This window comes from Argiope bruennichi, chromosome 4 (assembly GCF_947563725.1).
Source record: "Argiope bruennichi chromosome 4, qqArgBrue1.1, whole genome shotgun sequence".
NCBI lineage: Eukaryota > Metazoa > Arthropoda > Arachnida > Araneae > Araneidae > Argiope > Argiope bruennichi.
In genome coordinates this window covers 111,184,638-111,472,995 of record NC_079154.1, presented here as the reverse complement: position 1 = coordinate 111,472,995, position 288,358 = coordinate 111,184,638, and the positions used below count along the sequence as shown (strand labels likewise).

Here is a 288,358-nt window from a genome sequence, read left to right as displayed (position 1 = left end):
TCGACAAATCGACATCCTGTCAAAAAATTGATGGTGGGAAAAATGTTATCCTGCTTTCAGAAATGTTATTTTTCGATTGCTTTCTGTAGTTCATGTAGTTTTAAAAACGCCATTTTTCTCTCCCAGTTTCACAGTTACATGTTAAAAAATTATAGAATGTTTCTACCTGTGTTTTAAATTAAGAGAATCATTGGAGCTTACAAGAAAGATATTTATTTAATGATGCATTGCATTCCAATTCATAAATTTTTGTTCATTTTTGTTCCGTGGAATTTAAGTTAATAAAAAAAAATTAAACTTTTCGATACTTCTAGGAATATTTTTTCGACTGAACCTTCCTATTTTATTGCTGTTTTCCCTAATTAATCAGTTGTTTTTCGTAGGTAAATTGTTAACTGCAACTAAACAATTTTGTATAATTTTATTTGTAAAATTCGTCCCCAATTTTATTTTTAATTATAATTAATAATTAAATCAATCATCTGACTTATTGGTTGTGTTTAGAAGAGATACATACCGTGAGGAGTAATCTTCGTTAAAGCTTTATCTTCCTTCCGTCTTATTTTTGTATCCAAATTTTTTTAATTGTTTGTGCTTATTGAATCAACATTGATTCATTTTCAAACAGTTAACCGATCGGAACTTTAAACTTCTCCCTCCTACTTGTCTAAAAAGATGATTAGTATTTTATTGGGTTGTTGAAATTAGATACTTGTAAAGACAAATTTAAAAAAAATTAAAATGAAATCTACGATCGCAAATCTCAAGTTATCGTGTGAGAACATTATTATTTTTAAGTCATTATTTGTCTTAATTAATTTAAACCATTAAACAATCACGAGACTTCTCTATCGGTCTCTATCCCTCTCTCTCTCTCTCTCTTACTATAAGAAGCATATGTAATAATAAGGCAATATTGGTAAAAGTAAGTCAACCTTTTAAAAACGCATCTGCTTTCAAAGAAGCATACAAAATAATAATGCAATACTGGTAAAAGCAAGTAAAAAATATATGCGATTAATAGATGATGATGAAAATTACCATTTATGCTTTATTCATTGCCTACGCGATTTAGAGCTTCATCATTCACAGACTAAGCAATTTCGAGCTTCAAAACCCCCTAACCAAAACAACATCATGTTCTCACATGCTAATAAATAAATTTAAATTGTTTATGGGTTTTATAGTATGATGTGTATTTCTTGTGTTATTGAGTCTTCTCGTGGTTTGATTTTGCTGAGTTTTGAATTTTGTGATAATTTATTTACCGTTTAATATTATTATTTTTTATTGCCTGATTGTAATGTCATTGCTTTGTTTATACTTCTTTTTGTTTTCAAGATCCTCAATTTCTTGGGATTTTCGGGTAAAAAGAATGAATACTTGGACTAAAGTCACATCCTTCACAGAAAAAAATGCCTAGTTTTGTAAGAGAAGGTGACACTTAATAAAGTCTTCAGGCCAGATTCATTATTTCATTAATTTTTTATTCCATTTTATTCTCTTTTTTGCAATTGAAACAATATTTATTTCTAATTTGATTCATTTCTCTTCTGTTTTAGTTGTAGCAGTATTGCTGCTCTCTAAATACAATGTATCTTCCTTTTAAATGTTTTTGAATCAGGAAATATTTACTTTATATTACTTTATATTATTTTATATTTTATATATTATTTTATATTATAGAAATACTTACTTTATAATAATAATATATATAAATATAGTATTAATTTAATGGTTTGTAGTTCCTTATACTCAGAAAAGTATATACACAAAACAGAGAAAGCAGTTTGAACATATTAACAATTTGCACACAATATTTGATGTCAAAATGCAATTATCTTGAATTATTTTTTTCTCAGGTTTTGTAATTAGTACAAAAATATTGTTAGCATAATCATCCACATAGATATGCTTATCCATGTTGATGATGATATTTATCAACAACAACTATTTAAAGAGGAAACTTTTCATGGAAAATAGCCTAATTGATAATTAATATTCGTTACCAAAATATCATAAATATACAGTATGGACTTTACAACTATAATGTTAACCTCGCACAGACGAAAGTTCTCATTAGTCCATGTGACTAAATAGTATTGATAAAGCAAGTTTCGGTGATGCATTTCATGCTCTTAGGCTGATTTATTGCTAAACTGTCGATTGTCCACAATCTCTATAATTTAAATTTCAAAATTAAACCATAGGGATTTTGTCTATAATTTAAATTCTAAATAGACATTACGTTGACATTTATATATGACAATTACAGACATTAATTATGACAATTATAGACATAATTATAAATTTTGATTATAGACATTAATTAGAAATTTTGATTTATAAATAATTATAAATTTTGATAATAGACATTAATTAGAAATTTTGATATATAAATAATTATAAATTTTGATATGTAAAAATTAAAAATTTTGATATATAAATAATTATAAATTTTGATAATAGACATTAATTAGAAATTTTGATATATAAATAATTATAAATTTTGATAATAGACATTAATTAGAAATTTTGATATATAAATAATTATAAATTTTGATATGTAAATAATTATAAAGTTTAATATATAAATAATTATAAATTTTGATAATAGACATTAATTAGAAATTTTGATATATAAATAATTATAAATTTTGATAATAGACATTAATTAGAAATTTTGATATATAAATAATTAGAAATTTTGATAACATAAATTATGGACGTCACTTATAAATTTGTTTTAAAGAAATAATTTTTTGCATTCAAATTGAGTATGATATGTTAGAAGTCTGTAAAATCTTTGATTCGTCCCTTTAGGATTTATATTAATTTAAGAAAATTGAAATATAATGGAGAATGAAAAATATGGTTACAGCGAATACAAATTCTCTCCCTAAGTCACGTGATTTTATCTTTTCCTACACCAAAATAGGGTTGTACTCCCTCTATTACTATTTCACTCCATGATCTTTTTCCCATCCTTAAAACTTAATATCTCATTATTAAGAATAAAAATGGTATATTTTTGAGATATCCTTCTTATTTTATAATGTTATATTTTTGAGATGAGATCTTTCATCCATTCATTCATAACGCAATGAAGGATACATAAATTTTTCGGTAGAAACTTAATGATAGTTTGTAGTTTAGTCATGTTCTTATGCATTTGTAGAAAAACTATTGTAATTAGAATGATTTTCATTGAATATTAACTTATATTTTTAAGCCTTTCTTAATACTGCTGGGTACAAGAAGTCTTTACTTAGAGTTTCTTGTCCTCCAAAAATTAATGTATTTATTAAAGTTCTAATTACGGATCCATTACGAATTTGTCATGATTTCCTAATCATTTCCTTTCTTTGTATATGAAATAAACAAAACGAAATTATTGTAAGCATCAAACAATATCAATTTCAGATTTTAGCGAATCTTTTCATTTCAGTTAATAATTGAATCCTTAAAAAAAATCTATTTTTTGGAATAACGTCTATCAGTCTATGTATGAATACAATAATCCAAAAGGGCAATTAGCTAAACGGATGATATGTGATACTTTGATTTAATACTAATCTAATCTATCTGTCCATCTGTCCCTCTGTTAAACATCTGTCTGTCTGTCCTTCTGTCTGTTCCTCTGATAAAAATTTACATTCTAAAGTGTAAATTTCTCTAAGTGTAATAAAAAGTACTCTAAGTGTAATAAAAAGTACTCTAAGTGTAATAAATACTCTAAGTGTAATAAAAATCTAAATGCTAAAACTGTGTATCAAGTTTCATATACTTAAGTCATTGCTGTTTTTTAGTTACTTCATGCGAAATTACAGATGGAATGATGATCAACCCTGCTTCAGATTTGATTCAAAATTTGATACAGACCTAGATTTAGGATGCAAAATTTATGCTTCAAATTTTATAAATCTATCTTTTTTGAAACTGTCGTGTGCCTTGTAAATGGTCGGCCAATAAGACAGATTCTCTGTGATTGGATTTCGTACAAAATTTGATTAGAGTCTATAAAGACCGTATTAAAGCCATATAACAAATTTCATTTGTCTAGCTCGAAAACGTTTTGAGTCATCGTGTTCACAGACAGACATAATTCCAAAAATTTGATTTTCAGACTGAATGATGTATGAAACTTTTAGATTATCAAAAGTTCGAGTTTGTTTAATGATTGCAATACTTTCTCATTCTTTGCCAGAAAGTAAAAAGCACTCATTGCTTTGAGATATAATTTTACCCCAATTTTACACTGTCTGTCATTTGCAAAAATTTCAAAAGGCATTCACAGTTCAAATTTTATTATTAATTAATATAAGAGGTTTCGAAAGATGCGATCAGACTAAATTTTATTAGTAATTAATGCGAGAGGTTTCAAAAGATTCCCTCATGTTAAATATTATTGGTATTTAATTTAAAATGTTTCAAAAAGCATTCTCAGGTTATATTTTATTAGTAATTAATGCGAGAGGTTTCAAAATATACCCTCATGTTAAATATTATTGGTATTTAATTTAAAATGTTTCAAAAAGTACCCACAGGTTATATTTTATTAGTGATAAATGCAAGAGGATTCGAAAAATACTCTCTAATTAGTAATTAATACTAGAGGTTAGGAAAGATACTTTCAGATGAAATTTTATTAGTATTTAATTTTAAAAGTTTCAAAAAGTACCCTTAGGCTATATTCTATGAGTAATAAATGTAAGAGGTTTCGGAAAAATACACTCAGATTAAATTTTATTAGTAATTAATCCAAGAGGTTTCGAAAGATACTTTCAGGTGAAATGTTATTAGTATTTAATTTTAAAAGTTTCAAAAAGTACCCTTAGGCTATATTTTATGAGTAATAAATGTAAGAGGTTTCGGAAAAATACACTCAGATTAAATTTTATTAGTAATTAATCCAAGAGGTTTCGAAAGATACTTTCAGATGAAATTTTATTAGTATTTAATTTTAAAAGTTTCAAAAAGTACCCTTAGGCTATATTCTATGAGTAATAAATGTAAGAGGTTTCGGAAAAATACACTCAGATTAAATTTTATTAGTAATTAATCCAAGAGGTTTCGAAAGATACTTTCAGGTGAAATGTTATTAGTATTTAATTTTAAAAGTTTCAAAAAGTACCCTTAGGCTATATTTTATGAGTAATAAATGTAAGAGGTTTCGGAAAAATACACTCAGATTAAATTTTATTAGTAATTAATCCAAGAGGTTTCGAAAGATACTTTCAAGTGAAATGTTATTAGTATTTAATTTTAAAAGTTTCAAAAAGTACCCTTAGGCTATATTCTATGAGTAATAAATGTAAGAGGTTTCGGAAAAATACACTCAGATTAAATTTTATTAGTAATTAATCCAAGAGGTTTCGAAAGATACTTTCAGGTGAAATTTTATTAGTATTTAATTTTAAAAGTTTCAAAAAGTACCCTTAGGCTATATTCTATGAGTAATAAATGTAAGAGGTTTCGGAAAAATACACTCAGATTAAATTTTATTAGTAATTAATCCAAGAGGTTTCGAAAGATACTTTCAAGTGAAATGTTATTAGTATTTAATTTTAAAAGTTTCAAAAAGTACCCTTAGGCTATATTCTATGAGTAATAAATGTAAGAGGTTTCGGAAAAATACACTCAGATTAAATTTTATTAGTAATTAATCCAAGAGGTTTCGAAAGATACTTTCAGGTGAAATGTTATTAGTATTTAATTTTAAAAGTTTCAAAAAGTACCCTTAGGCTATATTTTATGAGTAATAAATGTAAGAGGTTTCGGAAAAATACACTCAGATTAAATTTTATTAGTAATTAATCCAAGAGGTTTCGAAAGATACTTTCAGATGAAATTTTATTAGTATTTAATTTTAAAAGTTTCAAAAAGTACCCTTAGGCTATATTCTATGAGTAATAAATGTAAGAGGTTTCGGAAAAATACACTCAGATTAAATTTTATTAGTAATTAATCCAAGAGGTTTCGAAAGATACTTTCAGGTGAAATGTTATTAGTATTTAATTTTAAAAGTTTCAAAAAGTACCCTTAGGCTATATTTTATGAGTAATAAATGTAAGAGGTTTCGGAAAAATACACTCAGATTAAATTTTATTAGTAATTAATCCAAGAGGTTTCGAAAGATACTTTCAGATGAAATTTTATTAGTATTTAATTTTAAAAGTTTCAAAAAGTACCCTTAGGCTATATTCTATGAGTAATAAATGTAAGAGGTTTCGGAAAAATACACTCAGATTAAATTTTATTAGTAATTAATCCAAGAGGTTTCGAAAGATACTTTCAGGTGAAATTTTATTAGTATTTAATTTTAAAAGTTTCAAAAAGTACCCTTAGGCTATATTTTATGAGTAATAAATGTAAGAGGTTTCGGAAAAATACACTCAGATTAAATTTTATTAGCAATTAATCCAAGAGGTTTCGAAAGATACTTTCAGGTGAAATGTTATTAGTATTTAATTTTAAAAGTTTCAAAAAAGTATCTTGGAGTTTAATTTGTTAGTAATTAATATAAAAGATTTCAAAATATACCCTCAGGTTAAATTTTTTTTGTAATAAATGCAGCAGTTTTAAAGAAGTATTCTCAGATTAAATTTGATTTGTAGTTAATGCAAGATGTTTTAAAAAGTTCCCTCACGTTAAGAGCTATAGGTTATTAATTCAAGATGCTTAAAAAGATAAAGGTTAAATTTTATGAGGAAGGTTAATTTTTATGAGGAATTATCCCCTCATGTTAAATTTTATGAGGAATTATAAGAGGTTTCAAAAAAGTACAATCAGGTTAAATTTTATGAGGAATTATGATAAGAGGTTTCAAAAAAGTACAATCAGGTTAAATTTTATGAGGAATTATGATAAGAGGTTTCAAAAAAGTACAATCAGGTTAAATTTTATGAGGAATTATGATAAGAGGTTTCAAAAAAGTACAATCAGGTTAAATTTTATGAGGAATTATGATAAGAGGTTTCAAAAAAGTACAATCAGGTTAAATTTTATGAGGAATTATGATAAGAGGTTTCAAAAAAGTACAATCAGGTTAAATTTTATGAGGAATTATGATAAGAGGTTTCAAAAAAGTACAATCAGGTTAAATTTTATGAGGAATTATGATAAGAGGTTTCAAAAAAGTACAATCAGGTTAAATTTTATGAGGAATTATGATAAGAGGTTTCAAAAAAGTACAATCAGGTTAAATTTTATGAGGAATTATGATAAGAGGTTTCAAAAAAGTACAATCAGGTTAAATTTTATGAGGAATTATGATAAGAGGTTTCAAAAAAGTACAATCAGGTTAAATTTTATGAGGAATTATGATAAGAGGTTTCAAAAAAGTACAATCAGGTTAAATTTTATTAGTAATTAATACAAGAGGTTTCAAAAGATACCTTCAGATTAAGTTTTGTTAGTAATTAATGTAAAATCTTTTGAAAGGTATCCTCAGGTTAGGTGTTGATAGTAATTAATGCAAATTAACGTTTTACACGGGCACCCTTCCTTTTGTCCGAAATTACTACCGTATAATGCTTTTGTTTTGTATATTTATTAAATATTCATGCTGGTAAATCACATTCTTGCTATCTTATTGTAAACGGTTATATATATAAAAAAACATTGTTATAAAAGTATATTTAAAAAAATTGGAAACATTTATTAAAATTAAGGAAAACTTATAATTAAATAAAATTGTCATCAATAAAAATCAATTTTTGAACATTTTTACTTATGGGAAAATGATTTTGTGCAGCATTATGAGGAAAAACATTTGATTAATTTTTGATTGTATAATAATTTAATTAAAGTTTTAAAAGACCGTTACTTATTGATCGCCTTCATTTGAGAAGCAGCTGCGTACCAAATATGTGCTGTGGAGCATTTTGAACATTTTTTTTTTACTTCACATACAACGCATGACAAATTATATTCATCTTATAAACATTATCATGTTAAGAGTTTAAGAAACCCTGGATTAGACATCTCAATCTAGATTAATACAAATATTTTGATTTAAAGCATTTATTTCTAGGATGCAACATAAATTTGTGTTATCTATTCAAATGGATATTAGCTGAAAGATGCTCTTTTTCATTTTCAAATTAATTATAAATTTAATTTTCAATCATTGAATGGTTATAAAGCTTTATGGGCTCAACCGAAAATCTCTCGGTAAGCGTGAAATTTCACTAATAAAAAAATGTTTTGACAAATTTTATACTTTAGTAATTTTTTTCCCTTAATTTTTTAAAATATGCATCAATAAATCAAAAATTTGGTACTTAACTATGTAATATAACTATATATGTTATTGTATGCACAAAACTATAAAATTATTATATAGTATCAAGTACTGCCTAGGTGTAGGTACATATTTACTGTATGATTAAATATAAAAAAACCATTTGGCAATATTTATAAATTTACTTCTTTATGAAGTGTCTTAGCAATTCCAGGTCATTATAAAAGCAGATATAGTCAGAAAATAAACATTGGTAGGGAAGAAAATTTACCTTTTCGAACTAAGTTTTAGTTTAGGAACAATTAATAAATTCAAAGATTGATAATATTTAAAGGTTTTCGCAATTTCAAGAAACTAGGTAAAGGCTTTTTTTCATTTGTTTCCATAACGATTACATCATATATATTTTACATATAATCAAAATGTAAACGTATATTTTTGTTGCATGTTTTAGAAAAAAAAATCATCTATTTGAAAACGAATGCTTTAAGTTGACAATTTTCGAAATTACATTCAAAGAAAGTCAAAAAAAATTTCGGAAATTGAATTAAATCTTCCTTTTTATAGTGGTGTAAGCCCCAAAATAATCAAACATTCTTCACTATTGCGAAGCATTTTCATTAGTTTTAGACGATTATTTATTTTCTGTCTGTTATCAAGTTACAAAAAACAATATTTGGACAGTCATATCATTTCCAAAATTTCTAATCATAAAATAATCTAACCCTACTTTAATCATTCTCTTCGAATTCAATGCCTCTAAAACGTTCTAAAATATGTTGAAGGACATCAGCACTGAATGCAATAATGGATTGTTTAAATTGCAGTTTGATATGAAAAATTATACAAATTGTTCTCGCAAAAATATAAAACTTATTTCAATATCTTGTTCAATTTGGAGCAATTCCAATTATCAAATGAAATTTTGAATGCCTTATATATTATAAAAACATGTTTAATTTGAAATTTTCTGATTCTTTTCTCGAAAATAATTTCAGTTTATTTGAAATTTCATAGAATAATTAAAATCCGAATCTTAAAATATTTTATCATTTAACATTTAATTGATCATTGTTTTCAAAACATTATTGTTTCTCTGATGTAGGAAATGTGATGTAATTATTATGAATATTTATAATAAACATTTGACAATATATAAAATCTTGTATCAAAGCATTTTGAGATTCAAAGTTCATAAATTCTTTTAATTATATATTCTTTCATTTTCAGCTCAATTAAAAAAAATGTTTAATGGTTTGAATACAATTTGCTTAAGACATTGACTTAATTAATACGATTAAAATTTATTACTTCTGCAGCGAATTTCACTGAATTCTTTTCAATTCTTTTGAAAGAATATTTCATCATCTAAATTTTTGTAAGGAATATTTTACAATTTTTCGGCCTGATTCGTGATGCTATCTTTCGATTTCATGTCTGATATATAAAATTATAATGCTAGTTCCGTTAGATTCGTAATTTTTTCTTTTTAAATAACACATATTTTTTTGAAAGTTCTGCTCATTAAATAAAATATTTACTAGAGAAATTTACTAAGGATTACTCAGATATTATAGATTTACTAGTGATGCAATCTTTCAATTTTATGTCTCATGTATGAAATTATAATGCTAATTTCATTAGAATCTTCGTCTTGTTTTTGAATAACAAGTATTTTTTGAAAATTCAGTTCATTAAATAAAATATTTACTAGATAAAAGTCTTAATAAGATTTAAATAATCATTTGCTTCTTGAATAATAAAACGATTTGAATTTGATTTAATCTATTTGGATATCGTTAAAGAATAAACATCTATCTTTTCAAATTAAATATTGCAAATTAACAGTACGAAAAAAAACTTTTGAAACAAATATAAACAACCTTTATAAGCGACCACTAAAATGCAGCCCCCCTCCCCCCCAAAAAAAAAACTCCAATTTTTCAAATTCCACCAACACCTGAACTGTTCCATGATACCTTAACAACAACACCATCAGAACTTTCCTCCCACTTTTTATTTTGTCTGATTCTTTCTATGAGGGGGTCTGCCATAGCGATCGTTTTAAGACAACGCTAACAACAGACGATAGTTATTAATAGAAGGAGAGGGCTGTGAAAAGGATGGAGAGAAGAAGAAGGTAAAAAAAAAAAAAAAAGACTCACTCACCCCCTGAACGCATGTCTTCCCTCGCCGGTCTTCCATCTGGAAGTGAGCTCGGCAGTGAAGCGCGCCACGCAGGAAAGCCAACGAAAAGGGGTGACCTTCTCCGGATCAATTCTGTTTCCCGCGCAGCCCTGCGCTGCGGGGGAATCGTTTGCGGAGAGGGGCGGAGACACCCCCGGGCTGCTCCAATCCATCCCGCCGTGTCTGGGAGAGTTCGTCTTGATTTTTGGAACAAATGCGCTTAGATATATGTCTACCCCGTTGATTTACGAACGGTTTTAATTATCTCCGAGTAATGGAAATGGGAATGACGATGCGATAGGAAAAGGGGGATTTAAATTATTCGTCTGCGAATGATATTATTGTTTAAGTACATCCAGACTGTCCAATTTAACTTAGATGATAAGCAAACGATCATTGAACTTGTAGAAATAAATCTTTTTTTTTTTTAAATCAGAATGAATTAAAGGAAGGATATAATAGATAAATGTTCTGTTTAATGTATCTATATTTTATCTTACAAGTATGGATGTCATTATTTTAAATTTTGGTTCATAACAAAAGAAGTTTAATTAAACCCATTTATTTTTAATGGTGAGTAAACCAAATCAGGAAGAAAGCTTTTTGTAATCAAAATCGACTCAAAAATGGTTAAAGTATATAAATCTACATCGGAAAACATCTCATTTTTCTTATATATCCCTTCAATTCGCGGTGATGTAATGAGAGCTTCTACAGCCACTCAAACAATGTTTTGGAAGAGCCTGAACTTTATTGAATTTTGAATCGTTGTCATATGTTAAAAATCACGTCTGTGTAATGGCTTATTAACCAAATTCAAATTTTTTTTGAATAAGAACAGGTTATATTATAGGAAATTTAATGTGTACTAAGACACATATGTAGAAAATCTTTCGTTGAATTTGATCATGGAACTTGATCTTCTGATTCTAAAACCAAAATCTTACTATTGTGCCTCTATAGTTCGTGTAACAAGAGCATATAATCACGTGGTATATTTTTCCTTCTCTTTTTCTGTCTACTTGAGAATGGGATTTCCAATTCAAAAAATGCACCATTGTTTTGACCTATAATCTAGCTGTATATAACAATAACTCATTTTGGTAAATGCAACGTTATAATTAATTTTTTGTACTAACTTGAAAAAAGCAGGGTTTTTTTTTTCGAACTGTGTGCTTTAGAGTTTGTTTCTGATTCTATAATCATGGCCACTTCCGAATCTTGATCACGTGATGTGTTTGATGCAAGATTTCATCGCATACTGAGAAGAAACAGTATAATCAACAGTTTCTCTTAAAGAATAGCTATTCTGAAGTTGGTACAGATGCTTCTCTAAATGTTTGTTTTCTAATACCAAACACGGTGGTTCGATGATAAGTTATTGGTTTCTAGACCTGAAAAATACCTAGTTCAAGATCCATTGCACAAAGTATCTCTTATACAGCTGCTCTAATTCAAATATTTTCCAGCCGTTAGAACTAGAAAATGTTATCATGTGGCAATAATAGTGATGAAATCCTGATCATCAGACCAAAAATTAAAACCACTAATCACGTTTTAAAAATATTCTTGTGTACTTTCAAAACGAGATTTGAACATAACTAAATAGAATTTTTACCCGATGGTTACAAACGGATACAGATGCCCATGCCATTTAATTTTTACCCAATGGTTACAAACGGATACAGATGCCCATGCCATTTAATTTTTACCCGATGATTACAAACGGATACAGATGCCCATGCCATTTAATTTTTACCCGATGGTTACAAACGGATACAGATGCCCATGCCATTTAATTTTTACCCGATGGTTACAAACGGATACAGATGCCCAAGCCATTTAATTTTTACCCGATGGTAACAAACGGATACAGATGCATATGCCATTTAATTTTTTCCCAATAGTTACAAACGGATACAGATGCCCATGCGATTTAATTTTTACCCACTTCTTACAAACGGATACAGATGCCCATGCCATTTAATTTTTACCCAATTCTTACAAACGGATACAGATGCCCATGCCATTTAATTTGTACCCAATGGTTACAAATGGATAAAGATGCCCATGTCATTTATTTTTTACCCGATGGTTACAAACGGATACAGATGCCCAAGCCATTTAATTTTTACCCAATGGTTACAAACGGATACAGATGCCCATGCCATTTAATTTTCACCCGATGATTACAAACGGATACAGATGCCCAAGCCATTTAATTTTTACCCAATGGTTACAAACGGATACAGATGCGGATATAATTTTTCTCTTCTCACAAGACACTAATATGTCTCTCCTCTAAGTTCTAAAGAGATTTATCTCCTTACCTTTTCCCACTCTTTTCATACATAATTGAAATGCATTGAACTGAATTCATTGATAACTAAACGCTCAAAATTATAAATTTTATATAGACTGTTTAGTCTTACAAAAATTGCGACTAATTATTCATTTAAAAAAAAACTTAAATTTTCTCTTTATTTCGCACTTTTGATTTCAAACTTTTTAAAGTATCGTTGTATAAACTTAAGAATAATATTATTTGAATGAAAATGCCAAAATTACATATATATAATCTTATATATAATATAAAACTTATACAATTAACAAATACCTTACTATTTATATATTTAAAATTTTCTTCTTTAAAATTATTCACAATAGAGGCATAATAGAGACAAAAAAAAAAGAAAAAAGACTCGGGGCTCTCTATGACAGGGATGGGCAAACTTTTTCAGAGTACGGGCTAATTCTAATTTTTTTCTAGGTGTTGCGGTTTACCCAGTGGCGTAGGTGTGGTGAGATAGAAAAAAAGTCTGCGATATTTATTATAATTTAACAATAAATACGGAATATGTAGATAAGTACAAACATAATAAAAATAGCAGGATATAAACATAATGATATTAGCCGTCGGTGTTCCATAAATATGTTTCTTTTAGTATGCGCATCTTATGTCTTAATAAAGGCGGTCACTCCAGAAATTTCTTGGTGGTCCACCGGTCGATTGCGATCGAATTAATAGTCAACTTGCTCTATGATATCCCTTAGTCTCCTTTAAAGTGCCGATTTCCCTAATTTTTATTTCCAATAAAGCCTTGCGATCCTTGGTCAAACATCGATGATCGCCGATTCCCCCAAAATGTAACAATTTTTGAAGGACAAAACAAGCATTACTTTAATGTGTATTCTATATGGGTAAAAGAAACACAGCAGATTTCTTCTGACCCAACTACAGTATCGATTTCGCCAGTATTTATTTTAAAAATGAAAGTTTGTAGTTAAAAATACATCTTCAATGTTCCTATGCTTTTTTAATTTCTATATGCATAGTTGAAGTATGGAAATCTTGAAAGAATTCAAATTTTGATGAATCTACACGTTTTAGACATTTCTGAATTCGATAAACATATTTTGTGAAAATATCCGTCCGTCTGTCTGTCTGTAACAAAGATAACTCAAAAATGCTTTGAGCTAGATGGATAGAATTTGGTCTACGGTCTTTACATCAAAATTGTAGATTTCTTTCAAATTTTCAGCATTATCCTTTCGGAGGAAGTCTGTCTGTTCGGTTGTGTGTTAAAACGATAACTGCAAAACGAATAGAACTAGATGGATAAAATTCGACATCAAATTTGGCGCCAAATCTGATAAAAATTTGTCCATCCGTTGACCTTTACTTTCAGACACATTTAAACGCGATATTTCAAAAACGCAATAATTTAAATATATGATATTTGGCATGGGATTTTGTGATTACAAGTGTAGTTTTCGTGCCAAACTTTTTCTTTCAATCGAGTGGGAAAAGCGCATCTTAAACACAGATTTGTTACTATAAATCGCATGCAAAAGTGTTATCGCCAAAATATTTCGCCAAGAATGACTATAGCTTTGGTAAAAATGCTAAATTCACGCCAAAAAAATATTTCTTGATTATTCTACGCTAGTGCCGTGCAAGGTGTTCTCTTGAGAGGAATATTTTAAGATTCATAATCTAATTATTAATGCAAAGGTAATGAGAATTCTCCATTTATTGTCAAATGAATAGATACATACCCTTGAATTGGATGATTCATAAAGTGTTACGGACCAAGCGTTACAATCTTCTTTAGTGCGCCAAGCTCATTTCCTTGCCGCCATTGGTCACCCCAAAGAGAAGGACAATTTTTCAACTTTATGGATGACTAGAAAGAATCGCGGGATAAAAGAAGACGTGGCATATAAATCTTAGCATTATACTGACAAAATTAATCATAGTCATTCGAATGAAGCACATTCAAGAGAATTATGGAATTTGTCAACTTGGTGAAAATTATATCACAGATGTATGATTGATTTTGCCAGTATATACGTTAAAATGCAACATTATTGATGATTGAATGCCAACAAAATGGACGCATCCCATTCCGTTGAAACGATGAAAATATATTAATATAATCTATTCTTAGTACATCGAATTTGAAGGTTTTGGGAAGAAAATTCGATTTGCAGAAATCCATATGTATATAAAAAAATACATTCCACAACTTTTACAATATTTTCATCCTTTTTCCATATGTTAATTATTCTTTTATTTAGTCATTGGTTTTCTATTTCATACCGAAAGATTTCAATATAAGAAAGATTTCGCTATGGCTTGTGGTGAAAGCTTATAAGCCAGTTAAACTATCCGAGCAATTGCTTTTGTATCGTGGTTATGTTACTGGGCTGCAAACCACAAGGTCCCAGGTTCTATCCTCGCTCATAACAATCAGCCACATTGGTGACCCGGACGTGATCCTTCAACCTTCGTACAGCTGTTGGGGCGCCATCTACCCACAGCAAAACTAAAGTCGTGAGACTCACTTGACGCAGCAACAGCATCAGCAACCCCTCACGCATACACGCTCGCCATAACACTTGGCGCTACTTAAATGGGTACAGGCGCAGTAGAATCAACAGCTCAATACATCACCACTCAATAGCCATATCGTTCGTCTCACTGGAAGGAGAGTCTGTGGTGAAAGCTTATAAGCCAGTTAACATCTACGCTACCCGAGCAATTGCTTTTGTATCGTGGTTATCTTACTGGGCTACGATCCACAAGCTCCCAGGTTCTATCCTCACTCATAACAATCCGCCACAGTCTTAACTAAATTTAAAGTGGGACTATGTACCTATTAAGGAAAGCATGATATGTGGATTTCACATTAAATACATCGATTTCTGTCAAATTTTAAAAGAAACCTATCCAGATGAAGTCTGCCTGTTCGACTGTACGAATACAAATTTACAGAATAATTACAAAACAAAAAGAGATAAATAAAAATTTATACATAAATGTAGCATCTAAAATGTAGATCTGTTTCAGATTTCGAACCAAATGCGTCAGGGAGATTGACTGTCTGTATGTCTGTGTTTTTACATGCAGGTAAACGCGATGGCTCAAAAATGCAATGAAGTTAATAAATGAAATTTGTTATGTTATTTTACAATTAAAACTGTAGTTCTGTATCAGATTTTGATTTCGATCGGTCGGAATATAAAGTCGTTCAAATATACATAAATCTAGTTTTCGGATACCTGTGTATTAACCGCATCAAAAGGATTTACAACCAAAAAAATTTCAAAAAGATCGCACTAAAATAAGCTTTTACATAATCATAATTCTCCAATGTTTTAAGGTCTCGCCACAAGTATCGGTTTTCTTTACTATACTGAGAAGCACACTACTCTCATGTTTGGAACTCTGAAAATAAAAATCAGAGTACTTGTGTCTTTCACGATTTTGCCAAAAGTCCACAATTTTATGCGGGGCTGGGGTGGAGGAAAACAATTTTATTAGAGAATATGCGAGAAAGTTTTGGAAGGACAACTTCTGCTCCTTTCTTTTTATGTTTATGTTGGTTAGGTTGGTTGATTCATCATAATTCCAAGATCAAATTATTTGATTATCATAATTTTTTCCCCTTTTTGATCTTTGTATACGATAAAATAAAAACGGTTGTCAAGAACTGAGTTAGATATATCAGAATGCCATAGATGTTTTCTTTTTTTTTTCTCACACACTGAAAATTATATATGAAAATTATGAAATAATAATATATATGGGTTTCTTTTCATAGTGACAGAATTTTACATATTTTAAAAATTTGATTATTCATTGATTCCACATCATCAAAACTGTTCTTTAAATTAACTACATTTTCATTGATTATTCGTTAATTCCACATCATCAAAACCGTTCTTTAAGTTAACTACATTTTCAATAATTATTCATTAATTCCACAACATCAAAATTTTTCTTTAAATTAACTGCATTTTCATTGATTACTCATTAATTCCACATCATCAAAATTGTTCTTTAAGTTAACTACATTCTTGATAATTATTCATTAATTAACGTCATCAAAATTGTTCTTTAAACTAACTACATTTTCAGTGATTATTCATTAACATCATCAAAATTTTTCTTTAAATTAACTACATTTCTAGTGATTATTCATTACTTCAACATCATCAAAAATTTTCTTCCAATTAACTGCATTTTCAATGATTATTCATTAATTCCACATCATCAAAATTTTTCTTTAAATTAAGCATATATTCATTGATTAATCATTTATTGCACATCATCAAAAATTTTATTTAAATTAACTATATTTTAAAGTAGCTAGATATTCAATTGCATGATCAAAAATTAGTTAGATTATCTAGACCATTTTTACAAATTTTATCGAATGAACTTGCTGAAATTCCCTTAAACTTTCTTTTTTACTTCTTTAATACGGAAAGATATTTGATACATTCGATCTCAGAACTTCTAGACCCTAAATGCAATCATCAGTTTCTCCAGTTGAAATGGAAAAAGATTTTTGTTTTTGGAAAAATGTTCAGTAAAGAGTGATAAGAGAAAGATTTCAAGATGTCTTTATTTCTCCATAATCTATGACAGCGCATCAAGGAAAATGTTTTTTCTCATTTGCTTTAGATGGAAAAAGAATAATAATAACAAATTAAAGTTCTAGAACCGTTTTTCGATTTAAAGGAAATTTTCAGAAAAAGATACATTTGATATTGTGGCATTTTTTTTTCTTATAGAAGACTGTATTTAAAAAATAAAGTTATCAATAACTTGTAAAAAGAATCCAGTCTGGGTTAAATTTCAGTTTAGGTCAAATGGAAATTCAATGAACTTCGATTTAAATAAATATAAGAAATGATGATATTCCACCTGAAATCACAATAATATAAAATTGTATCAGTGTATCATCCTACGTCTAGTTGGTAATCGTTTTATGCTGTAATGTGGATTCATACAGTTTTTTTGCAGTATACGCAATGAATTCGAAAACTATATACATACATAAGCTGTGCCATTCATACTGAGATGACAAAACTCGTAGGATAGCAATATTCAAATATATAGACAGAAGTAGTATCGCATTTATATAAAATATATAAATAGGCAGTGCACTGACACGACCTTCATTTGCATTCCCTTGATTCATGTGAAAAGGTATCTGACATGATCGGACAGGAATTAACAGATTTTGAACGCAGTATAGTAGTCGGAGCTAATGTATAGTACAGTCCGTTTCAGAAATCGTTAGGCAACATTCCAAAGTTCACAGTGTCAAGAGTATAGCAGGAATACTTAATTTCAGGTGTACCCTCCCATTATGAACAACGCAGTGGCCGACCATCTGCATTTAATGACCGAGACCAGCGACGTGTGTGTAGAATTGTCAGTGTTAACAGACAAGCAACACTTCATGAAACAACCGCAGGAATCAATGTGGGACTTACGAAGAGTGTGTCTTTTCGAACAATGCAAAATTTGATTATAATGGACTAAGACAGCAGAAGACCGATTCGAGTGCCTTTTCTAACAGCAACGCATCACCAGCAGTGCCTCTCATGGGCTCGTGACTATATCAGTTAGATCCTAGGCGACTGAAAAACTATTCCTTGAGCGGATGACTCATGATTTGAAATAGTAAGAGCTGATGGTGTGTAGCAGAGACCTCAAGAAGCCTTGGTCCTAAGTAATCAATAAGGTACTGTACAAGCTGATGATGGCTCCACCTTGCACAGTACCTTTTTCTTCCATGGAATCGATTGAATGCTCTAATCTAACTGTACCGATCAATGACTGAAAATTATTATGTTCAACTATTTGTAGGCCACTTGCAGCTATTCAATGGCTTCATGTAGATAATTTTTAAGCATAACAAGGCGTCATGTCACGTGACCACAACTGTTCGCGATGGATTTGAAGAACATTATAAGCGATTCCAGCAAATGATTTGACCTTCTAGTTCGCCCATCATGAATCTCGTCAAACATTTATGGGACATAATCATGAAGTCAGCTCTTGCACAAAATCCTACACCGGCAATACTTACGCAATTATGGACATCAATAGGACTACATGGCTCGATATTTATGCAGAGGATGATTCGACTTGTTGAGTCCATGATACGTCAAGTTGCTGGATTTTGCCAGGCAAAATAAAATCTAACAGGTTATTAGGTGATATCTCAAGATTTTTGTCTTCTCAATGTACATATGAATACGCTATTTTCATTAACGTGTGCAGAATGCATCATGCGCAAGATGCAAAAATCGTTCAAATGCTTTGCAGAACATACAACTGCAAAATTAGGTGATTAGGAACGTAGTTATTTCTTAAATAATAAATGTTTTTAATTAGAAAGTATTACTTATTACACCATAGTATTAACCCCCGGGGGGCACCTCGAAATGAGGATGAGATGCTTCCGGCATGGTGGTTGGATCTCGCCACCCTGGAGGGTACACTAATAGGTGAGGGATCTGACTCCCCCCATCGATGACGGGACATACTTCCTTCGGGGAGGGTTGTACCGTGGCCAGTGACGGTCCTTAGGACTCAACCACAGTTCCCGCCAATGTTGCTGTTGCGGCGGTCCGGTCATTCAGTTTTTATGTTTTAAATCCGTGTGCCTTTGTGGCGGGTCGGAGAGTTAGATGGTTGACTACACCATAGTATTACACCATATTACTATGTAATCGTTTTTTTAATGGCTTGATTTTGCCTATCAAATAGAATTATATACATCAAAATACCTAAATTATCTTCATAACCAAGGGTGGATTTAGATTATTTATTTATTTTCTTTCCAAAGTAATGCATATTATGAACTTCCTAATTTTTATAAATTTATCAATTTATATTCACATTTTAAAGCATTATTTAACTTTATTCACATTTTAATTACTTGTTTTAATTTTAATTACAATATCTTCGTTGGAAAAAATATGTTTATTTATTTATTTATAACCACCTGGCTCCAGATCGAAACTCTCAAACAAATTACACTTAATATTTTTAATTCACAAAATTTTTATTCTAAAAAATTTATTTATATGGCAAACAGAATAATAATATCTTTCTAATCGACTTACTTACTTCCTATTTCAGTTCAGCTATCTGTTTACCCTGTCCGAAATAAACTGACTAGAGACAGTCTTAATCAGAAATTTACAGCAAAAGAACTTCTCCTTTACAAATAGAGCAATGTATAACTGTTTGAAAAGTATGTCTCAAATAAAACTTTTATAAAAATGTTATTTTTAATCTTGGTGTCATTTTTAAGTTGCATTTTTTATTGCCATTCTTTAAAACAGCTTTCTAGCTGAAATAGTTCTCTAACAATCTCCCAGCTTTTGAAGTATTTTTTACGAGAAATATTCATAATCCTTTCATCCATGAGGCATCATTAAAGATAAACATTTTGAAAAGTTAAAAAAAAAAGCGACATCACAGAAAAAGGAAACAGATTTTATGAAGCGAAAAAAAAAGATAAATAGTAATATTACAATAAATGCTGCCTTTCTAGTAGCATTGTTAAACAGAAAACAACTTAACGACCGTTTAACATTAACTATACAAAGTTATCAATTCCGCAAACAAGGTACCTTTTTTTTTTTTTTTTCTCTTTTGCAAAAGCACTTTTATCACTTTGGCGACGCTTTTTATTATTCAGCTTTTTTTTGAAGTAGCGACCAATTTACGACGAGCGGTTATGTCTCTTGGCATCTTTTCATGAACATGATAGTTTAATACTTGGCGATCTCCGCTTCGCGAATAACGGGCCGTTAGTTTAAGTAACTATAATCGTTCTTCCTGGATCATTTTCTTTTTTAGTATTTTTGAAGCACTTATTATTAATTTGTATTAATATGCGAAGTATCTTTTAAGTGCCAACCAAGATTAAAGTTTATATTAAAACCTACTCGACTAGAATGTGTTAATGAGGTCTTTAAATTAGAGTCTTTAGGAAGTTATTTGAATAACTAAATTAATATTTTAAACGAAAGATTTTATTGTGGTTTTGTACGTTAGTATTCTGTCAGCGTCCTGGCATAGGGGTAGCGCGTATTCCCCTTGATCTGGGCGTCCTGGGTTCGAGTCCCGGTTTCGGCATGGTTGTTTTTCCATTGTTCTATCTGTGAGATGTGTGAATGTGTCCACCTGTAAAAAGGGGTTGTGCAAGCGAATGAGTGATGCGTGAGTAGCAAAGTCGTACTCTTGGCCCTAGTTGGCGCTACTGAAAAAAAAAAAAAAAAAAAAAAAAAAGACCTTCCTCCACAGGCTGAAATCGCTTCCTTGGAACAGCGGGCTTGTCCATGGCAAGTGCCATAGAAACAACAACAACATTAGTATTCTATTTTTTTTTACTGAAATTCAAATCAATTTTGTAAAAGATAAAATAAAACAATTAATAATATGATTGTATTGAAATGTGTTAAAAGATTTTAACACACTAGCTACCGCATAATTTGACTGATTAACAACTGTTACCTAATTAATTTATATACATTATTTAATTAAATGATCCTTTTGCGTCTACATTTAAAGACAGCAATCATATAATTAGATAAATGATCCGAATGAATTGCAAGAATAAACCGAAATAGAAAACGTGTTAAGAAATGTTTATTAAAATATTATTTTAGATTGAAAGCATGGAAATCAGGCCAACACATAAGGCCAGAAATGCCAACCGGACTTGTTTGAAGACACATTATGGCGCAGATATGATTAATTAACAATAGATGGGAAGCCTTTATTTTGTGGTACTTTATTCGTGTAACCTTACAAGCACTTGTTTAGTATCACAATAATTGCTCATAGTTCTTGCCATTCACAATTCTGTAGGACTCAGATTGGCAGCGCATGAATTGGTGAACCTTTCGGAATCTGGTATTTTGCCGATGCTCCATAATTCAAACATTCGACATTGTAAAATTAGGTTCCAACAAAAAATTTTAATCATATTTAGATAACTGCAGTTGACCACAGGACCTGCGACTTCGAATATGTTTATTTGTTCTACATACGTGTATAAATGTAAAGCGCATATATTTCTTAATCGTACAGTTTTTATATCCAACACATAAAAGGTTTAAATCTCTACCTCTCCAATTCATTTGCTTCTCTAAAGTATCCATATTAAAACATATTTATTGTCAATGCTTAATGTATAAATATTAAGATTTGAGTTCCCACAATAGAATTCACCTACATATAAACGACCTGATTGAAATATGAAGTTTGTACACTTATAGTGGCATTTGTAAGAAATTACATTTGAACTTAATTAATTAATTTAAATAACAAATTGTAATTTAATTAAATTATATTTTTATATTTTAAGCCTGTGTACCGAATTTCATCTATCTAGCTTTTTACGTTTCATAATTATTGAGTTCATTTTTACTTGAGCAGGCAGACTTTTTCTAAACACATTTCATTCAAAATTTGATGAAAATCTACAAATTTGGTTTTAAAACTAGATTCTAAATTTCATTCTTCTGGCTTAAAGCATTTTTGAGTTAATAGACAGACATAATTCTGAAGATGTTTCTTTTTCTTTCTTTTTTTTTAACTTAGGGTGGTATGAAACATAAAGGTTTGTAAAAATTTTGAGTTCTAGTTCTTTTTGACATTATAATACTATTTTTATACTTCGTACACAAAAAAGTAAAAATTATGAATGAAGAACTTTTAATAAAATTAAATATCAATGGTAAAAAAAAATCCTGATTAAAATGAGACATGAAATTAGAAATACATTATTTATCAGTTAAATGCATAAAACAAAACATCTGTTGTATATTTAAAATTGTCCCAGTTATAAAATTACAAAATTCGACAAAAAAAAAAACGGTTTGCAGAAAAAATTTAAAAATACATCAGTGTATATTTTTATAATCAATATTACATACGAAACGAACATAATAGAAATAAATGATTCTACTATTAATGTTTGAAAAGAAAGATGTCCTGTCAGTATAAACTTAAACATTCCGATAAAAAAGTTGTTTCATTTTCAGAAATCTTCTAATGCGATCCAAAATAATAATAATAATAATAATCCAACAAATAATGCTTTATATATGTGATATATTTAATTCTTTTCTTTTCATAGCCTTCATTTAAAATAAATATTTTCATTAAAAGTATTTGTTAGCTGGACTTCTAATAAATTTTCTGGCGAAAAAAAAAAATGCTTTAAATATTTTCTCGTACAATCCATCCGCATCTTTCAAGTACAGTTTTTTTTCCCCTATTGTTTTCTTCTTTGCTTATTGCATCTTAGCTGTTAGATAACAAATAACAGTCTACTATCGATGACTGTTAAATATCAATCAAATTCTCGAATGTTTCATCTCTCATTTTTATTTTATTTCTAATTTTATTTGGATGAAAGTGTCATAGAATACATCAACAAAAAATATCTAAATGTTCGAGTGACAAACTGAAAATTGTACTTTTTTTATATAATAGAAGTACATCCCATCGTGTTCATGATTTCAATATCAATCAGCATATAAATGTCCTCTCTTGGACCACTTCCAGGAAAAAGCAGTACAAATGAAATGAAAATTTCACGCTGAGATTTGGATAGGACCATTTTGATTTCATCCCGGAAAAAAGTAATTTTTTTTATGGAGTTTACAAAATATATTTCTTTTTTATCCACTTTTTTAAAAAGAGGAGACAGTTTTTTGACGACTTGGATCTCCTTTTGTTGTGGCTGTCCATTGTGTGCTATGAATACACAGTGACTTTTGGATGATCTATTTCCCATGCTGTTAAACTTCTTAGAATTTGAATGGACATTAAATGAAACTCCAACCCCCACCACATCCCGAGTTTTGTTCCTGTCTTAATTTTGGAAAGTTGGCACACAATGAATTGAACTTCTCATTTCCTCTTATCCTTTTTTTTCGTAAATTACAATCTATTTAGACTTTCAAATGAGATCATTATTAGAACCAAGTTCCATGAAACTATTAAAATGAAATACTTTTAAGTACATTGTCCAAGGAAATGTTCTTAAATGAGATTGTTAATGAGAATGAAGAGCTTTCGTTTAAAAATGCAATAACCACTTACTTTAGGCGCTCAGTATAATAATGTGAATCCATCTATTGTTTTGTGAAATTTCTCTAATATGAAACCGGAACCAAAAAATCGCCAACTTAGTGAAGAATTTTGGCGCCAAAATGGAATGATGGTAATAATTCAGCTTGGCGGTGATAAGGGTTTGAAAATAAAAGTTTCGAGATTTTATATTATTATGCTTATAATTTCAGATGATGTTAATGAATTTTAAACATTTGAAAATTTTACTTATTCTTTAAATTATTAAATAGAATATGAAGATGCGATTTTTACTGTTATTCTTCTTTAGCAAATATTTTCTTTTTCTTTAAATATTTGTCAAAGAGAATAGAAGAAAAATAAATTATCCTTATTGAATATATTTATATAATTTAAATCAAATCGTTAAAATAGCGAAACAATTTTAATTCTGGTATTTTTTTAATGGTCCTTCTTAGATTTTCCTTCACCTTTTCTTGGAAAATTTTAAAAGAAATACACAAATTTTTATTGTGTTTCGAAAAAAAAAACCCACTTTAGTTTCAATTTACATTTTAATTAAATAAATCAATGTAAATTTATCTCCTTAGAATTTATCTCCTTAGAATTAATTTGATTAAAAAATTATTAGCTTCTTCTTCATCTTCAGCAATAATAGCTTCTATTCGTGTACTACTTCATATTGTACCTTTTCTTCTTGGAATTATTTTCTCACATCAGATCTTTCTCTATCAAGTGGCGCCATGGATAGGAAATCAAAATTTCATTTAAATGGAAATTAACAATCGATTACATTTTGAATAAATTATAATAGTGTAATGTTATCGTAATGGATTAGTATGGGCGAGGATAGAACCTGGGTCTTGTGGTTTGCAGCCGAATAACAGGACCACAATACAAAAGCAATTGCCCGCGTAGCGTAGCTGTTAACTGGCTTATAAGCTTTCACCACATTATCATATAGGATATGAAAATTCACACAATTTTAACATAAGAAAGTGTCACAAAAGTAACATAAAAAAATTTATTAACATCAAGGTATAATTCCCATGTTCCTTCTTGGGGGTCATTATTAGATTGTATTCTAAGTGAGAGTCGTCCATTTTTTCCTGATTGTGAAATGTGGAACTTAGAAAATAATTAAATAACTGCTCCTGAAACTTGTCAACTATTTTCATCTACATCATAATGAAGCTATAAAGTGTATCGTCACTCTACAATATTATATTTAAACCGCGAGAATCAGTATCTTATGTAAATTTTTCCCCGAACTCATCTACATGCGATGACCTAGCGCAATTTCATCAGATGGCCAAGCTTTCCGAAATGATTCATGCTTTAATATTCTATCCATTATGACTTATTGGATAGAAATATTTAAATTTACTTTAAAATATTTTATCACTAACAACACATATCATTATTTTACATTTATTTTTCTTGAAAAATAACATTTGTATTAAACAGAACTTGCACACAATCTATACTAATTACTGGAAAACAACAATAAAAACGTGAATATTCCCCAGAATTCCCCATTTACAAAGCGAATAACAAGATACAGGGCCAGACAGCATAATGGGAAGCACTGATTGTGTGACCTGAACTAATTTGACATTGTATTACCTTGCTTAGGTGCTTTGTTTAAGAACTAAAAGATTTTCCTGGCCTTTTGTAATGCTATAACATTTGTTTACTTTAACTGTAACTGTATTTTAAAAAAAAGAGACAGGTAGACTGAAACATTATTATTAGCTTAACATCCAAATAAATGTGTAACAATTACGAATTCTATTAAAAATTGGAATTGTATTAACAGTTTTTCCACTGTAGTTGGTTAAATTCCTACGTTTTCCATAATATTTACTTATTTAAAATAATATTTATAAATATCGAGGGCCTGTCTAATATTGCTTATGAACTTGGATGTTGTATTTAGATAAATAGACAAGTAGATTTAAAAAAAAAAAAAACATTTTTAATTTAGCAACCAAACAAATTTGTAAAAATTACGAATTCTATTACATATTAGGAGTGTATTAACTATTTCTCAAGTGCAATTGATCAGATTTCTTACCTTTGTCATATTTGCTTATTTATAAATACCGAACCTTTGTCTAATATTGTTTATAAACTTGGACACTGCACAATCATGAGTCTAAAAAACCGAAAACTTGTACATTTTTAAAAACATGATATAAAATAAATCATTAATTCTTTGATTAAATTGAAATAATTAAGATATCATCTAATTAGAAAGAAGAATAAGTAAAACAGTTTAAGAGTTCATTCTGATGAACAAAGGTTAACGTTAAAAGAATCCAAAATCGACAATTTAAATCTTTTCAATTTAAAATTCTTATAGTAACAAACATGTTGTTAGTTTTGTGCATTTATAAGCAAAGTGTATTTTAGTATTTTGGGTGATGTGAACTGCAAAATACATCTGTACTCTTCCATTCAATATATTAACCTATTCAGTATGCCTACTGACAAATAAAGCATAACCACCTGTCAAATAACAAAGCAACACGATCTAATTAGTATATCTACCCACAAGTAGATGTCCCCAAAAATTCGCAACAAATTCCCAAAATGTCCTACAATATTTTGAGTAACATGCAACGGCAAAGTGCATCATGCACTGTCTGTACTCTTACCATTTAATATATTGATATATTCAATATGCTTGCTGACAAATAAAACACAACCACCAGCCAAATAACAAAGCAACACGATCTAATAAGTATATCTACCCACCAGTAGATGTCTCCAAAAATTCGCAACAAATTGCCAAAGAAAAAGAGACGGCTGGCCTTAAATCTCCACAATTCTCGTCTGGCACAAAACAAGCTATCAAAGATCCCCTCCAAGAAATAACTGCCTTAAGCAACAACCCTATTCAGGAGAAATATTTCATCGTTTAGGCTGACCTTTTTTCACTTTTCCTTCTCCGCCAGCCACATACTAAGGAAATGGCGAAACGGGGAGCCATATCTCAGGGTGGAAGTGGGGGATGATGAGCAGGGAGACAGTTTGTGAAGGGGAGATGGATAAATTCGAGATGGTTCCACTCTAGTTAATGAGAAGGAAAATGTGATTTGCTGTCCTGCATATTCCTCGAGCTTGGGGAGAGTTGAGTTTCCCTTTTGAATTTGATGTCGTCGAATGAATTTGCTTAAATTAGACATGACTGAGCTTGTTTCGGTCTTCGAGTGAATTTACGCGAATTAGACAGGAATGAACCTGTTGCATGCATTAGTTGTTTTGAGTGAATTTTCAATTCTTATATGTTTTGACAGCTTAAATAATCTTTATTTTAGTCGCTACTATCTCTCGAATCACATGTTGAGGTGGTTTTTTATCTTTTACATACAATGTCTTAATCTTTAATTTTATAATTTAAAAATATCTAAAAACAATATTTTATGTTGATACCTACTATTTTATTTCCAGAATGTTCTCAAGCACGGATTTGTTTCACCCCCCTCCCAAACAGATTTGTTGCACATTGTTGTTTTTAGAAAATATGCTGTTGCACATTGTTCCTTTTAGAAAATATGCTGTTGCACACTGTTGTTCTTTGTCATTGAGAAAGTAGAAAAATTTAGATAATTGAATTTAAATTATTCACAATCTAGAAAAGAGATTCACTCACTGCCTTAAATACATTCTTATACAAACTTTCTTAAATACATTCTGCCTTAAATACATTATATGATTCGTAATTATTACAAAAGCATTCAACTTAAGATATATATAAATCTCTACTAATAATAGGGAAGAAAGTCTGTTTGTCTTCATGTTTCCAAACGCTGAACCTAGAGCTATGAAATTTGGCACAAATATACTTTAAAAATTAGAGTGTGAACTTCGAGTAGTTTTTCACTATTTTAAATAATTACCAATATATAGAAATTTTAGCATTCTTTTTATCGATAGATATCAAAATATTATAGAAAAATATAATTTGCTCCCCTATAAAACTTAAAAAAAGTAATAATTTTTTAAAAATATATTTTGGGGGCAAAATTCATCTTCATACCACTTTAAAATTCAAAATCTTAGCTTTTAAATGATAACGCTTGTGTTTTTGTGTGAATAGCAAGATTTTGTTTATGTGTTTAAAACAAACAGCGAGACAAAAGAACAAGCCCTCCCTATTAATCATTGGTTTTATTTCGACAATTTTTATTTCATACGTGGACATATACCACTTAGATATAACATCAGTGTTTGAATGTTTCCTACCATCACTCATTTCCAGAAGGAGGTTCGAAAATACTATTTCACAGTATATTCCCTATGGAAAAAGAGCACCTAAATGAATCCTTTTTCACTTGCGAAAGAATAATTTTCGTACGCAATATGAAATAAAGGACACTAGAAGCGCCTTTGCTCCAGATGATAAACATTGTTCTTTTGTCACTATCATTCTCAATATATATATATATATATATATATATATATATATGCTTGATATTATTTTTATACATTTAAAACACCCCGTTCAAAAAGTATAGATTATCAAGAAAATGTTTACAGAGGTAGAAAAACGCATCAATCTGTCAAAATCCAATAGCACATATTGCCTATTATGTACCAAATTTATTCATATTGGCATTCTTCATTCATATTATACTGCATGAATGTTTATTTCGTTGATTATTAGATTTATTGGATATTGTTCAAATTAGAATTTATGTATCTAAAATAAATAGTAAAACCAAATAAGTAGTTTACAACATCAAGCATTAGTTCGATTTTGATAGCTTTTATTTTATATGAAAACACATGATCTCTAAATATGTCTCTAATAATTTTTATGACTACCCCATGACAAGCATTGTCCCCGATTTTGCCAACTTTTAATTCTTAAAAATTTTATTACTGATCGCTGCCTCCCTCTGATTTCTATTTTCTAAATAAATTGAAAAAAAACACCAATTCGCTTTACTTTCTTTGTAGACGTTATCAATTTATAAAGGAAAACCTCCATCGAGTTCTCCAACCATACTCACTGTACTGATTTCATTAATATTTATTTCTTTGAAAGTTCATGACATTTGCATGCGTCAATGGTCTCCTGACTACCTCCCTCCAATCATTTATCAAATAAATATTATAGCGCTGAATATAAAAAAATACAAGATCACAGTATATTCCCTATAGGAAAAAAAACTAGGACCCCTTTCCCATCCCAAACCATTGGTAGTTTTTTGCTTGTTTTTACTTCATTTGGAACTTCATAACGTTTAAATGCAGCAGCGACTATTCCTCCCCCCGTGCCTATTATTTGTCTATTTTAGAGAAATATTGCAAAATAAATTAAATAAAAAAACACACCTTAAAACAGCTTCAAGCCTCGGTAACGAGATGGATTTCGTTAATTTCTTCACATTGCACGCATAAATAAGAATGATTTATGTTTATTGATGTTTATTAATAAGAATGATTTATTAATAAGAATGTTTATTAATAAGAATGATTTATTAATAAGAATGTTTATTAATAAGGATGATTTATTAATAAGAATGTTTATTAATGTTTATTAATAAGAATGATTTATTAATAAGAATGTTTATTAATGTTTATTAATAAGAATGATTTATTAATAAGAATGATTTATTAATAAGAATGTTTATTAATAAGAATGTTTTTTAATAACAATGATTTATTAATAAGAATGATTTATTAATAAGAATGATTTATTAATAAGAATGATTTATTAATAAGAATGTTTATTGATGTTTATTAATAAGAACGATTTATTAATAAGAATGTTTATTAATGTTATTAATTTTATTATGTTTATTAATAAGAATGATTTATTAATAAGAATGTTTATTAATGTTTATTAATAAGAATGTTTATTAATAAGAATGTTTATTAATAAGAATGATTTATTAATAAGAATGTTTATTAATAAGAATGATTTATTAATAAGAATGTTTATTAATAAGAATGTTTATTAATGTTATTAATTTTATTATGTTTATTAATAAGAATGATTTATGTTTATTGTGGAAATAAAATTTAAATTAGCATCGTCATTTGGAGTGATAAAAAGTGATTTCCATTGATAAATTAATGCTATTATACGGTGGGCGAACAATCGATCGCCAAAGGCGCCTAGTATTTATTTTACTATCATTCTTTAGAATTCTGCGCATTCATATTCAAGCGGTATACACATACGATTGACGATATTTAATAGATTTTTGTCTGTACGTTATCATTATGTTAATTAAGAATTAAATTTATAAAATTAATGTAAAAATAGACAAATCAAGCTCAAAATATTATTTTGCTATGTTGTTTTAGATTAGAGGTTAAATTTTCCTTTATATTATTTTTTCATTCACTCCAATTGGAAATTAAAGTATGCCAAATAATAGTTATGAATATTTAAATGGTATTAAAACATGTTTTTAAAAAAATAGGAGCTTTCTCGGAATTATTATGAAATTTTTTTATGAGATAATGTTACTTGCTCTCCAATCTCTAATGTCTGAAATAGGATAAGCAAGTGACCAGATTGAAAGAATAAAATATTTAATTTTTCATTCAGTTTAAATGATATGAAACGGAAATAAAGGAATGAAAACACGACCTGAATCCTTCACTACAATATAAAATTAAAAACGCCCTACAACCCATTTTAATTTCGAGAAGAAATTCTTGAATCAAAAGAATCCAATGAAATTATAGCAATGTTACTTGCTCCCCAATCTCTAATGTCTGAAATAGGATAAACAAGTGACCAGATTGAAAGAATAAAATATTTAACTTTTCATTCAGTTTAAATGATATGAAACGGAAATAAAGGAATGAAAACACGACCTGAATCCTTCACTACAATATAAAATTAAAAACGTCCTACAACCCATTTTAATTTCGAGAAGAAATTCTTGAATCAAAAGAATCCAATGAAATTATAGCAATGTTGCTTGCTCTCCAATCTCTAATATCTGAAATAGGATAAACAAGTGACCAGATTGAAAGAATAAAATATTTAATTTTTCATTCAGTTTAATTGATATGAAACGGAAATAAAGGAATGAAAACACGACCTGAATCCTTCACTACAATATAAAATTAAAAACGTCCAACAACCCATTTTAATTTCGAGAAGAAATTCTTGAACCAAAAGAATCCAATGAAATTATAGCAATGTTGCTTGCTCTCCAATCTCTAATATCTGAAATAGGATAAACAAGTGACCAGATTGAAAGAATAAAATATTTAATTTTTCATTCAGTTTAAATGATATGAAACGGAAATAAAGGAATGAAAACACGACCTGAATCCTTCACTACAATATAAAATTAAAAACGTCCAACAACCCATTTTAATTTCGAGAAGAAATTCTTGAACCAAAAGAATCCAATGAAATTATAGCAATGTTGCTTGCTCTCCAATCTCTAATATCTGAAATAGGATAAACAAGTGACCAGATTGAAAGAATAAAATATTTAATTTTTCATTCAGTTTAAATGATATGAAACGGAAATAAAGGAATGAAAACACGACCTGAATCCTTCACTACAATATAAAATTAAAAACGTCCAACAACCCATTTTAATTTCGAGAAGAAATTCTTGAACCAAAAGAATCCAATGAAATTATAGCAATGTTGCTTGCTCTCCAATCTCTAATATCTGAAATAGGATAAACAAGTGACCAGATTGAAAGAATAAAATATTTAATTTTTCATTCAGTTTAATTGATATGAAACGGAAATAAAGGAATGAAAACACGACCTGAATCCTTCACTACAATATAAAATTAAAAACGTCCAACAACCCATTTTAATTTCGAGAAGAAATTCTTGAACCAAAAGAATCCAATAAAATTATAGCTTCCACGAATTTAAAATCGCCTTTTGTGAGATTTCATCATCTCACCAAGAGTAAAAAAAATTTTATTTCCACATATTTTATGGCACCGGCAGCTGCCATCCAAAGCAATTTTATAGTTTTTCCTTTTTTAATCTCCTCAAAGCGATGGCAGAAAACAGATGGCGCTGGCAGTTCCAATATTTCATGATTATTACTTTAGCCGCGAATTTTCAGTTATTATGTATATAATTACACTTCTATTTTTTAGAATAGAATAATGCTAACTTATTTTTTCAAATCCAAAATACTTAATGAATTTTTTTCAACTTTTGCTCACAAATATTATGAATCACAAGAATGATTTTAGAAAAACTTTCGTCACAATTAAATAAATATTTCTGTATTAAAACGTCTATTTCAATTAAATCTTCCATTTTTTTATTATCTATATCTTCCCGTATAATATGTTATTACTTTTCTCTATAATACATTATTAAGTTTCTATTCTTTTCCAAAAAAAATTTTTGTCTTTAATAATACCATTCCTATTGAATGAAAATGTTATAAAAATGTTCAATAATATTGATGATTTGAATTCCATTATTCTTTAAAAAGTTTTTATAACGTATAAAATAAATTAACTTCCAGAAATTTTTAAACATCGTTTGGGTTTTCATAAATGGTTTGAAAGCTTTTATAACTTACGTAATTTTTTCGAGAATCTACACGATTTAAAAATAATATAAACTCACATTTTAATTCAAAACCAATGATAAAAGTATTTTATCTTCTACGGATCATAATATTTTATTGTAAAAAGCATTATATACATTATTAAAAAAATTCTTGAAATCGCTTTACATTTTTTTTAATTGATAGTAACCGATTGATCGATCGACTTGACAATATTGACAGAGCATTCTAATTGGTTAACTATATTTCAAAATGATGAAATTAATTGTAGATGCTACTGTAATTCGGAAACTTCGCTTTTTACACAAAAAAAAACTTTAGACCTCTATTTCGCTCATTCTGACAGTATCACCTTGTGAATAATTCTTCAACATTTGCCCTAATTTTGGGGTTTTAACGATTTCGATTTATGAGTGAAATTGTTGAACTTTATCTCATTTTTTTATTCTTTACTCAAAAAAAAAAAGGCATTGACTTAATTTACTTATTGAGGCATGCATTTAAACAATCCAAATGTGCTAGTTGTTGCCAAATGACTATTCACAAATTCGGCCTGATTTTTCGTTCACATAAGATCTTTAAATATAAATAGATGTGCTTCAAATTTTGCTCAAATAAAAGAGGAAAAGGTACATTTTAGTGAAGGTTTCGCCACAATTAATTAATCTTTTATTAACAAAAGGCATGAAAATATTTCCATTTCTAGCAATATCGAGTACATAAGTTAGTGTTTAATCAAAATAAAGACATAAAAATTAAAATGGCCAGATATAAAATGGGGATTCGTAAAATAAAACTGATTTCGGCAACAAAAAACTGTTATGACAAATTTTAAGTTCATGGCTTAAAATATATTGAATGAACTTAAATAGAAAGCTGAATGGAACTTGAGAATAATAGATTTTCGTTTCTCCTTTCGCAAAAGATGTTTTAAAATGGTCTAAGGGAAAAGAAGGGCGGGTGCTGACAATACGAAAGCATCATGCAATGGCTGGCTTGAGTAAGCAGGATGCACTCATGAAATATGCATTGAGATAAATGATTTCGAGAAACAGCTTTTTTCAATCGCTGACATCTCTTAGCCAACAAAAGAGGCTTTCAATTCTTCAATGGTTATTGCAAACGAATGACTAAAAACTGCATAAAAACTAAAAAAAGAAACTAAAAATTTTCTATTTCTTGTATAAGTCATATTCTTAGTTATAGAACTTCTCATTCAACCATGCTTGCTATTATTACAAAATATTCCTTTAAAATTTTTAAATTCCCAATTATTATTATTATAATCCTCCAAGTTCTGATTTATAGTTCTCTGGACAAAGTTCTGGAAATTATAAAATTAGTTATTTTTAAAAATTACACTAGCGATCTAAGATACTGGTGGGATTATGTTGCAGTTGATTGAATATTGTCTATCTAGAACATGCGAATTCATTTCATATGCACTTTTATTTAAGAAGAAATCTGAAAAAAAAAGAAAAAAAAACATTCCGCACAAGACTCAGAAATTTATCTACTTGTTAGATGACCAAATGAGTCAATATCAGGTAGCAATTAAACAGTAGCATATACAAGCAATAGTCTGCTTTATTTGATAGTTTCAAATAAAAGAGAAAAAGTTGCGTGTGCATTGATTTCACATAAAGAAAAATAAAGCCCAGAAGTTACATGATAGGCAAGCCTGACGAAAATCATGAAAGGCTTATTCTAGTTTCAAATAAAAATACATATGAATTTTTATTAATTAAAAGCAAGTGTTTAGAAGAAAAGTGTATAACAAAGAATGCAGTTTTCTTAAATATCGATAAAAAATTAATATAAAAATAAATAGTGTAAATGTATCTCATAAGATGCCTTTATTTGGATATTAAGAACTTCATTATATTTAATTCTCTTAACGTTGCAGTGTTTTTCTTTTTCTTTCGCAGAATTTCTTCACAGCAATTTATTAACAATTTTACTTTTCGTATACGAAATATATAAAGATAATGTATTGTAATGGTCAAAAAATTCGAATTTGAGTTTTTGGCGAATTTCCAAATTTCAAACATCTACGAGTTCGTAATACATATCTTTCGAATTATATCTTTTTTTTTTTTTTCTTTTAACACAATGACTCAAAAAATATTTTAAGCTAGGTGGATGAAATTTAGGTTATGAATTTGATAACAACTTACAAATTTTGAATGACAGCAACTAACAAATTTTGAATTTCTAAGAAAATTTGAATGAAATCTATTCAGAAGACGTAAAATGTCGTACATATATTTCGCATCTAAATTGTGAATTTGTATCGAATTTTGAACCAGATTTGTCAAAGGGTTAATCATCTACCGATTTTTTATTTTCTCGTGCATGAAAACGCAATAACTCAAAAGTTCTGCTACTTAAATAAATGAAATTTAGCATGCAATTCTGTGACTGCAACTGTAGCTCTGCGTCAAATTATGCTGTCAATCGCCGGCGTCCTGGCATAGGGGTAGCGCGTCTTCCCCGTGATCTGGGCGTCCCGGGTTCGAGTCCCGGTTTGGGCATGGTTGTTCTTCTGTTGTTCTATCTGTGAGATGTGTGAATGTGCCCTCCTGTAAAAAGGGGTCGTGCAAGCGAATGAGTGATGCGTGAGTGGCAAAGTCGTACTCTTGGCCCTAGTTGGCGCTGCTATAAAAAATAAGAGACGTTCCCCCTCAGGCTTAAATCGCTGTCTTCGTAACAGCGGGCTTGTCGGTGGCAAGTGCCATAAGAAACAAACAAACAAACAATGATGTCAATCGGTTGGAGAAAAGACGTTCAAAATATATATTCGATTTTCGGGTCTTCTGTATTAACCACGTGTCAAGATCGGCAACTGTCATGCTTTAAATTCAGTAAAAATACTAGATTCCTGCCGAAAATCAATATTTTGTAACTATTGTTAGCCAATGCCATGCAAGACATTCACTGCTTTACACAAGGTCCAGAATATTTTACAGTGGGAGGGAGATGATAGCATTTTTAGACACTATGTAATTTTGTTATAGAATATTCGAAACGATTTGTTATACAGCACCTGTCAAAAAAGTGTCAAGTTCGTATTTTTTCACTCTAACTCACCCATTAGTGAACCTTTTTTTTTACTAAAACTGCTATACGTTGTGTAACTTTTAGGTATTAGTTTGATGCATAAACCAATGCTAATTCAAACATCAAAAACTTAATAGAAATTGCCAAATTTATTATTTCAGTCAAAATAAGCAAAATTTAACAAGTTGAAGTTTGTCGGAAGTATACAAAATTGCCAAGATCGATGAAAATGTGAATTATGGTTTATTAATACTTGGTGGTAAATCCTTTGCCATCATAAGCAGCTTGGCACCTACGAGGTATAGAGTCTAAAGATGCATAAACCACGATTTTTTGAATAACAAATAATATTGCTATTGTTATTTTTAAATATGCGTTCCAAATATCTGTTATTTCAATCATATTATTAATTAAAAATTATTACTTAATATTAAATATAAAATTTATTGCCAATTTAAGTAACGTGTGATTAAATTAATTTATCTGTTTCAGCTTACTTCTTCAATTTTATTTTGTTCCTCAAAACTATTTATTTAATTTATTTATTAGAGTGAACCATTTTCTGCAAATGTGAGTTAAAAATATATGTCATTTCTTTAAAATGTTTACTTTAATCCTATATTCTACCAATAGATGGCGCCAGCATTAAACAGAATACATGTAATCAAAGTCAATCATGTCACGAGCAATTAAAAATGATCTGTATGGAATAGTGCATCATCAAATACGAATATCAGTCCCTCCCGTAAAGTGGAGCGGTGACTTCGCACTTTCCAGTGAAGCCTCGCACTTTCCGGTGAAATCACCGCTCCGATTAATTTCAGTGATATGCAATTCAATGATACGATACGATAATTCCAATAACCGGTCCGTTCACTTTTCAATACAATCACAGATTTCTGTCGAGAGCTGCCATTGGACAGATCATATCGATTATAACTTTACAGTGAAGTCACCGCTCCGGCAAATTTCAGTGATATCGTATCGATTGTTACTTTCTATCGTGATCCAAAACCTGTAATCGAAATATCATCAGTAAGATCGTATCAAGGATTTGAATCACACCCCTCTTTGAAAAATATTGATCACTTGTATTTGTGACTTTCTGATATTGGTTACGTAATAACCGCTCTTAAAATATTCGTCCTCCCTAATAGAGTCAAGAAGAGTTTGGATGAAGAAGGCAGAGATCTTCTTCCATGCTTCCTCAAGTTGCGAGAACGTTTCATCGGCATTCTTCGCATTTCTCTCTAGAAGAATACGCTTCAACTCGATCCATAGATTATCGGTCCTTTTCGATAATATTAAGGACTAGGGATTGGCTGGCCAGTCAAGGAGGATCATGGACGGAGCTGAAGAGTCATCTTGGAAGAAATTTGATGAATAGCTTGATCATTCAAGGATAGTCCCATGACGGGGAGGGGGCAGAAAAAGTTATGGATGTGTGTGGATTATTATCCTATTGGACACTGAAGCTACGAACGAACAGGAGGCGTGTATACGGTCGTATGGTGTTCTCAAGAATGTCTTCATATTGAAACTTATCCACTTCGAAAATCCATTAACAACAAGAAAATAAGAAGTTTAATGAAGCAAAATGCTGATGTAAAAACGTCCTAAAATAAAACTAATATATAAAAAATACATGTGATGAGATTTCAAGGTTTTGTTAATTATTATTTTAGTTATTTATAATTAAATTTCTGATACATCCAAAAATGCGGAATTATTACGTAAATTCGATTCAGAAGATTTAAATAATTTCTGACTATGTTGCAAAGAAATGTGTTCAAAAAACATACTGTACTGTACTTTGACTTCCATCAAAAATATGCTCTTCATTAGAATCTTTTTTCTCTAAATTTTGTCACTTTTTTTGTTGATATAGACAATTTAAGACTGCCAAAGACAATTTGAGTTATCAGCTGCTTTGCGAATGGAACGTGGACTGATATATCTGTTTCTTCAGTAGCAAATTTTTCATATTGCCTCCATAAGTTCAAGTTTTAGGTTTGAGACCCGATTCCACCGAAAAACCGTCGTGTAAGCGGGTCTGGTGCACGTTAAATCCTTGGGGTCCAAACGTCCTCCCGCTGGTATGGTGTAGAAGATTGTAGAGGGGGTTGCCAGCTCAGGTGTCGTATTCGTCATCTGATAGAGATTCAAAATGACGAGGTCCGTTCAAAAATAGCCCTAATGTTGATTTAAAACGGGACGTTAATATAACTTCATTAAACTATTTTGCATTTTATTTATATATGGATTGGAACTTTGTAATTAATTATTCTTTGGGGTTTTCTTTTTATGTGCTTTAACCCTTTAAAGGGCCATTTTTTTCCAGTCATATTACGTTAAAATATTTTTAGACTTGAAATTAGAATAAGAAAAGGGATTCATTTAGCTTATTGGATGAATTTAATTTGATTAATTAATTAATTTGGTTAATTAATAATTAAGTAACAAATCCAGACACATCATTTTGTGTGAGATAAAGAACTGAAGCATCTAAGTTTCTGTCTTTCTAAAAAAATGTGTCAGAACTTATGCCAACCTACATAATTTCATATAAAGATTGATAAATTTGGTGGGAAGCATATTTCCTACGGCCCTACAAAGGGTTAATTTGCTTTGCAGCTTTTGTTTTTTGTTAATGCACTCTGTACATAGAGTCATCTCTGTAGAGTGTTTAATTTAAATATATAATATTTATAACATTGTTAAACATCTAGCTAATATGATAAATACAAAATTCCTATTGCAATAGCAAGTCCGAGTTAACAACTTCTTTTTACTTGTGAGTGATTTTTTGAAACAGTTTCTTCTAATACATTTCCATTTTTTTCTTCTTCATCATATATACGTGAGAAAAAGTATTATATCAAAGAGAAAGTACTGAGAAAAAGATTCGAAATTGAGATTTCGCCGAATTTTTATGTTTCAGATGTCTGGAAAAAAAATTCTTTTTTAAAAAATTATTATCTCATCTCTATGAACTTGATAACTTAAAAATTTGCTGAGCAACACTGGTTAAATTTTGTATATAATTTTAAACCAAAATTTGTAGATTTCTTTCAAATTTTGAACGAATTATAGCGATAAGGAGTTTCTATGTTCCGAATACCGGTAATCCCGATAACTGCAAAATGTAGAGCAAGATACATAAAATTTGGAGCATCTAGTGTAGCTTTGTTTGAAATTCCGAATCAAATCAAATCAAAAAATCAAAGGGTACATTTTTTGGCTTTCTGCATATTCGAATGTACATATTAAAATTGTAGATTAAATCTTGCTTTACACTACAAAGAACAGAATGCTTATGTATAGGACTCTAAAAATAAAAATTTGAGCACTTATGGCCAAAATTCACGAGTTGCCGAAGAACCAAAATTTAAGCAGGGAAATTACACATCTGTCAGGAGACCACTCCCTCTAGTTTCAAAAAATAATCGATGTGTTTTCTTTTTATTTCTGAGTTTTCGATCTTTGACATAGTCTAACGTGGAAAATATACAAAGCAAGAAGACAAAATGAGGAACACCCTAACTTCGTCTGAATAGAGGTAATTCGGAGTATTACTGTATTATTTCAATAAATGCTAGTGAAAATTTATTGAAAACTCTACTGAATACAAATTATTTCACCGTTCGAAATCAATTTTGCACGAAGATCTCGAAGACATAAGGCATACGCTTGATTTTGAATGAATTCAGCGTAATTAGATCATAGACTTGTTATGGAACTACATGAAGTGTATTTTGGAGCAGACCACCCTTTTAACCTTGGTCAGAAAACAAGAACAACGCCTAAGTCGGCAATTTTCTTCTTTCTCCCAAAGACACTTGCCGAAGCATGTTTAATACAAATATGAAGTCATGTCTGTCTATTAATAAGGCTTCAAAAATCATGGACACGAGATCTAATTTCTGAGAAGTTCCACCAGAATATGAGTGTAGAACATATTTAATCTGCCATAGAGGATATAAGATCCTAACGTTGATTTGGCGTGGAAATTTGGGGACTAGTGACCTAGTTTCGAACAAATATCTATGATCTGAAACTATGAATTCCGTCTCAAAATCGAGCTTCTAATCTAGATTTGAATCTAATTAAAACAACCAAAATGTATTTAATTTGTTCCAAATTTTTATGTATGGTGGGACTTTAATGAATAGGAGATTCAAATCCAGTTCCTTATGATCCCAAGTCATGATACTACCATTAAGAAAACCCAGCCATTCATACCTTCGATGAAATGTAAGGATTTACACAGAATTTAAATGATGCAGAATTTTGCTCACTGTTATGCTATGGAGTAACTATTTTTGTAATAAATAAATTATGTTTCACAGTTAGCTAAGAGCAACTGAAGTGAGTGCAAACTCTATAAGCTTCAAAATAAATAAATCAATAGTTAAGCGTTTTAACCATGTAATCAGAGTTTTGAAAATATTGCCTAGGCAGCTCATGTCATTTGCTGGAAATGAATAATGTAAGTTTTTTTTTTTTTTTGCATGCAATTTTTGAATTTTTATTCCATAATTGTAGGTTTATGCCCAATCGTGCTGAGAGCATATACAATGTACAATACTTTCTTTACATATTTCATAAACGAGAAAAAAAGAAAGAAATCCGCTTGATGTGAATCATCACCATGTTAATAAATTTAAAAATCTGTTGAAATGTAAAAGTAAATTGACCAGTTTATTGAATAAGAAGTTGGGGGGGGGGAGGTCTCATAATGCATTGACTAACACTGTAATATGCTTAAATCCGTCTCTGGACTGAGGTGTCGGTTTCTTTAGAGGCAATTTGTCCATACTTCTTATAATTTAATCGACTTTCAGCTCTTTGTTTTATGAATCCTCAATATCGTTGCTCAATCGCGCTACATAATTAGATTCCAATCAACTTCCAAACCTAATTATGTAGTACTATTGGGAACTTCTAATACAAACGCCACTGAATCGGTTATCTCTGCGTTTATCGTTATATTATACTGTTTGATATACTTGGAGTTCTTATGAAATAAATTCCTTTCGTGTATTATATTTTTAAATTAAAAACTACTTTTGTGTATAATATTATAACTTTTAAAATTTTTAGTGCATAGATCTTTATTATCTGCTTTTAAGTAAAATTAGAATATGAAATAGTCCGGACGATTTTTAAAACCATCGATAGTTAATTTTCTACATAAGTTATTTAATTTGTTATATTTGTACTGTAAATTTTGTTCATAATTGCTAAATTATGTCTTCCTTAAAAATTATTACAAATTATGTCTTCGTTTAAGCGAATAACTTTAGTTTTATATGGTTACATCACTACTTTAAGACCAATAAAAGTATTGTCAAAAGACGTATTAAAATATGAAAGAAATTAAAACGAATAGTGGTAAAGAATTCAAAATGTAAGAAAGTCAAATTTTTTCAATTAATTTAATTTTTAAAATTTGAAAATATTCTTACTAGTGTTTTATATAATAAATGAACAACACTTGGTTGAATTTGGCCCATTTATTTTGGAGGCGATGCGAAATATTATATAGGACATTATACGCACGATGAATTATTTATATTAAAAATTGTTGGTGGCAATAATTATCAGAATCATTTTTTCGATTTGGCAATTTTTAGAAATAAAACAAGGATTTCCATTATTTGTTTTATTATATTCATTTAATTCAAGTTTTACAATTTTCAACCCCAAATATGAAATAAACTTTTGTGTTTCTCTGCTGATTTTTTAATAAGGAAAAATACTTTTATTCAAGATTAAATTTTTTTTAAAAACATTTTTGATATGAATGGATATTTCTGCCTTTTTAGGAAATACTTCATTATCAACTTAATTTCTATAAGTTGAAAATACCTAAACTTTTGCAATATTTTTCAAAACAAACTATCAAAAAAAAAAAAAAAAAAAAAGATCGTGTTCCGTTTTCATAAACAGCCTTATTGCTCAATATACTTAAATTTTTCAAGTATTTTTCAAGACAAATTTATTGCTCAATTTTATTATCGATTCAAATATTTTCTCTAAAACGACATCTTTCAGAAAAATCAAATCTTTGAATTCGTGCCTGAAATAGCAAAAAGAAAGAAAAAAACCTCATCCATAATTTTGAAGTAGGAAACAAACAAAACAGATAAGGCTGAAATCGGTTTTCTTTTTCATCCTTAAGAGTTTGTGCAAATATTAAATACGCATTACGCTTTTCGTGAAAAACTTCATATCCAGGAGACTGGAGAGTCGTGATTAAAAAAATCCTCTAGTGCGTAGAAATTCTGTTTAATAAAAACAAACTCGGGTGTTCCCCTTTTCTTTTTATTTGCTGAAAACCTGCATCTTAAATATATGAAAAGAATTTTAATCATGGATTTCTATCTTAAATATTACTCAAGTGGCCTCGTGCTATTAAAAATCGTGCTGAAATAAATTACTTTTATGCTTAAATATTTTTTTATTAATTGATATACTGAAATATGCTAGATATGAAATTATTTTCAAATAAAAAAATTTAATTTATTGCCATAAAATATTTATTAAAATCAAATTAACGTTTAGTAGTTTGAAGAAAAATGTCAAGTATATATATGAAAAGTAGACAAGAAAAAGCGAAAAACTACATCAGATAAGATTATACTATATAATAATAATTTTAGCGCAAAAGATTATTTAATAATTCTTTTGTAAAATATTACAATAAGCAAAATCTTTATCGTCTGTGATTTTATTTTTAATTAAACTGAGAGAAGCATCGAATTATTAATTTAATTATTGCATCGAATAAGTTTAGTATCGTAATTTTTTGAGACACTATACTGTTTCAAGCAATTTTCTAAACCCGCATACGGTTAATTTTATCTATAAAATAGGAATAATTTTGACAGAATTCAGCCAGGAATCATAAGTGGGAGTTTGTATTTATATTGTTGAATATGAAATCAGTCATTTTCTTTAGTAAAATTCAATCACCATCGGCCGTTAAAAACAAGTAATCAAGTTTTAAAGGAATTTTTAAGTAACACGAAATCTTAAACCTCTTTCATGTTAAAAGAAACATTTTTTTTTAAATTATTGAATAAAATAACTCTTAAAAATCTTTTTTTCTTCTTTTGTTTTGATTATTTTAAATTCTGTTTACAGGATAGCCATGGTGGTTGCTTGCATAACAAAATGAAAATAGGTTTTCCTTGAAACGAAAATCAGTTATTAAATTAATTATAAAGAAATATCCACTAAACTCTTTCTTGCGCCTTATGAGCAAACTTTGGAGAAATTCTTTGTAGTTTGAATCCTTATTGGGTATAAGAATTTAGCCGTTTCTATTTTACTTATAAAGATATTTTCGCTCAACGAATGTCGAACGCGAGATATTAACAAATCTCTACCTACCTGAGTACGAAAAGTACATTTATGAAATTGTCTGTCTGTGGACACGATGATTCAAAAACGCTTTGAGCTAGACAGATGAAATTTGGCATTACACAAAATTTGTAGATTTGTCAAATTTTGAATTGGATCCATTCAGAGGAATTCTGTTTGTCTCTCTGCCCGAATACAAGTTTTCATAACTGCAAACTGAAAAGAACAGGTTAGATAAAATTTGGTACACAAATGTATCGTTTAAAGTGAAGATCTGAATTAAATTTTGAATCAAATCCGTGAACTGTCGATCTGTTCTTCCCCGTTCATGTAAATAGAATAGCTAAAAGATGCAATGATTTATATAAATCAAATTCAGTACGTGACCTTGCGATTATAATCGTAGTTCCCGGTCAAATTTTGATTTCAGTCAGTCAAAAAAATGGTATCCAAAATATAAATCAGGTTTCCCAGTACTTGCATAATTACCGCATCCCAACGATTAATCGATAAGTAAACCATCTAACTCTCCGACCCGCCACGAAGGCACACGGATTTAAACCATAAAAACTGAATGACCGGACCGCCGCAACAGCAACATTAGCGGGAACTGTGGTTGAGTCCTAAGGGCCGTCACCGGCCGCTGTACAACCCTCCCCGAAGGAAGTACGTCCCGTCATCGATGAGAGGAGTCAGATCCCCCACCTATTTGTGTATCCTCCAGGGTGGCGAGATCCAACCACCATGCCGGAAGCATCCTCATTTCGAGGTGCCCCCCGGGGGTTACGATTAATCGATAAAAGCTCTTTCGTTATTATTGTTCATCAACGCCATGTAATAAATAATATGCAAGTATATGTTGTCATTACTGATACTAAGAAGCACAATTTTCATGTTGGAGACTCTGAAAATAAAAATCTGAGAATCGTTGGAAATTCACTATTTTATATGGCGGCGGGAAAGGAAATAGCATTTTTAAAAAAGAATATGCGATAAAGTTTCGGAGAGATCCATACCGCTGGCTTCATTTCGGTAAATTCATTTAATAAAGAATTTTTTTTAATTTATTATGATTACACGGTATTTACATTAAATATATTTATATTGATTTACAATATACCACATCAGATTTATATTTCTACATATAATGCATATTTATAACACATCACAGCATTAAATATATTTCCACAGAAATTCGATGTTTATGAAAGCTGTAATTTTGAGTACAAAATGAAACGTGAAAATCTGCCTTTTGCCTTGACAAAATATTAATATCATTCTAATGTATTACTATTCATATAGCCGGCGCTCTGGCCTAGGGGTAGCGCGTTTTCCCCGTGTCCTGGGCGTCCTGGGTTCGAGTCCCGGTTCGGGCATGGTTGTTCTCTTTCTTGTGTTCTCTCTGTGAGGTGCTTGAATGAGCCCCCCTGTAAAAAGGGGTTGTGCAAGCGAGTGTGTGTGTGCTATCTTCATATAAGCTAGAAGTCAGACTTCTGTCCTCGGGTGCTCAGGGGTCTTTACCCTCAGAAGCTCCTGCTCAAAAATTTGGCTTAAATAGACAAAAAAAAATCATATTATCCGTAGTATATTATCCTGATATATATTAATATCATCTTAATATATTTTTATTCAAAGGATTCGTATTTTTTATAAATATTTTTACATGGCAAATGGGCTAAATAGTATTTTTTTAATCGATCTGCCTTTGATTTTTCTACCCACAGCGGCCCTAGATAGATATTTCTTCTGCCTAGTCGGAAACGAACACTGCCTCTGAATTAAATCGCTAGAAAAGTAGATGACAGTTTTATCTCTGGCAGATATCAGCTTGTATGGAAAAGATTACAAATTCAGAAATCGATGGACTGCGATGTAAAAAGTACTGTAATTACAAGTCAATGAATTAAATATTTATTAGTTTGTTGTGAACAAATTTTATATGGGGGAAAAAAGAATAGTTTAGTCCACAGACGAATTTGTAATATTATAAAACTAAGACGTCGGAATAACTCTTTTTTTTACCTGACATTTTTAGATTGATATTTTGTATCGGTATGTATGAAAATCGTCTTCTTTATGCTATTTTTTCAATTGATATTATTTAACCTTTACGTGTATCCCACCGTGGGAAATCTTAATACGAGGATGAGATACTTCCAGATGATAATTAGTTTTCGCCATCTAGGTGAGTACAGAAATGTATCGGATCGACTACCTCTTACGGGATGACGTTGCGTGCTTCCCACAGGAAGGGTTGTACCGTAGCCGGTGATAGCCCTTAACACTTAATCTTAGTTCTCACCAATACTGTCATGGTGATCCGGTTATTCAAATTTTACCGTATGCCTCTGGGTGGGTCAGAGTAGTCAATATACGATTAACCCTTACGAGTATACAAATCTTATTGGAACATAGTGAAATGAAAAATTATATTCACCATATGCCCCTTTTTGTTGTTGCAACTATTGTATGATTTAAGGGACTTTATATATCGTTATCGAAAATAAGCAAATATATAAAAGTTCAAATCCCATCAGAAAATGAATGAGGAATCCATTTCAAATTCCCATCTTTACAAAACATGAAACAAATCAAATCAAATTAAAATTAAATAAAAGCCTAGAAACTAATAAAAATGAACTTGACTGAGTCCAAGAAACTTCTTATTTTATTTACCCAGAAATGTAGGCAATGCGTAGCAATAGGAATATTTAGAGGAGGAAGCATTTCCTCCTCTAAATATTCATTCATTAGGCCTTTCTATGCCCATGAGATGTATGCTTACCATCAAATCAATCAATCTTCATCAATCTTTGAATGAAATTATGTGGGTGGCATAAGTTCTCACAAATTTTTCCGATAAGATAAAATAATAGATGCCTCAGTTTCTTATCTCACACATGATGATGCTACTTGATTTGTTAGTGATTAATTATCAAATGAATTAGTAACTCAAATTAAATTTATCTAATAAGTTAAATGAATTTCTTAATCCAATCTCAATTCTAAAAATATTTTAATATATGGAGGCTAGAAAAAATGGCTGGTTAAAGGGTTAATTAAAAGGACTTTTTTTAAAACATAATTTCATCAATGTACTAACAAGCAAAATGCCTTCCTTTTCAGTTATTTTGTAATTTGATTTCTCATATCGTTACATTTCAACATTACGAATACATGATTTTTTTTTTCAAATTTACTACTTAGCGGCGGTTCTATGGAATCGTTCGTACAATTCTCCATTGAGTATCTAGACAATCTTTAGTCACGACATAATTTTTTTATTTATTCTGTTCATCAATTTCAAAAAATTTGATAAGCAAAAAATGTTCTATTTTCAAATGATAAATTTTAAAATTCCAGAAGAAACCTGACTTAAACCTAATCAATATTTCGCAATTGAATACAAATTAGATTCAGTAGCGGATTTGTGTTCTGCATCCCATGGCAATACATATCATGAGGCCCTACTTTAATAAAATAGTCAAGTTAGTTTCACTTTTTACTACATCTTTAATTACATATAATATCTATTTCCGTCAACATGATATCTCGTATCCACTTCAAAAAAGAAAATCCTTACTACGACTCGGAAATGCAGGAATTATGTTACTTCCTTGTTTCAGTTTCGGAATATTATGAAAACAGAAAATTAAGTCCTCATTTAAACAACTAATGCATGCTAGCCTTGTTTTCCGAGGAAATAATTAATGTATTTTCATCAAAGAATGACCTTCTTTCTCCAGTGACACATATACATATATTGGTCAGTAACTAAAATTAAGAAATCCTTAACTGGAACCGAAACCAGTGTTGCGCAATGGCATTGAACTAATCACCAAAGACCTAGTTTCCGCTTTCCCGTCAAAGGAAACTTTGTTTTATTTTGTTTCCTGCAGACAGTCGAAACAAGTTACCTTTTTCACTAACATTTCACATTTATAACGTTTAGTTTCGGTTCTAAAAGATTTCGTAAACATTTCTCGGGACGCTAAAATCTATTTAATTAATCGATCAACATATTCTTTTTCACTTAAAATAATAAAGAATTCTTGTTTTAATATATAAGAAAATAGAATATTTTGAAATTAAAAATGTGACATCATTTTTGAAGTTAACTTTAAAACTTGTCATTAATATTAGAGGAGGATTGATCGAATTTATTCTTTTATATATATTATTGCAATATATAGTATACAACAAAAAGGAAGATACTCTTTCAATCGTCGTATATGAACCCTGATATATTAAAACTAGCCGCCTTTGGCTACCAGACTGTTACCCGGGATTATTGGTTATATTCAATTTTATTTAAATCCTTTAACCCTTTCTAGGGTCGTGGGAAGTATGCTTCCCACCAAATTTATCAATCTTTGTATGAATTCATATAGGTTGGCATAAGTTCTGACAATTTTTTTAGAAAGACACAAACTTAGATGCTTTAGTTCTTTATTTTACACAAAATGATGTGTCTTGATTTGTTACTTAATTATTAATTAATCAAATTAATTAATTAATCAAATTAAATTTATCTAATAAGCTAAATGAATTCCTTTTCTTATTCCAATTTCAAGCCTAAAAATATTTTAACATACGACTAGAAAAAAATGGCCCTTTAAAAGGTTAAATATATGACCTCGTACCCAAGATTTCATCAGATCTCTAGTAATTAAAGCCATGCTTTAATTGTATTACATATGCTCTGTTCATTGAGTGCGTGAACATTTTCAATGCAGATCACACCTGTGACGTTACAGCTCTGTTAAAATCACAAATGTTTGATATTGTATTGATATTGATATTGTATCTTTGTTATCACTTTGTTATCTTGTAAATAACTCAGATGATTAACAGAATCATTGAGTTTTCAGCAATGCAATAAAACTATGCGGTTCAATAATTAAGGAGATAATGAAAAAGGTTTGCATTCCAGAGCAACAATGTAATCTATTGTTGGAAATGGAGCAAAAAGCATTTTTTAACTACTCGAATTCGGGAAAAATTTTCAAATTAGTATCATTAAAAATACAATATTTTTGAGTTTTAAGATGAAGAAAAAATAATTTTTGTAGTGTAATATTTTTTGGAAGTTATGTTGGAAAATATTCGGAATTCTTCTTAATTTTTATTTTTTAAAGATAAAAAAAATCTACAATAAAAAAATTTAAGATAGTACAGTTTTGCCATAACAAGGAATGCACAATTATTTCAAATATCAGTTTGTTTAATGAGACTAAAAGATATAAATAAAATATAAATAGACAATGAAACCAAAATTACCTTTTTTTATACATGTTTTCGAAATAAAACATTTGAGTATTAAAAGCATTGAGTTAAATATGTGTATGCAACTAAATTTAAAATAAAAAAAATTGGAATTGAGCGAAGTAGTAAAATATCTATTATCTCTCGTAGATCTTGGATGAAAAAAGCCATCCGGTGGATTCAAAATTTCAACAAAACAATCAGAAAATACAAACCAGATTTCAAGACCAAGAAGAATGTATAAAATATCCTTTAAGTTAAATATTAATGTATATATAAATTTAATATAAAAAAATTAAGAGTTTAGAGAAATATTAAATATTTAATATATTTCAAATATTTGATGAAGGAATCATATGGTACTTTGAAAAATTAAGAAGAAATGAAACTAAATTTTAAGATCAAGAAAAAGGTATGAAATATTCTTCGAAAATGATTAATATCAGAATTCACCAAATTATGAATTTTGCAGGGGAAAAAATTCATTATTTCTTTTATAAAATATCTATATCGGTGTTCAAAATTTAAACCACAGAAATATTTTCCATAATAATTCAGAATTGCTACCAGTAAAATTAATAAACTATGCATTGTAAATACTTTAAAGAACGGGTAACATAATGTTATCATCCAGTTATGTATAAATGGTATTTAGCATTAGTTTTGTAGCAGAATGTGAAATTATACCGTCTAAGCATCAGGGAGTTTGTAGCGAATGTTGATTTTAACACTTACAAGTTTGGTTTATAACAATGAAAATGGATTAACATAATCATTTAGATGATTCAGTGAGAGATAGAGCTGTTGGATGGTTTGAAGATAGGAATTCTCAAATAGAGACACTCAATGGTAACAAGCGGCAGAAAAAGAGGCATCCACATTATAAATCAATTCCAAGCAAATGATGCTATTATTTGGAGGTCCGACTCAAAAATGATGGCACATGTACAGGATCAATGCTTAACATCAAGTACATAACAAGGGCAAATATAGTTTTCTAGTGATCTTGTTGCTTAGTCTGGTAAAAGAATTTCCAGACAAACAGTATTGTTACAAATCTGTAATTTTGCTACCCGTCACGAATAGTGTCATCGTGGGGAATACCGTTGTAAGATCTGTCCTGTACGTGCTGAGCGGGTGCCGCGTCAATGACCTCAGAGCTTGGAGACCATTTGGCGAGTTTGGTGACTAAGTGGATAATACTTGAAAGTTCGAGAACTTTCACGATCCATCCACTAAGACCCGAGATACACCCAGGTATACCCTGATTGGTCTGGAAGATTCTAGCCCCGCCTCCGGGAACTATAAAAGACAGGCATTCTCAAGCTGCAAGGAAGTCGTGTGTGAGAGTGGTCGGAGTCGCTGACAAGTAACAGATTTTGGAGGATTAGACAGCAAGGACGCTGCTGCACTAGCGATTAAATGCGCTGTGTCATTACGATTGATTGGCGGTATTTGTAGAAAAATTTTTTTGTAACATTATACAGATGCTGAGCAGAGAAGGTCTTTTATGCCCAGTGTCCAATACAGTGTCTCTTTCTGAGCATATCACACAGGAGAGTCCGTTTATTGTAGAACTGCCCGTACCATTTATGAGAATACCAAGAATAGGGACGTGTTCTTTTTACAGGTAATCAAGTTTTAGTTCAAAGGGTGATGATTCTTTTTTTTTTTTTTTTTTTCAAATGAGGAGAGCATGGAGCTCGATATTATCCAATGAAAGAGATCTCGGCCAGAATAAGGTTTGGGGAACAAAATACTTAGCAGTCGTAAACCCCTATACACTTTAGATGTAGGTAGTATCATAGCACAGAGCAGCAGGGTTGAGATTCTTGAAACGTGTGAGGTTTTTCCGAAGTACTTCAGGCCTAGATATTCTTTTTATGGATGATACTGCGATGCCACATAGACCTCACATTATTTTTAAGTTCCTTGAAGAAGATATTCAGCGAATGAACTGGCGCATAAAATTTCTGTATCTCAATCCTATTTAGAGCATACATGGGAGGGTTTAGGAAGAGCCATTGCATGACGTTATCCCTTTCCCAAACCCTTCAGATGTTGAGAAACTGCGCTTTTAAGAGAACAATTTATTGCCGCAAATACCCTCATTGATAGTATGATGGATCGTTGTATAACAGAATACGCTAGTGGCACTCCATATTAGATGTACCTTTACCGAGATATATGCATCATGATTTGACCCTCTTTGATATAACCAGGATCTGAACTAAGAATTCACATTTTTTCCTCATATTGTGTTACTTTCTCCTACTGTAATATCTCTCTGTGCCAAATTTCGTTGCAATAAGCCAAATATTTCTCTAATTATCTCAGGTTTATTACATGTGACTTTAATTTTAGATACCAGTGCAAAAGAAAAATAAATAAAATTCAGATTGCAGAGAAGCTAAAGTGTAACTAAAAATCTTCTATTAATCAGCGGATGTTCATTATTACATTGTAAAAGGTATCAGAATGAAACTGGTTGGAGAAGATATTACTTAACAAATATAATATTATCGCCACGTAATGAACGAAAACTGATAAAAATATTTAATGTAAAATACATTCTTAAACTGCAAGAAACTGAAAACCTATTGTAGAATATAGTTAGTTAATTAATCATATAGGGCTAACTTTGTTAACTGCGACTTCAACAATGGAAAAAATATGATAAAATGATTTCTTAAATCTATAAAGTTTGCTGCAACTTATGAACATTTAAAAATATTATAAAAATTAAGGCGACAACTCTGATAATTAAATGGCATCAACGGTTGTATTTGAATTCTTTTTTTAAATTTTAAAAAGGTATAAAAATAATTTTGGGTGGTATTTTCTGAAAATATCATTGGATAATAGTTATTTTCCTTTATTTTTAATAAACTAATATCCTAATAATAATTTCAAAAAAACTTGCTCCTAAGTGCAGCTCCAAATTTGGCAGCTCTAAATCCAGCAATCTGGTCTTTGGAGAGCCAAATTAGAGGATAAATAGATATGCACACTTATTTGCTTTTATTGATAGTGAAAATTTATTTTCTAATCCGTAAGAGAAAGAAATTATATTGATTATCAGAAAATAGCTCTTTAAAAAAGGAATATATATCTTTAACAGGTATGTGTTTATAAAATAGTTAATAGTATCTTCAATATCTTAATTATACTCCATTTATTCCTTTTATTTTAATTAGTTCTATCCCGTATTTCTCTACTTTTCGGTAAGTGAAAAATAAATGTATTTCTCTTCTTTTTTGTTAATATTTCTTAATAACATTTAAATAAATTTAATAAAATACATTTTCAATAATTCTTGAATCCGATTGATTTTCAGGGAGCAGAACAACTTTAGGAAATATGATATGGCCATAACTTCCTACACAGAAAGTACAGCTATTCCAACTTCAGAAACACGTATATGGAAATCATTTAAATCGGAGGCTACTCTCGAAACCATGAAACGTTACAGGAAACCACGTGAATATATTAAAGGTACGTCGCATTTATGATCTAATTTCAACTGAACGATATAGGCACAGTGTGAATTACAGACGGCATCTACTCTAAAAAAATTTTCAAATACTTGCTCAGCTTAAAAAACACTTTTGCCAGTTGCCTCACACTTACTTTTAATGAATGGTACTTCAAGTTTTCATGAAATTATATTCTCCAAAAATATAGTATAATCAGAAAATGATGATTTTTCAGTATGCGAGTTCAGCCCTGCATGAGCCTAGTAAAGATCAACTAGATGAACACCATAAATTGAAAGTGTAGATGCAATATACGACTACGGTTTATAAAGAATGGAAATGTCAGAGATTAATTAGAATTTTTAGCATTCAGTATATTTAAAGGGAATAATATTTTTGAACGTCAGATAAAATGAGTGCTAAAAGAAAAAAAAACTATTCTATTGGGTGAAAAAAATGAATTGTTGGAGATTTCCATTATAAGAATTGTACACTCTCAGTATAGAAAAGTTAGAACTTTGGATGGTTCAAAACTGCAATCAGAATACAATAACTCGGACAACAGGTAGATGAGGGAGAGGAGATAAAAAGAAGCGTTAAAGAGAATCTGATCGGGAACCATTATTTCCTAAGATGGAAGATTTCGATGAATGGATTATTGAAAGATGAACAAAGTTTTGATTGTTCATAAGATTGATATTCAAACATTTGCCCCTCCAGGGGTACCAGAATTTGACATATCGTCAAAAGAATTCAAAATATACAACACTAAATCGCTTCTTTCTTTCTTTTTTTTTTTTCGAAATATTCTTTAAAATGAGAAAACATAAAAATTATGCATTAAGAGATAAATATCTCCTGAAAATGAGTATTAATATTGTCTTTTGGAGTAAAAGTTGCAAGGCAATGTCTTTGTTTCTGAGGAAATATGGGGCGAACATCCGCAATATGAAATAATATCATATCTGCTTCTGTATCTCTCGGATATACAGAAAGAATTTCATGAAATCAAAGAATCTTCATTCTAAATTTTAATTCATTATACCGATATCCACTGCTTTAAATGCATTAGGATCATAATCAGATTTTTTTTTTTTAACTGAACGTATTGAATGATATGCCGTGTAGATTTCCCTTTACTGTCTTCTTCTTTAGTTTGTTGTTTCTTACTTTATCCACTATTAATTTCCATTCTTATGACAGATTGAACCAAGTATTTATTGTTAATGTATGAAAATAAATGTCGGTTCCCATATGATTACGCTAATTTTCTTACGGTATTAGAAAGAACGCCTCTTTCACTTTATAGATAGAATATATGTGACTTCTCAACTTCGAAATCCAAAACTAAAAATATTAATTAATATTTCTTTCAAATGTACTCTCAGTGATCCTTGCTTCGACTGAAAACAATGCTTATCAATACTGTATCTGCTTTGTGACACTTTCTTTTTTTTTTTTTTTTTTTTTTGGCCTTTTGACTTGCTGTCTTCCATTATTCCTCATTGCATTGCAAGAATTCATTGCATTCATTATATATATAATATTTCTTAATTTAATTTAAACCTTAATTCCCTTATGCTTATCTTTATTTTACCCATGTTAATTTCCTTCTAAAATGTTCTCTTATTTCCGGATCCAATTTCCGCTTTTTTATTTAATTCTAACATGCGTTTAAAAAAAATTACTGACTCCGTCGTTCTCTCTCTGGGAACGGAAGGATAAAATTCCTTAACACTTACGCTTACTTTTCAAAGATGCCTAAGATTCCCTTGCCTAAGTCGATACGTGTAAAAGAAATCCCTGACAGATTCTCTTTGTAAAATCACTGAAGGGAAAACTTTCTGTCACTTTTCTATTATATCACGATGTATAAAGACTTCAGTTTATCATCGCCTCTCTTACACAAATTATGGCTCCCGAGATGAAATAAAACGAAGCTAAGTACTTTATTTTCGGCCAAGTATCTACAAAAGTGTGTGTGTGTGTGTGTGTGTGTGTGTGTGTGTGTGTGTGTGTGTGTGTGTGTGTGTGTGTGTGTGTGTGTGTGTGTGTGTGTGTGTGTGTGTGTGTGAAATTTTTGACACTTTGCACAAGCATCAATGATTTCTTTTAAACATACACAGCAGATAGTAGGAATGGAAATTTCTCTGTTAATTATGCCATCATCATGTTGGTTTAATCTATAAAAATCAGAATATAATACCATCCATGTTTTTTGAAACAATCTTTTTCATGCATCGGAGATGAATTTTATACAGTTTTAAAATTTAACCATTTCATGCATTGGCTACCAATTCTCGGCATTCTATAAAATGCTTAAATATGCCGTCTTTCATACATTGATTGAAACTTCATATATATATTGTAGATTTATTGTAACCAATCTAAAGTAAGAAATACTTTGAAAACGAAACTTGGGCCTAATTTCAGTGGATTTTCGGGTAACGAGGAATCATTATTAGACTTTCTTGTCTGCATTCCCTCACAGAAAAAAAATTCCTTTTTTTGAATCCCTGCCTGAGGGGTGACCCTTGAAAAACTCTTCAGGCCGGATTTTTTTTCTTATTTGGTTTATTTAATTTTCCTATTAACTTGATTTTAATACTTTTGTAGATTTATTGTATATATATTTATTGTATATAAAAGCATTATTTTTATCTATTCATTTACTAGGGTATGAAAAGTGTTTTTCGGAGACTATTGAAGTAAAGCGCCACGTTCATCGAAACTATATTTCCACTGTTGTATGCGATACAGCCCATTGTCCTCGTATTTACATGAGCGGTATAACTGTCCAAATCTATCCACAAGCTATCCCAAAGGAAACAATGGCTATGCAAAATATTTTGAACGTATGGGGTAGAAAAAGATAATTCAAAAGATGACTATAGTATTTTATTGTTCAGTGTATTTTTTAGTCCCATTTTAATAAATGAAATTGCTAAAAGTTTTAATAAAACATTTTATTAGTATAGTACTTATGTTTTTTTTATTGTATCTACCAATATGTATGGGTTACGTCTTGGAAAGTTAAACACTAAGCCCACATCTCATTTTCCCTGCAATTTACAAATCTTTTATGTTGCAATTCGCAAATCAAAATGAAAAGCAAGAAATTTGTATTCTTAAAAAAATCTACGCACTATTTTTTAGTGAACTAAAATTAAAAAGTAAGAAATTTGATTAATATAACAATGGCGAAAGTGCACCTTCAAAAGTATAGACATTTTGTAAGTCTGATGAAAATTTACTGTAATTGATGCAAGTCTATATGAACTGTTAAGTAAAGCTGCCTTTTAATTAACTTAATAAATTGTTCATCTTTTTAAAAAAATATGAGTAAAAAAAGATTTAGTAATAAGCTTATTACTTCTTACAATTTTTAAAATTCATTTATCATATCGATCTCAAACTAATGCATCTAATTTCTAATGCATGTGTGGAGACATTTCGACAATGCATACTGTGCTATTTTTGTACATGTACAATGAGTCGGTGCTGTTTTTCATACATGTAAAACAGGATTTACTTCCAATTTCTCTTATCAAACTGGAAAATATTTTTAGTACTTTTTAAAATATTTTTTCTAGAAAAAAAAATTCCCATTTCCGTTTGAATTCATTTTTTTTTTATTGTTTCCATTTGATCTTGATGTCATTCTTGCGTTCAGGTTCGCTTAGATTTCTTGCATGATTCCATCGAATTTTCTTTTATCTCACACTTCAGTGAAACAATTTACATTCAGACGCAAAAATTCTCACGGATTTTGACATAAATGGAAGAAAAACAGAAATTTATGATAATCCATCTCTTTACAATAGCGTACATCTTCAAACCGTTTATTCCAGATTTTTTATCTAAAGATTTCATGGCTACCTTTGTTTTAAAAATCATCTATTTCTTTAAAAAAGTTTTAACATCAGAGAGAATTTTTATTTTTTTAATATCCACTTTATCTGTTATACAACTGAAATAAATTGCTGATAGAATATTATTTGTTTAGTGAGTTACGTGAAAGAAAACATGGTATAGTGAACATAAGTTTTAATTCTGAACAGTTCTGTTTTCTATAATATTTTTTTAAAAGACGTGTTTAGTTTCAATAAAAGAATTTTGTATTAAAGTTTAGTCACTTCTGTTTCAGTTTAGAATTCAAATTTAACAGGAGTTAGAATATTATAGAGATATATGATACAATGAATGGAATTACGTAAAGCTTCTGTAGTAGTACGAGTTAGTATAACATTGAGAAAAATTTAAGCTTAAAAGTATATTGTTGAAGATACTGATCCATCTCTTCCATAACCAACCATAATAAGATTAAGATAACCATAATAACCATAATAAGATTAAGAGACCAACTTACATAAAATATTTATTTGAAAATTTTAGTGAACATTAATCCCAGAAAACCAGCTATTTGACAAAGGCGACAGATTGGTTGATTTCAGTACATTTATAAAATTTATTTTTATATAAAGAAATAGGAAATAATACCAGAAAGCGTGTGCGAGAAAGTAAAAAAATTTATAAATCTTATGTGCAATCGCGAATTTTTGCGTACTACAGCACTTTTCCTTCAAAGTCCACTTTGTGCAAATTGAAGCTTAAAATAACGTATTTTCTGAGAAATCTTGGTCTCCTTTTTGTTAAAAAATAGTTTTTTACCACTATAGATAATTTCAATTTAAATCGTAAATTATTTAAACCTTTTTCTTGGACACATTAAAAATAAACATACAAATCACAAATCAATTCAAGAGAATGCATTTAAAAAGGCAATATTTGTAATTGAAGATAGATAAAATCAAATTTTACTATAAAAATTAATATGCTATTTTTAAAATAAATAAAGTATTGAATCAAATTTTATAATGACACAAGGTTTTTTCATTTTTTTAAATGCTTTCCTAAAGTTTGTATAAACGAAAACTTTGAAAGTCGCTTCTCAAGTGACACTCTCACTGGTAACATCAGCGCATTCTTATTATAACCAAAGAGCAATTTTCTGCGCACTATAGGTAAAGCATATATAAATTATGTGTTTGAATCAAGTATTTATAAAGTGGTATAAGAAAATTAAAATATCTTTATTAAGTCATTTATTTAATTTTTGAAGCGTTTTTTACTTTTATACAACAACAATTTTTAGTCATGAGGACTAACTTCCCAATTTCCCCTATGAAAAAAAATGCGGAATAAAATGGAAAAAAAAAGAATTACGAAATCAGTTTATTTTGTCTTGTCATTGTACTAAATAATGACATTTACCTATATGCAAACTAACAGGACTCATTTAAATTCTCAGCTAAAGATGTTTCATCAAATTTAATTTTTTTGCTAATAGACACAAATAGAATCACAAGAAATTCTTGCTGAAAAATCAGATTATTGAATTAAAAAGAACATGGTTAATGCGAATAAAAACATAAATTTTATATTTAAAAATAGGTAAGCACAAACACAAGAGTATTTTGATATTGATTTTTTTAAATTCTAAAATTTGGAAAACAGCATAATTATTTGGATGGAAGTCTATGAGATTTTAAATTAAGCCTATTAAATCCGTGGAACACCGTTGCGATATCCACACGATATTGGTCAGCATTCAGAATGTCGGACAACATCGTGTGGATATCGCACAATATCTAATGCTAACATAGAAAAAATTTGGCAAAATTTTCTTTTAAAAAGCAATTTAGTCTCTTAATACTTATAATGTGTGGATTAGTAATCGTCTCAATTATTTAGATAATTTTCTTCTTAATTCATTTCTAACAAAATTGTAAAATGTTCTGGGCATTATCGAATTATGTCATGGACACTAAGGAAGAGCAAACACTATATTGCAAATATATAAAAGTAACTGAATTTTTCAGTTTTCACATAATTCATTTTACATCAGGTATTATCTCAAAGAATTCATTGAAACTATTTTTCGTTTAAAGGCTGAACACTGAATAAAATTTCACAAAATTATATTAATAATATTGCAATTTCTACATTCCGTAACAATCTTGCAAGGACTAAGTTGCAGATTTTTCTTTAACAGCGCTGAAGAATGTTGGAATGATAATATTTTAAACTGTCTATTGAACAATTTTGTGTTCATATGATCAACTTATGATTGGAACAGCATTAACAGATTGGGCTTTTGTGTTAATAAATTACAAATTGCATCCATCTCAAACCCTGTATTTAACAACATTTTATAGTTTTTTTATAGGTTTTACCTGAAATAACTAGCAACTAAATATATTTTTACATTTCATAGTTTTGATTCCTTGTTTCGGTTTTTAAAATCTTTTTGTTTTTAATAAAGTCCTTTATTTATTTATTTAAATTGAAATAACCAATGTACTTTCAAAAACTAACTATGCATAGCTATAAAAGATCAATAAAAAATAGCTATAAAATTTCAAGCTTTTTAAATTATTCCAAAATTGAGATTATGAGTAATCTACATTTTATAAAGAAATCCTATTTCCCTTTTTTCTTATCATACATTTTTTAATTTCATAAGCTAAATCAAACCAAAAAGTGATAAATAGTTTTGAAAAATTAATTTTCAGCAGTTTTTAATGCAATTATTTTTGAAAATAATTCACAATTTATTTAATAGTTAATTTTAATACAAGCGAAAATCTGAATTCTTAATCTCTCTGAATTCTTAATCTCAAATCCATACATTCTCAAATTCAAATTGTTAAAAAAAAGTTAAGTTTAATTCAAAGTTAATTGTGTAAGTGCTTATACTTCCTATTAAACCACATCATAATCAAAACCCAAAACTATGGTTGCCATTCAAGGCTTTATAATATAAAGTAGAAAATAATTAATGAATAATCGAGAAATGTTGCAAAATGGTTTTTAGTCATTCTTCAATTGAACTTAGCATTGGGAATATTTTTAAGATTTAGATTTTTCTCTTTTACCAAGGTCGCAAAACTTCCCTGCGCAATATGGGACACAATATTGAACGGTTTAACAAAAATCTTATATTTTTCAATATTATATAACTTGGTTTTTCTAAACATTGCAACATTACATAATATGAGGTGCTATCCCGGTATCATCATAAAATTTTAAAATATTTTGGGAAATATTGTACAATTTTGCAAATACTGAATGTTGTATCAACAATATTGTACAATATGTTACTAATTTTCTAAACGCATCTGATTTTAAAGTAGCTGCTGTAAAATTCTAGCACAAAAACATTAGTTTTAGCTGAATGAATCATTTCATTAGAGATATCATTCTAAACGCGTCACTGAGGCACTTTTTTATTCAAACCCGAATGTTTTTACAATATTGTTGGGAGAATTTGAAAATTCTACATTGCACAAAATATTGGACAATATTTTCGGTGCTACTGGGCTGGTGAATCTTAAATGAATACTCAGATTTCTTCATTCCATATAAATTCAGCATTTCTCCAAATAAGTGATGGCGCAGCATAACCAAATATGGCTCTTGCGCCAATAAACAACTACAACAACAACCGAATAAGTGATGTAAGTGGTAACTTTTTCGTAGTGAAGTATATTTTTCTGAGACCTTCATAAATTAGTGTTTTGGCTCTTTCAGTTAGTGTTCCCGCATCGTAAATTCACTCGATTTTCTTATCCGAATTTTTAACAATATTTTTATATGCTTGAAGAGTTTATAGATGTTTTATAGACATTCTCGTAATTCACTAAAGAGATATTAAACTTTTTCAGTTTTGCAACAAATATATGTATAATGCTTTATTTAAATGCATTTTGCTTTACTTAGAAAATAACTATTATTAATTCTTATATACTATCGATTAAAATATATTTTATTCCGCATCATAAACTATTCTTTGAATTCATTGCATGGAATGAAGCCAAAAATTTTTCCGAAAGAGCTTGGCACTACATTAACAACGACGCAGACGAGGCCTCTAGAAAAAGAACATTTATTTTGTGTTCGACATTTGCCCTTGAGTGGCAACTACTTTTGTGTTTATATTTTACTATTTTATTTTTTAATATGTTATAGTTTCGGTTTGAGCTAAATAAATTGTGACGCGCTCGTAACTAGCGCGAAACCTGAATTTGGCTTTGACAGTAAAGAATTAAATTTGTGATCGTTTACTGGAGCTGAATCTGAAGACAATTCCAAAAATATGTCGCTAATGGACAGAAATTTGGATATTGAAACGTGTAAGTAAATATTTTTGAGATCAGTATAAAATTCGAATTAATTGTATATTACTTTGTATATCTAATATTTATTAAATTAAGTTAATTGAAATAATTTTTATATAATTTCAGCTTTTTTGAGATGATATTTTAATATATTTTCAGATGATTACAACGGATGCCATAGTTTAACACCGCATGCCAAAAAGCTAAAATCCGCATCATTCTCAGCGAAAGTAAGTTCATAAATTTCGTCTGAAATTTGAATTTCATTTCAGAATTTAAAACTTCAAATGTAGCTCGGGGCTTCTGTTAGTTAATGATCAATATTATTCATTTATAATAAAAATTTTCCATTTAATTGCCTTCATGATGTTATAATTTCAAAAATACAGAGCTTTTTTAGGTTCTTTTGTGTCCAAACTGCTAATAATAATTTTATAAATTATTTGCATATATTTAAATATTATCAGGATTTTGGTTCACATAAATATGTCTTAAAGTAAATTTTCTTCTTATTTTTATGATTTTTTTTAACATAAGAAAGAATCATAGAAATAAGAAGAAAATCATATGTTCTGTGCTACAAAATGTTTTTTTTTCTTTTCCATTTCTTACTGTAAGGAATCTAATTTTTTAGTTTTTCATAAAATGCATGGCTAATTGGTGAATTACATTTTTATTCTTGTTTTATTGTGCAATAATTTCCATATATAATAAAATATGCCCTCTCTGATGTCATTGCATAGAACAACAAAAAATATAAAAAAATAATTTACTTTTTTTTTTTTTTTTACCATTATGAAGATGCTTTGGAAGATGCCTTATCCGAAAACCTTAAATGATTCAAGCCTTTTAGTAAATTTAGATATTTTTAGCAATAACTTTTTTCATCTTTCATAGATATCATAGTTTATAAAGTTTTCATTATATTTAATTTGCCCTGTTAATGTAATTTGTAGCTTTATTTTTCCATTTTTAAATCTTTGAATAGATAAAAATCATTGAATGAATATTCATATTTTTTAATGAATGTTGGTTTCTTTCTAGATTTTTTGTGACCCTGTGCATGGCCAGATTTCTTTACATCCAGCTTGTGTTGCCATAATTGATACACCTCAATTTCAAAGACTAAGAGCCATAAAACAAACTGGTTTTTTAGAATATGTTTATCCTGGTGCTACCCATAACAGATTTAGTCACAGCCTCGGGTTAGTGCATACACTGTTCATGTTTTTCATTTATATATATTTCTTATCAATTTTTTTTTCCTTCCTGGTATAGCTTTTTCTTGTATCCAAATTTGGATATAACTCTAAATATCAGTAAAGTTGATTTTGTGTTTGCCTTTATTATTAAAAGAACTCAATTATTTTAATAGCCATTTTTATTATTTCTAGTATTTTTTTCTTTTTTTTTCATTTTATTTCTAGTAATATTAGACTTGGTTTCTGCTATAAATTCTCATTTGAAACAAGAAGAATGAGAACTAGAAAATTAAAGATTTTTTTTATTGTGTTGAGCTATGTGATATGTTATCGAAAGTGAGCCTAATGCCAAATGTTATCTAATATTAGGCTGTAAAATATTTGTGATCCATTCTTGTTTTGAAAGAAAATATATTTTGTATTTCAGTATGGTGTCTAACATTAACAGAACTTTATTTCTTAGATATCAGATTGATATACATGGCCTAAATGGATGAAGAAAAATAATTTTTACTTCATCAAATTTATTTTTCTGTAAAATATAGCCTAAGACATAATTTTTCTTTAAAGGTGGTTGTGAGACAGCCTTCTATGTCTTCTAATTTTAATTTATCTAAAGATTTTTTTTGCTATCTTTTTTTCACCTTGCAAATAATCTGAAAAGTATTCATTATTAATTTTGATGCAAGTTTGGGGATGGATATATAGTATTGTGTTTTTCTTTGGATAATCAATGTTTAATCAAAATGACTTTTCAAGAATTCAGTTTCGAAATATTCCTCTGATGTTGAGTAAGCAAAGTCTACTTAATAAGTAAGATTTTTATTGTCCTTTCAAGAAGTGGTTTGAATTTGATTTTCATATCAATCCTTATTTCTCTGTAACATCATTTTCCATATACTTTAATTGAAAAGTGCCACCCTCTTTTCACTTTAAATTTTTCCTCACAAAAGTAGAGGCTCAAAAGTTTTTAATTTTTAAATTTGGCTGTAAATTTATCTTAAAAAGTAAATCTTGTTTGAAATTTTGGATTTTTGGATTCTATTAATACTGCTGTACCATTACTATATGTATTCTTTTTATTGACCACATTTGTTTGTGATAACATTTTTAATTATTAAAGTTTTAGTAATAGTATTTTATCATGTTTTATAAAAGTGAAATTAAAAAATACAAACATTTTAACTTTTCAGTTTTTTAAAATTAAGTATGAATTTTCAAATAAGTATTACTAGCTGATGATTTAATAGTTTGTCTCATTACTATAATCTTTCTCTCAGTGTGTTTTTATATTTACTTTCATGGAAGTGTGAAAATTAGCATTTTTGTGTTATTTCGCTTAGTATGGGTTTTTAATGAAAAAATAAATTTTAGTTTTAAATTAAAAAAAATAACCATCATGATCATCCAAAATTTATATTTTGTCAAATGATTTACATTATTTAATGTCCATGGAATAAAAAATATACCGTTAAAAAAATCTATATTAAAATTTTTTTGATTTCGAGTAAAAAGTTTGTAATTAACCTATATGATATTGTATACCACCAGTAAAAGTATGAAATAATGTAAACTGATAGCTCACCAAGCTCTATAGTTTAATTAGGAGAGCTATTTGAAGAATTTGAAAATATTCCATTCTTTGTTTTTAGAAATTTTTTAGAAATTTTGCATAGTATTGTATTAAATCTGATATTATTCCAAATTTATATGAATAATATATCTGTGTCAAATTTTATGAAAAGCTAACAGAGTAAAATACATTTGTGTGTGTGTTGATTTCATATGGAATGACTTTACTTTTTATGTTTAATTGAAAACATTTAAACCAGTATCAATCAGTTACAAAATTCAATGTAATATTCAAGTTTTTTTTAAATGAACAATTTGAATTAGCTCGAGCATTTTTATGTTTAGGAAATTTTGCTACCCCCTATTAAATCATAGAGATTGTGCCAGATGCTAATAAACTGATTTTAATTTTTTTTATTAATCAAATATTGAGATTTTAATTAGAGTGATTTTTTTTCTATGTATTTTATTTAGCGGAAATGACCCAAGTGTTGATAGTATCACACTTGGATTGATTTTACTCAATATTTATTTATTTATTAATTATTGATGAGGCTAATTTAAGTCTTATTACAAATTGCTAATGTTAAATAATCTTGATTGCATCACTAACTGTAAAGTTTTCTGTATATTTCCTTACATTTTATTTCAAATCTTTGAAATAAGAACCAGTTAGAATAGAATATTTTTATATTTTTATCAATATTTCTTATGGAGTTTATACATTTTAAGATATTTTCCATTAGGAGAAGCCTCTCTCCTTCCAGATAAAAATCTGCCAAATTTTAGTGATCAGTCTTTTAGAGATAAATGTTTGTTGTAACACGCAGTTATTTAAACTTCTTATAACTGGAGTCCTGCTAAAGAAAATGATCATTTGAATTTTTTAAGAAAGATAATTAAATAATTAATTAATTTATCTTGCTAATTTCTGGAAAGAGCAAGAATTTATTTTATTTTTTATGCTACAATATTAACTTTGAATATTTATGAATGACTAATTTCTACTCATTGATTATAACTTTAATATTGTAGTGTAGATGATCTTTCATGTAGAATGTATGTCATGAAATTTTTAAGTTACCTGTAAAAATTTTCTTTATTTTTTAATAATTAGGTTTTGATATGGTGTGAGTGCATTTGACATCAGCTTTTATACAAAATATTTATTAGTTTTCTAAATATCGTTTTAGCTTTTCTAATTTAGCTTCTCACTGAGCAGTAAAAGCAGTCTTTTTACATTCTTGAATAAGAAGTGTATAAAGAAAAATTCGACCTTAATTCTGGATCTCCATGTTTGACTTCTTGAAATCCAAATACAAGCTTCATTTATAAAATTATATCTGTCTGTCTGTTAGCTCAATGAGTGAAAATATTTGAATTAGAAGAATAAAATTTGGTGTGTAGTTCTGACACCAAATCAAAATTTGGCATCAAACTTTGAATCAAAATATTTAAGAGAATTCTGCTATCCATATGAACAGAATAACTCAAAAATGCAACATCGTATATATGTAAGCATTATTTTATGTGAAGCAGGATGCAGTTTTGACTGACAGAAAAGACTTTTTACATTTTTAAATTCTTTTTAATCCATCAGGAAAGCATAATTATTTACAAGCAGAGACGCGGATAAGGCAGCGCGGCACAAAACGGAAGTGAGGAAGAAGAGAGAAATAAATTATCCTTCGTCTTATATAACATGAGATTTTGATAGGAAAAATACTTTTTTACAGTGCTAATATATTATTAAGATTTCGATAGAGATTTCTGAAGCATGTCAGTCACAAGTAAAGGAAACACAGGTATCTTTTAAAAAGAATATGCTTACTGAACATTTTTTACCCCTTCACGCGGAGCATGAGAAGGTGTTGGCGTTTTGTCGATTCAGCAATTTTATAAATCTTCTCTTGAATTAATTAAGTAGAGAAAGTGGAATTGTATCGCAAAATAAGAGAATATTTTTAGACTGAAGATACTAGGGGCTAAATTAAGATAAAATCTTGGAAATTAATTAAATTGAAATTAGAGTTAAAATATCATTATATATATATAATATATTGATATTTTAAAAGCTAATTTAAATCTTAATTAATCTCTTAATTTTTATCTTAAATTACTCATGTTACTTCACCCTAAAGTGTTTTACTTATTTCCTGATCCAAACCCCACTTTATTATTTATTTCTAACGCATACTTTAGAAAGCTGATCACTACTACAAATTCTCATGCTCTGAGAGAAGGCATAAAAATATCCAACACCAATGCATTCACTTAAAAGATACCTAAGATTCTTTTTCTTAAGTCTATATGTATCAATGATATCTCTGTCAGAATCGCAGAGCAAAATTATTCAGAAAAAATTTACTTTTTCTCTTGTGTCGTAAAGTAAACAGATGTCTCTCTTTATTATAGATCTTTTTTCCCATGTGCAAATTAGGTCTACAGTGGAAAAATTAATAAAAGTTAAAAAAATTTAAAAAATCATGCAAAATTTGTCTTTCTTTCAGCCACATATCTGCCAAAATTATATTTACACACATGCGCTCTCACTCAAAACATGTGTGTGTGTTTTCTACGTGAAAAATGTATATAGAAATGATCTTGTTATAAAAAGGATGCATCTATATTGAAATTTGGATCCAGTCAATTAAAATAAATAAATAAATGAAATTCAAATCAATTTTCTGTATTATGCTACAAAATATATTATGTGATTTAATGTGGAAGTGTGTGGGTGGTGGAGGATGGTCCTTTTGCCATTGATTTTTCAGTGACTTTCAAATGTTTTCTACCTTTTTTTCTCATTTCCAGCTATATTTTCATGAGATTTAAAAAAAACAATAACATATATTTTTAAAAAAAACTATATATATTTTTTAATATATGAGAAAGTTGAGTGAAAAGCACTCTGCTAATTTATTTAATGAAATATATGTTTTAAAATTAGAAATTGCTTTTGGTGATTACGTATTTTTAATAGTTTGAAAAATTCATTTCTTTTTCTTTCTTATTGCTTTAAACTGCCCTTTGAATAATTATTTCTTATTTTTCTGATAAAGTGCATTACATTTTTATTTGAAACATAATATTATGTTTCATATCTTAAATATCTTATCATTTGGTGAAATTGATCATAGTAATACTAATTGAATATTTACAGAGTTTGCTACTTAGCAGGAAAATTTATTCAAGAACTAAGAGAACGTCAGCCAGAACTGTTAATAACTGATACTGATGTTCTTTGTGTTCAGTTGGCTGGTTTATGCCATGATTTGGGGCATGGACCTTTTTCGCATACTTGGGAAAGATATATTCATATGGCTACTTTGAAGAAAAATCTGAAGACTGCTTGGAAGGTAATTTTTGTTTCATTAAAATTATTATTGGCAATATTTGATCATGTGTTTATCTTATTCACTGCATGTAATTTATTTTATTATGAATTACATGCTATTCATTAACAATGCTAGTTTTCATGTTTTTATTTCAGTATTTTGATTATTATATATTTATTCTGTTATGGATATTGAATTAAATCATGAAAAGTTTTAGTATAAAATTTATTTTTTCTAAATTCAAATTAGCTTGAATTTCTAATTGTCAGATGTAGATATAATTTTTATTTCATATCGTATGTATTCTTTATTTGATTTTGTTTTATATCTTTGAGTATATTAAATTGTTAGAAAAATCAGAAGAAAATTAAATGTATAATATTTTAAGAAGTGATTAAAGTAATGATTATTTTTCTTAATTCCATAAATATTCTATCAACAAGCAATTCTAAAATAGAATATTCTGCTTTCATTTCTTTGAGAGCATCTAAATTTCAAATCCAATCTATTATCTGTTTGTAAAATATTTTATGCAATTCTGGGAAGTACTTATAATAATTAATAACATTTTTTATTATGTATTCCCTTTCCAGCATGAAATTGTGTCTATCAACATGCTAGATTATCTTATTGAGGATAATAACTTGCTACCACAATTAAAGAAGTTTGGAATTGGCTCCAAAGAAATAAACATTATCAAAGAATTTATACAAGGATCTCAGGTTTCTTATATTTTTATTAGAGTTCTGTTTTTGAGTATTAAAAATGTTAATATTTGTGCATAATTAATTAGTATTTCTTTTTTTGTAGCCAGTGGATGGCAGCAGAGCCTTTCTTTATCAGGTAAAAACAGTTAAAATAATTTTGTGAATAATGGAAATGATGCATGTTTATACCATAAATATTTATATATATTAAGATTATTGAGTGCAATTAGGAGAAATTAAGTTGCAACTAAGAAAATGGTCAAACGTATTTTTAAATGGGGAATCCAAACATTTATTTTGTATCCAAGTTTTCTATTTGAACTTCAGACAAAAACTACCAACTCCTAGTGACATATTGTTAAAGTTAAGCAATGTCATTATTGTGATGGACATTAAGGTAAAATAATACCATTTCAAGTTTGGTGATAATTTGGGTTGTGTTAACTTAAAAGTGCCATTTCGCTCTTCCAGCCTTTAATGACTTATCAAAAAGTGACTTATTTTCTAACTTTGAATTTCACAAGTTTTGTAAGTTAGTGATAATGTAATTTCAATTCTTTATTTAGAAAGTCAAGAGACAATTCCTTAGCATGCTTATGAAATTTTGTATTAAACACAGACTAAATATTATATATATATATATATATATATATATATATATATATATATATATATATATATATATATATATATATGAAAGAACATTTACTTTCCAGTTAGTTGTCGGTTTATCCTGTGAAAAATAGCTAGAAGTTTTATTTTATATATTAACACATATGTTTTTTTTTCACAGTCTCATAAGCAACTAAAATTTTATACCTAATTTTAAATTATTTAATGTAGAATATTAAATTTAATCTTTTTGAAGTCAGCAATCTTCTTCATACATTAATAAAGATGTGCTAAATATTTATATTATCTAATTAATGACTAACTTTCAATTCAAAGATATTAATAAGCATGAAGGTACAGTCTACTTGTATCATTTCTAAATGACATTTATGTGACAATGCAGATATTTAACTAATTCTTAATAAATATAAGGACTAAATTTAATTTTAAACATTTAATATAAAATGAATTTTTAAAATTTTTTTTACATGTATGAATAAATGTTTCATAACTGTAAAGTATTATAATTTTTTAAAATTATTTATCAGATGCAGATTTTTTTCTTCGAATTTCATATGTTTTGTTTATTTTATAAGATAGCTGTCTAACATATTTTTTAAATTTTAACTAAAATTTAACTCACATTTCTTTTTCAGATTGTGAATAACGATGACTCTGGATTAGATGTTGACAAGTGGGATTATTTCTTGCGTGACTGCCATTATCTTGGTCTACCTTGTAGTTTCGAATACGAACGGCTTATACAGTTTGCAAAAGTGTTCATGGTAGACGGAAAAAGCCAGATTTGTTTCAGAGACAAAGTAAGAATCTTGTATGGCAGTAATAAATTGATTTTTATATTGATTTTGTATAAATTAGTAACTTTGTATGTTGTTTGTAGGTACTCGAAAGTGTTTACAATGTTTTCCGTACAAGGAGTAACTTGCATCGTTTGGCCTATCAGCACAAAGTGTGCATGATCACTGAGAGAATGTAAGATTTTTTATAGTTTTATTTTCTATGGTTATCAAAAGACTTCAAAAAACTATTCATTTATTTAGATTTTGTATCATTTTATAAATTTCTATGCTTTATAATTACAGAGTCCTGTTCTGTGTTTTTCAAACTTTCCGCTTGCAGTTAGTTACTGTATATCATCTTACTTCCTTAATGTTTCAATATAGAAAAATATTGTTTATTTTAACATATTAACAAATGTGAAATTCTTTAAGTATAATATTTATTTAAAATAATCTAAAAGATGAATTATGACTTACCAGATGAATTGAAACAATTTTTTTCTTCAGAAATTGTTTATAAGTTATTAAATTTCCAATCCTTTACTTTAATTAATTCATTTTTCTTTCACACATTTTCAAAATACTTTTAATAAGAGTTTTCTAACTCTTCTAATAAATTAAAATTAATAATAATTATATGTTTGTAAAAAAATGATGTTTCGATCATAGTTATGTCTATTCCTTTGGTTTTTCAGGTTTCTTGATGCATTCCTAATTGTAGATGGCAAATGTTCTGGCCCAACAGGGTATGCTTATTAAATTTTGTTTTAGTTAAATGATAAAATTTTATTTTACAATTGAATGCAGCATTGAAGTTCCCAGTAATTGGTTAAAATTATGTAGATTTATTCAATATTCACAAATGAGTTGCAAATTTTCTTTTAAATAATTTCTGTTCTTGAAAGATTTTATAATTGCAAAATTTCATCATCATATAAGAAACAATTTTGAGGCAGTAATATACCTGCAGACCATTTTGTAATTGTTTACAGATGCGATCAAAGGGATAATATTGGCTGTAAATAAAGAATATAGTTGTAAAACTAATTTCGTTATAATTCCATATAATAATTAGTGATATGCAATAGTTTCCTGTTTGTTCAATGACCATGATTTATTTATGTGCACTTACAGAAACTTTTTTTTGTGGCTATTATATAAAATTCAGGAAAATTTCCTCTTTAAAGAAAATTGTGTGCAAATATATATTGCAAACTGCAACTTTAATGTTGTTAAAATTTATTTTTGCAAAAGATATTTACTCTGTTCAGTTATTTTTATAATTGCATAAATACTAATTGATTCAGAAAAAAAACTTGATTTTAAAGTGATGAAATGACAGATGAATGCAAATTTATATATTATTTACATTCTTTCAAGTATGTCTGGCACTTGGGAGATTTCTTTATTTCAATACAATTAATTTGTTTCATGCTTTTTCAAAAACTTTTTAGTTCTTTGTGGATCATCAGATTATTCAGAATTTCTGTCAATTGTCTGAGATATGCAATATAATAAATTGAAATTTTGAAGTAAAGAAAAGAATACGAATTTGATGATACACACAGAATAAATTAACATTTGAATATATACATGCTATCACCATTGCATGGAATTCATTTATACTATAGATATATGATATCATATGTAAAATTAAGAACATTTTTTAGTTTTGATGATGATTATCAGGTTTATATGCAGGACTGATTGCTTTCAATTCAAAAATCAAATTGCTTTCATTCTTGTCTTTTATTAACACATAGGCCATAATTTTTTAATCTCTTGTACTGTCAAAAATTCAAATGTATATATAAAAGTAGACTATTCATTAAGTTTTTTAAAAACTTATAATTTATAAGTCATGAATCTACAAATTTTACTTTTGAGATTTGGGAATCTACATGTGAAACTGCTGCAAAACTTTAATGTATTAATTAAAAAATATTGTTTTTCATTTATTTTAGTGTTATAAATGTAGATATTCAGCTTCATTTCAAAATTCATTATGGCAATAGGACATTATTTCATTTGTGTAAAATAAATTTTTGGCATGTGGAAGGCCAAATAAAATGTTATTTACCAAAAAGAATAATTCTCATGTAACAAAAAATTATTCGTCTGTAATTTATATATTTTTAAAATTTATCAACATTGTTTTTGTTAGAATCCTAAATGAGGATTTAAAATCCATAAATTGGATTTTAAAGCTGTTCAGCAAAAATATAGTTTGAGCTTCAGTGCAGTGAATTTGAATCCTTTATATGTAGAAAAATGTGAATACATTGTATTTTTCTGAATAACAGTTGCTCCAGAGTATCAAATTATCTTTGCCAAAAATATTTTGATTATAATGGTAAATAAACATCTGTTATCTAGCAAAAAATTTTTTTGACTAACTAGCTGACATAATCTATGTGGTTTTGAATAAAATTTATTTAATTTTACTAGAAGTTCATTTTTCATCATTTAATTATCAAAAACTTTTGTTAAAACATTTTTCTGCTTATGAGAACAAAATTTGTTCTTATAATGCTATAAATATTTATGACAGAGAGGGAAGTTATTACATAGGAAATCAACTATTGAAAATTTATATTTGTGTAAATTCTATTTGTGGAAGAACAAAAACATTAATATTGAAATTTATTGGAATCTCCACATATCAATAAACAAGCACTTTATTTGTAATAAGAAAGTTTTTTTTAATGTAAAATATTATTATCATATAAAACCTTTCTTTTGCCTGCAACTTTTCTTTAAATTAAAATAAGAAGGTATGTTGCAGCAAAGGGGTTTAATATCTTGCAACTTCTTGAAATATTTTGAATTGCTATTAGCAATATTTTTAAATATATTTATGTTTCTAATGTGGAATAAATTTGTGATTCAAATGTGGAATATGAAGGCAGTCATTTCCATTTGTAAATTTCAGTCCCCATCTAGCATTCAAAACAAGTAGTCATTAAAATTAAGATTTGAATCAATTTTTAAATCACAAGAAACCTTTAAAATTATTTTTAAGTTAAAGGAAATAATTCAACGTAAAGAAACTTTCTTTAACCTGATTGTTTGCCATGACTCATGTAAGCTAGATTTTTTTATGTTTTGGCTATTTTAAATCCAATTACTAAATAAATTTTGAACAATGCTGTAGTGTGCCACAAAACAGTAAAACAGTGTGCACAAAGGATATATAAATTTTATTTAATCAAAAATTTATTTTTTATTTTATTATTCTCAAAATCTTTTGTATGACTCAATGGAGATATAAAAAAAAGGCAATTTCAGTTTTATTTATATAGATTAAAAACTATTAATAGTATATTCATGCATTTCTAGCCAATTTTCATAGTATGTATTATAGTGCCAAGCAGTTGTATATTTTTAAAATGCTAATTTATGAATCATTAAAGGCAAATATTCTTGCATTTTAATAGAAATGTAATTCTTTACAGGGAAACACTTCACTTCTGGGACTGGAGCATGTCTGCTGCATATTCACAAGGAGAAAATCTGAAAAAGGCTTTAGATCGTTATTGCACATTAACCGACAGTGTTATATTTTTCTGTCTAAAATATGCCTCTCAGCCAGATGTCAAAAAGGCTGCAGATATTGTGAAAGCCATTGAGAAACGCTCATCAAAAGCAAATGGCTTTTATCAACATGTAGGGCTGAAAATACTCCCATATTTTGTTTCTGAAGTGAGTAAATTTAAAGTTTCTTTAAAAAATTAAAACTAACTTCGTTCTTTTTCCTGTTAAAAATTCAAATGTTTTGTCATGTTTTAGACATGTATTTAAAATAACCTTTAATGATTTTTTAATGCTTGTGGATATTAATTATGAAGGATAAATCTCTCACACTTATAACAGAGAGTTTTCCTTCATTGTTATTTTAAAACATAACATTACAAGCATTTATTATAACTTCTCTAATATTCAACAAAATGTGTAAATCATCTATAAATTTATTGTGGGATACTTGTATACATTTATATAAATACATTTAACACAGCTATATATTGAGTTGCATTTTTCAGGATTAACCCTTTCTAGGGTTGTGGGAAGTATGCTTCCCACCAAATTTATCAATCTTCGTATGAAATTATGTAGGTTGGCATAAGTTCTGACAAATTTTTTTAGTATGTCAGAAACTTAGATGCTTCAGTTATTTATCTCGCTCAAAATGATGTGTCTTGATTTGTTACTTAATTATTAATGAACCAAATTAATTAATTAATCAAATTAAATTTATCTAATAAGCTAAATGAATCCCTTTTCTTATTCTAATTTCAAGCCTAAAAATATTTTAACATAATATGACTAGAAAAAAATGGCCCTTTAAAGGGGATGCAATGCATGTTTAAATGGTGCAATGAAATGCTGTTCTTTTGCTTTTTACATAAATACTCTAGAAAATATATATGCTATATAGAAAACATATGTATTACATAAAGATATAATGTGAAATAAATGATTTTTGATACTGTAGAGTCTTGAAAGAATTTGCATTCATTTAAAAATAGCCATATCTCTGTTTATTGATAATTTGATTGATTAAGAGGAAATTAGAAAACAGTTTATGACATTATTTCAGCAAGTCTGAACCATGATTACTAGAGAGAAAAGATATATATCTTCATTGCTAAGAATAGGAATCAGAAAGAGGAAAAAAAGCCAGTTCATGGCTTTTAACAGTTTAGAAAGGGATTTCCCATTTTTAGAAGTGATGTTGGTACTAAAACTAAGTATTGATAGGGTAGCAGTTTAAGACATTTAAAGTTATGCTATTGCATCCTTATAGGCATGGGTGTGCCAAACAATTGAAAAGTTACAGTATTTTTAAATTTGATTTAATTTGGTAGGAAATAATTTCATGAAAATGGCCAAAATGTGCATGTTACATTAATACTTTGAAATGCTTTTTGTGTCATTTTGAAAAAATGTTTTTTGCAGAAAGAAAAAAAAAAAAAGATTTGTTTATTTGGCATTTTTTAGTATTTAAGTTTGAAATACTTGTTAATCTTCAGTAATCAGAAACTGAAAGAAAAATTTTAACACTGAATCGGATTTAAAATTCATGCAAGTATTCTAGAAATAAAATGTCATATGTTCTTTAAAAAAGGTTTAGAAAAAAGAATTTAGTTCTTTTTTAGCAGTTTTTTATCAGTAGAAGGATAGTGCTTCATAAATCTCAATCTGTAACTAAACTCATATGACTTTGAGATGAACCATTTAATGAATGAGTTTATTTGAATATGTTTATATGACATGGTAATAAGACATTAGATTTGTATGGCCTGAAAGTTTGCATTTCTCTGTATGATTGTTGACATTTGAACTGTAATATTCAGCAACTCGCATATCTTCATGAGAATTCTCAGAACTCTTAGAAGGGCTGAAATTGGAATCTCTCTTAGCAGTGTAACCCTAAGATTTGTGTACAGCATTCTTATTTTCATTGTACATAATATGGTGGTACAAATAGTGTATAACAGCTTATCTATACTTCTACTCCTCAGAATATATATTTATTGAAATGAGATCGAATTTGTTCTGGTACAAATTAAGACCTCAATTATTTGGGGTCATTTTTCATTGTTCTTGATTATTTCATCTTATATTAAAACCTTTTCAATTGCATTCATTTTTATTTTAGTTATAATTTGATATTTATTAGCTAACTGACAGAACTTGATCAGTAAATTATTGACAGGACTTACTTCCCCAAATGTTAAATATATCATTCTTATGTTATTTTTCATATTTTAATTTTTTTTTCAGGCTGACATTGCAAATGGATTTTGTCAGTTGTTACCAGCAGCCAATGAAAGGGTCTTATCTTTGTTTATTAACGGTGGTACAATAGAAAAAAACATAGAGCCAGTGAATTCAGATGATATTTGTATTTGTGTAAGTTATCATCATTTATCTTGTGAATTTATTAAATGATTTTTTATTGACTTGTAAACTGTATTACAAAAAAATCGAATGTGCTTAATGTGTAATGAGCATTATTTTTAAAATATTGAATTTTTATTAATTTGTAAGATACTGAAACTAATTTCCATATTATAGTACTAATTTCCAGTTTCTTTATGATAATTTTTATGCATTAATTTTGAGAAACCATTGTAATTAACTGCATAGATTCTTGTAAATATCTATAAATATTTGATTTTTTTTTAAGTAGGTTTACTTGCAGTAGGCCAAAATAGCAATAGAATAACTAAGTTTATAAATATAATTCAGTTTATAACTATTAGAATGTATAATCAAAAGCTTATATAATTGTAAGCTTGTGTTTCCATAACAAGATGTGTAAGAAAGAATGTTTTTTTTAAAGACAACATTAGAAAAAAGTTAATAATCAAATTTTGTTTTTCCTGGCAAAGATTAAAAAAAAAAAAAAAAAAAAAATTCAATTGTCTATTAAGTTATTAATTTAATCTAATCCATTACCTCAGAAATTTTTTTTGTAGTAAAATGTTTTCAAACCCTGACAATCATTAAAGGGAGTATTAATGACTTGATTTATTAAAAATTTTGAATATCAGTGAATATTAGTGTTCTGTTATACTTTTGCTTTTGGTATAAAAATCTTTACTATTCTTGTTTCTTTAAAATCTAATTCTTTTGTCTAAATTATTTGAATAAATTTACTTTTTCACGAAATGCATGCTGAGCTGTTTTGAACTCTACATTTGGTTTAAATCTTTTCAGAATTTATGAAATTTTATTGGAAGAGCGTAATGAAACGAGTATGAAAGGGTAAACGAGTATGTTAATAGGTTTAAATTGAAATTTACTCATTGTAGAAAGATTTACCTTTCTTTTCCATTTCCCCTCCCACACACAATTGAAATGATAATAAGTTGAATGATTTTACCTAATTTCAGTTATTTGCTTCAAAGTAATGGACTTGCTTTGAAACCAATTTATTGATGCATTTTGTGTTTAAATTGAGATTATGTTTGATTAAATAATAAATTATGATGTTGATTTACATGATTAGATATATTTATGAATAAAACTGAAATTCTACTTTATGATTTTTTTTTTCACCTAACTTTTTTTAGTTTAGTAGAGGTTGACAAGGAGTCTTTCAGATGTATATGTTGCTTTTGTTCAATTATAATAAGTCATTCAAAAGAGCTTATTATCATTTACCTATTTCATAATTTTATATTATGAATTGTTTGATTACAATTTTAAAATTAATAACATAATTTTATTCATTCATTATGCCACTATCAGTTATCTTTTCTTCAGCATATGAATTTTTTTATTAACATGGTTGCACGTTGGGAGCACCCTAATCTTTGGGGACAAGATGTTTCCATAATGGTAGTCAGTACTTGCTGCCCTAGTGAGTATAATAATGATTTGGAATTGGTTATACCTTTGGAATAATGGGGCTTGTCTCCTAAGGAAGTCTGGTAAGGACTTTTAAGACTCAACCAATGCTGCTGTGCCTTCCAGATCATTCAGTTGTTCTGAATGCCTAACAGCATGTTTAAAGTTTTTTAAAGTTTACAAATATGTTTTAATAGAAAAAAAAGAATATGAAATTATGCATAACATAATCAATAAATGAGCTAGTTGTCAAAGAAGGCGAATATGCAACAGAACTATTTAAAATTTTGCTATTAATTTTTTATTTACAGAATAGGTAATTTATATTCCTACAAAAATGTTTGATAGGTAAATTTATCTTTAAATATAATGTTTATTAACTGATCATTTACTGTATATAAAATTAATATTATGTTTGCAATAAAAGTAACTACATATTTTACTAAGAAATTAAAAAAATTTAGGTGGTTCCTGTGAATTGGGGCAAGGGTGACAAAAATCCAGTGGAATCGGTGCTTTTTTACTCAAAAGATTCTGTCTTCACTAATCACTCCTCAGACATATCTCAAGTCTCAGCCATGCTACCGAAATCTTTTCAGGAAATACAAGTTCATGTTCTATGCCGCCGCAGTGATGATTATGCTTCTCAAGTTGCCAGGTGGTGTTTTGAGAACTATTGGGATGCCTCACCCATAAAGAGAACCGCAAATTCTCTGAAAAACAATTGTCATTTATGATGAGCTTTTTGATTGTTATATATATTTATTTATTTTATAAGATAGGTGGTATTGTATAAGAAAGGAGTGATATATTATTATTTATTAAAATTAATATATTTTTTTGTTATTTGTTTTAAAGAATCATATTAAATTTCAATTTTTTGCAAATATTATGCAAATTATATTGTTTTATTTATAGTCAATTATGCTATTATAGAAATTATAAAATTTGATGTTAGGTAAGAAATTTTCTTAGTAAAAATGAACAAAGTATGTTTAAGTAAACATAGATTAAAATATGAAATGCATAAGAGTTAGTATTGTTTTCACAATCAAATATTAAATTATTATTATTATTTCAAATTACTGTTTCAAAAAATTAAAGATAATTATTGAGATTTTACTTTGTTAATATTTTTAATAACATGAAATAATAACAATAATTAAAATGAGGTAAAACTAAATCATATTTGCATCATGTAAATATATTCAGATATTTTTTAGTTACTAATTTCTTCATATTCTGAGGTTTTATGATATATTCATTTAAGTTATGCATTCATTCATCATGCATTCATTTAAGTGTTCCAACAACATTCTTAATTTGAATTAACTTATATAGAATAGGGACAAAATGAGTAAAAAAATCTTATCTTTCTTAAACTTTCAAAAGATTTTATCCATTTTTAAAACACCATCATATGAGTTCCATTTTATTGGTTCAAGTAAAAAGTGCATTTTATAAATTATATTTCCTGATTGTATTATATTTGTGTTGTGATGTTATTTAAGAATGTCATTAACTTTTTATTCATATATACATTATAAATTTCATTATTCATCCAGAACTTTATTTTTAGTTTATAATTAACTAAGATGCTTACTTTACATTTTAAGTAACATAAATTTAATAAATCATTATTTACAAAATTCTTGAAATCTTTCACATTTTAAGATCAATATAGAAGTGTCATTTAAATTATTGAGGCTGATAGTAAAAGAAAGACTGTTTATTATTGTAAAGTAGTATCGATACCACTTTTATATTCTGTACTCCATCAGTATTATTATTACTTATTCAAGTATTATTACAATTGTTGTCTATAAAAAAAAATTATTGTTAAATAGAAAATTATTTTTGTTTCATTTTTACTTTATAAATTTAAAGAAATGAACATCATAGAAATTTTTTTTCAATAAAATGTAAGTATATACTTAATTTTGATGAGACAGTTTTATAAATAATGAAGGTTAGATAATGCAAAATAGTTTTAACTGGATTTTACATAATACCGATTTCAAGTAATTTTCTAGTAATAATCTAATAGATCTAATAATTTATATAATATATATAAGTAGTAAATCTATTAAAAAAATTCATTATCAATTATTTTTTAATTTTTGATTTATTAATTTTCCCTTTATATATATATATATATATGTATCAGTTTTATATTTGATTATATTAATTTTTATCAATTGTTTGAGTCAAAAATCTTTTTTTCGCTAAATGAAAATACTCCCCTTTTATTTATTACTTTGAATCAAAAATTTGCATATAATCTGCTATTTTTTATCATTTTTTAATATAAAATCTGTGTTTCTTTCTAAATACAGGCTTCTATATTGTACAACGGTTTTAATAAAATTAAAAGACGGATTTAATTACAAGCATTTTCTGATATTGGTTTTATTTGTAAATAATTCAAAACATTATAATAGATAAAAAAATTTATGAAAATGAAATTTAATTTGTGTTTCACTACTTTAAATTTGATTTTTGAAGAGTATAAAAATGGTATGTACGTTATGAAGATAAGATACTAATATTGTCATTGACAGTTTGATAGGCATTTTTCTTATTTCAAAGTTTTTAAAATGGAAAATAATGCTATTATTTTAAACCCAACCAATCACCTTTAAAATGAAATTTCTGTAATTTATTCTAATTATTACATGGAAAGGAAACCTGTTAAATAAAATCCCACTTAATGGTTTGGGGAAATAAGTCTAGTGTAACAGAATTTTGAAAAATTCTAAGTAAATGCTTTTAACCCTTTAACTGTTTCATTTTCTTTACTATCTAATAAGATGTCACCTTTTATTTTGATTCAAACGGAAATCCATTGAATACTTATCTATATATTTGAAGTAATTTTAATATTGAATTATAATTGTTATGAATGGTTTATTTTTTGGTTACAACTATAAAAATTCGATAAATCGATGCATTTACGGCACTCGTGCAAAACAGTTAAGCAGTTAATTAGTTTTTTAATTGAAAAATGAGATAATAATCACAATGTATACAATTTCATTGTACTTTCATGTGTAAATAAGATTCTGAGTTTCTGACATCACTGCTTATTCATTTTCATATTTCTGCATCTTAAATTTTTATGTATGAAAATATGAAATTCCATTTTTTTTAAAATTGACCTTTAATTCCCAGCAATAAGAAAATTACTTGGCATTGACAGCTTATATGCATTAAGTGCGAAAGCAATATATTTGCAATTATTATTAATTTATCATGCCTTTTATTTTTTTCTTTAATTTATGAAAAAGTTTTATTAAATATATCCTATTTATTTTGTCCTATTTACTATTTGATGAGTAAAAATTATTCTCTTTCCCAAAGTTTCATTAAAAGGGTTATTAAGTCATTTTACTGTATTGTTTACATTGCATAATTTATTTACATATACATATTGGTTAATAATTTTATTGAATATTATTTGTTGCATTTATTTGAAATGTTTGGTTTTACAAAATTTCTTTGCATTAGAAAAATGTGTGTATAGAATTATAAACCCATTAATTTATTTTTCCTTATTTGCATCATTTGTTCATTGTCTATCTGGATGTGTACTTATTTGGAAAAACATTTTCCAAAGTGAAAGTTTTAGTTTGTTATATGTATACCTTTGTTACATTGTTCTGGACTATTTATTTTTTTATTGTTGTTTTAAGCATTTATTATTTTTAGCTTACAATATTTACTTGTGTAAGTAAAATTTTTGGTTCAAAAACTCTCTTTATATTTGTTTCCAAATTATTTCAATTAAATAAGGCTTTGTACTTTGGGAAGTAGTAAGTTAATAGAAAAAAAAAAATCCTGAATTTTATTCATTATTTGCATTTTAGATACAACACAATTTACTTATGTATCAATTTTTATATATTAATTTTTTTCACGTTGAAATATCCATAGAAGTTTTGAGAAAGCATGTATTCTGATTCTTAAGGATTGTATTCCAGGTCTGATTCAACCAAATTTCTGTTATGTGTAATTTGGTCTGGTGCAACTTAATTTCATTGCAGTGAAAGGATCCTCTGTAAGTGTGGTATCGAAATTTAAGAGGGGATTTCATCTAAAATGTTATCTTCATAATTTAATTGAGGATCAATATTACAAAATTACACCAAATATTTCTTGTATATCTTCAAATATGGACATTGTAATAAAAAAAAACGTATAAAAATGCATTTAATGTTCAAATTTTTAACTAGATTAAACTGATCTAAATCCATAAAAACGGTGCTGCAGTGATTATGTTAAAAACTGTGGAGAATATGTAAGATGAGGTTGATTAAGATTTTTTTTTGATCATCTGTAATCATATTCTATAGATTTTTTTAAAATATATCTTAACATATTTGGTTTGTTATTTTTTAGTTTGCCTTTGAAAATTTCAAGAGTGATGTATTGTGATAAAATTGTATTGAGCTTATAAAGCTAGTTAGATTTTTGAGACTTCCATGGTTTGAAGTCCACTTTTCTCTGTAAGTGCAATAGTGTTTTGTATGAATGGCTTGATGCAGTTTTCATTTATTTGAAAGAATTTTGTATTGTTTATTTTCTATTTCTGAATGAAACCTCAGTAGTTTAATTATTGCTGTTGATTGAGAAAGTATTGTTGTATTTATAATGAATGTTTTATTTTATTTGGTTTGATGTTACTATTGTTAAATGCAATTCTCTTCTTTAGCTAATTTGTTTTATCACATATGCTTAGATATTGATATTGTTCAGTTTGATTCAGCAAATTTATTTTATTTATATAATATTTTCTTGAAGGATATAAATCCAGTGTGTAATGAAAGGTCTGTTTCTACCATCTTTGTTCTTACAAACATTTGAAAGTGCTCTTTCTATTTCCCAGCATACTTTTTAATGATGCAGTAGAACTTCTATTATTTGGATTAGTTGAGACCATATTCAGTATGAAAAATCGAATATTGGAGATTATTGTCTACTGTTCATTGGCAGATTCTAAAACCCTCTGCTCTTTTACGCATATGTCAGGATGCATTTATTTAGTCAAAATGGGGGTGAGAGGAAAGATTAAAAGCAGAGATGTTTTTATTTAACAATAAAGGAAACGTGGATTATTTGCAGACTTAGAAAGTGAAAAAATTGCTTTTAGCTGGTAATATTGTGAAAAAAAGATTTTGATTCTCAATGAAATACTTTAGAATAATTTTTATTTTTTGTAAGAGACCTACACGTTAAATTCTGATTAATAAATGGAAGATTTGTTGTTATAATTTGATAATTCACTTTTTTACAAAATATTTTTTTTTATGTTAAAACCCTTTTTTAAATTATCAAAGACAAATAATCTTGGTCACATTTAATGGTATTATATAAAATATTGTTTGCGCCACTCCTGAAGGCTTTTTTTCCGTTTGAACTAGCCGTATGAGCAATAAATATGCAATTTTCAGTTAAAATAAAATTGTATAGTCAGAAAAAAACACGATACTTACATACATGTGGGGCAAACATCAACAACGAAAATGTATCTAATGAAGCCGAATCAAGATATCACGAAGAAGGTAGAATCGTTGAAAAGCGGTAGTCTCCGAACACTAAACAAACAGTAGAAAAAAAAGGTTATTTCTTAAAGGTTATTTCTTTTTTATAAAGTATTAATTTAATGAATATAAAAATGCTATTTATATATTGTATACTAAAATATAACTGCTTGAATATATTTGTCCGAGCCAGCTGTTTAACTGTTTTTACTTGGGAAGATTTTGTTTGTGAATTTTCTTCTCATCCCCTACTCCCACCCAAAAGCGATCATGATAACAGGAAGTCTGATAATTGAAGCTCTACTGTATTTAAAACTGAATTTTAATGATTCTGTTTTGAATAACTATACTTATTAGTATTTCTGAGGTAAAGTTTTTCAAACAGGTGGCAATGCCAGCATGCTAGGGACAATAATGAAGTAAAGGTGATATTTATCATACTGTCATAATACAGTTTATATATATATATATATATATATAGTTAGTTAGTTAAAAAATTTAAAGAGTAAAGTATGTTTTATTTTTTGACAAAATAAATTGAATTTTTATGTAATACTGATTTTAAGTGTAATGCTTTTCTGTGTGGTCATATTCAGTGACCTACTAGTAAAGTCACGGCTTCGAAACCGGAGGGCTATAGGTTCGAGACCCTATTCCACTGAAGAACCGTCATGTAGGCGGGTGTGGTGCGGAAGTTTGGAGAGGGGGATTGTCAGCTCAGGTGTCGTCCTCGTCATCTGACCGAGGTTCAAAATTACGAGGTCCGTCCCAAAACAGCCCTAGTGTTGCTTTAAAACGGGACGTTAATATAACTAAGCTATTGTTGTATTTTATTGGTTGTTGCTTAACATGCCACTTGCTTACTTTACTTGCTGGAATTTATTTTATATTATCAAAGATTTTGTGGAACTTTTATGTCCGTCATTGGAAAATTGATCCGAGTGTTCTATTTATAATGAAAATTGAAGGATCTATTAAAGATTTTTGATTTCCCAATAAGTTCTATTCTTTCATTTCTGCTATTTAATATTTCTTTTTGTTAAGCTGTCAAAATATGGTTGATAAATTTACAATGCAGTTTTTAAAAAAGAATTTGGCATATAATTATAAATTTACATTTTATGTATTCAACTATAAGGATATTTAATAAAATTATTTTTTCTTTGAATCTTGTAATACTTTCACTGTAATACAGCTATAAATTCAGAATTGACAATGACAATAATCTGAAGGGAAAATACTCTAATGTTTAATTAGTTTTTTTAATATTCGGCAACTGTGTCTTTCAATTAAATTTACCAGTCATCTAATGATAATGTTGCTTTGTTGATTTGATTTTTGAAAAATTATCTTTTTAGTGTCATCATCTATATCTAATAATAAAGCTCATTCTGTGTTGGCGCTCTAAAGACCAGACCGTTCGACCTACGGCTACCGAATTTGTCACGTGTATACCTTGGAGGCCGAAAATGTGCATCTAGGAGCGATTTTTTTTGAATTTTTAATTAAATATTAAGCGAAATTTCGTCGTTTTACCTCTATAACTTCCGAAAATATTACAGCACAAAATTGATCAAAGCTAAAAAAAAAGCTCAAGCTAAAAAATTTATCCTTTTAGTGATACCAATACTTGAACCTATAAATTAATTTTCGATTTTTAAGGAATTTTTAAAGAAATATTTTAACCATATTTTAATCAACGGTATATTTCGCACAAAATAAAAATAAAATTTAATCTGCACGAGCATGTCAATGGGAAAAAAATTAGTTTTTATCAAAAACTTGTAATAATGCCATCACATTGACAGAAGTTCATATTAAAAAATAAATCAACTATTATTTAAAATTAAATATATAAAAGTGTCATTTTCAGCACGCATCTGTATGAAATGAAATGATATATACAGTGGTGGCCAAAAGTGTGGACATTTTTTGAAAGTTTCATGTTTTTCAACTTTGCGTGCTTGTAGAATATATTAATTTTCACTTAAATACAAATGTTTATATATCAAATTGAAGGTAATTTAATGTAGGATTTAATAACAAAAACAGTATTACAATATCTGTATTACAAACAAAGTTGCGCTAATTTTAGTAAGATGTATCTTAGATTTGCATTTTTTTTAAAGTGATACACAATCAATACTTAGTAGGATAACCCTTATTTTTTAAGACAGCTTCACAGCGTATTTTCATCGAGTGAACGAGTGTTTGGAGTTCATCTTTAGGAATAACATGGTGCCAAGAAACAATTACAGATTCAATAAGTTGTCTTTTATTGGATGGACGTTTTTGTCGTACAAGAATTTTCAAACGTCGCCACAAATTTTCAATTGGATTGAGATCAGGATTGTTTCCTGGCCATGGTAATACATATATGCCTTTATTTTAAAACCATGCTTTGCATACTTTTGCTGTGTGGCATGGAGCTGAATCCTGCTGAAAAATAAATGGTGCTTTGTTGGAGAAGAAATCCCTGATGGAAGGTATCAATTTTGGTTCCAGGACAGTTTCGATGTATTTTTTGGCATTCAGAATGCCATCAATCACTTGAATTCGGCCCACACCATTTGCAGACTTACATGCCCAAATCATGGTATTTGTTGTTGTTTTCATAGTTGCTTCAATGCAATGAGGATGAAGCGCTTCACCTACTCTACGTCTCACGTATTTTCTACCATCGCTACCAAAGAGCGATATTTTAGTCTCATCGCTCCAGATTACTTGCTTCCATTGATTTTCTGACCATTTAATGTGCTCTTTTGCCCATTTAACTCGTTTTTCGCGTTGCTTTTGATTTAAATATGGTTTTTTCCTTAGAATTCTAGCTTGTAGTCCAAATCCTGATAACCGTCTGCTTATTGTTCTTGAACTTACTGCAATACCCGCTGCACTCATTTCACATCTAATGGCATCTGATGAAATTTTTCTATCTTGAAGGCATAGCCGTTTAATTTTTCTATCGGCAGTAGCACTTGTGCATTTTTTTCGGCCTGATTTGGCCTTATTTCCCACTGATTTCGTTTTTTCGTAACGTAAACAGAACTTTCGTACACCAGAACAAGTCACTGAACCACCAACTTGTCTTGCAATTTCAGCATAAGAGAGGCCATTTTCTCTCAATATGACAATTCGGCTTCTTTTTGTAGATGTACAATCAGTTCTTCTTGTTGGTGACATTGTTCAAAATTAGTTTAATTAAAAAAAAAACTTAAAATATTAAAAAACAGCAGTACTGTATTTAATTGTACTAGTATGCATCATTCCGCAAAATATTTCAACAACAATAACTCTTTTACCATCCAAATAATCTAGACTATAGTTACAGACATTTGATTGGTTCTCAGAACAGTTTTGTGATTGGCTAGTACGCTTTTATTACAAAACATGTCATTATTCAAAACGATTTGTGTTTGTTTGTTCTACTAAAATACGCGTAACTTTTTTTGTAATACAGATATTGTAATACTGTTTTTGTTATTAAATTCTACATTAAATTACCTTCAATTTGATATATAAACATTTGTATTTAAGTGAAAATTAATATATTCTACAAGCCCGCAAAGTTGAAAAACATGAAACTTTCAAAAAATGTCCACACTTTTGGCCACCACTGTATATTTCCAAAAAGTAAATGAAGGAAAAATTTTCTATGATCTTTTACAATATCTATATTATTAATTTAAGGCGAGCATGGTTTAATATACTATATAGGATAATCACTTTAATCAGCGCCCATCAGCGAATTTGGACATGCAACTGCTGACAAAATGAACTAAATAATTATATTTTATGTAACTTGAGTGAATAAATGTTCCGGTGAATTACGAATTTTAAATTTTTACATAGGTCCTCTGCCTTTTGAATCATATTTCACAAAATATTATTGAGAATACCTAAATAAAAATTGTTGAACTTCAATCATTAAAACTGACTAATTTATGAAATTTGAATATCATTCTTCTATAAAAACTATAAACTTTATATTCTATATAAAGACCATTTCATCGATTATCTCAAAGAAGATACGCCATCTTCTCCTAGGGTTCCTCGACAATGTTTGGCCTATAATTATAAAAATGTTAATTTTTCTAAAATATATATATAAAAACTCCATAAATTGGTCAGATTTGATAGCAGAAGATAGAAACGTTTATTTATTTATTTAAAAGTTGGAGGTGTCAAGAGTATTTCGCAGAATATGATTGCTTAGGACCAAAGGAACTGTGTAAAATTTAAACTTCATAATTTTTTCATAAGTACATTTATTGACAAAAATAAAAATTTCTTATTGACATCATTTAAATATTTTGAAAGTAAAACTAAAAACTGAATTTTACGAGGAATCAGATACATTTTGTTGAATAATTCTTTGAGATATTATATAAATTACGAAAATTATTCTACAGTGCACATAAAATTTCAATGCCGAGCGACTCTGCTTTCACTTTTCATATTAAAAAAAAAAAAAAAAAAAAAAGGCAATTGGTTTCAGTAAAAAATATTTTTATATTAATTGTAGTTTAATATTTCTACTTTAATTTAAAATAGAAATTTTATGGGCTCTGACAGAAAATTAGAGAGAGAGATAAGTAGTACAACGAACAGAGCTGTTTAAGGCCTACATAATAGTAAGACTGAATTATATAACTATCAAAATCTGAAGCTTAAAAGTATTTTGCAGAAAAACTATTAAAAGACCAAGTTACATAAAATATTTAATTGACAATTTTAGCCATCATTTATACTGGCTAACCGGCTGATCGCCAAAGGCGGCTAGTTAATAAGTCACTGTTATCAAATCAATTAAAATCAAATCCAACCCGAATAACGAAAAAATTAACTAAAAAATGCAGTTTATAAGGAAAATAGCAAAATTTGCTTATAAAGTGTTAATTTAAGATTATAAAAACTATATTGTTTGTCTTTTGTAAACTGCATAATATATTAAAATATCAGTGCTTGAACATATATCAGTCAACGTCCGTTGTTTCACTTTCTTTGCTCTGTTTTACGTTAGAAAATTTTGTTTGCGAATTATTTTCATTTTCTCACAACAATCTGTACGAGAGAATTACAATTCACCGAATTTCAAAGTTAGGTCTATAAGAATAATGCACATAGTTTGATTAGGCTTAAAAAATGCCTTTCTATATTTTGCAACCTGTATGTTTAGTAATTAAAGACTATTGTATAGAAGTGTGCAATCATTTTATTATTCACAAGCTGATAATTAATACGTTTGTCATGTGACGTACGCACGTTTGTCACGTGATTGTGATCTCATATAAATTGACTCCATTGTGATTAAACAGTATACTTTCATAATTATTGATTATTGTAAATGCATTATTAAATTAGAAAGTGTATCTTTTTATCTCATACCACTAATAGCACTCACACATGCTCACTTGGATACACAAAAACATTCATTTCCTGGTTTAAAAAAAAGTAGGTCGTAGAATTCAATAATTGAAGAATCCTTTCTATCATATCAACAACTTAGTGATTCATCGTAAAACAGTCCATAGAATAAATTTTATTCTAACAATAAAAATAAAAAAGTGATGTTAAAACTTTTTATTACTTCTGGCGAAAGATTTTTTTTTTTTTCCCCTTTTCCAAAGGTGACTCACGACTAAAAGCGATAACAATGGCGAACAGGAATTCACACAATGGCTATCAAAAGCTCTTTAAAGAATAGTCTATTGAATGCTTTAACAGTAACAGTTTATAAAGGTTAATACAAAAAGAGAGAGAGAAAAAAAAAAACCTTTTCGGAAGGATGATTTCCGATACTGGGTTCACCGATTCGAAAATTTAAAAAAATATTTTGTCTGAATTTATATCAAGAATAAATGGGACGTTTTATTCTAAAAATGATCTGAATTATGTATGTTTCAAATCATTGCCATTTCGCAAATAATAATAATAAATACTGAACAGCTTTGTGGGTAAAATTTTTGCTTTTATCACAACTGCAAGTTATTTTGCAATTCGAAAGTGTGGAAAATTTTAAATATCTTAAGAATATCGAAGATTTTTAAAAGAAAGTAATTCTCACTTTGAATTTAAAATAGAATTCTCTTTCAGTTTAAAAAAAAATCATTCTATAAATGGATTCTATTAATAAATTTATCTCTAATATAAGAGAAAATTTTTTAAGAAATTCGAATATCTTGTCTAAACATCATACGATAATGATTTAGGTTTGATTCGTTCATTTTTTAAATACATATTCGCTCGTAATCATATGGCAACGATGTAATAAAAACAAATAATATATTTAAGATTGTTAGATTTGAGCATGGTAAAATACAATAACTGAAATATGAAAAGTTACAAAATATACTTAAAAATATTTCTTTAAATTATTTAAATCAGTGGAAAAGTTTTAATGGAAATAAAATTGTTATTATTGAAAATTTCATCTTCGAAATTTTAGTTAAATAAAAGTGGGTTTTGTACGGAAGTAACGCTCCGAAATAATTGAGAACAAAAATTTAAACTTTCGAATAATTTTTAATTAAAATTATAATTTAATTTTTACTAAGACTTTTCTTAATTAGCACTTATCACCCAAAAATAACTAGGTATTGAATTTAATACTTCTAAGTTAATGGTATCGAACGACTTTAGTAGCCATGTATGCCGTATCACAAAATTAACAGATAACCTATAAATATTATAATAATGTTATGCCTAAATCTGATTTACAGCGATTTATATTTAAATAAAAATATATAACTATAGTTTGCTTAAATAATTATAGCAAAAATAGGTATATTTACTATCGGAAATGGAGAGAAAAACTATACTATATCCGTCGATGCAAAGAAGGTTTCAGCAAGGGGTTTATGATTATCGCAAGGTTTCCCTAGAAAGGGAAATTATAAATAAGACGATTGAGGAAAAATGGACTAAAATAAGCCGTCTCATTTCTTGATTTCTCGTTGTTATTAGAGCATTACAGAATGTTTTCTTATAATATTAGGCACGTTCTTATTGCAGAGTTCTTTTTCAAAGCAATTAAAACAACTTTTATGTACAAATAGTGTCAGACTTAGCCTTCCCCATTAGGCTAAAATATTTTTTAATCAATTTATCCATTTTTAATTCGAAATAATATATTAGGGTATCCCATAAGTTTCTTTCCTATTTCTGATATGAAATGAACACACAATATTTACTGTTTAGGAATATTATTTATTTTGTTATTTAAGAAGCCTTTTGCTCTATTACCTTCTTCCATCTCTCATGAAGCCTCATTACGCCTTCTATCCAAAACTGTTATGTTTTTGACAAGAAATAATCTTTGAGGTGTGCTTTTCTTTCGTTGATGGATTTAAAGCGCTTATCGAGGAGAGAAGTTTTTAAGGATGGAAACAAGTAATAATCAGATGGAGCGAGATCTGGAGAGTATGCAGGATGCGGCAAAACTTCCCAACCAAACTGTAAGAGCTTCTCTCTTACGAGTAATGCAGTATGGGATATCACGTTGTCATGATGTAAAGCAACGCCTTGTCGGTTCATTAATTCTGGCCTTTTTTTTTTTCTTCTTTGCTATGACAGCCTTTAATTGATCCAGTTGAGGACACTATTTCGTGGAATTTATTATTTCACCTTGAGGAAGGAGCTCGTAGAAAATTTCCAAATCTTTCCAGTCCCACCAAATGGACAAAAGAACTTTTTTGGAGTGTAGTCCAGGCCTATTGTCCTTACACCAAGTGCGTTTTCTATGCACATTTTCGAATAAAATCCAGGTGTCGTCTCCAATGACTAGTCTCTTAAAAACGCGATGAGAAAAAAACTTTTGAGGCACCCTAATATATTGGTGGAATAAATTCTGAATGAGGTGGTTCCGCAGAGCATGGAATTTGGCGAGTGGTACTATTCTACAAAAAAAAAAAAAAAAAAAAAAAAAAAAAAAAAAAAAAAAAATCTAAATTTATTTTATCTAAAAAAAAAATAAGATTGATACAGGTATTTCATAAATACCTTTTCAACATATACCCGCGCTAAGTCTCCAAATGAAATTTTGAACTTTTGTATCTTTGGTCTGTCGAAAAGAGCTCTCTCTAAGTCAAACCTACCACAATGGATGGATTCTAGATGGCACTAGAACAGGAATTGAAACCCATATTTCTGAATATGAAAAGTCTTTTATTACAGAAATCAGAAAGCATATTTACAAACCAGAAAAAAAGACTGTAATATCGAGCATTTAAAAACAGCCACTGCATTTTGAACATTAACTAATTGGCCTCGAAATCGTTCTAAAAATGTGTAAACATCTTATGTTATTATTTCATTATTGTTCTCCATAATCAACTTCTTAAAACCTGTGTTGCGGAAATTGTGACATTATTCTTCATAATTTTTTTTATATAATTTACAACAGGCTCTCAGAAGGGGCACATGGATCACAAAGACCCTTCCCTTTGATTGATATTTTGTCATTTTATCGACATTTCACTGGAAATGCCTGATCAGCTCAAGACTACAATCGTTCAACGGATCTTTGCAATGGAAATAATGCGGGGTCAACCTCGCGGTGGACCACGGGAATAGGTCTTCTCTTTTAGCACAAAATATTGTGCGATATTTCAAGAAGTTACTTGATATTCTGAATCCCGGACAGTACCCTGAAGATAAGTCGGCCACAACAAATCCTGTCGATACTGCTACGTTCAGTGGTGGCGGGGTGGTCGGCTGTACGCAAGAAGAAGAAGTACCCTGAAGATATCTTAATAATGTTAGAAGGCATTTTGTGCTAACAGGATTTGCATGGTTCTTCTTCTATATAGCTGGTTTTGAATCAGGAATCATCCACCTTCAAAGCTGAAACCTTAACATTAGACTTGTGGCGCCATCTACGCGCAACCAAAGTCGTCAGACTCACTTGACACAGCAACCACTCATCCACACACGCTTGCCATAACGCTTGGCGCTACTCAAATGGGTACAGGCGCGTTAGAATCAACATCTAAATTAATACATCACCACTCAACAGCCATATCGTTCATCTCACTGGAGGGAGGGTCTGTGGTGAAAGCTTATAAGCCAGTTAACAACTACACTGCACGAGTAATGGCTTTTGTATTGTGGTCATGTTACTGGGCTGCGAACCATAAGGTCCCAGGTTCTATCCTCGCGCATCGCAAACCCGCCACAGACTTCAGCGCCCTTCAATTTGGATGATATTCGCCGGCAAATATAATCTATACTTATAATAAAGCTCAGTGTGTGTGTGTGTGTGTGTGTTGGCGCTCTATAGGCCAGACCGTTTGACATACAGCTACCAAATTTGGTACATGTATACCTTGGAGGTTGGGAATGTGCACCTGGGGTTTCTTTTTTCGAATTTTTAATTAGAATTTTAATTATTAATTAAAAACTAACTTTCCCGCCAAAAAATCTTCCATTTTCCCCACCGCCAACTTTTCCGCCAAAAAAGTCTTCCATTATCCCCAGCGCCAAACGAGAAAGGCTTCAGTTTTTTTTTCTCCCAACAGTAATGAGGCTAGGGTTAAAATTTTTCGGCGGATTATTTCAATCGGTTCTGTTTATTTTCTTAATGTTTGATGCATTTAAAATTAAACATTGTTAATGAATCAATCTTTCAGATTCATTCTGAAGTACTTTTGAATTAAAATAAAACAGAATAAAGGAAATTAAAAATTTCTAATCCGCATAGCGTTACCCCAACTGGCGTAGAAAAAATCACGTATTTGCGTTACGTAACCGGCGAAGAAAATTCACGCATGCGCATTCTGTTCTGATTGTTGCCATGACAACGTTATCAATGGATGATTTAAATTATTTTTGGGTTAGTTGCATGCTTTTGTAAGTAAATTGTATTTATGTTAGTTATATATTTTTTGTATATGCTTATAGTTTTAAGTACATCGTTTTTTAAGTAGTTTTTTTAAAACCTGTTTTCAACCGTTTATTTTAAACGATTCGTTTTATTTTCTTAGTATTTGATGCATTTAAATTTAAACATTGTTAATTAATCGATCTGCTCATAATGAATCTAAGAAAATTTTGTTGACCAACTCTTGAGATATTACATAAATTAAAAAAGATATTCTTTAGTGCCCATAAAGCTTAAACGCTGAGTGACTCTATTTTCAGTAAACAGATTATAAAAAAATGCTTTGTTTCAGTAAAAAATATTATTATATTAATTGAAGATAAATTCTTTCCACTTTAATTTAAAGCATAAATTCTAACGTTTTCAACCGTTTATTTTAAACGATTCGTTTTATTTTCTTAGTGTTTGATGCATTTAAATTTAAACATTGTTAATTAATCGATCTGCTCATAATGAATCTAAGAAAATTTTGTTGACCAACTCTTGAGATATTACATAAATTTAAAAAGATATTCTTTAGTGCCCATAAAGCTTAAACGCTGAGTGACTCTATTTTCAGTAATCAGATTATAAAAAAATGCTTTGTTTCAGTAAAAAATATTATTATATTAATTGAAGATAAATTCTTTCCACTTTAATTTAAAGCATAAATTCTACGGGTGCTAACAGAAAATGAGAGAGATACATATTACGTTATGACTGAAGGCCTTTATAATATTATGAATAAATTATATGATAATCAAAATTTGAAGTTTTAAAATATTTTGATGAAGAAGCTATTAAAGTAGAAATTGCATAAAATATTTAATTATTACAATTTTAACGAACATTAAGATTGGCGAACCGGCTGGTCGCCAAAGGCGGCTAGTGTTAGATAAAGGCCGGAGGTTGCTGTTTTAGAGGCATTGTTCTCATCCTATGACCACTGACCAAAATGATGAAGCTAATTACACAGTAGCTGTCCTATCCCCATTAGCACGAAATACCCAACAATATTGTTACTATTTCCTCGTAATATTGTCCAGCATTCAGAATATCGAAGAACGCCGTGGAGATATCGAAAACATCTTGAGCTAATAGGGGCAGCTTCATAACAAGAATTTAACTAAACTGAACTCATTTCGAAGCTATGTGCTGATATTTCTGTTATAAAATATAATAGATTATTAAAATAAATTAAACCAGCGGCAATGGTCTCCCAAAGACTTTCTCGCAAATACTCTCTAATAAACGTGTGGCCAGAGAACGCCGTACATTGGCATACAATAGTTACGGAATATTAACTTATGGTATAAATTTAGCATTTTTACTGAATCTATCATGTCATCCTTGGCGAGTTATTTGGCGACTAATCTCTGGCATAATCTTCATAATATTCAAAAATCGAATTTATGTTTTATAGTATCCAAGAATCAAATTTCGTTTTAGACACTTTTTCTCAACCAATTGAAACAACAATTTGACCCAAAATTGCACTTGTAGTAACAAATTCCCATACCAAATTTGATATTATGTAAGTCGTTACGTTTTAGAATTATCGTGTTTACATATTTCTGAAAGTTTAGACTGACAGACAGTCAATCGCAGTTGGATTTGACTCAAAATTTCACAGTTATCTACATTATAGATGTTAAATCTGTGTACCGAATTTTATCTCTCTAGCTCTCTTTGTTTCGTACCAATCGTGTTTTTATAATCGGACAGACAGACTTCCACAGAAAATACCAAATTTCAGCCATCTAGCTCAAAGCCAGACAGACAGACGGACATTTTCCAAAAATTTATTTGTCGAACTCGGGGAAATCTAAAACGTGGATATTTCTCAAAATCTCGAGTTCGAATTTTTTCACGAATTCTATACTTTATGTGCACTAACTATACGAAAAAGTAAAAAGCGTCGATTTTTTTTCGCAATAATGATATGTATGGAGCTGTAGACTATAAATATTAAAACAAAGAAGTGAAAATGAAGTTACGCCGAAATAAAGAAAGAATAATAATGAAATTAGAAAGTCTATTGCCAATAATGCTATTAAAATTTGAATTGTATAAAAAGGGCTTTCAGGGTTATTGGAGTCTTCATTCTGCTGTCTATTGTCAAGCCAAAATCGGAAATGCTGTATACTGTAATTTTGCATAGTAGAAGTTCTTTGATTTCTATCGCGCATCTGAGAAGAAAATCTGAACTTTGCAGAAAAACAATGAACTAAAAATCATTAAAAAAATATTTCGATCGTTCTTGTTTTAATTTAACCCTTTGTAAGGCCATGGGAAGTATGCTTCCCACCAAATTCATCTGTCTTTGGGTGAAGTTATGTAGATTGGCTTAAGTTCTGACAAATTTTTCAATAAAATAGAAAGATGCTACAGTTCCTTGTCTCACACAAAATGGTGTGCCTTGATTTGTTACTTAATTATTAATTAACACAATAAATTAATTAAACAAATTAAATTTATCTGATAAGTTAAATGAATTACTTTCCTTAAGCCAGTCTCATACCTAAAAATATTTTACTATATTATGACTATAAAAAAAATCTCTTTTTAAAGGGTTAAAGAAGAAGTTTCAATTGTTATTTCAAAGTGTTTGAGAATGATAATGAAATTAATGTTGGATACATAGGAGTTTTAGTTCTAATTTTTAAAAAATTTCGGGAAAACTAGCAATTTCTGACAATATTTCTCAAAATTTAATAAATTGTATTAGATTTTCAAAGCAAATTTCATTCGAACAATAGCTTTTTGTTTTATCCAATGTTTTTGTTTTTATTTTATCCAACAGTTTTTTGTTTGTTTTATCCAACCAACAAGCAAATACGTATTAAAAATTATCCGCAATCACACAATAATATTAAATGAAATCTAATTAAAGCTAAAATTTAAGCTTGTTGTTGTTTATAATGGCATTTGCTATGGATAAGCTCGCTGACCAAGTCAGCGATTTTAAGCCAAGGGAGCGTCTCTTGTTTTAGTAGCGCCAACTAGAGACAGGACTACGTCTTAAGCGGTGGTCCCACGACCGGAGAAATCTTCAGACGGGCCACGCGTTCCTCTTTCGACCCCTCTTGCGGTTTTCTGGGGTTCTTTGATGCCTGTCTAGTTTACCGACAAATTGCCGGTAAACTAGCTTTCTGGGGTGCTTTCATGTTTGTCCAGTTTACAGACAACTTGTCGGTAAAATAGACAGGCATCAAAGAACCCTAGAAAAAAGAGGGGTCGAAAGGGGAAAGCGTGGCCCGTCTGAAGATTTCTCCGGTTGTGGGACCACCGCAAACTTTGTCCAAGTCAGGATAAAGTTTTCAAAGGGTCCTTAGATAATACAACATTTGATGCTACTCTTTTTCCACCCAAAACCATACATATATTTATATATTCTAATTAGATATCTATATAAAAAAATTTAAATAACAAATAATGCGAAAAGCTAAAATAACAAAAACATTCTAATCTGGATTCGAATAAGAGAAATAGCTCCAGTACATCGAATGTTTTTTTAAAAAAAAAAAAAAAAAAAAAAAAAAAGGATTTAAAATTAAAAGTAATTTGAAATAAAATGTTAGGAAAATAACAAATGTTTTTTTGCGCAATTCAGTTGAATGAAAAGTTTTGCAATGCCTCTATCTTATAAATTAACCAGCCAACTAAGAAGGAAAAAAAAAAAAAAAAAAGATTAAATTGTAAGCGTGTTTGAAAAGGAAAAATCCCTAAAAATATGTTCTGAAATTGAAAGCATTCTATTTTAATTTGAATAAGACCGAATACATTTCTGTTATAAATATAATGAAAGCACAAAAACATACTCATTTCAATAATGGGGGGGGGGGGGATCTTGAAGTCTTAGTGCCCTTAGGCAGTTGCCTATTTTTTTGTTTGTTTGTTTGTTTTTTTGTTAGTAATCCACCCTATATATAGCGTCGTCCTATCAGAAATACAACTATCCCCCCCCCAAAAAAAACCCCCTCCCTCCCTTGAAAATAAACACAGACATTTTCAAAGTAGAAGGTTACGTTTGATTAGGCCACGTGTTTTTAAGACTATGTAAATATCGCTTTATGAAGATTTGAAATGGAGCTTCTGCATTCAGAGAGCCATATTTTGTTCCATTTTGATCGAAAGAATTTGGCAAAAGTTTAGATAAAATATGGTAATAATATGACTTATCATGAATTGTAATTATCCGCTTTTTCTGAAACATAATTTTAAGCAGCTTATTCGGTTAATGTCTTATAATTATTTATAATTAAAGAAATAGACTTAACGAGAGATCCGGAATAGTTGCGCACATTTCGCTTGGAACATGACAATGAAAGAATTAAATTCTTTGTTATTTACTAATTATGAATATAGTTTGACATAGGGAATAACAATTTTTTCAATTACCGATCTTAACCATTACGATCCGACGTTTGCATGATGAAAGTTTTAAACCCCGTGTAAAAAAATGGTTCTTTTTACGATAGTCCATGTTAACATAGGATTTATTTATCCAAAAGAGAATCACGGAGCTCCGGAATATATATGCCCAGTAGGTCCGAAAGGGTTGATTTAGTTTAGTTTAGTTATATTAATGTCCCGTTTTAAAATAACACTAGGGCTATTTTGGGACGAACCTCGTCATTTTGAATCGCTATCAGATAACGAGGACGACACCTGAGCTGGCATACCCCTCTCCAAACTTCCGCACCACACTAACGAGAGGATATTTGTTCCAGGCGGATTTGGCGTGCGTGCATCAGACCCGCTTACACTACGGTTCTTCGGTGGAATCGGGTCTCGAACTGGAACCCTCCGGTCCCGAAGACGAGATTTTACCACCAGACCACCGCGGCCCTTCGAAAGGGTTAAACTCCACGGTTAAAGTATTTTTCAAATAACAATGTTGCTATGAAATGATCGTGACTTATGTGATATAAAATGCAAAGAAAGATCTATACATCAATCGGTAACATAAGAGTGAGACAATCCAAAAAAATGGGGATAAAAACTGAATTTTATGCCTAGAAAAAATCATTATAAACAAGAAGAAAAAATCAAAATGATCTAATTGTATCACCAAACAAAAAATTTCAAAGGTGCCCCTATTCAACATTTATGAATGTAAACTATGATATAGATTTCTTTGAAGTATACCTTCATGGACATATTTACAAGGATACAAGATCATGTTTAGAATAACATTTTTCTTGATAGCTATCTGGTAAAACAAAAAAGTTCTTTATTAACATTTTATATAAATTTTGTAATGAATCTTATTCTGTGTGAAGCAAAACAGTTTTAACCCTTTCTAGGGCCGTGGGAAGTATGCTTCCCACCAAATTTATCAATCTTTGTATAAAATTATGTAGTTCGCATAAGTTCTGACACATTTTTTTAGTAAGTCAGAAACTTAGATGCTTCAGTTCTTTATCTCACACAAAATGACGTGTCTTGATTTGTTACTTAATTATTAATTAACCAAATTAATGAATGAATCAAATTAAATTTATCTAATAATCAAAATGAATCCCTTTTCTTATTCTAATTTCAAGCCTAAAAATATTTTAACACAATATGACTAGAAAAAAATGGCCCTTTAAAGGGTTAAAGAAATTTCTGATGAGAGTATTGATGGTGCATTGGAAATCGACTCTTTTACATTCAACTGATTTTGCAGATATTTCACAGTTTTCACTCGAATATAAGTTAACACTAACTACAAAAAAAGAGAGCCAGATAGATAAGATTTGCAACATAGACGTAACATCTATAGTTTAGACCTCTGTCAAATTATGAGCCAAATCGAACAATGGATTGACTGTCTGTCTGTCTGTACTTTCAGAAATAAATTATCGCCTTATTTCAAAAACGCTATGATTTAATCATTTCAAATTTGGTATGAGAATTTGTGACTACAAGTGACTTTCACTAATTATTAAAAATATTTTATTATTGTGCATTAAAAATGATTGGGCATATTCCAAATTTAGCAATCTTCAATTAAACAAAAAGTTAGAAAGGGGAATAAATATGATTCTATTTATTCTGGTTTAAGATACACATTAACCGCTTCATCTTTTCAAATTTACAAATGATGCGACTGCTTTTTGACGAGTTACTACATCGCACGCAACAGCATTTAAACGTGCACGAATGCGTGTGTTGGAATGACGAAGACACACCCAGCATTTCATTTATCATCCACTTTCTCTTAATGCATTCCCTTGCAGCTGTCTGCACATTTGGGACTTTCAGAATCGTACATCAAGCGAAAATGCAAAATTCAACACCTTTCAATACATTTTCCCTCGTCATTTGTTCCTGATTTGAATTGTAGAACACTGAGATGCGTTAAAATGACCACCTGCAAGAAAATCTCCAAATAATCCTTTATTTGAAGGACAAAATCTCTTTCATTTCTTACTGCTATGAAAAATGAAGCTTAAGGAATTTCCATTCTTTGATGGTATATTGTTTATTCGAAAAATTCAACATATTTTAAGCGCAAATAAGGCAATAATTTGTCATATTTTAGAAATAAACTAACGTATTTTTTTGAGCTGACTGTGCTTACTTTTGTAGTTTCAGTATGTAATAATTCTATGTTTGTGTTTCGATTCAATGATTGGATAGATATTTTCACATAAAAATATCAAAAATATTTTACAAAAAAGTAGTTTTTCTTTGTAAAACGCCATTAAATATTCATTTCTATAACATCTATTCCACAACAAAAGCCGCGGTGGCCTGGTGGTAAGGTCTCGGCCTGTAAGCCGTATGATTTCAGGTTCGTGACCCGATTCCACCGAAAAACCGTCGTGTAAGGGAGTCTGTTCACGTTAAATCCGTCAGACCAAACGTTCTCCCGCTGGTGTGGAGAGGGTGTGTGTGTGTGCCAGCTCAGGTGTCGTCCTTGTCATCAAAATGTCCTTCCGAAAATAGCCCTAGTGTTGCTTCACAACGGGACGTTAATATAACTAAACTAAACTAAATTATTCCACAACAATTACGGTTCCAGGTTTGAGACCGGATTCCACCGAAGAACCATCATGCAAGCGGGTTTGGTATACGTTCAAATGTCCTCAAGCTGATGTGGTGTGGAAGTTTTGAGAAAGGTTGCCAGCTCAGTTTGTCTTCCTCTTCATCTGATAGCGGTTTCAAAATTATGAGGTCCGTCCCATAATAGCTCTAGTGTTCCTTTTAAACACGTCGTCAATAAAGCTAAGCTAATCCATAACAATTACGTTGTCATCAAATGAATGTTATCGAACTAGTTTCTGAGTTTATATACATTTCAACTTATTTGAATGATTCTGAAAAATATTATTATTTTTTGCTTTAGAAAAATCATTTTTAATTTGAATTGCATTTTTAAATTGTAATTATTTGTTAGGGTGTTTTTTCTTCAAAATCTATCTTTGAGAAGTTTATTTTTCGCTGCATGGGTTTATAATCTCTGGTCGTGTATTTGCTAGAAAATGAGAGATGACCATTGTTGATGACGGCGTATCTAGTAATGTTATTTTTAAAGTAAGGCAAATTATTTCATTAGACGCTGTTTATCGAGTAATATAGGGTTTAAGATAATTTAATATGATTCTTTCGTTATATAATTCCATAATACTGCCATAGATTTTTGTTATAATCTTTAGTTCACAGCTAATGTACACTATCGACAAAAGATATCTTCACAACCACAAGTTTCTTACACAATTTATCTTTGTTACAATCAACAGTCAAAAACAACACCTCGCTGTCACAAGTTGCATGCCCAATTGATCTTTAACAGTTTGCATTTTTGTAAATGAAGAGAAAGTATTAAAATCATTAAAAAATAAAAAAAAAAAATCCATCCTGAGGTTTCGACGAATTGCTTTTTTTCAAATATAAAAGTAAACAAATATAAAGGGATAAAAGGAAACAAAATAAAAGGAAAAATAAAAAAGAATATTGAGAAAATATTTTAATTTTAGCTATAAAATTCAAGACTATAATAAAAAAAGTAACAATATTTGTACTTAAAAGTGCCAGCAAATACTGGGGCCGTGGTGGCCCGGTGGTAAGGTCTCGGCTTCGGAACCGGAGGGTTTCAGGTTCGTGACCCGATTCCACCGAAGAACCGTCGTGTAAGGGGGTCTGTTGCACGTTAAATCCGTCATGCCAAACGTCCTCCCGTTGGTGTGGTGTGGTGTGGAGGGGGGGGGGGTGCCAGCTCAGGTGTCGTCCTCGTTATCTGACCGTGGTTCAAAATTACGAGGTCCGTCCCAAAATAGCCCTAGTGTTGCTTCAAACGGGACTTCAATATAACCAAATCAAGCCAGAAAATACTGGAAATAAGAAGAAAGAGAGCGTTGTATTGAGATCAGAGCGAGTGGCCAGTTCTTTTCTTCAAACGTAAGGTTTTTGTTGATGTATTTTAAGTTTTTCCAGCATTCTGGGATCGTTGTTTGTGTAAAAATTGTACTACCACAATCAATGTTATGTCCAATGGACGATTATTGCCTATATGAAAGTATGGAAACATCTGATATTAAAGGTAAAATAAAGCAGGGTAAAATACATTTCATTTTTAGAATTGAGAATTCATTGTAAAAATGTTAATTTTTTTTTTTTTTTCAAAACTGAAACTGAAATTTTTATTTCTTTTCTTTATTATATACCATGTTTAAACCTGAGGAAGTGATCTTCTCAAACTTTTCTCGCATATTCTCTAATAAACTTTTAACGCTAGAGAGTTTCTTACATGCATTGGTTAATGATAGTGTTACGAAATTTCCGGGGTTCGTTTGGATAGTGGAAGTTATATGGTGTGGAGAACGCTCAATCACCAGGCGGCAGTAGAAAAAACAACGACGTTTATTTATACGAAGACACACAGGACAGCACAAAGACGACAACTATATACAGCATAAACGAACACAATTATCTTTAGCCGCGAGACGTGCACACAGCAGCACACAATAAGACTCTACTGCAGAGACAGTAGCGCACAGCTTAGTTCAGCACTAGCTTGACTCTGTCGCTGCTCTGCTAATCTCTGGAAGACTTGCTCTTTACCGTCGATTCCGACTACTCTTTTCTGTCGCTTCCGACTACTCCTGACTGGTTCACGACTACTCCGGCAGCTGCAGACTGCTTCCTTTTATAGGTCTCAGGAGGCGGGGCTAGAAGCCTCTCAACCAATCAGGAAGTTCGAGGCGTATCTCGGTTCCTAATGGACGGATCAGGAAAATTCTCGATGTTTCGGGTATAATCTATTTTAACGCTAAAGTCGCCAAGTTTGTCGCCAAGCTCTGATACCTCCGACGCGACACCCGGACTCCGTCCAATACAGATGACTGTAAAATGGTCTTTCTGATGATGGAGCCAACTATGTTGGGAAGCAGAATTGCAGGTTTGTAACAATAGTTATGAAATATTAACTTTTGGCCCGAATTTAGCATTTTTACAGAATCTATCGTGTTATCCTTAACGAGTTATTTGGCGATCAATTTCTGACATATGTTGATAGTAGACAAAAATCGAATTTTTATTTTAGATTTCTCAACTGATTGAAAAAAAAATTTGACACAAAACTGCATTTGTTGTCACAAATTGCCATACCAAATTTGATATATTTATGTTATAGCGGTTTTGAACTATCGAGTTTACTTATTTCAGAAAGTACAGAACAACCAACTCTTAGTTGGATTTGGCTCAAAATTTGACAGGTGTGTACACTATAAATGTTAAATCTATATGTTGAATTTTAGTTATATTTCTTCATTTTACAATTATCGTGTTAATTTATATTCAGAAAGCCGGAATTCCTCAGAGAAAATTTTATTCAAGATTATATAGTTGTGGTGAATTACGATGAGCGAGGATAGAACCTGGGACCTTGTGGTTCACCACAGTCTAGTAACATGACCATGATACAAAAGCAATTGCTCGGGTAGAATAGCTGTTAACTGGCTTATAAGCTTTCACCACATAGTAATCTGAAAATTTCTTGTATATGCTGTATACCACATTTCAATTTTTTAAAAATTGTCAAATCATTTTTGAGTTATCTTTGTCACAGACAGTCAGACAGACGGTCGGGCATTTTCAAAAAAATGTGTTTTTCGAACTCAGGGTGGTCTAAAATTGAAAATTTGTAAAAACACCTCGTGTTCATATTTTTTGACGATTACTATACTTTCTACATATACGAGAAAGTATGAAACATTACATTTCATTCATTTTCAATATTAATTTAAATAATTTTTATCTGAAAATTGTAATACAAAAGCAACAAAATGCGCCGTTCAGGATACCTATGCTATAGATCGAGAATCCCTGATCTAGGAGGTTAATTAAAGTAGAATAAAATAGATTTTATTCCTAGAAATTTAAAGATTCACTGTGGCAATATTTAAATTTACCTTGGCAATTGAAACAGAAATTTTTATCACTTTTCTCTTTTTCATTTCATAAATTCCTTATGATCCGTAGCTTACAAAAAGGAAAAAAAGAAAGAACTTTAAATGGAGCCCCAGAGAGAAGAACTTTTTTCCGAGCTAATGAACGTTTAGTTCATCTAAGGTTCGAAATAAATGAGCCGAGAAAAGCTTCTCATTCATAATGAAGAAACTTCGCTAAGTACCCTAAACACGATGCTTTTCTTAACTGTCCCGAGATCGTAAAAAGAAATACAACTTCACTATCCGAATCGTTAAATTCTCTTCACATTTTTCTAACGGGTCCGGATTTTGTGACGTTGCTCATCCCCTGTGTGCGCGCGCAGCAATCTTGAAGGAAAAGGCAACAAGTTTCGGTCAGCCAATAGGACGAAGGATATCATTATTTCATCTTCTTCATCTTTTTATGACATAACCGTGAGAGTTTTCGCTCACATCTTCATACAATTGAGAAATCACGATCGTAAAAGTCGCTCGCGGACCAGATGAAATGGTTGTGCGAATTTCAGTAGCTGAAATGCACTGCTAACTTATTTATTATTTTGATTATTAAAAGTTTATTAATAGATCAGTTTGTGAAGAAATAGTTAAGAGATTTACGCAAGAATGAGATAACCTCCGCATGCTCAGAATAATTTAGAATAAACTTCGTTTAATAATAATCAAAATAGCATTGGAATAATTTTACATATTCTGCAATCTAAATAAGTAAACGCTTTTGTGTATTTGTTTTCCTTTAATGGTTTAAAAGTTAATACTGTGCGTATATGTTTATACTTTTATGTCAAATTTATAAACGTTCATATGCAGCATTTCCATTCTATTTCGTTTATTATTAAAAAGATTTAATTTACGAAATTTCGAGTAAATATTGATGCTATTTAATTTTTCAAAAAACGAAAAAAAGAATTATAAAGAATATTTTCAATGCTATTAATGGATATGAAGACTAAAAATTATCATCGAGTCTGTCATGTTTCCATTTTACAGAAACTACTGAAGTTTCCTGTAAGTGATTAAATATATTTACCAATATTCTGCGCATAATAATGGATAAAAATTTAAAAGAATTCTCGTTTTTTACGCCATATGAAATCAAAATCGTCTGAAAATTGTGAATTTAAAAAACTTGCTATTAATTTCTTAAAAAAAACGAGATGCTACAATTCGTATTTAGATTTTCATAAATCATCATCTTTCAATGAAAAGAAAATTTACAGAACTTTTTAAGCATTATAAAAATATATGCAAATTATTTAATGCCAGCGTGAATTCATTTTGCAAAAAACTGAAAAATGGAAGTACAAAGTAAGATTTAGTGTTCCTGATTGAAGATATAAAATGTTTTATTGAATCCAAGAAGTGATATGGAGATAAGAGTTGAGCATTGAACATAAATATGGAAATGAAGGTAAAAACAAATTCGGAAGGAAGAACTGGGCCTGCAGAGAATAACGTTAGAAGTGAAGATGTTATTTCAACCAACGTTCGTGAAACTTGGAATAAAAAAGCCGATTTCTTGTTGTCGGTGATTGGTTTTGCTGTGGATTTAGCCAACGTGTGGAGATTTCCCTACTTGTGCTACAAAAATGGAGGAGGTAAGCGCTTTGTTTTTATTCAAAATAGAAAAAAAAAATTTTTTAACTAGGTTTTGAATTATTTAGGTAAATTTTTTTTTCAGTACTTTTGAATGTCAAGAATGTTAAGCTTCTTCAGCAAACAAGTTTAGATTTCATAAGCTTATAACTAATTTCATGTAGGAAAATAAATTTTACTTGAAAGCCTAATTTTTTGAAAACTTGGACATTGAAAATATGTTTTAATACAAATATTCATTTTTTTTTTTAGCGAAAAAAAAATTGCACTAAAATTTTTTTGGAATAATTTATAATAATACATATAAACTTTGAATTATTTTAAGGCTTCGGGTTATCAAAAATATATTTTTATATTATTCTGAGATTCATGAGATTTGATATCATGATAGAGAAATAATTATAAATTTTCTACCTTGAAACAGAAAAGTATGATTTAAAATCTTAATTTAATGAAAATTTGATTGATGGAAATTAGCTGAAATGGCTGTTATTTTTAGATGAAAAATATTGTGTTATCATAAAGTCTGGAATTTTTATGGATAAAATTAGTTTATCGTCTGAAGATTTATTATTAACAAAAATGAAAATATCATTAATATTCAACAAATTAAATTGCAATTTGTAATTTGTGAGGGAACAGATAATTTTTTATAATATTTTTATTCAAATTGAATAGCTAAAAATAAATATATTTCATAATATAATCAAACAGAATGTAGAAATGTAACTTAAAAAAATAACTATTAAAATTATTTTGAAGCAATCCGTAAAATCTTCCGTATACTTTGTCTTTGAGAACAAAATATGAAGATATTCCATATAATAGATTGGATTTATATAGTTTTAACGATTCTTAAAGTCATTTTCGCATTATTTATGGAGTAATGGAGAATATCAGTTACACTGAACGATTTTTTAATCGTTCAACTGATGTAACTGATGGATATAATCAGTTATTTCAAGAATTATATAGATATTCTACAAAATAACTGAGAAACCACTATGTTATCTCTCGAAATTACCAGAAATTCTAAAAAAATTTGAATTACTCATTTCAACGGCAACATATATACTATTTTTAATGACAAAATACGTTAATATCAACTCATAGTACATAAAATCCTATTATCATCTGCGACTTTATTTTGAATTAAAATGAGGCTCGTTTTCAGGAAGCGATTTTTTTCTGTTTTATAATATTACAAAACAGCAACAACAACAACAAAAAAAAAAAAACCCACTAGTGCACATTGAATTATAGGATTTTTCAAAAACCATCAAAAGAGAAATTCTCACATAATTTATTAGCAATTTTTAAAAAAATGATACAAAATAATTTTAAAGAATAATGAAATATTGCGAATTCATGATAATAAAATGGCTCAAATTATCTATAATGTTTTCATTCAACAGGAATGGCAACATTATAAATAAAATTATTTCTTTTTTTGTAGTAAATTATAATTTGAAATTGGAAAAATAATTGTTTAATTAATTGTTGTGAGTATCCTTGCTTTGCATCATAGAATATGTGGAGGAAAATTTAAAAAAAAGAAATCTATTTAGCAGTTTACAATTCTGTAGCATACAAATTATTCATGAATTTTACTTTTATTAATATAAATAAGCCGAATAAATAAATAATAATAAATAGATAAATAAACCGAAAATCCATGTAAGTAAGAGATTATTTAAAATAAATTATTTCTTTTTATGATTTTGACTGCTCAAATTTTTCGTGTGAGTTGTTTATTTAATTTTGATTTTGTTCATCATGGTTTTTTTAAAAATAATTATCCCATATCTCAAATTAAATAAAGAAAATATTAGAAATAAATCTTTATGCAATAATAAAGAAATTAAATGCAATCGGCAATTAAAAATGCAGTCAAAACACATATTCCTTAATAAAAATAATATTAAATTAAAAAAAGAAATGATTTTTATCACAAATGAACCTTCATTCACATATGATGACATATGGGTAGAAAAAATGTTATTTTTTAAAGCTTCAAAAATTATCCCTAAAGATATTATTATTTCTTTACATTTTGGGTAAATATTAAATATAACATTTTGTATCTTATATGCATACACACATTGATCAAATAATACATAAATCTCAACTATTAATAAAGATAAATATGTGTATATATTTCTGAGTGTCTTGTCGTTCTAGAGAAACAGACAGATCTGGAGCGACCAGATTTGACTTAAACAGACTTTAAAAGGTAGAAATGTGTACCTAGGATAGAATTTTTTAAAAATTTAAATTAGAATTATCAATAAATTAAAGTTAAATGAAATTATGAAGTTTTTCCACGGTAACTTTCCAAAAATATTATAGCATACAAATATATTTTACATAATTTTAAAATTAAAAAAATATTTTTAAATGCTATTAATATTTTTACCACTAAAAACTTATTAAACGTATTTATTTTATTATTGAAATAAAGTTCAAATCGTTTTTATTGTTACTACTATTAATTCATCGTTTTTTTCTCCTTATTGCTAATGATAAAGATGTGATGATTATTTTTCAAATTGACTAAGTAGCATAAGCTATGCTTTTAATATACTTTTTGAAATTTTACTAAGCATTCTAAATTGAATGCATAATTAAACCACTTTTGGTAAAATTATGCATTCCCCCGTCACCATAAATTAACCACAGAATTTAATTCCAGAATTTTACAATATTTCAAAAATTGTAAAGTATATTGATTTTTAATTATTGATTCTTTTTTTTATTATAATGTAAATTGATGTATAAAGATATAGAACAGAAAACTATGAAAATGCATAACAAAATGGGTTATATGTGTATCAAAATTTGAAATTTAAATATTATTTTGTCGAGGAAGCCATTAAGATGAGATTAAACAAAATATTTCATTGAAAGTTTTATCAACTATCCTAGCGAACGAACTGATCCCCAAAAGTGGTTACTATTGAATAACTTATATCAAAGTATGACAATTGAAATTTGTTACACAAATGTAGAATCTTTTCAATTATTGGAAGTTTAGCAAGTAGTTACCAGAATTGTTATAATTCATTAATGTTCTGAATTTTCCGAAAATTCAAATGATAAAAGCGTATACATCGCTCAATATGTTCTGACTGTAATTAGATGCATTCGTTTTCAATGTTGTCTCTCAGTTCTTTAACTGCAATCGGATTTCAATTATAAACATCACGTTTCATCTTTTTCTATAAAAAGAAATCCAATGATGTGAGATCCGGTGAGTGTTCTTGCGAGTAGGACGGACGGAAGGGCCCTAACCATGTGTATACTTAATTTCATAAAAACAAGTCCACATGTCGCAGTGATAATATTTGGCTTAACTAATATGAATGGTATGATTTTGGGGGTATTTTTTTTATATTTCATGTATGCGTTTTAATTGAATCATAGCTATCACGACATTTTTTCTTAAACGCTGTTCGATATTAGAAGAGTATTTATATTTTTATTGTTTGAAAATGCGCACTACAAAGAAATCCAGTTATAGCGCCACATGACAAAAAATAAACAAACGAAAGATATTCATACGCCACAGATGATTTAACATCAATTAAAAGAATATTAATCATTTACGAGTTTAGAAATTGGAGATATATATTTTTAAAAACGAATCAAAAGACGTGAGATTAGCACCAGAATCTTCAGAATACTTATTAAAAATTTATATATAAAAAAATTTTAGTACAATTAAATTCAATGTAAAATATTTCTGATATATTTTTTTGTCTCTAAAAGATTTGATTACTACAGCACAACGAATATTGAATATTTCAGGGCAACCAATCATGCTGTTGATAAATTTTATTAGAAAACGGCATACAATAGATATATCTGTGTGATTTCAATGATGAATACTGTAACTTGTAATAAAGATAAGTAAAAGGTTCATTAAAACATATATGAAGTCTATCAAATAAGTAAAATAGGAATTTGTTTTTCACTTAATCAAAACTCCAGCAACTATTCTTATACTACAACTCAAAGATGGATCACCGTTTCAACAAAATTCCAAATAAACAAATTCTATTTTTTGAAAAGGTTTTCCCTGAATTTTTATTATAGTTTTGCTAGTTCATTGCACTAACAAAATTAGAAAGGATTGTTCACTTTTCTAAATTGACTGAACAGAAGTTATCTGAAGAAAAAAAAATAGCATTTTAACTAATAATGAGTTTTTTTCAAAAATATTTTTTTTTTTTTTATATTTTTATCCACAGAATTCTAAAAGAAAATGTATATCTCGTTACTTTTATACCAAAGCGTAAATTGCTACATTCTCTTATTAATAACATAATTTTTAAAATTTATCACCGATTAGCTGTTTAAAACCTTTTATTTAATCCAGGTTTTATTTGAATTTTTTTTTCATGATTTCATTTATATTTGGGTTCAGATTTTGTCGTGAAAATTAGAAAGAAAGAAAGAGGAACTCTGAAACTGCTTAGATACAAATTTTCTTAATAAAATGCGGAGATGCTTTAAACTTTACTTTAATTAATAGATTATATTCCTTCAATGTTTTTAGAATTTACATAAAAATCCCCATATTAAGCATGGTTCAAAAATATTCGCATTTTTTAAAAATTGAAAAGATTAACTTATTAAAAACTCGAACTAAACATTATTTACAATTTTGAAAAACTTATTTTACGTTGCAAAAATTATTTACATTTTTGAAAAGTGAAAAAAATTCTAGTAGAATGGTAAATGAAATGATCAGAATGCAAACATTAATTTTAAGATTTTTTTAAAATTTTAAAAATGTAATTTTTTTTTTGTTTGAATACACACCAAAACTTTTAAGTTTGTAACTAAATAATGTCTCAATATAATTAAAAAAACCTCGATACTTTCATTCTTAAATTACACACATTTTAATTCAAAAAGAAAAACTAAGGGCGATTCAAATATCATTGCATGAGTGTCACGTGTCCGAAATATCATTTCATGTTTCAGGCTTGATTCATATACATTTTGTTTTTAAAATTTTGCTCTTAATTATAATAAAGCACACATAAAAATATGTTTTATATTAACAGAACGTTTAGACGTTTATAGTAACTTAAATGATGAAAATTATTATTTTAAAATATATTTCTTTATTAAAATTAAATAAATATTTTGAAGGAAATGAAATTGTAATCATTGAAACGATGAACGATTTTCAAACGGCTTTGAAAGAGTTTCGCCTCAGCCATGCCGCATCACGCAATTTAGCGATAACCTATAAACATTATCATGTTAATAGAAAAGGAATCTGGGGATTATTTAAGAGTTGCATCTTTTGGTTTTTACATTCAATAGGTTGCATTTGCCTTTCTAGAAACAACTTAACATTTTCTAACGTCAAATAGAGTTATTCCAATTTCTTAATCTCTCTCTCTCTCTCCTTCTATATATATATATACTTATAATAAAGCTCAATGTGTGTGTGTGTGTGTTGGCGATCTACAGGCCAGGTCATTTGACCTACAGCTATCAAATTTGGTACATGTATACCTTAGAGGTCGGGAATGTGCACCTGGGGCCCCTTTTTTGAAATTTTAATTATTAATTAAAAACTAACTTTCCCGCCAAAAAATCTTCCATTTTCCCCACCGCCAAATGAGTAAGGCATCAGTTATTTTTTTCTCCCAACAGTAATGAGGCTAGGGTTAACATTTTTCGGCGGATTATTTCAAACGATTTTGTTTATTTTCTTAGTGTTTTATGCATTTAAAATTAAACATTGTTAATTAATCCATGTTTCAGATTCATTCTGAAGTACTTTTGAATTAAAATAACACAGAATAAAGAAAATTAAAAATGTATAATCTGCATAGCATTACCACAACTGGCGTAGAAAAATTCACGCATTTGCGTTACCGTAACTGGCGAAGAAAATTCACGCATGCGCATTGTTTTCTGATTGTTGCCATAACATCCATTATCAACGGATGATTTAAATTATTTTTAGGTGAGTTGCATACTTTTGTAATTAAATTGTATTTATGTTAGTTATATATTTTTTTTGTTATGCTTATAGTTTTAAGTACATCGTTTTTTAAGTAGTTTTTTTAAACCTGTTTTCGACCGATTATTTTAAACGATTCATTTTATTTTCTTAGTGTTTGATGCATTTAAAATTAAACATTGGAAGTTTGGAACATTAAAGTTGGAATTGCGTAAAATATTTAATGGTACGACCGGAGTTTAACGCCCTGCTTGGCACAATTTTTAAAAATCGCCAACAACGGCCTTGCGAAATGTTCAAAAGCAAAGAAGCAGATGTTCAATTATAGTGCACAATAAAGATTGCCAGCTTTGGCGCGTTATCGCAACTTGGCGAAGAAGGGGGTTAAACTCCGGTTCAACCTATTTAATTATTAAAATTTAAACGAACATTAAGATTGGTGAACCGGCTGGTCGCCAAAGGCGGCTAGTAAGTTATAGTTTCATATTAAAGAATTTTGTAATATTCATCTAAAATGACAAAAGGAGGAAAAAAATGAAAAGTTCGAAGACGATGAATAGACAACAAAGGTGTTTTTTTTTTTAAATAATATCAGCTTTATCATTATTGAAAAATTTTATTTGTCAAAACTTTTTATTTTCGTAATTTTTATTTTTCAATGTAATAAAGATTTTATTATAAATTATTCATATTTTTGCATTTTTCCAATTTTTAAGCATTGGAATGTGTCTGAAAAGCTCTAAATTATGTAAATAAAATTTTAAAGATCCCTATACTTAAATTTTTTGACAGAGTCTCAAATCGGATTTTTTTTTTTTTTTCGTTGTATGATATCGGGTCTCAAACCTAGGATAAGACTAATATTGCCAAAAAGATTCTAATGTAGATATCAAAAAGTTGTTTGTTGTTTCTTATAGTACTTGCCACGGACACGCCCGCTGTTACGAAGACAGCCGATTTAAGCCTAAGGGGGAGCGCCTCCTGTTTTTATCGTAGAGCCAACTAGGGCCAAGAGTACGACTTTGCTACTCACGCATCACTCATTCGCTTGCACAACCCCTTTTTACAGGAGGGCACATTCACACATCTCACAGATAGAACAGGAAGAACAACCATGCCCAAACCGGGACTCGAACCCGAGACTCCCAGATCGCTACCCCTATGCCAGGACACCGGCAGATATCAAAAAGTACATTAATGTGAAAAATCTAAGCACCGAATTAATTTTTCAGCTATGAAATTGTAAAAGAGTGCTGTTTGCGTTTATTACAATGAAAAGCCAATTCAATAGAAAGGTCATGTGCATGCAAATATCAAGGGCATGGCATTAAAACCGATGTTAGGGAACGCAAAACATGTAGAGACAACTTTAAAAAAAGAGGACAGTTACATTTACAAACATTCGTTGCAAATGAAAGTGACACTTTACGTTCGAATTGGCAACAAGAAACTACCAATTTCATGATTCCTCATGAACCTCATGAAACATTCTACCTCATGAAACTTTCATGAGGTAGAATAATTCGAAAACTGGAACTTGAAATTATTAAATTAGAAATTAGAAGTTACGGAAACTTGATCAAAAGTTAGATAAAAATGAAAAAAAAAAAAAAAAAAAACTCTACTATGTGAATAAAAATATTAATATATATTATCTCTTTTTCTCTATAACCATCGATTTATATCACTGCATAAAGTTTAATTTTACGCAAAACCGAAAAGGCATGGATCAAAAATTTCCTTTCTGATAAATGCTTCTGTAGCGGATTGTGACGAGAGAGGAGCATTTCTGTGGTGAAAGCCTATAAGCCAGTTAACAGCTATGCTACACGAGCAATTGCTTTTGTATTGTGGTCATGTTACTCAGCTGCGAACCACAAGGTCCCAGGTTCTATCCTCGCTTAATCCAATTCGTCACACTTCTCTTGTAGTTTGCTTACTCTTTTTAAAACCAATGAAAACTTACATTTGTAGTTTAAATCAAGTGTCTATTAGACAAACTACGTCTTTTCTTAACCAATACATTCATCGAATTCTTAATAAAGAAACATTTCTCTTATTGAAGTTGTTTATTATAAAAGGTAAATTATAGTATTCAAAAAGCGTCAGCATTTACTATTTTACCAATAAAAATACCTTTATTGATTAACAAGTATTTAAAAGATTACGACTTCAAAACGTAAGGACGATATCTATGATATTCAGAACGATGAAAAGAATATTCATTGCATTTTTTTTAAATTCTCTCCTCTTCTTTGCAAATATTAACGTTCTCGAAGAACTTCAAAAAGTATTTGCCTTTCTAACAATTTGCAAACCGCTTTTCTTCGCTTGGCGCACTTGAAGTGTTCGATTTTATGCTCCATAAATTCAAGCAATGAAAATTTATATTTATTTCACTTGAGTATCATGCTTTCGAAGACTTAACAGCTTTTAGTCAATCGGTTTCTGATCGCCCGTTTATTTTTACAATTTTAAAGCTCGTGATCGTAAAATTACGTGAACAGTATCTGATGCTCCTTTATAGTAGAATTCGATATTTGTTAACGGGTTTTTAAAGTAAATGTGGGATCAGGTGTGATCAGTATCAAAGTAGTGATATTGAAAGAGTTGATACTATGAGAAAAAAAGTTTTAGTTTAGTAATTTAAAGATTTGTTGGTTCAAAAATATCCTTTTATTTTATCTACGATTGTTTTTTCTTTTTCATTTCTTTCTTCTTACTTGCTTTGGTATATTAATCTGACCTATCGTTTTAATTTGAAAAAAAAAAAAAAAAAAATTGAACGTTTACATCTTAAATATCATTTTCTCCTTAAAATGAGAATTTAATAAATTTGAATTCATATCTATACTGATATAAAGCTCAATGTATGTGCGTGCGCGCGCGCGCGCGCGTGTGTGTTGGCGCTCTACAGGCCAAACCGTTTGATCTACAGTAACCAAATTTGGTACATGCATACCTTGGAAGTCGGCAATGTGCACCTGGGGTCCCTTTTTTGAATTTTTAATTAAAATTTTAATTATTATTTAAAAATTAACTTTTCCGCCAAAAAAAATCTTTTTATTTATCCACCACCAAATGAGCAAGGCTTCAGTTTTTTCCCCATGCTAATAAAGTTAGGCTTAACATTTTTCGACCGATAATTTCAAAAGATTCTTTTTATTTTCTTAATGTTTCAAGCATTTAAAATTAAACATTGTTAATTAACAGATTCATTCTGAAGTACTTTTGAATTAAAATAAAACAGAATAATGGAAATTAAAAATTTCTAATCTGCATAGCGTTACCCCAATTGGCGTAGAAAAATTCACGCATTTGCGCTACCAATTGACGTTGAAAATTCACGCATGCGTATTGTGTTCTAATTGTTGACAACTATTTTAAACGGATGCGGACTTGATTCAAGTCATTTTTAGGTTAGTTGTATGCTTTGTATTATATTAATTGCAGATTAATCATTTCCACTTTAATTTAAAGCCTAAATTCTACAGGAGCTAACAAAAAATTAGAGAGATACATAATACGTTATGACTGAAGGCCTTTATAATACTATGAGTAAATTATATGACTATCAAAATTTGAAAATATTTTGATGAAGAAGCTATTAAAAGAGGAATTACATAAAATATTTAATTATTAAAATTTTAACGAACATTAAGATTGGTGAACCGGCTGGTCGCCAAAGGCGGCTAGTTAATAAATAAACATAACCATAGATAATAATTTTATTTGTAAAAATATAAAGAATTCAAACTTCTAGACCTAAACTTCGTAACATAATAATGATAAAGTTTGAGATTGATTTGTCTACCTTTATTTTTAACTTTCGAATTTATTCTATTATATATCCACGATAACGTTCAAACTAAAAATATTTAATATAATCATAATGCGATTGAATATAAATATATTATCTATAGTGGATGACAATGAAGAAATTATATTAAGAAAAATTTATATTTATTATGAAGTAGCTATATTTTTTGTAATTGAATTACCTCAAGGGAAACAGGTTAATGCTCTGAATTACACCAGCTAATTTTCACCATGAAGTCATTGGGAACAAGTTTTCGATATACATATTTAATAGAATAAAAGATATGCGACATTTAGTCATATGAAATAATTTATTATATGATAGGAACGTAATTTTAATTCTAAAACAGGGTGCGGCAAGAAAACCCGGGCAAACAATTTTTAATATAATTTCGTTAAAAATAAATAAATTAATAAAACATAACAAATAATACTCAGAGTAGACTTTTACTAATAAATAAATTTAATTTGTTTCAAAGTGGCTGTCTTTTACATCGATGCAGAGGAACAACGCTTATTGAAATTTTCAGCAATGGGCCGCAAGTCTTCTACCTTTAATCTATCCCATTTCCGCAGAAGCCATAACTTTAGAGAGTCCTAACTTTTATGTCGTTTAGTGCAAGCCTTAGACTTCAAAATGGACCACACACTGTAATCATGGGATTGAGATTCGGCGAGTATTGTGCCCACTCTCCAGATGATATCACGTCTAAAAAATGCGCTTTGTACCACTCTTGTCTTTTTGGCCTTGTGAGCTGGTGAGGAGTCTTGTTGAAACGCCCATTTTACATTGCCGAAGTGCGTTTTGGTCCACAGAAATACAACTTCTGCAATGTCCCACTTGTACACTTTTTGATTTATTTTAACGCCCTCATCCACAAGAAACAGAGAAGATTTGCCGCTTACGCAAATTCCACCCCAGACTATGACCGACTTTGGATTTTTGCAATGTTCAACAATTGCTGAAATGCTTGGACGTTCTACAGACTAAATCCTAGGAGTTCTAGTAATTATGAGCTTTTGGACGGTAAAGAGCTTCTCATTAGTGAAAAGGAATCCCTCTTAGCGCTGACCTGCGGCCCGTTTTAAAAGTTTTTGGCTTCTTTGGAGCCGCACGAGTTTGTTTTCTTCAGCGAGCAGCTGAACTTTATGAAACTTGTAAAGCTTCAGTCCAAGCTCTGTTTTTGCCGTTCGTTGCGCTGGTTGGCCCCTTATTCCTAGTTCACGAGCGAACTTTATCATGAGAACCCTCGAATTTCATTGAACTCGCATTTTGATAACCTTATGACTATTGAAAGTGTTCATCATAATTTTTTGTTCACTTCCTGGATCTTTGACTATCATTGCCAAGCTCTTTGAAACGACAGATTGCCAAGGCACATTAAGCGAATGCCTTCCTTAAACAACTCTAAAATAGCATATCTTTTGCTTGGCATGGTAAAAAAGGTCAAAACAATATGTAAACTTAAACATACATTATAAAATATGTTATAATTAAAGTGGTAGATAAAAACATATGAACAAAAATTAAAAAGAAATTAATTAACTTCTATTCTATGATGTAATCCCTTTGTCCGAGGTTTTTTTTTGCCGCACTCTGTAATTCTGCAGCATTCCACCATCAATGTTTATTTTTTACGACAATCTAAAATTGATATTAATAAAACTACTAATCTATTTTCCCTGCTCTTAGGTTATTACTATAGAAATTGGTTATTATTAATATGTTGAAACCATTTGATTTCAAATATAGAAAATAAATAAATAAACTGAGGTTTAATGATTGATATTAATTGAGGAATCAAGATAAAATGTAGTAGCTGACGATTTTCACTTTCTTTCAACAAGAAATCAACTCTGTGAAGAGAAAGGAAGTGACTTATCTCGAATCCCCCATCGCTGATTTTAAACAAATATGTATATTTTGATTGATAACTTTAAAAGTGACAGAAAGAAGTTTCATTGTTCGTTCGTCTGCAGGATTAATGAAGTTGGCGAACTGGATTTGACAGGTTTATGTTTTGGTTGCATACGACCAGTTTTATAATTTTTGATTCAGATGAAAGCTATACTTCCTGATGCTACGGTTAAAGCAGATAGTAGGAAATTATTTTTTTCAGGCAGTGCAATGAAAAGAAAATGAGTTTAATAGTAGATTGAATACTTCTTGCAGCAGGAATTCAATTTTCTACTACTAAATTAAGCGAGTTCGCAAATTGTACAGACTAAGTCTATGGCAAAGGATACCGACGTGCTCTGATTGGTTTAAGCCTTGGCATCTTTTTGGCAATGTTTTGCCAAAAAGATGCCATACAGAAATATATTTTTATAAAAATAAATGTAATATGTAAATTTATTCTCCCCCCCCTATTTTTTACGGTTTACATGTAATATTAATCTGGAACACATATACAGCAGAAAAGATCAAATTCCGAAACCTAAATTCAGGAAATATAAAAATTACAATTTATTAAAAATATTTTTTGTGTATGTTTCTTTTTAATATTATTTTGATATAACTAAAAAAATTAGCTACAAAATCACATATTCCGTTAAAGCTTACATATTTATACGTTTTGGGCATTAAGTCATCATCTCCCCATATGTAGTTGATGGGAAAGTAACAAACGTTCAGCAACAAGTTTCAATGACTGCATAAATTATCTAATAAAGGCACAAAAATCATAGAAAAATAAGAATTATTTAATTGCTGCATCATATGTTGAGTCATTATTTTCATTTAGTTTTCATACTTCTGTGCATAAACAACATCATTTGCTTGTATTACTAGTGTTATTAGTAATATTTATTATTATTATTAATAATTAGTATGAGTAGTATTACTAGTTATATTTAGAGAAAACAATTATATTAATAAAAATTAGATCTTGTGGATATTCACTCGTCCATAAAACTAATGAAAGGTACAAGGTTTGAGCCAAATAAGCGAAAACTACTCTATTATGAGTGCAAAACATTGCCAAAAGGATGCCAAGGCTTAAACCAATCAGAGCACGTCGGTGTCCTTTGCCATAGACTTAGTCTGTACAATTTGCGAACTCGCCTAAATTAAACGTTTAGATTTTGTTAATGTATTTCTTTCACGTGTGTCAGTATTCAGTCATTTCCGTTTTGATAAAGAATTATTTCCCCAAGTTTCCAGACAAAATTCGAGATAGAATGATTATTAAATGAAAAAGAGAAGAAAATGGTTTACGGTTTAACCCATGCATGTGGATTCCCTACGACTTTTATTTACCTTTGATTGATATGGCAGAATTTAAACATGTATATACGTGTGTTACACACATTATATTTTTTAATCTACTATGACCAATACTATCATGAATCTCCAACTTCCAAGGAATTTGTTCATGTGTCATCCATGTTATTTTAATATGGTTTCTAATTACAGATATAAAGTGTAGCTTTAACCCTTTTTAGAGCCGTGGGAAGTATGCTTCCCACCAAATTTATCAATCTTTGTATGAATTTATGTAGGTTGGCATAAGTTCTGGCAATTTTTTTTTTTTAGAAAGACAGAAACTTAGATGCTTTAGTTCTTTATTTTACACAAAATGATGTGTCTTGATTTGATACTTAATTATTAATTAACCAAATTAATTAATTTAATGAAATTAAATTTATCTAATAAGCTAAATGAATCCCTTTTCTTATTCTAATTTCAAGCCTAAAACTATTTTAACATAATATGACTAGAAAAAAATGGCCCTTTAAAGGGTTAAAAGGGGATATTCATATATTTTAATTAAATTGTACGAATGTTTTAAGCATCTTAGAAAACTCTACTCAATGATAATGCACAGTGCTACTACTTATTCATATATGAGCGAATCATTGGATATTTTAGGCCAAGATTTAAAAAATATATTCATCAAATACAAAATCATTTGCTATATAAATCTTACGAAGGTGATATTATCTTCAATTTATACAAGAAAAGGTGTTTCACAAAAAAACTTTAGAAAGGAAGTATTCCAAAAGTATTTCTTATGATTTATATAAGAATTTCTCGTATAAATGTATTTATTTCGTGTATCTCGGAAACGGCTGTAACGATTTGAATCAAATTTTATATTTAGATAAGGTTTTTCATTTTAAGTTTATCTGTATAGGTGCCTTTCTTGAAAAAACGCGATTTTACACACAAACACAAAACTCCATTTTATTTATAACTAACTATTAGAATAAATGTATTAAACTTCAGCTTCATGTTGCGGGTCCTCGGTTGGAGTCACGCTTTTTGCTTTGTTTCTTTACTTATGCATTTTTATTTAATATTTTTGTTTTTTAAGGTTATCTATATAGGTGCCCTTCTTGAAAAAAAAAGCGATTTGCTCAAAAAACATTTTTTTTCAGAACTAACTGTTAGAGCTTTTTTCTATCTGCTCTCATGCTGACAATGTCATATAGCGCTATTTCGGACTAGATTTCACTATAGGAAAACTGGGTGAAAATTCAAAGGTATATTATAGATAAACTGTCGAATGAATGCTACAATATAGCAAATTGTTCCAAATAACATATTAAACTAAGTGCATTCATGAATATTTTTTTTTATTTAAATGACCAGTATTTTTTTATTAAATTTTTTATTAACCAGTTCATATGTAGGTAAGATCGGGAATTAATCATATATATATATAATCAATGTGTTATTCGTATCTAAATGTTTACTTCAAACAAAACGATTTTACAAGAAAAAAAAATGCCGAGTAAAGCATATTGAAAACTAATTTTAGAAAAAAAAAAAAAAAAAAAAATGGATCGATTCAACTTTTGTGAATTTTTTTGATGACTTCGGCTCTACAATTTGGATGACTTTTAGCTTCAAAGGTGATTATCCTGACAGATGCTTCCGTGACAACTCATTCATTCATTAGAAACGAAGACAAAAGGGGACAGTTACAATAAGAAACGGCAGTGGCGTTTTAATGAGTGTAGTTACATTTATCTTAGAATAATAATCTCAAGGATCATTACTTTAATGAGGGTGCTCGTGTTTGGAAATATTGATTATGGAGTGGCCTTTACTCTGACTGAGGCAGTTAGCAATAAAAGTTATTTTTTATAAGAATGCATAGTATTCATATAACTGAATGAATGAAATATATTCCTTATTTAGAATCAGAACAGTGAAATAAATTTAGTTGGATTATTACTCATTTTGAAATCATACAAAGGTTATTTTAAGAGGATATTGTTATTTTTATACAGGATCACATAACGTGGCAATGCTTGATCATTCAAGGAGCACTTACTCTAAACATTTTCACATTTGCAGAGCGAGAAGTTTAGTCTCTACCGGATTTAATTTCGCGTATGGCGGTGGTTCTGTGGTGGTATGGATCCTTGATCCCCCAACTCTTCTGTTTAGAATCTGGAATCACGAAATAATTTTAAAATATGCAATCACTTTTGAAATTCTGAAAGTATTACAAGAGGTTCCCTGTATTCATTTTTTTCTTCTTTGGAACTTATGGATATTTAAAGGAAGGAACAATTCCAAGTGCAAAATGCTTTTTAATGCTAATGTAATGTTTTATTCAATGAAATATTCTCAATGTGTTGTTCTATATATTTGTATCTATAGCTAGCTTATTAATATTATATATATGTAAAGATTTCGGATCCTGTCGGCTAAATAATATGTAACATATTTTTGTTTTAAGTAGAATGCAGAATTGACAAGCAGTGAAGAGACTTTGTAGTTTTAATTTCGTTTTTTTCACTCTTTTATATACATCTCGGGAAAGCATTTACAAGAAGACGCAGCACGGCACAAAAGCAGAAGTAAGAAAGAAGCGAAAATGGGCGAAACAAATGATCACTAGTCTTATATAACCTGGGATTTCTGGCCAGGCGCCAATTCAATACACGTGGCGACCTTTGACACCTTTTCAAGGGCAACCGAAGATATCACTTTCTCTTGATACGTAGTACTGATAGCGTATTATTTTTACAGAGGAATTAATTAAACCGAAAGTGGAATTGGATCACGAAATAACAGAATATTTTAGAATGAAATTACGATGGACTAAATTAAGATAAAATCTTGGAAATTAATTTGGATTAAATTAAGATTTTAAAATATCATTACATATATATATTTCATTCATGGCATTATTCTTTTCTTCATAGATAAGCAAAAGAAAAAATTTTTATTTTTAGTAATGTTTTTAAAAGTTGTCCTTTATTGGCCAATATTAGAGTTTCACATTCTAAAATCAAAGCAAGAAGCAGAGAAATGATAACGCACTAAAATGTTTGAAGATTCTATACATTCAATTAAAACATTTATCGCAATCTAGCTAAGTAAGCATTCATTTTAACGAGAGATTTTCACATGATACCGTAGCATCACATTAAAATAAAAATCAGATTCTCAAAAATATGGAAAAAACATAGTTATAGTCTATTTATGCTAGTTTGAAATAAAAATAATTATAAACTAAATAGCTTGCTTAATTTATAGGAACGGATTCAAAAATCAGATTTCAATTCAAAGTTTTCTTTGATTTTGTGCATCCTTTCATCAATCAAGATTCAAATATTTTATTTTACGGGGTCTTTTTGTTTCTTATTCTTCTTGTTTCCATTAGCTAATAAAGTGTGTACAAAAAGTTTAATCACAATAATAAATTTAAAACATTAAATATTCATTCTTTTAAAATCAATGGTCACATCCCTTAAAAGTTATATTATATATATATATGATAAAATTATATATTTATTAATATGTTAATACGATAAATATAATTTTCTGCCGTAGAATTCAGCAAAAATGCAAAAATAAAAGTGTCAAGATTTTAAAGACACTTGACATTTATTAAGCTCAAGTAAAAATTAATATGCTTATAGTTCCTTTAAATTGACTTAGTTGAAGTTCATGATTTTTTTTATCAATAGCAGAAATGTATTATTTCGTAGTTCGAAACAAGCATCCTTATCGGTCGATTTCAATTCTTCAGTTGAAGAATACCATGTACCATTTTGAAGAACTGATCGCGCGAGAATTACTTCCATATTTTCTGTGGGATTCAAATCAAAAATTATGAATGGCCACATCATAATTGACATCACCACCTACACTACTATGCCAAAGATTTAAAGATATAGATTGAAAATTGTTGTGACGAAGAACCTAAACCTTTTCATCTAAAATCTTATCAAACAACAAATGGTGACAAATGTCCATTGTTAGTTTTTGATTTGAGCGCTTTCCTCATCACTGATGAAGAAAATTAGAGATGTCTGTCTGACAATCGTAAAAAAAACGTATGTGCCATCAGTTTCTCCCTACCACGCTGTCCGCAGCAGCTCGTTGTAATAATCATGTCAATAATATGCAAATCTGTCATTGCCATTTTAAATCCATTTTTTTTTCTGCCGCTGGATATTGCATTCAACAGTTTCTCACCAAGTTACATGCACGATTTGAGCTGCCGTAATTTAACTTCTTTATGGAATGATTGCAAACTTGATAGTAGAGATATTTTATGGTGTTTATATATATATATATATATCATAAAATCAAAATTCTTTTATGAATTGTTTTCTTTTCATTATATGTCTCCCAGCTGTATTTCTAATTAGAGAAAGAGAATAACTCTCAGCACATTTCTGCTGCGACAGTGATTCTTTAACGAGATTTTCACTTGAAGTCATCACTATGAGACTAATCTTTATAAATTTCTCTTTTCGACCGATGTGATGCAGCCAAAATTTTTAATCCTTTGAGAAAATGATATGGACTTCTTCTTTGCTATTATATTTTCAGTTTTTTTCAAATAAAACTTTCTTATATGAGTTCTTAGATGTAGCTACTTTGAATTAGCATCAAATCAACCATTCATTTCTAATATACTGTTACAAAATTTTTCTTCTACAACAAATACCGCTAATCAATTATAATAATGTAACGCATTTAATTGCTATAGTTCAGCAGCTTCCTTGCTGTCTAATCCTCCAAGACCTTTATTTGTCGGCGACTCCGACTCATCTCACACTCAACTTTTTACAATACACACGACTTCTCACTATCCACACAACTTCAGAGTGCCCGCGGTCTTTTATAGCTCCGGGAGGCGGGGCTTGAATCTTCAGACCAATCAGGGCGTACCTAGGTGTATCTTAGTTCCTACTGGATGGATCGTGAAGCTTCTCGAACTTTCTAGTAGTATCCATTTAGTCGCCAAATTCGTCGCCAAGTCGCCAAATGGTCGCCAAGCTCTCAGGTCATTGACGCACAGGACAGATCTTACAAAGGGTTTTAATGGTGACACTATTTGTGCCGGGTAGCAAAATTACAGATTTGTAACAATACCTAGATATTGTTGATGTTCAAATAATGTTTGATATTAAAGCCGTGTTATTTTAATAGCTTTGTAACTATTCCATTTATTGCGTGCATACTATATTATATTATATTATATAACCTTCCTGATGGAATTAAGTCACATGAGAACACTTTCTAGTTCAAACTGAGAATAAATCGAGAAATTCAATTTTATATAGATTTCATATATTCGATATCATATACGTTCTCCGCTATTCTTGGAGAAAAATCACAAAGTTTCGCCAACATAATTAAGATTGCATACAAGTATCCCTTTGATTTCACAATACAATTAAAAACATATATCTTTTAATCGTGCGTTGCCTTTTGCGATATTGTAACTTTATATTCTAATTTCTCGCTATCCATCAGTGGTGGATAACTGGTTCGTCATAAATATTGGAAGTATTTCATTTCAATAAAGTATCTTATGGAAATTAGGATGTACATGGTTAACGAAACAAATTATCTTTAAGCTTTTATGCTATTTTAATAACTGAAGTCTGCTCTGTTAATTGTGTACACTGATCTTCCTAATGGAATTTGTTCCGATATGTCTCAATGTCATTTAAATCGTGACTAGCAGGACAATCTATCTAGTGATAATTAAAAAAAATAGATTATCCGGTAAATACTGTAAATTCCTCTTTTTAAATTTTTAATGTAAACTACGCAGAATAAGCAAAATCTTTCTTTTCTTCTATAATTTTAGCAGTGGAAGAAAATTATGTAATTAAATGTTTAATCATTTTATGATATCATCGCAACAATAACAAGCATTATTAAAAATTATGCCGAAAAATATTCATAAAATTCTGGGAAAATTACCAGATAATTAAATTAATGTCGTTAAATTCTCTTTTTGTATTTTAAAATGGTGTAAAAGTTATTCTTAGGTAATATACTTAACACACGATTAACTGTAATTTATTAAAATCCCCCCCCCCAAAAAAAAAAAGTTGGGGGTGCATATTTTTCCCTTCTAAAGAAAGTTTGTACTCTCGGTAACTTTACTTTGTAATTTGACTTGTACAGCCCAAAATATACATATTTCTCTCCCCTTTCTAAATAAAGATGCATATAAAGCGGCTGGTTAGAATATTAATTGTTAAAAAAAAGAAGCTCAATTTCTTCAATTTTAAGATTCAGATGTATTTTGAGATCTAAGAAAAAAAATCCATCTGCTCGGAATGCTGAGGTTTTCTTTTTACTTTCTCATTTACTTAGTATAGAGAAAGTACAGTAATCATCAAAGAATTCGAACTTGAGATTTTGATGAATCTTCTCTTTTTAGACCTCCCTGAGATCGAAAAGCACATTTTTAGAAAATGCCCATCCGTCTGTCTGTGACAGAGATAGCTCACAAACGCTTTGAGCTACACTTTTGAAATTTGGTATATGGTTTTTACACAAAATTTGTTTATCAAATTTTGAGTAAAATAGGATCAGAGAAAATGTCTGTTTGAATATAAGTTAACACGATAACTACATAACAAAGAGACCTAGATAGATAAGATTCGGTATACATATTTAACATTTATAGTGTAGATAGCTATCAAATTTTGAGCCAAATCCAATAAGGAATTGATCTTCTGTTGGTCTGAACTTTCTGGAACATCTAAACGCGATAACGCAATGATTTAAATATATCATATTTGGTACGGGGTTTTGTGACTATAAGTGGTCCGCGGTGCCTGTTGGTAAGGTCTCGACTCGTGAGCTGTAGGGTTTCAGATGGAGCCGCGGTGGCCTGGTGGTAAGGTCTCGGCTTCGGAACCGGAGGGTTTCAGGTTCGTGACCCGATTCCACCGAAGAACTGTCGTGTAAGGGGGTCTGTTGCACGTTAAATCCGTCATGACCAAACGTCCTCCCGATGGTGTGGTGAGGAGAAGGGGATGCCAGCTCAGATGTCGTCCTAATCATCTGACCGCGGTTCAAAATGACGAGGTTCGTCCCAAAGTAGCCCTAGTGTTGCTTTAAAACGGGACGTTAAAATAACTAAACTAAACTTGTGACTATAAGTGCAGTTTTGTCTCAAATTTTGGTTTTAATCGGTTGAGAAAAGCGTGCCTAAAACATAATTCGGTTTTTGGTTAATGTTAATCTTGAGTTAGGAATTAAATGCCAAATAATTTGCCAAAGATGTCGCGATAGATTCATGCCAAATGTTAATATTTCGTAACTATTGTACGCCAATGCCATGTAAGATGTTGTCTGACATGACAAGTTTATTAAAGAATATGCGAGAAAGTTTAGGAGAGACCACCGCTGCTGTTAAATAAACATATACATAAAAAATCGGGTTGTGTATAAGTTGCTAATATAAATAAACTTAATTTCATCGATTTTAATATTTAGATTTTAAAATGTATAAAAAATTCTTGAGCCCGAAATGCTGAGTTTTTTTAAAAATGAAAATGAAATCTTTTTAATCAAAATGAATCTTTTTTTTTTTTTTTTTACATTTTGGTTTTTTCTTAAATTCCTTTTTTTTCCTACTGAATGCAACATTTTGCGAATTCGCCAAAATTCGCTTTATTATACACTTATTCACTCCATAATATTGATTTATTTCTTATTTGCTTTAGAATATTTCTAATATATGACGAATTCATAGAATAAGTAATAATTTAAGTGAAATAGTAGAAATTTGTATCTAAAGATGACCATCAGTATGATTTCGACCCGCTATTGTTGGAATTAAAAAAAAATAACTTTTTTTTTAAATAGAATGTTTGGTATCCGTTTGTTTAACCAATTAAATATATTAATGGTTAGAAATATAAATTACCATTAAACACTTCTTTGAAAAGCAAGTTTTAAACGCTGAAATAGTTCTATTGTAGATAATCGCGATGCAAAATGGAAACAAAATTTTTGCTTGTTTGTCCTTCAAAAAACCTTATGTAATACGACTCGTTTCTGACATTTTTAAGCTTCGAACTCAGAAGTAATTCTAGAAAATAATAAATACGCTTAGTGCTGTCATCCCTGACTTAATGAACTTGCAGCAAATAAGTGCTCAGAAACCCAGAAAAGTTGACACAACCGTGTAATCTAAACAAATAGACTGTTATCGGACTATGACAAGTTCCTCGTTCAAAAAGATTTTCATGTTTCTCTTGTCATATTCAGTGCTTTATGTCCAGATCAGTATCTATCCATCGTTACAAAGCATAATAAAATGTTCTCTGTTAATTAATACATCTTCTTTTCTAATTTTATCTTGTTTTTTCCTCTTTTGGGTTGCATCCTATTTTAAATAACCAGTGGGAGTGGTCTTATCGAAACTTTTTCACATACCTTCTAATAAAGGGGGTTATCTCTCTCTCCATTTCTGCTTAAAATTGTGAATTTTGAATAAGACAAAAAAAACTACGAATGCTCTGAATCTTATTTTCACTTATGAAAGTCTTGTGTTGAGTACTATAATAAAGAAAAATGATAATCACACCTTATTAAGGTGTATGTACACACTTGAAACTTCGAAAATCGTTCAAAATATAGAATATTTTTTTACTGCTTACTAGCCGCCTTTGGCAACCAGCCAGTTCACCAATCTTAATGTTCGTTAACATTTTAATAATTAAATATTTTATGCAATTTCTACTTTAATAGCTTCTTCATCAAAATATTTTAAAACTTCAAATTTTGATTATCATATAATTCATTCATAATATTATAAAGGCCTTCAGTCATAACGTAATATGTATCTCTCTCATTTTCTGTTAGCACCCGTAGAATTTATGCTTTAAATTAAAGTGGAAAGAATTTATCTTTAATTAATATAATAATATTTTTTACTGAAACAAAGCATTTTTTTATAATCTGATTACTGAAAATAGAGTCACTCAGCGTTTAAACTTTATGGGCACTAAAGAATATCTTTTTAAATTTATGTAATATCTCAAGACTTGGTCAACAAAATTTTCTTAGATTCATTATGAGCAGATCGATTAATTAACAATGTTTAATTTTAAATGCATCAAACATTAAGAAAATAAACAGAACCGATTGAAATAATCCGCCGAAAAATTGAAACCCTAGCCTCATTACTGTTGGGAGAAAAAAAAACTGAAGCCTTTCTCGTTTGGCGCTGGGGATAATGGAAGATTTTTTTGGCCGAAAAGTTGGCGGTGGGGAAAATGGAAGATTTTTTTGGCGGGAAAGTTAGTTTTTAATTAATAATTAAAATTCTAATTAAAAATTCGAAAAAAGAAACACCAGGTGCACATTCCCAACCTCCAAGGTATACATGTACCAAATTTGGTAGCTGTATGTCAAACGGTCTGGCCTGTAGAGCGCCAACACACACACACACACACACACACACACACACACACACACACACACACACACACACACACACACACACACACACACACACAAACATTGAGCTTTATTATAAGTATAGAATAATGTTCTATGATCCTTTAGCCTTTCAAACGATACCAAGATTTTGTCAATATTCGAAATATTTCTCGAGTTATAATTATTTTTCTTGAGGTGCTTTCATTAAAATATCTAGTTACGGTTTTTTTTTAAAACTCATTTTATGAAGAATGATATTTTTCCACTATGTTGCTTCATTCAAACAATCATAACTCAACAAGAAATGAACCAAATACAATTATTTATATATCAAAATAATTTGTATGAGATAGCGGATGTTTTGTGCCTCAATTAAAGTTATATTTATAGAAATAAATTTTTAATAGCTGTTTAAAAGTTAAAATAACAGAAATAATCTCGCTTTTTCTATTCATTGTTGATGAAAAAATTGTTAAAAAAAACTATATATTTTTATAACTTGATTGAGGCAGGCAACATGAAGACTAATATTAGGCATCATTTCCAACTAGAATTGTGTGTCTGTACAAATTAGAATTTAAGATATCATATTTCAAAAAATATGCTAATGACCGAACAGCATTTTTCAGTTTTTCTGCGCATGCGCTGCCTACTTGCCGTCTTATAACTGGCTGAGTGCAAACCCGACAAAAGAGAAAGTAAGAAGAATAAGATAAAGAAATCAATAAATTTTTTTTAAAAATTTAAATACTCATTTATGTGAAAGATCGAAATTAGGGAATGTCAACATTTTTGAATGAATGTCATCACTACCCACCAGAAAATTTCAAAAGGCGATTGTGTACATATTGGCATTCATCGGAGAATATTGACATTTGCCGGATACTATACTTTCACAGCAACAAATACAAAATGTCCAAATTAGCGTGGCCCAATATCTAATGGCTAAGCCGTTAGTAATAGACATATATCTTCAACTGGAATACATGGAATGTTCTCTACGAAAGACTCTCGCGTACTGTCAAATATAGGTTTTATCCCCTTTCCTCCATCTAAAATTGCATTGGTGGATGATTGATCTATGATCTATGAATATAATCTATCATGATCTATGAATATAATCTATCATGATCTATGAATATAATCTATCATGATCTATAAACATAATCTATGAATATAATCTATAAATATAATCTATGAATATAATGTATAAATATAATCTATCATGATCTATGAATATAATCTATAAATATAATCTATGAATATAATGTATAAATATAATCTATCATGATCTATGAATATAATCTATAAATATAATCTATGAATATAATCTATCATGATCTATGAATATAATCTATAAATATAATCTATGAATATAATCTATCATGACCTATGAATATAATCTATCATGATCTATGAATATAGTCTATCATGATCTATGAATATAGTCTATCATGATCTATGAATATAGTCTATCATGATCTATGAATATAGTCCATCATGATCTATGAATATAGTCCATCATGATCTATGAATATAATCTATAAATATAATCTATCATGATCTATGAATATAATCTATAAATATAATCTATCATGATCTATGAATATAATCTATCATGATCTATGAATATAATCTATAAATATAATCTATGAATATAATCTATCATGATCTATGAATATAATCTATAAATATAATCTATGAATATAATCTATCATGATCTATGAATATAATCTATAAATATAATCTATGAATATAATCTATCATGATCTATGAATATAATCTATAAATATAATCTATGAATATAATCTATCATGATCTATGAATATAATCTATCATGATCTATGAATATAATCTATAAATATAATCTATGAATATAATCTATCATGATCTATGAATATAATCTATAAATATAATCTATGAATATAATCTATAAATATAATCTATCATGATCTATGAATATAATCTATAAATATAATCTATGTATATAATCTATGTATATAATCTATGTATATAATCTATGTATATAATCTATCATGATCTATAAATATAATCTATCATGATCTATGAATATAATCTATCATGATCTATGAATATAATCTATAAATATAATCTATGAATATAATCTATGAATATAATCTATCATGATCTATGAATATAATCTATAAATATAATCTATGTATATAATCTATCATGATCTATAAATATAATCTATCATGATCTATGAATATAATCTATCATGATCTATGAATATAATCTATAAATATAATCTATCATGATCTATGAATATAATCTATTGCATGAATCTAATATTATTACTCAATTAGTTACAAGAATATGTATTTTTAACGCCTTTGGGCCGGCCAACTGACCCCAAAACTTTATACGGAATTACAGTTGTAATCACAAGACGTCACATCGAATTTCATTGATATAAATCATTGTTTTATGAGTCATTGCATTTAAATGCATGCGAAAATATATAGAGATTGTCAATCGCTTGGTAGATTTGCTTCGAAATTTGTTTAGTATCTATATTTTAGATGCTAAACCTGGATATCAAATTTTTATAAATCTAGCCTTTTACGTTTTGTGGTTACAGAGTTCACTTGTTCTTCAACATCCAGCCTGAATATAGAGTATATATTATTATTTTGAATGAATATATTATTTTGACAGGAATCTAAAAATATGGCCGAAATTCTGTTTCCTAAAATTTCAGTAAAAGTATTTTTGAGTTATTTGGTTCATAGGTAGACATGATGTCGAAAATGTGTTTTCTGATACGTAAATATTCTTCAATTTCTCGAGTTCGAATTTTTTGACAAAGTAATACTTCCTCTCTATTTCGTATACGAGAAAGTAAAAATGCATTAAATGATATTAAGAATTGTATTTTATGATATTTGAGTCATTTTTTTTGTCGTGTGACAATTTTAAGCCAAATTTTTGCGCAGTAGCTTCGGAGGGTAAAGGCCCCTGAGCACCCGAGGGCAGAAGTCTAACTTCTAGCTCAAATGAAGATAGCACACACACACTCGCTTGCACAACCCCTTTTTACAGGGGGGGGGGGCTCATTCACGCACCTCACAGAGAGGACACAAGGAAGAGAACGACCATGCCCGAACCAGTACTCGGAACGCCTAGATCACGGGGAAGACGCGCTACCCCTAAGCCAGGACGCCGGCCTTTGAGTCAATAAATTAACATATAAAAAATTGGAATTTATAAATATTTTAGATGCCTCCTTGATCTTATAATTTATTAAAAATTGGTTGATACCCTAAAACATAACATAAAAGAGTAATGTTGTTTTATGACAAGAATTCAACAAATTATAGATGTTTAGCCTAAATGGGGACAGTCTAAAAATTTATTTTAAGCAGCAGTTTGAAAATATGAAATGTATGGAGGATACTAAATATATCATTGCGTTTTATTAATGGTTTATATATTCAAAAGAAAAATATGAAATAATATCCAACTTGTACATCCAGAACAACAGAAATATAATACAGCGTTTTCAATTAAAAATTCAATGATGGAATAAACTAAATCAATTTTATTGCAAAATAAAATAATATTTAAAATACAGTTGTAATCAATTCAAAAAACTGAAAGTGAAACTCACTTTAGGCTAATATTTTCTCGAAAGGATTTCCTTCTGGTGAAATACAAAAACGTACACATGATATGAATTCTTCTTATACATTATTCAATAGAGTTGTTGTAACGGATTTATAACAAAATGATTCGGATTATCAGATATTTTCGATTCGTGGAGGCTCTTTCGTATACTTCATTTTTTTAAGTAATCTCAAAAGAAGTAATCTATTGAACTTAGATCTGATGATCGTGGAGGCCATTCACAAGGACTTTCATATCCAATGATGTTATTTCCAAATATATTGATGAGAAAAGTACGTGGCTCGAAAAGGCTATGAGATGAAGAACAAAGAATACAAATAAATCCAATATATGGTTCCTAAAAAGTGGTCGTTGCAAATAGACTGTGAGAATTTTATAATTTTTGTTTATAATTTATAATTTAATTATTATTTTTAATTAATTTTTTAATTGCTTATAATTTAATTTAATTAATTGTTAATTTTAATTTATAATTTTAATTGTGAGATATGCGCACAATTTTTTTGGATTAGCATGTCAGTTTTGCTGCAATATAAAAATGCTACCATCTTACAATTCACTTTTTTCATATTGATGTTTAAAAATTCATAAAAAATTTTAAATTTATGTTATTTTATAACATTGATTTAATGATTTTATAAAATATGATGATTTCTTATCAGCGAGTGAAATTTTTTTTCAGATACGTATTATAGTTACCTAGATATCTCTGCAAGTTCATAAAACTCATTTAATATTGGTAATGTTTTTCAATTCCTACTATCAGTTCACACTCTCCCTATATATATTTATATATCTTGTTCAAATTTTCAATCGTTAATAAAATACTTTTTATTCATCCACTCAAGTTCAAATAGATTTTTTTTAAACTTGCAGTGGATGACATTTGATGTTGATACAGTTTTTTTCAAATATTAATTAATTAATTATTAAATTTAATTCATTTTTAATCCTTTAAATGGAGTTTTAGCAGTTTGTAAGGAAAATTGAAATCAACAGGCTGTAGCTCAATCGGTAAAATGCAAGGATTTCAGTATTTTTCACGTGGAGGTGAAGAATCCGAGTTCAATTCTTGCGAAAGTAGGAATTGACTTAAAAAATTTTCTTTTATATTTCTTGTTTAGAGCCATGCCACTCAAAAATTTATCATCAGAATCCCATAAGATTTTATTGAGAGATTAATTTCCTGATGACAACTTGATTCAACAAAATGATAGCCTAATGGAAAAATTTTGAGATAGTAATCATTTAATTATTTTAATCAATTTGATTAATCAGTTTTCTGTTTGGAACAAACTTGTTCTTTTGATTCATTTCTATGGATACCAAATTAGTGAAGAAGCGATAATAAATAACAAAGTTACAAAGGTGTTCCTTTTTTTTTGTTTTTTTGTTCTTGACGACTGTACAAACGCACAAAATGTAAATTACAGTAACAAAAGATTTGACATACAGACATTTTTTAATGAAAAAAATATTTAAACAAATAAAAAATAAATTCTCTCAAAGAATGAAAATTAAATTTCCGTTTACGTGTTGACAGCTGGCGTGTGTTCTGCAAGCCATAATTATCGTTTGCATTTAGAAATATAAAAATTTCCTTTTTTCATTTATGAGCAGCTGAGCTGTGTACATTTCCTCACTGATATTTAAAATTATAATTTCAAATAAAAGTATAATTTTTTTTATTAAATCGTACGCAAAAGATAGTCTTATAAAATGTTAATTCGCAAATTAGAGTATTTTTTAAATAAAAAGAATTTTTAAAAAATGGAGATAGAAAATAGAATAGAAATAGATAGAATAGAAAAGAATGTTTAAGAAAAAATAAGTATGCATTAAATTTTTTTTCAAAATATTTATGATATCTCCTCATGTAAAATATTCGAAAAAGTAAGGACTTAGTAATAAGTTAATATGTAATTACAATTTGTAAAAAAACCCCGTTCAGATCGTTATCGAGGTCGCAGATTTAGATGTGTAGCCAATGGTATATATATATGTCTATTCTCCACACCTGCCCCTAGATGACACTTTCAGACGGAGTATATGTATAGTATAGACGGAGTATATGTATCTTTCGCTCATAGGAGAGGCATCACTACTTTATGATAATTCACTAGCCAACTTGAAACTATGTGATATTTTATTCTTCCATGTTAAGTATGTGTGTGTAATTTGATGTTTTGTGAGTCTTGTGATGGGGAATCTAGAAAAAAAATTTGGTTAAATTCGATTCCCCAAGACCGGTGTTTTCATCTGCACAATACCATGAATATCTTTTCACTACAAATGTAAAATTTTCTAAAATAGAGATTTCCAATGTTTCAAAACTCAATTATTTTTAATTGTAGAATAGCGGAAGTTTTATTTTTTAAAAGATTACAGCAGCGAGAGCATTTTATTAAACACTAGCCGCCTTTGGCGACCAACCAGTTCGCCAATCTTAATGCTCGTTAAAATTTTAATAATTAAATATTTTACGCAATTCCTACATTAATAGATTCTTCATCAAAATATTTTAAAACTTCAAATTTTGATAGTCATATAATTCACTCATAATATTATAAAGGCCTTCAGTCATAACGTGATATGTACCTCTCTCATTTTCTGTTACCCCTCGTAGAATTTATGCTTTACATTAAAGTGTAAATGATTAATCTGCAGTTAATATAATAATAGTTTTTACTGAAACAAAGCATTTTTTTTAATAATATGATTACTGATAATAGAGTCACTGAGCGTTTAAACTTAATGGGCACTAAAGAATATCTTTCTTAATTTATGTAATATCTCAAGAATTTGTCAACAAAATTTTCTCAAATTCATCATGAACAGATCGATTCATTAACAATGTTTCATTTTAAATGCACCAAACACTAAGGAAATAAAACGAATCGTTTAAAATAATCGGTCGAAAAGTTTTAAAAAAACTACTTAAAAAATGATGTACTTAAAACTATAAGCATATACAAAAAAATATATAACTAACATAAATACAATTTAATTACAAAAGCATAGCACTAATCTAAAAATAATTTAAATCATCCATTGATAACGTTGTCATGGCAACAATCAGAACAGAATCAAGTCCGCATCCGTTGAAATTAGTTCTCAACAATCAGAACACAATGCGCATGCGTAAATTTTCAACGCTAATTATATTAACGTAAACGCGTGAATTTTCTACGCCAGTTGGGGTAACGCTACGCAGATTAGAAATTTTTAAATTTCCTTTATTCTGTGTTATTTTAATTCAAAAGTACTTCAGAATGAATCTGAAAGATCGATTTATTAACAATGTTTAATTTTAAATGCATCAAACACTAAGAAAATAAACAGAATCGTTTGAAATAATCGACCGAAAATATGTTAAGCCTGTTCTTTTTAGCGTGGGGAAAAAAAACAACTGAAGCCTTACTCATTTGGCGGTGGGGAAATAAAGATTTTTTGGCGGGAAAATTAGTTTTTAATTAATAATTAAAATTTAAAAAAAAGGAAGCGCAGGTGCACATTCCCGACCTCCAAGGTATGCATGTGCCAAATTTGGTAGCAGTAGGTCGAACGATTTGGCCTTTAGAGCGCCAACACACACACACACACACACACACACACACACACACACACACACACACACACACACACACACTGAGCTTTATATAAGTATAGATAATTGATAGGACTCGGGAACGGTATAAAAAGTTAGATCTCGATATTTTTTTAGAACCATGATTATTGATTCACACAACTTAAAATATAATTTATACCATCATTAAAATAATTTTACAGCTGGAACTGTATGTCACGATAAGAATTTACGCTTTATTTACAAGGTGACTGAAAGGTATTTAGCTAAAAATTAAGGGTGGGCAAGTCTAAAACATGCATGTTGTTTTGCAATAGAGCAACAAAAATGTAAAAGCGTGCCATTACAAGCGTATTTTGCTAGTGAATTAAGTAAGAGAAAAGGGATACACCAAATAATATGCATTACATAGATTTAGCATAATACACATATTTCAACTATACAGACACATGAGGTATTTTTAACATCAAATTGGGACAGATATTGAAGACCTGCTATTTTCCTGTTTTGTTTATTAAGTGCATGAACCTTCTTCAAGATTATCATATGACATTACATTTACATAGAAATGTAGTCGCCGCTTTATCGAATATCTAATACACTTTGCCTGAACGCGGTAAGTTCGTTTTATTATTTCTCCTAGAAAATAGGCTATCGATTACAAGATTAAAAGGATACGATACATATCATTTGTATTTTGTAATACTTTAGCATCTGGCAGTATCTTGATTGGATTGAACAAATCTTTAAGAAAACTAAAGAATAACTATTTATTTTTTTTGATATATCGATATTTTATCTCAATATCTTAAAGGATATTATTAATAAATCCGACACACATATACATAAAAGCAGAAATATGATGAGAAAGTAAAAAAAAAAAAAAGCTAGTAAGATTGCCTAAGATTATGGAACAATAAGTGGGTACTTTAAATTCTTGAAATTTCGACACTGATATAAAAATACGTTGTTAAATATCGCGGCAAACAATGGAAATGGTTTAAACTTCAGTGCAGCATTGAAAAGTATTGTTAAAAATTCTCTAAAAAAATACATTTTTTTTTAAAAGAATTCTAAAAGAAATGGACATTAATTGCTATCAGTGAAAAATAGACATTGATTGCTAGCAGAAAAAAAGATTTTTGAGCGATATAATTCTCAAAAATTGAATTACAAACACCTTCTGAAGTTTTATTCAGTTTTTAAATTTTAATTAAAATAAAATGCTAAAAAATGCTGTAATGGCATACTCAAATCCTGTGTGCATATATATATATATATGTCAAATTTGATAATAATCTCACTCTCTTAAGCATACACACCATGCATTAACGTTTATTAATCGATTTATAGATTCCAAGATGTTTTAGATATGTCCTCTTTTGAGAAATTTCCATGTTATATAATTCGAAGTATTTTATTCTATAATACTATTCAATGTATAATAAATTCAAAGTATTTCATTCTTTTCTAGGAGCTTTTCTCATCCCCTACGTAATAATGTTGGCCGTCGGTGGCATACCTCTTTTCTACATGGAGTTGGCCTTAGGACAGTACAACCGGAAAGGAGCCATCACCTGTTGGGGAAGAATAGTACCTCTCTTTAAAGGTGGGTGGGAATTCTACCGATACAATACACTTTATTTATATTGCATAAAAATGAAATTTACGCTGAATAATTTTGCATTGTAGTGAAGATTTTTAAGATAAACCATCAAACAAATTGTTTTACCTAAATATGCCGTTATGCATAAGAAACTTTTAACAATCTTTCAAATATTTAATAAATATATACATATATATAATTTTGGTGGTTTCTTTGTATAATTTTAAATGTCGTATCACCAGGTCGGCATCGATTTCAACCACGATCTATGCTTGGAGGACATTTAGTTAATTATAAATGAGAATATGCTTTCTTCATTTTAGTCTCATCTTTTATTTGTTATTTTTAGCAATATATATTTAATTTTCGTTTCATTATCGGCCTCCTAACGAAAAAAATATCTCACGATCCTAGATCTAGGAACTTTATAAGATCTGGGAGCCCCGGGTTCGAGTCCCGGTTCGGGCATGGTTGTTCCTCTTCTGTGTTCTATCTGTAAGGTGTGTGAATGTGCTTCCCCCCCCATGTAAAAAGGGGTTGTGCAAACAAATGTGACGCATGAATAGCTAAATCGTGCTCTTTGTCCTAGATAGTGCTACTGATAAACAAGAGACGCTCATCTCGGTTTGATTCGCTGACTTCGTCAAGTGGGCTTGTCAACTACAAGTGCCATTAGTAACAACAACAACATTATAAGCAAGTAAATGAAACTATACTTTTAGATTAATGTCTTCTTTGAAGCGGCACAAAGATTAAGAGATACGAATCTCTGAATTTTGAAAATCGGTTTGAAACGAGGTTGATGCTCAGTCAGGAGTTCCGCACAATAGATTTTCGCCTCATACCGGCACGCCTCATCAGAATTTGCCATAAGTATGAAGATTTAAAAACTCATTACTTGATATGAGGATTTAGCATCATAAGTTGCACTGTACTTTTATCCAAACTCGACACTAGCTTTCCTACACCCGAAACATGATACGATGAGAAATACAAAAAGAGTATAAAATAACTTTCTACCTCTGGAAGTATTTGCAGATAGAATTAATAAATAAAAATTAGATTTTATACACATGCATGAGAAAATGTATTAATTAAACAAACAAACAAACAAATAAGATGAAATTAAAAAAAAACAATGGGAGTAATCTACTCAAAACTCTCTATCGCATATTCTCTTTACCCCCGCATAAAATCGTGAAGTCTGAGTATAAGATGACGAATGCCTTCCACGGCATTAACGAATAACAGTCACGAAGATAAATCGTTCGCGTTAATCTAACATTTTTGCTGAAACTAATGCCCAACTTTTTGGCTATTAATCTCTTGCGTGCAGTTAACAAAAAAGTACCCAAAAATCGAATGTGTATTTTGAACATCTTTTTTTTCTTACGGATTGAAAGAAAATTGACGTAGAGCTTAAATTCTAATCATTAGTTCACGTACGAAATTCCATTTATTTAAGTTATAGCATTTTTGAGTTACAGCGCACACATGCACGGACAAGTACAGAAAACAGACTGTCAAACCATTGTTTGTCCCCCCCCATTGTCCAAACTTTTATACAGATCTAACTATTTATATGCTATAGCTGTATACCAAATTTCACCTATCTGGCTGTTTACATATATTGTAGTTACGTTCACTTGTACTCGGACAACCAGATAAATAGACTTTCGCTGAAAGGATTTAGTTCAAAATTTGATAGAAATATATAAATCTGGTGTTAAGTCTATACATCAGATTTCATCCATTTAGCTCTGGATTATCGCGTTCATGGACAGACAGACATAATATGAAAAATGTTGTTGCGGATTCAATGAAGTCTGAAACTTAGAAATTAATCAAAATCTCAAAAATAGTTTTAACGATGAAAGCACTTTTTATTTTTTATATGGAAAAATTAAAATTAAAATTAATAGCAAGAATCATCGACAGGAGAGATTTTGACGTTATCGGAAATAAAGATGTGCACGATGAGTTATCGATAAAGATGTGCACAGGATGAGTGCACGAGCAATGTGTTATGCAAATTTCAGTTATGTTTGAGCGATAAAAATGCACATAAATAAATAGCATGCAATATAAAAATACAGAAAATAATGTTTTGTTAATCATCAATAGGGTTAATAGTGTTTCCTAGTGCACAGAAAACATTTTCATTGCTGACCTTTTCTTCGGCATTTGTTATTTCTGATATTTCTTCTTCGTTTGAGAGAGATTCTTCTTTTGGGAAAGCGATTCTTTTTCTTCTTCCTTCTTCTCCTGATGTCCCCCCCCCCCATATTCTTCATAAGAGTGTAAAGCTTGGTCTGATTCAGTGCATAAGTTTCAGCTACAGATGTCTTTAAACAGAGAAAGTCATTCCATGGTCAACCTTTTATAATCGAAATTACTTGCTAATGATTGTTAAGTTCTTATTTTGAAAGCTATATTACAACGGAACATGGTATTTTAAACCGTTGTCTTATGAAAAATGAACAATATTTTAACTGACATCCCAATTTCTTAATGTCACCTTCACATTTACGGTAAGTCATTTGCCTTACAACAGATATGACTCCCACCAGAATCAGAAATGCAACTTATTTTCAGTAGATTAGGTTTCGAATCCATCATCTTCAAAGACGTGGATATTATTTGACCATCGCGTTTAACGGTAAATGCAAGAGTATATGTTCTTCTTCTACAGACGCTTTTGATGGATTCTGACATCTTCATTGACTGATGATCTGGATTCTATATGACGGCTGGTTAGATTTCGGACGACCAAAAGGCTTATTGTTATTTAACGGGGGAAAAAAGCGCTTCGCACTTAAAGCTTAAATGGTTAAGATTGGTAAGTCAACCATCTAACTCTCCGACCCGCCCTAAGGCACACGGATTTAAACCATAAAACTGAATGACCGGACCGCCGCAACAGCAATTGGCGGGAACTGTGGTTGAGTCCTAAGGGCCGTCACCGGCCACGGTACAACCCTCCCCGAAGGAAGTACGTCCCGTCATCGATGGGAGGAGCCAGATCCCCCACCTATTAGTGTGCCCTCCAGGGTGGCGAGATCCAACCACCATGCCGGAAGCATCTCATCCTCATTTCGAGGTGCCCCCCCGAGGGTCGGTTAAGATTGGTAAATTATAATATATTATTTTCGAGACATTTCTTGCGATTAGTATCTGGAGTATTCTTTGCCCACCCTTCACTACACCATTGATGGTTACAGTCAGAATAGAATGGAATAATTAATAGAAATATGAAATTTATACATAAGTGATCAGTTAAAATTTATAAATACGAATATTTTTTTTAATTATTTTTTGCTACGTAGATTTACTAAGAATACTGAATTTTTTTTGTATATGAAAATATTAAAATGAACATTGGTCTATTAATTAATATATTGATACTTAAAGAAAATGTATTAATTAATTATCAATATACAGTTAGGGATTGCAATACCGGTATACCGGGATACCGAATACTGGTATTTTGAGCCATTTGTACAATTTTGTAATACCGCTATTCACAAGTTTAAATACCGGTTTTTCGGTATTTACTAGAAATTTTTAAAATTGTCTCCACTATATGTTCAAGGATCGCCAACATAGCAAAATAGTATAAGTTTTTGTTTTTATGTCTCCCTAACGAGCGAAATTAATTAAATAATTAATAGCTTAATTAATTGCTTAAATCTAAATGAGCGAAACATGGATTATCCGTGAATGAAGAAATTGTATCCATAATGACTGATGGAGCAACAGTTATTAAAAAAGTTGGAAAGTTGATTGGTGCAAATCAGCAATTATGCTATGCTCACGGAATTCAGGAGAAATAGATGTATTATACCAAAAAAAATAAAGAACAGAAGAATCCAAATACTGTGGTTATAGAAACTTCGAATTCCAACTTTGAAGAGAGTAAGAGTGACAGTGATATTGACAATGAATATAAGGACAATGTAATTGTTGAATAAGATATTGCTAATGAGGATGAAATATTAACCCATCAAGAATTACTTCCTATAATTTATAATGTTCGAAAAATTGTTAAGATATTTAAACGTTCCCCTATAAAAGATGACATATTAATAAAATACATACTAACTGAAAATAAAACAGAATATATGTTAATATGAAATTTTAAAACACGTTGGAACCGTTTACTCCTAACAGCCCACATCATTAGATTATATATTACAATGAAAAATTGCAGGGAAGAAAGGCATATCGAAATAGAAAATTTCTTATGGTATTTACATAATTATAATGATTTTAAAAATGAAAATGAAAAGAAGAAAAGAAAATAACCAATTCAAATCTGATTAAGTTTAGAGTAAATTTTCTTAAAATTATTTACCCACAAACCTATCCACATTCAAAAGAATTCGGTACAGTTATCGAAGATTATGATGACACTAATGTCGATAGTGAAAAGGAATTGTCTCTTGAACAAAAATTAGAATTAGCGATAAATAAGAAAATTTCAAAGAACCAAAATACAATACAGAAATCAGCTATATCCAAAACCTTCCGACGAGAAATTGATTTATTTGAAGATGAGGGATTTAGAGGTAAATACTTGGAAAAAGTATATCGTGCATGGCTAATAGTACCACTAACTATCGTAGATGCCGAAAGAGCGTTTACGACAGCTAGTAATTTTTGCACAAAATTACTTTTCAGGCTTAATGACAGTACAATTGATGCGTTATGTTTTTTAAGATCACATTTCAAAAATTTGTAATAGTACCACAGACTGAATAGCGATATTTATAATTTTTTTGTGATTTAAATAAATAAGTTGTTCCTTTACTTTTTTTTTGATTCTTTCTATAATGTTATAATTTATAAGTTACAAATTATTTTTTGTGATATTTAACCTTTCTAATAAAACTGGCAAATAAAACAAAGAAACAACTGTGTTTTCTTCCTTTTTCTAAAATTTCTAATACCGGTATTAAAACCGGTATCAAGATCTAGAAAATACCGAATACCGGTATTGAAATTTTGGTCCGGTATTGCAATCCCTATATACAGTTAATCTATCTTGCATTGTAAGAATTTTTTTTAAACTTCAGTTATATACGCCGAGATTCCATTCCTCGTCTCTCACTTTCGATTCTAGTGAAGTCACTGCTGCTTCTAATAAAGTCAGACACTACCTAGTCATAAAACAAGCCATCAAGATGAATGTGTCATCTTCACGCTAACTTTCTTCGTGACAAATGGTTTTTCTCTTTTAATGGCATAAAAGATTCCCTCCTTTCGGGTCTTACGGCCTTGCAGCATAAATATTTTGACTGTTATGAATAAAGGCGGTCATTATTTCAGATTGCTTTTTCCGTTTTACACCTACTTTTTTGGATGAAACTGGATGGAACTAGATTGAAAACGAGGTTTGCAGAGCGGAAAAAAATGCCATATCCAGAAATTTGTGGAGTGAATATTTTAAAATATTAAGGGACCGTGAAATGATGATGGATGCTTAACTTTCTCACTCAGTGGTTACTTTTTAATGTTACAACTTTTTGCATAGAAATAAAGGAACGAAAAAAATTGAAGAAGGTAAAATATTATTGTTATGCGTGTAAAAAGAGGCAGCACTTGTTAGCACCCACACTACATAAGGTATATTGGGTGGCTTCTAGGTAATGAATTAAACATAAGGCAGTGTTTCCCCCTTAGTTGTTTGTATTTATACAATATGGACCACATTACATTTAGCTTAATACTATAATAAAGAGAACATGGAATTTCTTTGTAGATGAATTTTTTCAAATTTTTGGTTTTCTTAGGTGTTTGGCGAACAATTTTTGGGCTACTTTACTAATTAAGTCCAAAATTTCATACAAACTTAAAATTTTGAAGCCTAAGCACCGATAAATTAGAAGTGATGATATAGATTTCATTTGTCTGTTATAGCACTTTTGTGACACCGTGTTCATATACACAGATAAATGAATAGAAAATCTGTTTTTTGTATTTAATTTATTTGAAAATTAAATACAAACACCTGGCTGTTTTCTCATCATAAAATAAGGATCATCAATAAAATTGCGCAGATTCCTCTTACTGCTGTTAAAACTTCAAATATTTATTTTTACAAATGTCTTCGCATGTGAGAAATAGTGGATGGCAATACAAGACAAACTATGGCAAAATGTATTTATTGAACAATATATTTGATAGTCTTGAGCGGATTGTTATGAGAGAGGATAGAACCTGGGACCTTGTGGTTCGCAGCCGAGTAACAAGACCACAATACAAAAGCAATTGCTTGTGTATCGCATCTGTTATCTGGCTTATAAGTTTTACACCACAGTACTCTCCCTCCAGTGAGTCGTACGACTTGGCTGTTGAGTGGTGATGTATTAGCTATTGATTCTAATGCGCTTGTGCCCATTTGAGTAGCGCCAAGCGTTATGGCGAGCGTGTGTGGCTGAGTGGTGGTTGTTGCGTCAAGTGAGTCTGACGGCTTTTTGTGTTGCTGCGTCAAGTGAATCTGACGATTTTGTGTTGCTGTGGGTAGATGGCACCACAACAGCTGTACGAAGGTTGAAGGTTCATCGTCCGAGGTCACCAATGTAGCAGATTGTTACGAGCGAGGATAGAACCTGAGACCTTGTGGTTCGCAGCCGAGTAACAAGACCACAATACAAAAGCAATTGCCTGTGTTACGTAGCTGTTAACTGGCTTATAAGCTTTTCACCACAGACTCTTTCAAATCAGATACAGTATGCAGATTAGATTTTCATTCAACATAAATACACTCTTCATAGCATCACATTTGTTGATCATCCTCAAAATACGTAAAGGTTAAAATGTTTCATGATATAAATTACTTAATTAAAATTACTACGTTTCGCATTTATTCAACTTGTCTTCCCCTAAGCGTTACTAATTACCTTTGCCTATTACTTATGTGTCTTCCGCGTTACAATATTTGTTCCGAAGCAGTTAATGGATTTTTAATAAGCAAGTTGATTAATAATGCATTAAAGCTGTAAGGTGCTACTACTTATTCTTTTCGAAATGTTCTTGCGAAAATAATAATTATAATCATGAAATTTCGATTTTTATGTCGATTTCACTTTGGAGCTGATACTTTGAAATATCTGTACGTCGAATTTCGTTCTCACTTGATACTTGCATAATTGTTCGTATATCAATGAAAGTTATTTTACTGTCATCATGCATACTAATTGAATGCCTTCACTTCTATATTCTTTCCTGCCATAGGTATAGGATACGCTGTCGTTCTCATTGCATTCTACGTAGATTTCTATTACAACGTAATCATAGCTTGGTCTCTGTACTTCTTTGTTGCTTCATTCAACAGCGTGTTGCCTTGGACCACCTGCAACAACCCTTGGAACACACCAAACTGTAGGCAGATGACATCGCTAGTCGATTTACTGAATAAAACCAACGAGATCGTAATTAGTGATACCGATGAAAACATTCAGCAAGCAAGGACATCACCAGCAGAAGAGTATTTCAAGTAAGTACAACTTTTTCATTTTTTAAATGGTTATTTCATAGAATCCGTTTGATATGCAGGGTGATGGCGAGGTCTTTTTACAACTTTAAAAAAAATATTAAAAAGATAGTTGATAATATATATTAATCAAACATATGTCAAGACTTCAATTGCTTTTGGACGTGTGTGGCGATTTGAATGAGCGAGGATAGAACCTGGGACCTTGTGGTTCGCAGTCCAGTAACATGACCACGGTACAAAACTAATTGCTCGGGTAGCATATCTGTTAACTGGCTTATAAGCTATTCACTACAGACTCTCCCCCCAGTGAGTCGGAGGTGAGACGAACGATATGGCTGTTGAGTGGTGATGCATCAGCTGTTGATTCTAATGCGCCTGTACCCATTTAAGTAGCGCCAAGCGTTATGGCGAGCGTTGCGTGGGTGAGTGGTTGCTGCGTCAAGTGAATCTGACGACTTTGGTTGTGGGTAGATGGCACCACAACAGCTGTACGAAGGTTGAAAGTTCATCGTCCGAGGTCACCAATGTAGCGGGTTGTGATGAGCGAGAATAGAACCTGGGACCTTGTGGTTTGCAGTCCAGTAACATGACCATGATACAAAAGCAGTTGCGCGTGCAGCGTAATTGTTAACTGGCTTATAAGCTATTCACTACAGACGATCCATTGTCGGCTACATTCAGTTTGTAAACGCAAATATCTCTATACCTTTTTTCTGACTAGTCAACATTTGAAAGAAAGATGTAGATGACTCATAAGAAAGAAAGATACCATTGACCTAAATTTACGATTGAACAAGATCCATAGTATAAGTGGAAAGTTCGATTCTTTGAAATTCTTACAACTTATGTTTGATCATTCGAGACGTGTGATATCTAGCACTATATTACTGGAAAAGAGCTCCCACGCGACTGATCAGTTTTTGTAGCTCATGCATTCCTGAAGACATAATGACCATAAATCCTAGCCTTTTCTCCTGGCTAGTGAGTGGATTTCCTTCTAAATTTTCTCTCCTCTCGAAATTCAGAGATATATTTATAGTTAATTTCAAGTGTCAGATCACTTTAATTGATGTGATCACTTTCATTAAGGTGTGTGATACCACTTACAAGCTATATGGTTTTTTTAACCGCATGATTGTTATGACCAACTTCAGAGACTTTAATACCTGATTTGAAACAATGCTTCAAGAAAGATAAAAAATTCCTTATATGTATGGCCCGACATTCTACCATGAAACTGAGAATTTTCTGACCCAGTACAATTATTGAAAGATAAATAATCTTTTTTGTATAACATTTTAAATTAAACAAAAATACAGAGAAGACGCAAGATGCAGGTATTTTAAAAACCAAAATGATATTAATACACTATTATTTTACAGTGTAAATAAATTTCAGTGATTATTTTTTCAGTCGTGCAGTCTTAGAGCTACAAAATAGTTCTGGAATCGATGACTTGGGCCACATCAAATGGGAGATGTGTTTGTGCTTGGCAGCAGTCTACCTCATTTGTTACTTCAGCCTTTGGAAAGGCATCAGTACATCAGGAAAGGTATATTCACCATTTTGAACAAATCAGAGTGTGATTATTAAATAAACTTAAACTATAAATAATAAAGAGATACGTCATATTTTTCAACAATTATTTTATTTTATAACAACGCTGTTATTGTTCCAACAGTCAAGTTAGAGCATTTCTGTAAGAGAATATATTGATTTTGAGCAACATCTAGTTGATATTCCAATTTAAAATAATATTTTAAATTTTAAAAACCGTTGTTCTTTTTCAAATGTTAATATTGTATTTCAAGTCTTTTTTTTTTTTTTTTTTTGGATTTTTTTTTGAAATAAATTGTTCAGTACAATGCATGGATGCTAAAAACCAAGTTATTACTTTTTAGTCCGTTAGACTGCCGTTTGCATTGACACTCACTTGTAAACCTATATAAAAGAAGTTATGCCATTAATTTGGGTAAAACGATTAATAAATACATGGAGAAAAAGGTTTTATAAAACAAATCTAAGCAATTACCACCAAAAGTTGCCAGAATAGCAAATATGAAGCTGATTGCACGAAATACAGATTTAACCTTACAACGCAAATTCAAGATTAGATATTAGATAGCAACTCTAGTAATTCGACTAAAATAAATATTTTTCTAGTAATAAAACATTATTCTTGCGTTACTGATGTGTCTATCTGTTTAATATATATTATATATATATATACTAGCCGCCTTTGGCGACCGGCCGGTTCGCCAATCTTAATGTTCGTTAAAATTTTAATAATTAAATATTTTATGCAATTCCTACTTTAATAGCTTCTTCATCAAAATATTTTAAAACTTCAAATTTTGATAGTCATATAATTCTCTCATAATATTATAAACGCCTTCAGTCATAACGTAATATGTATCTCTCTAATTTTCTGTTAGTTCCCGTAGAATTTATACTATAAATTAAAGTGGAAAAGGATTAATCTGCAATTAATATAATAATATTTTTTACTGAAACAAAGTATTTTTTTATAATATGATTACTGAAAACAGTCACTGAGCGTTTAAACTTTATGGACACTAAAGAATAGCTATCCTAATTTATGTAATATTTCAAGAATTTGTCAACAAAATATTCTCAGATTCATTATGACCAGACCGATTGATTAACAATGTTTAATTTTAAATGCATCAAACACTAAGAAAATAAAACGAATCGTTTACAATAATCGGTTGAAAACAGGTTAAAAAAAACTAAAAAAACGATGTACTTAAAACTATAAGCGTATACAAAAAATATATAACTAACATATATGCAATTTAATTACAAAAGCATGCAACTAACTTAAAAATAATTTAAATTATCCGTTGATAATGGTTGTCATGTCCACAATCAGAACGCAATGCGCATGCGTGAATTTTCAACGCCAGTCACGGTAACGCAAATGCGTGAGTTTTTCTACGCCAGTTGGGGTAACGATATGCAGATAAGAAATTTTTAACTTCCTTTATTCTGTTTTATTTTAATTCAAAAATACCTAAGAATGAATCTGAAATATCGATTCATTAACAATGTTTAATTTTAAATGCATCAAACATTAAGAAAATAAATAGAATCGTTTCAAATAATCAGCAGAAAAATCTTAAGCCTAGCCTCATGACTGCTGGGGGAAAAAACTGAAGCCGTACTCATTTGGCGGTGGGGAAAATGAAAAGATGTTTTTGGCGGGAAAGTTAATTTTTAATTAATAATTAAAATTCTAATTAAAAATTCAAAAAAAGGGCTATCCTATCTTTTAAGTTAGATCAAACTCACACGGTGTGCAAATTTGATTAAACTCGGTTAAGTAGTTTAGGAGTCCATCGCGGACAAACAACGTGACACGTAATTTATATATATATATATATATATATATATATATATATATATATATATATATATATATATATATATATATATAATGTGTCTATTATAGCAATGGCATTTCTGCCTTTTTTATGCATTCTATTTATTTTTTAATTGCATTTGAGAGTTTTATATACGATTACTGATATAAGCAAGGAATTCCTTTTATCGGCGATTTCCAGAACTAATTCTTATTTTTTACTAATTTTTTTTCTTGGTTATTAGTTTCCTTGCCAAATTAAATGGTATTCCAGGTAATGAATCGACCAATATATGGCTAAGAAAAACCTCAACTAAAAAAAGCATCCGTACATCTAGTGGCGTAGCAAGGTTACTTTATTGAATGTTAGGTTCAGTGGCAACCAGGGCAAGATATTATTTTTTTACTTCTCAATTCATTCATCAGAGGTTTAATAAAGACAAACATTATTTAGTCTTTAAAAAAATTGCATTAACGCACTCATGTATTGACGCAGTGATCTAAAACCTCCCCTTGCACCAAGGCATTTCTGCATACACCTAACATTAGTTTAAATACGTTTTTTTACTGTAAGGTAAGCGGCAAGTGAAGAAAGTTAATAATATTTCCTCTTTTACCTTTCATATAAAAAAATCGAATAATTAAATAATTGCATTGCAAACACAGTTTTACTATACATGTACTGATAAACATATTAAAAATTTAAAATAATTAATTTGTTCTAAATATAAAAAGAGAGCTAAGCACTTTTAAAACATGAAAATGAAAAAAATAATAATAAGATAGAAATACTAAGCATAGAGAAAATGTTATTTCAAGTTTCCATTTTTAGATGTACTTCATTTGAATTTGTTTCTAAATATAAATAGTTCGAAAATTACCATTAAATTTTTCTCCATTGGATTTTAATAAGACAGCTTTTCAATAGCTTTAGTGTTTATAGTTATATAATCTATATCAAATGCGTGTTTATGTCAAAACTTTTAAGGTTTCGAGGGCAACATTTAGCAATGACAAGAGATTGATAAATATTTATGGAGAATAAAGTACTTAATATTATGATAGGAAAAATGATTTAAATGCGAATAATATATGAATACATTTACAAAAGAAAAATTATGAATATTATTATTAATTATGAAAGGCTAAAATGCTTCGGCCAGGGTCCACTTAAAAAAATTATAGAAGATTAGAACCTCCACAGGAAAATATCGTAAAATGGTAACGTTTTAAGTTTTATTGATTTGTCTTTATGATACTTATTATCATTTTACACATAACGATACTAAAGATAATGCATTAACAAAAATGCATTTAATAACGTCGAAACCATTGTGAATGAAAATCATGCAGCTAAAAATGAAAAGCCTCATTTAAAAATAAATTTTAAAATATTTTTTTAAGTTATTCAAATTAAAGATAAAATTTCTACAATAATAATTTTTTTATTACTAAGAAACTAATTTATTTAATTTAAATATTATTTTGCGGCATAATTTGCTCCCAAATAAAATCTCAATTAGGTTTTAAATCATAATCGATAAACATTTTGAAAAACTCTTTTAAAATAAGTATTTGTAATTGAAATCAGTGGGTGTGGTATCCTCCAAATCTTCTCGCTTATTCGCTAATAAAGGTGTAATCACAGAGGATGCCTTGTATGAAATTGGCGTACAATAGTCCAGAACTAAACCTTTGGCTTGTATTTAGCATTCTTAGTGAATTGATCGTATCATCCTTGGCGAGTTATTTGGCGATTACTCCCTGGCATGCAGTTAATAGTAAATTAGAATTTGTGTTTAAATGCGTTTTTCTTTTTCCACCAGATTGAAACAAAAATATAACCCTTGGAGCCACATTTTTGTTTACATCAGGCCATCTTTGGAGAGTTCTTTTTCACGATTAATCGCTGGAATGCTGTTAATAGTATCCAAAACTCGAATTTCTGTTTTAGATGCATTTTTCCTTACTGACTGAAACAATAAATCTTATACTAAACTATACTTATAGTTGCAAAACACCGTGCCAAATTCGGTATATTTATGTCATTCAGTTTTTAAGTTATCGCATTTACATGTTTCTGAAAATACAGATCATTAGACGGTTAACCCCTTGTCTGATTTGGTTCAAACTTTGGTGCATGTATACGGTATAGACGTGAAATCTGTGTACCAAATTTCATTTATCTAGCTCTTTTCGTTATGATGTTATTGTGTAAACTTATATTCGAACAACCGAGCAAACAGACTTACTCTGAACGGAATTTGCTTAATATTTAATAAAAATCTACAAATTTGGTATTAAGACCACATATTAAATTTCATCCGCATGGTGCAAAGTGTTTTTCAGTTACCTTTGTCACAGACAGACAGAACGGACATTTTCCAAAAATGTGCTTTTCTGATTCAGAGGGCTTTGAAATTAGGAGATTCGTCAAAATCTCGAGTTCGAATTTTTTAAAAAAAATTACAATACTTTCTCTATACTCTCTTTTTATTTTTTCGTATATTATAATATTCTATCCGAGAAAGTAAAAAGGAGGGGATTTACATTTAAGGCACAAATCGAATTTTTTAAAACATTATCAAGTTAAAAGGATCCCACATTTATATTTGCATCTTGATAGCATACGCCCACGATTATAAATTTAGCGAAAACCAATACTTAATGAATATTATCTGTGACAAACAAATTCTAGACTAGGACGCATTAAGAATAATGTTGAACACGAGCAAACAATGACATGAACACAGTTACAGTTAGGCATCATTGACTTTAAGATAAAAAAGAATTTTATAATAAGGAAATGTTACTGGGAATATTAAAAATTTTTAAGAAATATAATTTAGAGGAATGTGAAGTGAATATGAACCCCAAAATATCCTAAGAACTGATGTTATCTTTAAATAAATCTGAAAAAGACAGTTAAAGATTAAGTATGGAAACATAAATTAATAAGAACACGCGAAATTCTTTCTTTTAAAGGCATTAAAAAGAAATTCATTCACATTCGTATGGAAAACATGTATTAAAACTGAAGCTAAAAAGTAACAATATAAGTTATTTTTGATTTTATTATGAAGTAAATATATATAGAAAGGAAAGAAAGTATTTCTCAAGGCTTTATCCAAAAAAGAAAAGTTTTATTTCTCAAAGGTGTCATTAAAATGATTTAAGCGAATGCATGATTTAATGACACAGTTTTCTTTATTTTCTTTTAAGCACTTTAAAAAGAAAATATTGTATATATTTCTTTTTATATGCATTTCGTCTTTATTAATTATTCTAAAATTTCTTCAATTCAAAACATTATCACTATTTGTTTGATACATTTCTATTACATATTAGAAAATTGACTAGTCTCTCTTTTCAAAGTTAATCTTACAAAGTACTTTAAAAATCTTTCGCGTTTTTCGTTAAGACCCCCAAGGATTTTACATATTCATTCTAAATACAAAAAAGATGATTTTTCTACTTTCCATTAAGTTGAAAGCAACCTTCAGTCAATCCAACACGTAAGAAAGAAGGGAAAAAAAAAAAAAAGTGTTTTACACGTTGCATTTATTTATGCGGCTTCTACCACTGAGTCCATAAAAGATTAGATGGAAAATTTTCTTTCAGTTTTTTCCTTTCATTATTTTTGGTCATTTCGGGCAGACACCCCATTGGTTGAAACTGCAATAACGTCACGAAGGTCGCTTCCTTCCCATATATCCTGCGCGTCTCCTAATTGGAGGAAACGCGCACGAGATCGGAAGTAGATGCGAGTGGATTTTCTTGTTAAAAAAAAGCTAATATTTATTTTAGTAAAGTTTTTTTCTTTTCTCTTTTTGGCATCATCACAATGAACTTTTCTTTCCTGTTGTGTTTTTAATGCAAGAAGAGCAGTAGCCGATTTATGGTATTTCGCTACCCTACAGAAGGCTTCTCTTATGTTATAAAACTTCTCTTATGTTAATAATTTATTTTCGAGGTTTTTTTATTTTAATAATTTTATAAAAATGTATATCTTTTAATTTATTTATTTATTTACTACTCGCCTTTGGAAAATAATGTTTTCTAAAATTTTCAAACAAATATTTTATGTTTGTTACTCTTGATATCTTCCTCAGTGAAGTTTTTTTTTAATTTTAAAATTTAATAGATATGTAATGCATACTATTTTAAGAGCTTTATATCATGTCGTTCATTTGCAATGCATATCGCTAAATTCACCTAAAATGTGAATTTTAATTGGAAAAATTGAAATGTTTACATTTCAAATAATTAATTTAATACAAAAATTTCGTTGAAGGAATTAAATAGTTTCATTCAAAAAATTAGAATAGATAGTGTAATCGTTCAGCATTTCAATTTTATGAGTTCCACAGAATGCTTTTCGTAATTTGTGTAATAACTCAGGAAATTATTCAATAAAAATTATTTGATTCAATATAAAAATCAGTGCGCCAAAATATGAAAGCAATTTCCAAGCGATAAGAATTATTACATATTTTTAAGTATCCAAACATATATTATAAAAGCGCAACAGTGTTTTAAAATGGATTCACTTAAAAAAAATTCATCATAACTGATTAAGTTAAACCTTAATTAAGTACAATAAATTTCAAAATGTATATTAAGCATACTTTAAAGCAATACAAAAAATATATCTATACTTATAATAAAGCTCAATGTGTGTGTGTGTGTGTGTTGGCGCTCTACAGGCCAGACCGTTTGACATACAGCTACCAAATTTGGTACATGTATACCTTGGAGGTTGGGAATGTGCACCTGAGGTTCCTTTTATCGAATTTTTAATTAGAATTTTAATTATTAATTAAAAACTAACTTTCCCGCCAAAAAAATCTTCCATTTTCCCCACCGCCAACTTTTCCGCCAAAAAAATCTTCCATTATCCCCAGCGCCAAACGAGAAAGGCTTCAGTTTTTTTTTCTCCCAACAGTAATGAGGCTAGGTTTAAAATTTTTCGGCGGATTATTTCAATCGGTTCTGTTTATTTCCTTAATGTTTGATGCATTTAAAATTAAACATTGTTAATGAATCAATCTTTCAGATTCATTCTGAAGTACTTTTGAATTAAAATAAAACAGAATAAAGGAAATTAAAAATTTCTAATCCGCATAGCGTTACCCCAACTGGCGTAGAAAAAATCACGTATTTGTGTTACGTAACCGGCGAAGAAAATACACGCATGCGCATTCTGTTCTGATTGTTGCCATGACAACGTTATCAATGGATGATTTAAATTATTTTTGGGTTAGTTGCATGCTTTTGTAAGTAAATTGTATTTATGTTAGTTATATATTTTTTGTATGTGCTTATAGTTTTAAGTACAACGTTTTTTAAGTAGTTTTTTTAAAACCTGTTTTCAACCGTTTATTTTAAACGATTCGTTTTATTTTCTTAGTGTTTGATGCATTTAAATTTAAACATTGTTAATGAATCGATCTGCTCATAATGAATCTAAGAAAATTTTGTTGACCAACTCTTGAGATATTACATAAATTTAAAAAGATATTCTTTAGTGCCCATAAAGTTTAAACGCTGAGTGACTCTATTTCCAGTAATCAGATTATAAAAAATGCTTTGTTTCAGTAAAAAATATTATTATATTAATTGAAGATAAATTCTTTCCACTTTAATTTAAAGCATAAATTCTACGCGTGCTAACAAAAAATGAGAGAGATACATATTACGTTATGACTGAAGGCCTTTATAATATTATGAATGAATTATATGATAATCAAAATTTGAAGTTTTAAAATATTTTGATGAAGAAGCTATTAAAGTAGAAATTGCATAAAATATTTAATTATTAAAATTTTAACGAACATTAAGATTGGCGAACCGGCTGGTCGCCAAAGGCGGCTAGTATAAAATAAAATTAAACATAAGTTACAACGAAACAATTTGTGTTTCATTTTCAAAAATGAAATATATCAGGGTAAAATATGGTTGAATTATTTTTGTCAATTGATTAAAAGTAGGTACCCCGTTGCTACAGATATCACTCAAAAAATCATTCAAAAGAAAAATGGGCACTATTCATTCAAATGTTTGGATCATTCAAAATATAATTTTTCTTTTAATTTTAAGATCATAAAAAAAATTTCTGCTACAATATTTTCGGAAATTATTGCTGGAAAACGCCAAAGTTTCGTTTAGTTTAATTAACTGCAATTAGAATTAAAATTTCAAAAACTCACATTAAGATGCATATTTCAAGATGCACATACAAAGATTTATAAATATTATTATTCCACTCGCAATGTAACTGTTTTTGCCTTTTCTTTAATGGTATGTTCGGAGGTTAAGAACCATAAAGTCCGAAAGCTCCGCTCAGCTACCAATTTCGATATATCATTTCTATTATTAGTATAGACAAAACGAAAAAATGGAATGATATCCAGTGATGTGTTGTGAAGCGAATTATGAAGGACCAGCTTTCGTAAATGGTTTATAATCTATGTTTGCTATTTTTTCAGGTGGTATGGTTTACAGCGTTATTTCCTTACGTAGTTTTGCTCGTTCTCTTAGTGCGGGGCTGCACACTTCCAGGCGCTGCAGAAGGTATCAAGTTCTACTTGACTCCCGACTTCTCAGCACTGGCTGATGCAAATGTAAGAAAAGAAAAAAAGAAAAAAAATATTTACAATTTATTATAAAGTATCATTTAAGTGGCTCGTTTTTCACGCAAAATGAAAGGTTGAGGTTAAAACACAAAAGTAATTTAAGATTAAAATGATGTTTGAATTAAATTAAATGAAGACTGGAGGTGGAATACGGGGTAAATATTAATAATAATAAATCTTGCAAAAAACCTTTATAAAATCAATGTCCATGAAAACCGAGTCTGTATGCATTACCAACTACATAAGGGCTACGTTAGGTGATCTGAAAAAATAGTGAGAGCCAATTGGCAAAGGAACAAGAGGTAAATATTTCTGATCTGGAAGTACCAAAATTGGCCTAAAACTGGTTTGTACACCAATTTTTTTGAAATGGGTTTTCGTTTCCCTGTAAATATTGCAATTTCATGCTTATTGCGTTTTCTATTTCTAGTCTTCAAACATATTTAAATGAAAACAAATAAAAAAATTAATCAAAATAATTAAGTATTAAGAACAAATTTAAATCTCACTCTGAAAAGTATTCCTTCAATTTTCATGTTTGATTTTAGAAAGTCAATATGTGAACATATGAAACATCTTGAATCCATCATTTTATTAAAAAATATCTGATTGAATTTTTTCAGGAAACTATAACTATGCATCAAATTTTATTGTATTTTAAATATTAATTAAATATATAATATTAAATAAAAAATTAAGAATATTTCCTTCAGTGTGAACCCTTTCAGTATAAATCTCAAAAGCAACAACTGGTATTATAAACATCCGGTAATTTATATAAGAATATAAAAAAATCTTTCGTTTGTGAATCATGAGTTAAAAAACAAAACAAAAAAAAACGGATTATTCTGAACAATTTTATATTAATGATGCCGCCATAATTTATCTTCTTATTACTGAAATTTATAAAAAATAAATTAATGAAAAAAAGGAATAATAATTAATGTAAATGAATAAAATATCAACAATACGAACTACAGTAAAAAATCGTTTGATAATTTTAAAGATAATAAACCTTGTTCATTTAAATTGATCTAATAAAAATTTTATATTAAAAAATTAATCCAATAATCATGTTCTTTTGTGCAAATAAATAAATAATAAAATATTTTGTTGTAAGTAGATTTAACTGTATTTATATAGGTGTGGGTGGATGCTGCAACTCAAGTATTCTTTTCTTTAGGCCCAGGATTTGGCGTATTGTTGGCTTTCGCCAGTTATAACAAATTTCACAATAATGTCTACAGGTAGGTTGATTATGCGTATAATTCTTTTACCTAGCAAAGCTTCTAAATCTTTATAATATTTAAGTAACGAAAACTGAAGAAGACTTAATCGATTTATTCTTAAGAGACCAATATTAATAACATAATTTATTATTTATAAGAATAAATAAGTTTTTATTTTAAAATTTAACCCTTAAAAAATAAAAAATAAAATCTTAGGAAATGTACTCTACTATATACATGTCTGCTTGCTTGATTATTTTAAAACTCGGGCCCATTATTTTAAGATAAGCTTTGTATAACTATGCTGAAAACTTACTTCAAATATTTTCGTGAAGTATCTTAAAATAAATTTAATTCATTTATATGAAACAATACATTTTAAACATAATATTAATATCATAACCTTATATTAATTCAAAACATTTATAATGAGTTTCAGAAAAATACGTCTATAAACTTTCAAATGAAACATGCAATAATTTTGGAAAATATAAATAATTACGTGTTAATTGAATGAATATAGAAAAAACTTTTTCTTAAATATAATTAAGAAACAATCACCTCATTTTAATTTCAAAAACTGTGGAATCTGGAGTGAGATTTTACAAATCACACTCATTTTATAGATTCTTGTTTGGAATAAAGGTTCATTTTATAAATGAAAAGTCCGCTTTTGTCAGTGACTAGCACCTATATCATTAGAGATATGGATATATTTTTCCATAGAAAAAACACTTTTCATAACAAAGAATTATATGTTACGTAACTTAAACCAATAAATGGGCTGTTAAAAAATTGCAATAGCTTCCCCGTCATATCTATTAAAATAATCTTGATACAGTTATTATTTTAAATAAAAAAAACAAGTTTCATTCTTCTTAGATTAAAATTGATTGATTAATGAAGATTTGAATATCACTATTTTGAACCATATTTGAAGACAGCAGAAAAAACACCTGGCCAATCGACATACGGCGTTTCCACGAAGCGTCAACTAAATCTCTTAAAACAATAAAATTCATAGCTTTATAAGAGGGATCAATAATAGTAATATTGCGTTATTCTAACTAGATTATTGGAAATAAAAGCAGATTTTTGTAATTGCGAAAGTCTCGAAATCGATCCAAATAATGAAAATGCATTTGTTTCCAGAGATGCTCTCCTTACAAGTGCAGTGAACAGTGCCACCAGTTTTCTCTCTGGATTTGTCATTTTCTCTGTATTGGGTTACATGGCACACCAGGCACATGTAGAAGTCAAAGATGTGGCAACAGAAGGTAAGCAATATTTTTAGATCAGCCATTTTTTAAAAACTGCACGATGCAAAAATTTTACCAAGTACAATGCATATGTTGTCCACAAAATACACCTCTCTGCAGCCAAACCTCCGAATGCTAAAATTTCTGGAACATATTTATTTCTTTAATAGAAAGTAAAGGTTTCCACTAAGAAAAGGTTTTACAAGCTTTGAATTGGATTTTTAATTGATAAAATATTAATGGAAATGTTAAAGCTTTTTCTTCAATATCTTCCCAACATATTAGTGCAAAAATAATCCCTACTTTAAAATAAAATAATTAGTTTTTCTAAGATATCAATTTTTATTGATGTAAAAAATTTTTTAGTCGTAATAATTTTTTAAAATTTATTAAAAAATCTATACTATTTGGAAATTTTCTCTCTCTAAAAAATGGTATTCCGTTTTCCGCTATAACTCCCTTCATTATCGAAAGCTCTGAAATAATGCTATTATTTAGGCATTGCGTGTAAAATTAAATAAATCGGTCCTATTATTTTCATATTTCAATTAACTTCCGAAGTGCCTTTTTAAGATTCAACGTCTCTCTATTCTTAATAGTATGTAAAGCAGTTTCAAAATGGACGTTAAAGCAGTACACAGACAAAACATTGTATTCTGTAGAAAAGTGAATTAATAATTTTCCTACAGTATAAACTGTTTAAGAGAAACTGATTTTCACAATTTTCATGTCGTTTTTATAGGTCCTGGTCTTGTTTTCATAGTGTACCCAGAAGCAATAGCAACTATGCCTGGTTCATCGTTTTGGTCTATAATGTTCTTTCTTATGTTGCTTACTTTGGGGCTGGATAGTTCGGTAAGAACACGCCATATTTTATTAAATTCGTCGAAAGTTCCATTTTAGATTGTCTGTAATTTCCGACATTAAATGAAAAGATAATTTATTTAGTTTTCATTCTCATTTTGAAGAAATTATTGCTGTATAGTTTTAAATTCCAGTAAAATTATTTTTAAAAAATGTGTAGATATGGGAAACCAATAAGAATGGGAGTAACAAATCTGTATTCTTAATATCATTTTAATTCAATAATCATTATCTTTTCAGCATAATCTTGTCACTGAAAGTTGCATATAAGAATATTGTTATACTTAAAAAAAACTTCGTTGATCCATTAAGTCGATCCAAATTTAAGAAATCTTTCACTACATTTCCATAAAAAGCTTTTTCCAATGATTTATTTCTTATTTATTTGTTTTAAAACAAATGATTTTTATTTTTTTTATTTTTTATAAAATTTCCTAATAACAAAGTATTATTTTACAATTCCTTTTTTATTATTCCAATTTTTTTGTCTTTTAGTACATTTTAAAGAAATTTATGCTTTAAATTAATTTGATTGTAAATGAGCTAGTATACATTTGCATTTTAAATACATTTTTACCACATGATAATTTTGCCACTTTTATTATATTGTTATAGCTGAAACGCAAAGACTTCCACATAGAGATATAATAAAATAAGTGCATTCTAATTCACCTAATTTTTTTTTTCAAAACACTCTTTCCCAAATAAGAATTTTGCAATCTTGAATTCTGTTCTGGTCTCTTTTTTTTTTTACCTCTATAAGTAAATATCCAGAATAAAAAAATAAAAAAACGATAATTAAACATACAGATATAGATTCGATAATTTATTCTAAATCTACTTTGTTCTATTACTTTTTTTACTGTTTGTAGTGCTATTTTTTGATAATGTAACTCCATAATCTGATGTAAATTAATTAACCTTTTTAATTTTTTTTTTTTTACCAAATCTGACACATTAACAAATTTTCTCGTAACACAAAGAACATCATTACGATTTCCCTTCAATCAATAGACATGGATCAAAATAATTCACTACTGTTTTTTTCCCTCTTTCTTTTGTTTTCCAGATACGGATTGTTTAAAAGTTTATTCATTTTATTCAGTTTTCATAGAAGATATATTTACTGCCTTATATATATAATTTATTGACATTTCTGACAAACTGCGAAGGAAGTTGGTTATTCACATATTATTCACTAAATATTTTACTATCACTAAAATGATCTCATCCTGTGGTTTTACGGATTTTAATAACTTCCTGTGATTTTTCTTTATACTTTATTGGGTTCTATTTTATATTGGAATTGTGTGGAACCACGAATACAAACAAGATTGCCGGATTGGCTGCTGTTTCAACAAATATTACTATCCTTATGAATAATTTACAATGCTTTTGTACTACAAATACCAGATAACAATACTTCTTTTGAAATCTTGGTCTTTTCTAAATAACAAGAAAGCAGGCCCTGCCTTAACTCAATAGCGCATTGGCTATATTAAAATTATTCATCTTCAACAACTATAAGGAGAACAACCATGGCTGAGAGAATATAAATGTCCACCATATGCTATCAGAATCTACAAACATCAATGCACAGCGTTTACAGTTATTTCAAACTCCTATAATTATTTTACTTCACATGATAAAGCTCCTAAAATCCAGCTTTTCATATTTTAAAAGTCCATTGAATTTATCCATTCATTTAAATTATGCTAATATTTTTTAAATGTATTTTTATACCTGCTATTTAAACACATTTTAATATTGAGATGCGACTTTAATTTTTGTTTGGTAGGGAGTCTCGACATCATGACTGTTGCGGTATAAAACACCCTAATTAATTTTATTTTACACATTTTTTTAGGTGAATTTAAAATCTTATTCGCTATTTATTCAATGAATAAAGGTAACTAGTTTACCAGAATTTTTATAGTTGAAGCTACCAGTAAGTATGAAATAAAATTTTCTGCTTTTAATTTTTTTTTAATATGTCAATATTCCAATTACTACTGATCAATTTTTTCATCAATAATTTCATATTATGATTTCAACTTGATTTTCATTCAATTCATGGCATTATTCCTGTAAATAGGAACTTTCATTTGCAAAAAATCGGAATTGATAGAAATTTCTGTTTTACAAGAATACCTGCTTATTCCATATCTTCTATTAATAGCTGCAATTTTTCATCTAACTTTTCAGAAAATGTATAAGAATTTTTAATAATCGTTTTTTAAAATTTTTTACAGCAGTTTATTTTATTATAATACATAGTCTTCACATCTGCATTTTAACAATTAAATTAGTTCTTTGCAAAGATGTGTTGCCCTTTTCCTATATGATAGCCTCAATATTATATTTGAAATTTACATTTAGCTTTTATGTTATATTCCATTATTATAATCTAATTTTTTTTTTATTTTAAAACATTTTTAAGCCTGGATCTGCAGACAGGATGAAGACTCCAAGCAAATATATTACTAACCGATCGCTGTATTTTTGTTTCATCCAAAAAAAGTTGTTATAAATTATTTTTTTCTTTTAGTTTGGAGGATCGGAAGCCATTATAACAGCTGTGAGTGACGAATATCCCTTGCTCAAAAGACACAGGGAATGGTTCGTGGCGGCGTTGTTCGCTTTTTATTTCCTCATAGGCTTACCAAGCTGCACACAGGTAAATATTTCCAGAATATTCATTCTGAAATTTTTACATTATCGCCAATTCCCACATTTAAAAATTAAGGTATTCAAGATTTACATATAATTTTACATTGTTTAATTATGCTAATAGAAATAAAATAGATTTGGATTTTAGCTTACAGTGTTTTATAAGTTTGAGATGTAATTGACGGTTTTATTATAAGTCATATTCATGTACAAAAGCATGAAACGAAATAACACCTAGAGCAGACAGAGGAGAAGTAGAAATTTTAAAAAGTACACAATTCAAGAGTCTAAGTGTTTGATTTTGTTTGGAAAACTTTACATTTTAACCACTTAGGAGTTCAATTGAAGAAACAAGAATTGTCATGACCGTTTGAATTAACAATGCATCTCATTTTTTTAGAATTATTCGAGAATTCTTTTGGCGTAACGAAGATAATATTTTGAATGATTGTGTTGATGCCAGAAATTATATAGAAACAAAATATAAGGGATGATAAGGGAGAAATATTAGAAATTATAAAATAATAAGAAAGAACTTTGATTCTTTATAATAATTACAATGAAAATAAAAATAATATCTTCAAAATTAACAAAAAGAGCACGATTTTAAATATTAAAAGAAATTTATAAAAAAAGTAAAATATAAACAATAAAAACCTAATTTTAAAAATATGTTATTTATAAGAACATAAATTATTCCCACATGAGCACCGCATAATCATTTTAAAAATTAATTACTTAATAATAATAATAAAAGCTGTTCAATTCTTAACAGGAATTCAAAAATCCTAATTTATCAAAAAAGTAAAAGATTAATGGAGTTATTCAGCTCATAATCGCAATTCTAGGGACCGAATAGAAAACCTTCTTAAAATAGCACTTGTTGATTGAAGTTATACAAGTCTATTACTCAGTTCTTTTTTTTTTATCTAAAGAAAACAAGGGGTAATAGCCATTAAATCTGTGAAAGAATTCGCTATCATTTTCGGCAGAGAAATCTTTTTTCCATTATATTTTTTCGCCTAAAGTTTTAGAATGTTCAGGTTATTTTACTAAATATGACTTATAGAGCTGAAAAAAAATAATTGAACATACAAATTTATGTTTCAGTATTTTTTTTTCAGAAAGGTATTTATTCATTCTAAAAACGGAAATGTAATTGTTTATTTCATTTAAAGTATTTTTCCAATTGAAATTGTATACTTACAATTAGCGATTTATAAATTACCATTTGGAGCACGATTATAATGGACTAGTATAAAAATAGGTTAACCTTTAAAAGGGCCATTTTTTTTCTAGTCATATTATGTTAAAATATTTTTAGGTTTGAAATTAGAATAAGAAAAGGGATTCATTTAGCTTATTAGATAAATTTAATTTGATTCATTAATTAATTTGGTTAATTAATAATAAAGTAACAAATCAAGACACATTTTTTGTGAGATAAAGAACTGAAGCATTTAAGTTTCTGTCTTTCTAAAAAAATTTGTCTGAACTTATGCCAACCTACATAATTTCATGCAAAGATTGATAAATTTGGTGAGAAGCATACTTCCCACGGCCTTAGAAAGGGTTAAAGAAAATGTTTGTTTTTGCAATAAAAATGCATAGATTCAAATTAGAGTGCAATCTTTCTCAAATTAAGTTATTTATACTTTGATAATTGTTATATTATAAAATTTAAGCAACTAAACAATATCAAAGATGCTTTACAATTTATTTTCAGGGTGGTGCTTACGTTGTACAACTTCTTGATCGCTATGCTGCGGGATATTCTATTTTATTCGCTGTTTTCTTTGAAGCCATTGCTGTATCGTGGATTTATGGTAAAAGCAGTTTATTTTTTATTTTATAAATGTAAATTATGATATTTATTTCACAACAGCAATAGAAATACATCAATACATTGATGATTTGTATTATACTTTTTATAAATAAATATTAAATGGATATTATTTTTTGTTAGGATAAAAGATCAGATTATGACAATGTTCTTCTATATAGGTTGGACATGAGGTTAGAATCTCATTTAAAGAAAAAGTAAATGTTATTCGTTCATTTTGATTTAGAATCAAAATGAGAAAGATATCAAAGAAACAAATATATTGTACTATGTTCACATTAAAAAAAATGCTTACTTATATTGAGAATTTAATTCGGAAGCAAAATCGATGCTTTGTATCACTGATTTCAGTTAAATAGCCCATAATATGTTTCTAATGTATTTGAAAGCAATTTATTTGAGCAAAATTTAATTTTAAACATAGGTAAACGAATTTTTTTTTGGTATAAAAATATTGATAGACAGATATATTATCTGTAAATTGTGACATGTTTGAAGAAAATATCATTTGAAACACTCTACAGGGCAGTCCTTTGGACATATAAATAACAAATTTATCATGCAGTGATTTATTTGGCAGTAGGTTCTCAATAAAAAGGATTTTATAACATCCTAATTAAAATTTAATTAGAAACGAATTAAAATATTAACGTTTTCTTCTATAATTTCGAAACGCATTATCGCAGAAGAACCATTTTATGCCATGTTACAATAAAAAATGACTTTTCAATAGCATCTAATATGCAATAATCCAATACCAATTATAATATCATGCAACTTTTTTTCTTCAAATTTTAGAAAATTAAAAAAAAATATTTTTAAGTATATTTTACAATGAAATTTTCTTTATTGTAGTTACTACATGCGTGTTTCTATAAACGGTATTAATTATATTCTTTGTGTATATGTTATGGTTATCATATAATTATAATAGCTATCATATAATCATTACTATCATATAATAACAATCATGGCTGTCATATAATTAAGAACAAATTTTACAAATAAAACAAAAGTGGGAAAACCAAACCTACTACATAATCATTCTGTGACGTTTTTACAACAAAATTTTCTTTATTGTAGTTACTACATGCGTGTTACTTTAAACGATTTTAATTACATTCTTTCTGTACACGTAATGGCGGTCTTATAATTATATTCGCTGTTCATATAATCATCGCTGTCATATAATTAAGAACAAATTTTAGAAAAAAAACCAAAAGTGGACGAATCAAATCTAGTATATAAGCATTCTGTGAAGTTTCGGACTTCATGATTCGAATTAGCTTAAAATTTTGTTTGATAATAAGATTCCTTGCTCAAGGCAAAAATTAATTGATTTCTTGGAGATATTTCTATTCTCCTAAAAGAAGCAGAAATACATGTTACGTAATTTATACATATACATGTTAAAATTTAATAACAGTAGTTGGGAGTTTTACAGGTTCTTTCAAGTCAATTGCCACCGACTGTAGAAAAGTTGCTCAAAATAGTACCCATAAGGGTACAGCTATTATTGCTACATCTGAGTTCGTTTCAGAAGTGCTTCGATATATCAGGCCCTTTAAATCTATCCGATTTCTTCTTTAATTCGGTGAATTACTCAAAAATTGATAAAATCCAGCAGCAAATACAGTCACTTATATTGTCACGTAGATACTATGGTATAGAACTTAATGACACAAACAAGAGGTAGAGCTAAACCAATTTATTAACTGAACTCAGAACTGAAAACACAGTGAATGACAGATCCTCTTCTTTTATACAAAGTTCCAGAATACTTTTCTGGAGACAGTAAGAAAAGTCCAGAACACTTGTCTGGTAAACTAAAGAAATGTCCAGAATCTTCTGAAACATGAAATAAGGAAAACATAAAATCAAGTAATAAAATATTTACACAGAATGTGAATGACATTGTCTCTAGCGGGATTCGAACTCACAATCTCTTGATTATGAGGTCAGCGCTAAGACCATTCGGCCATGGAAAGTCGACTGGCTGTTTTCAATGCGGCAATACTTTAAAATATTTAATTTAAACGCAACATATTTTTATCAATTCACACTCAAAACACGGTTATGTATAATGCTTATAAAAAACAAACAGTTACGAAACTTATTTTATATTGATGGAACAAGAGCTCGCAGGCTCGTGAACAGTCCGTTCACTTCAATTTGTTTTTAAACGTGGCCGGTCTTCTTCACAATTATCGTTGCTTAAAATAGTTACAAGTTGTCCATTTAACATCTGAAAAGAAAATTTTGTCGTAAACTGAAAGGTTCCTTAATAGGTATCAATCTTATACGGAACTATAGATATTATTACGATGACACTGCAATTTTTTTTAATCAGACGTAGCCATTTTAATATTAAACAATAGTGATATGAAACATGATAATGAAAAAACAATGAATAATGAGCCATTCATAATATTTATTTGTTAATGAATGCAATTTTCATTTAAGCATGTGTTACTGAAAACCCAATATTAAGTAAAAGAACTTTTTTTTAATGTTTAAATTGAATAACACTTATCTATGTATCATAAATAACAAAAATACGTGAGAAATTTGGTAAGGATCTTAGTGCAAGTTCTTTCATCATGAACATTTTAAAATTAGAACAAGGCATTACTTTTTGGCATAACTTCACAGAAATCGAGATAATTATAGTAATATTTTAAAACGTTAATGCCAACTACAAGTTAGCACATTATCGAATGTACACAATACATTTTTTTTTTATGTATCTGAAGTTATAATAATTCGGAGTCAAATTTTGGTTATGGTAATATCATGAAAAATACCCAAATAGAACTATTAAAAGATTTTTTTTAATATGTTCAAGTGCAATTGTAGATCGAGATTACATTGGAACTCATCATGTTCCCATACTTAGTTTTGGATGATCCGTCAGCATCTACTGAGTTAGCATTATACAGAATCTCATCTCAACTGTTGAAAGATTATTCCTTCACAATCATTACATCATGAACTCAACACTTTGAGGGATATTGTATTTCAGCATCCATTTTCAATTGATCCAGTGGGCGAGCTAACTGCAAAACAGCCATCTAATTATGACAAACAATGTTCTTCTATATGGGTTGAATATCAGTGTCCAATAAACACCTGTGCTCAGTGCAATAGCTATGATATTGATATTCTCATCATATTCATGCACAGGATTTAATGTAACTTTTCAAATTATTCTCATATTAAAAAAATTTAGTTTTTTCTCTCTCTCTCTCTCTCTCTCTTTGAAATCAGAAAACGTTTTTGTTCAAATTGTCTAATTTTTCTGATTCGTAAGATTATTTAGACACTTTTTATTAGCAATTTAAACAGATAACTTTTTTCCAAAATTGAATTTTTTTGTTTCAAGAGTTTTATTCCCACTTCAAAATTAATCAAGTTTTTACAACTCAATTCCAAATGTAATTCTTAACAACTTCAGCGGCCAAACCTAAAGTGTTCATCAGCTAAATTTGCATAAAGTCTCTTTCTGAACCTCAAGTTAAGGAAAAGCTCATTACTACTGACACTCAAATGAGTATCTAAATCAAATAAGATAGTATTTTTTGACCCCTTGAATTTTACTTACAGGTATAGGAAGGTTTTCGGCGGATATAAAAGAGATGTTGGGATTTGATGTCGGACGCTGGTGGAAATTTTGCTGGTTTTTCATGGCCCCTCTGTTCATTATGGTAAGTAGTAAAACGATATATTAGATTTTTTTATGACAATTTAATTTACAATATATATTTTTTGACAAATCACAATGTTACAAACTCCATAAAAGTGAAATCAAAGAGTCGAGTAATTTAATTAAGCTATAATACTGCATCTTATTTCCATTTTTGATGCTATCTAAGGACATTTTCTTTACGGATGAGGCTTGTAATTTTATACTACCGTCGTATAAAAAGAACGGCAAATCAGCAATTCACTCACCAGTTTCCATTAAGCTTGATCCATGATAACAGATTTACCATTACACAATTTCTACGATTATATAACCTTCTACAATCAGACCATTCCACTTTCATCGGCACATCAATAGCTATAAATAAGCAGAAATTACTTGAAGCTTTTGAAGTAAAATGAAAAAGAAATATTCTCTCTTTCATTGTATCAGGGGTAAATAATGACCATTATTATTTTGACAGCATTTTGGGGGAATCATAGTTGAGTCTTAATTGCAATAATCGGCCATTAAACAGTCCCTCTGTTAGGAGGCATGTACCGTTGTAGAATTGTAGGTAATAAGCCATACATCATTATTTTATTCACTAGGGAAGCGAGATATAATTATCATATGGAAGCTTCTCATCCCAACTTTGGGAGTGCTGCCAAACGGGGGTGAAGCCGATAAAATAAAATTGCATCTTAATTATGTTCATAAGATGAGTTTTATTCAAACTTCCAAAGATTATTAATGAATTCCCTTTAGTATAATATTAAAATTCTAAAAATATGACATTTTAGGACCGTTCTTACAGAAAAAAATCCAATTTTACCACCTTCTCAAAAGCGTAATAAGGTGTCCACAAACCGTGCAGAAAGAAGTCTAATGCATATTTTCAGTATGGTTGAAATCTCCAAGTACCTGTATCTCTTCATATCACCAAAGGATACCATGTAGCCAGTGCCAAAGTTAAATGGTTGCTGTGGTAAATATTACAATAGAGCAATATTCAACTATGATGACGACATAAACAATATGCATTGGCAGCTTGACATCTTTTTGAGATAGAAAAAGTACCCATCAGTGAATTATCCTGCATTAATATCTTAAAAGAGACTGTATTAGTGATAACGATAGACATGTCTTCTTTCGTAGATGATCATCGTGTATGGATTAGTGAGCTACGAACCTCTCAGTTATGAGCAGTACGAGTATCCACCGTGGGCCAATGTTTTCGGAATGATGATTGCTGCCTCTTCCGTGCTTTGCATTCCATTTGTCGCTATATACAAGCTTCTCAGGACTCCTGGAACATGCTCTCAAGTAAGTTACCTTACAAAATACTTTAACCCTTTCAGGCCCAGAACATGAAATCACTGACTTTCAGGTGGAAAATGATTGAATTAAATTCAAATACAAAATAATGAAATAAAATGACAAGTTGTTCATTTTTTTCATATATTTGCATACAAATTAAGGGCTGGCAAATCTCAGAGACATACACTTCTAAGAAAAAAAAAATAAAAAGCTAGGTGGACTCAAACGAAGCTACTATGCCTCAAAGGGTTTTAATGCTTTTACAATATTACTTTTTAGTATATGAAATACAAAGAAGAAATTACTATAATTGTCAAAAGATTTAACCTCACAATTTTCATTAATTTGCGGAATTTTAAACTTCTGTAAATCCAAATAACACATTTTTCGATTTAGGTTCAATGTGCTTTTCAATAACTGGCCAGTGGAATAATCTGAATGGATTAAATTTGTTAAGCTTTCTTTACATAAAAATTGTAAATCAATAACAAATTTTGGATAAAGTTTGTTAGGAGAGTGATTCTCTTCTTTGAACAAGATATCTCAATAATACTAGTGCACAAAATTTAATTTTTGGTTTTTCCACCAAAATAGTTGGTCTGAATCAAATTTTGGCTTATGCTTGCGCATTAAAGAGTAATAACTCAAACACAGTATAGTTTAGAAAAACGGAAAAAACGTCGCATAAAGCCTTTACATCAGAATTATGGATCTGAATTAAATTTCAAGCCAAATTGTTCTAATAGGGAAGGTATTATTCAAAATGCATTCTCGGTTCATTTAATGGCTCTAGGAAACTAAATCTAAAAATGTTATATCGTTAAAGTACATGAGAAAATTGAAAGTAGAATACTACCTCTAATTTTATACAATCATACCTCTTGTGTTAGTTTAATTTTATGCAAATGTGTTTCTACTGCAGCATTAAGGCCAAATATTTTAATATAATATGTGATATTATATTATAGTATTTTGTATGCAAATGGCCGGTAGAAATGCTGCGGGTCTATTTTATTGGATTTTCACCCTATCTCTCCCTCCCCTACTCGATATTTGCCTATAATCATGCTAATATTTTTTTTTCGTACCCAACTATATGGAGTGATCCCATTGTAATAGTGTGTATATTATATATATATATATATATAATATTATTTGTGGTGAAGCAGGATGCAGTTTGAAGGCAATGAAGATACTTTTAATTTCGTGACGTCGTTTTATTTCATTTCTAAGAAGCAAGCATATGTACAAGCCATGAGCACACAGAACGACACAGAAAAGGAATGAGGAAAAGCTCTTGGACATTTTATCCCTGGTCTTATATAACCTATGATTTTGATAAGGAAAATATTTCTTCACAGTGCTGATGTATTATGAGATTTCGATAGGGATTTTCATTACACGGGTGGACAAGGTAGGGGAAACACAGGGAGATTTAAAAAAAGAATTTGCTTGATCAGCGGTATGTTATCTCTTCACGCGTAGTGTGGGAAAGTTAGATTTTAGCTGATTCAACAATTTAACAAAGCTTCTCTTGAATTAATTAAGTAGAGACAGTGGAATTGGATCACGAAATAAGAGAATATTTTAGAATGAAGTTACTATGGGCTAAATTAAGATAAAATCTTGGAAATTAATTAAATTAAAATTAGAAGTTTAAAATATCATTACATATATATATATATATATATATATATATATATATATAGAGAGAGAGAGAGAGAGAGAGAGAGAGAGAGAGAGAGAGAAATATATATATATATATATATATATATATATATATATAGAGAGAGAGAGAGAGAGAGAGAGAGAGAGTTAGTCCCCTGGCCGGTTCAAGATCTCATTTTATGTGCATTGCATGGACATGAATTGCCTTCACTGCAAGTCTTATTTTTAAATAAAATGTGTTTTCGTTTTTTAATAAAACTTTTAACAAACTCTTCTTTGAGAAACTTTTAAACACCTATTTTTAAAATATATTTTTTAAAATTATTATTTAAGACAATAAATATTACTTATATTCAGCCATTAAAGGTAAAGGTTTATAAGCAAGGCCGCAAGATTTATGTAATTGCACCTTCTTTACTAAGACAAACAAAATATTAATGCGATGAATAATCTTTGTGGCTGCAGCATCTGCACACTAAACAGAAGTTGTCAATGAACTTGGAATCCCTGAAACCCGATTAGAATAAATTAATCATCTGTCAAATTCCACTTCAATGGGATGGAAACTCATCTCAATTTTAAGAGTTCATCAACGTCTCCTTGTTACAGTTACAGCTGTGGGAGAAAGGTTGGAGTGCTTTTTGACGCGTGCGATTTCACCTCAAGTGTTGAAAGTGTCTTCAACTTTTGCGTTTCTGAGAAAAAAGGTGAAAATTATTCTTTTTGTTTCGACTTTGATTGACTGCCTGTTCGAACCTCAGGGATGGACTGGTACAAAGTGTGATAAATTTCAACTAGAGAGCTGCTTTTTGTCGTTTTATAAATGGTTCTGAAATTAAAATGAAAAGTGGAATGAAAATACAATAGTTTCATGTTAAAACTTGAAAATTATTTTTCACATAAGGGCTAATTAATTGTTCTATATAGAGTGGTTATACTTAAAATTTCAAATCGGTGTATTATTACTTGATGCTTTAAAACTTTTGGTAGCTTCTTATAGTAGAAATATATGTATAGCTCTCGGATAATTTTAAATCGTATTGAGAAAGAGATAGGAACCATTATATCTTAAAAATTTACCGACAATTTTATCCTAAAAGTGTACTTAGAAAAGCATATTTTATCGCACAGTTGATTCTCAGCTGATTAATTTGTAATTAAAAAGAATGAAAACTTCTGTTTAGTACGTTTCAAGTCCATAGTTTTGTATCATTCTTCATATTATATTTAAATATTATAAAAGGTAAACATGTGCTAAAATATAGGCGAAATAGATCTAACTCTGTAAAACTTATGGATATCATTTCAACTAATAAAAAGAAAGATCGAATATAAGCTGGAATAGAGATCGCAATTTTATGTAGCAGAGGAAAAAAAATATAATAAACTACAAAAATAACAGCTAAGCAACCAAACTACATAAATAAATAAGCATAAAAAATTGGCTATATTGAAAGAACATTTCTTGAAGAACATTGAAAGAACATTTCTCTCTCTCTCTCTCTCTTGAAAGAACATTGAAAGAACATTTCTCTCTCTCTCTCTTGAAAGAACATTTTTTTTTTTTTTTTAGCACAAGCCATTTTATTTGCTTTCAAACTTTTATCAACTTCCTTTCTAGTTTGACAGATATACAAAAAAAATACAATTTTAGATATAACATTTTTGGTTTTACATGAATTATTTTATTATCTGGAAATCTATCTTCGGAAATGTCAATTAGAAAAAAAAAATTAGCAACCTTAAGTGGAATAAAGGGAGCAGACAGAGGAATTTTAATGAATTATTTCCTTGTATTTTCTCGAATTAATCAAAACAGCAGCAGCTAACATCAGAAATCAATTTTGTTATATAACTTCGCCACCTTATGTTTAGAATTTATGCTAATATGACAATTGTTTTTATTGATCCGTAAATTGGCTTTTTTATCATATTAAAACTATTTTTCTGAGTTGCACACATTATTATTGAACTTTAAGTAACTCCACAAAGTTATTTCGATTACTTTAACGAACATTTTTTAAGTAATCAACATTTCTGAAAAGATAACTAACCACATTTCGCACTTATTTTTTTATAATATATTTTATAGTAGTTATAAAAAAATCAAATTCTTAACTCTAAGAAAATTAAAATGTCATAAATAGTTCTTATTAATTCTTAGTAGTAGTAGTTCTTATTAATAATTATTAAGATTAAAATGTCATAAGTAGTATATTATTTCTTGAAAATAATATACAGCAAAGCTTATTTAATTCGAACCTGATGGTATCATAATATTTAATTTATTCAAAAAAAAATTAAAAATCTTAAGTCTTAATATAAGCTCAACAAAATAAACCGTATTTTTTAAACTAATAACAAGAATAAAAAAATTTAACATTTAACATTTTTAATAAATAATAAATAAAATATAAGTAATTTGAATAAGTAAAGCGTTTAAAATAATAATTCCAATAAATGCGTAAACAGTTTTAATGAGCAAACAGTATACAACACTTTGAATGTAACAGTATTATCTCATTGAAGAAAGCGCAACCTCAACACCGCAGTTCACATCTGAAAATTTTAAAAAAATAAAAACGTTTTATTGCTTTTTTATTTAATACTTCACGAAATAATAAAACTCTCCATTTATTAAAAATATTTCTCACTTATGTTTATGAGGATGCAAGGTGAAAGATGAATTCAAACCAAAGCAATTAAAAAATAAGAAAAATTTCAAACTAATAAAAAATGTCGAATTGGAAACAATTTTTTAATATTTTATTACTGAAAATTAAGGCAGGAGACAAATGTAGAATAAAAAAAAGATTTGATGCAGACAAGTTCCATTTAAATACAGTTTCTACAGACGGCTGACTTATAGTTTTTAAAACATATTAAAACTTTGAAAGTAAGCTTTATTATGCAGAAACTCTTATAATCCTAAGGTCACAATGTAACTTCCCTTCTGTAAAAATGAAAATAAGAGAAAGAAAATTATGTAAGATGCTTCATCGTTTTTACTTTCAAAATTCTCTAGAGAATTTTTCGCTGCACGGATTATTTATTATATCTAAAGAATTTAAAATTCCACATAGTAAACGAAGTATGAATACTTGTAATTTTAATTTTTATTAAAGAAATATTTCATGGCTTACGACTTTATACATCCGATTGTATTTTGAAATTTGAATAGTATGCTTTAAATGATTTGATAATATATCGGAAAAGTAACTCCATGAATATATTACAAATTTTTCTAAGAGAACGTTTATTGCTCTTAATGAAAACAATCGTAGCATTCTTGCTTCAAGTTCAGTATTTTTATGCCGTGAAGAATGGATAGCATCTTTGTTAAGGAATATGCAAAAACATTCGTATTAAGCAACTACTGCCAGTTTAATTTTTGTTTATGAATTTTAAGTCGCATACAATTATAACTGTTTAGTAAAATAAAAAAAAGGATTTAACTTGATGAACCAATTTCCCAGTGCATGATTTTCTATAAATCGGAACACAATCCTTCTAAGTACTTTTTTTTTTGCAGTTTTATGGAGGCTTCTAAAAACTTTGCGATGAAAACGATTTTCAAAATTACTTTTACACTACTGTGGAAATCAATTAATGCATACAAAAATAAAAAAAAATAAAAATTTTTAACTATAAAATTTCAGAGACACATTAAAGATATAAAAATAATACATGACTCGACAGATCGCCGCAGCTAATATGAGCCAAACGAAAGGTTAATTATTGCATATTAATTATACACTGGCTGATGGACAAACCTAATAGAAATAAATATTAAATATTTTTATTTGTGTCTTACGCATCATGGCTACAATTAAAAATTTTAAAATTAAATTTCTAAAAGCTACAGGAATAAGAGACAAGCTGGCAAAAAAAAAGTATTATTCAGAAAATAGTTTTCAAACCTATCGCTAGAAAAACATCAAAATACAAAATAAAAAAGTAATAGAGCTGGACAATAGGAAAGAAAATTTGGGCTGCTTCTTTTAAATGAAATTTGCAGATGGCAATCACATAAAACTTCAGCCAAAATCGTTTTCCAGCCTGCATATAAATGGCATTTTTATGTTGAGGCAAATTCAAAGGACAGCAAATGAATGATTTTATTTACGTTTTTAGGATCCAGTTTCATGTTCATTTTATAATGGAATATCAGGCATCAATACATCGTGGAGCTTTGCCTTATTAAATTTCAATCATGGTTTCATATTAAGCACTACTATTTCAATTCATATTACAATTTATACCTTGAGAATTAACAATAACAATAACAAAAAACAAATGAGTACTAATGAAAAACATATGATTTAAAACAGCGTACAAATGAAGAAAGCAGATTTTGTTTCAAAGATAAGTATTAATTCAGATAAAGAATCTATATTCTCGAACGAAAAGAAAAAAAAACTGTATTTTTGCCGTTTAGATTATTTATATTTACATCTTTAAAAAATATTCCATTTTCTATCAGCCTGTTTTCTTCATCGTTTATCTATAAAATATCGAATTTTAAAATATTAAAAAATACATTGACATATGTACTATAAAAAATCTAATGATACCTTTAATTAGACTCAGATGATCATTTTTGAAATATTTCTGAAAAAAATCGTTCTAATTTCACTGTTAAAAAAACCCTTTCACGAACGATAAATCTTGCTGGCACAAATAATTTTCTTGTCTTTCACAATGCTAACTCTAACGGATTGGTTAACGTGTGGAAAATTCTAAAATCTGTCTATATTCTCGTCAAGATTCGTAAAAAAGAGTATTGTCATAGTGTATTGTTGAAAAATTAGATTCCGAGATTTTGATTTTTAAATGCCCCAGAATCCGATAAACACATTTTTGGGATTGAGTTTGAATGTCTGTCACTAGCTGTGAACATAATAATATACAAATATATTGTAAAATCACTTATTTAGTTTCATTCTTCTAGTTTCAATGCATTTCTACTTCTTATCAAATTATTTGCGAAATTCATATAAAGAAAGTCAATCTATGCAAAAGAATATAAATAAGATCGAAGTACTTCTCACATATTTTTGGAGAGAATTTCTCAAAGTTCGACAATGACAGTTATTAGCCACTAGACGAATTCATGCTTTCAATCATTTTACTACCGAAGTGACCCCCCCCCCCAGCAACAGGCTGCAATTACGACCATATGTTCCTGTTTCAAAATTATTTATCTGTGTAACTCTGCCTTCACTAGAAATATTGAAAAATTATTTTGAATCAATAAATATTTTTATATTAATTCACATTGAATTGTCTTTTTATTTACTACTTTTCTGTTTCAGCGCTTGAAAATACTGACAACACCTTATAGAGACAGGGACAATACTGCTGAAACGATAATTAGCGGCCCCGATGCAGTACTGCTTTGAAGAGTTGACTTACAGATGAATTTCCTTTACTTGATATCAGATGTATTAATATAAATCCATTCAAATGTAAAATAAACTTTCTAAATGTTGATGACCACAATGTGTGTGTATAGTTAATTCAAATCAACTAATCATCCCTTCTTTTTAAACATAGCGATATTTTTTTTTAAAAGCGATTTTTGGATGAATACGTAGATAATAAAATTAAAAAAGCAAACATTAGCTCGAAATTCTAGGCATAATTCTTCTGAAAATAAATGGTAGAGACAACGTGGTTCTGACGAATTTACTTCTGATTTTTGATTTCAGTCAAAAGAGTGCATTTTCTAAAAAAGAAGAACGAAGTTCAGGGAGAAATAAAGGGCTGCAATAAATAAGATTATGCTGAGTTTGTCTGTTTATTCCTGACTTCCATTATTGATATCATTATAATGTCATAAAAGAAAGAAATACAGCTAAATCTTGCAGGATTTATTCTTGGCTATTTCCTAACGTATTAACACTATGACATTCAGAGTTACCACTTTAGTGTCATGCGAAAACTATCGAACAATCGCCGATGACATTTTATTTTAATTATTCACTATTAATTATTATTTATATTACTAAAATTATTATTACTATTTTAAATAATTATTTCATGAAAATGAAAATATGATCTTCTGAGAGCCTCGAAAAACGACAGAAGTCCTACGGCGCCAAACAAAATAACTCAAATTAGACATGCAGATGGAATAGTGTTAAAATAAATTATTCTGATATCAACACTACTTGCATTTGTTAACTCTTCAGAACCAAACTATATATATAACGCATCTTTTTTTCAAATTTGGCATACTTAATAAACATCATATCTCTCAATCTGCATTATATTTCTAAGTTAATTACTATAAATTATATTTCTAAGTTGAAAAATTATGTAAACCGTCTCATCATAATATAATTTTTTATATAATTGTAAATTTTGTAAATAGTTATTTTTGTTTCGTTTTCCTACTGTAAATATTTTGTTAATTAAATAAAATTCCCGTAACATGCCTACCAAACCGTTCAGTGACCAGAATGGTCACGGATACGGGGGTATGAGACGGCGTTCTGTTCTGTAACTAGGATTATATCACAAGATGTTTTTATGCAGATGAGTCATGTGCGCATGCTATGCTCTTCAAATGTGTAGTGATAAATATAAAATCTAAGCCACTTATGTGAGGGAAAGGGCTGGGAGTCATGTGAATTTAGCTCATTTTACAGGTTGTTCACTCTAATCGTTGTTTAGTTGTTAATTTTTAAATAATCAAATATTCCTATTAGAAAAAGGCTCTATATGATGAAATAATTATATTTTAAGGTGTGGAAGTCTATAAATATACTTCTAAAGTCTCACTTTTTATAAAATTTGCCGGCTCTGTTGGTTATTCACAGAAAATAAATACTCTTAGTAATTTAACATTTTAAATATAAAAAGTCCCACTTTTCGATATATAAAACTGATCGAATAATGAAGTTTTGGATTTCTATATCTTAGATGAGTTAACAAGTCTGAGGAAATGCTCACTGAGTTACCTTCTTCAAGACAACCGTTAAATCGATCTAAAATTGTCTATAAGAGAAAAGATATTCGAAGCTTCATACCTCAGGCATTTGTGAGCGTAGAAGATTGGAATTATTTGTTTAAAATGACAGAGTACCAAAAGTATTTTTTATAAACATGATTAATAGAAATAGGAGCAATATAAATATGCCAGAATTTTCTACAACGATACATTTATTGACATAAGTAATATAAAATATGCCTTTGAAAGATGCCTAGTATACCCATTTCTGATAGTTTAACAACTGTATATTGTTCCATAATTAGATCGGGCATCTATAATCTACAATATATATATATGAAGAATGTAGCAATTTATATTTTAATACATTTTTTAGATTGTGACATACTAAATGCTACACCATATAACTATACCACACTTCTAAACAGCTCTTTCATAAGGGAATTCACCTCGAGATGATAAAATATATTTTGGAAATTTGATTTCGAAACTCATGCTTATTAGAAGAGGCGAAAGGATGTGAAATCACAGCAAATATTAAGACATTCCGACATATTGTGATGCGATAAACATAATTGGATAAGGCCACATAAAATGACTTATAAAACGTATTTATAAAACATTTTTGGATCATTAAATAGCTCAAAATAACTTATAGTAAAGTAGAAATATTTTTTCTTGAATAGCATAAGAGAAGTGTAAAAGAACAAATAAATGTACAAAATTTTCTAATTAAGTTTGTGAAATACATATAACTGACAAAATAAATAATCATAAGAAACAATAACTGAGTACTAAACTGTGAAAAGTAATTGGATGTTAAAGGCCAGGGAAGTTCTCACTAGAGTAGCATGTAACCATTACAATAAATGGTTAGATTAATTAAAGTTTTGTTCCAAAACTATTCCAGAATTTTTCGGGTAGGTTTGTAACTTTAACCGATTCTAGATGACGGGTTCGATACCACAGCTTTATTTCTGGCAGATATGCATCATAGGAATAGGTGGAACTTCAATGGTTTTAACATGTATTAAGCCAGAGTATGGTATGGGTCTTTGTGTAGAACTGGATCTTAAATCTGCGGGCCCGTTTGTTATAGCACTAAAAGTGCCAATAAACGCCACTATCTTTTTAATAGCTGTATAAATTATAAAAATTAATGAATAACCCTTAATAAAATGAAAAAGAGACATCGGATTCGAATATAGAAATAAAATTATAAGCGACATTTCTTATAAATGCAATTTTATCTATGTTTAGATTAAAGATATAAATGAACAAGAACAAAAAGAATGGAATTTTTAACTGTCAAGTTTGTACGGAATCTAACTTAAATGTGTACAAAATTCTATTGAAAGGTTACATGAGAAATATTTAGCAATTTATGTTTATTAAATATATAATCTTGCATATCAATGATCATTATAATATAATGATCATTGATATGTAAGCTTCTTCTTGAGCATTAACAGATTTCTATTATAAAATTTCCAATTGCGAATACATATTCATATTTTAATCAATACTTTTTTTTAAATAACTAAATTACAATTTCGAAACTTATCCATGTTAAACTCTTCTAATTTCTGAAAGAAATGAAATTCTGATTTCCCATCTTGATCATTTTTATCACATTTCAAAAGTTAGGAATTTATGTTTAATGATTTATTTTTTGAATCCACTTACACATATGAATTTTATTTAATTTTAAATCTATTGTTTAAAACTTCAATATTTTTTTTTCTTTTTGAAGTCAGACATTATAAACTTATTGGCACTCAAAATTGCTACTTTGTAACTATAATCTACTACTCTTCCGCTTTAAAAATTTGGCTTCTCTTCTGACGTTCATTAAACAATTATTTGACAAATGAATTGGGTAGAAAGTCTTTCATTCTGATTGGGAAGTTTGCCAATACGTCGATGAATTGCATCATTCTAACAAATTAATTATTTAGAATATCTTTTAATTCATTTTTCTTTATACATTCGAACCTATTTGATATGTGAATCCTTTGGTTAATAAACAAAACGTTTTTAGATCATATTTTCTAAACGCAAAGAATTTTGAATGAACTTGCAAGTTCTGAAAATCAATATCATTTACTTTGTCAGAAAGGAAATCAATGATATAACCCAATTATGCCATATTTTATGCCAATGCAATACGGTATGAATTGGCCATAAATTCTAATAAAAATAAATCCTTAATTATCAGATAAGTTGGGCAGAAAGCTGTTTTTTTTTACTGACAACACAGCTTGTCAACAATTCGATATATTTGACCAGAATGGTAATTTAATTGTTGAGATAAATTTTGATTCCTTTTTTCAAATAAGATTGGCTTTGGTCAATAAGAGCCTCTGATAAATAAATAAATATGTTTAAGAACACATTTTTTGAATATAAATCATTTTTCCAATAATGTAAATGCAGTTGCAGTAAATCGTCATTGTTATTTGGTCAAAAAATGACTAATTTCAATATTACGAACACAATTACACTGATTCATTTTTTTTTATGAGATAGACGTCTATGAATTCTAGTCTAGAGTCGAATGACAAAAAGAAACAGAAGATAAAGAATTCATTTTCTAATAATGAGATTTAAGTTTTCACCATCTTGCATTTAAAGAATTAATTCTGTTCAGTGTAGAATTATTCTGATTCGATAGCAGATTAATTATTCTGATTCTTCTTATTCCTCAAAGAATTATTCTGATTCGATAACAGATGAATTATTCTGATTCTTCTTATTCCTCAAAGAATTATTCTGATTCGATAACAGATGAATTATTCTGATTCGATAACAGATGAATTATTCTGATTCGATAATAGATGAATTATTCTGATTCTTCTTATTCCTCAAAGAATTATTCTGATTCGGTATTTGGTTCGCGTTCTAATTATCAATTTTCAATAGATTTAATTTTTTTATTGTTCATACGTTAAATAAATTGTGTACAGTGCTTATACAAATAAATAATCAATCGATCGTCAAGAACCTATAACACATATTCTCTATTAATAATAAAGGATAATGTGTGCGTGTGTGCGTGTGCGTGTGTGTGTTGGAATTCTGCAGGATACAGTGCAGGATCTAAAGCTACGGAACTCAGCACAGCTAGACTTTGAATGATAGAAATATGTACCCAATTGTCTAAAAATCGAGATTTGATATTCTTCAGAAATAACTCCCCAAAATATCATTGCAAGAAATTGATTTTTATAATATTTTTTTAAATTAAAAATAATTTTATTAATGATATTAAATATAATTGCTACGCTTGAGTTTCTTAAATTTTAATAATATTTCAAAATATTTTTTGCTTAGCTTTCTATATTAAATTATATTGTTCCAATGAAATTCAAACTCTTTCCTTATTCCGTCAGTTACTTCATCATGCGAGTTTCCTTCAACTGATGAAAAAGAAATTACGTGATGGAATATCTACTATCTGCACAGTTTACATGAGAAATCAGAAAATAAAATTACATTGCAGTAAAGTTTGAAATGTATTTGTTATTATTAGATTAATTAAGCTTTCAATATCACAATGATGTCGATTCCTTTACGAAAATTTCATGCTTTCAATAAACAAAAGGATACTAAAATAATATGGTTTTCATTTACTTACAATCTGAGTCATGCGACTACTTTCAGGATTAGTTTTTTTTTAAAAGTTCAAAACCAGTTTTATTTTTGATTTTTGCATACAAAAGATTGAAAAAAAAGCATATATAAAACTAAAATAGGCCAGTTAAGTTTTAAAAAAATTGGAAAAAAAGCTGTTTATCTCAAAAGAAATACAAAGTAAAAGAACTTCTAATTTAGAGATTTATCAAATAATTTGCTTAAAATATTTCAGATAGCTCAAGTAATATATTATCTAGCTCCTGGACTAAAATATGAGCTGCCTTTTTATTTATTATTTAAATATTGGGGTTCGATTGATAAATAGTACGAAATTTTCAATTTTTTTCACATAGTTAAGTACTAAAACAGCTATAAATATTTCTAAATAAAAAGATTACTTATTCTCTAGTTCAAAAACTGTAGAACACATTGAGAAATTATTATATCAAATTTGAATAAAAAATATGCATTAGATTTTAATTTATGAGGATTTTTGTCAAAAAATTCTATCAAAGATTAAAATTTGAGAAAAAAACATCTAAATATGCAAAAAGCATTAAAACGTATGCAAATGAAAATACACAAATCATTGTGATTTCCTAAAAAGTAGATTTAGAAACAAAATGCTAAAGATTTTATAAAAACAGCAGTTCAAACATTAAAAATATTAAATAAAAAAATTCATAATTTCATAAAAAATAAAAATTTTAATATAGTCACCTACTTTAATAATTAGAAATACCTCATTGTCGGAATTGAGAATCTCAAATTATGCATAAAGATTTACTTGAAATAAAACTCAACCAATCGCCGAAAGAACCTAGTTAATAATATAACGACAGTCGTTATATCAAAGTATTGAAATTTTTAGGCTCCAAGTACTTTTGGGAGTAACTGAAATTACAAGATTGAATTTTCGATGAAATTTTCGTTACAAAACGCATCATAAAGATACTAATTAAATGAAGTCGTCAAATAATGACAAAACAATTTATATTATTCATTATACTTCATCGAATTTCTGCTAAATTCTTCAACAAAATTCAGAAATGTATCATGAAATTATGAAATCGTCTAATAAATGGTTTAAATTCTAAAATGATCGGCACTTAATAAACTTTTTTGATTATTAAAAATAAAGAATTGGACCTTATAATCAAATTAATCTTCTGCCAAACTGTAAGACGAATAAAAAAAACCCCCCAAAAAAAACTCAAAATTAGAATATTCTATATCAAAATATTCAATAGGAAATACAAATAAAATAAAGTGCTCAAGGTAAAATAAAGCAGCAATTTTTTTCATATATTACAAAGTTTTTTTTAAATACTTTGAAAAAAATCAATTGGAATTTGTCGAACTATTGATAACAACTAAGCATATTTTATTCAAAAAACGTCATAATACTTTACTATCAAATTATCTTACCTTTTTCAAAGATCCTTCTAAATGAGTAACAGGTATTGAATACCTTGGTATAAGACTGGACATAAAGCTCTAATTTTGTCCGCATATGTCATAAACAAACACACACATATGACAAAACACTTGGCAAAAAAACTTATTTGTATTTACACTTGACAGGTTCATATTCCAAAAACAAAACAAAGTGTATTTATATAAATAAATAATCAAACCCATTCTCACGTAAGTATGTCACATCCGGTAGTTAGCTGTAAAGCGTAAGCCTAACCACAACAAGGTAAAAGCAATTCTTAAAAAAATTCTTTGTATTTTAACAAACTTACCCTGGTGCATTAGGAACTTGGTTATCCATTACGATTAAGAACGCAGAAAGTTTGAGACCACATCACGGAACTAGTAGTTCGAAATCGTTTTACAGACGTTTTCAGTCTTCAAAATGCACTCACTTATTTTCAACATCAATTTGCTTATAATAATTCTTTACTTTAAATACAACTTTCTATACAAAACCACAAAGTGGTCCCTTTCTCCAAAGACGTCATAACAAAAACCACTTTCACAATGGTAAGCGGACTTGCTTCCGGATATATTGAAATCTTAGAAAAAAATCCATATCAGTCACAATAATTGTATATTCTGTTTATCTCTAATTTTTGAGATTTTTTTTTATTCGTCTTACTTTAAACCTTTGTGTTTCTAATGTGGTTAAATCAGCAACTCAGACCGAGACAAAGTGCCATTGTTCTAGCATTCATTTATTCACCTTTAGTCTTCAGTATACCTTCGAACTCGAATCCAAGTGCATTGACTTATCTTCATCGTTGCGCTAAAAGATTTTTTTAAGTCAAGTCTGTAAAATCGCTGTGAAAGCTTAAAAAAAATTAGATATGATTCGTGGGATTTTCAAATCTTTTTTTCATTATATCATACAATAAAATCCAATAGTTAGTCTTATTAGTATCCTATCTTTTTCATATAATTTTAAAATCGAACATATAATTATCATTTATCTGTATCAATTAATTAAATCCTTGCATTTGATAAAATAGTTCTATTAAAAGAACATTCTCGTATGTCATTATTCTCCAGTTCCGCCACAATAACAACCATCCTTTATTCAACAAACACCTCCACGAACAAAAAAAGAACACGATTTCGCTCTAACGGTTCGTCTTCCCAATTTTTTTTCCCAAGTCGAAAAACAGTTTTATTGTTCGCATCATTTTTAAATATCCGATTGGTTGTCGCCACTCGTCAGAGGCGTTCTATTCATCCCCGCTCATTTCAGAAGCAAGTGGTTCAAATTGCACTTGGCAGGGATTTGGTGAGAGCTTTCTTTTGCATCTATATTTACACCAGAATCGCGGTCCTTGTGTGCGAATGCTACCACGCGGCCCGGACGCAGATATGGATGAAAAAATGAAACAATGAGCTTGTACAGACAATCGAAAGGAGCTGGTAGCGGACATGAACTCTTGGGGATCGTACTGTTCCATCGATTCGGTAAGTAATTTCAAATTATTACAAGTGTTTCAGTACCAAGTATTTCTTTAAAATGGGCATTAGAAAGCTATCATATATAGCAATGTTCACTAGAATTTCGGATGGAAGTTATTGTTCATTGTTGTTAATGAACCTATGAAAGTAAATATGGCTACATCTGTTTTATAAGTTGTTCCTAATTTTTATAATTTTCTAAAATTTTTTTAATCTGCTTTGTAAATAGTTTAATTTTAAAAAAATAAAGGGTTTAGATTAAAACTGGATTATTGGAAGATACCAGATAGCAATTTTTAATTTTCATTTGTATTTTGTATTGCATTGTTGATAACGCACCTTTGAAATTAAATAAACTTCCCGCAATTATTTCACACATAATTTTGATGATGGCAACAATATCTATTTGTTTTTGTTTTACTCTTACAAATTTTTCGTTATTGAGAATTGTAGAGCTATATGTGGCTAATCCACTTATTCTAATTCCTTTATAAAAATTCTCTTTAGTAGAAACTTTTAGATTAATAGACTTGAAGAAACTGATAAAATTCCGAAAATCATTTTTTAAAAACAAAAAACGTTTAAATCGCAATACGAATAGTCTTTTTTTTTATTTGCTCAAATAAACTTATTTCTAGGGTTACAACGAATTATTAGTCCATTTATGAATTGCCTGGCTTTCAAAATATCCAATCAATTAGTTGTATATTATCCAGACTGCTGCATAATATTAGTTGTATAACATAAAGTCAATAGACTGTTCTATTATCATAACAAACAAGCATATAATTTCACTTTATTTGCTTCATTTTCTTTTGTTATACGATATTTTAATAATTTTCCTATTTTATAATACGTATATAATTTTTTAAGTCACAAAAATTTCAAAAAACAAAAAAAAAGATATATATTTTGTCGAAGGAACAATTGCTTTTCATATTCCTTTCGATTTATATGACATTTTGCATGTAGAAATACCATGGAAAATACCTAATAATTCCCAATAAATTTTGAATCATATATACCGTATTTCGAACTAATTTATTTTTAAATGAATAAATAGATTTATAAGTTCATCTTTACTTGAGTAATTATGAATTTTTAAGCTATAAGAACCCCAGTTAAGTTCATAAGTTTTCAATAAGCACACATTTGCTTCTGACTCGTGCTAACATTAAAATATTTTTCCGATAAAAAAATTTCTCCTAGCTGAAATCCCGTCTTTAATACTGGAAACAAATGCATCTCTCACATCTAAAAAACACGATATATTTTTTGTTCCTCATACCTAAGTTTTCATCTGGTATAAATATTGCAGGCATTAATAATCTGAATGCATAAAGTATTTCTATAATTAGCACGATATTATATAGTATCTATCTGTAGAGAATTTAAGACACATATTTTTCTTATATCTCAAAATCCTGACTTTATTCTAAGTTTTGAAAATATTCTCAATGTACCAAATTATCTTTTGTATATATCATGTCAAATTTGATAAAAAAAAAGTAATTATACTCATGATAATTACTTTATTGTATATAAAATGTAAAGAAAGCATTGTAATTGACAGAAAATTCGATCAAAATTTTGAGAGATCACCTTGTTTCAGATCTTTCTTAGTTCAAAAAACACATCTTTAGTATTAGATCTGTCTGTGAATATTATTACGTACAGAGATTTTGAATTACACGAATGAAATTCGGAATATGGATTTTAAAATCAAATTTGTAGATTCTTTTATAAAATTTCGAACAAAACCCAGGTCTGTTTGGCTGGCTATTCGAGTACAAGTGAACTGGATAGCTATAAAGCGTAAAGGGCTATCATCTCAAATGTAGATTCTAATCAATTTTTATACCAAATCTGTCTAAAGATTGATGGTCTGTACTTTCGCATGCATGTAATAGCAATAATTAATGAACGCAATGACATGAATCGATGAATTAGGGCTGTGACATTCTTGTGACTATAATTTTAGATCTTTGCCAATTTTGGTTTCAATCAGGTGCAAAAACTGCTAGTAAATCACAAATTCGATTTTCGATGTATTAACCGCATGCCGGATATTAACCGCCAAATAGGAAGATCGCCAAGAACCACACTATGGGTTAGATAGTAAAAATGTTAGATTAACGCCAATGTTTCATAACTATCGTTCGTCAGTACCATGCCAGGCTTTGAGTGCCTTACCTAAGGTTCTCAATTTTATCCGAAGAGAGTTTATTTATTTATTTTCTTTCTTTATCGAGAAGACTTTTATTAGAGCGTATACGAGAAAGTTTCGTAGAAAGCATTTTCCCTTCTTTAATTTGTGTTAATTGATTTACAGTTGACACATTACCAATTGTAAAAAGATAAAATTTATTATGTTACACATTTTTCTAAATTTCAAAAATTTTTTTAAAAAAAGCTGAATTTAACATTTTTTTATTCAATCATAGAATTGCTGAGTACTTTTCGAAAGATATATTTTCTTTTTCTTTTAACGTTTTAAGTATTGAAGTTAAAGGAATTTTTTTAAATGTTTATTAATAGACTTTAGATTTATTTAATTTATATATTTCAGCTACTTAAAATATTTTGTGTTATTAAAAAAAAATGGATTTAGAACAAAATGTCACTCTAAAAAATTTACAGCTCTTGCATCTCTTTTAATTAAATTTGATTTTTAATCTGATAATCTCAATAGTGGTAACTCAAATATGAGGGTACGAAGTTTCAGATATGTGTTTGATTTCGCTTTCATAGTGGATACAATAACTCTCACTTCGATGGTGGGTCATGTTTCTGCATGAAGCGTGGACCATGAAAATAGTAAAATGTTTTGTAAATATTCCCATTTTTTATGTTTTTAACATATTTGAAATTGTTTTACTCAATATTTATTTCTGAAGAGGATTAACTTATTTGGCATCACAATCACGTGTTAAACTTTACTGCTAAATGTGCATTACTCTAAACTGGCCTTTGACTAGCCCTCTGTTCTACGCAATTGGTATCACTCAATTCCAAATATGAGCTTGAATTTGGACGCTGATCAATTTTGATGTGATGTGGAATGGAAAGTTGAATATAAAATTCTACCAATTTTCATCACGTTACATCATTTGAAACGTGATTCCTCTATAAATGCTATGAAAAGGGGGGAGAATAGGGGTTTGATGTATATGGAGAAGGGGGCGTGGTATACTCAGGCATGAAGATAATGTGACCGACAGTGTGGTAATTGAATGGATCGGTTAAAGAATTGAATGCCGTGAAGTGTTGCTAAGGTATTCACATGTCGTTAGTGATAAGAAATAATCGGTTTTACATTGCGCTGTGACATCATAAAAAAAATAAGAAATGCAGATGTTCTATGGATTCTAAAAATAAGTAACTGCAACGTACGCACAAAGTATTAAATATCCTTAAAGAATTTTTTAAACTATAGGGATTACATAGTTTGATAAGAAGTTGGACCCAGAAGTATAATTAAAACAAAATTCAATATTAAGACCATGCATTCTTACATTTATGGCCTCTCTCACCTTTTGTGTTATAGCATTAGAATTAAAAAAAAAATATTTTTAAATAATCACCTCTGGTTTCGCTCGATTCAGGTATAAATCTAATGTGTACACATAGCCAGAGTATATAATGCCACACGAATCTACTGCAGTGTACTTATAACCATGAAATTTAGTCTACAGATTGTCGCAATAGTGATTTAATATATTTAGAAGTATTATTTTAAAATTTAGGCGAGAGGTTTTCATTAGAATATTTCTTTAATTTTTAATAACTTTTTCAAAATTTATTATAAATGGCTAATGAAATGAAAATTTATTATTTATTAGCCAAAATAAAATGCTAAATAATCACTATATTTTTGGAGTTGTTTATCCCAGGACAGCATTTAATTCCGAAAAAATATATATATTTACATTTCAAAAATATTGATTTTAATAATTTGAAAACCTTCTAAGTTCTACCTTCTTACAAAGGTAGAACTTTTTTTATTTTTGCAAATAAATATTATAACATAAAAAGCTTAATATATATAGAAAAAAAGAGTTGTTTTCAATTAAAACAGTATAAAAATTATTTCTTAAATAATTTTTTGATGCAAACTGAATATGTGCTAAGATGCAATAATCTTCAAGTTTATACCCTAAATCGATTTGAATAAAATCACTTCAAATTTAACATAATATGCAAGTATTGATTCAACAAAGACAACAAATTTATTTTAATTAAAAAAATTTAAAATAATATTGAATTTCATGTAATTCGAATTTTTAAAAAATGCATAGTATTTTTATTATAAAATATATTAATGCGTAGAAATAAATATAAATATGTTTAGTGGACCAATAATAGTTATATTGTTGTGTTTTATATGATTGTAATAAAAAGAATTTTGTAATAAAAAGTAAAATAAAAATAATTAGAAAAGAATTAAAAAGTAGAAAATAAAAAGAATAAATAACCAAATAAAAAGAATTTTTTATTACAATTACATGAAAAAAAGAAATGTGTAACAAAATTAAAAAAAAAAATCCTTCTCTTTATCAATATTTTTATTATAAAACATATTAATGCTTAGAAATAAATATAAATATGTTTAGTGGACCAATAATAGTTATAAATATTGTTGTGATTTATATGATTGTAATAAAAAGAATTTTGTAATAAAAAGAAAAATAAAAATAATTAGAAAAGAATTAAAAAGTAGAAAATAAAAAGAATAAATAACAAAATAAAAAGAATTTTTTATTACAATTACATGAAAAAAAGAAATGTGTAACAATTTTTTTTAAAAAAAAAACCTTCTCTTTATCAAAGGACTTCTTGTTTGTTACATTTCTAAAAGTTAATTTATGAGCTTCCAAACCTTCACACCTTTATAATGTTACTTATCTTCGAACAAAATAACGAACCGAGGTCAAAAACCTACAAGATCACGAACTATGCCCAAAACCCCTGTAGCATATCGTCATTAAATGCTAATGCAATTGTGCTGATAAGATTATTCTTCTGTGTTTAGGACTTACGTGATTTGTATTCGTTTATATAATACAGTGAATTCTCGATTTAACGGATTAACTGGGGGGAAATAGTGAGATCGGAATTCCATCAAATCGTGTATTGCTTTATAAGCGATATTTAAAACGGAGCAACATCTTTGAGGTTGTGCTTTTTAATGTAAAATATGTATTGTTTAGATTATATCAGTAACAAAAATTCCTCATAGATCCGTATTAGAAAGGTGAAAAATAATTTCAAATTTGTTTCATTGGTTTTAATGCAAATTTACTAAATTAGTCACGTTTTTCTTTTTGCTTTATAAGCGAAGATATTTGATTTAAAATCCATTTGATTTAGGTTTCATTGTGTAAATTGGAAACTTCGTCATTAATTGGGGGGAAAAAGAAAGAAAGAAAAAAAGTATAAAGGAGTTAAAAAAAATCTTATACATTTTATTTTTGAAGAATTTTTAAAATACATTTTTCGAAATTTGGAGTATTTCGAATGGCAATATGATTTAATTTCTCTTTGAACATGTATTTGTAAACAAGATCGGGGCATTATTCTATTTTCAAATTTTTTCTTTATGAAACTAAAACAAGTCAATGAGCTGTATGATTTTCGAACGTTTATGAGAAAAATATGTCACACGCAGGAAAATTTAAAATAAAAAAGAATTATGAGATACACATATTATGATAAAAAATCTATCATATAGATTTGTCATTAGAAGAAGTTATATAGACTCTTAGAAGAAGTCATATAGACTGTTACTCAGATGAAAAAAATTAAATATGTTAACAACGTTAAAAGATATATTTAGTAATAGTTATTTCTATTAATGATAAAAGAAAATGTGTTTATGTTTGTCTGTCTCTATGTGTTAGCGTACCACGAGTTAAAACATTTGATTTAGAGCTTCAAATTTGTCATATATATGTTTTGGAGGGTTAGAATATGTACTTGGGTGCGATATTTTTGAAATTTTAATTTATTAAAATATACAAAAACAGAATTCAGAGTTTTTCGTGATAACTTCCAAAATTATTATCATATGAAAATTATTTCTATATTATTTCATAATTTAAAACAATTATCCTTTTAATGAAATCAAATTTGATTAAAGTATAATTTTTTCTGAAAATTGTTAATCGCAAAATTTTTTTTTGCATAGTTTTCAAAATTTTTTCATTATTGCAATGAAATTCAAACAATTTCCATTGCTTTATATAATATTTAATATCATTATTTTCTTTTATAATTGCAAGATAAAGAAGAAAGATTCCGTTTATTATCTCAGCTTTTGTGTAAGGAATGAAGAAATGAAGTTACAATGCCGCATTAGACAACGTGCAATTAGAAAACAAACCCAAACACTTACATTTTTTTCAATGTTTCAATTAATTAAATTCAGGTGTATAATAAATAGAAAAGTATATAAGTAGTGATTGAAAATATTGAAACAACATTTTTTTTATATCTATCAATATTTAAAATAATTTGTTGAGAGAACCATGAATCAGCTATTTTGAAACACTTCTTATTTTAATTCTATTTCATGAAAAATATATTATTACTGTTAAATGATTTGAAAGAATAAACAACATTGGATAGATGAAGTTAAAAAACACTTCATTAATACTATATTCTTAATATTACTTCCAATATTAACTTTCTCAAGAATTCAAAACTTAGTAAGGAATCTTTATGCATGTCAAAACAAATTATTTTGAAAAAATAAATAACTAAAAACGGAAAAGACGATTTCCACACTTTTTAAGAAATATTACCCTCTCTCCAAAAACTATTTATAAAACACGCCGTTTCAAGTGTAGCGAAATGGCGGTAAAAATAGGAAATAGTGAAGATTCACTCTTAATGACGAGGGAGGGATGAAGAATCATTTCTGAACTTAAAGAGAAAAATCTGAGTTTCATAACAGTATTTTTAGAAAAGAATTTTTTTGCTTAACTCCTCGATTTATCTGGCATTTGTATTCCACTGTTCCGATTTAATTTCGGTGAATTATTATCGAATTCTTTTATAAGTATCACAATGGATTCAGCAAGCGAATTGATTGAAGCATTTTGATGTATGTCATATGAACTTGAACGAGTTTCGTTTTTTGTTCTGAAAATAAATTCGTTTCTAAAGATCATTTATTGATTTTTGTTTGTTTTAATGAGTAAATTATACAAATTCTGCTTAGTAAATAAATTTCTAGAAATATAGTTAATATTTATTTTTTTTCTTCGGCATTCATTCAGCTACATTAATGCCAAACGATTAATAAATTATTTTCAGCTTAATATCTTTTAGTTCAAATAATAAATTTATTCCATTTTTTTTATTTGTATTTTTTTTTCTCAAATTGGTAAATTTTGTTGTATAGCCATGATGTTTTTGGTAATTTCATTTAATTTCATAATGCAGAGGGACGAGACTCAGTTATTTAATTATTTTCCAAGTTCTACATTTCATAAGTCAAAATAAACACGAACGCGAAAACACACGACACTCACTAGAATATAATCTATACTTATAATAAAGCTCAATGTGTGTGTGTGTGTGTATCTGTGTGTGTGTTGGCGCTCTACAGGCCAGGTCATTTGACATACAGCTATCAAATTTGGTACATGTATACCTTAGAGGTCGGGAATGTGCACCTGGGGTCCCTATTTTTGAAATTTTAATTAGAATTTTAATTATTAATTAAAAACTAACTTTCCCGCCAAAAAAATCTTCCATTTTCCCCACCGCCAACTTTTCCGCCAAAAAAATCTTCCATTATCCCCAGCGCCAAACGAGAAAGGCTTCAGTTTTTTTTTTCTCCCAACAGTAATGAGGCTAGGGTTAAAATTTTTCGGCGGATTATTTCAATCGGTTCTGTTTATTTTCTTAATGTTTGATGCATTTAAAATTAAACATTGTAAATTAATCCATGTTTCAGATTCATTCTGAAGCACTTTTGAATTAAAATAACACAGAATAAAGGAAATTAAAAATGTCTAATCTGCATAGCGTTACCCCAACTGGCGTAGAAAAATTCACGCATTTGCGTTACCTAACTGGCGAAGAAAATTCACGCATGCGCATTGTTCTGATTGTTGTAATGACAACCACTATCAACGGATGATTTAAATTATTTTTAGGTTAGTTGCATGCTTTTGTAAGTAAAATGTATTTATGTTAGTTATATATTTTTTTATACGCTTATAGTTTTAAGTACATCGTTTTTTAAGTAGTTTTTTTAAACCTGTTTTCAACCGTTTATTTTAAACGATTCGTTTTATTTTCTTAGTGTTTGATGCATTTAAAATGAAACATTGTTAATGAATCGATCTGTTCATGATGAATCTGAGAAAAGTTTGTTGACAAATTCTTGAGATATTACATAAATTAAGAAAGATATTCTTTAGCGCCCATAAAGTTTAAACGCTCGGTGACTCTATTATCAGTAATCATATTATTAAAAAAAATGCTTTGTTTCAGTAAAAATATTATTATATTAATTGCAGATTAATCATTTACACTTTAATTTAAAGCATATATTCTACGAGGGGTAACAGAAAATTAGAGAGATACATATCACGTTATGACTGAAGGCCTTTATAATTTATATGACTATCAAAATTTGAAGTTTTAAAATATTTTGCTGAAGAATCTATTAAAGTTGGAATTGCGTAAAATATTTAATGGTACGACCGGAGTTTAACCCCCTGCTTGGGTCAATTTTTAAAAATCGCCAACAGCGGCCTTGCGAAGTGTTCAAAAGCAAAGGAGCAGATGTTCAATTATAGTGCATAATAAAGTTTGCCAGCTTTGGCGCGTTATCGCAACTTGGCGAAGAAGGGGGCCAAACTCCGGTTCAACCTATTTAATTATTAAAATTTAAACGAACATTAAGATTGGCGAACCGGCTGGTCGCCAAAGGCGGCTAGTCTAATAATGATCCCCAAGAACGATCATGGGAAATATACCTTGAGGTTAATAAGTTAACGCCATCTGTTGTATCAAAAAAGAAGGTAATAGAGTTATGTAACTGCTACAATAGTTAATTATACAATATTTTTTTTAAATTTTTTAAAGCAAATGCATGTTTTTTAGCGTTCTATAGATTTGGCCTAGAATAGGATAATGATAGCTGAAACATGACTTTTAGCAATAGATTATATTATTTCCCAGAAATACAAACTTCGTTTTTCACGTGTTTTTCTTCCATTGTTGAAAGTTAAGGAAAGAAGGATTCTGTTTAATAAATGTGGAGTGTACCAGACATATAAAAAAGGGAAGTTATAATATGCAGAAATTTAAACGATAGATGAACTGGATATTTACATTTTTAATAGTACTATGATGTTATGTGATTGTCTTTATTAGAAAGTCCCTGTACACAATAAATAGAAATAAAATAACACAATTAAAATAACACGATATTAATAACAAACAATTTGGGAGAATCAAAATAAAGTTATACCTAAACAGTGTTTTTTTTAAAACAAATATAACCAATATTCCTGGGGAAACTAGTTGGTCACCTGAGGCAACTAGTAATGAATAACATTGAAAACTCATTATCAATGGTTATTTTATGTAATTGTATTAAATAGCATAAAAATATTTCCGAGCTGGCTAATATCTGAAAGCTGCATTACTCTTAAATATTTCCTTTTCAATTTCATGTGAACCAGGATTATTTTACCTTCATAAAAATTCCAATGAGGTTTTAATTGCAAAATAATTTAATTTCAGAAATTTATATGATTTCCACACTCTGTAAACATACTGAAAACATATAATATGCTTTGTACTACAGTTTGTTAGGGTCTTTTTTTTTTTTTTATAAACATTATGTTCTTTTACACACTTTCAAACTTAGAATAATTAAATCACATACCCTAATAACACAGTATGTAAATTTTATAAAAGCCGGTATTTCACAGTTATTAACCAAAAAAAAAAAAAAAAAAAGAACATTAGCTACTTGAAAAATTGATAATCTAATAGGAATGAACTAAAATTGTAAAAGATGTGCATTTTCTCTACAATCAAAATTGTTTGTAATTATGCTGTACTAAAGGAAGAATTATTAGATTAAAGAAATACATTGAAAGACATTTAAAGTCTGCGTGTTCTAGCCAAAAAAGGCTGGCCATATTTGAATGAAGATGTAACATAAAATTTAAATATCACCCAACGTCATCATCCAATAAGAATAATTTATCAAATAAACGTTTACAGAACAGGAATACGCAGTTATTTGGTCGCTTTTCGCGAAACTGAATATGCTAGCTCTTTCGGAATAACATATTCTTTTGGAACGAAAGAAACATGCATATCACAATGGCGCACGCGATTCTGTGCCGAAAGCCATTCGCCGAGATGATGACGTGCAATGCATCATCTTTTATTGAAAGGTTGGGCAGATGAGCGCGGGAAGATGCTATTGACAGGAAGACAGACATCATTTGGAGGAGCGAGAGAGGAGAAAAGAAAATTACCAAGATGGCGGAGACGGAAGCTTTTAAGACCAGAAAAATGGAACATTTCGGTAAAATATATACAATAATGGAATAGATACAAATGGGGTATAAAACTTATTTTTAATGGATCATGAGGAAATAATAATGTAGAATTCTGTGTATTATGTGATTATTTAGATAAAAGACCGTATAAAATAAGAATATTTTTTTGTCAAGTCATAGCAACTGTTCTTTTCACAAGTCAATCTGTGTAATCACATTTTTTCGGGACTAGATCCTTTGATGACCAATTGGTTTGCTGAGATGAATAGCTTGGTTTCTCAGTAAAATATTTCTAAATTCCAAATTTTGATGGAAATATGTAATTTCAGAATTTCCGAACTCTGTATTATATTTTGAATTCCTTTAATCTTCTTTTTATATTTCTTTACATATAATTATTTCACCGGAAAACGCAGCAGTATTTAAAAATTATTTCACTCTAAAATTTCCCCCATTGCTTGATTCTAAAGTAAAACATTAATTGTAATATACGATGAAATTTCAAAAAATTTATTACAGCATGTCTTAAATCTACTTAATATGGAAAAATAAGCTAAATCTTCATATCTTGATCACCAACAATCGGGTATGAACCTAATTTGAAATATTAATAGTATTAGTGGAAATAATTTGAGTTTCATTTTAACAATGAAATGTATTGTTGCAAAATATGGCTAAAATGTTTTTTTTTTTAAAATTAAAGATAAATAAAAGAGACAAAAAAAACTGGTAATATAGGAAAGGCAGTAATTTAAATGCCAAAATGACGTAAAAACCATTTTTGTGTTATAATATTACTGAAACTCCTCACACAAAAAGGTCAACACTTCGTTTAAATTTCAATTAATTAAAATTTCAAAAAAGTTCCGAAGTACTTATTCCCATTCTTCAAAGTATATATCTCATAAGTTCGGTAGCTCTAAATTAAATAGAATGGGCTGTAGAGTGTCAATGCACACACATACACATATATATACATGGACTTTACCGTTAATATAGGTAATATATCCAATTTATTTCAGAATTAGTGAAAGCAGAAAAGTTGGTTAGTTGTCTTTAAAAGAAATTGAATAGATGAAACATAAAAAAAAGGATTTTTCCTCTTTTAGCAATTGATAAAAAGCCTCAATTAAGCCAATCGATATTATTGAAACGGCGCAAAGCATATATACAGCACATTCTTTTTCAATGCATGCTTTTAAATCTTTGATTAAATTGATTGATTTGCTAGACTAGCGCTTTAATAAGTTAACTGCGGAATTAATTTTTAAAAGACATTCAAATCTCCTTTTTTTAAAGCCAAGCGATGCCGCATTTACACGTCAAATTCGATACAAATGGTTGCAAAAAAATCATAATAAAGCGAATAAGATTTCATTTTTGTTTGATAAAAAACACATCATCGACTACGCCAAATTATTAATTATTACATATCGCTACGCCAAATTTCTCATCGACTACGCCAAAATAAAGATTCGGACTGACATTATACACGTCGAATGCATTTAATTGGTTGAAGATTATATTCCATTGATTTTCCATTAAAGGAAACTCATCGGGATGAAAATTGGTAAATGTGGAAGTAATTCAGAGTCATTCCTTCATCCGATTACTAGAATATCAATCCTAACTTCGAAATTCAAGTTGAAATGCGGGGACTTATTGTCAATACTATTATTCTGTTTCGGACATTTCTTTAACAGTGGATAACTCTTATTTTCTGTGAATTTAAGAAAGCATCATCAGTCCTAGTATTTTAAGAGAACCACTGCTAATGGTCTCCTTAAAACATTCTCGCATATTTTATAATAAACATATATTTTCCCTCCCTCGAAATAAAATTTTGAGCACTAGACTTGGTCGTGAATGTTACGAATGCTCAGATTTTTATTTTTAGAGTTTCACACATGAAAGTTGTGTTCTTCACAATATAGTATAGAAAACCGGTACTTTTGCATTAATTACATACTTGAATGGCATTAGAAAGCAATCGTTAGAAGATATTAATACTTGAATTACATACTTGAATGGCATTAGAAAGCAATAGTTAGAAGATATTAATACTTGAATTACATACTTGAATGGCATTAGAAAGCAATAGTTGGACAATACCAATTTTTGCCTTGAATTTAGAGTCTTTATTATATTTAATATGCAATCTTTGGCAATTAATCGCTCTTTAATAGCTTCACATATACTTTGTATATTGTGTTTATGTATTCCCTAATCGAGTAAAGTCAATTGACATTACATACAGATGCAAATATCATTTCACTGGAAGCTTTCAGGCGGAGTAATAAAAACTGACTTCATTAAAAAGTTTTTAATAACTTCATTAAAAGCGCTTTATTTACTGATTCCACAATGAATTTTATAAAATTAAAAAACAGTTAACTACGATTTTATCAAAGAATATAAAAGATAAGCAGAAACGTGTTCCTTTAACTTTAAACAATGGAGGAGGAATGCATGATAAAAACGTCCGTGTCAAAAATAAAAATTGTTTTATTATAACAATGAAAATTGTCATTGCAAATTATAAAGCATGAATAATACATTACAAAATTATTAAAATCAGGGGCAAAAAACTGAACGATAGTTAAAGTAGCAGCATTGAATATATATATATATATATATATATATAACATTTTAATCTTGCATCAGAATAATATTTGAGCAGTAATATTTTCAATTGTTTTGGCTAAATTCATCCATTGTCAAAACTGCCAAAATTTTGCATAGTATCCAAAGAATTATGTTTTCAAAAAGTTGCTCTAAGGGTGCAAATTGCCACCGTTCTTGGTATAATTACACTAAATTTCATAGGTCTAGGTCCCTTTGTCTGCCCTGTAGCACTCTTTTATCATTAGTAACTAACCGTCTTTGATGAACACCAGATTGAATGGTGTATTTGTCTATCTTTGTGATATCTATTCTATCCAGGTATCTATTTGGCATAATTTAGTTTTAATGGCTTTCCCAAGAAATTATTTTTAAATACGTTTTATTCGGTATGAATCTCGCACTATTAACTAAACATATGCAATTATGCTCATTGCATTTTGTGTATCTGTAATTTATTGTGAATTCACTAAAAATTTTAACTAATAATCTTATGACTGAACAACTAATCCAATGACACTTCGTTGAAATGAAGAATGGGCATAAAAATTGTAAATATAAAAGATAGAATTGTAAGGATCAGTATACACGTGTACTACAGAATATACTTCTTGTTTAAAATATATAAAAGGATTGTTCAATACATTTCAGTGTATTTTCCAAGAATGACCTTTATTGTAAAAGAACGATGAAATATTTTTTACACATCCAGTTATATTACAGGAAAAAATCAATAATACTTAAAAATGGACGTATTTAAAATTATTATTGCTTCACTGAATTAAAAAATTTCATTGCATTTCAATCATGCGATAGTCCCTAATCTAATTGCCACTCAATAAAAAAGTTAAAAATATAATTAAAGGAATGGTTTAAATAGAAAGCTATTCAATATTATAATAATAAATCGAATCTTCATACCTTCATCGTCAACAATGTGATCAAAATCCAGTTTTAAATAGTTTTAAGGAAATGAAAACGATTTCGGTTTCATTAGAAGATAGATAATATTGTCAGAAAATATACTTAAAAATATTTCAAAATGTAGTAAATATTAGATAAAGAATTTTATGGCAACTTAATTTGTATCACTGAAAAAAAATAATTTTTAAAACTTTTTAATTGTTTAAAAATCATTTTAATTCTATAGTATTTGCGGAAATTATGGTGCGAATATGTGAAAATTTCACTTTATTTTTAATTAATTAAATTCAATTTTTTCAGTAACCTGAAGAATTTTAAACTTTTGTCTGTATTCGAAGCAATATTCCATGCCATAATAAAAGGTAGTCCTATTATGTATAGAAAATACAGTATAATTATTTCAATATTTAAAACTGTATCGAGATGAAGTGTCTATTTGAGATGGATGCCAAACTTGGCGACTTGTATTGATTAATTGGCAGAAAACATATCTAAATAGTGTTGGCAATTTGGCAAAGCTTTAGTTGCTTCGGATAATTTAATATTCATTTAATATTCGAAAATTTGTAATTGAGAGTTCGGATGACTGACGTTAATAATAATAGGTACCATTGGATAATAGATAGTTCAGATAATCGGTGATCTCTCTAAAAAATTGTAACTCAAAACGAAATACGATTTGATAATTTTCTTTATTTTATAGACAATTCTTTATGTCAATTTAGATATTAATAATTGTCAAAATAAACATTTATTTAAAAAAAAATACAACATTATTATGTTTTGAAGTTTATATTAATTTCAACATAAAACATTTGTTTCTAAAAAAAAAAAAAGCGATAATTCCAATACATTCTAGAAACACATACAGCACTATCTTGTTGAATATCAGAAAACATTCTTAATAGAAACAGATTACACCTTTTTGCTTTATAGTTATATCCAAATGAAGAATAATGCAATTAAATTAACTATCTATTTATAAAAAGACTTTTGCTACCCCCCCCCCCTCCAAATGCACGAGAGAATGATACCACGTGAGGTAAGCGAACCATCGAGTCAGGGCACCGCCCTTTTCCTCACAATATCGATCCCATCCTGTGAGGCCGGCATCCACATCCCGTATCCCAGCATTCCCTGCATGGCGTCCAAGCTACACAGTGAAGCCGACTAGCAAAATGTTGCATTCAGGTTAGTTTTTATAACGGATATTTTACCTTACATCTTTTTTTAAAATGGTTAAATATCAATATTTCATCATTGGGTGAGAAAATGTGTTATTGCTAAATTAATCAGTGCCTTTTATATCTGACATGCTGCAACGTATTGGATTTCTTCTGGCATAAACATGGATACAGATGTAAGTAAACTGTTTTAGCTCTTGTACTTACTTTTAGATCAAAAGTGTTTTATTTCTTTGCATGTAATGCCTTAAAATGTTATATTTTGTTTCTAAAAAACATATTACAAGCAAAATAAACAAAATATATTTTTGATTTTATTATTAATTTCCCCCTTATTTTTGTATGTATATAAAAAAAATGACAAATATCAAGAATTTGAAAAAGATTTCTTTAACACAGAAAAATAAGAATAATTAAGTAAATCAATTAAGTAAAATTTCAATCTACAATCTAATTATATTAAGTACTAATACATAAAAAGGTGATATATATATATAAATTTTATTTTTTAAACCGAAAAACTTAACTTATCTAAGAAAAATACAATTATAAATATCTTCCTTTTTACTTTTAAAAATAGATATAAAAGCAATAGCAAAAATGTAATCAAATTTGTTATTTTTCAGAGTTAATAAATATCAATTTTTCACATAAATAGAGCTGGCAATAGAAATATGACAATCTACAATCTAGTATGCAGAATTAAAACAATGTTTTCCAATTATTTAATCTAAAAATCGCCATTATTTAAGAAAACAAATCGTTCAGATATGTTAAAAATTCTTTTACCTGGTTTACAAAACCATTTTGTCGTTCTCTTTTTTTCATATGTATGTTTTTTTTCACATGTTTCATATGTTTTTATTCATACTAAAAACACATGTATATCCTTTATTGTACAACAAACTACTAAATATTATTTCAAGGCTTTAACTTTTTGGTAAAATAGATTTTCATTTACAAAAAAAAAAAAAAAAAAAAAAAAAAGAAAAGAAACAAATGATTATTATATAAATATTTATTTTACAGTGCAAGTGCAAACGATAATTTGTCCTAATTTTTCACTGAATGACATTGGATTAATGAGGATGCCACTAATTATTTTATTTCTTTTATACGACACGAACACGCACCATTTCGCTTCAAACACCTCGATATAAAAAGAAAAGAAAAAAAAAGAATGATATTTTTTTCAATGCACAAGAATTTAGAATCATATTCCTAATACTGGATTCTTGTAAACTGTGTTTCGCGGATGCTTTAAAAAATTGAAATATCAAAGATTTTTTTAGCAAAATAATCTTTATTTTAAATAGAATGCTGAAATTGTTTTAAGTATTTATTGATTTCTATACAGTTTTTTTTTTTTAATTCTTTAGATTATTGTCCATTAAATTTCTTTTAACCATAATAAACTGGAAAGGAGAAATTACATTTTCAGATTTAAAAGTACATCATTATGGTTTAAAAATTAAAGAGATGTCATCTAAATAACGCAGACTTTTATGACAACTATAATTTTTGGGTAAAAACAAAGCTGTGGCATTTTATTTGAGGATTGTTCACTTCAGATCATAAATTTTGCTTCGGAATGAAGTATCAAATGTAAACAAAGTTCGTGCAATTTGAATGTAAACCACTGCTATTGTTAACTGAGAAGGAAAACGAAATCCAATTATTGTTTTTTTTTTAAATTCGAAATTATTCTTTGAATATGTTTTGATTGTCATCTGAAAAGGATTTTATCTGAATTGTTGATTCATTTATTACTCGTATATAAGCTAATTAGAATTCAAAATAAATAAATAACAATAATTGAAAAAACAAATCAATGACTAAACCTTGTTGGTTCTCATTTCTATGGATAAATGACAATAAAAGTTTTAAAAAAATGCAAATAAAATACAAATAAAAAATAAATACAAATAAAAGTAAAAAATAAATACAAATAAGGGTAAGAAATAAATACAAATTAAGTAAAAAATAAATACAAATAAAACACAGAATAAAAAGACAAATAAAATAATAAATAATACAAATAAAGAGAAAGAGAAGAATTATTTAATAAAAGTGACAATTTACTGTTTTACACTAATTAAATTGGTTGATATTATATGTTCGTGACCATGTTATTATAGGCCTATATTACTGAAAATTTATATTTAATGTGAGTCGTGACAGTAACTGCATTATTACTTGACAACTATATTGTATTTTGTTTATATCAGTGATTTTTTTACCTATGTTTCTAAAACTTTCCTTTTGGCGTCTTTTGACAACATTCATTTCTCTAATGTTTTGAATTAGATATTACCACTATTTTGTATTTATATATACGTAATTATGAATATAGATATTTAAATTTTAACACACTTTACGTCAATATTAGAGATTTTTAGTCGCAGCGAGTCTACGTAATTAAATAATATTGTCTAAAAAATTATTGAAATTACAGTTTATACATTAATTGAATAGTTATTTAAATTTGAATTATTTAAATAGTTTCTGTTTATCTAAAAGATGTAGTAAAAATGAAAGGGATGCAGTCAATTTCAAATCCACCTCTTAAGTTTAGCTAAAATAAAATTCAAAGCATTAAATCAGCATTTAAAGAAAAATTAATTGCTTTTTCTTCTCGAAAAGCAATTCCATCGGAATCCCATTTCATTAATTTAATTAGAAATAATATTATTATAATTTATTTAAATATTATATTGATAACTCTAAGAAAAAAATAACACTAACCCTATAGTGCATCGTGTAGGCATTCGGCTACACGTTTTTATTTCCATTTATAAGCTTCCCATTATTGTTCCAAAAAGCAACGAGGAGTGTTTAAGAATTATTTTTTTTAACTGCTTTTTGATACAGAATTGTAAAAAAGACCGACGAATAGCAATAGCGGTATTAATTTAAAACTGGAAACTTGGGAAAATACCAAGATGGCTGTTATATGAATAGTTCTATCATTAAAAAATACTATCAAAATAGATTTTTGCTTTGTAAAAAATATATATTGGTAAAAAAGGATTTTTATTTTTATTGCAGAATTGTTAGAATGTGATTTGTAAGATAGGGATATTGTTTAATGCGTAATAGAGCCATTTGGTCCATTTTGATTTTTTTTAAATATCTCAACAAATAATTAATTTTTTTAATAATTCTAATTAAAGTAATTTATAAATTAAAACGTAATTTAATAATTTTTAAATTATATGTAACTATTCAAAAAACATTCTTTTTTTTTGTAAAAAATTGAAAGTCATGCATTCTAGGGTTCGTTAAATTAAATAGAATTTTTATTTTTAAAAGGAAATTAATTTTGTGTTGGAAATAGAAAATTTTGATAACTAAATAGTAATGTGAAATGAAATGACACAGAATTTACTGAAATACATGCCCTACATTAGTCAAAGCAGAATTCTTAAATTCATACCAAAGCAACTAACCATTAACCAAATAGCTATAGATAAATATGTATTATTATTGATTCAAAGAATATTTCCAATGCCTTATCATTACGAAAACTATGTAATGCTCAAATTTTTAAAATGATTTATCCTCAAAATGGCATGCAATTTATTTCATTCTATTTAATACAATAAACAAAAACGATAGTTGTCTATCTTTACTTATTCAGTTCAAGTTTGAAAATAAATAATATACCACGCATTACGGCAAGAACTCCAAAAAGTAACAGTCAGTTGAATCCATTCCTGAAAACTACGATCCGTAAATCACGACTACACCAAAAAATTGTTACAAAAAACAAATAACCAAAACAAACGTTCCACGGTCACATAAACACCCTGCGCTGAATGGGAATGTTCACGGTTCAGAGTTTTTCTGGGTCTGATTCCTCGGTCGCATCAGTAATCTAGCGTCAAAAAAAAAAAAAAAACAGTTGAACCTCCATCTACTATACATTCGAAACACTATTATCACATTATTTATCGTCTAAGCCGAGCAACCTGACACAACATTACCTGGGAAGTCAGCTAGTTGGCAGAAACAGAACAAAGAACGTCTCGAGTCTCGTAGAAGACAAAAGATGACATTGTTTCTTCATACAATGGGATACATCATCTTGACTTTCTGCTAAGTAGCGGTCACGTCGTTGACCAATAACGAGCCCCGAAGCCGGTGGATGAAAGCTGAGAATTTAATGGATGGTGGTCAGTCATTCGGAACTTGTAAATATACAGTTTCTGTTTGGAAGATTCGCAGTTCTCATTTTGATAGGCGCGAAGTGGCAATGGAAGATGGATGGTTGAAGTGTATTTAAGTAACTGCCGACATTTTGTTTTCGTTGTTTAAATGAAAGTAAGAAGAAAAAAATGTTGAAATGAAAATTTGGTGATTGGATTTGAAGCACGATGACTGCGTTTATGCAAAGAAATGAATCGTCTTTTCTGGCAAATGGAGCCATGAAGCCCTATGTGAGTATATTTTCGAAATGCATAAAAAAAGGAATTGTCACGAATTATAGAACCAAATAATACTGAATAATAGAAATTGTTCTACATTTTGTTGATATTAAAATATGTACATTCAAAAACAAAACACAAAAGATAAATATTTCTTTTTCTTAGTTCAAAATAATATCAATAGAATGATTCATTTTTAATTGTTAGGATATTTTACTATTTCTAAGAAAGAAATTCACTTCAAAATAATATTATAATTATCCAGGTAAAATTAACATAAATGGCAAATAAATAAATAAATCATAAAATAAAACAAAATGTTAAAAAATAATTCAAAATTCAAAATGTATAGATTTTAGAATTAACATGCATTTTGTAATGTTATTATATTTTATTACTTCGAATTTTTAATGTCCATTTATCATGATTTTCATTATTTCTAACAAGAAATTTATTTAAAAATAACTTTGCGATAATCAAGGTTAAAATAAATGAGAAAATAAACAAATAAATGATAAAATCAAGCAAAATTTTAAAATTAATTTAAAATTCAAAATGCATTAACATTACATACCAGAAAGGCAGAAATAAATAATAATAATAATAATTATATTTTATTTTTTTAAGCAGGAAAATTCATCTCAAAATAATAACTTCATTGAAGATTGAAAATAAAATTAAAAAAAAGATGATAAAAATTATTTAAATTTATAAATTTCAATACGTATTTTTTAAATTGCCAAATGTTTCAGCTGCAAGTAGAAAATTTAATGCAAAATATCAATAAATCAAAATATTATTAAACCATTTAATCAAAATATCATTAAAGTGAATTTAATTACTAAAAAATCATAACTTGAAACCTTAAAGGAAATATTTAAAATGCATATGATTTTGTTATTAACTAATGATATATATATATATATATTAAACTTTAATTTCAACTTAATTAATTTCCAAAATTTTATCTTAATCTAGCCCATAATAAGTTCATTCTCTTATTTCGTGATCCAATTCCACTGTCTCTACTTAATTAATTCAAGAGTAGCTTTATAAAATTGCTTAGTCAGCTAAATGCCGATATTTTCACACGCTCGGCGTGAAGGGGTAAAAATGTCCAGTAAGTACATTCTTTCTTAAAAGATCCCTGTGTTTCCCTTACACGTGATTGACATGCGTCAGAAATTCCTATCAGAATCTTATTAATATATTAACACAATGAAGAAATATTTTCCCTATCAAAATCTAAGGTTATATAAGGCGAGGGATAATTTATTTCGGCCCTTCTTCCCCACTTCTGCTTTTGCAACGCGCTGTGGTGGACGCACAATGTCCGCGTCTTTTCTTGTAAATAATTATGCTTACCCGATGGATTAAAAAGAATTTAAAAAGTCTTTTCACTGCTGGTCGCACCTGGATTCTGCTTAACATAAAATAATGTTACATATATATATATATAATTTTTTATGATTGACACAAACAAATTTAAAATATTTTACAACAAAATAGATTTATATTCATATTAATAATACATGCATTTTTTAAATACATTTAAGCCAATTTTTACACAAGATAATCAAAAACCGTGTACTTCAGATACAAAAGTAGAACATATTTAGTGTATTTGACAGTGGAGCATTTCGAATCCTTTACATTGGTGGTGATTAAATGTCTCATAAACTGGATTAAGTAATCAACATTAAGTACGAACATTCATTTCCATTTCCTTCGGCCTTCATAAAAGAACTAATAACAGAATTTAAAAACCATTAATCTAAATATCTGCCGCTTAATGATATTAATTTAGAAGTCTTTGACAACCTAATCCAGATGATGCCAATGATCGTTAAATCTTCATTACATAATCGGTTAGCTTCTTCAGAGAATTCCATTTTGTAATAGTGTGCAAAACAAGCTGAAAAAAAAAGCTGTTTTTAAACTTGAATGCTAAGTCGAGTATTAAAAGCTTAATGAAATGAATTAGGATTATTTGAATCCGATACTTTGTATTGTACAAAATATATTCACGAGATTTTGTTGAGTCTGTCTGAAGGTCAGGAAATAAAAGGTTTATTGGTAAATAAGTAAATTGGTAATAAGTAAATTATAAATGTTATAAAACAAAATAATATTTTAAAAAATTATTTCTAATTTTTATCGTGAATTTTATAAATCTTTAGATTTTAAATAACATGAAATTTAAACAAAATATTTTTAAGAAATGTTATTTTATGCAGTATTTTTGTATATGTTTATATACTTGTATCTATCAAAACTTTAACAGATCTCAATAATTGCAAAACAATAATTACAAAGTGGTAAACTGATGATCATAATTAAACATAATGTGTTGTAGATATATAATTAAGAAACTGGTTTGTTTTGTACTGTTAAAAAAATGGGTGTTTCAGTCAGCCTTAAATCAGAAGATAACTCATCGATTCCGGAAATGAATAATATGCATAGTTTAAAACTGATATCTCATAAAATTTATTTTTAAATATTTAAACAACAAGAATTTATATGGTACATTTTTTTCCCCATTATTCTCAAAACTTTTATTTTTATTTATTTAGGTACATGGTGGTCAATTTATCTTCATTGCATTAATAATAAATTTTATTAATAATATTTAAAAGCATTTTGCATCCATAAAACATTTTTATTACATTTTTAAAATGCTTTTTATAATGAAAAATACCAATTTTTTTCAGATTTTCAAATTATATGGTATTTTTAAATTTTTCTTATATAGTGAAAGAAAAATGAGTTCAATGTTACTATTGAACCTCTATTCACTTATTATGTGAAGTATTTTAATTCAGAATGCTTTTTTTTTCGTTCATGCTATTGATTTCTAGTCTTCAATTTATAAAGTATTACATCGAAAAACGTTTTCAATTAGATATTAATAAGTAAATTCTTTAAGTTTTTTTAAAAAAATTATTCTGTTTCTTAATTAAAGTATTATTTTCTTTCTTATTCTTAATCCTATATTTTACAACATGTATATTTTTTACTTTGAAAAAGTTATTTTATTTACAATACAAATTTCGAAGATTTACATTGTCTTAATTTTTTTTTTCATATGCAATAAAATTTTATATACAAAAGCGTCTCATTTTAAAACTACACGATCTTGTTTTGAAACTTGGCGATCTATCTATCCACACACACACAAGCACACATATGGTAAACCTCATCTCATTTTAAAACTATACGATCTTGTTTTGAAAGGATTTCGTCATTTTGAACTTGGCGATCTATCTATCCGCACACACACAAGCACACATATGGTAAACTTCATCTCCAAACTTCCATAACACAACAATGGGTTATTTATATTAGTACTACGGATAGATGACCGATATTCTGTGGTTCGAAATCCATAAATATCTAAATACATATATCTCCAAAAACAACAAATATTAGGTAACCCATAAAACATAAAATTCCAAGCTTAATAAGAAAGTATTTAATTTAACTACACAAATTGGATAGCTAATTCAAAATATTTTTTTCCAGGGAGAAATTGGGTTTGCAACCCTGCCAGAACAGGTCCACAGAAAATCAGTGAAGAAAGGATTTGATTTCACCCTTATTGTAGTTGGTAAGTTATACATTTTTTTTTTAATTTGGACATTTTGTGATAATATTATTGCTATAAGATCAATTATTGCGATAAATCAAATGTTAAAAAGATGCATGATTGTAGTTTTGTATAAAAAAAAGGAGTTTCTTCAATGGTTTATCCAGTGATTTGATTTAAATATCGATTTTTAAAGTCCATAGATGCCTTTTGAAGCTGTGAATGAGCAATTATTACTCTTTGATTATAGATAGGAAAAAAAAAGCACTTATTATACTTTAAAGTAGCAATTTTTTATATTATTATTTAAGATTATTCATTTTGCAAAGACCTCAACTAAGAATTTATTGTGAGTACTTGCTGCAAAATAGAGGGTAATTTTAAATCAGCAATGATCCTTATAACAAATATTATTTAAAGGGTATTAATAACAATTTATATCCACATTTTTGTCTTAGAAATAAAATTAGATTATATATAAAGATTTAAAATCAAATATATGTAAAAATTTTAATAAAGTTTCTGTTGGCTAACTATTGGAATAGACTATAAATTATCTTTTTAAAACAAAAGCGCTAAATATCATATTTTAAGTTCCATACTTGAATAAATATTTAAAACGTAAATTCATTTTAACTGAAATACATTAAGTATAATAGTGGTGAGCAATAAAAGAATACAAAACATTACAAAAAAATTTTCTATTGTTTTTAAATACATTCTGTTTTATACATACAGAATCTTCACATTAAATTGGTGTAAATAATAACAATTTTGAATCAATTTTTTTGTAAGCTTTTCTTTAGCTATTACAAATATAATGTGCTGTGTTAAGAGTTTCAGTGCAGAAATCTCCAAAAGTCAAAAATATATAACAGGTCTGAATTTGTGAGTTATAATTGCAGAGATACGTTTTTGGATTTGAGTTTCAAACTTTCATGCACCAGATTCTTTAAAATTTTTATGCAAAAAATATTTAAGAAAATCATCTCAATATGTAAGATTTCATTAAGAATTTCGTATTAATTATTTAAAATTGATTCCCCCCCCCATTTTCTTTATTAATATTCTTTGCTTCATTTCAATACATTTTCCCAATGCAGGAATAGAAAAAAATATTTCTGACAGAAAAAGAAGTTCGTGGGGGGGGGGGATTTTAAAATAAGTGGCAAGAAAATCAAACAGTGTTTAGAAAAAGGTAGATAAATCTAATATTTCAATTAAAAATTTTAATACTAAAGAAATAAGTAGTATAATGAAAATATTTTTTTATAAAAGAGACATGTTTTATTAGATAATAATATTTCCGGGCATACAGACATTGCATGACAGTTCATATAGGCTATATTGTTTGTTAAAGTAAATCTTCAAGTACTGTCATTTTTCAGATAAGGTAAACTCTCAAGATGTTTAGTAACGCACTAATTTGTTTAAATTTTGTTAAAATAAGGACGAAATGGCAGATGGAGAATATGCTTATATTTTACCAACTAATATACAGAGAAATTAGACAGTTTCGTATTAAAGTACAACAATACAATTTTAAAACGGAATAAAAATTAATATCGGAAAAGACTAGCTGAACGAAAAACGCACCAAACGAAGAGTGTTTAGAACTCACAAAAGAAGATTAACACCCAATAAGAAGAGCACCCAAAAAGTGTTCTTATTCACCCTTTTGTGGAATGAATCGTCTATATTAAAAGACACAGGATTTTGAAACTTATAATCAAAGTAGTACATCCTTTATGTCTATAAAAACAATTCGATTTTTATTTTTTTACTTTTGTAATGTAAGAAACTTTGAAAACCTGTCTTGTTTTGTATATCAATGTAAGAAATAAAATATGCTCATAAAATGTGTATTTTTACAGGTGAAACTGGTCTGGGGAAGTCAACACTCATCAACAGTTTGTTTCTCACAGATCTGTACAAAGACAGAAAAATCCTCAGCGTTGAAGGTAAATAAGATTTTCTCCCCTTTACTTTTCTCAGTTTTCAATAACTTTTTTTTTTGTCTCAAACAATCAACACATAAACTTTATAGTATTGTACAGTCTTTTTTTAAAACATAAAAAACAATTCAGAATTAATTATATTAGCTTTTTTTTTTTTTTTTTTTTTTTTACTTTTAGGTAAGTGACCCTAGTTGCCTAAAGTGAAAAGCACTTTAGGCAGCTATATTTAGCATGTTTAGAACTAGGATATATTTATTTTTATGCATATAAAAAATGAGGATAGTTTTAAGTTTTTTCTGTTTTATTCAAATGCGCTAGCCAATTTTGGAAACTAAAATTTTTTGAAGAATTACCAATACAAGTTGTTCCCAAACTGCAATTTCAGTTTTTGAATACAACTAATAAAATCTCTTAGTTTGAATAATAATCTCATAAGCAATTCTATGCTTATTTTCTTAATAATAATAATAAAAAAAAATGCACACACATATGTTGGACCTGAAATAATAATAATAATAATAATAAAAAAGCTCAAAATATAAGATGGCGCTGCTTTTCGTGAACAGTTATTTGAATAATAAATCGTTTGGAGCATATTTTCTACGAGAAAACTTAACATGTATTGTATAGGTAAATATATCTCTCTTCAACATTATTCATTCTTTATTTAGTTATTGAATTTTTTAACAAAGGTTATTTTAAACATAATTCTACATAACAAACTTCTCTATCTTACAGAACCATGAAAATGAATTCGTTTATCGGATCATAGTATTTTCTAGCCGTGTGATTTGAATAAATTACTTGCCAATTTGAAAGTCTTTAATTCAGATAATCAGATCAAAAAAAGATATATTTACTATAATCATTTACCAATGTTTTTTTTGTGTGTATTTCTAATAATTTTTAATCTATTACATATTCTATAACACATTGAATTTTAAAGCCAGATGCTTGTAAACAATGCATTATTTATACAAGTTACTTTTCATATCGACTTTTTTAACAATTAAATGCCATTAAAATTAAAGAAATTTTATTTTAATATTAATTTTTTTCTTTTGAAAAAATTAATATTAAAAAAATTTAAACTGTTTAATACTAGAATTTTCAATTTGAAACGTGTTCATATACATCTTTGCTATTTCCAAAATTATGGAACGAATTGTAAAATTTGTGTCATGAAATGTTCATAATACATGAATGTTTTTTCTCATTTAACTAGAGCGTGTCGACCGAACGGTGGATATAGAGAAGACAACCATAGACATTGAGGAGAAGGGAGTCAAACTTCGACTGACAGTTATCGACACTCCAGGATTTGGCGATGCCATCAATTGTGAAGAAAAGTATGATATACTTTTACGTTCTTTCTCCATTCTTTTTTTGAGACAACGCATTTCTTGAAAGATATCGAAATCCTACAGAAAAGAATTATTGTTATAATGAAATTAATTTTGAGCATTTAATGTAATTTAATTAATTTTGAGCAAAATAGTTAATTTTTAAAAAAAATATATCATTTGAACATTTAAAATAACTTAATGAATTTGGAAAAAAATAATTAATTTTTCCAAACATTTTAATGAATAAAGTATAATTTCTGTAACCGAATATTCTAATACCGTGATCAAATTTTTTTGAGGTAATAATAATAATATTTTCTTGATTTTAAACAAGAACGATCGAAATACTTTTTTTAATCGATCGAAATACTATTTTTCATCATATGTTACTCTGATGAGTTGAAAAAATTTCTGGGAAGACTCGTGGCAGAAAATGCGCGGAGAAGGATATTTTCCCTTCTCCATTATCACATCTTAACAATTTTGACTAGGCAAGAAGTCAAATGAAAATTATTTTTACGCAATTGAAATTCTACCTCCGCTTCAGGAAACTGCCTGATTTTATTGTCTTTTTTTTAAAGAACTTTTTTATTTTCCATTATATGCTTCAATTTTTATCGTCTGCATCTGTAAAAGTGATATCACCACTGTAGCGAAAAATGAATACACTTGCAACTTTTTAAAGATTTTATTTCCATAATTTTAATTTATATTAACTGTAATTTTTGATTTTCTCACATTCATAACGTCACAGGCAATTCCGTGTCCAATATAAGCTTAAAACATTTTAAGCGAACCACTTAAGGATCTATAGGACCTTTAACAGGTAAAACAGATCTCGAAAGTTGGTGAAAGTTTAAAGGTCCTATATACACTTAATTCAATTTCTTCTCCAAAACCAATATGCAAACATATTTACAGAATTAAGATAAGCAAATAAAAATGCTAAACAACAAAAGAAAAAAAAAATCGGAATAAAATCATTTTCAAGCAGTATGCAGTCACATAATAAGCGTAACAATGCATACCATCTAACTATATGCTATTTTATGCTATGATGTTGTCACATCCTTTTCCTCCAGTACAGATGAATAATGGGATTAAAAAAGAGAACGAAGTGGCATTTGTGACATAGCAAAGATAAATGACACAAAATATTATTTTTCATATACACAAATTGTCACACATTTTAAAAAGTAAAAGAAAAAAAAAACTATTGTTTTGTCATTGTGCAGTCACACGAGTGATGTCTCTTTGCCATCTTACTGCATGCTATATTTCAAATGTGATGTGAGCATAAATTGATATCATTGTTCTTGTTTCTGGTACTGACAAACAATGTCGTCTGTGGCACAACATAATATCTGTCCCCCTTGACACCTTTAGTTTTTTTGCAGGTGTTAAACAGCATCAGGGCATGGTATTAGTTTTCTGCCATTTCAGCATATTTGACTTTAAAACTACCGCAAATGTTTTACCTTAAGCAATTTGACTTAAACTCACGCACCCTTGCTTTGCCAGCAGGTGCCTACTAAAACTAGCGCTTCATTTATCTACTACTCAATTGCTCTTCTACCACTATATCACAGCTGACAAAATTGCAAATACCTATAATTAAATCAACTGTTATCACAAGGCTTCGTTTAAAATCAAATGATATCATGTGTCCATAATAGTGAACATTTATTTTAAGGGATGCAATTTATAAAAGGTTTGAAAACGAGGTAATATAATATGTTGAACGATTCTGTATATTTGATATTATACAGAGTTACACAATATTATATGATGCCATGATATACTGAACAATATTTATATTCTAAAAGAAGTATTTCCGTTATCAATATCGCTTTTTTCTTAACTAATATGAAGCATAAACGATGAATAAAATATCAGTGGATAGATTTTTTTAAACGACTTCTGACATATACTCAGTGTAAGCCAAAACACATTGTTTGCTTAAAATTCAAGCTAAAAAATTATAATTGAATTCTGATATAAATAATTCAAGTAGTTCTGGGCCAAAATGACCTCAGTTGACACCGGCTGAAAGGGATGATAGTGAAACCCCTTCCCTGCAACCCACCCCTCCCTTCCGAATCCCTTCGAAGACAGATAAGACTCATCTTTCTTTTAGAACTTTGAAGATTTTTCGAGTGTTTTTCTGATTTTTGGAACTTAAAATTTTTTCAGAATAAAATAACTACTAATTACTTTTTGTTACTTCTCGAATTATCTATCTTGAAAAGTTGTAATAGAATATATATATATATATATATATATTCACTCTGTTAAACGATTTTCATCATGAAAAACTAGTTAGTGTTTAAGCATTTATTACTTTATATAAATAGAAGAGATTTGATTAGTCATCCTTTTAAGTCTTATCTGTCTTCGAAGGGGTTGTGGAGGGGAGGGGTGAGTTGCAAGGAAGGGGTTTCGTTATCAACTATTTCAGTCGGGGTCAACTAAGGTCATTTTGGCCCAGAACTCTCATTTTCTCCCTACTAATTCATATCAACAATCTACCTTGGCTCTGTTGTCAATATACTTCGTAAAATATTTAATTCAATAATCCAACAAAAGACTAAATACATCTTTTGGCGGAAGGGGTGTAGATCAAACAAGCAAAATCTTTGTATGAACTTATTGGTTTTTATATACTATCAATGTCAACGGGGTGCCAGGAAAGCTGCGAGTCCACAGCTGAGAATGGAAATCGAAAGGAAAAATTGACCGAAATTGAAGATCGAAAGGAAACTTCTATAAGTGTATTAATATTCACAGTCTTTTACAAAATTATTAGAACTGTATACGTAATGTTTTCCTGACATTTGGTTGATATTCATTACTTCAATTTTCATAAGCGGTTTTTTTTTTTCATTCTTTTTTTTATCAAACATTGATAATATTTTGAAACTTATAAAAAAATAGAGAGTCAAATATTAAATGACACTAAGAACCCATGTCCAGTGTCACTAATACATTTTCAGATGATTTACGTTTTTTTTTTTTTTCCCCTGGAAAAATATAGTGTTAAGAAATATAAGATTTTTATTAAATTGCTTTATGCAAAGGTATCTCCGATAGTAGATCCACTCGATCAGTTTTACGAACTTTTTTTTTTTATTGCACTCTTAACAGTTAAATAGAATAGGTTGCAGCTAAGAAATAACTTTTGAAATCTTTATTTTCAACTGTTCGCTAGAAGCAAAATACTTAGATATTATATAGATTAACTATACTAGCAAAGGTTTTCACTTACCAAAGATTTTTACATTATTTTACAGCTGGAAAACGATTGAAAGGTATATTGATGAACAGTTCAATCAGTTCTTCAAAGATGAAAGCGGCTTGAATCGAAAGAATATTATTGACAACCGAGTCCATTGTTGTTTATACTTCATTCCTCCATATGGACACGGGTAAGTAAAGTTGTTTACAAATATAAATTAACAATTACTAAGCATTTTTTATTACTAGAGAATTCGAATGCCTTTATCTAATATCAGAGACTAAATAAGTTTAAAATAAACACATAATTTAATAATCAGCTAAAGTAATTAATTTACAACTAAAAATTTATACTTATTTTTATTTATTAACTAGCCGCCTTTGGCGACCAGCCGGTTCGCCAATCTTAATGTTCGTTAAAATTTTAATAATTAAATATTTTATGCAATTTCTACTTTAATAGCTTCTTCATCAAAATATTTTAAAACTTCAAATTTTGATTATCATATAATTCATTCATAATATTATAAAGGCCTTCAGTCATAACGTAATATGTATCTCTCTCATTTTCTGTTAGCACCCGTAGAATATATGCTTTAAATTAAAGTGGAAAGAATTTATCTTCAATTAATATAATAATATTTTTTACCGAAACAAAGCATTTTTTTATAATCTGATTACTGAAAATAGAGTCACTCAGCGTTTAAACTTTATGGGCACTAAATATTTTTTTAAATTTATGTAATATCTCAAGAGTTGGTCAACAAAATTTTCTTAGATTCATTATGAGCAGATCGATTCATTAACAATGTTTAAATTTAAATGCATCAAACACTAAGAAAATAAAACGAATCGTTTAAAATAAACGGTTGAAAACGGTAGAATTTATGCTTTAAATTAAAGTGGAAAGAATTTATCTTCAATTAATATAATAATATTTTTTACTGAAACAAAGCATTTTTTTATAATCTGATTACTGAGAATAGAGTCACTCAGCGTTTAAACTTTATGGGCACTAAAGAATATCTTTTTTAATTTATGTAATATCTTCAGAGTTGGTCAACAAAATTTTCTTAGATTCATTATGAGCAGATCGATTCATTAACAATGTTTAAATTTAAATGCATCAAACACTAAGAAAATAAAACGAATCGTTTAAAAAAAACGGTTGAAAACAGGTTTTAAAAAAACTACTTAAAAAACGTTGTACTTAAAACTATAAGCATATACATGTTGTCATGGCAACAATCAGAACAGAATGCGCATGCGTGAATTTTCTTCGCTGGTTACGTAACGCAAATACGTGATTTTTTCTACGCCAGTTGGGGTAACGCTATGCGGATTAGAAATTTTTAATTTCCTTTATTCTGTTTTATTTTAATTCAAAAGTACTTCAGAATGAATCTGAAAGATTGATTCATTAAAAATGTTTAATTTTAAATGCATCAAACATTAAGAAAATAAACAGAACCGATTGAAATAATCCGCCGAAAATTTTTAACCCTAGCCTCATTACTGTTGGGAGAAAAAAAAACTGAAGCCTTTCTCGTTTGGCGCTGGGAATAATGGAAGATTTTTTTGGCGAAAAAGTTGGCGGTGGGGAAAATGAAAGATTTTTTTGGCGGGAAAGTTAGTTTTTAATTAATAATTAAAATTCTAATTAAAAATTCGAAAAAAGAAACCCCAGGTGCACATTCCCAACCTCCAAGGTATACATGTACCAAATTTGGTAGCAGTATGTCAAACGGTCTGGCCTGTAGAGCGCCAACACACACACACACACACACACACACACACACATTGAGCTTTATTATAAGTATATAGATATATAGATATAGATTTAAAATTTTAATTTCATTCATCATCTAAGATAGATCATGAGAATGAATTCCTTTTTTTCTTTAGAAATTTAAATTAATCAGTAGGAGTGGTCTTTCTGAAAAACTTTTTCTGCATACTCTCTAATAAATGTATTTTATTAACCCTACGTCATTAGCAAACAATAGTTAAGAAACAGCCTAATAGAATGCGATCTTTGGTAATAAATCACTGGCATGCGATTAATACAATAGAACGAAAAAAACCAAAATGTGCATTTTGGATGCCTTTTTCCCGACTGTTTAAAACGAAAATTTGACAGACAACTACAATTATTATTCCAGAACTACATACAAAATTTCACATATTTAAGTCACTGCATTTTTGAATCATCACTCTTATTTTCTACTGAAAGTATAGACAGACAGACGATCAACAACACTGCATGGAATCGGTTCCAAATTTGATTCATCTAGATTTTTACCTTTTGCTGCTATTGCGTTCGCTTATATTCAGACAGCCCAAAATGGATTTCTTTGAAAATTTGATACAACTCTAAAAATTTGGTATTAAGTCCATATATCGAACTTTATCCCTCTAGTTCAAAACGCTTTGAATTGTCATTGTCACAGACTGACATAATTCGACAAATGAAATTTCCTGACTCTGGATGGTCTGAAACATCGAGTTCGTCAAAATCCCGAATTCGATTTTTTTTTTTACAATTACAGTATTTTCTGTTTGTATACTTCGTATACAAAAAAGTAAAAATTACTTGTTTTTCAGAATGACTGACGACCAATGAATTCAGCAGAAAATAAAGAACAGTGCTCTTTAATCGTTCTTTTACGATATTTTTTTAATCCAATATAACATACAATCCAACTATAATATGAATTATACAAAACCATAAAAAAAATATAGTGTATTTTTCTTTTCTCAAAGCATGTCTTAGACTCTATTGAAAATTAAATACAACTTGCATATATATTCATATGATATAATAAATATTTTAATTTCTAGTTTATTCATTACTATTCACCTTAGGCGAGCTGTTGGTTCACCGAGAATATTGCTTAAATATGATTTCAGATAGAACTTCATGTGCACGATTCCGCCAAACTGTCTGACAAAGCCATGTTATTTTAATTGTTTTACTTTTGTTTATCATGCACATGAACTTTCCTAATAGGGACAGTTCCATAATACCATGGTGCTTTTATAAAAGTAAATACCAGGTTCATCTATCTTCTAAATTTCTGGACAATGTAACTTCCCCTTTTTATTTGATTTGTCACCTACACTGATATTAAACAGAATCCTCCTTTTTTAATCTTTCAAAAATGAAAGAAATTCACGCGAATAAATATTTGACCGAACATTGGAAATGCTTTAAATTTCAAGACAACAATGTAATCCATTAGTGGAAATTACATGAAAAATATTTTTAAAACATTGCCAAAATTCAACAAAAATTTGCAGGATTATTAAATTGGTATCATTAAGAAGACATTAAAAAATTTTTTTTTTGAAATGGCATACAATTTATTTTTGTACAGTTATATTTCCGAAATTTAACCCTGAAAAACACGAAAATTCAGCTTAATTTTTAAGTAAAAAAAATTTTCAAAAATCAATAAAAATGCACATTTTTACCCTCTACGGCATATAGATATCACATTTGGTAGCCATAGGTTACACGGTGTAGCCTATAGCTTGCAAACACACACACTAATCTTTATGAGTAAAAGAGATACTAAAACATGATGACTCACAAAATAAAACATTAAATAAAATGTATAAAAAATTTTTAAACAAGACTATTGTTACAGTCACGCAAAAACAGGAATTCTCTAATGACCTAGCAGATGCTTTATAATTCGCTTTTACACTAAGGAGTGCAAGAAATGACAACTTTAAATATAAATTTATAAAATAATGAATAAATAAAAGGCACAGAAAAGCATATGTATAAAACAATATACAAATAAAATAATTGTACAACAAACAAACTTAAAAGGATGAATGAATTTTTTTACTTAATTTATTTTCTGAATCAATAATTAAGAATTAGCAATTTAAATCTGTTTAAGGAGTGAAAATTTTTTGAATATATATTTTTTGCAGGTTAAGGCAACTGGATGTTGAATTCATGAAAAGACTGCACAGTAAAGTTAACATTGTACCAATTATTGCAAAAGCAGATACACTTACTCCAATTGAGGTCAGAAAATTGAAAGATACTGTAAGTAGAGACACATTTTTGTTTTTAAATTTTTTTGTTCAATACTTATATCCATTAGATTTATATGTAATTATATGAATACTACATTAAATGATCAATCAGATTGAAAATAAGAAGTAACATATAGCAGACCAAAAATAAATATATAAAAGCTAAAACAAATCAATGGAATACACAAAAATTAACTGTAATGAGTTTCTGCTTTTTATTTTAAAACATTTGAGAAATCTATAAGTAATTATTAAAACAACTCCAAGGAAAAATCCTCTAGAAATTAATTTATAGATTCAGTTAACTAATAAGATTACTTTTAATTCAAAGTGTAAGAATTTTCTTTTTTCTCTTATAATCTCTCCCTAAATGATTTTGAAAAATCTAAGAAGTAACTTATTAAAACTACTAACTAAATTTCTTAACTTACTAAAGGATTGCTTCATTTCAAGATTTTTTTCCCTTCTAAAATTCTTCTCACAAAATGAGCCTGAGTTTTTTCATTTGAAATTAGACATACGTATTTTTTCTATCAAGAAGAAAACCTTATTTTCTTTATCAATAATAAAATTTAAAAAAATTACTGATGAATAATAATCGAATTCTTTTAATAATAAAATGGAAAATAAACTACTGATAAATAAAAATCAAATTAAAGCAACTTGAATTTGAATTTTACAGCAAAAGAACTACTAAATATTTCATTTTGTGTATATATTAAATTTTAAAATTATATGAAAATGAAAATATTGCAGTGGAATTTTATAAAAAAGTGTTTAGAAAATATAATATATAAATATACACATTTCTTTAAGAAGAAAATAAAATCGATTAGATTTCAAAAAAGTAAACAGGTCAGATTGAAAATGTCTAACAAACAATATAGATGATGAAATTGAAATTCTATGGAAAAAATATAAAGTTATACCTTAAAAGATATACTATATAAATAACAAAGAAAAAAGAGAGACAAAATGACTTCATCTATTGCTAGCTTTCCATGCAATAGGTAGAGATAAGTAAACCTCCTATTTTATAGGTGCAAATGAATTAAGAAAAAGTTACTTTTTTTGCATGAAAGAAGTGGCAGAATTAGTATAAGTAATTTACTAAAATATGATGTGATTTCCAAATTCCAAAGCATTTGCCAATTTGAACAACCCTGCAACTAACTCAAAGTTAAAAAAAAAAAGTATGTCACATTTTTATTTTACATCTAAACGATGTTAAATGATTACCTCTAAGTGATGATAAAAGGCCACTACTGATGTTAAAAAGCAATTAAAAAACAATTTTTGTAATTATTTTGTACATCACTTTAAAATAATAATAAGAGGAAGCATGAATTGTTAAGTTATTTATTATTTTTCTCAATGATTATGTGGATAAAAATTATTACAGATTCTGCGAGAAGTAGAAGAACAGCAGATTAAAATTTATCAATTACCAGAGTGTGACAGTGATGAAGATGAAGAGTTCAAACAACAAGACAAAGAATTAAAAGTGAGAACCTATCAAATATTTTAATTGAATTTAGAATAAAACAAACCTAATTAGAAAAAAGTTTTAAACATGATAATGTAATGATCAATGAAGACATAATTATTCCAACTAGAAACCAAAACCATTTCAATGAATGTTTATATGATTCCTTTTACAGGAGAGCATACCATTTGCTGTCATCGGAAGTACGCAAATCGTAGAAATAAATGGTCGAAAGGTCAGAGGGAGGCTATATCCTTGGGGTATAGTTGAAGGTAAAAAAATGGTTATATAAAATTTTTTTTTTTTATTATATACAATTGCCTCAAAATAACAACATTTATAATTCTTCAAATAATAATAGACTCTGATTTGAAAGATTTTGTTGCATAAATAGGTCTTATCAATTATATAGGTAAAAATATCAACTCATAGGTATATAAGTATGCAATGCTCATATATTAATAATAAATTCTTTTCATATAATTAATAAAATATATTTCAAATATAATATCTAAATTCAATTATGTTTCAGAAACAATCATGTATATAATCAGAAGATGAGATTATTTAAAAATTAAGTTACATATTTTTAATTCAGCATTAAAAATTACAGAATAAATGGCAATCTATTGAAAGTTATTTTTGGAAATAGAAACTTGGATGTTGCTTATTACAATTTTTATAGATAAAATATAGTATGATTTTGAAATTTTAATTAAATATGTATTTAGATTCAAAAGGCACGAAGAAAAATTTGAGAAAGAGCAACATAAAATAAATTTGCTTTAGCAATTTTATATTCGTAAGAAACTTCTTCTGATATGAATAAATTTAAATGCTTAACAGTTCAACAAACATAAAATAAAACATATTAGTATACAAGTTTGTTTCAAAACTTTTTGACTGTACAGATATAGTATATTTTTGAATATTTATATTAGAGCAAGTATATTTTTATTAGAATTTTAGAATATTTGTATTATTAAAGATATTTTAAATAGTTGTACATATTTTAACATTTGAATACTTAAATTACAGTGGAAAATCCTAAACACAGTGACTTCTTAAAGCTAAGAACATTCTTAATAAGGTAAGAATATTATCATAATTTCAAAAAGTATGACCCAAGTTAGAACATTCATAATATAATATATTTAAATATAATTTAAAATATTACGGAAAAAACACTACTTGATAATTACGAAAATACAACTGGCTTATGGTAAAATTTGCCTTTATCAACAGTCCAACAACAATAAAAAAAAACTGTTTTGGCAAGATCTGGCTAGCAAACCATACTTTTCTCAAATTTTATGCAGTAAATTGTAAAGAAAAACACACATAATCGAAATCTGAAGATGCAACAAAAAATTTTCTTTTTACTGCAAATATTAGGGCCAATAGTAATATAACACTTTACTGCACTGAAGTATTGTCTAATAATTAATAATTAAAAGCTTCCAGGAAAAGCTAAATTTCATTACATGGAATAATCATGCAATTTAACAAGATATTATGTAAGTTGTACCATCCTTTAAGATGATAGGCTTATATCCTAATAGTAGAAAGAAATAGAAATCTTGTGTCTGAACAGCTACAGATTTCAAATGTTAATATCAATTTTTATATCTTCCACAAAAATTCTTCGAAGATAGTATTATGTTAGCTTATATGTACAGAATTATTTCACACATTTTGTTCCAAATACACCATCCTCAAAAGTGATTGCTTATTTAAAATTGAAAATTAATTTATCACTTAATATCAGTAATTCAGTTTTCTCCATTAGTTAGAATGTTTCACTTATATATTATTCTTTTACTTGAGATTAATGTAATTTCTTATAATATTAAAATATGCATTTATGTAATAAATAAATGTTTGTTCATAAAATTACAATAAAATAGTTTCTAAATAAATGTAGATATTCAACTTATGCCCTATTAAGTTAAAATTTAGTTTTGATTTCTTTCATAGAAAATAGTTATATTAAATCATATCTATACAGCTAAGTGAAACAAATATTTTCTTTTCTAATTTTTGTAGCACACATATGCAGGATTTGAAAGATGTCACCAGAGATGTCCATTATGAAAATTACAGAGCACAATATATCACTAAAATTTCTCAGCAAGCAGCAAGAGAGAGAAAGTAAGATATATTGCAGTTAAGGCATATAACAAATATTTACATTTTGAATGACCAAGAAAAGAATTTAATAAGCTATGATATATCATGTAATGAATGTAAAATTTAGCTTTTTATAACTGAATATTCTAGAGGTAAAATATTTTGAAATTTTATGCATAAAATGCAAGACTAATAAAGTGTCATTTATTATAGTAAACTCAGGCGAGACTCTGGACCAAATTTTGAAGCAGTAGCGGAAACAGATCGATTACTGCAACAAAAGGAAGAAGAGGTAACAAAATGGCTTATTCTAGAATTTATTATTCTTATATACTATTATAAAATACTTTATTGGATTAAAATATTAGTTTAAAAAATAAGGTGAATTTCTCTTATTAATTCCTAATACAAATATGGCAAAATTACAAAAAAATTCATATAGCTTATCTTAATAAATTAATTTAGTAACTTTATAAACTAAATAACTTTATAACAATTATTCTTGAAGAAAATGAAAACGATTTCTTAGTTCAAGGGGAAATGAATACATAAAATGTTTTCCAATAACAATTCCCGAGAAATATAAGCTGACAGTTAACTAGATTTTAAAATATTAAATATTTAAAAGTACATAAAAAATACTTATGATTTCTGTTTAATTCCTTATCAGTGCTTTTCGTAGCCTGCTACTTTTTAATTGTTTTATTTTTCATTTTTCTTGTCACCATTTTTTGATGCTGAAAATTATATTATTTTTTATTAGAAGACAGATTTTATGAGAGCTTTATACTTAATGTTAACTTATTATTATTACTTACTAACTTATTATTATTTTATTTTCAAAGGAAAGTTCACCTCAGGTTTAGAAAAAAAAAAGAATATAGTAACCTTAAATGTTTCAACCCATTTCTGAAGATCAATATTTTTTATTAATATTATGAATTTTATGTCATGCTGGCAAGAATAGCTGCACGCAGATTCCCATTTAACAATTCATTTTTTTTAATCTGATACCTTGATTTCATTAATAAAATACCTTAACTAAATAAAAATGAATTGATAATTTCTTACTATAAAAAAATCCAGTTTATTAAATATAATTTCAAAGTAAAACAATTAAAAATTTCTCAAAGATGATAAAAAAATTGAGCATGACTTTTGAAAAAAAGCAAAGATATAAATGAATTTTTGTAACACTAACATAATTTTGTGTACTTTTAAGTCGCCTTTCATCATGATGCAATTTCTACAATCACATCTTTAATTCTTTTTTACAGTGCTAACATTCATTACATTTTTTTTTTTTTTTTTTTAATCTGACACCATTTAACTACTGTTACAATCATGTTTCTTTGAACAGAAACTTTCTTGAGGGGAGAGAGAGAGAAAGATAGATTCTTGTCAAGCATAGGCTTGCAATATTTCACAATAATGAAATTCAACACATACATGTTATAACAATATTGTTTCGAGTACCTCAAAAAAATTAATATAATCTCTTCAAAAGAAAGGAAACTGAAAATCAAATACTATTTGTTTTCAGATTTTCAGAAATAATACATCCTATAATCTCAAATAATTTTATTATGGAAAATATAACATTATATATTTTTTTTTGCATATAGCCAAAATTTTGTATTGAAATGAGTGATAGAGCACCTAATATTTATATAATTAATTTTTTAAAGAAATTACAAATTTATTTGATTAAAGGCAGCACACTCAGTAACAAAAGGCTTTGAGAAAATAATAAATCTAAAATAAATTTAATCAAAATAGAAAGTTCAGCTTAGTATTTTAAAATTACATTCATTGGTAATTTAAATCATGGGCAAGTAGTTTCACATATATTGCAAGAGAAATGCTTTTTAATATATTTAAAATGATAATTCTCTATGAAAAGATATAGTGCAGCATGTAACAATTAACTCTTTAAATCATATTTATGAAAATTTAAATGGTTTCAATAAAAAAAAAAATTTGATAATTATTTTGACATTTAGAAATAATAGATACAATTAATATTGCAACACAAAAGATGATTTATATTTAAAATGATTTTATATTTTAAATTTTCTTCTATAAAAAATTACAAAATAATCTTCAAAGTTAGAATTTCTGAAACTTTTTCCACTTGCTATTTGAAAAATGTTATTACACTCCCAAAATCAGATTACAGATAAAATTAGATATATATCCCACTTTGAAGTTAGAAAATTTTAATTACTAAGAAATAATGGGTTGCAACCTATAGCTTAAAAAGTCTTGTTCTACATGATGTTTAAAATATAATACTGAAAAAAAAACTACAATTTTAATTTAATAAATGGTAACTCCAACAATTAATTTTAATAAATTAACTACAGTTTTAAACAAAATAAGTTAATCAGAATTCTTAATATACTTATCACAAGAAATATTAGAAATAATGCATTTTTCTGTGATTGATATGCAGATACACAATTCAATTACATTAGTCAAAAATTGAGAAAAAATAAGCATGTAAAATATAAGCTCGCAGAAAGTGTGTAGGAATATTTTAAAGGAGCTTCTTTTAAAATCCAAAATAAGATGTTATTGGAACTTTCACATGGTCTTTAAATGGCAAAAGGCATTAATTCAAAATCTTCAAATAAGCTTTTCAAAAAAAAAAAAAAAAAAAAAAAAAAAATGCAAATGAATTATTCAAAATGAATTTCAAGGAGTTTTTAAATAATGATATCAACTATGCACAAAAGCAACATGCTCACCAAAAAAATGTGAAATAATAAAAAAAAAAGAAAGAAAGAAAGAAAGAAAAAAAGAAAGATGCAAATAAAACATAGGCTAAATACTTTTGAAAAGGAAACTTTACCGAGTTTTGTTAATTCAGCATTTTCATAGGAGCTCATGAAAAATGAAGATTCACACAACTTATTATGTTAAAGTGATTTTGTTGATTAAAAATTATTTTTATTAAAAAAATAACATTATGTAGAAATAATTTATTTCAAAAGTGTGAATAAATTGTAACTATCCTTATTTTAATTTATCCCTTATTTTATTATTTATCTCTTATATTTATTCTATTTATAATACTTTTTTATTGTCCATAGATTCGAAAGATGCAAGATATGCTACAGCAGATGCAACAGAAACTCCGAGCTGCTGGTACAGAAGAAGGACAGAAAGCAAGTGAAAACATTATAAGTTTTTAAAAGTAGATGCTTGGTTGCTGTAGTTTGAATAATTTCCTTCAGTTTGTGATCTATTTAAGACGCACAATATTTTTGTAACACTGCCTTAATTTGCTATTCATTTTATTGATTACAGCAATAATGCTGCTCTGTGAATTTATTTGCTTTTAATCTGATATATATAGAGAATATTTCAGTGGTTTAAAGTATTCTTTCATTACTTTTGAAGCATACTTTAATTACAAAAGGAATATATATATAAATGGATTAATTTGAATGAATGAATTGGAAATAAATACAGTTTACTTATGATTAATATCTTTTTAGGAGGAAGCTCGTGAACTGAATTTTTAAAATCTCATCACAATATGAGCAACAACTCATAAGATGAAGTTATTTTTAAAAAAAATATTGCATGAAAACCAAAGATTAAGTGACATAAAGACCTTTGAAGTGAAATACAAGAATTTGATGTTAAGACTTTCTATTTATAGACTAATGTGTCAGCTGTGACTGAATCTGTAATAATTCACTATTAAAGTGCAGTATGATTTTGTTGCATATTGAACATCGCATCACATAAAATGTTTAGATCTGATGTTAGATTTTTTTGTACATATTACCATTTCTTTTTGCAAAGTCAAGATTTATTGTTACTGTTTTTTGATAATGGTAAAATTTAGTATCACTTCAGTGATGTTTTTGAATAAAATGTGTTAAAAATTAAATTCTTCTTTACAAGAAAAACTTTTTGCCTCATTTTTCCATATTTATAACTTTATGGCTTACAATGTACATTAGAGAATAAACACACTGTATAAAGGATTAAATATTTAGAAAGATATCTTTACAAAAATTTATATAAACACACATTGAGAGAGTCCCAAATTTTAGCTGAAAAAAGCATCAATATTTTTATTCTAAAATATACAATATATATAACATTGATATAATTAATATACAAACAGCTTTCATACCTAATATTCATCACTTTGATACAATTTTACAAGTTGATTTAATGAAGATTTATATCCTGTAACAGGACACTTTTGATTATCTTGAACGAAATGAAATATACATGGATAGCAGAAAACAAACCTATATGCACATAAATAGAATAAAATTAATTTTGATAATAACAAATAACTTATGATGCATTTATAAAAACTCAATAATCATTTGTCAAAGAATAACCTTTGGTTAAATCTTAGATAACAACAGGTTAACTTTATTGACCAAATACATAGAAGTAAAATACTAAACAATACATTTCTACTATGAAACACTTTTCAAAAGAATTACCCTTTCATCCATGCAGTATAAAATAGAGGAATACGATATGATATGTTAATAATATGAAAAGTAGATAAACAAAATACAATAATTTATCAATAGTTATTGGTAAATAAAACTCATTAACTATTCCTTTTTTCTTTTATCCACAGTCCTAAACAATTTTCAGGCTATACCACAAAGTAGTTAGATTTTACAATCAAACTACTACCATTTTAAACTTTTGTTTTTTCCCTTTAATTAATTTTTGGGGCAATTAAAAAAATCAAAATTAAGTTGTATTTTCTAATTATTTTTCTATATTTTAAAATTACTATTGCCAATTTTTTGACAATTTCCCAAGAATTAATTTTATTTCATACTTATTTCAATCTTTACATTTTCACCATAATTTAAAATAAATTACAGAAATTTAGGCTTTAATCTGAGTTGGGTTCTTTACAGATTAATTAGGAAATGGCGACTGACTTTTTTCTCAATCATATTTTTAAACATAAATATTAGTTTTGAAAGATAATTTTCCAGCTTTTCAAAATTAATAACATAAATTTTACATTTTTAATTAACACTCTTTATTTCAAATTTGTAATTTAAAATGATAATATACTATGTGGATTTTAATCTAAAAGAATTTTTTTATTTTATTTTGTATCTATATTTGAAAGAAAAAGAAGGGTAAAAAAAAAAAAAAAAAAAAAGGACATAGATTTATATTTTAAACATATTTTATCCTCTAATAAGACATAGATATTTTTGAGCTACTAACTAAAACAATGATTCCAGTTGTTAAAACTGTAGATAATTGCATGATCCACACATAGCACAAAATTCATATAAATGAAACATAAAAGAATTTTTATTATTTTATTTAGTCTCTTGATTTCAAACTTGTAACTTAGTACATAATTTGGATTTTAATCTAAACGAAAATTTTTAATTATAATCTGTATCTATATTTGAAGAATATTCACAAGAATTCTTAAGAACTTTTTGTAATAGTTTTTAAGCAACTTACCCACTGCTGCTCAAAACAGTATCATTTGTTCTTTTTTTCTTACACAGTGGACACATATCAACTTCATCATCAGTTTGCCACTAAAAATGATGCATTTATCTTTAGAATGATGATAAATGCTTATTAAAATCTTGCTTGCCAATAAAATGAATGTATAGATATATAAAAGTTTATGCAAAAAATATATGAACCAAGTCAACAAAAAAGTGGAAATTAAAAGTATTTTCACAATTATATATATATATGAATGTTTTTTCTTAATTTTATTTACCATTTTAAACCCTTATCTAAAATAATAACAATAATAACTATACAAAAAAAAAATGAAGTGACTAAGGTATAATTAGGAAAAAAATTTCTACACAGGAATTAATGCTGGTAAACAAAATGTACAACCACTAAAAGAATCAATGCAATCTTTAGTAATGATAAAAACTAGTCACTAGACTATACAGTACACCATGTTACAGTAAATATCTCTCAAGACACAAAACTACTTCATGGATATTCAATAGATTTTTCAATCAAGAAGTATTAAATTAAATAACAGAATAAATAATGTTTCACAAAGAAAGTACACACATTAATACTGAAATTTTTTGAGCAATTTTAATTAAAAACAAGTTTATTTTCTGAAAAGCTACACTTCATGCTCAAGACATTAATTGTAAGGTTGCCTACACTATATTTTAATAGTGAATAATGGACTAAAAATTAAAGAGTTTGAAATAATGTTTCATCATTATGTTCTCGAAGTAATACAGATAAAAATATAATAAAACTTCAGAGTCCTTAAACAGATAAAAATTACAGAGAGATGGAAGCACAAATAAAAAACATTCTCAACAACACTTCTTATGAAAATTAAGAAGAAAAATGAAAAATTTAATGTAGTTTATTTTAAAATGAACATAATAGAAGTGAATTAACACTTAATATTGAAATATAATGAAAGTTAAACAGCATGTTGATCTTTCTTCTTCCATTAGAAAAAGCAAATGCATTGACATTTGATAAATCAAATGACTTCTCAGCTGTCATAATTTTGGTCATAATTAAGATAGAGAAGTGCACAATTCTCATGAAAATATATTTGTTAAAGAAGTATCACAATGAACAATATTTAGGAATTAGAAAATTTTTTAAAATATATAACAGAATTTTATAATTATTTAGTAATAGCTTAAAATAAAAGTAGGATCATTAGCTAATAAAAGTAGGATCATCTCAAACCTTTAGAGGAGGTGGAGGTACTGGTAATGGAGCAAAGTTAGTATTGCTGCCTTGTCTGTTGTACCACCAGTGTATAAACTGAGTTATGAATGCACCCACTGAGATAGTGAGAGTAACTCCTCCAACAAAAATATTCATACAGTTCCACAAAGTAGTGATCAGTTTCCTGTTAAAAGACATTTTCAAAAATTAATAATATGCAACAAAGAGAGAGAAAATTGTTTAACAACATTTGATTAGAAATTTAAAAAAAATCTTTAATAAATTTAAAAAATTATAATTTTAAATGATCTTTCACTATCATTTACTTATTTATAACAGAATTATGAAACACAGCAGTATAATAGCATTAAATTCAAAGACACAAATTTTTATTAACTTTTATTCTTCATTTTTCTAAAATACACTGAATTGATATGGAATCAATAAAAAAAATAATAATAATGAGCTGCTTCCTTTTGCATGCTTTCATTTCAAAAAAATTCGGAGATAATTAATCTCACATTACCAGAACTAATAAAGAAATTTTTAGAAATAAAATTAAATAAAACTTACAAATATTTGCTTGACATTATTTATTTGTTTATTTTAAATTATATTTCATTTCAAGATAGCTGAAATTACTATTACTTTTAATGCAAACATGAGCCTCAATTTGCACATGAGATATTAAAGACAACCTTTTGGAAAATAATAATTAGCCAATGAGGAGTAAAGATTTATCTGAGGATGTCTTCAAATTCAAATCCTACAAAGGTAGTTGCATTAAATGAATGACAAAATTAAAATTAAATGACTCAATATTACTGCAATCCATTAATTTTTTGAATGAATAATCATTTGCATACTTCTAAAAATGGTTTTGACCAATTTTAGTGGTATGATTATTCCTTCTAGGTTGTAAGAAATTACAATATTAAATTTTTAAAATCATATTTTAAAAACAGGTAAAATTTGCCAAATAAGAATCATACATATTGATATTATTGCTCACCTTTGCTGATTTTCAGGAATGTATTCTTTCCAGGCATCTGCAGACAGATCAAAAGCTGTAAAGTGAGTTAGGGTAGTTGATGTAAGATGCATAAGTGGAGAATGATAAGAAGTTTTTTTCAGGGCGAATGCCATATAGTAGCACAAAACTGTCATCTCCCACATGAAATTGTAAAGAGGATAAAATTTTAAGTACAATAAGGCCAACCGCCTCTTGAAATCCTAGCAAAAGGGAGAGAGAGAAAAAAAATGAATATAATGCTAATTTTTGCATAGTCGAGATGAAAAGTAAACATATATTTAAAATACAAATAAGGAGAAGTATCAGCATTTTAAAAATAAAAATAAAAAATAGAAATTAAAGATAAGATACTAAAAAGATAAAATCAGAAAAATACATTCTGTTCCAAAATAAAAGAATTCTTCAACGTGTAAATTTAAATTTGATTAGCAGACATATAAGATCTAAATCAGCAACCTTTTGAAAAATATCACAGTTCACAAAAATTGATCCATATACATTAATTTTTTCTGGAAAATTTTTTTTTCTCTAAAATATCTAAATGCTAAACTATTCTACTACACTTTTTTTTAAATTACATGTAAAATTTTTAATACGGTAATTAGCATATACAAAACAATGATTAATAAAACCAGATATAATGTACTTATCTTTTATCCATTTCTATGTTTAAAAAAGTTTTATTTTTGCAGAAATTGCAAACCTGAATATATACCTAATTTGAATAGTATTACTTTGTTTCAAGTAAATTTTAAACATAAATATTTTTGTAATAATAGATATATAATACTCTCCTGATTAATTCACCAGTGTTTCTATATCATCAAAAATATTTTCTTCTTCTTTCAATTTAGAATATTAGAAAAAATGTATTATAGAAAGATTTCTGTAAATATAATATATGATTATAATATAATTTAATATTTATAAAGCATGAATAAAATGTAACACATTTTAAACTCAAATTCAATAAAATTAAACACAAATTTTTTCTATCAAATTCACTGACAATGTATAAATTTTATAAATAGAGATGAATTAGCAAATATACAAAGCAGACAACACACATACATGTTTGTTACATGTATGTGTGTTTGTAACAAACATATACATGTAACAAACTCCTTATGTTTGTTACATATACATGTAACAAACATAAGGAGTTTAAAATTAATATTTTATATAATAATGGAGTATTTTCAAAGGTAATTTTATTGTGTTTGAATCAATTTATAAGGTTTCAGTACTCAAATTTATTTAAATTAAAATAAAATAAACTTTTAAATTTCAGATAAACATTTTAAGAATTTTTTCTTCACATGTTCAAATTTGCTTACAGGTTAGTCTATCTCACCCTCAATAAAATAAGATATCAAAATATTAAAGGATTTTAAGCAGATGACCAGTAATTACTAATATATTTTATTTAAATAATATCATTTATTAATAACTGGGAAAAGTGAAGAATTGCCCAGGATTCTCAAAATCACCTACTTGACAAATTCTCCTGCAGAGTTCTGAAATTGGTTTAAATAATTAATTTTCATTGTAAAAAGCACCCCCTTCTCCCCCCCCAAAAAAAAACCCTTTCAAATAAGTATTAACCAATTACTATTAATCTCACTGCAACAATTTTATACACTTTATATAAAATAACATATATTTAATTTTATTCACATATTTCATGGCCTTCTTTAAAAAGTATATTCTAAACATACAAATGTGAAGAAAATCAAAGTAACAAACCTTATAATTAAAAGAACCTTGTGAATGTTCTTCTCTGATATCTTTGTACAAACGCTCCATTTGAGTTTGAACATAAGGAAACACAACAGCAAAGAACACCCAAGTCATAACCTTTTGTTTAGAAACATTAGGATTTCTTGGGTCTGGTATTCGTTTCAACCCATAAAATGTTTCAGGAAATAATCCACCTGAAAATAAGAGACTGAATGAGAAACATATTCCATAAATCTTAAACAACTTTCAATTTAGAAACAGCCATGTATGCGTAAAAAGTTAATCTTTTATACAAAAAAATATTCAATATTTAAAAAAAATTTAAAAATTGCCTAAATTTATGGACAATTATTTGTATAATACAAGCGAAAAACAATGCAAATATTTATAAATATATAAAAACTCCTATTATACATATTTTATATAAAAAGTAATCTTAATTTGAATTATTAACTTTATTAAACTCAGATCTTCACTACTGCAAAAATAATCTTTTGAACAAATTAATAGTAATCTCACATCCCTCTAATTTCAATTTTGCAAACTTGTGATGAAAATACATACTTATTTCCTTAAATAAAAAATTTTCACATAAAATATTATACATTTACCGTTTCAGAAAAGTAATTAAAATTATATGAATTAAATTAATAATTAATTCAAAAATATTATAAAGTTTATTGGATGAATAAATAAAAACCATGCTATGCACAGATATAAAAACTTAATTTTAATTAAAACAAATGTTGCGATCCGAAATCTAATTACAGTTTTTTGTATGAAGGATAAATGAATATAAATTAAATTATTCAAAATCGATATTACCCTTCAATCTCAGATTTATGTACTGAAACACTGAATCAACTACAGTATAACCTTCATCAAAATATTCATGTAACAATCCAAATTTCTCGGGACTGTTTTCAGCTAATACCTAAATAAGTTAAAAAAATATATAAATAAGCGTCAACACTATTATTAGTAACAGTAGTTTATAATCAAAGCAGGAAACAAATGATCAGAGAAAGCATACTTTAAATACGTGACGAAAAGATCCCCTAAGGGCAGAGACTAAATTTTCTTGACCAATAACTTCGAAAATCGATGGCTTTGAGCCAGAAGATGTTGCATGATGAATTCCATACTCTGCCATTGCAAATTCAAGTCTTCATGAGAAACAGAAACCTACAGTTCAATCATGATACCATTCACTGGTCCATATTTTTGTTTACATCCGTAACTAAGCTTGTTGCCAATCTGAAAGCAATAACTTAACTGTTGCCATATTTGTAACAATAAATTTTTTGCGAAATGAATTGATTGGTTCGTGCTGCCATCTAGTGAGTATTTTAAAAATTTAAAATCCATTGCTAACTTTTTCTGCGAAAGGATGGATAGGTTCGATTAAATAAATCATAATTTAATAAATTAATCATGATCCAAAGCTGATGAGAAATACAAAGGTTATTAATGTTAGAGAATTTTTATTACAAATGGATTATCAAAGAAAGTTAACAGTTTCTCCCAGAAATTCGGTATATTTCAACAATTTGAAGTGTGGCGCAGTAGATCAATTTGACACATAATATTTTAATTGCAATTAGAAAATCTACGGTTACAAGAAAATATTTACCTGATTGTAAAATAATTTAGGAAGAAAAATGTTTTTAAATGCTTAAAAATGATTTTAAAAATTGTTTTATCATTTTATTTAATCGACACATTAAATACTGATTTTTTTCCAAGCTAAATTTCGCTACGATTTATCGCATATGCATGCTTAACTTTAACGGTGACATACAGGCCAGCTTTTAGTAGATTGAACCGCAACTGTTTCCGACCAGACCCAGTATTAGATATCTACAAAAACGTATTCGAATTTATTCAAAATAGCATCGATTAGTTATTTTTATCATTCATTTTAGGATTTTTGCATATTTTAAAATTTGTTTGGTGATTTATTTGTCTACGTTTTTACAAGTTCAGCCTTAAGATGGTAAAATGCACTTAAAAAAGAAAAAGACACCTCGTTTAGTGAACTCTAGCAAGAACTACTGCTTCCTACATAGAGAGACATATATCCTTCCTTGGCGCGTGTTTAAGAACCATAAGAAAATGCTCTTTGTGACTAGGACTTTCATCGAAGAGTTGTGCGATTGTAGCATAAAATATATTGCTATTCTGTTTATTTATATGAGAAAACGCATTGGAGATTACAGCAATTTTCTGCCTTAGCAGATTCTCTCTTTTCATCTCTATCACACAATCTTGGTGGCACAAAATATTTTATGTAGAAATGGATCAATTTTCATCTGTCAAGCTCCCAGATCGTATTTGATGTAATTTGTTGATGCCTCCGGATTGCCACATTTATAAAAAAGGAGTTCGAAGTAGACGGTATTGGGACTTTTCCATACAATAAGTCACAAAAATCCTAATTTTTATGACCAAATGGATCGAGTCATAAAAATCCAACACATTATTCATAGAAAAGAAAGGTCAGGAAATGATTAGTTTAGATTTACTACATATATTAGTTGTCAGCAAGAATTTTTGAGCAGAAAATTTACTGGTATTTTTAATTAAATTTTAATGTTTAAACATGTTTTTATCATAAAATTACCAAACTTCATCTTTTCTTTTAAATACACGTCTCAATATATTGAGAATATTTTGAAGACATAGACTACATTATTCATTCATCAACAAAATCTGCCAAATATCTGGAAATATACAAATATAATTCCAAAATGAAAATTTATAAATTGTAAACATATATCTAGAATGGTAAAATTCTATTCTAAAAACCTAACACCTCAACCTAACGATTGCATTCGTAAGAAAAATATTCATCAAGTTAAAAATTAGAAAAAAAAAAAGAGATTGAATAAGTTTGAAGGAATTCAGCAGCATACAAAACTGGGGAATATTGGAGAAAAGTTTTTTTTTTTTTAATTTGCTGAATAAATTAAAAACATAAAACTTAATTTAATGAACTTATTTTGGTAATTTTTTCCATATATTTTCATTTTTTAAACATGTAATTGAAATTTTATAAGATTTAGACAGATTTTTTGATCTGTCTAAAATTTGGTATATATTTCTATCAAATATTATTTAGATATTTTGCTATTTAACATGTAATGATAATCCGTTTGAAAGTAGTGTAGTTTTGGGATGTTTCCAGAGATTTTACTCAAATTATCGCGTTTTGTCCAGATGATAAAGAGATTGCTATGTCTTTGTACTTACTATATTTCATATACAAAGTGAGAAGTTATATAACCACTAAATAATATATCTCTATCAGATTACAAATTAAAAGAAATACAACTGCATTTTAATTGAATGTATAAAGAGAAGCAGAAAAGCCGAAATTTGTGATAGCACTGCTATTCTTCAAATTGATATTTTGAAGTTGATATAATACGCCATCTTATAAAAGCCTACTTAGAACTTTCTTTAAATTATTTATAGTGTTTCAAAACTTTCTCTTTATCAATTTCTCCCTCCTTATAAGTCATTTCAACGTTACTAAATTTACTTAACTGTACTTCAAGCTTGAAAAATGATTATTGTTTTAACTGACCATAATAAAATACCATAGATTTTTGTGTTCAAAGTTATTGAATTAAATGAGCCAAAAAAAAAAAAAAAACTATATGAAAAAAAAAAAGATGAAATTTAATAGCTTTCATTTAATTAAAGTTGGTATATTTCAATAAAATAGCGAAATAATAGTTCAAATGTTAGTTATCTAAAATATAGATTATATGATTATTGTTAACATTAACATTTTATGATAAACAATATTCGTTCTTGATTTTATTTATTTATAAATTCATTGAAACACAATTTTTATCTTATAAAACGTATAATGAAAATTATTCAGATTGTATAAAAAAATGTAATTAAATATTCAAAAATGAGTTAAAACTATTTCAAATTATGCTAAATCTCACTTGTATATTACGTTTAAAATGTTGAAACCTGTTCCGGAACTAGTTCTCATCAGATACACAACTGGCTTTCAAAAGACCATTGACTGACTAGTACCACTACCTTTCGAGAGTCCTCAATAAACTTCTCTACTCCTCAAACTCATTTGGGAGAGCAAATATAAGGAACAAAGCACGCGCCGCTGGTATTCAATCAATCGAAGTGTTTTTTGACTAGTATCAATCGAATTTCGACTAATTTCATTCAATCGAAATCTCAGGTATTCAATCAACTAACGAAAAAGAGAAGAATTTCACCATGATGTCCTGGCGTCTAGAGGCTTGTTGTAGTTTCTTTTAGCAGGCGCTCGGGGCCTTTCAGTATTGATAGAGTTAATGTACTACTAGGTACACACACACACAAAAGAGACTAGCATTAAAAAAAAGTACTAATATTTTCCCTTAATTAGTGGAATTATAAGTTGTGTTGAATTCTCAAATCCTTTTCTTAAAAGAGTTTTTTTTTTTTCGCTTTGTTTATTTGCCTTACATTTATTTATTTTTTGATCATCATTCTGTTTTAATATTCGCTCAAAAGCAAAATTTGTGCTTTCATTAAAGTTAGTTTTCACTTCTCAAACACTTTAAAAATAATCTTATTAATCTTAATCGCATATTAATGAGCCCCGGCTTACTTTGAAGCGAAATTCCGTCAATCGAATCAACTAACTCGAAGTCTGTAATCTTTTTCAATATCTATCCGCTACAAATATAATAAAATGTCTTTAAGAATTAATTAAATTGAAAAATGGGTTTATATTGAGAAATTAGTTAAAAAACAATTGAAATCAATTCTTTTGAAAAGAAATATATTTATTGGTTCCAGTATTTACTAAAATATATTGATCGAAAAAAACTGTAGGAAATTTAGTAATTACACATATTTATGATTAAGAATAAAAACATTTTGTTTAAATCAATCTACCCTGACAAGTTTTCACTTCAAAATTTATTTCCGAATTTCAAAATCAAGCGTTTATACTTGAGCTTGCTAAATGAAAAAAAAAAAAAAAAAATGCCTACGACTTTAACAAGAATTTATGTTGATGCTTCTTGTTTATATTTGTATTTGAATATACTTTTTTTATTTTAAAATATTTAAATTACTGAGAATCGTTTACATCCTTGCGTATGAGCATTTACTACCCTTTGGGATAGGTGGAATGTTCAATATTTAGATAAATAATTAATTTGATAAAAATATTTTTAATACAAATTTTTATTGGGAGGAAATTTCTCAGATTGACGGGAAATTTCTCAAATTAATCATGTTCTAATCTGTTTCTTCTAATGTACTGTCAGGTGAAGACATTAGGTGGCACTATTAGTAAAGGTTTAAAATTTAATTAACTTATTAAATTAACCGCTTATTAATAACTTCCAATGTACTGTCAGGTGAAGAAATTAGGTGGCACTATTAGTAAAGGTTTAAAATTTAATTAACTTATTAAATTAACCGCTTATTAATAACTTCCAATGTACTGTCAGGTGAAGACATTAGGTGGCACTATTAGTAAAGGTTTAAAATTTAATTAACTTATTAAATTAACCGCTTATTAATAACTTCCAATGTACTGTCAGGTGAAGAAATTAGGTGGCACTATTAGTAAAGGTTTAAAATTTAATTAACTTATTAAATTAACCGCTTATTAATAACTTCTAATGTACTGTCAGGTGAAGACATTAGGTGGCACTATTAGTAAAGGTTTAAAATTTAATTAACTTATTAAATTAACCACTTATTAATAACTTCCAATGTACTGTCAGGTGAAGAAATTAGGTGGCACTATTAGTAAAGGTTTAAAATTTAATTAACTTATTAAATTAACCGCTTATTAATAACTTCCAATGTACTGTCAGGTGAAGACATTAGGTGGCACTATTAGTAAAGGTTTAAAATTTAATTAACTTATTAAATTAACCGCTTATTAATAACTTCCAATGTACTGTCAGGTGAAGAAATTAGGTGGCACTATTAGTAAAGGTTTAAAATTTAATTAACTTATTAAATTAACCGCTTATTAATAACTTCTAATGTACTGTCAGGTGAAGACATTAGGTGGCACTATTAGTAAAGGTTTAAAATTACATTAACTTATTAAATTAACTGCTTTTAAAGTCCGGAAATTCTAATATGGTATACAATCATTAAGAATGCGCTAATGCACAGGATTTCAAAACTAATTTAAGCGCATTAAAAGGCACGTTTAAAATCGGTAACGAAATTCTATCCTTATAAACATGAAACTGGTTAAATTAAATAAAAGTGTTTAATAAATAACTCTATAATATTTCAAACATCGATTCTTTCTGTATGGCAATAGCTTACTGGGACAAGTATAATAACGTTCTATTGGTAGAACATCTTGTAGTTTTCCAAGAATCAATTTCCAATGTTCTCTTTTGAAATACATTTTCTTTTTTCACGGTTGCTATTGATTTCGACTGCTAAGGTCGATTCTTAGAATACTTTGGAATAAAAATACGTGGAATACTTCGCATGAAACAGTATCTTTGGATCCTTACGTTTGCTTGTCTCCAGGTGCTTCAGAAGTATTTCAGATCAATATCTCTTCCAGGCAAATCGAATATTTATTTTTCATAACTTCGGAATATTCTAAGATGTAGCAAAGATTTTTGACTTTTGAACTACTGTAAGGAATAGAGTTTCTAGATCCTTCTATGATTCGAATGCAAATACCGTGTTCAGTTCACAGATGACTTGATGTCACGAATTTCAAAGATATGCGGTTATGGGTCCAATTGGATCCCGAAATATTGCATCATCCGATTGATTTTAATCTAGATAATGTATTCTTCACTAAGCATCTGTGGAGGAATTTTTTTCTTCCTTCCTTTAACCGATTTTTTTTTTCTTATTTTCGACAAATAATCAGCAGAAAATGCTATTGAATAAAACTAGTATAACTAAGAAAATAATTATTTTCAAGCAAACAATTTAATAAGGAAAGTACTAGCAAATCATACTGATGCAAAGAATTATTTAAAGACTGAGATTGTTGCTACTAGCGATAGGCGAGGATCGAACTCGCAACCTTTGGGTTCGTAGCCGAGTAACAAGACCACTAGACAAAAGAAATTTCTCATGTATCATAGCTGTTATCTGGCTTATAAAGCGTCACCACATTACTCCCCCTTCAGTGCGTCGGAGGTGAGACGAACGATTTTTTGTCCTGTTTTTGCTGTTATTAGTGGTGATATATTGGCTGTAGCGTCTTATCCATTTTTTTTGGCTGATTATTTATCAGCTTTATTTATTTATTGGCTGATTATTTATCAGCTGCATTTTTTTTCTCTTATTGGCCGATTATTTATCAGCTGCATTTTATTTATTGGCCAATTGTTTATCAGCTTCATTTTTTTTTCATTTTTTATTGGCTGATTATTTATCAGCTTTGATTTTATTTATTTCTGGTAGAGGGCGCTACAACAGTTGTATGAAGGTTTTTTGCGTATCACGTCATCGGGTTACCAATGTTGCTATTGGCGATAAGCGAGGATCGAACTCGCAACCTTTGGGTTCGTAGCCGAGTAACAAGACCACTAGACAAAAGAAATTTCTCATGTCTCGTAGCTGTTATCTGGCTTATAAAGCGTCACCACAAGATAACATATGTTGTTTTACGATATTGATATGAAATCTGAACTATCTAATTCAGTATTCAGAATGTTGAACATCATTCCAGAAATATCATATCTCACTTTAAGTTAATAAAAGTTAAGCTCATAAAAGTTTCGGAAAAATTCAGGTTTATGGCGAAGATATTTGCAAAAGTCAAAATTTTATTTCTCATAAAACACTACGAATGTCAATTATGTTTTTCAAACAAATTTCCACTATTAATACAGAAATTTGCACGAAATTGAGTCAACTAACGACAGACAACAGCAAATGGCTTTATCTCCTATGCTTTCAGAATATTATATGAATGTAGCATTCTGGTCTGGAATGCAAACCATTTCCTTCCATAATCTCTTAGAATACTCAACGGAGTCCATCTTGCATAATGAAGGACATCCTAAAGAATGTTATTGTAACGATATTACTGGTAACAATGAATTTGACAGCTACAGATGTAAATTTGGTTAGAGAAACACGGATTGAAATGTTTGTGCACGTCTTTGTAGCAGTTTGGAAACGTGAGACAAAATTGAAGGAATGGAATTACGGAACAACACAATAACGCAGGATTCTGCCAAGTTTTCGTTACAAAAGAGGAAGATGCTCTGAGAGTGGATCTGCTCCGAGTTGGAGAGGAATCTCTATAACTCATTTTATTCTAGTCATTCAGGCCCTGGGCCTTTATTCATCTGTTTATCCTACAGATCTAGAGGAATGGTTCCCGTTTGTTTAGAGGCTTTTACCATGTTGTGTGCCTCAAGTTGTTAGGGAAGTTTGCTAGTTAAATATGAAAATCAAGAGTTGGAACTTGTTTGGGATCTACTGCTTATTGTGGTGACAAAAGAGAAAATTAGGTAACTTAGGAAACGGCCTATTAGAATGTTTACTCGTAATTTTTCTGTAAAAAAAAGGATATGTTATGAATATTTTCAATGTGATATCATTGTATGAACATTTTTTTAAAAATCTAATTCATTTCGTTTAAAAGCCTCCTGGTTTCCAATGTTCGCTTTTCTAATCTGAGTATTATCTTTATCTACAAATATGTCCATTAAACTACAATTGGTTAGGATCAACATATACGTCCATTAAAAATATAAGCTGGTTAGAATTATCACCTTTATGTTCAATGTACTTCAGTGTAATAAAGGAAGAGCTCGTGAGCCGTAGGGCTTCAAGTTTGAGACCCGATTCCACCGAAGAATTGTTACATTGATCGAAAATTAGCAATTCTGAGTATAGACAAAGTGTGATGTATAAATGAAAAAAACAACAACAAACGAATAGAACTTTTTAACATTTGAACATCGTGAAGATATCATAACGATATTATTGAGAAGTTTGTGCTAAAAGACCTATAAAGGCATTCGACATGATTTCTACATTTACTATTGCAAGCGAGAGTTACCTTGTGCTTGCATTTTAACTACTTTTCTGCTCATTGATGAATTTGAATAACCAAAGGGAAATACTTTACATTGTTGACACTTGTTCGTTATGTAGAGTTTCTACACATATTATGGGGACGCGGTGGCTTGGTGGTAAGAACTCAGCTCGTGAGCCGTAGGGCTTCAAGTTTGAGACCCGATTCCACCGAAAAACTGTCGTGCAAGGGGGTCTGTTGCACGCTAAATCCATTAGGACCAAACGTCCTCCTGTTGGTATGGTGTGGAGAGGGGGGGGGGGTGCTCAGGTGTCGTCCTCGTCATCTAATTGCGATTCAAAACTACGAGGTCCGTACAAAAATAGCACTAGCGTTGCTTTACAAAGGGACGTTAATATAATTGAAACTAAACTAAAAAACCCGCACATATTATACAAGGACGAAACATTTAAATTATATACTGATTATGATTAAGCAGCAAAGTTTTCCCTTTTTATACGGTTTTTATAGAATTGTACTTCTGGGAACTAATATTTTAGGAACTGAAAAATTTATACCAGTGTTAAAATAAACTATAACAAAATTAAAGTTCTTAGAAAGAAAAATGGCTCATGTTAAATTCGTATTCAGAAAACTCCAAAGAGAGCAATAGAATTTGGTATCTAAATTCTTCTTGGATTGTAAATGTTTACTAAAAAGGGTGTTTTCTAAAATATTATTACATTTCCATCAATAATCAATCATAGTTTTACGGTCCTTCCACAGTAATTGTGGAAAATTATTTCAAAAAGATTATTTTCACAACATTTTAAAATTTTAAAAATTATATTTTCATTGTTACCAATTTTTGTATAGTTTTATTCTCTTACTTTAGAAAAAATATTTTTTAAATAATTTTAAATATATTGTTACAATAATATTTCTCATTTTTTTAGTAATTGAATTGCTTATACCGTCTTCGTTATTCTTTTTATAATTAGGAGTAAATTAAAAAATACTGTAAAGACAGACAAATCGTTAACAAATGACGGTGTTTTTTATTAGTTATTGAAAATCGCTTCTGTAGTTTTTAAATTAACTTATAAAAATCATAATTTTGCTTTAATGTATATACACTGTGTTATAAAATAAGAAATTTTTACTTTTTGAAGTACTAAATTCTCTTGCCATAAAATAATAACTGCTTAATGCATTTTTTAATGAAACAATTTTCAAGCTATATACTAATTATGGGTAAATGATGCATTTCTGTTGTTGATTTAAATATTATTATCTAGCTCTTTCAACACATCTTTATCTAATCTTAAAGATAATAAAAAATAGTATAGAAACTACACCACATGGATTTTATTCTAAATAGTCAATAGCGTCATTTTTTGCGAAGAAAGGAGTTGTAATAGTTATGAATTTTCTGTTACATGAAATGGTCTATTAGGGGTCAGTATTATGTGATTTGAATATAACTTATTGCTTATTATTTTTGGAAGTTTTACCATGAACTTTTTTGATAGTAACATTTTATAATATTAACTTGTTTGAATAAATTAAGAAAAAGTGAAAAGTCATTCACCCTAATAAATTTTCACGAAAAAGCCCTTGTAAAGATCTCATAATATTCGAAGAATGTAAATTCTTTGTTTCCACGGAACGATATCAGTCCTCCCCCTTTGTTAAGATTTGTCATCACCCTTCTTTTCGAAAGATTTATGAAGGCGCACTTATGCATAAAACCCAACGAAACTTTCTGAAACAGAGAACCCCAAACCAAATGAATTCTAAATTTCACCAGATCTGTCACTTGTTTGTTGTTTATGGATCTGCTCGGGCTTATAAGCATATTTCTTTCAAAAATTGTCAACATTTTATCAAACTAGACGTAAAAAAAGAAGGAAAAAAAAAAGTTTCTTTCAGATACGGCGCATCGTGCTTCATTGCTTTTAGGTGATATGGATGGAATATATCTTTCGTAGTAATTGGATAGTCGCCAGGAAACAACTGGTACTTCTTCTTCCAGTTCAGCTTCTTCTTTCTTCACACAGCTTGGAGGATTCTGCTTGGAATGCATCTCAGGGCTCTTCCAACCACTGAGCGTTTTTCTAAGGATAATATGATGGTGATGTGAAGACATTTCGCTTCAATGAAGGCGATGAAGTGGAAAATAATTTTCAACACAGTCTTGTCATTGATGGATGGATGCATTGGCTTAAAGATAAGAATGCGTAGCATTGTATTTTGGTTTGAGATTCATTAAGTAGCATCGAAATGTCAAAAGTTCTGTGTGAACTGATTCCACCAAGATGACAAATTGAATTCAAGCTTTTATATTTGATAATATTTCTTCTTATTTTTCAAACTAAAGAAAAGAAGCGAAAATGCATCACAATCTGATTATCAGGAATTTTTTTTAGAAATGAACGTAAAGATGGCGTGATTTAACAACAACAACAACAACAACAAAAAATCTCGGCAGGTTGAAAGGTAAAACTAGATTCCTTTATATCTAAGTTACTGTCTGGCAAGATAAACTGTTGATGTTATAAATAGTCGAAATTAGAGCGTGAAAATAACTCTAGCTCCAAACTTCTAAGATATTGCAATTATCGGAAAGCTTTAATTACAAAAGTTGCTCGTCTTAATGAGGCATTAATTTGGCTATTAGATTTATTTTTCTATCTTCAATGTTAAGAAAGCAAATGTTAAATGCAATGAAAATTTCTACCCTTTCTTTTCTTTCTTTGAGATAGATGGACCATTTAAGAGCTCGGTCGAAATTATATATATATATATATAAGTAACCAATTTAAAGTAAGAAATATTTTGAAAACGAAACTAAATAATTTCTTAATCCATTTAATTTCAGGGGATTTTCGGGTCAGGAGGAATCATTATTAGACTGTCTAGTCTGCATTCCTTCACAGAAAAAAATCCCTTTTTTTGAATCCCTGCTTGAGGGTGTGACCTTTGAAAATGTCTTCAGGTCGGATTCTTTTTTAATTTGGTTTAATTTGATTTTCCTATTAACTTGATTTTTATTACTTTATATATATATATATATATATATATATATGTGTGTGTGTGTGTGTGTGTGTGTGTGTGTGTGTGTGTGTATGTGTAGAAATTTTCCCGAAGTCTTGTCATGAAAATCATTGCAATAGATAGTCTTCCTATAGGAATCTACTTATACTTGATGCTAAACGTGATTTAAATGATAAATTTAATTATAATGAACATAGTTCTTTGAAAAGTTCTCTGAAATAGGATAAATAGTTTAGTTGATAAATTAACAGGGAGTCCATTATCTTCTCTCATTGTCAGAGTAAATATCAGCTCATGAAGAACTTGAATGATTAGGATTTTATAAGGTTTCATTTCTAAAAATAGTCGAGTTTAAATTTTTCTTTCCTAAAAATTAGACATTTTGAGTGACCAGCAACTTATTTTGACGCTGAAAATATCTTTTTATTTAAATGGATGTCGAAGTTGGAGGCAGTGCTTAAGGGAAGAAGTTTAGTTTTCCAGGTTATTTGAAAAAGAAACCGAATAATTAAATTTGGCAGATTTTTTACTCTGAATAGATTTGTATTTCTGAAATAAACTCTTCCCTTCTATATTTATGATTATTCTCTCTAAATTTTAATATAAGCCTATCTCTGTAAATTTTATAAATAGGAGTGCGAATCTTTAGATGCATATAATTGAAATATTTTAATAACCGACATTTTTGCATACTAGAAGCAGTAAAAACTTTTAATTTTTAAAATTGTTTTTTTTATCAATATGTGTAGAAAGCAAAGTGCCTCATGTAGTTGCCCACATTATTTATTAAGAATTTGTTCCTAGTGTATATCTAGGAACAATATTTCGGGAGATATTCATTAGGAGATTCAGGTTTGAATTTTTAGGAAAACGTTTTTAAACTATACATAAATATTGGGTATTATATAAGTTCTATAAGGATTACCCAAATGAAAAGAGAACAAGTTGAATGAAAGAAATATCTTTATTGGAAATCAAAAGAAATTGCCATGGGCGTAGTAAAACAGGTCCCATCGCTTAGGTAGCAGGTCTTTGCCTTTGCTGTATAAAGATGGCGGTTGGCTCTTGAGGAAGTCCTGCGCAACTTCCTTCCCTTTTTCGTGAATGGAAACGTGTCCCCTGTAATGCTCTTTTAAGTGGCACAAAGATGTGGAAATCACAGGGTGACAAATCTGGACTGTACGGCGTTTATTCCAACATTTCCCAACAAAGTTTTTTTATTGTCGTTTGGATTTCACGGGCTAGCATTGTCATGGAGAAGGATCAAATGTCGGATGAGAAGACCTGGCCGTTTTCTTTTGATTGTTTCCCGTAGTTTCGTCAGAGTAATGCAGTATTGTGTTGAACATATAGTGCTCCCTTGGGGGAGGAAATCAATCAAGAGTGGTCCACGGTAATCAAAAAATCTAAAACCGTACTACCAAGCGTTGTTCCAATCTGGGCACATCCATGCATAGCACGACTTTACTTTCGATCAATTTCCTCTACCACGGACAGCTTTCACTGTTGAACGCCGTATGCAGTGAACACCTCCCGCCCTTTATATCACTGCTCAGTGACGCTGTTATAGCTGCAGTCATTTTGACACAATCGCAAGTGTCCACTTTTCATTTGATCAACCCTCATATATAAAAATTGACCATACCAAAACTTGAGATTTTCACTTAATGATAATTAATATCAATCTGCCAGATTTAATTGACAAATTCCATTCGGAGCTGCAATTTTTATTTTACATTTAATAATGAAGAGCCTTTACTAATTAAAGCGTATTCCCTTTAAGGTGTACGTACACACTTGAAGATTTTTTTAATTTTATCTTTAAAAATTGAGTTTTTTCACAATAGGTTATTAATATATGTTTAAACTCATTTCAGTGAGAAAAAACCATATTAAAGTAATTATTAATTAATTAAATACTATTGAATGAGCTAATTAGCCTATTTTTTGAAGCATGATATTTTAAATTCTAATTTGTACAGACACACAATTCTAGTTGGAAATGATGCCTAATATTAGTCTTAATGTTGCCTGCCTCAATCAAGTTATAAAAATATATAGTTTTTTTAACAATTTTGAATAGAAAAAGCGAGATTATTTCTGTCATTTTAACTTTTAAACAGCTATTAAATTTTTTTTCTATAAATATAACTTTGATTGAGGCACAAAACATCCGCTACTTCATACAGATTATTTTGATATATAAATAATTGTATTTGGTTAATTTCTTGTTGAGTTATGATTGTTTGAATGAAGCAACATAGTGGAAAAATATCATTCTTCATAAAATGAGTTTTAAAAACACCGTAACTAGAGTTTTTAATGAAAGAACCTCAAGAAAAATAATTATAACTCGTGAAATATTTCGAATATTGACAACATCTTGGTATCGTTTGAAAGCTAAAGGATCAGAGAACTTTATTAAGCAATAAAAAAAATCGATATTTTGAACGATTTTCAACGAAGTTTCAAGTGTGTACATACACCTTAATTGCCTTATTAAAAAAGGAGAGTAGGAAATCATTTTTTGTTGATATTGTTTTTTTGAATAATTTAATATCAGTATTTTTATATAAAAAGGAAAAACTCCCAAAACTAAATCTTCAGACTATCATATTACTGAAATATCATAAAGAGAAAAAAAAAAGATACTTGGAGAGTTTTAAATAGTTTGAGTACAATAAAAATAATAGAATTGTATGAATTATAATCTTTTACCTAACTTTGTTAATATTCGAATGATAAATTTCTGTTATACACGAACTTTTGAAGCAAAAAAAAAAAAAAAAAAAAAAACTTTATGTATGTGCACCGAAATTTGATACAAATGCCATGCTTTTGTGATTTAAAACTGTAAAATTAAATTGTCACCGAAAAAATGCACTCAAAAACTCTAAATCTGTATCTCTCTATATAAATCTATATAAATACGTTTATCTTCAGTAAAAAAAAAGAGCATATACTGTCGGAAAATTTAAATATTTCTGTGGAAGTAAATGTCCATACAAGTTTGTCAGATGCATCAATTGTTATCCCCAATTTGCTTTACCCTATTGCCATAGGAGAGACTGGCGAATGCCGCTGATTCAATGAAATTCGTCTTGAGAGTAAAAATCGTTTGGCGGAAAACAATTTGTCTTCGTTATAATGACGTCAGGAGCGCAACCCGACTTCAAACGATAGTTTACTCTACTATTGAGATGATTTTTTCCCCTTTGGTTTTATATTTCTGCTCTTTTTATTTTTGGAGGGGAGGGTTAGATATCTTTTAGTAACGGTAGAAGGGAGTCTAGGAATTGTTTATTTTTGAAATTCGATTTTCGAACTTTGTTGCTCTGGAATTCCTATGCGATTTCAATAAATAATTTCGTTTCACGTCACATCAGATGGAAAAAAAAAAGATTCCTCCAGGGAATTTATGAAAGCTTAGAGACAAAAAAGAATCAAAATGTGAATAAACATATCTTTCATGAAGGGTTGGAAATGAAAATATTGAAACAATATTTCAACGAATTAAATTGCTTTTGATACTGAGAGCATTTATCTTATTATTAAAAAAAAGCAATACAATTATAACATTACTTGAATTCAGAAGAGTTAATACCTTTAATTATGCATTTTAATGTCATGACTACTGTTTTACTTAAAATATCTTCTTCTAAAGTCCATGAAATATTAATATTTAATTCAATAGATTTAATTTCTATTTTCCATGTGAGACGAAAATAATGCCGTGAAAATAAAATGTTCCTTTGATGTCTTTTAACATAACGTTTCTAGACGTCAAATAACAATAACAAAAATGATTTTGACAGATTTGCAATTGATTACATTAATGAATACAGTGATTTTGTTAACTTTTTTTCAAAAATCAAAAAATTTATTCACAAAAACTTGTTCATTACAGTTATTTTAAGGTCTCGTTTTAAAGCATCACCTGTCCTATTTGGGGAAACACATCGTAATTTTGAAACATGGTCAGATAACTAGAACAATGTCTGAGCTGGCATTCTCCTCTCCAAACTTTCGCACCACACCAGCGAGAGGACGTTTGACTCCGACAGATTCAATGTGCACATGACCGGCTTACAAGACAGTTCTTCGGTAGAATTGGGTCTCCAATCTGAACCCTACGGTTCCGAAGCCAAGACCTTATCATCAGGCATCCGTTAACGTTTACGTTAATATTTCAAATGAGTTGAATATTGATCAAAATACATGGCTAGAAACAATAAATATGGGCAGTAAATTGCCCATTTGCTTTGCAATCACATAAAGGATATTGAAAAAGAAGCTAGTAATTTTTCAGATATGATTAAATGATGAAGACAGCACATGCATCATCGTATTTCTCTGCCTAAATTTCCTACTTGCCAATATGAGTCCACGTTAGCAAACTTGCGTTATTTGTTTTAAATATATGAAAGATATGCCATTAAATTTTTAATTCATGAAAATATGATACGTGTGAAATGGTTGGATATTTTAATGGATTCGTTCATATTTCAGGAGAGCATATGGAATGGTGTAAGCATATGAAATTTCTAGTGTGTCCGTCCTACTTGACTCAATAGAGCATGAATGGGACGCTCTAAAGTGCTTGTTTATTATAGGCCAAACCAATTGAGAGGATTGCCTCAGTCTTTATTGGATCCATTTATTAGCTTCCTATGAAGCCGATATTCAGATTTTTTAATTGTAGCAAGGAGACCACGCGCTCAACTGACACCCTGGAAAATTCTCTACTTTCTTTTAGTCATTTTTGTAAAAAAAAAAAAAAAAAAAAAAAAAAAAACGATATATTATTTTCCAAGAAACATTTTCTAGTGTCATTCGTGTGGTTATGATTTTCTAATGTCATTAATCTTACATCGAAACAATTTTGGAAGAAAAATTTTCTAATGTCACGCGTATGGTCATGATTTTCAGTATCATTAATCAGGCATATAAATAACCATTCCCATTTTCTTTCAAAAAGATGACTGGAAAATATGTATTTTTTATCGAAAAAGGGATTTTTTCTGCGTTTATAATTTGGTTAAGAGTAAAAGGTGTATTTTTAATAGTACATTTTGTGTTATTGATAGTGTGGAAGACAAGGGTAAATTATTCATTGAATGTATTTTGAAGGTTGAAAAGGATATGTACTAAGAATTCAAATATAATATTAGAACTTTGATTGTTTAACTATCTATTAACTTTAATAAGTCTAAAAGTTTAACATTAAATATCAAATATCCTTTTTGTGTGCAACCTAACTGTATTAAATAAAAATTTGTATATATATATATATAGTGGAATAATATATTTTTCTCTAATTCATTACATATGACCAAAATAGTACAATTTAGAATCAAATCAATCGATTAGCACATCTTAAAACAATGAAAATATTAAAACAGCAAGTTGACAAAGATAATGCATAAAGTACATAAAATTTCCAAATTCTTGCGCATCAGTGAGTGAATATTAAATTGATTAAAATATTCCATCTTTATAAACATAAAACAAGACAAATTAAATAAAAGCGGAGTGCTAAATCATTACATGAATTATGATAAACTTCAAATTTTGCCTTTAAGCAATATATCTAATTTTACCTTTAAAAGTTTTATGAAAATAAAACTGAAGCTTTAATGGCTGTTATTGCCGATTATAAAGGGTTACATTTAAAGCAATTGCCAAAATGAACGCAAGATTTGAATTTACCACCAATCGTGCAGTAAAATGTTGGCAACCCTATTAAAAAAGCCCCTTTGACAGCTGATAGTTTAGGTTTGGTTATATTAACGTCCCGTTTGAAGCAACACTAGGGCTATTTTGGGACGGACCTCGTAATTTGGAACCGCGGTCAGATGAAGAGGACGACACCTGAGCTGGCACCATCCTCTCCATACCACACCACACCCCTCCAGCGGGAGGACATTTGGTCATGACGGATTTAACGTGCAAGAGACCCCCTTACACGACGGTTCTTCGGTGGAATCGGGTCACGAACCTGGAACCCACCTGTTCCGAAGCCGAGACCTTACCACCAGGCCACCGCGGCCCCGTTGATAGTTTAGAGTTAGTAAAAATGGAGCCTTACAAGCTAGAACATTATATATCTATATAAGTCTCTTCATAAAAAAATAAATTTTTAATAATGTGTTTAAAATCCATTAAACGCCAATTTTTTTTTCAAGATAATCATAAAATTAGAGTTCTTACCATTGAATTGAACATAAAACGGCGTTTAATGCCTGCCTATCTCTTAAAAAAAAAGATTTAAAAGAATCAGGTATAAATTCTTTTAAGAAATGGAACTCTTTTAAGCATTTTTTTTGAATGGTGTATTAAGGCTTAAAATAAAAACGAGAGTGGAAAGAAGTACAGACCGTTGGTTTGAAGTATAGGATTCAGCACTGACTTTCTTCGTTTTCTACACAGTCTGAAAGATTCTGTTGAACTCGAAAATCAAACGAATGGCATGTTTGACAAAAGGCATTAAAATCAAGATTAGAATTGGAAGATTTCTTCTCTTTAAAACAAGAAATCTCCTTATTTTATTTAAGTTTCTTCCAGTTTTTGGAATAAAAATGAAGAATTTTTTGAGTAAGAGAAAAACTTTAATAAGATAGTGGGTGTTGGATTATAAGTAAAAGAAGCTCAAAATGTTATTGGCTTTACTATACGGTAGTGATAATAATCTTTCTCCGCCAAATTCTATTCTCGATTAAAACGGAAGACTAACTTTACAACAAACTACAGACGACATTTTCTATTATTAAAGTGACTATCTGGATATTATTTTTCTCATAATGCAGCGAGAAAGTAATAAAGAGTTTTTGCATTGCAAATAGTGGTGTAGATAACATTAAATCTCTTTAGTTGTTCAGTTAGTGTTTAAAGTTGTTCAGATATTTATTGTGAAAGTACTTCCCAAATTTGCTATGCATAGTTTTTTTTTTTGAATATGTTGGAGAAATGAGGCCAATAACAGTTCTTCAAATATTATATCTTCATTAATTATGAAAAAGGCGATTTCTTTTTTTGGTCACTCTGAGAAGTAATTGAAATCTGAAAACTGTCAATATAATTTGCCATCTGTCAATATAAACTGTTGCCACGTTTTCCACTTTTTCCTCACATGGCAATTGGCATTCTGGCTAGATGTAACGTTACACGTTTTCCAACACATAATTAAATGCTTTCGGACCACCAGATGTGGATCATTTTCACTAGCAGAGTCATTGTGTCTGGTCATTTGTTGTATCCAAGTGAAGGCCACAGATGTGTGTCCCGTCATTTCAAACAAATCCATCATGTCTTCAAGGGAGAAGAATGTCAAAACATCTAGATGTTAAATTTTTTCCCTTTTGAAGGGACTCCTCAAATCTTCTAAAAATGAACAATCACCATCAACCATTGTCATTAAGTGTCGATTCAGTCGGTGTTAGCTGTGAATTGATTATAATTAACATGTGTTCGGGAGGGGTGAACTACAAAGATGGATCCTTTGCCAGGCATTTCCATGATTGATTGGAGACCATTGGGGAAGCATTGCTGAGCAGCAGTTGAATGATAGGGCACTCAAGTTCACTAACGAGAAAACCTGAGGCGGATATCTGACGGATATAAAATGTGGCAGGTTTTTTTTTTTTGGAGAGCAGAGAGAAGAGAGGAGAGCAGTAAGAGGCGTCGAATTGGAATTCAGAGAGACGTCAGTGTTCGAAGACGTTGTTCCAGATTTTTTGAGAAGCACCGTGTGTTTGGGGTTTCTGTGTTAGGATGCATCCGATAAAGATCGGTAGATTTCTGGAGATGTCCTGAAGTTTTGAGCTAACAACCTGTTATCGTTTTTATGTGTGTGTGTGTGTATGACCTTATTCTCCGATTTAATCGAGTAACTAATTCATGATTAAACTTTCAACTGTTATGCACTTTGGTAAATAATATTAACCTAGATGAGAACAAGTTTTTTTGTACATATATAAGGCCTTAAATAAAAGAATTGTTTTATTACGTTATTTTTTTATTTGATCGGTCTGAATCAAGATATTACACTGTCAAATATATATTTAGATATTATGGATGGGCATCTTTTTTTCCCGAAATAGGTATGAAATTCATTAAATACCTTTAATTTTCATTTATTTTTTCCGTGTCTACATTAAAATCGTTTGATACCTTTATGTCAATATAGGAAAAAAAATAATAATAAATGGTATAAATTCTTAGTTAGGGACCCTGTGTTAATATATATATATATATATATATATATATATATATATATATATATATATATATATATATATATATATATATATATATATATATATATATATATATATATATATATATATATATATATATATATATAGACTCAAACAGAAGAATTGGCTTAAAATTTCAATAAAAAAATTGAATTCCTAGAAACTGAGCATAAAATATTTTTTTAAAAATGACTAAATTAGAGAATTAATTGAATGGAATTGAGATATGTGTCATTGCAAAACTAATAATTTTTTGATTTTAACATGGTATAAAATAGTTTTTGGGAAATCGTTTGTCCCATAATTATGAAGGAAAAAAAATGCAAAAACAAACAAACCGAAAAAACAACAACCCTTATTGCACTTTCTATGGCGAGGGAGTTGAAGCTTTTTAATAGAACAGCTAATCCTTCCAGGAACATGCGCGCTAAATTTCTTTCATATAATGTTACAAATCTGTAATTTTGTTATCCGGCACGGCGTGCTGAGCTTGGCGACCGTTTGGCGAGTTGGCGAGGAATTTGGCGAGTTTGGCGACAGAATGGATAACACCAGAAAGTTCGAGAAGTTTCAGGATCCATCCAGTAATAACAGAGATACACCCAGGTACGCCCTGATTGGTCTGAAGTTTCTACTCCCGCCTCCCGGAGCTATAAAAGACAGACCTCTGAAGCTGGTGGAGGAGTGTGTGTATCGGCGGAAATTGTGTGTGTGAGAGTGGTCGTAGTCGCCGACGAGTAAAAAGACTAGAGGATTAGCAAGCAAGCAAGTTGCTGAACTATTAGAGATTAAATGCATTACGATTGATCGACGGAATTTTGCTGTATAGAAAAATTTTCGTAACAATATGCAGAAATTGGTGTGATATGAAGAAAGTCGTTTACCTGAAAGCTTTAGACATTCGAAAAATTAGTGATTAAAAATTATATGTATCTTGGTTTTTCTTTTATGCCAAACATATAGAACAGATAAATGTAGGTGAAGCTGCGAATAAGGCTGCTTGATGAAAATTAATCACACGGCGGTATAAATTATTAAATATGCAGGTTTTCAACACGTGATATATTTTTAAAATGCTTGACCGAACCGATTTTTTTTTTTGTAAAGTCCTACCTTTGTAATAGAACTTTGGGATACTTTTCTGATAATTACTGAAATTCTACAAAGTAATCGTTGTTAAATATACCATGTATGAGTTGGCATTACTTAGCACGATGGAATAGTCACATATTTTAAACAAAAAAACATTTAGAAACTCGACCATTTGCGTAGGCTTTTGGATTGCTCACAGATTCATAGACAAAAAAGACATTCAGACGATGCTTCCATTTGTAAGGCAAGATGTTTATCATCTTCATTTCAAGAAAGAAAAAAATTAATTTTCAAATATAATGACTTAATTATAATGATTAATAATGTAATGTCATTTATAATTTTCTAATCAATGACTTTTTGAAATCTATGATTATCAGCATTTAATTTGTTTGTGCTATATTCAACTAAATTGATCATACGGGGAATAATGCATCTTCTTTATTGAGATGTAAGAACAGTTTTTTTCCATCTTAATAAAATAGATTCATTTTTTTGTAAAAAAAAAAAAAAAAAAAAAGATAAAAATGTAAAGATGCATTTAATTGCCTTTATAATAATTTGACTATTTTTAAATATATGACTTTTGTATTTACTTTTTTTAATAAGAAATTAAATATATTATGTTTCCATAAAATTTCATTTTTTAAAAAGAAACATTTAAGGTCAAATAAATATTATTTAAAGTTCAAAAATGCAATATTGTGCAAAAAAGTGCGAAACATATAGTAATAACAGCTACAGACTATCAGAACATCTCTCCTAGACAAAAAAAAGTTATTTTTATATATTATAACAAACGAAAAAAAAGTATTGCATTCATGAAAAAAAAATTTTCTTTGAAATCATGACATGATTTCTAACATCTTTTATTTATTTTAGGAATATAAGTGTTTCAAATTAATGATTGGAACCCTTTGACATGTCTTTTATTATTTCTTTCTGTTGTACTTGTAAAGAAAATGAAACTCAAACCGGAACTTTATACTTTCGCAACTTATCTGTTATTTTTATATTTTAAATCATTTCGTTTCTCTTTCTTTCTAAACAGATTTTTCAAGGACCGTAATTTGACAAGCTATTATTAAGTTTTCTGAAACAAGTATATTTCATTAGGTGGAAGAAAATTTCTTTTACTGATTGTGTGATTGTTAAAAAGGAAAGACCCCCCCCCCTCCCCTTCTTTTTCAAAATACTTCGAATTTATTTAGAAAAGTAAGATTTTTCTATGCGGATATTAGTACAAAATGTTTGGCGAAAATTATTAGGAGACTTCTGAAGTGGGATAAACTGGATATACGTCTAAATTTATAAAGCTGGAATTTTGTCGATAATATTTTACAATAATTTTATTTTTGTAAACATATGGAATAAGAATAGGAACCATTGCTTAAAATTGAAATTTAGCTCTTTCATTTGCAAATCATTTGACCAACAAAGGCAAACATTCAGGTGATGATTGTATCATAGTCTTTAAATAATAGCAATTAAACTTAGAGAACTTCATTTGGTTAATGGCTTAATTAAACATTTATATTTTAATTTCAATAAATCATGTTGTTGTGACTTATGGTACTTTACAAGCCCGCTGACAATCATCTGTCAGCGATTTAAGCCGTGTGAGCGTCTATTGTTTGTTCCAGTAGCGCCAACCAGAGCCAAGAGAGCTACTTAGCTATTTCATGCGTCACATTCGCTTGCACAGCCCCTTTTTACAGGGGGGGGGGCACATTCTCACACCTCACAGATAGAGTACAGAAGAAGAAGAGCCATGTCCGAACCGGGACTCGAACCCGGGACGCCCAGAACACGGGAAAGACGCTCTACCCTAGGCCCAGACGCCGGCATAACTTAATCATAAAATTTGGTATTGATTTTAATCGGCTGGGTTAGTTTGGTTTGGTTATATTAACGTCCCGTTTGAAGCAACTCTAGGGCTATTTTGGGACGGACCTCATAATTTTGAACCACGGTCAGATGACGAGGACGGCACCTGAGTTGGCACCTCCCTCTCCACACCATACCGGCGGGAGGACGTTTGGTTATGACTGATTTAACGTGCAACAGACCCTCTTACAAGACGGTTCTTCGGTGGAATCGGGTCACGAACCTGAAACCCTCCGGTTACGAAGCCGAGACCTTACCCCCAGGCCACCGCGGCCAATCGGTTGGGAAATGTACGTACTAAATACCTATCGGGACAAAAAAATGCACAAGCATGACCGAAATGTCTTTTTTTCTGTATAAATAGCAAGATTAATAGAATAAATGGTGTCTGCTTTGCATAGACTAACCAGCTGGAATGGTCTCTTCGAAACTTTCTTGCATAAATTGTAGCATTATCCCCCCTTATTCCACAAAAGAAAAATATATGGAGATCATTTATCGAATTGCATTTACATGCATGCGAAGTACAGACCGACAGATGCTCAACCACTTGACGGATTTAATTTAAAATTTAATAAATATCTACAATTTTTATTTTAAACCTGTATGTCAAAATTGTATCTGCCTTGTTGTGTGTTTATCCAGTTCACATTGACTCGAATAGACAGGCAGACATATTTCCTGCGAGTAGATTTTATTCAAATGTGTTAGAAATCATTAAATTTGGTCTTAATTCTGTATATCAAATGTCAGCTGTCTAGCTCAGAGCGGTTTTGAATAATTTTGTTAAAAAGACATATTGATATAATGCAAAACGAGAAAGAGGCATTGAGACAAAATGCCAGAAATGTATTTTTCAGAATAAAGGAGGTGACGAATCTTCAAATGTGAAGATTCGTTGAAATCTCGCGTTCCAAATTTTTGACTATTAAAATATTTTCTCTATACTTCGTGTATGAGAAAGTGAAAATTGAAATGCAACAAATAATTTATTTGAGAATTTTCTTACAAATATAAATTCAAGACTCAATACGCATATTTATAAATTTATAGGGGATGATTTGTCTTTAGGACTTCCGTTAAGCATGTGCCCTTTTCAAAATCTGCGATATGTGTAAGCAAATTCTGCTCTTACTAAATATTTTACATTCCTTTTCCTTACTTATATGCACATAACTGATGTATTGCAATTAGTTAAAAGTTATTCCAAATATTTTGAGTCAAAATTTGCTACCAGTTATTTTATTGACAATTCGGAATGGCCTGGTAATATAAATATGGAGAGGTTGATATCGGAATAATGAAGAAATAAATGCCAGGATATTGACTCTGAAGTTCGGGGGGGGGGGGTAAACATCGATTTTTGCTCACAGCTTTACTTCGGTAGTCGAAAGGAGTTGTGTAATATATGTATCGCGTTATTTGCTATTTTGTGAAGGAGTTTTAGCGAAAAATGATATTTCTCAATATATTGTTGGATAAACAATAAACATCTTGGCAAGATTAAATATTTTTATTCGGTTCATATCCAAAATATCGATTCAGTGACGGAAGAGAGCAAACATTTAGTATGTTTAGGATTTTCTTTTCTGTAGAATAGTTTGATTCCGGATCATAAAAAAGAATTAATGAAACGAATTATATATGAAATATTTTTGAAGTCTTTTTTGTATACAAAAGAAAGAAATAATTTGATTCTGAGAAGGAATCAGTTTTTTATACTTCATCCGTTTGTTTTGGTACGTTATTGTGCAAATAAATTCGATTTTGAGCCCTTTATCAATTTATAGTATTTATAGCGATGAATTGAAATCCGGTATAAATGTATCGGTGCATATTCTTTGCTTTTTTTGAATGAAAAAACTTAATATATTTATTTCCCATAACGTGTTACTTTTTTAATTTATCAATCCTTTTAGCTGTGTTTTGAATGAAAAAACTTAATATATTTATTTTTGATAACGTTTTACGTTTTTAATTTATAAATCCTTTTAGCTGTGTTTTTCAGTTTTAAAAATTATTTTGTGGTGAAGAAAATAATTGCAACCTTGATATCAATCATTCAGAAGATTATATATTTATCAAATTTTGTATTTGACTTGAGAAAATACGACTTCCTTAGTTTATTCGGAGTTTTTAAATAAATTTAATATCAGGATACTTTATTTAGCTTTAATTTCATTTAATTTATGACAATTTAGAGAAATTTAATAAATATATTAGAATTATATCAAAGAAGAACGAGCAAGTGTTAGATATTTAATATTATTGATTATAGCCGCTCTTGTAACCCTAACTGCAGAGACTACGCCCTCTAATGCCTGGAGACGATGACTCAGTTCAGATCAGGCGAAGGCATGTGCTGCATGATTTGATTCACTCTCTTATTTGTATATCTTTAAATTATTCCATCTTTTATATGTATAATATCTGTGTGTAATGAAACCTGAAAATAAATAACTGTTACACTAATTCTTACTTTACTGAATCCTTTAACGACCTCACAATCATGCAATTTAAAAAAAAAACATTCTAAAATGAGTATTTTGATATATAACCTGATGCACGATTTTTTTCCAAAGTTGAGTACTGAATTTTATGCAAACGTGGAAATGACATTTAGCTCAGTTTTGCATCACAAACAAAACTACTACTCGTAATGTTTAAAAAAGATCACATATCGATCATTAAAAACTACATTATTTTATTAATCTCAAGTTTTACTATATAAAGATATTTACTTTAATTAATACATAATATATAAAATTTAATTAATTATAATAATATATAAAATTAATTGATATTTATTAATTCGAATTCCTTTAATATAAATATTAAAAGTTTAGAAAATTTACTATTTTTACAATTCTTTTAAACAAATGTTACATAAATAGGATAAAAATAGATTTATGATTTAGAATAAGTATAGATGTATTATTCTAAAAATAGCTATTTTAGTATTTTGTAAAGGCTGTTTTTAGTATTTAGCTAGTTACAAATGCAAACAAAAGAATTACTCATTTGATAAACATTTTTACCGAATGATTTTGGAATTTTTTTAGACAATCGTTTGCTTTTTAAAACGAAAAAAAAAATCCTTTAGTGTTGAGATGTAAAAAGTGAAAAATAATTCACTTACGAAAAAAAAATTAATGAAATATTTTTACAAAATGAAATACTATTTGAAACATCAAAAACCCCATTACATATTAATTATAATGCTAAACACATGAAAAGAAAACAGTTCCTTATGGCGGTCATCTAGAAAATATAGTTTAGGTTTAAATTCAATTAAAAAATCGTATACATAAATGATTACCCAAATATAAGGCATCAAATTATAATGGAAGGATACCTTAAACCTATTCTGTTTATTGTGAAGATGGACAGTTTCAAAAGTTTCAAATGCTTTGATATCATAATGTATTTACAAACTTTATTATCTGAATAATCTAGCCTATAATTGCATATTAGCTCTCAAAACCGTAATTTCATTTTCATCGCTTAAACTGCTTAGAGAATAAAAAAAAAAAAAATCAACCGCTTTTTAGATTTCAACATTTTGTGAAAATCATGTATTTGAATATGTTATAAAACAATGAAAATACTTTGTGTTTCGATGCAATAATAAAATGTATTGCTATAAATTGTGCAAAAATAATTTTTTGTAAGTTTAAATATTAAAGAAAAATATTTTAAATGATGTATAAATTATTTTCATGTAATAACATTTTCAGAAGTTATAAAGGAAAAACTATTAAAATCTAGCTTAATTTTTAAATTAAAAATTCATGAAAGCTCCCTGGAGAAGCGTTTTTTCCCATTACAAAGTATATTTGGGCTAATTTGGTATCTCTAGGTCAAGCAATCAGGCTTATGAAGCACTTATCCCCGCCCATATCTTTATTAATTGTAGAGATTATTATTTCTTTAGAATTAATTAGTTGAATTTATGGAAATATTCGGTTTATTTATTAAAATGAAAAACATTCTATTGTAAAGAATGGTCTATTTATAAATTCTGTAACTAACACTAAGTTTCTGTAGTAACTATTAGTGAAACTATCTGAAGATTCGTAGACATTTCGAATCCATTTAAATGCTTCAGGAACATTTGGGAAACTTTCCGAATTTTGTTACACTGCTCTCAAAGGGATTTTATTTACGTTACAATAGGCCCCAAAGAAAATAAGAGCATCTGAAAGTAAAGCAAATAACAAATGCTTTCCTTCCTGATTTCTTGGAAAGAGAAATTCTACAAGTACCAATGAAAACTTTCGTTTAAAATAGTATGTATAAAAAACTTGTTTTGCCTCAAGCATTGCTTTGAGAAATTTGAAGAAGAGAACGATTGCCTTAAGGATATATCGAATTTACTATTTGTATCACTTCAGTTTTCAGTTTTCTCCTAAGTAGAATTATCCGGGAGTTAGGTTTTCTAGACAAATATAAATAAATAAATAAAAAATTAACTGATAAAGCTATTTTCTTCAAGAAAAATTTCTGAAAATCGACTTTCCGACTGAAAATGATATTGATCTTGCTCTTAAGAAAGAGTTTTCACTATCATCTCCGTTTTTAAAGTTTCAAGATCAAGTTATTTGAGAGAAAAGGGAATACAAAAAGAAGAAACAAAAAAAGTATATATACAGAAATACGATTACTGAATTAAAAAAAATAAAAGTGAAATTTCTCCTATTCACTTACGTATTAATTGCTCCATAATAAGATTTTGGAACTATTATTTTTTTATTTTTTATTTTGTAAGTATTTTGTACAGTATCGTTGTGCGAAGCAACAGCAAAAGTTCTATAATTCTATCTGTGTTTATATCTCTGTCTATCTCTAACTTTATGTTTATCACTAATTCTATCTCTGTCTCTAGTTTTATCTCTGTCTTTATCTCTAGCTCTATCTTCTTTATCTCTATCTCCATCTCTGCTAATAATAGAACAGAATATGTCGCTCTGTGTGTATCTGTTGCCATTCTACAAGTCATACAAGTCAATTAGTTTTTAACTTTGAACCATCAAATTCTTTGGAGGGAGGAAATATGCTCCATGTAACTTTTCATAAAGTTTTAATTTATTAAAAATGATGCGATATTTTTGAAAATTTTCACAATAACATCTAAAAATACGAGGGATTTTCAATAACAAATAATCATAATTTTTGAAGGTATTTAAAATCAACCACCTTCATGTAGAATAATTTAATTCTAATAAGATTAAATTAATTCTACATGTGTAACGGAATAAATGGAGCATCTGGTACTGTTATGACGTTACTGCTGTGGCTAGACAGGCGGTCGTGTATGCACTGTCTCACCTCCGAGACCTAAAGCCAAACCTAAGCTAAAAACCTCATCTAAAACAAAGAGTTGTTCACCTTTCGCATTTAAAGTTTCATCTAATCCAAAAAGTTGTTAAATCTTTCTATTAACCTGGAAAGCCCGGATGTCAAGTTCCAAATTAATGGGTGGTTTTGGGTCCCATTTCTTTTTCAGTGAGGAATTAAGAATGTAAAGCGAGGGCCTCATCAGAGATAGCTTGCTGTACATCCTGCATCCTTTGTTTGAAACAGAAACCAACACAAAAACGACCCTTTTGTATAGAAATTTCAGAGTAGGGTCGGACGGGTTAATCGTAAAAGTGTTAACACGCGACAAACTCATTGAAATTTGTTTTTGTGTTAAATAATCGTCAGCTGAAGGTTATGTGAGTCTACAAGCAGCTTATAGGGAGTCTGTTCTTCCCTATAACCCACAAGAAGTTTTTTTTTTACTATTATTTAGAAACAAAAAATGACAGTAGATTTCAAAAGAGAATGACCCCGACTAAAGAGCCAAAATTAAGATCAATTTCTGCGGTGAAGGCAAGTTTTGTTTTAATGAAGAAAAAAATACTGGTTGAATTTCCTGTCATAACTGATCAAAGTCCAACTCAACAAGGGATAAAAGTGTTGCCTTTCTCTACCGATATATCGTTTAACGTCGAGCAGTAACGAGACTTTGATACTTTGCAGTTTAAAACTTTCACTGCTTAAAACCACTCGATATCTGTTGTATTTATCTTCTACTTGTTGATTCATTATATTGTTACGGATTTCTCTTTTGCCGTCGATTACTTTTGATAGTGGTAGTGATATGGTGTGGAGAATGCACAATCAGCAGGCCTCGGTAGAAAACAACGACGTTTATTTACACACGAAGAGACAAACACAAAGACGATAACTATTTACAGCAGAGACGAACACAGGGCAGCACACTTCAGTAGACAGTAGCACGCAAGTAGTTATCGTCCACAGCACACGAAGCGGCCAGACAGAATCCAGCAGGAGAGATGATCCTGGGAGCTTCGCTCTATGGTCTCTCCAACGGCTGAACTTCTCGCTGTCTTCTCTCGCTTTAGCTGCCGACTCCCTACTTCTCCGACTACTCACTAACACGACTCGATCTCGATGACAGCTTATCGGGGCACCCGTCCTTGGAGTAGGACTATCCCCTTAAATGACATAACTGGTGGAAAACTTGACTTTTAGTATTTTGCCATGATAACTGTAATGGGTCTTGACTCGATGGTGGAAGGAGAGCAAGTGGCATGGATCTTCAAGCAAAATTTTGTTTTTTGGAGGTGAGGGAGAGTGGGTGAGATGTCACGGCCAATAGGAAAGCAGGTTGTCAGGGGAGTAGGAGAGGGTGATGCAGTGGGTTTTCGGAGCTCGGTGAGGGATAAGCTATTGTACGTAGATGACCAATCAGAAAGCTGGGATATTGCAGAGGATTAACTTTACATCTGTTGGGACTTAGCCGATCAGTGCGTTAAGGATTATCATATTTTTTTCTTCTTTATTTTCGGTTTTCCTTGCGAGCTTGGCTGCTTCTATTAAATTGGGGAATTCTTTCAATACTTCTCTAAGTACTTTTAGTAGTTGGAGGGTTTCTAGGAGGGAAGGGAATTCATCAGCTGCTGTCAAAGTGGGCTCCATATTCAGTTTTCGTGGTGGGGGAACAGGATGAGGATCTTGTTTTCTATGATTTTTCTTAGTCATTTCGAACTTTCTGACATTATCTATTTTGTCGCCAACGTCACCAAGTCGCCAAATGGTCGCCAAGTTCGTCACCAAGCTCTGAGGTCATTGACGCAGCACCCGCTCAGCACGCACAGGATAGATCGTACAATGGTTTTCCCACGACGACACAATTCGTGCCGGGAAGCAAAATTACAGGTTTGTAACAATATATATTTTTCAGTTCGCACTTTTTCATTAACGCTCTATTTTCATTTTTATCATTAAATTCTTGTTAGGGAAAAATAACCAAATAAATTAGAAATATAAATATATATTTTTGAAAAAAAATGTGTAGGGGTATTGAAAAAAAAATGTCGTTAAATAATCATGTCGACTGGTTAAGTGAATTATCTTGTATACTGATGTTAACAACAATTCTATTAAGAGTGTCTGAAATATTCTAAATATTTCAATAGCGAGCTCACTTACGTTTTATATTTTTATTACACTTAAAATAAAAATATAAAGTGTTTTAATTGTTTAACCACTAAACTAAAGCATGAATATTGTTCAATAATGAAAACGCTAATAAAAAAAACTCTGACCAATTGCTGAACAAATTCTTTTTAATATTTTTAAATGTTAGAATGGTAATATCAATTACCCCAACAAAATGTAGAAACGCATATATATATATATATAATTACATATTTATGAATTTATCTCATTCTCAAAAGAGTGTTTAAAATTAAAATATCCTAAGCATTACTTGAAAGAGGAAAAAATTTCGAAAAATGGTATCGATAGAAAAATGTCAAGTATAAATAAACTTTTAATGTTGTAGAGCAGATATATATATTCATACATATGACTACGTATATATAAATATTTCTGATTCTTAAAATGTAGTTAATATTAAAATGTCTTATACATTACTTGAAAGAGGAAAGTATACCGAAAAATGGTGTCTGTTGAAAATTTTGAAGGTCAGAATGAATTGTTAACGTTGTCAAATTGAAATGCTCTTCTATGAGCTAATTTAAATTGATATTTTTCTGGAAAAGAATTATGTTTCCAAATTCTAGGAGGAAAACTCAATTGCGTTTTTACTGGAAATTTATCAACAATATGATAGTAATTTCAAATTTCATTCATAATTGAAAGTAATGGCTTAGCAAACATCATAAATATGTTTTTTTTTTCAAATGAAGATAGAATGTATCTAGGCATATTGAATAATTTATGGAAGACAACCATTAATAATCTTCTTATTTATGGGTCTGGCTTAAAAATGACGCACATAATGAGTTTGAAATTTTGGGAATGAAGCAGAAGTAAATAATGACATGTGTTATCATTTCTGACCCAAAAAGAAAAATTAGAAAGATGATTTCAATGATATTTTTCAGAAGAATCATTTTACAAAGAGATAATTCAGTCACTCTTTTTCGCTCTCATTCTTTTTCAGTGGAATAAGGAACAACAATAAAAAAACGAGGTCTTAAGTTTACTGATACAAGTTCAGAACTTCTGTAAAAAAACTTAATGCGATTCCAATGACAGTTTGTGAAAAAAAAAAAAACCCTCTCCCCTTTCTATATTTAGTTTAATGTAAAAAGTTTTGTTTATTTTTGTGGTTTTAAATTTTTTTTCTCCCGTCTCATGATCTATATTTGATTTGATTTCATGTCGAGTCTTATTTTTTTGACAGGTTTACCAAGCCGTGTATTGTATCAAACAAAATGTTATTTTCAACAGAAAGAACTTTTTTTAAAAAGATTTTTCAATGCATGCACAGCTAAATATCAGTTCTGAAATAAGGAGATGGCGCTGGTATCTAGCAAAATATTTGAATATATACAGTAGTGATCAAAATTGTGGACATCTTTGAAAATTTCTATGTTTTTTTTACTTTGCATACTTGCAGAAAATGTTAAGTTTCACAAAAGCCAAACCCTTATGTATTATTTTAAAAGAAAATTTAATACTGATTTCAATATAAAAAAAAACAAAATTCAAATATTTGCATTACAAAAAAATAAAATAAATACACTGCAATTATTTTCATTAGATAATGTCGAGTGAATGTTACAGTGAATTATCAGTACTTAGTAGAGTAGTCTTCATTTTTTATTACAGTTTCACATCGACATAGCTGACAATAGTGTTAAGCTCTTTCATTATTGCATGATGCCAGGAAACAATTCTAGCCTCAATTAGTTCCCCTTTATTTGATTATTTGTCCCCCTCATTCTTACAAGAGATTTCAAACCACACAAGTTCTCAGTAGGATCGAGGTCAGGATTGTTTCCTGGCTACGATAGCAATTCAGTGCTCTTTGTTCTAAACCGTTCTTTCGATATTGTTACAAAAATTTTTCTACAACAAAATGCCGTCGTTCAATCATAATAACGTAACGCATTTAATCGCTTTAGTTCAGAGGCTTACTTGCTGCCTAATCCTCCAGTTTCTTTACTTGTCGGCGAATCCGACTCCTCTCACACACAACTTCTGACGATATATACAACTTCACTGCAGCTTCAGAGTCCCTGTCTTTTATAGTTCCGAGAGGTGGGGCTAGAATCTTCAGACCAATCAGGGTGTATCTGTGTGATCTCGGTTCCTACTGGATGGATCGTGAAACTTCTCGAACTTTCCAGTATGATCTATTTAATCGCCAAATTCGCTAAATTCGTCGCCAAGTCGCCAAATAGTCGCTAAGCTCTCAGGTCATTGACGCTTCAGCCGCTCAGCACAGATCTTACAACGGTCTTTCTCACGATGACACTATTCGTGCCGGGTAGCAAAATTACAGATTTGTAACAATATTTTTGCTATGAGGCAAGGAGCAGAATCCTTCTGAAAAATAAATGAAGTGTTATTGGGAAAGATACCCCTGATGGATGGTGCAAATTTTGGTTCATTAATACTGTCAATGCGTATGATTTACATTAAAGGCAATTAATATGGATTATTAAACTGCTTTTGAATTAGCCTGAAATTTAGCATGGTTGAGAGGAGAATGTAGCAAATCAAAATATTGAAAAATATACTATTTACTATTTTAAAAACACGATTTTAATCATATATTGAATTTTACGCATTCCTAAAGAAATAAACATAACTTTTTATTTACCAAAAATTTTGAAATCAGTTTCAAATTAGGTAATGTATATCAAAAATAATAATCATATTTGATGAAGTTGATGCATGAGTTCTTTACTGAAGTTTAATGATATAATATTTTGTTGAAATGATTGTGTTTTGATATTTTAACGAGAGATAATTTGACGAATAACTATACAACAAATATTAGAACAATATAAAAATTTCTTTATTTGTATAAATGAACATAAAATAAATGGAAGAAAGCTTGGAAACACGAATATGACATTGTATGTATAAACAGCAAGTTTATGAAAAATGTCTCGATATTTCCATTGTGGTGCCATAGATTTTAATGAGATCAAATAAAGAAACAAGATTGATTATAATCCCAATTACAATCGACTACTCTTACCCGACCTGAAATATACAGATAAGTCTGAATGATTGGAAGCTATCACACAATAGGTGGGAGTAATGGTTGAAATTCACCACCGGCCACGGTACAATCCTCCCGTAAGATCACGTCTTACGGGAGGGTAGCTACCTCGCACCATTTTTGAATCCATCAAGGCAGCGGGGACCAACCACGATGGCGGAAGCTTCTCATCTCTATATATCAGGTTCATCTCGGGGGTGGTGGTGCAAACATGATTATAGAACTTTCCATAAAATTTCTATTGCTAACGGTTATACGTTTATAAAAGAATCTATTTTTTTCGTGAGGTGAACGAATCTATTATTTAACGGATTCAGTCGATGCAATTTATTTTAAAACCAACTTTGGAATCAGTGCTGATCAAGTATAATAACTTAGATGCCACCAACATTATTTGAAAGAAATTAATAGTTACGAAGATGAAGTTCTCCTTTTGAAACACAATTATCATTATTTTATCAGAAAATAGTAATATTTTTCTTTAGTAAATTAACATTCTTTAAATTTAACACTGAGATTTCTACCAAGTTATAAAATGATTCTGAATTTAGAACTGAGTATGAAACTAAAACTCATTTCCAGAGAAACTTCTTCTTTAAGTTGTAATATGACATGCATAAAATATATTTCAGAATATATGATGAAATTAAGATACAAAATTGAATTTTTCAAACCTTATATCTGTTATTTAAAAATCTATCTAAAATATAAACAAAAAAAAATTATGTTTATTTTTTGTTCTTTCTCTTAGATGGTGAACATTAGATATACGAAATTTAATATGTGTAAGATATCTTTGTGTGTATAATATGCGTAAAGATGTCCTTGTGTGTATAATATGTAAAGATGTTTTTAATATTATATGAGCAAATTACGATACAAATTCTTACTTTTCAAATTTTATATTTTTTTGTTAACACTACTAAAATATAAATTGTTTTGTCTAGATTTTCTTCTAAATGGTAAACATTAGGGATATAAATTTTTTTCAGACCATTGTAAACTCAATTTCTGAATTAATGATCTTTTTTCAATAAACAAATCACTTATGCCTGATAATATTTAATGAATAAATAAAAATTAAACCGAATTTCGGGGGTTTTAAACAATTTATATCCAATGATTTCTAAATTAATTGTCACAAGAAAAATTATTATAAACCATTTTAAGGAGAGACGAATTATCTTTTGAATGATATTTCTATTTTAATAATATACATTTGAGTTTAATTGCATATATTTTTTTCAAAGTTTAATTTAAGGGAATTTTAAAGTAAAGCTTTCTGTTGTCATTAAAATCAAAGTAAATTATATGAATGTAAGTTTTCTCAAATATTTCGATCACTCTTTTGTTAAATCTGTTAAAAATTTGAAAAATGTATTGTTTTCTATGGATATTAACTCCAAAATGGTATTTGTATTTATTATTTCATTTCAAAGCATGTACAATCTCCGAACACACACACACACACACACACACACACACACACACACACACACACACACACACACACACACACACACACACACACACACAATCAGCCATCCAGCTTTATTCTGGAATCATTCTTCATGTAATCGCGAGAAAGATGTTACTTGAAAGGAATTAACATGAGTGAAAATTAAAATTTTAGGCGTAGAATCGATATTTTTCAAAAGTAAATGTGGTTTATAAAAAGAAAAATTAAAAGGAAGAGAATAAAAATGTGCATATAGATGAATAGAGAGAAAAAAATAAAACATAAAAGGAAAGGGCAGATATAAAAAATTACCAAAGGAGATAGAAAGAATGAAAATAGTAGCGATCATATTAAGTTAAACATCTTTACATTAGGTGTATATGCACCCTGAATTGTAATGTGGTAGTAACATAGTTTTTTTATTTATAAGCGTGAGCATATTATTCAGGGAAAAAAAAAGAAAGTTGTGTTTGATGAATTCAGAGTTATTGATCAATCTTTTTATGAAATACCAAGTTTTTTGATAACGTATTTTATGGCAATCCAAAACGTTTCAGATAAAGCTAATTTTATTCTCCTAAAGCGAAAAATTTAGAAGAATTGAAATTTCAACTTGATAACCAGCGGGGGTCATCTTGCCATAATTTTCTTGTACACTTTCTAATAAATGTAGTTCTTGTGTATTATTAACCGTTGGCGAACAATATTTGCAAAAGAAACAACTATAGGGCGATCGTTGGCGATTATTCTTGGAGGAAAATATACATAATATAGAACTATATTTGAAGTCACAAAATACGCATCAATTTTCATATTCTTAAGTCGTATTTTTGAATCTCCACATTTACATGATTGTAAAAGAACAGACAGACAGGAAGGCAAACCTTTGATGACTATAGTACCAAATGTGATACAGAACTACTCTTTAGACATTAAATATGTATGCTAAATTTTATCAATCCAGATCTCTCTATTTCGTTGTTAGGGCGTTAAATTATATTCGGCCAGCAAACCAGGCAGATTTCTTCTTAATGGAATTCGTTGAAAATTTGATAGAAATCTATAAATTTAGAACACAAGCTATATATTAGATATCAGCTCAAAACCTTATGTCACAGATAGATAGACGTAATTCCAGAAATGTATTTTTTCGAAATCAAAGAATTCTGAAACATGAAGATAGGTCAAAACTTCGATTTCCAATTTTTTGACAATACTTTCATTTTGTATATTTCACATTTAATGCTTTCATTTTATATATTATATAAAACAAATGGGCAAAAAGTTCGTAAAAACTTTAAAAATTTATAAACCCTCAAAAATAAACAGAATAAGAAACGGTTTGCAGGTTTAGCATCGATATGTCAAGGGATACTTTTTTTAAGATAAGGGGGGGGGATAAAAAAACAGCCGATAGGTGGCGTTTTGTACATAAGTGAGAGAAAAAAACAGGCAGATATTAAAAATAATGTTACAAATGATTTATTATAGCAATGTGTTTTCCACATTTGATTCCGACGCTAATGTTTCCATTTTGGCTGCAACGAGCGCTGAATGTGTTTGTCTCAGACTTGGTTGTCCGGACCACACATGATCCTCTAGCGATCCAGTTTCCTCAAATCGCTGAACAAGCTTTATGGGGCCTCTCACTGTTAAAGACCCTCTTCCAGTCTTCATATTTTTCTGAAGTCGAAATTTACTGAGTGCAAAAGTCGCTGATTCCTGGTTCATCCGAAACATCTTCACCAACAAAACTTTTATCTTTTCCACTCAGCATCTTTGTTCACGTACATGGAATACGACGGTGAACTGGTTCTAGATCAAGAGCGTAAGTATTTATAATCGCCTGTCTCATTTGCATACATCCAGTTAAGTTGTTCGTACCAGCGCCATCTATCGGCTGTTTTTTTTTAAATTTTTTTCTTATCTTAAAAAAATCCCGTGACTTATCAATGCTAAACCTGCAAACCGTTTTATATTTTGGTTATTTTTTCGGGTTTTAAGAAGTTTTTACAGACTTTTTGACCATCCTGTACTTTTATTTGTTGTAATACTTTCATTTTGAATATATCGCGTACGAGGAAGGAAAGAAGACCAAAATATTGAATTAAATTCCAACGTCGCTACGAGCTGCTAATTTATCACTTTTAATGCGTGAAAGTAGACAAATCCTTGTTGTTTTAACAGGGATTCTGGACTCAACGTTTGTTTCTTTTCGTGCTTTTAAATGGATTGAGGAACTCGGAGACTTGGTTGTAAAGAAGAAAAAGAAATCTCTTTACTTTCTTGGAGGAGAAAGCATGTGGTCGATGAAGGGTTTTGTTTACTTTAAGCTTTGTGTTTCTCTTACGTTTAAACTAAATAAGTCACAAAGCGTGAATAATAGAGTAGCGAAATATTTTGTCAAGCATGTCCCGTTTATTGGAAGGTGTACAAAATAGATTCTATTTTTTTGTATCACTTTAAAATTATTGTCAAAGCAAATTTAATTGGGGAATTTTTTGATAAGAAATTGTAACAAAACATTAGGATATTAATTAAAAAGTAAATTGTATTATTACAACATTTAACTTCTAACTTTTCCAGCTGTTTAAATAAATTGTGAGAAAAAAATATATTCTTATTTATTAAACCTTCAGCAAAAATAAATCAGAGAATTATTTTTAAGCGATTTTTTTATATTCTCTTAATGAAAGTTCTACTTATACGGGTTTTTTTTTTATCAAGAGTTATTATGTCTGCAAGTTATATATGTGATGTAAACGGCGCTTATCTGTAGAAAATATAGTTTTAAATAAACTTTAGCAAAGGCCTGACAAAATCTGTTATTATAAAGTAAAGGACGTATCAAATTTATTTCAAATATTTCATAGTGTTTTTCATTTAGTATGCTCATTTACAGATGAACACTTTCTTCGTGATTTCTTAGTCTTTGAGAAAGTGTAAATGAAGAAATTAATTTTCAAGTACCGAATTGATGAATTTAAAAATGTATTCCTTGGAATTAACAAATTACTCTGCATGAAAATAAGAAAGCCTGATATATGACTTTCAGCGGATGCAATATATGTGACACACATTGAAAAGAAGAATTTTCTTTTATATCTCTTTTCCCCAGAACGTCATGGAAGCATAATTTTAGTTATTCTTGCAGCGAATTTTTAGTCAATGCACGAAATTTGAGGCTTTAATAGAATTCTGCGAATTTACTAGTTGCATTTCAGAGAACACACGATTGTAGGCATAATTCTGTTCTGTATTTTCTTTCATAATTGTTTTAAAAACTGATGAAGCAACAATCAACCAACAGCTGCTTTCTGCAGACAATTAAGGAAAGCTATTAAGAAGTAAATATCTACAAAGACTGACAAACTTTCTTATGAAAGAACAGGTTGATTGAAGAGTGGCTACTTCTTTACAAAGAGAGCGAAAACTGAGAAAATTGAAAATAAATAAATAAATCAGGATTAAGTTTTGAAAAAGTTAATGCCATTAGGTAACAACAACAAAAAAATATGTCTAAATGACAAGCACAATAGAGTCATAAATTGTTAAAAATACAGATATATATATATATATATATATATATATATATATATATATATATATATATATATATATATATATATATATATATATTGTTACGAAATTTCCGGGTTCGTTTGGATAGTGGGAGTTATATGGTATGGAGAACGCTCAATCACCAGGTGGCAGTAGAAAATAAAACAACGACGTTTATTTACATGAACACACACAGGATAGCACAGAGACGACAACTATAGCACAGAAGACGATTATCTTCAGCCGAGACGTGCAGCATACACAGCAGCATACAACAGACTCTACTGCAGACAGTAGCACACAGCTTAGTTCAGCACTAGCTTCACTCCGTCGCTGCTCCGCTTTACTCTGGAAGGCCAGTTCTTTACCGTCGGTTCCGACTAGTCTGCCCTAACAGTTGCGGCCACTTCCTTTTATAGGTCCCAGGAGGTGGGGCTAGATGCCTCTCAACCAATCAGGAACGTTCGAGGCATATCTCGGTTCCTACTGGACGGATCAGGAAAATTCTCGATGTTTCGGGTATAATCTATTTTGGCGCCAAAGTCGTCGCCAAATGGTCGCCAAGCTCTGGAACTTCCGACTCCGTCCAGTATAGATGACTGTAAAACATTCTTTCCGAGGGTGGAACCAACTATGCTGGGAAGTAGCAGCACAGGTTCGTATATATATATATATATATATATATATATATATATATATATATATATATATATATATATATATATATATATATGTATGTTTGGACGATAAAATGAAGTAAATGTGCAACTGACTTTTTGTTTTTTATATCAAAGATTTCAATTGTTTCTTAAAATTTTTTGTAGCTTTACTACAGTTTTATATTTAAGATGTAAATTTTGAATTTAAATATTGACAATTTCTTTTGTTTTATTTATCGATATTCGGCTAATTCTTTGGTTATTGTTTTGTTTTTGATGCATTGTGTCAATTCCTTTTAAAATAAAAACTGTTTTAAATGATTATAATTAACCTTTACCCTGTTACAATCTAATTTTAGTAATTAATCTCTTAAATATTTACATTTTATAATATTGTGTCTAGGAAATGTACATGAACTTTCTTGTTGGTATTGAGGGCGAATACGATATATCTAATAAAAATAAAGGTGAAAGCGAATGTGGGTGCTCTGATACTCTACAAGTACCAACACACACACACATACTCTAAACCTGTTGATTTAGAGCTACTAAATATAGAATATACCTTGGAGGGTGGTGATGTACACATCGGAGCGATGTTTTCGAATTTTTAATTAATTAGAAATTAAACGAAATTTTGGAACTTTTCTCCGATAACTTCAACAAATTTATTGCCCCCCCCCCCCAAAAAAAATACACCATTTTAACAATTAAAGTCCGTCGTTAAAAATTTTTCCGTCAATAGTGTTATGAATTTACACTTACGTTGAGTTTTTTTATTTGTTGGTCGATGCTGAAATAAACATTCCTTTAGTAGAAAACGACAACGTTTATTACACATGAAGAGACGAATACACAGAAACGACAAATATATACAGCCTAGACAAACACAGGACAGCTCACAGCAGCAAACAGTAGCCCACAAGTAGTAATTTGGTAGTAACAACGTCCACAGCACACAAAGTGGCCAGACAGAATTCAGTAGGAGGAGGGATTCTTCGAAGCTACTCTTTACGGTCTCTCCAAACGGCTGAAATTCTCCACTGTATCCTCGCTTTAGTTGTATACAACTGCCGACTCACTACTAAGCTACTGGCTACTACACACACGACATGACGCTGTTTCTACAATAACCCCCAGGACTCGGCACACAGCTCAGTTCAGCAATAGCTTGGGCTCCACATAACGCTGGCACTCCGCCGTTGCTTCGCTATCATCTCGAAGATTCGATGCTTGACTATGACTCCAATTGCGATTCCGGTTGATGCTTGACTCCGATTCTGGTTGATGCTTGACTCTGAAACTGGTTGATGCTTTACTCCAATGCTGGTTGATGGTTGACTCCAAAACTGGTTGATGCTTTACTTCAATTCTAGTTGATGGTTGACTCCGATTCATTACAGCTTGAGACTGCCGGCCTTTTATAGTTCTCGAGAGGCGGAGCGAGAATGATCTCTGACAAATCAGGCGTATCTCAGTTCCTATTGGATGGATCTATAAAATTCTCGGTTTCCAATAATTTCTATTTTGTCGCCAAAGTCGCCGAATGGTTGGCAAGTTTGTCGCCAAGTTCTGGGATTACTGGCTCGGCACCCGAGCAGCATCCAATACAGATGATTGTAAATCGGTCTTTCCGGTGATAGAACTAACCATGCTGGGAAGCAGCATTACAAGTTTGTAACAATAGATTATATTGTTCAATTACCTTTTCCATTGTTTCATGAAATATTTAATTACGTGATTTTCTACCACTGTTGAAAGAAAATGTAGAAGGACTCTTTTGAATATCTGTGTAATTAATAAAACAGATAAAAAGTTGAAGTTATATAATTCTATGAAATTTAGAAAATATGCCAATCGCATATTTACGATTTTAAAGCGCTGTAATGTTGTTGTGTGACTTTCTTCATTAGAAAGGTTCGTATGTACTACAAATAAAACTTAATTAAGGCAATTAAACAACATAGCTTTAATGTCAGCTGTTTGGCGGGATTATGGACATGAAGTTACATCTTAAGGAATTATTTGAATCATCTAGACATCTGATTCGAATAGTAAGTAAATAAACAAACAGTGATAATTTAAAGTATTACGGATATTGAACCAAATCTACAATGGCAATTAGAAGTCTTTTATCTTTCGAAATAAAAGTTTCTTCTAAATGACTTTCATTTTGCGTGCTGTGACACTTTAATACCCTGCTAATGTAACATATGTTAATGCTTGCTTAACTTAAATGCACTGCGTTGAATTACTAAGCAAAATAATCCAAAGTAGGGGGAAAAAAACATTTTCCAATTCCAAACAAGACCACAGCAGAATAACAATTTAGCTTTTCAAATTAGATTAATAGTGGAAAACTTTTGCTAAGTGAGAAATAAAGGACAAAAGAGGGAAATGCTTCTCGAACAAACATAACAAAATGTTGAAAAGTAATTTTTCTACCGTTAACAGTTTTATATAACACATCGCTTAGTATTTGTTTTGTATCGGAGAAAAGAAAAGAAGAAAAAAAGAAAAATTGCATCCAAATTTTTTTCGACCTTTAAATGATCGTTTCTTTTTTCTTTAAGCTTTTCAACGATTTTTTTATGTATTTTATTTTTTTTTGTAGATAAGGAGATTTTTTTAAAATTCAACATAATACGTTAAAACAAGTTAAAAAATATCTAAAATCAAAAAAATTTGATGTAGAAATAAAATTACTGGTACTACAAAGAGAAAAGGAAAAGATTCGCACTATTTATTTATATATGAAGGAAATACGTACAGAAATAGTACCTTATCGCAAATAATTGATCCCTCTGCTGCATTGAAAAGGAGCATTATGAAGAAGAACTTTTAAAATCAGATTATTTTCTTTTATTCTGTCAAAGTTTCCTTAAAGTTTCTCAAAAGTAACTGGAATCACTTTATAAACGATTGATGTTAGAATTTCTTCAGCTTTCCTTCTTTCTCATGAATTCTGGAGAATAAAATAAAATGAACTCAAGACAATAGCGAAACCTTATTAATAAATAAGCTATAAAAAGAATGCAAAAGTTTTTAACATTTTTTTTACTAATTTAAATTTAGCATTTCCATAGAAATAAAAATAATATGATTTATTTTATACAATAAAAAATTAAACGATGTTAATTTATATTGACATCAAAATGAATTTATGATTAAAAAATGCAGTTACATAATAAATACTTTGTATAGATGAATGAATTTATAACAAAAATTGCAGTGATACTCAGCATTAGGGAATGAGTTCATAACAAAAATACTGTGATAATTTGTATAAATGAATGAATTCATAACAAAAAATGAAACAAAACTTTGTACTAATGAATGAATTTATAACAAACATGCAGTGATACTTTGCACAGATGAATGAATTTATACTAAAAATGTCGTGATACTTTGAATTTATAACAAAAATTGCAATGATACTCTGCATTAGAGAATGAATTCATAACAAAAATTGCAGTGAAACTCTGCATTAGGGAATGAATTCATAACAAAAATGCTGTGACACTTTGTATAAATGAATGAATTCATAACAAAAATATTGTGATACTTTGTACAAATCAATGAATTCATAACAAAAAATGCAACTAAACTTTGCACTAAAGAATGAATTTATAACAAAAATGCAGTGATACTTTGCACAGATGAATGAATTTATACTAAAAATGTCGTGATACTTTGCATAAATGTATTAATTTATAATAAAAATGCTGTAATACTTTATGATAAGAAAGAATCCGTGAAATAGAAAAAAAAAAATCAGTTGGAAAGAATATTGATTTTTTTTTAAATTTAAGAAGCAAATTTACCGATCTTCAGAATTTTTATGTCATTGTTTATATAATTCTTATAATTAAAGAATATTGTGTTTGTGCAAAATATTCCCTCACTATAATAATAAGCCTTCTTTATATAAACTTTATCCTAATTTATTTTCCTATTTGTTTTTATGATGCCTTAAATTACAAACATCAATATCTTTGCCCAAAATATTTCCTATATCTAACCTTTTACTTCCTTGCTAGTTGACTGAAAAAGTAATCAAGAAATAGCTTCATGAGCAGCAAGACATGGCTTATTAAAAAAATGAAAGTTTCTGCTCGTTATTTTCTTGAGTTATTTTCCCAGAAATAGCGTGGTTATGAGTAAGTTAGAATATTATATGGATGAATGGATAAATATATTGAGATAAATTTTAGTAAAAGTTTTATTAAGATTCCAATTTTTCTTCCTAAAACTTTGTTTTTGTAATTGGGACTTTTAGGAAAGTAAATTTTTCTACAAGACGATGTTATGAACGAAACTATATTGAACCGATAAGGATAAAGGTAAAAAATGTTTTGAACGCAGCATCAAAGTAGGCTTAAACTTACAGCTTTAAAAGTTACAAGAGAAATATTATTAAAATGAAAGTATCAAAAATTTGTTTTCTGATTATTTCTTCCTTCTAAGAATGAAGAAAATGCAGGTGTTTTATTTCTCACCTGAAAAAAATACAATTTAAAGGTTAAACGGAATTAATTTTATTAAAAAATTTCACTTACTTTAATAATTATAAATTTAAAAAAAAAACTTATTTGAAAAATAATTTTTGTCAAACTTAAAGACATATTTTTTTTGTATGTATAGTAATTTTAGTACCATTATATTTCATACCAATTGATTTTAAGATAGTTTCTTCTTTATCAAACTATCAGAGCCTGACTAAGGCAGAGGAATACGGGGCAATTGTCCTGGGTCCCCACATCAGAGAGAAATAATCAAATCGAATAGAAAGTTTATTTTACGTTTCCTTCTTTTTTTAAACAAAATATCATTACAGTGTAAAATCCGTCAGTTTTATGTTAGCTTCTTCATTAATCTATTGTATGAACACAAAAAAAATCTATATTTCGTAAATCCATGGCTTTCTAGGGCGGAATTTAGTTAAATTTTTGCAATTACGATGGATAAAATTAGCCAATCAAAAGCCTGTTTGCAGATTCTCTTAAAGACAGATGCTTAAGATAGTTGTAGAAAGCATTCTAATATAAATCTTGCCTCAGAAGTTTGTCAGATTGCATTTTAAAGTCAATGGTTAAATGTGGTACTTCGAGTTAAGACTAAAAGTGTTTTTAGTTTTAAGTTTAAATACCATTTAATTAACAGAAGTATCTATATTTTTTTTGTTATATATCTATAATGAGGTGAAAAAATTAAATACCTCCTTAAAGTTTGATTCTTCATAAGTGAAGGCAGTGCAGCAGACTCCCCCCCCCCCAAACCCCGGGCCCCAATTAGTCTAAATCGGGCCCTGCAAACTATTCCCATTTTTTTGATGAAGACCAATGAAAAGAAATGAGAATTCATTCAAAATGCATGGGATAGTAAAAATATGGCTGATGTTTTGCGCTAAAAGTTCATCTTTTTTCTCTCCAGTATATATGCTAATTAATTCAATGCCATAACTTCTATTTTTATAGATTTGCACACAAACGGGGTATTGACTATGCTTTATTTAATTATTTTTTCAAAATAAGTGCAATTTCTAATACATTCTGCACTAGAGATAAAGAAATCGAACCAACCTCTTAAAACATTAGGAACATAATTAAAATAATGATTAAAAGTATTCTTGCAACGTTGTTTATAAGCTACAAAAAATTATATACTTCTCTTCCGTGCGCGAGTAAATTAATTGGAAAAAATGGGAAGTGTGAATAAAAGCAATTTATGTTGCCAAAAGAAATAATCAAATTTCAATTACATTAATTTTGTTTCAGCACGGAATGATTATTTATCATCATTAACGCATTAATTCGAAAGAAAAAGGGAAATATTTTACTTAAACAAACTCCTTTTCCATATCTCTTTCTGAGGTATAAAAATTATATATATTATTTTTGAAGGCACACAATTTTTTATACAGAATTGATCAAATTTTTACACTTTATTATTTTTTATTTTTTTATTTAGATGATATTTTATAATCTATATAAGCCAAACACAATTTGTCAGTTTTTTTATTTTCATAATATTTCAATCGAATTGCAATGAAAATTATTAAAATGTCGAAAAAGTATAGGACAACACTTTTATTTCTTAAGTTATTGGGTTAATAATCCAAAACATCATCACTAGGAATTGTTATGTTTCTTTGATCTCAAAGTAAAAAAACACTAAATCAGAACTTTGCCAGCTAGTTTTCAATCAAAAAGAAATCAAAATATTATAAAAATTTCATACCGGTAAAAAATGTAAAACATTTTTTTTTCACTTGAAACCACTGTATTCTTAACTATATAATTTTATTATTACTGCTTTTTCCCGAATTTATTTTTGTCTTTACAAATGTAACAGCAATAAAATATTTCATCACTTTATCTTAGAAAGAATTTCGTGGTCTTTGTTTTTTAGTTTTTCGAGAATCCTTGTAAGAAAACTAATATAAATTCTGCAGAAATTTCTAGAATGAATATTAAATGAAAAAAATAAATAAAATATGATTTCTTTTTGCTCCTGCAGAAGAAAAGAATCGTCGTGTGAAACAATAAAAGCATCCAATGATAAACAATTCCTTCTTTCTCCCAAAAAAGTTTTTATTTCGGTCGCAATCTGGTTTCTTAATTCTTTTTCCAATTCTTGTTTTTGGAAGGAAAAAAAAATAGTTATGACGCAATTTATTTAAACAACTTAAGTGATGAAAGATTTAAGAAGTAAGTAAAACTTTTCAAGACTGAAGAAGAAATGAACTGGAATGATAAAAAACTGTTATCTCAATAAAAAATTATTTATATTTTTTAGAAGAAGGTCTTTGTTTGTAATTGTATTGTTTTAAGGAAAGAGATGCGCATCAGAACTGTAATAAGTTTCTTTTCCTATTATCATAATTTTTTTTCTCATTTGAGGTAAAAGCAGGGATAAGAAAATAACCGAGTCAAATTGTGGGATACAAACGATACTTGAAGGCATTTTATCTTGAAAACTGTTAAGAACAGCACAAAATATTATTTTATTTTGTATTCATTTGTAATCATATAAGAATTAAAATGAAAGAAAATATTTCTTTAGTTTATCTTACTTATGGTTTTTTTTTATATGAAACATGCCAAATTTGAAAATCCTCCTCTTTTCTCCTTTCTTCAAGGAAAAAAAAAACACTAATGGATATTTGCAGTTTTCTGCAAAGAAAAAGTAACAAAAGCATCATGTAATCCAGATTTTGGAATTACTTCAAATGCAATTTATGAGCTTTTAATTGCAGTTGAATATCAACAAATCTTGTTTCTTCAACAATTATTGTTTGAACTAATTTATAATTAGATATTTACTGCTGATTTTCACAATGGTTGCTGCTGTAGGATTAATTTTTTTTATATAATAAAGGAATATCGGTTATCTCTAGTGGATGTCCATTGATCTTGGTTACATTATGTCCAATAATTTCTCTCTAAATGCCAACTTTTTTTACCACCTATTACATCCGCTACAGGGCACACCAGATATGAGGATGCTTCCAGAGCAGTGATTAGTTCTCGTTTTCGTAATGGACTAGTTTTGCTGTAGGGCTTAAGTACGGCTCCAATAACGGTCGTAGTCTCCTACGAAAAGAGCGGTACAATTACTAGTGATGGAAGAAGGATAAAATCTTACTTCCCGCCTTCGTCTTGTTGAACTATAATGGATGCTACCCTTTTATCTTATTTATGGTGTAGCCAGCGGGGGCAGCTCGAAATGAGGACGAGACACTTCCGGCATGGAGGTTGGTTCTCGCCACCCTGGAAGGTACACGAGAAGGTAGGGGCCTGGATCCTCCCATCGAAGACGGGGCGTTCTTCATTAGGGAAAGGTTGTACCGGGGCAGGTGATGGCCCTTAGGACTCATCACAGTTCTCGCCATTGCCGCTGTTGCGGCGGTGTTGTTGTCATTCATTAGTAAGTCATCCAACTGACTCTCCGACCCGCCACGAAGGCACACGGATTTCAATCATATGGCTGAATGACCGGATCGCCGCAACAGCAACACTGACGGCAACTATGGTTGAGTCCTAAGGGCCATTACCGGCCAAGGTACAACCCTCCACGAAGGAAGTACGTCCCGTCATCGATGGGAGGAGTCAGATCCCCCACCTATTTGTGTACCCTCCAGGGTGGCAAGATCCAACTACAATGCCGGAAGCATTCATCCTCATTTCGAGGTGCCCCCCCCCCGGGAGTTCGGATAGTTAGTAATATAACTTATCTAATTTATTGTAAATGAGATTATAAAATAAATTACTTGTGAATCTGGTTAGAGAATCAATGGGTCTTAAAAAAATCAATTTTTTCAGAAACCGTTAAAATGGCAGGAAGCATGTGGCCATATCAACGCGTAGGCAAAATAATTTCAGTAAGGAAAGTAAATTTCAGTAAGAAAAATAAATTTCAATGAGAAAAAGCAATGTTACTATTTAAAGAGATTTGCTATATTGTCATGCCTAAAAAAAAAGAAAGAAACGTTTTCATAAATATCATAGTGCAAGAGATTGCAATGTTTTTTAAATACAGAAGCAGTATCCGAAGAATATATTATCTTTCATTTCTTTCTTGGAAACAAAAAATTTAATTTTTTCAGATTTTTTTAAACAATTAATGATATATAGAATTAAAACCTATTGACTGAAAACTGAAGGCATTACTCCATTAATATCTTAAATTAGATTCCTAATTTCTTCAGCATTGCATAGTTCGGATCTAGTCTTTTTTTATTGCATTAACTTATTCAGGAATGAGAAAATACATTACCGAATGTAGTTAGGTCCCTTAATCGTGTTTTATGTTCTTTGGGGGTTTAAGGGCAAAAGAATACGTGACATTTTCTAATTTATTCCTAATGACCATATAATTCTCGAATATCAATTGGGAGTTGAAAAAAGGAGGATAAAAAAAAACAATTTTATGAGAAGTAGATGCATATTTAATGGCTGTGCACACAGAAGAGAAAAAAGGATGATAATATTCTTTTTTTGCATATTTAATTTCTATTTTGTTACGGAATTTAAGTTTTTTTTAAATGGTACGCACGAGTTTCATTCGGCGAAAAAAAAATAAAGGGCGGAAAGAGTTGGATACATACATTTTTAAAATAAATGTTTTAGGACCCTTCTGTAAGCTGTAATGTATTGCAAACCTGTCTATATTTTGTATAAAAATGTATTTTTTATTATTAAATTTCATTAAAATAGTGAGGAGATTTTTTTATTACATAAAATTAAAATTCAAAGTGTATTTTAATAATATGTAATGTAAAAATGGAAAAGTAAAAAAAAAAAAAAAAAAAAAAAAAAAAACCCACTTCAATTTGTATGAATATTGATGTTTTTAAGTCTATTAAAATTTCCGTTGAATAACTAAGCCTTGTCAATCTATATTAGCGAATGGATGGAATAATATTGCGGAAGATAGAAAAAGTACTATTATCTTTTTAAAATACTGATAACGGTAAACAGATTAAATAAGTGCGGACATCCTGGCATAGTGGTAGTGCGTCTTCCCCGTGTCCTGGGTTCGAGTCCCGGTTTGGACATGGTTGTTCTTCATGTTCTATCTGTGAGATGTGTGAATGTGCCCTCCTGAAAAAAGGGGTTGTGCAGGCGAATGAGTGATGCGTGAGTAGACAAGTCGTACTCTTAGCCCAAGTTGGCTCAACGATAAAAACAAGAGGCGCTCACCCTTAAGCTTAAATCGGCTGTCTTCGAACAGCGGACTTGTCCGTGGCTAGTACCATAAGAAACAACAATCAGTTGAAATAAGTAGGTCTTTTTTATGACCTTAAACGCAGTTTTAAACTATTGCTATAAACTCAACTATAAATTCACCCTTATGGATGTGGTTAGTATAAAAAAAACAAAAGAATGACACTATCTACAGGGTGATTGAAAGATAATCAAATTGCCTCCGAAGAAGAGATTAACAGTTCAAAAGATTAGTGGACAACTTTCTCTAAAATACTTATATTGAATAAAATTTTTTCTTAGTATCTTTGCTGCACTAAGACAGTAATATAAATAAATATATAAATAAAATTCACCAAAATAAAAACAAATAATATTTTAAATTGAATTATCGATTTTAGTATCAGTTACAAGAACTCATAGAACATATTTTGCAAACTTATTTTTATAATGAATTATGAATGCATGGCTTTAATGGTTAAAAATATCGACATATATAGTAAGAAATTTATATCTAAACATGGTACATAATATAGATGTATTTTATTTACCAGCTGTGAATATATTTGAATTGGATATTTTTTCACCTTAGAGAACTAAAAGGAAATTAGATCAGAACAATTTAAAATCTACATTTGCTACAATATGAATACAAATAATTTTAACAAATTTATCCAAATACCAAATAAAAGGAAAAAAGAACCACTTATTAAAACTTAGGTTGTCAGGTTGTTATAAATGCATGAGAAAAATACATTATATATTTCCTAATACAATGTTTTTTGTCTCCATTTTTTTGTTTACACTTAGATAAGAAATTATCCAATATTTACATTTAAACAGTTACTTCGCATTACTTTTTTGTTAAAAGAAAAAATATTCTAGAAAATTGTGCAAGAACAATTTTAGATCTAAATCTGATTGTGCTTTATCAAACATAGAAACTAAAAATCCCTTATTAAAACTTAAACGGTGTCTCAGTAGATAAGTATGAGTGAAGTTCGTTACATATATTCTATTATTATGCCGTGATTCCATTTTCTATAACATTATGCATATAGTAGCAAATATGTTATTAAGAGTAAAATGTTAGAGCTAGAGCTACTCTGTTGCTAATTTGCTCAAACTGGGTCGACTATTTCAGCTGATTGGGTGTACTGCATGTAACAGCTGCATGTCTGGAAAGCGTGTAGTTTGAATTATGTCACGAGCAATCACAACTCTGTTCACATTCTCTGGAGCATCACAATACAAGATCGCAACAATGCAAAATTGAGACATTACAGCCATTATTAATATTTCCATTTAGTTTATACTGGTAGGAATTAATTTAAAAATATTCGTCATTTTGTGTGGCATTTCTAGTAAAAGTGTAATGAATAAAATGGCTGCAATTTCATTGCGCTCTTCCAGAAATAAACTCCAGTTCTGTATTACTGATTTATAACCTTTATTAAATATGGTGAACACTTATATTATTAAATATGCTATTAAAATCTATTTTGTATACATTTGTTTTTATATTGAATTTTATAGAGTAAGGAATTATATTATAAATTGACATGAGATAAAAGATACGAAAAGTAAAGGAAAATCGGAATAATTCTTTCTATATAACCATAATAGTTTCTGAAAACTGCTCCAGTAACACTTCAATCATTTGTTACAATAGGAAATTTCGTCTTTTTTACTTTCATGTTACATTTGAATAAATGTGACATTGTTTGTCACAACAACAAAGAGGCATTTGTTATCATATTCTCAATGAACTATCTGCAGAAGTACTAGAATCAAGTTTTACGACAATGTGTCTAGATGAATACACCGCATACCATAAATTCAACGACAAAATAATCGGAACCGGAGGGTTTCAGGTTCGAGATCTGATTCCACAGAAGAACCATCGTTTTAGCTGGTCTGGTGCACGTTAAACCGTCGGGGCCAAATGTCCTCCCGCTGATGTGGTGTGGAGAGTGGGACGCCAGATCAGGTGTCGTCCTCGTCATCTGACCGAAGTTCAAAATTACGAGGTCTGTCCCAATATAACTAAACGTTAATATAACTAAACTAAACTAAACCAAACCAAACCAAACAACGCCAAAATAATTAACTACTGATATGATACAGAAAATGTAAACCACTTGCAACCACTCTCTTGATGAACAAGCTAGCGAAGTTTCAGAATAGGAACCTGGTTCCAAGTCCATGAAGAGGTATGTAGTCTAGTTCTTGAATTTTGCCATTATTTAGTGTTAAAAGAATTACAAATAGAGCGCAAGGTCTAATAAAATATGAAAAAAATATTTTGCTTTATAATAATATTTAGGAAATTCTGGTATAGTTAGGCTTGCTCAAAAATAACATAATGCATTTTTCAATTGTCATAACTAATTTAAATATATAGATAATTCCTGCACCTAATACCTAATCGTAAAATATTATTCACTAATATGTAGGTTGGTGCCCTGACTTGATTTGCTCGGTAAACGCTAATTTGCAAAATATGACACCATGTATCTTAAAATAATTAAAAACAGTGTGATAATAAAATTTTTGCTTACAATAATAGGAAACAATGTTGATTTAAGAAAGGACTAGTTAAAATTCCGGAATTGCAGCCTTTTAAATTCCTTGAAATTTTTCAAAGATAATAAAATATCTCTTTTGAAAAAATACTTCTGTTTGAAATTCAAATCATTCACTTTTCAGTTAGCAAAATTTCTCTTAAAATATTTCAGTTTTTTTTCTCCCTTTCATTTCGCTATAGACATGGTTTAAAAGAGTTTTCCTGGCTGCGATAGAAGTTTTCTTTCAGAAAATAAAAGTTCATTGCAATTTCTGCAAAAATAATAAAAGTCATTTGTGCGTTCTACTAAGTCCCGCAACTGGAATGATCGAGAATTCCTAATCAGGATCTGTTATGATGCTTTATATCATTTTATAGTATTGATTCAACCATTAATGCATAAAAATGAACAAAATTTGCTTTAAAAAATTGGCAAGTCTTTCTAAGTATTGCAATACTCAAGAAGTAAAAAAATTTAATTTAACATTATACATTTTGCATTTTTTAAAGCTGTACGTAAATATAGCATTTCCAATTAGAAAATTCCACTACAATTATTACAATACATGCAACTGAATAAAATCTCTAGGCGACCTCTGTCTTGAGAGATTTATTTTACTAATAGAGAATCAGAAAATCAACAAGTGTTACACACTCATTTCATTCATTTTCCTAGAATTTTGGTGACGGAAAGAAAAACAATTCTTTTTATTTCCTAGGGCTGTTTGGATTGGCAAGGACATTAAATACAAAATTCAGTTTAATTTATTACTCCTTTATGCACTTTTAAGAACTAAGCTTTACATTTTTAAAGTTCTTATAAAGGCCGGGATAGCCTGGTTGGTAGAGCGTCGGATTCGCGTCCCTTAGGTTGCGAGTTCGAACCCCACCGGCTAAAGATTCCCTCGTGCTTGCTGGCTGCCGCACGTATAAATCTGTCGTGGTCACAAAGTCCTCCATGTCGAAAGTATTACCACTGGGGGTACTGGATTAGGGGTGATCGTTCTCTGATTCAGGTCTAAATTACGATCTGTGGTTGAGTAAGTCCAATGCGTGAATGAAGTCCACCCCGTAAAAAGGGTTGTGACGTGTGTGTAGCTAAGTCGTTCTCTTGGCCCTAGATGGCGCTACTATAGAAATAAGAGGCGCTCCTCCTCAGGCTTAAATCGGCTGTCTTCGAACAGCGGGCTTGTCCATGGCAAGTGCCATAAGAAACAACAACAAAGTTTTTATAGCAAAGATATAAAAGAAAAGACGATAATCTCCTTTTCTCATCATCAAATATGGGAATATCCGCCTATCAAAGAAAACAGAAAAAGTTTGAGAAAATTTTGATGATACTATTTATTTTAACTTCTTCCTTATTCCAAAGAGATTTGGCAGTTTTATCTCTGAGATGAAAGCTTGAAAGAGTTTTTATTATTTCATTGAAGAAGGATTTGGCTTTGGTTTTATAAATTTTCGGCTTTGACTTTATCTTCTATTTAAGAAGAGAGCGCATGAACGAATTGAGCTATGAAATTGCAGTTGTGAATCACTGCCAAAATTTATGTCTGTAAATATCAAAGAATTGGAAAGAATTTGTGAAATTAAGTTTTGTTTTTTGTTTTTAAATAAATATGCATAGAAATGTTTCGTTTGTATATTCCATTTTGTTTGCATTGTTTGCTTTTGTTTGTATTGTATCTTGCTTTGTATTTGTTTGCATTACAAACTATTCTGATTGAATTTCATGTTAAAGCATCGTATATCTGAACTCGAAATTTTTATTTGAGAATTTGTAACAAATATAGCATTTTAAGGGACGATATATTTCCTACAAGTGTTTTCATGTCTTTTTTATTCGGAATGCTCCCTGGTGCATATTTCAGAAAAATATCTCAGTAACTTTACTGAGATATTTATGAAAACAAAAGGAGGCTCGAAATTTCTAGATGTGCAGAATAAGAAAACTTGAAGGATCTAAAGAATCTTTAAATGCACTGAAAATGGAATTTAAACCAAATTTTTAAATAAGATCGGTTTGATTGTTATGCGAGTGCAATACTACATTTCTAACTGCGCGTTCAGGGTAAATATTAATAATAATAATAATAAATAAATAAAATAAAATATGTTTTAAACTCTAAAAAATAAAACAAAATTATCCGTGGTATTTTATTATTTGGCGAAAATAATTTGTAATGTTGGTGATAATATTTTATTTCAGAGAAAAAACACAGGCAATGGTTGGTCATTTTAACCCTTTCTAGGGCCGTGGGAAGTATGCTTTCCACCAAATTTATCAATCTTTGTAGGAATTTATGTAGGTTGGCATAAGTTCCGACAAATGTTTTTAGAAAGACGGAAACTTAGATGCTTTAGTTCTTTATTTTACACAAAATGATGTGTCTTGATTTGATACTTAATTATTAATGAACCAAATTAATTAATTAATCAAATTAAATGTATCTAATAAGATAAATGAATCCCTTTTCTTATTCTAATTTCAAGCCTAAAAATATTTTAACATAATATGACTAGAAAAAAAATGGCTCTTTAAAGGGTTAACTTATGCGAGATTTTGTCAAATGAGTTTTTTTTCGAATTATATATTTTACAAATTAGAATATTTTTTATGATATTATTAGAATAAAGCATAAAGAATATTGGCTCCGGAATTTACAGGATTTGGGCACTCTTATTTGCAGAAAGAGATTTTACGCGAACTGCACTAATGGCAGTATGTAGAGAAACTAAATTATGGTATATTAAAAAAATTATCCAATCGTAAAATGAATGATATTACTATATTTAGCGTATATTTACCCTTGATGAAACTGAAATAATAGTCAAATATTTTAGCAGCTGAATCATTAATGAAATAGAGAAAGCTGATATTACCGAATATCTAACTGTTGCAGAAAATCATCATTTTGGATAGGCAGATTTGTTAACATTTGTTCGTCTCGGTCATAGTCACTTCTCATTACCGAGCAGGCGAAGTGACAATCACAATACGACAAATGCGTGCTCTTCATGCTAATAAGACTCTGACCTGATGTAAGTAACCACTTTTTAAGTTGTGTTTCCAGATCAAAGCTGCTACTTTTATCTGCTTTTTATGGTCCCGACTGGATACAGGGTTTGGAAGATGATGGCATTTGTCATTGTCTCTTATTCTTACCTAAACAAGATAACTGATTTATGATAACAATCAGACAGTTATTTTTAAGGTAGTGAACCACTGTCAGACTAGAAAGGAAGCCGCCTGAAAAATGAAAACTTTTGCAAATTATTAAAGGAGAATTTCAAATAAATACTTTCTCACCCATCTAGTAAATAAAAATATAACTTTATACATGCCATTAAATCTAAGGCCGGGGTGGCCTGCTTGTAAGGTCTCGGCTTCGGAACCGGACTGTTTCAGGTTCGAGACCCGGTTCCACCCAGGAGCCGTCATGTAAGCCGATTTGGTGCACGTTAAATCATCGGGACCAAACTTCATCCCGCTGATGTGGTGTGGAAAAAGGGTGCCATCTTCGTCATCAGACCGAGGTTCAAAATTACGAGGTCCGTGCCAAAATAGCCCTAGTGTTGCTTTAAAAAACTGGATGCTAATATAACTAAACTAAACTAACGCTATTAATTCAATTTATCAATTCCTTTTCCCCCTCTTCAATTCAAATTTTATTTAACCTTTAATTATTGAGTTGAGCTGGGCTCTGTCTTTTCATTCTTCTTTGCATATAAAATCGGAAGTTTCCTCTATTAATACAAAACAACGAGAGTTACACGATAAATCGTATCTTATTATAAAAAAGCTTCTATATTTTCTGTTACTAAAAATACTTCATATTGAAGTTCGGAATTTCATTATTTTATTAAAAACATCTAACAATTAGTTAAACTCAACTTTGTATAGTATTGAGAACATCCAAAAACATTATGGAGATTAGTAGAAACTTTATTAATAATAAAAATTACGGACTCTTTAGGATAAACTAGCTAGATTTGATAAAACTCTAGGTTTTAAAAAATATTTTCCAAAAAAAAAAATAATAATTCAGAAATTTTGGAAATTACGTTATACTGCAGAAAAATGATCATTATGGATCGGATCCGATGAGTAGCAGTTGTGGAAGAAATAATCTTTATTCCATCAGAGTTTAATAAATTATTAGCTGTCTTCAATGATATAAAAAAATTTCATTCTATTTCAAAAAAGTTCATTATTATCATATGAGAATAGGATTTTGTTTTGGTTAGGGGATTTTGAAACTCGAAATCGCGTATGCATAATAAGAATAAAGCATAAATGGCAATTTTCATCATCATCTTTTAATCGCATATATTTTTTTACCTGCTTTTACCAGTAATGTATTATTATTACGTATGCTTTTCTGAAAGCAGAGGTGCGTTTTTAAAAGGTTGACGTAGAACTATGACATCATCGCTGTTATTTCATCTCAAAATCGGTCGAGCTACAAAACTTTGTTTTCCAGCTGGAAAAATTAAAAATGAAAGTTAATATATATATATGTATATATTATAGAGGGGAGAGGGGGATAGAGACCGAGACAGAAGTCTCGTGATTGTTTCAAATCGGTTTAAACTGGTTAATGACTTAAATTATTTAAGACAAATAATGATTTAAAAATAATAATCTTGTCACATGATAACTTGAAATTTGCGATTGTAGATTTCCTTTTAATTTTTTAAGTCTTATTTTTGGGAAATTGGAGCTCTTGTATTGAAAAAATTAGGGTACCATGAAAATTCCATTAAATATGACTAATAGAAATCAGGGAATGTAAAAAAATTTCAATTTCGAGATTTTTTAACGCATTTCTTTATAAAAATTATTAAAAAAATATAATTTTTGTGGTCTTCTGCCATGAAACATAAGCTAATCTCGGATAGCTTAGAAATTATTTTTTAAATCATAATTAAACAGGAATAAGATTCGATGCTATTAGATTGGAGTCCTGCATAAATAATTTTTTTTCATTGAATCACAATGTACTTTCTTACAAAACTGTTTTTCTTCCAGTGGTAGGCATGTGCGTTATGCTAGAGATAAAGAAAATCGTATTTTCCCCAAATCTTTCATTAGTAAGTTAATATTCTTTGAAAACTTCCCTGTTCTGCTAGATAATAATTACAGAGAAAGATGGTCTTCGATTAAAAAAAATATAAAGATACAAGAAAATAACTATAAATGTCTTATTCCCAAAAACTGAATATTTCTATCATGAATAACTGAATTCTGTCTTAAAGAATTTATTATTGTGCTCACATCGGCAATGAAATTATTATTGAAATGTATTATGTAAATTTAAAACATGTAATATCTGTATATTATATTTTGATTTGCCCGTAAGAATCTGCTTCGGGGCTTTTATTTGAGAACCTGATGACTTCCAAGAAGAAAGACACATAAATTAAAAACTTGCTGTAGTGAAGCTCAAATACTACACGAAATATTTCTAGATTTGCAGCTACATTCGGAGAAAAAGTATTTTTCTATCTTGATTAATCTAAATAAAAGATTTATGTTTAAATAATTTTTTAACTTTGATTTTATAAAAAAAAACTATAATCCCAAAATAAAGTTAATAAATTGTATTCAAAAAAGAAAATGTATTTCAAGTTTTAGATTTTAAAAAAATTACCTGATTTTTCTATTTAATGCAATTTTGTTGACTCACTTTATTTGCATGAAATAATAAGATATACTTTTTTTATGTTGATCGATTTGTTTTATGTATGCAAAAATCAATTCTTTTCCCCTTTCTTGATTTTCCAGAAGCACGAAATTTTGTACACTTAAATGCTTTTGAGTATAATACATAATTTTAGCATTTAAAATTCATTGAAGATTTCATAGTTAATTTAAATATGTTTCTAATCCGTTTCTATAGCGGCCTCAGTTAGAAAGTTTTAAGAAAAGTAGATTTCAATATTAAAATGTTGCTAATAATTAAAATAAAAATTATACTGTTTAATAGACTAAAAAGTGTATTTTTTAATTAAATTTATCATTCTATTTATCTGCTATTTGTGAATATATCATCATATCTATTTTGTCATTTGTGAATATAACAAAAGAATTTTTAAATTTACTAAACCTATTTCTTTACTGTTTGTGTTTTAGTATACTATCGCATTAAACCCTACTGGAGATATGGGAATGAGATAACGTTGTATAAGTAAGCAGGTTCTCAATTTCCCGGTGGGTATAAAATAAATGTGGGGATGAGATGGCTCTAAACCCCTTCGTACACTTTCGTGGGAGGTTGGTGTATGGGATGCAATATTACAAATGTATTTTGATCCTTCTCAATGCTTCATTATGCTGTTACGGTGATTAAATTTATGTTTCCCCGGACGCATTAGCATGTGGAAAATATCTCGATTCTGCTAAAAATCGTATTATTAGTTTCAGAAATACTCCGTTTTTGATAAAATATTGGCTATGTTAGTCATGCGAGCAAAATAGATATGTGGTATGAGATGTGCTAGGATAGAACCTGGGACCTCGTGGTTAGCAGTCCAGTAACTAAACCATTATACCAAAACGATCGTTCGGGTAGAAGAGTTGTTAACTGGCTTATATGCTATTCACCACAGATATATAGAAAAATTTGCAATGTATTCAAAATACCAAGGTGTTTTTTAAAAATATAGTTAAGATAATGCCAAAATTGAAAGTTTTTTAATATTGTTTTTATCATTCTTTAAAAGTCAGAAGAAAATGTTGAAAGGTTATTAGAAACAGTACTCGAAATATCATGGATGATAAAGTCGTAGGCTTGATTCTCTTGCCCTGACTCTATCAGGTGTTATCCCAGCAATTTAAATATCTATTGGCAGCTATTGATTGGAGATTAGAATCTCAGATATTCGAGCATTTGATAAGAGACTAGAATATTCCACTTTAAACGTCATACGTGATAAAGTTTTAGACTTCATTCTTCGTGATGAAGTTTTATACTTCATTTAGACTGACTTAATTACATCAGCTATTACCCCTGTGGATTATGGCTCTATGAGGTGTCCCTATACGGTGTAGTTTGTCAGTAGATTAGAACCTCAAGGTATTAGGATCTAAGTTTCAGATTAAAGCCTTTGATAGGAGATTAAAGCCTCTTGTCCGAAGCATTACACTTGATCAAGTTTTAGACTTTATTCTTTTGACCTGAATACATGAGCCACTGCAATCAATGCTTAACGATTCCCCAGTGGAATGACGTTGCACTTGGGTGGATTAAATATTTACCAGGTGTTTGTACACAGCGGATTTGGATTTGAACTATTCTTGAACCAATGACTCTCTTCGTTCCCAAAGCAGAGACTGCTATTAAGTCATTACAGGAAATGGTATTCAATATAAATGAGTCTTTAAGTAGCTTGTGCAATCGACTTAAGACGAAATTCTGCATAATCTTGATTAGAAAATTCACATATTAGGTCAACAGGATTGCATTTTACTTCATGACCATTGGTATATATATATATATATATATATATATATATATATATATATATATATATAGTAACCAAAAATATTAGCATTTGGTAATTAAAACCTATAATTAAAACGATCTAAAATTAAAAATATTTTGGAAACGAAACTAAATTATTTCGGAATCACAACTAAAAAAAATTATTTCTGATTCAAACTAAAAACTAAAAAGAACAGAAAAAGCACAATTGCATTTTGAGAGCGCAAATGCAGCTACTACTAAAACACAGATAAATCAAGACAATAGTAATAAAAATCAAGTTAATAGGAAAAAAGTATCAAAATTAAACCAAATAAAATAAGAATCCGGCCTGAATCATTCTTTGCAGGTCAATCAATCTGGACAGATAGATTTCCTCTGAATAGGTTTTGTTCCCAATTTTATAAAAATCTGCAGTTTTGGTGTAAAAACATTATAACAAATTTCATTTGTCTAGCTCAAAGCGTTTTTGACTAATCTTTATTACATAGAGGCATTTTAGGAAACAATATTTTTTAGAACTAGGGAAGGTCTAAAACGCGAAGATCTGTGAAAATCTCCAATTCCAATTTTTTGATAATTTAAATAATTTCTCTATTCTTCGAATGCGAGAAAGTAAAAATAACAATTATTTTCAATAATTACAGATTACATTGAATTAAACTAAGAAAAACATGGACAAGTTTTTTTCCAGCTTCAAATTTTTATTGTTTTATTTTGCTTGAGTCATTCGAATCAAAAACATCGTCCGTGATAATTGGATAGTTGCCAAGAAACAACTGAAACCCTGATTATTACGCTTTTACGTAGGAGGCTGGAGGATTCTGCTTGGAATGCATGGGCCCTTCCAACCACTGAACGCATTTCGAACGATAGTGACAGAAATGCGAAAACACTTTGTTTCAAGCCGACGAAGTGGCGAATAATTTTCAACACAGCTTTGTCATTGATGGATGGATGCACAAGGTTCAAAATGAGAAATGTTTGGAAAAAGAGAGCGTGTAGTATTGTGTTTCGTTTTGAAATTTTGTTTAGTAGTAATAATTTGTTGTCAAAAGTTCTATTTGATCAGTTTCCAAATGATAAATTCATCTGAATGTTATCATCACTGGTGATATTTCCCTTTCATTTAGCAAATTGGAATTGACGTTAAATATATTGTTACGGATATCGTAAAGACTTTTTCTTTTCTTTTTCAAAATGAATCGTAACATTGGGAATTGAATACATAATTGAAGATATAAAATTAATGTTCATAATTCATTTGTTTAAAGAATTGATGTTGTTTTGTATATTTTTACTTCTAATAGCTTTTTGGAAATGGAAGTGAGCTGCATTTAATTTCCATATATACTTGTACGGGTGAAAAATTACCAAAATTAAGATTCAATTTTTGGATCTATTAATTTGGAATCTATTTTCTAAAAGACTCTTTCTTTCTAGCAAAGAAAGATTCTAAACAAGACAGAATTATTAGTTAATCATTGATATAATAGATAAAAATGGAAGAAACATGTGAGCATTTTTGCGAATGTTTAATAATTCCCTTTCGGTGTTTGCACCGAATTTAAGCTATTAACATCGGTCCATAGGTTTAGATAACGACAAAGGCCAAAATAGGTAATATCTTAATAATTTAAATTAAATAATTTATACTTAATAATTTAATCGATATAATTCAAGATAAAATGCGTAGGTACAAAATCTCTTAAATTAAATGAAGTTATAATGATAATAGGTCTAAAGCTTTTTGTATTAAGATAAATTATATACCGCAGCTCAAAAGTTTGGTTATTAGTTTAGAACGTGAGTAAAAATGAAAGAATCTTTATACGTTACTGATGAATGAAGGTGCATTGCCCTTCTATCCGTTTCTTGTAAAAATATTTTTATTTGGATTTATATTTATTAAGGTATCTGTCTACGTGCGAAGACAAATTTTTGAAAAAACTGTTTAATTTTCATTTTTAGTTTATTTTTTAGGTTATTGCAATTCAAAACAATGAATAATACCATTTAAAAAGTTTTATGTAATTTGCAACTCAGTCAAATGGGGAAATTTGGGTAAAAAGCTGTGAAAATTGGTGTAAAACGCAAAACATCCTAACAAGAATTCTAATCAAAATTTTCAAATTCTTTTTCTACAAAATATAGTTAGAGCTTTAGTGAAGGCAATGAACTAGGATCTAAGAAATATTTGCATTCATAAGAAAGTTATAGCAGTTCGAGTATTTCCTAACTGAAAATTTATCAAAATTCTTATGCATAAACAACATTAATGAGCTCTAAATAAAAAACTATTCATCTCAAAACTATAATCCTAGTTCATTGCCTTTAGGATAGTATAAATAACATACATACAAAATTTCATTAAAAAATATTCATAATATTTTGAGATATCATGTATCAAAATTTTTACAAAATTAAAGTTCCTCAAAAAATGCATTTAAAGTTTTTAATTGTGTTTTATGAAAA

At 28.9% G+C, this 288,358-nt stretch overlaps 6 protein-coding genes and 1 long non-coding RNA gene across 11 annotated transcripts in view; 4 read left to right on the top strand and 3 right to left on the bottom strand.

Annotated features, from left to right (window-relative positions):
• LOC129967145 (ras-like protein family member 10B) overlaps positions 1–10,485 on the bottom strand; it is a 41,456-nt gene extending 30,971 nt beyond the window's left edge. The window contains exon 1 of the mRNA XM_056081835.1: positions 10,415–10,485. The gene's annotated coding sequence lies outside the window, so the exon portion shown is untranslated. The remainder of the gene's footprint in view (positions 1–10,414) is intronic.
• Positions 1–54,535, top strand: part of LOC129967146 (uncharacterized) — a 93,780-nt gene extending 39,245 nt beyond the window's left edge. For 2 of the 3 annotated variants that reach the window (XR_008784352.1, XM_056081836.1), the window contains exons 2-3: positions 51,417–51,574; positions 54,232–54,535. Coding sequence is in view for 2 of the 3 variants with exons in the window: in XM_056081836.1 (XP_055937811.1) it covers positions 51,417–51,574; positions 54,232–54,431 (358 nt within the window). In the remaining variant the exon portion in view is untranslated. Of the gene's footprint in view, positions 1–39,843; positions 39,936–51,416; positions 51,575–54,231 lie in introns of those variants that run through there. The other variant, XM_056081838.1, reaches the window with a different exon arrangement.
• Positions 54,536–59,531: 4,996 nt separating this feature from the next.
• Positions 59,532–76,282, top strand: LOC129966699 (deoxynucleoside triphosphate triphosphohydrolase SAMHD1-like). The gene is made up of 12 exons (XM_056081219.1): positions 59,532–59,750; positions 59,895–59,965; positions 60,780–60,940; positions 65,673–65,868; positions 66,441–66,569; positions 66,658–66,690; positions 67,823–67,987; positions 68,068–68,159; positions 68,662–68,712; positions 71,422–71,668; positions 73,751–73,879; positions 75,787–76,282. The coding sequence occupies exons 1-12, from the start codon at positions 59,714–59,716 to the stop codon at positions 76,057–76,059; spliced, it is 1,584 nt and encodes a 527-aa protein (XP_055937194.1). The 5' UTR covers positions 59,532–59,713; the 3' UTR covers positions 76,060–76,282.
• LOC129966702 (uncharacterized) lies at positions 75,903–209,624 on the bottom strand. The gene is made up of 3 exons (XR_008784289.1): positions 209,485–209,624; positions 80,815–80,916; positions 75,903–76,035 (listed from the first exon to the last, which is right to left on the bottom strand). It is a non-coding gene; the product is annotated as an uncharacterized LOC129966702 (long non-coding RNA).
• On the top strand, positions 101,620–171,571 carry LOC129966698 (sodium-dependent dopamine transporter-like). The gene is made up of 13 exons (XM_056081218.1): positions 101,620–102,755; positions 133,937–134,071; positions 141,305–141,566; positions 142,980–143,118; positions 151,437–151,571; positions 152,727–152,830; positions 153,965–154,089; positions 154,814–154,926; positions 157,484–157,612; positions 159,332–159,431; positions 163,052–163,152; positions 164,289–164,456; positions 171,434–171,571. Exons 1-13 carry the CDS (start codon positions 102,557–102,559, stop codon positions 171,518–171,520), a joined length of 1,797 nt encoding a protein of 598 aa, XP_055937193.1. The 5' UTR covers positions 101,620–102,556; the 3' UTR covers positions 171,521–171,571.
• Positions 179,472–221,002, top strand: LOC129966700 (septin-4-like). 3 transcript variants are annotated; one of them, XM_056081221.1, is made up of 13 exons: positions 179,472–179,637; positions 202,852–202,936; positions 204,790–204,876; positions 206,099–206,222; positions 209,510–209,644; positions 213,399–213,516; positions 214,909–215,010; positions 215,168–215,264; positions 216,031–216,082; positions 217,039–217,143; positions 217,336–217,414; positions 220,218–220,292; positions 220,626–221,001. In XM_056081221.1, exons 1-13 carry the CDS (start codon positions 179,602–179,604, stop codon positions 220,650–220,652), a joined length of 1,122 nt encoding a protein of 373 aa, XP_055937196.1. In that variant the 5' UTR covers positions 179,472–179,601; the 3' UTR covers positions 220,653–221,001. The 3 variants fall into 3 exon arrangements, with proteins under 3 accessions (XP_055937196.1, XP_055937197.1, XP_055937195.1); XM_056081222.1 differs by lacking the exon at positions 179,472–179,637 and adding an exon at positions 194,976–195,075; XM_056081220.1 differs by lacking the exon at positions 179,472–179,637 and adding an exon at positions 199,120–199,338 and having other exon boundaries at positions 220,626–221,002.
• A 223-nt stretch (positions 221,003–221,225) lies between these two features.
• LOC129966701 (peroxisome assembly protein 12-like) lies at positions 221,226–227,847 on the bottom strand. Its single transcript, XM_056081223.1, has 7 exons — positions 227,628–227,847; positions 227,420–227,528; positions 226,601–226,788; positions 224,834–225,054; positions 223,840–224,005; positions 222,607–222,686; positions 221,226–221,396 (listed from the first exon to the last, which is right to left on the bottom strand). Exons 1-7 carry the CDS (start codon positions 227,745–227,747, stop codon positions 221,276–221,278), a joined length of 1,005 nt encoding a protein of 334 aa, XP_055937198.1. The 5' UTR covers positions 227,748–227,847; the 3' UTR covers positions 221,226–221,275.
• Between the last annotated feature and the right edge of the window lie 60,511 nt (positions 227,848–288,358).

What these genes read in the sequence shown, in the direction of transcription:
- LOC129966699 (XM_056081219.1), top strand. Translation starts at nt 59,714, where the DNA reads ATGTCGCTAATGGACAGAAATTTGGATATTGAAACGT. An exon ending in CCGCATCATTCTCAGCGAAA is followed by an intron (nt 59,966 to 60,779) that starts GTAAGTTCATAA and finishes GTTTCTTTCTAG; the next exon opens with ATTTTTTGTGACCCTGTGCA. An exon ending in AGATTTGTTTCAGAGACAAA is followed by an intron (nt 67,988 to 68,067) that starts GTAAGAATCTTG and finishes TGTTGTTTGTAG; the next exon opens with GTACTCGAAAGTGTTTACAA.
- LOC129966698 (XM_056081218.1), top strand. Translation starts at nt 102,557, where the DNA reads ATGGAAATGAAGGTAAAAACAAATTCGGAAGGAAGAACTGGGCCTGCA. An exon ending in GTGCTACAAAAATGGAGGAG is followed by an intron (nt 102,756 to 133,936) that starts GTAAGCGCTTTG and finishes ATTCTTTTCTAG; the next exon opens with GAGCTTTTCTCATCCCCTAC. An exon ending in CAAAGATGTGGCAACAGAAG is followed by an intron (nt 154,090 to 154,813) that starts GTAAGCAATATT and finishes TCGTTTTTATAG; the next exon opens with GTCCTGGTCTTGTTTTCATA.
- LOC129966700 (XM_056081220.1), top strand. Translation starts at nt 199,276, where the DNA reads ATGACTGCGTTTATGCAAAGAAATGAATCGTCTTTTCTGGCAAATGGA. An exon ending in ATGGAGCCATGAAGCCCTAT is followed by an intron (nt 199,339 to 202,851) that starts GTGAGTATATTT and finishes ATTTTTTTCCAG; the next exon opens with GGAGAAATTGGGTTTGCAAC. An exon ending in AAAAATCCTCAGCGTTGAAG is followed by an intron (nt 204,877 to 206,098) that starts GTAAATAAGATT and finishes TCATTTAACTAG; the next exon opens with AGCGTGTCGACCGAACGGTG.
- LOC129966701 (XM_056081223.1), bottom strand. Translation starts at nt 227,747, where the DNA reads ATGGCAGAGTATGGAATTCATCATGCAACATCTTCTGGCTCAAAGCCA. An exon ending in CTTTTCGTCACGTATTTAAA is followed by an intron (nt 227,529 to 227,627) that starts GTATGCTTTCTC and finishes TAACTTATTTAG; the next exon opens with GTATTAGCTGAAAACAGTCC. An exon ending in CATAAATCTGAGATTGAAGG is followed by an intron (nt 226,789 to 227,419) that starts GTAATATCGATT and finishes TCTTATTTTCAG; the next exon opens with GTGGATTATTTCCTGAAACA.